General features: G+C 40.7%; 13 protein-coding genes across 20 annotated transcripts; 7 read left to right on the top strand and 6 right to left on the bottom strand.

The window, feature by feature from the left end:
• Positions 1-8,839: 8,839 nt before the first annotated feature.
• lrrc75bb (leucine rich repeat containing 75Bb) lies at positions 8,840-33,725 on the bottom strand. Its single transcript, XM_070850871.1, has 4 exons — positions 33,375-33,725; positions 27,815-27,943; positions 24,263-24,375; positions 8,840-9,685 (listed from the first exon to the last, which is right to left on the bottom strand). Exons 1-4 carry the CDS (start codon positions 33,663-33,665, stop codon positions 9,079-9,081), a joined length of 1,140 nt encoding a protein of 379 aa, XP_070706972.1. The 5' UTR covers positions 33,666-33,725; the 3' UTR covers positions 8,840-9,078.
• Positions 33,726-37,550: 3,825 nt separating this feature from the next.
• Positions 37,551-46,978, top strand: ggt1b (gamma-glutamyltransferase 1b). The gene is made up of 13 exons (XM_070850745.1): positions 37,551-37,632; positions 39,188-39,362; positions 39,619-39,749; positions 39,870-39,959; positions 40,185-40,377; positions 40,472-40,632; positions 41,087-41,236; positions 43,308-43,444; positions 44,252-44,439; positions 44,526-44,653; positions 45,084-45,196; positions 45,376-45,489; positions 46,312-46,978. The coding sequence occupies exons 2-13, from the start codon at positions 39,196-39,198 to the stop codon at positions 46,456-46,458; spliced, it is 1,719 nt and encodes a 572-aa protein (XP_070706846.1). The 5' UTR covers positions 37,551-37,632; positions 39,188-39,195; the 3' UTR covers positions 46,459-46,978.
• A 4,361-nt stretch (positions 46,979-51,339) lies between these two features.
• On the bottom strand, positions 51,340-58,566 carry ggt5b (gamma-glutamyltransferase 5b). Its single transcript, XM_070850316.1, has 12 exons — positions 58,385-58,566; positions 56,177-56,304; positions 55,991-56,086; positions 55,296-55,491; positions 54,386-54,552; positions 54,069-54,215; positions 53,802-53,932; positions 52,591-52,778; positions 52,388-52,479; positions 52,169-52,278; positions 51,976-52,086; positions 51,340-51,884 (listed from the first exon to the last, which is right to left on the bottom strand). Exons 1-12 carry the CDS (start codon positions 58,555-58,557, stop codon positions 51,738-51,740), a joined length of 1,686 nt encoding a protein of 561 aa, XP_070706417.1. The 5' UTR covers positions 58,558-58,566; the 3' UTR covers positions 51,340-51,737.
• Positions 58,567-71,682: 13,116 nt separating this feature from the next.
• On the top strand, positions 71,683-85,665 carry cabp1b (calcium binding protein 1b). Of its 5 annotated transcripts, XM_070850637.1 has the most exons (9): positions 78,853-78,899; positions 81,317-81,326; positions 81,762-81,920; positions 82,868-82,898; positions 82,994-83,137; positions 83,362-83,471; positions 83,824-83,898; positions 84,051-84,123; positions 85,632-85,665. In XM_070850637.1, exons 1-9 carry the CDS (start codon positions 78,853-78,855, stop codon positions 85,655-85,657), a joined length of 675 nt encoding a protein of 224 aa, XP_070706738.1. In that variant the 3' UTR covers positions 85,658-85,665. The 5 variants fall into 5 exon arrangements, with proteins under 5 accessions (XP_070706736.1, XP_070706738.1, XP_070706737.1 ...); XM_070850636.1 differs by lacking the exon at positions 81,317-81,326 and having other exon boundaries at positions 78,853-78,903; positions 81,753-81,920; XM_070850635.1 differs by lacking the exons at positions 78,853-78,899; positions 81,317-81,326; positions 81,762-81,920 and adding an exon at positions 71,683-72,354.
• A 7,825-nt stretch (positions 85,666-93,490) lies between these two features.
• LOC139218970 (glycerol-3-phosphate acyltransferase 4-like) lies at positions 93,491-96,516 on the top strand. The gene is made up of 10 exons (XM_070850726.1): positions 93,491-93,737; positions 93,877-93,951; positions 94,109-94,198; positions 94,309-94,402; positions 94,537-94,652; positions 95,202-95,257; positions 95,347-95,432; positions 95,518-95,646; positions 95,783-95,862; positions 96,319-96,516. The coding sequence occupies exons 1-10, from the start codon at positions 93,535-93,537 to the stop codon at positions 96,512-96,514; spliced, it is 1,125 nt and encodes a 374-aa protein (XP_070706827.1). The 5' UTR covers positions 93,491-93,534; the 3' UTR covers positions 96,515-96,516.
• A 1,439-nt stretch (positions 96,517-97,955) lies between these two features.
• LOC139218620 (trichohyalin-like) lies at positions 97,956-112,296 on the top strand. 2 transcript variants are annotated; one of them, XM_070850261.1, is made up of 7 exons: positions 97,956-98,380; positions 105,736-106,172; positions 106,276-107,513; positions 107,697-108,652; positions 109,980-110,834; positions 111,206-111,320; positions 111,517-112,296. In XM_070850261.1, exons 1-7 carry the CDS (start codon positions 98,031-98,033, stop codon positions 111,721-111,723), a joined length of 4,158 nt encoding a protein of 1,385 aa, XP_070706362.1. In that variant the 5' UTR covers positions 97,956-98,030; the 3' UTR covers positions 111,724-112,296. The 2 variants fall into 2 exon arrangements, with proteins under 2 accessions (XP_070706362.1, XP_070706360.1); XM_070850259.1 differs by having other exon boundaries at positions 106,276-108,652.
• A 3,943-nt stretch (positions 112,297-116,239) lies between these two features.
• On the top strand, positions 116,240-121,546 carry LOC139218555 (thyrotropin receptor-like). The gene is made up of 11 exons (XM_070850163.1): positions 116,240-116,403; positions 116,491-116,562; positions 117,580-117,654; positions 117,771-117,845; positions 117,980-118,054; positions 118,156-118,233; positions 118,650-118,718; positions 118,958-119,035; positions 119,212-119,400; positions 120,230-121,313; positions 121,397-121,546. Exons 1-11 carry the CDS (start codon positions 116,240-116,242, stop codon positions 121,544-121,546), a joined length of 2,109 nt encoding a protein of 702 aa, XP_070706264.1.
• A 1,829-nt stretch (positions 121,547-123,375) lies between these two features.
• pomk (protein O-mannose kinase) lies at positions 123,376-126,519 on the bottom strand. The gene is made up of 3 exons (XM_070850164.1): positions 126,399-126,519; positions 124,666-124,947; positions 123,376-124,242 (listed from the first exon to the last, which is right to left on the bottom strand). The coding sequence occupies exons 2-3, from the start codon at positions 124,945-124,947 to the stop codon at positions 123,472-123,474; spliced, it is 1,053 nt and encodes a 350-aa protein (XP_070706265.1). The 5' UTR covers positions 126,399-126,519; the 3' UTR covers positions 123,376-123,471.
• A 2,742-nt stretch (positions 126,520-129,261) lies between these two features.
• Positions 129,262-150,405, top strand: pam (peptidylglycine alpha-amidating monooxygenase). Its single transcript, XM_070850074.1, has 25 exons — positions 129,262-129,371; positions 129,465-129,600; positions 130,561-130,687; positions 131,343-131,400; positions 131,917-132,004; positions 132,566-132,657; positions 133,021-133,104; positions 133,524-133,572; positions 133,867-133,934; positions 134,507-134,587; positions 134,678-134,754; positions 135,787-135,890; positions 136,077-136,270; positions 136,494-136,553; positions 143,534-143,663; positions 143,941-144,057; positions 144,192-144,264; positions 144,535-144,745; positions 145,409-145,612; positions 145,803-145,918; positions 147,092-147,188; positions 147,352-147,402; positions 148,036-148,290; positions 149,179-149,238; positions 149,823-150,405. Exons 2-25 carry the CDS (start codon positions 129,506-129,508, stop codon positions 149,999-150,001), a joined length of 2,670 nt encoding a protein of 889 aa, XP_070706175.1. The 5' UTR covers positions 129,262-129,371; positions 129,465-129,505; the 3' UTR covers positions 150,002-150,405.
• Positions 150,406-168,957: 18,552 nt separating this feature from the next.
• On the bottom strand, positions 168,958-173,749 carry LOC139219293 (uncharacterized). Its single transcript, XM_070851104.1, has 10 exons — positions 173,728-173,749; positions 171,952-172,028; positions 171,667-171,772; positions 171,455-171,558; positions 171,095-171,367; positions 170,926-171,019; positions 170,772-170,839; positions 170,491-170,658; positions 170,222-170,335; positions 168,958-169,180 (listed from the first exon to the last, which is right to left on the bottom strand). The coding sequence occupies exons 3-10, from the start codon at positions 171,770-171,772 to the stop codon at positions 169,160-169,162; spliced, it is 948 nt and encodes a 315-aa protein (XP_070707205.1). The 5' UTR covers positions 171,952-172,028; positions 173,728-173,749; the 3' UTR covers positions 168,958-169,159.
• A 4,871-nt stretch (positions 173,750-178,620) lies between these two features.
• macir (macrophage immunometabolism regulator) lies at positions 178,621-187,617 on the bottom strand. Its single transcript, XM_070851000.1, has 2 exons — positions 187,551-187,617; positions 178,621-179,811 (listed from the first exon to the last, which is right to left on the bottom strand). Exon 2 carries the CDS (start codon positions 179,802-179,804, stop codon positions 179,151-179,153), a length of 654 nt encoding a protein of 217 aa, XP_070707101.1. The 5' UTR covers positions 179,805-179,811; positions 187,551-187,617; the 3' UTR covers positions 178,621-179,150.
• Positions 187,618-189,942: 2,325 nt separating this feature from the next.
• On the bottom strand, positions 189,943-200,689 carry fbxw2 (F-box and WD repeat domain containing 2). Of its 3 annotated transcripts, none has more exons than XM_070851133.1 (8): positions 200,631-200,689; positions 198,640-198,932; positions 196,829-197,051; positions 193,684-193,878; positions 193,203-193,336; positions 192,859-192,945; positions 192,571-192,740; positions 189,943-191,799 (listed from the first exon to the last, which is right to left on the bottom strand). In XM_070851133.1, exons 2-8 carry the CDS (start codon positions 198,904-198,906, stop codon positions 191,511-191,513), a joined length of 1,365 nt encoding a protein of 454 aa, XP_070707234.1. In that variant the 5' UTR covers positions 198,907-198,932; positions 200,631-200,689; the 3' UTR covers positions 189,943-191,510. The 3 variants fall into 3 exon arrangements, with proteins under 3 accessions (XP_070707234.1, XP_070707232.1, XP_070707233.1); XM_070851131.1 differs by lacking the exon at positions 200,631-200,689 and adding an exon at positions 200,109-200,369; XM_070851132.1 differs by lacking the exon at positions 200,631-200,689 and adding an exon at positions 200,178-200,369.
• A 4,948-nt stretch (positions 200,690-205,637) lies between these two features.
• On the top strand, positions 205,638-227,832 carry crb2a (crumbs cell polarity complex component 2a). The gene is made up of 13 exons (XM_070850902.1): positions 205,638-205,704; positions 215,646-216,338; positions 217,687-217,882; positions 218,780-218,919; positions 219,367-219,537; positions 219,621-219,734; positions 222,065-223,018; positions 223,815-224,389; positions 224,881-225,046; positions 225,309-226,179; positions 226,266-226,382; positions 227,253-227,379; positions 227,611-227,832. Exons 1-13 carry the CDS (start codon positions 205,638-205,640, stop codon positions 227,830-227,832), a joined length of 4,413 nt encoding a protein of 1,470 aa, XP_070707003.1.
• Positions 227,833-230,089: the final 2,257 nt, after the last annotated feature.

Raw genomic sequence — 230,089 nt, 5'->3', positions numbered from 1 at the left:
CCAGTAGTTTTGAAGAAGGAAGCAAATCTGAAATATGTGTTTATGAAATCCAGAATACTACATAAGTTTTTAAAAATAAAAAGCCAGCCTCACTTTGATGAGACCGGATAAACTTTTTGTTACATTTTGTTATACGTGTCACATACAGATTTAAAATCCCTGACAGGAGAAGCAGACTAACAGTAAAGCATTAGGATGTATATGTTCTTGGTTACTTTGCAGTTACTCTACCAATAAGAGAGGCTTTTCTTAGCAGAAGCATCTGATGAGCTACAGTATAGCAGCAATAACAAGAGGTTATTCTTTATATTGTGCACAGTGCTAATGATGATGATGATGATGATGATGATGATGGTTGTAGTAGCAGTCTTCACCTTTCGCCATAAACCAGCCGCCACCAGAGTACCAATGACATCATCCCCATCATCTTCATCATTATCAGTCCTAAGCTCGAGCTGCCAGACAGCATCATCACCTTTCCTCCCCAGTTCTGCAGCCCATCTCTGCTACAGAACACACACACATACACACACACACACACACACAGAGCGGAAGGAGACTCCTGACACAGCTTGGACCTGAGAGGTGATTCTCTCTCTGCACACCGAGACGTCCCCCAAACATCCCCGCACTCACTCACTGACTGACCGCAGCCTCTATCTCATTAGAGCGGATTAAAGCCTGAAGATGACCGGACGTCGCTCCAGCGGCTTTAGTCCACTGAACTATCACACTGGGGTCAGAGCAGCCTCATTAAAAGGCTACACGCTGTACCCACTGTTTATCTGGACGACTGGAGACGCAGGGAACGCATTTCCAGGCTTGCAAGCTCGTCAGAAAAATAAAAAAAAAAGAGACAGACAGAGGTGGAAGGACAGTGGCGAGTGGACATTTGGTGTCCATTTAAAATCAAACAGTGAATACTGCATTCAAACGCAAGCCTGTTGATCTAATCACGTCTAGGTGCACGCAAACATATTTAATTGACATTAGAATGGAGGCATCCCCTGCCTCTCGGTGCAGCATCGCGCGTAAATCACGAGAAATCTGCATCGTCAGTGAATCCAAACCATCCCCGAGCTGCACACTGATCACGTACCTTCATTGCACCTCCCGTTTGAGGAATTTGCCGAGTAATGTCAGGACGACGACCATCGCAAGTGCACAGGGAATCAAACCATTACGTCTTCCCTCTCTCCAGCTGCCTGTGTATGTGGAGTAAGCATAACGTAATGGCCAACAGAGTCGCAGCCAATCACAGAGCGCATACAGGCGCTGGTATCTTTAGCAGCCAACCCGCTTTACCACATGAGCGGAGTGGGCGTTCGGTGCCGTGCGTAAAGACGCATGTGCGAGCCAGACGCACTCATCATGCTATTTTCACAGCATCGGTTTATTCCGGTGAATTAGCTTTTTTTTTCTCCCCCCCCGCACCCCCCTCCACCAACAGTTGTGCTTATAATAAGATAAACAGCTGAATCAGACTTGAATGATTTTTGCTTTGTGTTTTTCTAAGCTTAATTTTTGTATTTAAAAATATTCTGCATTGATTTTTCTGCAAAGGCAAAAGAAGAGTTTTTTTTTTTGTTTTGTTTTGTTTGATCAACTTGAGGAATTATTCATTTTATTTCATGGTCTGAGTTCAATCAGAGAAGGCCAAACCAAGATTATCCTCTGCGTCAACACATGCTGTGTTATTTCTGTTTGTATGAAACCTAAACTAAATGCGTCTGCAATCTTATTTACCGCCATATTTAGTCTGTCTGTGTGTATGTGTGCATGCCTGTCACTGTGCGCGTGTGTGCACACAAGGCTGCTGTCTGCAGTAAGGAGATTAGGGGCCTTTTTCTTCTATTACCTCGGCAGTACAGCTGTGAGCCCGCAGGGGGGCAGCAGATAGCAGCGCCAGATCATTTTTAACATTGAGACATGAGTGAGCCTCACACACTCACATTACTATGTATCTTTTAACCTACCTTTACTGGTGCCAGTCAGACACTTAGGGTTTGTTTGACTGGTTTCAACATGTCCATCTCTTAGATTTCTCCTTCCACCCAAATACAATGACAGTGGATGAAATCTTGTTTGCAGTTTCACCAGCTTTCAAAGAATCCACAGCAACATCTTTTTCCCTCAGAACAGTGCCCCCCATTTCTGTGGATAATCCACAGAGCTATTAGCTCTCTCTCTATATATAGACTATTTCTATGGTAGAAAGTACATCCAATGAAAACTGTCAGTGGATACTCTACAGTAACTGTAAGTAACTACAGTTTCTCAAAAGATATTATGCTGCAGATGATTGATAAAGGTAATTTTTGATGGTGAAGTGTTATAGTCTCGATGATTGATAGAAAACTGTGATCATTATTTGATCCTTTTGGCAAAAGGATCAACATATCCTCTCTAGTTTTCCGTAATTTGATTGCATGAATGCCAGTAAAGTGTGAGCCAATTTCCTGAACTCTGAAGACAGAGGGTGTCTCTGCCCACACACACACACACACACACACACACACACACACACACACTCGCACACACTGAGACTGTTATTCGCTCTTTTGAGGACATCACATTGACCCACATTTAGTCTGTGGAAATTTACCCTGAGCCTAAACTCATAACCCAGATCTTGTGAACTTTGCTAGTGAAAGTGCTTTTTGTTTCATTTCTGTTTTTAGGTTTGTTGTAATCTGAGAATGAGAGTAAATCTCCTCAGAAGTCTGAATCTAAACATCTGAATGGCTAAAAGGTGATGTGAGTGAGTGGTGCAACAAACTTATCGGCGAGAGTAATTATCTGATAGACTGTTGATGCAGACACAGGACAGCAGACCTGAAATGAGCAACTCAGGAGATAAGGGCAGGGGGCCAAATCATGGATATAAATATAAAACAAGAGACTATCTGGGTAGCCACTGCTCCTGTTGATGTTTCCTCTCAGTCTCTCAGTTCTTCTGTTTCCTGTCAGGTCTTGACCTACGACTCAGTGGGAGTTCTGATTGAGTCAACACCTCTTTCATTTTCTCCCTGTCCTGCACATTTGTTTGCTTTTGTTCAGAATGAAGACTTTTAGTTTCAACATCGAATACCCAGGAATAAAATGCAAAAATCTTAACGACCAAGTTGAGTAATCTCAATTTCACCAATTTATTCTGACCATGTCCACAAGCATGCTAGCTTTCTGGTCTTAATGAGAGGATGATGAGAATTTCACTTTCCTCCCAGGCACCACAGAAATCTTTCTCTAAATCAATGTCTGTACAGCCACAGAGCTCTAAATCACTGGCTTGTTAACAAAATATATTTTTGATCAGCACAACTCATCTTTCGTTTTATATGATAAAAGTGGTTTTAGCTGAAGCATCTCCTTGTCAGCTGCTACAGGTGGACTCAATTGATCTTTATTAGCGATTAGTCCGTTTTTTTATGAGTTGGTTGACGATCCCCTCCAGACGTCTGATTTTCTACTAAAAACAATCCAATTACCTTGTGCTTTGTTCCTTCTTCCTCTTTAGTTAATGAAAGAATCTACGCATTTTAATTTTTTTTATATATCAAAAGTTTGACTACTTGACACGACATGACCCACACCAGAGGGAAACGTTTATTTTCAGTATATGTTTTCTTTAGGTCACACCGGTTGTGATGTCACAAAAACACATCTGTATATTAATGTGTTGAATTATGAGTTAATTAAGCAGATTCATTTGAAAATATACATCAAGTTTGAGAGATGGGGGGCCATTATTACTTCCCAGATCAACAGTCTAAACCGGCAAAATGTCCAATTTACAAAGATCTGAAAAGATCTTCACATTTAGGAAACTGGAATCAGTAAATCTTTGGCACTTTGGCAACACTTGACTATCAAAACTGTACTTGAATAATTCTTATACTTTCAGCTCCATATACATCTGAGATTGTTTAGCCATACTGAGTTAAAATGTATCCATGAATAAATATTTTCTTCTCAAGCTTTCTCACATTAGTGTCTGTGCTTTGTTCTCACAGCTGACTCCCATGTTCACCCTATTGCCCAACCCAGCGGAAGTGTGCTTCATCCATCATCGCTCTGCTTCTCCTTATTCAGTTCATGGCAAAGGTGACCACGTCAACAAAAATGCACATAATTACTAGGAAACACTTTTTCCCGGGAAGTGATTTATTCTGTAGAATATGGGAAAGCAAAACCAAACCCTGCATGTTTTTGGATCCCCCGTACCCGTGGGGGGTGTCAGTCGACTTTTACGACTTTACCAACAACTGACGTTGGATGAAAAGTTCCAACTTTATGTGAGGCTCATTACTCCAAAAACTCTGGGAGAGAGTCCAACACCCGATTGCGAAACATGAGCAATAAGATACACAAAGAAACAGATTGATCACCCCCACTCACTTCACAGCCACACCACTTCTCTCTCCCACACACGCACACGCACACGCACACACACACACACACACACACACACACACACACACACACAGTATACAAAGACACACATGCCAGATGTAGTCAAACAAAGCTAAATATGACCATGTGTTTTCCTTCTCGGTACTGCAACAGTCTTCTTGGGGGAGTGTGAGTGTGTGTTCACTTCATGCTGTATGTCATGTTAAAAAAAAACTCAGTGTTTCTCAGCATTCCAGCAAAGACGCTGATCAAATATCCTCCTGACAGCCAGAGACATTAAATCAGTGTTGGTGAATGAAGGCTTTAATAACAAGTTTAACAGAAACATTCACTTGCTTCTTGTACCAACAAGCCCCATGTGGAGCTGACAGCCGGAGCCGCTCTGTGCTGCCCACAAGTGCCACTAGATGGAGCATGTATGCTTCCAAAAAGAGAGCGAATCTGCCGCTTACTGTCTGGTTGACTGAGGAAGTTGAACAGTTTGTCATTACTGTCACATTGGCAAACTATTAAGCATTTATAGGCAATAATAATATTAGTGGTGGAAGAATTACTCAGATGTTTGACTTAGTAAAAGTAGCAATTGGGACAAGTCGTATCAACATCAAAATATACTGAAAGTACCAAAAGTGAAAGTACTTCTTATGCAGGACGGCCCATTTCAGAATGATGTGCTTTATATTATTGGATTCTAATTATTAATGCATTAATGTGGTCATGACGTTAATGTTGGGGCTTGTTTAAATCACATTATATACCGCTGGGTAGTTTGTGATTCTGCCCCCCTACTTAATTACTTTCAGAGTAATTGAGTTTAATTTAATTTATTTAATTTAAGCTGTTATGGTATTTGAGCTTTTCTGTGCTTTTCTCATCTCTCAGGTTCCTGTGGATCCTGGTCCTGCTGCTGTGGTTCTCTGGTTCCTGTGGATCCTGGTCCTGCTGCTGTGGTTCTCTGGCTTCATGAATCACTGCTGCGTATCGTCGTCCACTCATCATGTTTTTCAATATTACCATATTACTAATTTATTAGTCACACTCCTATTGTTAGTGCTATAGTCGCTGTTAGTATGTTGGTTGCTGTTGTTGGTTGTGGGGATGCTGTTATGAATTGGCGCTATATAAATAAAGATTGATTGATTGATTAAAATCTATCTATTTTTTTTTTTTTACTAAAGTACAGTTACTGTACAACTGTACTTTTCTGATTTTACATAAAAACATATAAGCAGCTTATAAAATACAATTCATTGCTAAATATGAAACCAGTGGTTCACAGCATTTTACAAAAAAAAAGCATTCTCTGGTCTGACCCCTTGTTACATTGCACATGAGACATCTACAGTGCCACCAAAGACAGATTTTCCCTTTCACTTGTAATGGAGTATTGTAAAATTGTGGTATTGGTACTTTTTCTTGAAGGATCTCAGCACATCTTCCACTGCTGATTCCAAAGACTGCTTTACAGCCCTTTGTAACTGAGCTCAAGTCATTAGGGGGGAAGATGCTGGGAGAGAGTTTGCATGGGGGTCAGACCACAGGAAGTAAGAAACAGATGGGGGAACAACTGAAAACATTTCTCTGCCTCCTCCATCACTGTAGCACAGTAACCTGTGACCTGTTACTGCGCACAGCCCACGTCTAAGAATAACCAGGTCAGTAAATAAGTACTTGGCTGGACTGTTGGCTCAGTAAACAGGAACACTAATCTTTTTAAAAACACTTTGATATAATGAAGCCTGTGTCTTCTACCATGTGATGTCACATAATCATGAGATGTGGTCATTGAGACTCCTCAGCAGTGACACAATAACAGATACTGCAGTACAAGAGTTGTGCCATCACAAGAAGCTTTATTTCAAAGCTTAGTGTTAAATTATTGATGGACTTGTCCACACACACACACACACACACACACACACACACACACACACACACACACACACACACACACACACAGATACTTTACGCAGTGAAGAATATTTAAAAAAAAAATCCCAAGGACATCACTTACATAAAATATTGCAGGGGATACCATTTATGTCTGAAAAACAGTTAAATGTCTCCAGGATGTTTCAGCATCAGACACAAACCAGAACAAGATCCTGTGTTATCTGATACTCGTCCGCTCCTCTTAGAGGGTCGAACAGGGATCGAAGATGGATGGCCTCAGGCTCTCCCCCTGTGAACATGAAAATGCCGCGCTAGCAGAGCAGCTACAAGTCAGCAGGATGTTGATATTATTCTATCCCTGACAGGTCCGTACAGGGCGCTGCTCTTATCCACACACAATATTAAATGCTGACATGGAAACCAGCTGCCCCAGAGCCATCAGACTATTTCTAATGTGTCTCTGAAGGAGGAGAACAATTACTGATTTTCAGGGCTTTATATATGTGCCGAACAAAAACCTTGTCGGTATAAAATGGAAGATCAAGTTTATCTAAATAATATAAAGTATAACAAGTATATTGTAACCTCCCCTTCCTCCTATTGTGCTAATATCAGTTAATGCAAGTTAAATTGTTAGCACTATCAAAAGCCCACTTGGTAGATTTCAGAGTAAAATCATTACTTAATAAGCCACATATCCTCTCTTATATCTTGTTAGTGAAAAGATTTATTATCTGCAGCACTAAAAGCACATGATGGGGAATTCTCTTTACTGAAAACACAACGATCTGCTCTGCTCTTATGTCTATGTCACTGATCGCATTATTCACTCATGGCGTTTTTAAAATTCTAAGCAAAATACTTCTGACTTGCCAACTACAAAAAGTCCACAAAAGTCAGATGTTATTCAAATCCTGTTTATTTTGGATGCAACGGCAGGCAAACATCACTTTTACTTTAAAAGCGGACCATGATTTAATGAGCCAAGACGAAAAGTAAATTTACAATTTTATCATGACGGTGATTTATATGAAGGTTGATTATGTATCTATCAAATTAGGAAGTCGAGATAAAACCTTCATTTTAGAATGTGGGCGACTCGGTGAGTTGTTTTTCTGTAAACAACAACCCATGAAAACAAAGCTTGTGCATTCAGGGACGTAGTCATCCTTAAAGTGCAAATGAGTAAACATTTCATTTCTATGATCAAAGGTAGTAATTTAGTCTGCATGTCCACAACACACTCATGCACACAGACACACACTCTAATTATGCTCTCATAGACACACACACACACACACACACACAAACCAAACATCCTGTTCATTAACATCCTTGTGGACACAAATAAACAGATTTCTCCTGAATAATAGCATGAAAAGAGAACAGACCACATTAACATCTGTAGGCAGGATACAGTGTGGGCTCTTGTACAGTTGCGTTCACATGCAGCAATTTTTATCAAATACCCCCATAAAGAATCTCTAATTAATTGCAATATTAATGCAGACGTAAACATGCTCTCTGTTTGTGGGATTTGATGTTGCGCTACAGTAAACAGTCATGCCTATTTATTTTTTTTAAAAACAATACAAAAGGATGAGAACTTCAACACATCCAAAAAAAGACAAAAGTCAAAAAAGAAGTGTTGCAGTTTATTCATGCAACAACAAAGATGTATGTGCACACTGTAGCACCACAGAAGAGAAGATAAAAGCTGGGCTGTTTGGAATTGTTTTTCTCAATCCCATGCATGCCTTTAAAAACAGAGTTGGCATCTTTCTTGTTGCTTCTGGTCTGATTCATAAATAGAATAATTCACAAACCACCAGTGGATGAAATTATCTGGGGCTAGTCCTATTTGCCGAGAAGAAAATAGATCCTCTGCTCACCATCTGTGCCTGAAGGGGGCCTAACGAGGCCTGATAGAGGCAGTAATCAGTTCATCAGCAGCTCACGTCCAGACACTGTGTGTGTCGTCTGCGCGCCTGCGTGTGTGTCTCAGGCTGAGGATTTTCTCCATACAGCTGCAGCATCAGTATCACGACACTTACTGATGCATCAGTGCTGGGAATATGAATCAGTACTTACCATCACTCACTATTAATTTCAAAATAATTCCTGAAAAAATGCTGTCCCAACAGAAAAAAACTGGAAGCATATTTCTAACTGAAAACATAAGTATCATAGCAAACATGTCAGTTAAAATTAAACTGTTCTGTTTCTACAGTAAGACATTTAGTTACTTTGAATCATTCAGACTTTTCACAGAAATGGGGCAGCAGAACCAGTTGGGTAAATGTGCTTGGGGAATGAGAATTAGTAACCCTCCATCCTTCCTCAAAGACGATTGCTGAGGTGCCCTTGTGCAAGGCACTTAAGCCCCAGCCACTCCAGGGGACAGTGGCAAATAATGGGAAACTTCAAGGTGGGGGAGCACAAAACTTTAGGAGCATGACCCACAGGAAAATAGCAAAAAACGCTCAGTTTAGCTTCTCCTGAATAAAGGAATTTTAAATTGATCCATAAATAAATTCTCAGTGTCTGTACAACCACAGAGCTGCCTGCTTCACATTGCTGAGCTTCAGTACTCAGAGCATCCAGAGGGACACATTACACAGATACTTATTTTACAGTTATTTTCAGAAACATGTGGGTCACTGTAAGCATCTGCCACAATGACAGCTGCTAACACAGGAGGCTAAACTTAGGGCGAGGTGATACTGAGGGATGTAAGGGGCAGCCAGTCTAAAGCAGCCAGTCTGTGGGCGATCACCTCCCACAGAAGTGCAGTGGCACATTTTTTGACATGTTTTCTTCTCCAAAGCTCCAGGCTCTAAGTTCCAGCCTGTCCTCCTCCTCCTCCTCTCTATCATCTTCCTCTCCATCTCCCTCCTCATACAGACTGGGCTCCTCCACAGAGGTCTCCATGTTTGGGTTGTAGCCGCCGAATGCCTGCGCCTCTCTGTACTCATAGATGGTGGGGAGGCTACTGCGTAAACCGAAGCGGCGCCGCAGGGCCACAAGCAGCGGCTGCGGCACGGTGAAGATATCCACATTGTTGCCCAAGTCGACCCAAGCCAGGCTGGGGAACTTCTTAGGATCCTTCACTGTGTCTGTCAGGTCTTTCAGGATGGCCAGAGTCAGACGGTTGCCATTGACTGCTAGTATGGTCAGTTTCGGCAGGCAGGCGAGGTAGGGCAGCAGCAGCCGTAAGCTCTCGTCCTCCAGCTCGGTGAAACTCAGGTCCACAGCCGACACCGGGTCACTGCTGCTCTGGAGGTAAAAGGCCACACGGTGGACGTCTCGGCCAGACAGAGGGATGCCTGACAGGTTGACCACGTCACCGGATAGTTTCTTCTTCAGGGTAGTCTTCAGACTGTTTGAAAGAGGAAGCAAAACAGACTTCTATCACTTTGTTTAGGATTTGGATCTAACAAAATGGCCATTTGTTGCAGACACTGTCAAAGGCTTACTAATTCTTCACCCATAACAGTTAGTTTTCTAAAAACATGTAAAGACAAACAGTCTTTACTTAATGATACTGAGGTTATTGATTCAAACTCTTCTAATGGGGTGCACACAAGTACAGGGGAAGTGCAATGTATGCAAAAAAAGAAACAGCATCCACTAGTAGAGTGTAGAGAGTGTAGCAATCAATAACGTAAAGAAGAGAATTTGCATTTAAATGCATCTTGGTCTGAGTCCCTCAAACAGCAAATTCTGTCTCCTGGGCTGAATGAAAGGCACCAGCTGTTTTGAGTTTGGGATGTCACTTCTTTCCTGTAAAGCCATCTCTGAGCCAGCTCCCTAAGTCTCTAAGTACACAACAACCTTCAAAGACCATAAATGAATAAATAAATAAATGGAAAACAGAAAATGCAAAAAAAAAAAAAAAAGTGCTGCCCCTCTTTCTGGGTCAATTAGTGACAAATGTGTCATTTTGATAACAGGGATTCACAGGAGGAGGGACGCATCTTTATCTGTGGACTTTTATAAATCAGGTCACATGTGTGTGACGTATTGGGAGTGACGCATGAAAAAGCCGCTTGAGCTGATCAGCATAAAACCAGTCAGTATCAATTGAAAGTTGTCAAAAAAGCAGCAATGAGATGCATCTTCGTGTTAGGTTTCATGAAGACAGCGTCAGTGAATGTAAAGACAGTGAAAAGTGGTAGTGACTCTGAGCCAATGAGTGTCATGCTCCTCTCATGCTCACCCCTCTCCATCACTCTCTGTCCCTGTCTGCAGCCCCTGGTCTTTTCTAACTTTACTTTACCTACCAGCACCCCAAAAGCTCAATAAAGGCTCCTAGGGACTTCCTGGAGTCTCTGTTGGTTGCCTGACAATTGGTATATATCACCTTTTACACTTTGGTTTTCATATGGTTTAAAAAAGACGAGCTTTAGAGGTGCTGGTAGCTGGATTTTGTTAACTTTTGCACACAGCCAGATTAACTCTTACTGCCTACTCCCAGTGCTTATACTAAGCTATATTAATTGACTGCTGATGGTATCTTTATATTGTGCACACAAGAGTTGTATCTACTCTCTCATTTAACTTAAGCAAATAAGTGTATTTCCTACAATGTGGAACCTTTCCTTTAAGTTTTAAGTCAGGATTCAACAAAAGACAAAGGGATAAAAATGAAGATAACGGATGGACGAACACACTATAAATGGCAGACGTGGGCATGAAGCAGGAGCGATAGTGGCAAGTGATGATCTATTTCAGTCCTAATGACTTCAGACAACAGGTGTGAGGTGAATCCATCTTAAGGAAAAATACCACTATAACTATCACACCTGTCAGGTTGGATCACAGCACTATGCTCTCTGAGGCAAAATGTTCTCTCTATACCAGAATGTGGTTAAATATGCATAGGAGAGCTATATGGAAGCGGCATGCATCATCATGGTAGCACTGGAGAGTAAGATGGTGCCTGCTGTAGTGCATTAGACTCCTTTTGTTTTTACTGGCATTTAGACTTGGAAGACGACTGCCAAAAAAAATGACAATGAGGTGGAAGCGTGGGAGACTTTAGTTGAAAAAATCCCACAAACAAGGGAAAATGCTGTGTTTAACTGGCCTAAGGTTTCTCCTTCCCTTGTTTTAGTCCTGTTTGCCTTTGCTCGTCCCTCTGCTTCATCAGGCACAGCGAGGATTATCCCAGCATCTCTCTCAGCTCTCAGCTCTGTCTAGAAGCCTTATAAATCGGCAGCCTGTACTCTTTACATCTGTCACCCTCCCGGCTCAGTTAAGGGAAAGAAAAAGATCTGTAGCACACCAGGGCTGTGATTCGCAAGATTATTGATTCCAGGAGTAGGCTATAATTCATCTCTCCCTCCTTCATTTCCTCACTCTTGCTCACTGCCTTGCTCACTTTCTTGCTCTTTCTATTTCTTGGCCTCTTTTCTTGTCTCATATACTCTCACTTTTTTACTTGTTCTGAATCTGATCTGCTGAATCATCCATATCCACTCTTTAATTCTTTTCTTGAAGGGCTTAATGTTTTTGCAGGTTTATTAAAATTCCCATCTAGCCACCTGAGTCTCTACTAATTCTTTATGGATTAAAATGTCATGATAATTTTTCATGTGAAAATGCTGCCTCAACTATTTATTAAACATTTTAAGGCTGTAAATAACAATTGTTTTCATCATTTATTCTTCTGTTTAGTCCAATGATTTAATTGTTTGTTCCACTGGTTCCAAACCTGAGGATCAGGTTCCCTCTAAGGAGTTGCATCTGGGGTTGTGAGATGTTTAACAGGATAGGAAAGAAGAAAAGACTTATTTCATATTACAAATAAGCTTTTTTCCCCTGACATTTTCTACTCTTTGCTGTTTGCCTGTGAATTAAGTGGGGGAAAAAAATCACTATTTGTTAAAGCACAAGTAGCACAAGTTTTCTAGGATAACCATTCAATAAGATCATAAGTCACATGTTAGCTTGCTAACATTAACAAATTAGCAATTAACAAAAAGTACAAAAGCGGCTAATGGGAGTGTCTTGGACAAATATTGGACAATTAAAATCCATCCCAATAGCTTTTGAGATAATTAAGTCTGGAGTGAAGTGTTGGCCGACCAGCAGACCGAAAAATGTCCATCACCATTTCCATCAGTCAAAGCTGACACCCTCAGGCTCACAAGTGCTTGTTTAGTATAAATGAAGACATTACATTTATTTTATGATTTTATAAGCAGCATATCCTCATATTTAGAAGCTGAAACCAGTAAATGTTTGACCTTCATTGTCTGACAACTTCCTTAAATGATTAATTAATAATTAAAGCTGATGAAGATTAATTTTCTGTCTGATTTAACGAATATATTCATGGTCTGAATTGTTGCAGCACTTAAACATCATTGACTTTGTCTGTAGCTTCTAAAGATGCCAGGAAAGTCTGACTGCACCACTCCTGTGGGTTTACTGTACCACTGTGCAGCTTCTGCACTTTACTGTAATGAAACTGATTATGACCATCGACTTTTGTCCTCTTCGACTTATTTATAGGAGGGTCTTCCTTCTTCTGCTGGAGCCCTCCCCTCTCACCTGTGGACCTGTGTTTGTGTCAGAAGAGCATCTATGAGACTGAGTCAGGTAGGGTAGATGCTGTAGCTGAGTGGGCTGTGCAGGGAAAAGGTGGGCTCTAATGTGCCTTTAATGAGACAGAGTAAAAATGACTTCATACTTCCTTCCAAATCCACTGCTTCCCGGATCCGTGGGCATAGTTCCACCCACAGACTGCTCGGCTGGCCGCAGGCCCAGGGGCACAGCTAGCATCTCTAAAGCCACAGTGTACAGTATAGTCCATCACCATAAAATGATAACAACCTAAACAACAGAACGTCTCATCTCGCTCCCTCTGATGTGGCTGCCATGCTCGTAGGCTGTGGTGCAGCTCACACACAAACAACTTCAAAGGACAGTCTTCCTGCATAAACATGATGCGAAACAAGAGCGTCCCTGCATCGGGACTCATTTAAAAGCAAACAACTGTGGGAAATCCATTTATTGACATCCTCAGCAGCAACTGATACAACAGTGCAGGAATCTAATAGGAGCTGACTCTCATGTGTCAAACTATTGGCTGCTTAAATGTGGGTTCAGGCAGACAGTCTAATTGCTTTTCATAGCATGTCTTTCCTCAGGGATGTTGTTAACTTTCGTGCACTGAACAAGGGTCCTTGCTGTTCCATAGTTATGTAAACCCCAGAGGTTAGAAATAAAACATCTGGGGTTTGTGATGTTGAAATGGAGTGCAGGCAAAGAAACTGAGCTTACAGGAAAGGTCAGAACAAAACAAGAGAAAGTGTCTTTTAGTTAGTTTTCAGAGATACACTACTGAAGAATTTGCTACAGTGGTTCAATTTGTATTCAAACTGCAGTGGATGTTGTTCGTACTGGATAACAAACCTATTGTGGCTTGATCTTTCTCACAGGCTGCCAGTGTTGATACAGAGATGTACTTAGATAGCCTGGCTGTTGCCCAGTGACAACTGTAACAACTGCTCACAAAACACATCTGCTTCAGTGGTCTCTTACCAGTAGTGAAATATGTTTTAAAATATACAATGTAGTCCTCTAATTTCTGACAATATGTAAGCGGTGTTATGTCCGTCCAATATTCACCATGCAAAATACACAGTACACAAACAGGGACTGCTCTACTTAGAGTGACCAATGAGCTCCTCTTTGCTGCCTATGCTGGTAGATCTGCTCTGACCTGCTTGACTTTACCATGGCATTTGGAATTACTCTTTGTAATTTCACCTGTTCTTCTAACTTTGTGGAGTACCTCAAGGTTCTCTTCTTGGTCCCCGTGTATCTTGTATCTACTTGCTTCCACTTCCCAGGAATAATATCTAATCATAACATATCTTTTCATAGCCAAGCTGATGACACGCATCTCAACTTGATGTTAAAGAAATGTCTGACTGACATCCACCAACTCAATGGAGAAACATCAGGAATAGTCCTGTGTGGGTCACTGACATCCATCCTTAAGTATCGTACCAGAAATTTAGAAGTTATCTTTGATTTGAGTCTTACTTTTGATGTTCATGTTTAGTAATACATAACACTGAAATGTTTCCAAATGTGATTGTGTTTTTATCATTCCCTGGCATGCTTTCATATTTTCAAGAATTGTTTATAGTAACTCAAATATATAGTGAGCCAAATCACACCTTCATCTTACTGAGAATACTGTAGCCAGACCTTTTGATAATTGAAATAAACAAAAGAGATCAGATCACATTAGATCAGATTACACGTATGTTTGCTTATCTGCATCAGCTTCCACTTGTGGTTCTGCTTGATTTTAAGGTTTCACTAATTAAACCTCAGGTGCTGTTACAAAACCCTGCTTTTTTAATCTTACATTTTTAGGACGTCGTCCTTACGTCATTAATTGTTTTTTTTCTGTGTACTTTTAACTTGTACTTAACTTGTCTCATTGCTCATTACTAACTTTTCTTTTTTGTTTTTAAAGTGCTACACAAAGAAAAGTCATACTATCTTTATTGTTATTGTATCATTCCATCTCTATCCATTTGACCTATACATTACCAGACAAGATGAAGACTTCAACATTAAAGATCATAGCAGGTCCATTGATTTCATTTCTCATTTTCTAACCCACATCTGGTCAGGTTAGTCTCCACTCTGTCTACTAGTCTCTTTTGATGTTACAAAAGTGCCAACCAAACACTCCCTCTACACTTAAACTGAAAGAGATGGAAGGCTGAAGAGGTAAACATTTGCTTGGAAGGGTTGAGCCAACATGTACATTCTTCTAGATTAAAATACAGTGACACTTTTACAAGGAGAATTGTACAACCCCTCAATATTCTGCCATCAGGGTGAGCGTTAAAAGCACATGGCAGGAGAAACTTGTAATCTGTCCACCCACACAGAGTACATGTTCCACTTCATTTACTCTCATGAATCTGTAATACATCAAGACAGGGGGAATGTGTATATATATATATATATATATATATATATATGTGTGTGTGTGTGTGTGTGTGTGTGTGTGTGTAGTGTACTGTGGAATTTAATATAACAATGAGCGGTGAGTGAATGTCATAAGACTGTAGTCTGATCAAAAATATTTTTGACCTTTTTTGCATGAGCATTCATGCTCGTTTTCAGCACTGCTGTATGATCACAGAGACTTCACTGGAGTGACTGGGGTTGGTAAGATTATTCAAACCTGTTTTTAATGAAAAAACAAATGAAAATACAAAGCAAGTTGATGGAATAGTTTGACATTTCAGGAAATGCTCTTATTCATGTTCTTGCAGGGAGTTAAATAAGAAGCTCAATAACACGCTCACTTTGTATGTTAAATAGGAAGCTAGTATCAGCAGGTGGTTAATTTAGCCTAGCATAAAGACTAAAAACTAGCCTGGCTAACCTAGTCTTGCGCTCAGAACTTGACTTTTTTATGCTTCAGGTTAGCTGAGATTAAACAGAAGCATACCGTAAAAACAACAAATATGGCCAACTTCAACGTGTGATGTATCACATCAGAGATATATAATAAATCGGATCTTAGCTCTGTAATACAAACCCAAATTTACTTCCCTCTGAGCTTGCAGAGAGACACTTGACTCATTTCAGAGGAATGAAATGAAAGCACTTGAAACACTGGATGTTGATGCTGTTCCACAGACCCGTGGGATGGTCAGATCAATGTCTGCTTCATCAATGCTGTGGTTTTGACCTGTTTATTCCTTAGATCGATCTAAACTGTTTCGCCTCCAGGCATCTGAGTGATACATGCACGGTAGTCTGCCTCAGCCATGGGAGAGCCTTTGAGGGTCTAATGTAAAAACTCATCCTTGAAAAGTGAGCAGCTGGCACAAGAATGCTCCTTTATTTCTGGTTTTTGTCTTTCATCTGAATGTGCCCTCAGGCCTGTGACTGCAGGCCACAGTGCTGAACATTTCCTCAACCAATTTATTTAACTCAACTTAGTTTTAGCATCAAATATGTGATTCTTGTGCCTTGGGATGGTTTAGCCCATTTTAATGAGAATCCTTTACAGTCACTGTGAGCAAAAAAATTTAGTTTAATTTGCCTCAACTATCCAGCTGTCACACTGATACTATGGTTCTGCAGAAAATGTCCTGGGAAACATGAAAGTGGTGATTGCATGCACCATTCAGTGTCCTCCAGTTTCATGAGGATAATGGCACATTTTCTGGGATGAAAAAAAATAGCCAGAAGCTCATTTGGATTTGGATTAAATTTCAGTGAAACATTTAGCGGATGGGCTGATTAAGGCTTCCTCTATTGCACGTCGGCAATGGAGCAGCTCCAGGCTGTGCAGTGTTTTGACATTTCAGATCAGTCAGATCAGTTTGTTCTTGGAAACTTTGAATTCAAAGTTTGGGGGAAAGTAGTAACGTTGATGCCAACACAGAGCAAAATGACAAAGGGCACATGTGCCCTTTAAAAAGAAAAGGGGAAAAAAAGAACATAATGGAAATCCGTCTCAAGAAATCATTAAAATCATTAAAACATGGACAGAAGTCCCACAAATGCTCCAATAATTTCACCAGTCTTTTGTACAGGTGTGAAGGTGAGGGATAGAAAAGGTAAGATAAGATAAATCTTACGCAGCTATCAGCTGAAAGAGGGAAATAAAGAAAATGTCCTTATTTCTTTTGTAAATCTCACTTACATCTGCTACTCTCAGTTTGCACCAAAAATAACAGCTCAACATGGATGTGACATGCATTAAGTCAAATGATATGTGACTTCCGACTAAAGATTAAAGCATATTTACACTGGAGTGGCAATGATTCTAGAACCTCTGGGTACAGAATGTACCATAATGCGACTGTGCAGCGTGTAAAATGCAAAATGTACTCCACGGGTGAGCTATAAATTCATCCCTGATTTGATTCGATATGACAAACTAGACACTTAGGAGAAAAGAATACTGCAACAGAACGTGTAGAAAACAGTTTGCATTACATAACTGTATATTATGGAGGAGTATGCCTGTGTCTGCCACACTATGTCAAGGCCCAGTTATGAAATCAGCATTAAAATGCAGGGCTCCAAACAGACTGAGGGGCTTGATCGTGGGGAGTGATCAGTATCCGCCTTGAAGGAACGAGAGCCACAGATTATCAGAAACAAAACAGTCCTTGTTTCTGTTATTCTCAAGTAGCAGCAGCAGCCTTATCTCAGATTTACAGTTAAAATCCAATCAATGCGAGGTTAACACAGGTCCAATCCCAGGGTAAAAACCAAGAAATGCTGTTATTTAAAAGCAGCTCAGCTCAGTTTTTTAAATCTCGTCCAACCTCGTGTTTACCGATCAACACATTTAATCATTCTAATTATTTCATTATGGCCCCGAGCCCTGAAGATTGGAACGATGGATACTGCGTGTCTCTTCCTCCTCCCCCTCATTCTCCAGGATCTCAGTCTGTACTGTGGGAAGCCCTCAATTATTCATGCGCGAGGATGGTGGCTAGATCTTTAAGTCTCTATTAAAAGTGGAGGTCAAATAGAAAGTAGCTCCAGCAGAGTGCAGCCTGCAGTCAAGAGGAATGCTCCATCTCTGAATGGAAATATCACCAAAGAAACCTAAACCTTTCAAGACCCAGACATCTGTGATCGTGTAGTCAAAAACACAATTTCATGTTTTTCACATATTCTCTCCCCTTGTTATCAGATTTTTGCCCTCGCCATGGGAGTTGCCCTTGTAGGTTAGTCAGAGGTCAGGCCTGCTGAGTCAGAGCCTGTTCAGCCTTCCAGTGCACACCTCAGGGGGGTGACTTGGCTCCCCAAATAGGTCATACACTTGTTAAAGGCAGATGACACATGGCTCACTTTACAGATGCCGCATGTACAGTAAATGCATTGAGGAAGAATTATCTAGTTCATTTTTCCAGACATGGCACAGCAGCTCCGTGACAGAGAGCAGGTATAATCACATTATAGGTGACGGTTTATTACTATTATTAAGGCTATGAACATACCGAACCGCAGGAAATACTGGCTAAAAAACATTCCAAGACAAGAGAAAACACATTAAAAAATAGCATTATCAGTGGGCCATAACAACCAATTGGTGGTGGGAAAAGTTAACCCAGTTTTGTGTTGGTGCATCAATTTTCAAACCCAGTGATTTTTATGAGTTCGAAGCAGATCAAACTTTCAAAAGGGATAATGTGCCCTCAGAGGCTTCCTGATGAAATAAACATCAAACAAGTGACTCTGTGTGCTCATAGGCACAGTGATTCTTTGAGCTAAATGCTAATGTCAGTATGCTAACATGCTCACCATTCCATCGCTTAAAAAGCTAATGGTTAATGGGTATGATGTTTACTGTGTTACCGTCTATGTTAAACCAACCACAACAATGAAACAAAAAATGTCAACCTCTAAGTCATTAAGTTATTAGTTATTGAGATATTTCAGTCTACACCAATCGATAGGAAGCCATCCACAGAACCACACTTCACTACAAATCTTTCCCACATGACAAACCATCTTATCCTTTTCCCTTGTTCATACAGTTCGCAGGCCACTTGAGACAACCACTTCACCATTTCTGTTATGCAGCTCTCTGCCATTTTGAAGTGTTGCTAGTTTGTTGTGCGAGTGCAGACTCTGAGGATTTTTTTGTTTTGTTTTACCTGTGGTTAATTGAAGTTTTTATTTTCATTATCATTAGAACTACAGCATATCTCCCAGAGGACTTGCAACACTTTCATCTTCTCCCATTAAGATTTATTCTTTATATTCTACATTTCATATTATCATATGCAGTATATTATAATTGTGGTCATCTTTTCCTCTACCCTAGAAAAAGCACCAAAACGTTATCACACAAAGATATATATATATATAGATCATGAGGGCTATTTTAATTTATGTGTCCTTAAATGATGTGCCCTTAGACAATATAATAAGCTTAAATTCATAGGTCACCAATGCAGACAATGGTGAGGACTGCCATACGGGGAAGTGCCTCAAAGTGACACTTAACAAGTGCCCTGGAAGGATCATGTAAGGGAGAAGGGCTCAAAATAACAGCAAGAAAGAGAGGTAGAGGGGATTTCTTTAAAGATTAGAGCAAATTAGCCTGTGCAGAGCAGAGCAGAGAAACTGCAGAGAGAATCCCAGCGAGCACTTCTCTGGTGATTAGCTGGGGAAAAGCTGTTGAGGAATCTGGACAAGAAATATAATATGCAGTAGAAAAAGTGTCCATAAGCATCCCGACTATTACACAGACGTCTAAAAACTTTCACTGCTCAACCCAATATAGTTATAGTCAAGATGCCTCCATGGCTTTTCACTGGCTAAAGCTTTCCAGGGTATGATTCAGAAGTGAGAGAATGACGGGAGGTGCCACTGGGGGAAATTAGTTTTTTAGCCCATGAGCAAATGCAGAAAACAGGTGATTATTTTGTTGAAGTGGGAAGACCATTCCATCCCTGGTGATAAAAGAGAAAAAGGATCATTTGCAGGCATCACGATACAGATCATAGGTGGGTTTGCAGGATGGGTAGTGTCCTGTAGGTGTCTTATACTTTAGCAGCCTCAGCATTGTCAGCATCATGGAAGATGCAGCCACAGGAAACCACTGGAGCAGCAGAGAATAATTTGATGTAGGAGAACTTTGGCAAGCTGAGGACCAGTCAGACTGCAAAGTTCTGGACGAGCCATAGGGGCTGGAGAGAGTATTTCGAGCTGAGCGAGGAGGGTGTTTCGATAACTGAGACAGGAGATGATGAGGAGGAGGAAAGACAGGAGAACGATGGTGTATTCAGAGAGAACCTGGAGCAAAATTTCAGGAATCTTCATGGGAAAGAAACAAATTTGCTGCTAATTGATGCGAAGATGAGTCTGTGTGAGTTCAATTTGAACAAAAAATTCACATATATCCCAGAGCTTTATAAATACACATAGAGACAAAAAGAGAGGAAGTAACAGAAACAAGCACAGTGGTGGTTTGTTGTATTTGTGAGTACACCCATATTTGATGTGGCACGGCTCTACAGTGCTACAAGACAACGGTGGTGCGCAGGGTGTTAAAAAAGTGTGGTCCCCACTAGTTGCTGTAGTTGGGCAAGCCAGACTGGGTGGTGTTACTCTGAAAGTTGAGATCTGATACATTATCGACTGCAACCCTAGAAGTTGGGCTGCAGGTGCACCGCAAACATTAGATTCTTGGGGCATCAGTATGCTTCAATTGAACTGGTTCATACAAAGTGTTGTTTAATGGCAAAAGTCTAATTGTCCTTTGTTTGTAGGGTCTGGCTGCAGCCATGTCTGTGTTTTCTTGCTGGCAGCCAGGCTATGGGTGTTTCAGAAGAGGCCAGCAAGCAAACAGCTGTAGGTCGGTTAGTAGGCGTTTGCACTTTTGGTTTTCACGAATCACACATCGCAGATACTTCTTTGACTCCACCTTTCTCGTAATCCTGGTTTGATAAGAGTTTGGCTCCCATTATTGTTTGCATAATGAAGATGATAAAGACATTATTTCAGTATTCCATCTTCTTTGAGAATATTCCTGTTGTGTAGTGTGTTTTCAAACATGTTCACGATGTTAAATGTTACCAGATGTTGTTAGTGACAGTGAGATCAACAGAGCAGTGAACCTTTTGGCTTCTGACTGTTATCTGAAGGAGGTGTTTGTTATTTCAGTTAAGCTCTTATGAGCACTCATACACAGATACATATGCGGACTATTTGTATTTTTTGGCAGGTGAACATGTGAAAGTCATGCCAAAGAAACAAGCTGGTAATGTACTGTTTGTTACTACTTCAATCCCTGTGCTCAATTACTATCAAGCTTTATATTAAGGTAAATAAAAGCATTGAAACGTCTTTCGGACAGCCTTTGCAGTGTGAGCTGTGGGAGGAAAGGCAATTCAGTCTGAGCAGCGTGAGGTCTGGGTCAAACATCAGGACTTGGACGGACTATGAACCTATAAATCACCTACAGCTGATTACACCTGCCCAACCAGCTGTTATGGCTGCAGCGCCTTTCACTCCAATCATCAGTCCTACTTGCACGTCTGAATATCAGCACTCAACTAAACCCTGTCTGATATTCTGCTGAATGCTCGGAGTGTCTTCACTCTACAAAGCTGAACACTGAATACAAAGATTCATTGTGTTCTTCAAGATGTCTGTAGTAGCTGCTGTAAGGGCCTCGCATCAGCTGCGACAAGCAATGAAACAGCATCTGCAATTAGAGTCCAATCTCTTTGGAATGTGCTGGAAGGGCAATTTTAGCGTAATAAAAAATATGAGCTTGATTGATCTCAATTTCAATACAAATTACAATAACATTAAAAACTCCTCCGGGTACTTGGCAGTGCTGTACTTTAAGAAACCTGGCACACGTGGCTGCTGAGAAAAATTGAAATTGCCTTGATAATATGTTAAATGTGACACACTTGCTGTTACAGTGTTATAAAAGCCAAGCAGGCCGGAGTAATAAAGCTTGAATCAGGATTTGTGTGTTATCCAAGTCTGCTTTGCATCCAACTGCATTTCATTTTCAAACAATTCAATTTGAACGACGGTGGGAGAGCAAGCTGCAGCACATTTCTAAATTGATCAAACAGACTTTTCAATTTCACTTGAAGAAAATTAGAATGTAAGAATGCAATATAGGTTATATGATAGCTAATGCTTTTTCATTCCTAAATATGAGGAGATCAAATTCACGATCGATGCAAAGCGAGGCAGGAAGAAAGAGGGAAATACTCGACTTCTAATCGGCAACCTTGCAGTGATTCTGCCTCCCCCTTTTTCTCTTCGTCTGACAGAGCGTTTCCCCAGAGCCTCAGCTCAAACTGCAGAACCGCTCTATGTGGCAACTGTTGAACAAAATGGACTCTCACAAGGAGGGGAAAAGAATTCCCAGAGGAAAAGAGGAGAGGAAGAAAATCAATGCATGGAAGGGATTTTAAAATCGAGGGGCTGGGGGAAAAAGGAAGAAGGGGATCAGAAAGGTGAGGGAGGAGGAGACAGACTGAAAAGAAGGACACGCTTTAGTGAAAAGATCAATAACAGGAAAGCATTTGAAACCATGTAAACTGCGTCCATATGCTTCATTTGATCCTGAGACATTAATTTCTGCTGGTTTTAGTGAGCATCACAGTCACAGAGAAAAGAACCAGTCTGGTTTGAGTCCCACAGTAAATGCTGTATGGATGGTTGCAGCAGAAGCTGTGTGAGAGACAGAGCTTGCTAATGAGCACACTGGGAGAGTCTGCTCTGTTGTTCTGTTGAGTGTTATTTCAAAATATTGCAACCAAGAGGCTGAGGCGGGAAGTTAACTCAAGCTGTCAAAAAATCTTTCGATCTGGGTTAATTGCTCAGGGAAAAGGAGCCTCATGATCATCATTAGAGATATTTCTTTTTTTTTTTTTTCATAACACAAATCCACAAATGTACCTAATGCAACTTAATTTGAGTTGGAGAACATTTTCATTTGTTTTACACAATGTTTCTGTTTTTCTATTGCTCTTTCTTTGTTTCACTCAAGCATGAATCCTCTTTATCTGACTCCTGATGGCCAGATCAGTCTTAGAGACAGTTCGGTAGTACACATTAATGCTGTGGGAACACTCTGGGTTGTTAAAATCCCCACAAACACATCAGATTTGTCACAAGAGGTGTTTAAGGCTGCGTGAGGCTGCTTTTGTCTTAATAGCATCAGGTAGGAAACTTGAGAGGCAAGTGAAAATGAACAGATCATCCTAACACAGGTTGATAATTTGATGCCCCCTTGACTTCAATTTAGAGTATGGAGGAAAAATCTTCCTGGATTAAGAAACAAATCAGAGAATATGTGAGTAAATTAGGTAGAGAAAAGCTAAATGTATACATTTATGTTTTTGAATTTTCTGGTTTTCTCTGGGGTCTGGTATTGATTATGATTGACACATGATGGTATGGCTGGATGTGGTTCAGTTCAATAATACATTTCTAGTCTTGTCACATGCTGGTATTTTTGGGGAATTCTTACAAAAATCTGCTTTTGTTTCCCAGGAAAATACATACCTAATGCTGGGAATTTTAGCCTGCGTGTACCGTGCATGGCAGATACTGAAGAAGCAAAGATTCTCTTAAAACCTAATAAATGCTCCCATGCAACTTGAAATGAAGTTATTACAGCAATACAACTGAATCAGTTACTTCCAATTACTTTTCCAGCTACAGAAAATGTGAGTTGACAGAAAGTGACAAAATATGTTTTAAATTAAATCAACAAGGTTGAGTGCACACAAACTGTAAATGAAACTGTGCTGACTGTTCAACAAGTGACTTCATTAGATATGCAGACCTCAACAAGTGCCTAAAATCATCCTAATGTTACTACTTACACTAAAGTAGCAGTTCCTCATGCCACTGAAATTACCACTGAAATGTATGCAATGGATATTCCTTTCCTGTCTGTGCAGCTGTAATACTCTCAGTTCACCACTATAAAGAGGGCCGGGTTCCATTACAATCACTCAGAAATAAAACCAATGGATGCAGAAAACAGGACAGAGGATCAAATATTATATATGGTGTACACTGAAGAAGAATTGTTGTTCTATTCAAGAGATATCATCACAACTAAGAATTATTAAAGAAGAACATCAGAAAAGTACATTTTATCATTAATTAGCCATATTAGCCTTTTTAATTCGTGCCAAGAAATTCCCCAAATCCTGCAAAAACAGCTGAATATTCCCACAGTAATTTTAGTCATCAGCTATACTCAACACAGTATGACTGATCTAACATTGAAATACTGGAGGAATATCTCCCCAGAAACCGGCAGAGGACTTCTCCCAAAACTTCCTCTAAGTCAGACTAGTATTTCAGAGAGGCTCTGGGAGTTTTGTGAGTTGCATTGATACTTATAGTGAGGATGTGTTTAATGTGACAGCAGCACAGAGGACACACTCACCAGGCCTGAGACTTCCTCCTGGGCACGCTCTGTCTCGTCCACTTGGAGTGAGGGGTCAGGTGATAAATCAGCTGGCGGCAGATCTTGTTGGTGGACTTGTGTGAGTCCGTCTCCTGCACCACACACAAAGGACGAATGACGGACAACAAAGGTCATTCGACAAATTAAAAACAGTGGATGCTCATGAATAAATGCATCTAATCACTGGGAATAAAACAAACTATATTTTCTAATATGACAAGTTGAAAAGGAGCTGTTTTCAAAAGGTTGGATATCTACAAGGTAGAAGTCATTTAGAAATGCTGGTTGTTTGATATACCTTTCTGTCTTTCTTTCTTTCTGCAAACTACAGATGTAGTGATTTTCACACAGTCACACAGTGTTTCTTTCTTGTCCGTTATATACAGCTGCTTCAAATATTTTCTTCATTGAAATATTAATTTATTTTCCCTTTTGCCTCCATCTCACTCCATGCCTTTCTTCCCCCTTCTCTTTGCCTTCTCTCTTCTCTCTCCCTCCTCTGTCAAAGACTTTAAATGGAATAGGTTGTGCTGAGCAGGGTAAATCTAATTAATGGTACAACACGACAACAAGAAAGAGGCAATGTGGTGAGAGAGAGAAAAAAAAAAGACGGGGGCAATTCACCTTAAGGCGATTAACCATTCCTGCTGCCACTTCTTTTCTTAGGCGACAAACAAACATGCCTCATACTTCAAAACATTCCAGTGCTGCTGTTTCAGCCACTTGGATGACTGAACACGACGTTATAGCTGCGCATACTGATTCACAATGTGAAAGTATTCTTAGAAAATGCGAATCTGTGGTCTGGAAGAATCAACAAAGTCACTAATCTGCAGCACTGTAACCCTATAAGCATTATTCATGGGTCTGCAAACCTGCATGCATCATAACACAACATACATTAAATTAGCTGTCTGAAACCGATGAGCTTTAAAACATTCACAAATGTTGTATCTTTTAGCCTTCAATATGTCCTTGAATGTATGATCTAAATACATTTCAGTGTGGTGGAAAATAGTGGCCATAGAAGCAGCTGCCAGGCCTTAAATCCAGCACACTGCCTCTCTACATCCTCGTCACGTCTGACACAGTATCCTGCCACGGGTCGCCAGCCAGTCAGGAGAACATTGCTGCCAGCTCCTCGCTTTCCCTCCCTTCCTCCTGGGCTTTCCTCACCAAAGCAAACAGCGATAAGATTAGAGTTTCTCACAGGTGATTATCATCCGGACTTGGTAAGTAAAAGCTAGACCACAGTGACTTTATCTTAAGGCAACCCATCTTTCCCTAAAAGAGATAACTGCACACTTTAGATAAGTGTAATGGCTGCTAGGTCCGTGTTTTACAGCCACTCTGAGCTGCTTCTGTAGTGTCTTCATGCTCATAACTGAGTTTGAAATGTAATTTGAATTTTAATATCTTTGATTTGTATGCCATGCTACAAATGGATGAGTTTACATCCAGTCACGATTTTTATCTTAAAGGACCCGTCTTTTATTTTTTTGACCGCGTAAATCTGAACCTAATTCATATGTATAATTTGAAAATAAATGTTGTGCATTTGGTTCTTCCACTGAAAATGTAGGCCTATTAAACTGCCAAAAGGCATTCAAAACATGTAATCATTTACAGCCAATTGTCTACCTTTAAACTGTACCTTTGGGTACAATTTTAAGGTTAAGAGGTTTAGTTATTGGGGTGGTGAGCAGGGCTGAACCTTGTGTTTCACTAAAAAAAAAAAAAAAGCAAGGCCCTCCTCAGGGTTCTAAATGTTTTCTCTGAAGCCTCCTCCTGACTTAAAAAAAAACAAACTGCAATGCAGTCTTCACATGTGAAAATGACAGCTCCTCCAAATTAAACAACAACTGAAGTAGTTGTAAGAAAGTAGTTTGTCCACGCCCTCTAGAATGACTGTTTCATGATGTGACAATGCTATGATTATGATTTGGTTCAGTTTAGGTACAAAAATGACTTATTACTTTAAGGAAATGATTTTGGTTTGAGTTAAAATGAGTACTTTATTAAAGCTGGTGTAACAAAAACTGTAGACTGCCAGTTGTAAAAACTGCTGTCCCATGTTAAAGTGTGGTGTTCTGATGTAACTATTAACTATATGGCAAAAGACTGAAATAACGACAAGAAAAAAATAATTGACCCTCCCCTTGCTCTCTAGTCAGTCTCTCTAGTCAGACTACCCCACCTTCAGCCATAAGAAAAATTACAATACCTTTCACCTTTTCTGCTGCTCTTGCCCCCTTAATAGTTTTTGCACAGTCCTTTATAAACAGTGAGAGGTCTCTGCTGCCGTGGACACAGCAGACGTCAGAGCAGACAGTGGACGCCAACAGCAAAAGCTTCTCCAGTTTGATCCCACTGGCCACCTGCCACCTGTCAGACCTCTCAAAGTGCTCTCATTGTTAGTGCCAAAGCCATGATGCCCCACAAGCCTCGGACTGTGGCCACGGGCCCTGTTGACCTCAGCATGAAATCCACTGGGCACCTACTCACACTTTCCAGTATGAAGAAAGCAAATCAGATAATCTCGAACACCTGCAGGTCCTGCAGCAGAGCTGCTGCCCATATGTCGCAGTGCTGAAAGAGCACAGGAGCAGCAGGGGAGACAGACCACATGGAGCCAGAGTCAAACCCTGATTTAGTGCCTCCTTTTGACCCTACCATTCATCTCTGACCTCTCTACCCACCCTAAAGTGTGTGGGTGTCCCCTTTATAGCTGGTGCTTATCAGTAGTTCTCATTGAAACCTCCAGATTATCCTTCAAGTGTTGTAGGAGAAACTTCCCGTCACTCATCTTGCACTTTGGTTTTTGTATGTATTGAACACGAGAAAGAGTTAATTAGCAAGCTTTAGACATGCTGCTGGGTGGATATGTTACCTTTGGACAGCGCCAGGGTAGTAGATTTCCTTCTTCCAGTCTTTCTGCTAAGCTGACTGCTGGCTGTAGGTTAATATGTATCATATAGACATGACAGTGTTGTCCAACTTCTCACCCAGCTCAACAAGAAAACATTTTTCCAAACATATAAAACTGAAACCTTTGACCCAGTGACTCTTGCAGCAGTAAAATTATCTTCTACAAAGACAGCCTTAATGGTAAAGTGTCACCTTTCCCCTCACACACAGAATCTGTAAATAATATGCAAGATACTTACATAATATTAGTCACCTAATATTAAACACACCCCGGCATGCATAGTGATTCACTATGCTACACACCCAAAATATCATTCTCCATGCTTCCTGGCTTCTGTTGTTTTGTCAGTGTGAAGCATAGTGACAGTTCATTGTTGTCACAATAGCGTGACAACAAATATGACACATGCACTTAGGCATGGCTAATTAATGCAGACATGTTGCAGCTTGCTTCTCTAATACTCTCTAGTCCCGTTAATTAATGTGAAGTCTGTTTTGCTTTGAATCAATAAAGCTACTTAATAATAATTCAATAATATAATAATAATAATAATTCAAGAACTTAAGCAATGAAAACAAACAAGATCCTTCTTGGCATCATACCCTTTTTGGACACTGCAGATCGCGGGCGAGACTGAGCAGCAACTCGTGAGAAATGGGGTCCACCAAGTTGAGAAAAGCTGCATTCTTGTACAAAATGTCATTGAGAGACGTTCCCTGGAGTCCCAGATCCTGAGAGAAAAGAAAAGAAAGGAAAGTGATTTGGTCAACTCTTCCTAAATCTAACAAGTAGTGTAGAAATTCGGAAATGAATTTGATTATGTGGGAGACACGCTTAATTTAATATTCAAGTGACATTTCATGGATAGTTTAATGGAAAAAGATTGTCAGTGTTTATAGGCGTTGTTCATCGCCCCCTTTCATCTTGCCCTCCTATCATGCTGAGAGCTGATACGGTTTTGGCTTTGGAGTTGTGTGATAACACCCAGCGCAGTTGATTAGGGGTGGGGATGTGTGCATATGCATGTGTGTGTGTGTGTGTGTGTGTGTGTGTGTGTGTGTGTGTGTGTGTGTGAGGGGCCTTGAGAGTAAAGTGATATGATAAATGGTGTCTTTTTCTTTCAAATATTATAGTAACATTCTCTAGTGAAGAGAATAAGACTCCCTCTGGTTCCTCTTATCGCATTTCTATCATTTTCACAAAACTCTAAACCATCTGAGGAAAATACTTTTTGATTCCAGTTAAATGAACTTCTGATTTCTATCTTCAAACTTCCGAATTCACATGTAGAACATTGTGTGATGTGCAGGATGGTTTAATAAAACCTGGCACAAGGACAGGTTTTGCCCAGGGCTTGATTATATTCGTTTCATTTTCAGGCTGCTTCTATTTGCAGTGACAATGTAAATACATTGAAGCTGCATCTTCAGGTAATGCTTTGAGTGCTGACGTGTCATTAACAGCCGCTGTGCGAGATGTAACATTTCCAGGCACATCAAATAGTCCCAGCAGCATGCGGCATCCACCGCCTTTTCAGGGAAGATACCAACACACTCTCGCACAAACACAAACACAAACACAAACACAAGAAAAAAACAACGACAGACAGCAGGGGAAGACTCAAAACTGAGCAGATGAAAAAGATGAAAGGTTTGGAGTGAAGTCAAAGGAAATCTCTTCTTTTTATGCATTTCTCTCCTAATCCAAACAACTGTTAGAGGATCATTTCCTCTGCGTGCACATACTGTTATATCAGTGACATAACTGCTGCTGCTGTATGAAAAGAACAGAACAAACATGTTTCACTGGACCATCATCCTCTTTCTTACAGCCATGCGTGTTTTATGTCATGTAAAACTGCACAACCAGAAGCTGTGGAGCTGAGGAGTAAATTCTGTCAGCTGTAGATGAACTGAAAAGCTTTTTAAATAGCAGGCTGGAGGTTGGGGCTGTGTAAAACATGCTCTATACGCTCTGACAGCCCTAACACTTCGGGCCACAGTGGAAGCAAAAGGGAAAACTCCCATCAGCATTTTCTCCTCCTCCAGCTTTTGGCTTGATTTATTACAGCGGAGCTCTGCGGGATTCCCTGACGCTGGACAATCCTCCAGGCCAGCTCCCCCTTCAACTAAACCTCATTTAGTGCAGACTAAGAGTACCACATGTGTCCATAAATGGAGGCACAGAGGAATTTGAAGATTATTTTATGATGATGTGTGTTTAGCAGCTGACACATGAGATATTACTGTTTCTGTGCAGCTTTTCGGGGGGATTTATAGCTGAAATAAACCAAATTTTTTAAATACACACAGAGATCTGATCCTGTGGATTAATTTGACTGATTCCTAATCATAAAAGCATGAAAATGTTTTCCTATTTGTCACTGACACGATGCTGTGTACATGCCTGCGTGCCTTCAGATCCCACTACAAATGTCATCGTGAAAGCTGCATATCTAATCTGACGTCTGCCTCATCACAAAAAGTCTGAATAAAGCGATGAGCTCTGAATCGCATAACATCGTCCCACACATGCAGTTCATTAGAATCCAATTAAACATATTGCACAGTGTGACAAATCCAGTCCCACAGTTTTCTGCTTCAGTTAAGAAACACGTCGCAGCTATTAGGTGATCGACCTTCCAACTCCAGTGTAGTTAACTTACTTTTATTTTCTTAAACTGAAGTATTAAATGTTCTGGATGTTTCCTTTTATGTAATCATATCTGAATCCAAGTCCAAACTGCATGTTTGTCATGTGTAAAAGAATCTGAAAAGCTGTTTTCCTGAGGATTCCATGAAACAATTGCTTGGCCAGCAGCAAAAATGCTTTGACAAGACTGTCCGACAAGTAGGACGAGGTCAATATGTGAGCTTAGTCATATGTGACAGGGTGTATGAGGAATAGTTTCTTCTTGTGCACTCTCAAAACTTGAAAGGGCGTTTTGCTCACATCCCTATTAGCATTGTTCCAGATGCATTTGCAGCCCGTCCTTCAAATAAAGGGGAACTTTCTATACACTTTGTACTTTTATCCAGTTTTCCAATCTAAATTAATCGCTATTTCAGTGCAACGTCAGCACCATCATTTTCATCATATGCTTCTAATATTTCTGCAGTAGCCAGGCAAGCTGGACAAAAGCAAAGTCCCAAAAACGTGATTTAAAAAAAAAAAAATTCAGTTTACCAGAAGTATACCAGAATCTGTTTCTGTTTCTGGTATGTCCATTAACTATAACTATGTCCAGTTATGTCCATGCTTCTGAAAGTTAGACGAAAAGATTGATACTTTTCCCATGTTTGCATGGTAGCTATGAAGCTGCAGTTCGGAGAAGGTTAGCTTAGCATAAAGGGAGAACACAGCAGCCTGGATCTGTCCCAGGCAGCCAACAGAGTTCAAGTCAAACCACAAATGATCGTTTTTACCCATTAGTTCTTGCATGATTTAAACAAACAATGGACAACATGTTAATAGTGAACTTTAGAGGTGCTGGGAGGTGTTTTTTTTTTTGTTAGAGCCAGACTACATCTTTCCCACTACATCTTTATAGTGTGTGTAGCTTCATAGTTCATCGTACAGTCATGAGAGTGCCATCAGTTATCTTATGTAACTCTTGACAGGAAAGTGAACAAGAATGGCTCCCAATATGTCAAACTGCTCCATTTATGTGGGTCTGTGTCAAACATTTACTTATTCATTTATCTGTTTCTCTTTATTTGATAGTGCAGAGAGAGAGAGAAAGAGAGAGAGAGAGAGAGAGAGAGAGAGAGAGAGAGAGAGTGAGGATATATTTCTACCCTATTTATGTATTTTTGGATGAATAATAATATGATCACAAAGACACCAAAATCTGACAAGCAGTTTTGTTATGAGGCATTTAAAATGAATAATAATAATAATAATAATAATGAAATAAATGAAATATGGGTGTTGTGACAGCTAACCTTAGACTTGAAAAAGGTCTTCACACACCACGGAGAACACCTTAATTAGTGTCTTCTCCATCGCCGCACACTGGTTACTCAGTGTTCATGTTGTGGAGTGTAATTGATATGAGTATCCGCTGATTCTTTATTTACTAATGAATCTCTAGAAGATACCAAACTAATTAACCTAACGCCCCAGAAGGCAGATCTGCGATGGAGACACAGCATGGGGGCTGGTGTTATCGGTTCCTCTTTGTCATAACTTCCTCTATGTGAAAGAAACATGTTCCGGCATCCATCATCTCAAGGTGATTATCTCCATATCCATCCGTCTCTGAGAAGAAAAGCTGCTTTGCTGCTAGAGAACAACAACAGGAGATCTACTGCCAGTTTTTTGTTTTTTTTTGCCGCTGTTGAAGTATTGTTAGTCAGACACTTGGCTTCAGCCCCAACTACATACAACAGTAGCAGAAGTCTGGCTTCACCTCACTGAGCCGTGGAGAGAGTATTCATGCTTCGTGAGCAGTTGAAATGCAGAGCCATGGAGAAAGCCGCCCCTGCCCACGACCAACACATGTACGCACATCTTTCAAGTCTTCTCTAAGATATGGCTGACTGCGGGACTGCTTTAATAAACATATACAGACACGTTGAAGTCGTAAAGGAAGGTATGCATGAGTCATATCCCTCCTGCTTCACACAAATATGAATATGAGGCTTTAAAATGAAGTTTAAATTCTTCCCACTCCTTTTATATCCTCAGTTAATGCTCTCCGTGCAGAGCGGAAGAGATACCTACAAATCTGTCTTCAATTCAGACACCCGAAGCTTCTCTTCAGCATTGTTACCTGCTTTAATCTGCACACATCTGTATAATTTATTCTACAGCACTGTACAGATGGGCAGGGAGTTCTCATGGCAGGGGGCCCTCTTGATCACAACTGCTTTTGTCTGAACTGTTCTCCTTTGATCAATGCACATCTACCAGAGGACAGTGGAAAGCTCAAGCAGAGCCTGAAAACTTTCTTCTCCTCTCTAGTTTGGATAAATCTTCAGACAGTGAGGATTAGACCAGAGAAGGCATTTAACTGGAAAGTGTGACAGATAAGACTGACAGTGAATGTAAGAAATAAACATACCTTATGTATAGTTGGGAGCTATGGAGCTGACAGCAAAGAAGACGTTTGCACAATGCTGTGCAACAGGGACAGATTAGAGCTATTTAACGTTACCATTATTAACTGAGTTTGTCTAATCTGCTTCTTCTCATGTGGATTTATTATATTCAACATTCTCTCTTGTGTGGATTTCAAACGTCCTTCATGCAGGAAACAGTGAACAATGTAGGAAAAAGAGAAGAGATATGGCTTCATTGTGTTAGCTATTTAGCCTGCTTTAGAATTTATTTTGAGTCCACACACACACACAAAAAAAAAATATTCACTCAACACAAAGTTTGTCACATTAAATAAATAAAAGCAATATTAATTCATCTGACCATGTCTTCCTTAATTGGTTTTTATATTTCAAAACATGAACATATAATGCACCCACTGTTCTGTGTTGTTTGGGGCTGATTGAATATTCAAAACATGAACTAGCTGGCTTCTACTTCCTCTTGGACAAAAACAGGTGGTTGGCTCTTACCAGTGTGTCACCCAATGAGGCCCTCATCATTAAGAGCCTCTTTTCCCCTCAGAGTACACTGCCATGCCTTTTATGTGTCAGCGAGACTTCCTTACTGTGAAACTTGAACGAGAAGTTGCGAAAAGTAAATGATTAAATGACTTTAACTTAAAAAAAAAAAAAAAAAAAAACAGGCTGGCACCTGCTGACACACGTGCTCCATGAGAAGTGGGATTTCCCCATCAGTGTAGATCCAGCTGGGTTTGAGCTGGATCACTCAGTGAATGCTCTGCTATAATGCTCACATGGCCAACACCTCTGTACACAATATCTTCATTCCAGGTCAGATTGATATAGTATAAATAAACTGCTGCAGAAATAAACATAGAAAACGTGTAGTTTTGTGCAGTAAATATAAAAAATCGACACACATATTTATATATATATAGTTAAATACATATATATATAGAGAGAAATAACATGTATTTAACTCGTCGTTGTAAGCAAACTTTTTGTCCACGTGTTCCAAAACAACCCTCACAACTAAACCCCGTTTCTCCTTCTTTACTAACGACGCATTCACGACCCACACTAAATGTCCCTCTCTTACCTTTCTCAGCACTTTGAGCACTTCTGCTGCCTGCTCCATCCTCTGCTCCCGGAGCAGCCTCTGGATATCCCGGATCCACGCCACCCGTCTCACATATGGGCTGTGGTTGGTTTTCCGCAGCATCCCCGGGAGCTTGTCGGACTTGAGCATCAGGGAGGTAAACAAGAAGTCTCCGCCGCCTCTGCCGCCACTTCTCTCGCTCTCTCCCGGGATGTCATTCCTCTGGCGTCTCCTCTTGGACAATTTACTCTCAAAATCGAGACTTCTTTGTCTGGTCAACTTAGAACCCATCACTCCCGAGAGGATGTGTCGGTGGCCGTGAGAGGGATTTCACAACATGCAGCAAGAACATCACACTTAACTTGCAGCGAGGTGTGTCCGAAATACTTGTGCCCTCTGCAGAATTGTGTTTCAAAGTTTCCAGGCTACTCTGGACTGCAAAGCATCCTCATTATAATGTGTGCCCGGCTTCTCCGTCGTCCCCTGCTTGCATCCGTCCATGCACTGCCTGAGCACTCTGGCATCCTTTGCTTTACTCGGAGCTGGTGTGGCTCCTCAGCCAATCAGATCGCGAATTCTCCGCACAGCCTGAGAGTGAGAGTGATGTAGAGGAAACTGTTCTCGGCTTAGATTTCTAACCTGACCCCACATCATACCGCACATGTTGTTTATTTCACCCTGAGTCTGCCAGAGAAAGTAGACTTGTTTAATCCCCTGTTATGATGGGGTTTATGTAACGATTTCATAATGTAGTGGATGAAAGGATGGATAGATAGATAGATAGATAGATAGATAGATAGATAGATAGATAGATAGATAGATAGATAGAGGCAGGTTGACAGATTTCATGGCAGACTGAAAATCATGATCTGTAAGGTTGAGCAACAGAGAGGCAGCAACCAGAGAGGCTCTTCAGCCAAGTGTTAAGTTGAGTTCAATGAACCGACTGATTGTGTGTGGCTTCTTAATTTATACTTAGCATTTTGTATTATTTAGAGGAGGAAAAAATGGTCTTTGGTAAAATATTGGATGTGACTGTAATGAAACCCACAAATATAAATAATCCATTTCCTCATTTTGGTTTCTCTTGTTTTCTCAATGATGAACACATGACATTGTGCGTCACAGGGCTGATAAGTACACCGTGGCAGACAGCGACAACAAAATAAAACACAAAACAAACCCGATTTAATTTCAGTTGCACTTTAACTGCAGTGGAAAATCTTGCTTTTCCAGATCTCCATTAGTTAATTTTTCACCTTGCTGCAGTGATGTAAGTGTACTCCACAGGAACTCACCACACTGTTATAAGAAGTTACTCTTTAACGCTGCATTTGTCTTCATTTGAACATCATGTACCAACAAAAATTGAGCAAAAAAAAAAAGCTGCGTGAGAATTTTCCTCTGGCACAGGCGCATTGACAACAGGGGAGTTTATGAATGGGACATTTTGCACAGTGAGATCACATGCTTGTATTGATACCTACCAAAGCTGCATTCACTCTCATTGACACAGATGCATCTTGTTGACCAGCTAAAAGCACATGAATCAGTGTCTCTCTGCTCTGTGAGTGGTCAGTCATAAGAGATGGCCTGAGGTTGCAAAACCTAATCCACTGTCAGCCCTGTATAATATGACTGTGGCTATAGTGCTGTAGGCTCACAACCATCTTTTAATGCCATACAACCCCCAGTGTGATTGAGTGTAAGGAGTTGTATCACCTCCCTGACTAAGTGCAAAGTCGTGTAAACAATGTTGAACTCTGTGCTGGAGAAAAGAATAATACAACAGTTTCCCAGTCTAATGGCTCACACTGGTTCTATCTGGACTTCAGGATTTCACGGCCCACCTCATTCTCAGGATCAATGATCCCCTGGACTGTGTAGGTTCTTGTTTGTTCTTGACACTAGATTTAAGTGGGGTCTAAAGACAAAACAGCATTCTCTACACAACAAGGTTTGTACCTCTTGACCATGTTTCTTTAAGTTCTTTAAATTCAAAACAATGAATCATGCTGTTTTCTTTATTTGAGGCAACCAGGCGTTGTGTGTCAGAGGGAGGTTTTTATGGCAGATAAAACTAAATTGCTCAAGACCCTGTCCTAAAAGTGCTGATGGATGGTTCATGGGAAAGCTGCTTTGGATTGGTGACTTACTGTCGCAGCACTGAACAGTCCTGACTGATCTTCCACAGAGGGGTCCTTCAAATGAAATCTAGTAGAAAGATTGGACATTTGAGAGGTTTAATGCAACTCAGTGTGAGCCACCACTATTTACTCTACGTGTGACCCCATCCAAAGACAGATGCACAGCATGTTTCATGATATTTACTTCATTTTCCCCCTGTTTGGCCTCTCACTGCATGGGTGTCACTCTGGTTTATGAGCTAACAACCATTTAAATTCAAGGTGAATCACTGGCCCAGTGTGAGAACAACTCTTAGGTGCCTCTACCATAGGAATGAATTTACAGACAGCCTAGCCTGCTGATTCTTGTAGCACCACCAGAGAAAATGAAAGGGACAAATATGATGTAGAAGAAAAGGAGACAGACAAACATGGCTGCACATATGATACATCTGCTTTGTCAGTGGTAGAAGATGATGATTGAATGAAAATTTTTTGCAATATGCACAGGGGAACAAAAATAATGAATGAAAATGAATGAAAAACAGTGGTCATGTTTTGTTCTTCTTCACTGACTAAGGAAGATATTAGGAGAATATAGTGAAGTGCAGCTGCTGATTTCGCACATGTTGTCCACTGCACAAAACTTGTGTGGCTTTACTTAATAACTATATTATAGTGTGAAACAGTGTGATGATTGTTAATCAGGTAGCTGCTCAGATGGGTGCAATATTTCCCTAGATGCCATGCTCCTGTCTGGTTGAAATGGAGCCATGTAACAAACTATGGATATTTAACTGAGCCATCAGTCCACTAGAGGATACATGCCAGTGTCACATTTTACCTTGTCTAAGCTAGTACAGCTGATGGGCTCCAGCTGTGAAAACACAAACATTAAGTGTTGCTGTTATCACAGCTGTAACTAAATGTCCAATGAAGGGACCAACATGAATGAAAAGATACAGGGAGTCCTTGGATGATGCTATCACTTTCAATTACAAGTGTTACCAATTGCTTTTTGTATAGTGAAAAAAATGCACTATAATACACATTTATTGCCTGGTTTAAGAAGTGGAGAGATTTAGGATGTTACAGCACTGTTGCTTCATTCTTTAAGAAAAAGCTCTGTTAACCTGAATAACCTTTAACCTAAACATTAGCATTTGATTGGGAATCAAATCCAAGGGCACCAGTCAGGGCTTTTTCTCTAACTGCACACGCGCCAGTCCTTCCTGAACACCTTCAGGCCATCTGGAGCTTAAACAAATTAGATTTGTAAGCACTTTGTTTTCTCATTTTCTCTGTGAAGCCCTTTATTGGTGGAGCTTCACAGGGGTGGTGCAGTCTGGGAGTTCAAGTGCTGCCTTATTTCTAATTGGAGAAGGTTTTCTATTACCTGGAATAGCTGTTCTCGGGTCACCCTGTCAAAGTTGAGAATCTGTCCTGTCCCTGTTGCCCTCCACCTATTGGCCTGGCTGCTTATTTAACTGACCCCTTTCATCCAGCTCTGCACCCCTTCACACTGTTCCCCTGCAGTTTGTTCTTTCCTCCCCTCATGGCATGGCAGATGTGATCTTCTCCCTCGCAGCCCTGAAAGCCTTCATTTTCCTGGTGAGGAGGCACTTTATTTAAAACTTAAATATCAACGGTTTTGTGAGCTGTCATGCAAAGAACAGTATTTATATTACAAGTCCCTGCTTAAACATTTTGTGAAAGTGTTGACTACTTAGAGTCACATGTCATATATTTGAAATGAACCACCAGCGAACTACTATTAGTTAATCTTAGTCTCAAATGAGTTTAAGTACCACTGCAGATAAAGAACTATTCATCCAGTGAATTCTTGTTGCCTCTCAATGTCAGGGTCATGCAATTGCTCCATTTAGGCGTTATATGAAGATTGAGTGCAGATGACTGATTATTTGAGCGCTAAATTGAATGCCGCCTCAAGTTGTTTCTTCTGTCACTGATACACACGATGGGTGTTTTATGATGGGTTGGGTTAAAGTTTAATGACTTTGTCGTAGTTACATATTGAGAACCACAGTAAGTCCATTACCTATCAACTGCTGTGGATTGTGGCAAACGCACACAGTGAGCAGCCTGTTGCTGAGGCCTCCAGTGAAATCAAGGTAAGAAAAGAAAATTGTTTTACAACGATTGATCTTAGTTGTCCAGGTGGTACAATGTTGAATCAAAATGTGAAATAAATCTGCCTTTTAGCTTTTAATTGTTGATGTAACCTTCTACTATAAGTGTGAAGACTGACAGCGATTTTGTATAACTGGTTTGTGTTCTGTAAAGTGTTCTGTAAAGTTTGCTCTACTAAATCATTTCACTTGCCTGTTATGTAATCTGGCTTCGTTCCTTTGACACATCAAAGAATCTGCATGACAGTAGGCTTTGGGGTTTGTAGCAAACGTGAGGTATTATTACGCTAAAATACTCTTGGAATTCTTCTTTTTTACTTGTCTTATTGGCTGCTTAAAGCCGGGGGGGGATACGCCTTCTCACAGTCAGATCATCTCACCTGTACAAAACTGTTCAAAGTGTGATTCAGACAACTTCAAATGACTGGACTGGAATTTAGCAGCTGGATGTTCGACTGAATGTAATCATGACTGGGCTTGAAATGTCTTCAAACTGAATGAGTGACTTTTATCTGTAATGAAGCAACAGTGTATTTACAGTATTTGAGCATTCTAGTTTACAACTGACTACAACAGCTATTTTATACAGTAAACTGTCCATTGTGAGTCTGACAATGCCAAATTGGTGGAATACATCTTTAAACCATTTCATATGTTTTATAATGTTGTTTCACTGTGATATTAAAAATCACATATTCACCATTCTCTAAAACACTAAAATTGAAACAAACTAGGTATGTAAAATTACGGCTCAATAGTTAACCTACAGCGCTACAATCATCTTAGTAGTCATTCTGTTGTTCAGTATTGACGACAAGCAGTGAGTGAGCCCGTGATTGTTTGACTAACTAACGAAAAATGTTTGCCAAGCAGTCCCTTGACCGTTGTAGTGATTTACTTAAATTCTTCAGAAGGAATCAGAAATGGTCAGAAAAAATCACACTGGGCAAACTTCCTAAATAGTTTATGCCAAACAGTAATGGCAATGAAAATAATAGAACATTTAATGAATAGCCTAATGTAAATAATGAGAAGTAATTGAGTAATATACAATATACAATATAACATTAAATATATTACTTTTCAGCAAACAGCTTTCGTTTGGGTGTTTTAAATGCTGTTTTTTTTTTTTTTAATCCAGCTTTTGTACGTACACATGAAGAATATCAAATTTACTTAGCTTAATCAGGAGCTCTGCAGTCTGGAGGATTTTCTGGACATTGACTGGCTGCATAGATTTGATATGTATAACCTTTTTGATGTAATTGATCAATTTGTAGGTGTGAACTTTCATATTTCATACTTTTTTGGGTATTTATAGATTTTGCTGATAATGCAAAATGAATGCAATATTCAAACATGAATTTTGTGACATCCACTGTACACATGTGTGATTTAAGAACTATCAATCTTTCTGATCTATGTGTATGTGTGTAATTTTTCAGACTTGGGTTTACAGTACATTTCTATGATTCTTCAAATTCACACAATGTTTTTATCTTGACAGGCACCAAATAAAGCATCTATTCTTCCTCAGATATAAAAATGGTGAAGAAGACAATCATTGTTGCCCTGGCGATGCTGCTGTTGGCATCTGTCGCCACTTTTGTGGGTGTCTTCTATGGTGTGGGAAAAAGGAAACAACCGAGTGAGGGGGTGTACTTGAAGGCAGCTGTGGCAGCAGATGCTGGTCCGTGCTCAGAGGTCGGCAGGTGAGAGCGTCAGGACAGACATGTTGCTGTGCTGGAAACAGACTCATACGTGCATGCAAACAACAAACACAAACATGAACATTGCTTGCACATACAGCCATCCACACATGACTGTAGCTTACATGCAAATCCCTGTGAGCCTGCTTTATTCCATTTATTTATGTCTTTGCCAACACAAGGTCTTAAGATCTTAAGTGTAAAAACTAATCCTCCAACGCTTTCCTCCCTGTGTGTGTTTTAATTAATTTTATCACAGAGATATACTATTGAAAGGGGGGTCTGCAGTAGATGCCTCTATAGCAGCTTTACTGTGTGTTGGACTCATGAACGCTCACAGTATGGGCATCGGAGGAGGAGTTTTCTTCACCATCTACAACGCAGCAACTGGTACACCTTCACTCCAACATAATTCATCACATCACGAAAGCCCTGTGTTTTTATATTTTCCCACTGACACAACAAACGCATTGAACTTCCTGATCACCTGATTTTGTGATTCATACACAGGGAAGGTTGAGACAATTGATGCCAGGGAGACTGCGCCACGCAATGCAACAGAGAACATGTTTGGGAACAGTACAGATTTATCCCAGAAAGGTAATGTTTAACCAGCTTCATCAGATATGGAAAGTTGTAGTTAACAATATTATGAAAGAGTGACTGTATCCTTTCTGAGAGCTGTGGCAAGTCAGTAATAACCAAAGTTTGGCTCTCAGAAATCCCACAGTAGTCTGTGTACCAGTGCTCTAAAATAATATCTGAAATACTGATGCAGCAGTGCAAAATATAAGTCTTTGTCTCCTTGGTTTCCATGGATGGTAGGAGGGTTGTCTATTGCTGTACCAGGGGAGATTAGAGGTTATGAGATGGCACACCGACGACATGGCAAACTGCCTTGGAAAGACTTGTTCCAGCCGAGCATCGACCTTGCAGAAAAAGGCTTTCCTTTGGGCAGGGCGCTTGCCTCTGCTCTGTCCCGGCACAAGAATACCATCATTCAGGACAAAGCCCTATGGTGAGAGAATAAAGTCTAGAATCAGTGTCGGGTTATTGTAAAGTCACTGAAAACATATTCACTGCCATTTTAAATGATTTTCCCTCTATTTCAGTGAAGTATTTTGTGGTGGAAGTGGCGATGTCCTCAAGGAAAATGACAACATGACATTTCCCAGGCTTGCAAAAACCTACAGGAAAATAGCTGCAGAGGGTCCTGATGCTTTCTACCTGAGACAACTGGCTGAAAACCTTGTGAGCGATATTCAAGCCGCAGGTAGTATTTCATATTGTTTTTATTATTTCATAGACTATAGAAAAGCTGCTTTTCTAAATTTGTCCCGATCCTCATCAGGTCAAAACATCAGGGAAGCTGCACTGACTATACAAGCCCACTATAAATAGTAGCAACAGCAAGTTTCAAAATGGACTCATCTTTTTAATCTTGACTTCAGTTGAGAACTTTAACAGCTCGAGTTTTGGTTGTAAAATAAAATGAAAATAATTTTAAGTTTCTCCCACGAAGTACATTAATATCAACATATTGTCATCATGTTATCACTGCCACTAGCATTTTCACCAAAAGTCATTTGCTAAAAATACTTTGGGCCGTATAATAAAATATACCAGCAAACGCCTCTCTCTGCACGTCTAATTTCCATGCTAAGGAGGATTTGTATTTCCAGTTCTTTCCAAATGTGCATTCACAGTGCATGTCAATCTGTGTTTAGGCGGTATCATCACAATGGAGGATCTGAGGGATTATGTGCCTGTCTTGGATGAGAACCCTTTAAGGGTGAATGTGGGGGAGTACACCATGGCTGTTCCCAATGCCCCCGCTAGCGGCCCTGTGCTCTCGCTGATATTAAACATCTTGAATGGTAAGCCTTGATGCTTTGTCCAAAAACACCCTGAGTGGGAGAGAATGTGCTTTAATGTGAGCTGCCTTCACTTTGCCAGTCACTTTCTCAGAGAGGACTCCACTGTGAACAGCATGCTGATCTACTGTACAGCAAATCCGCTCTTAAAATAAACAGCTCTGTTGACTTAAAGTTACCTAAGAGTGCCCTGAACTATTTTCTAAAACACAGATCCACATTTGCGATGTATTTCTGTGTTTTACAAAGTAGTAGCCTGCAACAGATGTCATTGAGGATAAAAACAGAGATTCTTTAAAATATAGTGGAAGTTATATTTACATTCTTTGTCATCAAAAACAACCTCAGCCTCTGTCACTGAAATAATCTGTGCCTGTTCTGACTTAGGGGTTTTTAGGCCGTATGGATAGCTGTTGGTCTAGTACATTAGAAAATGATCTTTTAATGGCCTGTATAAACAGCAAGAATGAAAACTTATTTTCAAAACCTGTGTCAATGTTCTTATGAGCTCCTGACTATTATTTAAACCCTGTCCTGACCAGCTAGTCAAACTTTGTGGTTTTCAGTGAAATGAATCAACAATTATTAGATTGATTGCTGTGAATTTCTGACATAAATGCAGGCCTGATGATGCATGGCAGCACTTGCAAAAAGATCATAATGCAGCAGGTGCGTTATAAATATATTATCAAATCTATCCGTCTAATTTAGATATTCAAAAATTATTAATCTATCCCTGAAGTCTGTCCAGTAATATTGTTGAAATTGAATGGAAATATGGAAATCATTCCCTGACTTTTCAACTAATGCTATCATCAGGTCAGAATTTGTAGTCCAATACTTTTGCTTTATGACCAACTACCTGCAAAACTAATGACATTGATACCTGTCAATCTAACGCTACTGCTAGCAGCCAGCTATCTTAGCTTAACACAAAGACTAGAAACCTGGGGAGGCAGCGAGCCTAGTTCTGTCTGAGGAAAATAAGACAAAAAGCTGACTTTACAACATATTGTATCTCATGGCCAAATCTCAAGCACACACAGTAATGAACAGTAACACTGACATTTGTCATTTATACACTATGGTTTGGTATTTACAAGAAAGCGAATGAACATACGTTTTTTTTTTTGGACTATTTGTTTTTCCTTAAATGCGACAGATTAGAAAACTCTCATATGAACGTAACGGTTATAAGGGTCCTTTTGGAAGACACTGACAAACAAATTGTTTTGTTGCGTAGGTATGAGGGCTTGGATTGTTGATAGTGCAACTCTAACAGATGATGCCTCATGAAGTCATAATGCAATAAACGACATACAATATCAATATCAATAATCAAGTTTACATTTGACTTCCTCCACTTTAGAAAATGAAGTTAAAACCTGAGAGAACAAAGTTAATTACGTGTATCTTCACACCCGAGAGGCTCAGTTTCATTAGCAAAGTCCATGAACATGTTGATAATAAAATCATGCTACTTATTTTCATCGTATAATCATTTGTCCTTTCTATGTTGGCTGATCATTGCAGAAAATCCAAACTGTCCAGGTTGAAGACCTCTGTCACTTTTTAGTACAGTGACAGTGTCCGCCTCTGAGGATTAGACGAGAAACTTCCTTCTAAAGTAATTAATCTCCCTGAACCTTTCCTTTCCTCAGACTGACCACCCACTCATCGTGCCCCCCTGCCTCTACACACTAGCACTAATCTCAGCAATTTGCCTCTAATTGGACACAGTCGAGCGGTGCAGTCTTGACACACGCATTTCAGTGACTGCCCAAACTTTCATCCTGCTGATTTACCGTGACTCCTGACTCTGTCCGACAGCTGAAACCCATCAAACCAAAACTCTCCGGTTCCCTCAGCCTTCCTCCCGTTTCCTTCTGTGGCTCCCAGCCCAGGCGAATACCTGTGGACTGCTCACAGTAGTGTTTAGACGAAATAAAATCACAGGGGCAGGCTCGGTCAGGCTCATTTCAGCTGTCTCCTTTCCTACCTTAAGAGCAATCTGAATAAAGAGAGATGAGGAGGATGTGGGTTAAACTGAGTTACTGATTACTGTTTTCTACAGGGTACAACTTCACCCCGGATAGTATGTCAAGCACTGAGAAAAAGATCCTGACCTACCACCGCATTGTGGAAGCTTTTCGTTTTGCTTATGCAAAGAGGACCTTACTTGGAGATCCAGTCTTTCTCAACATCACAGATGTAAGCTCATGGTTTCGGCTTAAAACAGTTTCTGGGTAATCATACTATTTTTGTGATACCTACCCAGAGGCAGCAGCTGCTCCTCCTGTAAGCATGGAAATGAACTTTGTAACAGTAAAATGAGTGACTTTGTACAGCAAATATCTAAACTATAAAATGTAGATTGTAAAGCCATTTATCTTCAGTGAAATCAGTGAATGAGAATCAGCATGAAAGTTGGACCAATGACAACATTTTCCAGAACACAACTCAATAGTAATAAATAGTTTTGCCTAATCAATCAATCAATCAATCAATCAATCTTTATTTATATAGCGCTGATTCATAACAGCGTTATCTCAAGACGCTTTCCATAAAGAGCAGGTCCAAACCAAAGTCTTTGATTAAGAGAGAGACCCAACGATTCAGGAATTCAAAATTAAGGATTCCAGAATCCCCACATGAGCAGCATCACATATTATATTAGGCAACAGTGGCAGGAAGAACTCCCCTTTAACGGGAAGAAACCTCGAACAGAACCAGACTCAGGGGGGGGGGGGCTTTCTGTCAGGGTCCGTGTTGGGTGGAGGTTGGACAGAGAGAGAGAGAGAGAGAAAACAAACAGCAACCAACATACTAACAACAGCTATAGCACTGACAATAGGAGTGTGACTAATAAATTAGCACTATGGTAACATTGAAAAACATGACGAGTGACTGACGATCCTCAGCAGTGATTCATGAAGCCAGAGAACCACAGCAGGAGAACCAGGACCAGGACCAGAACTATCTATATATGAATTATTTTCATGTCTTTCTCTTCCAAAGCTCATCCAGAATATGACTTCAAGTGGCTATGCTAATGTCCTCCGTGAAAAGATCACAGATGACAGCACGCATCACATGAACTACTACGAGCCTGAGTTTTACCTGCCTGAAAACTACGGGACCTCACACCTTTCTGTGGTAGCAGAAGATGGAAGCGCTGTGGCCGCCACCAGTACCATCAACCAACAGTGCGATATCTTTATTGACCAAGAGGAATATTTCTACCAATGTGAGTTGATCAGTCTCATAACTGCCCGTATGGTTTTTCCTGCAGTTTGGGCTCCAAAGTCATGTCAAGATCAACAGGGATAATTCTCAACAATGAGATGGATGACTTCAGCTCCCCGTTCATCACAAACGGTTTTGGAGTGCCTCCTTCACCGAACAACTTCATCAGGCCAGGTTAGATTAGAGACACAAACGCACACATACCGCCAAAACACAAAGCCAGTAAAATTATAATAGTACTGTAGGTTGGCTGTTCAAAAGCAGGCTAATTGAAGGTCATGCAGAAGTCTATGGAAATGTGGTCTTCACAGCTATCAATATTCAACCAACCAACCAATTTTTGTACCCAGTATTTTATTAAACACTAATTCTAAAGCAGATACGTTGCTCTTCCAAAGAAGTTTTGAACTACAGGCTCACTGTCTGTTGAACACTTGTTTAAAGTTTATTAAGGATAAGCAGTATAGACAACTGCTGGATGTTAAATCTTGATTCAAAGACTCATGAAAACTTCCAATGGGGGTGAATGCTGTACACTGCAACAGAAACACATTTGTTTCATTGGACCTTGTTAACTTAAACTAACTGTAAATTCTGTTAAAAGGAAAAAGGCCAATGTCTTCTATGTGTCCAGCCATCCTCTTTGACAAAAACAACAACGTTAAGATGGTGGTTGGAGGCTCAGGAGGAACAAAAATCACTACTTCTATTGCTCAGGTAAGCCACAGTCAGGGGTTTATACAGCTGCTGTGACCATTTAAAGGGTTGTACAAATACAATGCCATACAAATATTGAAATGTACTATTGGAAAGTATAGGTATTATAAAGAATGAGACTGGGTACTTACCTCTTGGCTGTTATGTTATCATTGGGTGAAATGTTTGCTGTTTTGTAGGTGATTCTAAGTGCACTCTTCTTCAACTACGATCTGAATAAGGCTGTGTCAGAGCCACGGCTCCACAACCAGCTGAGTCCCAACACCACTGTGGCAGAGCCTGGCTTTGACAAAGTGAGTGTCACACACAGCAAACAATACTGATATAAGTGACTAATGGCAGGGTAGTGTGGTGTGAAGGGACACGATCCTTCAAGCAAAAGCCCAGCTAACAATGAGCCCTTATACCTCAGTCATAACTGGCACCAGGGACACTGTTCATTATATTTACCTTCCAGGATGTGCATAATGTAACCAAGAGAAAAATATTTCTGCACTGGTATGGTAGCAGTCTAATTTGTGGTTTGGCTAAAAAGAAGCATATCACCTTATATGTGGTTGCCTCAGATCACAAAATAAAAGCAAATGCTGGCTAATTTTATGGAACATTAAAACAGTTTGTAAGGTACAACTTACACATGCAATACATCTTTAAATATAACATTGAGGGTAATAAATACAAAAAAGGAAGAAAGAAAGCACATCCACAGCAACATTTGAGGCTGTATGTAGAGATCCTCTAAATACTGGGTGCATATTATATACACGCTCTTTCCTATGCATGGAAACTGGAGAACCAACTGTTGATTTTATCTTTCAAGTGGGATGTAAAATCAACTGCTGCTCCAAAGTCAATAAACATGATCTCAACTTTGTGTCCACCCAAATAGGTTTGAAGACATATTAGTACCTGCTAGTATTGCAACAATATAAACATTTTTATGTAGCCACCCAACACAGCATTTTGGCAGCACATCATAATATTTTTTCTTAAAATGGGCATCATTCCTCTTTAAAATGGCTAACCCACCCACAGGCAGATGTAGTATGCCACACCTACTCAGTTGTCCTTGTTTTGCATGTCTGTGTGTCCTCGTGTCTGCTTCCTGTTTACAGAATGTCCTGGATGGTTTGGCACTAAAGAACCACGAGACAGAGCTCCTCAAATCAACAGGAGCTGTGGTGCAGGCGGTGGTTCGTTATGGTGATGGACTCCACGCTAAGTCAGATCCTCGCAAGTGGGCGTACGCCACAGGATACTGAGGTCATAAACACACCTGTGATTATGCAGAGACTATAACTGTGTGAACCTTGACACCAATGGTACAAGCCGAGATATTAGAGACTCAATAAAGAGCCAGGAACTGTCTTGGGCACAAAATTGTCCTCCTGTTAAGTTAGAATAACGCTCATGTACTTCATAACTTGCAATTAAGAAAACAACACTGACTTGCTTGTTGTGACCCAGTTTAAGATCAATTATGAACATCCACTCTCAGGTCCATTGCATTTATTTGTCACATCATCATGTCAAGTGTTTTTTTTTTTATTGTAAAAGGTATTTTTACCCTCATTCAGGTTTTGTGGAAGTTAAAATTCAATTAGGAAAATAGAGGTACATGTAAATGTTGAAATCATCACTTTCACTGAAGATACCCTTTTGTTCACACATACGTCATAAATGTGTACAATTTCTGCCTATTTATAATGCACTTTTGTAAATCATTAGCAGGGTTAACTGTTTACTGTTGTTGGCCATTAAAGGTATGATATGTGAAGTCTACTTAATTGCTAATGATTGAATTAAGGAAATATCACAAAGCAAATCAACCAAATATCAGTTTTCGTCACTCAATAATTTAACACATGTCACCAGAACTTTGAATAGGAGTGACAACAAACTGAGAAAAGAGAGCAGGCTGGAGGTGTTGTAAAAATGGCTATATCACCTCAGGGACAAACAGTCCTACTTAATAACTTGGCATTGGCCCCATAATGACCTCCGAACAGCACAGAAGCTGTTGCTGCACACTGCCTCCATTGTATTTTCTTGGCTAGAATGTTAATGTATTACATAGTTACTGAAAGTTATAAAAATGTAAAGTTAGAAAGCCTTTATCAACGTTTTGATATATATGACTGGTTCATATGTGAGAAACACAGTGTTGTGATGCAAAATCACATCTACTAGACATATATTTCTTTAAAAATAACCACTAAATTGTAATTTTTAAAAACACACTGACTGTATAAACCAGTTTTGGGTGTTGAGTCTCAGACTTTAATCTCAACAATGATGATTTTAATGAAGCTGCAAGGAGCCTGTTAATGTGTCATACTTAAGCTAATGATTAAAGCAGCAGCTGGTAACTTTTATCTAAACAGCTTTTTGTTGTAGTTCTGGAAAGTGTCACTATGTACTGGCAGTAGTACATGAGACAGGCAATCTGTGAAAAAAAAAAAATCAGGTAAACATGTGGAGTGTAGCTCGTTTTTCATTCTCACTTCTGGGACACACAGGAGGCTGATGTGCGTTTCTCCACGCTGCTTCTGCCGCTTTGCTTTTTTCTAATCACGTGTAGAGCTGATCTTTATCGAGAGCCTCATGAATCTATAACTCAACACACCCATCCCACCTCTCTCTGTGTCTCTGTCTGCTTGTGTGTGTGTGTGTATGGTCTCCCTCGGTCTCTGTTTGGACACAAATGTGTGGAATTAGTTCCTAATTTTAAACACTCTTCACAATCAGCGGCGATGCTAGATTATTTCTAATGAAGGTATTGGACGGACTTTTGAAATTTCATAATATGTGGGGAAAAAATTGTGTGAAACAAAACTCCAGAAACAGTGAGGGGATTACAGGTCAGCAGCAGGCATCTCTGTGTCTCTTTCTCCACTGCCTGATGCTTCTGAATCTCTCCAAAAATCCGAGCAGCTCTGTGGCTTCTGGCTTGTTGTCTGCAATGTTACCACTGTGTTTGTACCGTTGTGTACGTGATGTAAACCTGGCTTCTTCACTTGCTTTGATTTGCCTTTGTGAGCCTCTGTAAGCAGAAGTAAAGCATGCAGGACGGGAGAGACCTGGAAGTTGTACTCTTTCAAATTCAGAGTCCACTATTTCCACTTGTCGTCGTTAAAACTCTTGATTTAACAAGTCTAAGAGTCGACAGGCGTGCTATTGGATCAGTGTGACTGTGCATAGACACAGCTGTGCTTTCGAGCTAAATGCTAAGGCATTAAACACAAAGTACAGCTGAGACTGAAGGATGTCTCTTTAGATTTGGTCATGAAATAAAGTAAATTAAAATGTTTAACCTGATGGTTGCACTAGGTGAAAAGCTGGGTAATCACACTTTAATGGCAACCGATCCAATAGTTGTCAATGTGTATCAGTCAGATACACGTGACAGAGCGCTTTAAAATGAAAGAATGAATGGAGCATAGCATTTGTTCAGAGCACTGAAGTCTTGCATTAACTTGTGTCGTTCTCGAACAATTTGTTAAAAAGATATTCTGGGTGAACCTACTGAACTGAATCACTTCCTGAAACCATCCATGCATTTCTCAGTTCAGTTGAGCTCTCAGTCAGTTGGGAGTGAATGTGCAGGGATATACTCACTCACCGAGTGAGTGGAAATGCCAGTGTTTACAGTTAACAATGCTTGTGAACCCTGCAATATGAAAAAATGGATGGCAGACGACCGTCTCACGTTCTTTCACTGCAAAGGAACGGTGTGTGTTCAGTGATTTGGTCACTGAACGTAACACACAGTGAACGTGAGCCCTGAATAATAGGAGTAAGAGTAATGCCCAACTGTAGATCACATAAAAAGGCTTTAAAGTCATTAAAAACAGGGTTCATCTCAGAGACTGAGCAAAGAAACATTCAAATATCATGAAATATAAATGCATCTTAGTGTATTTAGCGACAGACAGTCTGGTTCCAGGGATCATGAGGCTGACTGAGCAATCAGAGCTCCTGTCAAGCACTGAATTTGAAGTTGAACAAAATTTTTTGAATAATTTGTGTTACGGTGCCCTGATCTACCAGGGTGCTCAAAAGCCGTGTTCAAATCTTCCTCTGTGTCACCTGAATGTGGTTACAACTATTTTCAAAGAGATGGTGAATCCAAAAATAAAAAACTCACACTGGAACTTTCCTTTAAGGCCCAATTAAGCACAGTCTGACTTCCACATACTTATAATGAACTTCAGAGTTATGCAACTCAGGACAGACAGGCTAATTTACTCACCCTTTAGGCATAAAAAAAAAATCTCAAGCCTCTACACGTATCAATGCTTACGTGGTTTTAATTCAACCCACCGCCTTGCATGGCATTATGACAGTTATGACGCACACAAACAGAGTGCACGTGTAAGAACATCAAATAACTACTGTTGAGATAATTCGCTTCATCAAGGAACTTTGTGACTGAACATGTGCTAACACTGGTAGTCAGAAAGTCATCACAGGATTATTTAGCTGCGTCTGCTTTGAGTGAAAGGCTATTAGTGGAGAGACAGTTTCTGCATAGTGTAAAACTAAGCTTACTTTAAATGGCTGTTAATATCATGACATTAAAGCTATGAAGTCACAACTTATCCAGATTAACTCATTTGTCATACAATAAAGACAGTGGTGCTTCACACAGACTAAAATTTGCATTTTCTCATAACTCATAGCTAGTGCCTCAAAGGAAAGCGCAGCAGAATCCACTTAAGAAATCATTACTAATTCATAAGTCTCTCTACTGAAATGTATCTCATTACTGCTTCCTTTGTCACAGTGTAAAAGTGCTGCTCTGAAACAAGGCAAACAGGAAAATATGAAGCCGATTACTGCTGATCATACTATACAAACAACAAAGGATAAATGTTCAAAGAACTGTAGTTTATGGCGAAAAGCATATTGAAGATGTTTGGGTGGAACAAAGTATGAACTCAAGCAGCATTCAGGGTTTGTTGTTTGAGAAGAATGTCTGATGAAGATCAGAGACCCAGCGACTACTCATGACTTCATGTTTTATTGTGACAACACATACATTCAGTTAGTGGTTGTAAAAATACAAAACGTTTTAACATATTAAAACACAGAGAAAATACAAATTAGCATGTTGGTGGTGTGCGCATTGTTTGAGATCATTTCGTTCACTGCAAATGTATTTGCGTGTGTGCGTTTTTATTAAATGCAATTTTGCAGCATTTCCTTAACCTTTTAAAAAATGTGCTCAGGGACCTGAATAAGGTTGTTTCACATACAGTAAAATCTTTAAGGTAACAGTAAAAGTTTGGACAGCCTTTGACAGCCCTCCACTCACATGTCAGTCAGGTTGTCCCTTGGCTCATCGACAGTAAACAGTTCTTCTGTAATTTACAGAAAATACAACGCAATGATACAGCGGTGTGGTTTTGTTGGCTCACTACTGCAAACACATTACACAGAAATAGAAGCCTCATAGTGGGCTTATTGTGGGCAAATCTACATCATTCATGAAGTATGACATCAAGGTGTGTGTGTGTATGTGTGCGTGTGTGTGTGTGTGTGGCTGGATTAAAAAGGTGTTTATACTCAGTCCAGTCAGCTCAAAGGATAAGCTCAAAATCACATTTACCAAGTTAACTACTGAGACCTGGGAACATGGCAGACAGGGCAAAGAACACATTAGGAATGTGAAATTCTGAATTTATGAAACAACCTTTAATACAAACCTAACCCCCAAGAGTTTAGAATGGGGAATTTTTCTAGCTCTAATTTACTAGCTCGTCCAGAGATTTAAGTTGTCATGCCAACTGAGCAATCTCCATTTGGCGATGAAGACTATGAGACGTAGTTGAAAGCTCAAAAATAAAAAAGAAGCTAGAGAGTGGACAGTGAATGAAGATTGTTTTGTGAAACTGTTGTTCAAAATGTCAAGAGAGAACTTTCATACTCATTACTCAAACTTTAAATCTTTGGGTTTGGGTTTAACATTCTCTAACAATTTAGAGATGGACTTTTTAGTTCATCTATGGCCTGACATACCTGCTGCAGTTATGCACGCACCCAGATTTCCTGCACAAAGGGGGATTATTACAGATATTTTGGGGCACTCATCCACCTATTTATGGACATTTTGAATTCACAGATTTTTTTAAAATAGTAAAGTAGAAGTATTGCAAGAAAGGCCATTAATTAGCATTTTCTTTTGCACATTTTCTGGAAATTCAGCTAAAAAGTTTTGTAAAAGACTTTCAGTTTACCTCATGATCATCTGACCGCGTGTGTTTCTTGCCCCATCTGACTTCTATAAAGCCATCTTTCTGGTTTCTAAGATCTAGATCAAGATATTACTATGGTAAGGAGAACATTATCCGATAGAAAACACCCATGGTAAACTGGAATGATCTTTTAAACTTAGTTTCCTCATTGACTGTGTTGCTTTTCAGCTCCATCAGGAAAGAGCCTGAGCTTATGTATATATATTTTGTTGTCAGGGTTTCGGCACATTCAGTGATTTTAAGGCTAAAGGTTCAGTCAGTGTGCTCCCTGATTGTCTGCATGGTCAGTATCCTGCTGGCATCCCCTTCTTCCTGCTGTCTGAAACGGCCACAATACATCCATTCTCCTTTTCCACGGCATTGACTACATTGAAGAAGTATCTCCAGTCCCCAACTTTGTGTCCAAGAGCTTTAAGGCCATTCATCACAGACTGAGGGAATACAAGAAACACACACACACAGTGAATTTGTGAATTTGAATGCCATTAATGGATAGTTAGGATGAAAATATGACTACCTCACCTTGTCAAAACCAGACTCAAAATTCACATTGTTCATGGAATCAACAAAGACTGTAGGTGCAGCAATGGCATCTTTCAGAGTCATCCCTAGCCACAGGCGATTTATTATAGACTGCAAGAATAAAGAGAATAATGTAAGCAAACAAATAAGGAAGCAGACAAAAAAGGAAGGAAACAGAGTTCAGCTGAGTTACCAAGGCCACTGCTGAGGTAATCATGCTTCCTCCAGATCCACCAATCACAAGGAGTCCTCCAGACTTTGACTCCAGTATTGCTGGAGTCATCGAGGAAGGAGGATGTTCACCTGCGACAACGATTACACTCCATATCAGACTAAAAGGAGACTAAATGACTACATTAAGCAATGTCTTTTATGCAAGGTTAAAAGGCTATGTATATGTCTGTGATTTTACCTGCCCTCATGGTGTTTGCTCTCCCACAGAAGTCAGACAGCTCATTGTTGAGGATGATACCTGTTCGTGGAGAGTAAACGGTTCCTCCGAATCTACAAAAAAAAACCACAGCAGACTGGGTGGATAAATATTACCATATAGTACATTTTAGTTAATACAAAGTAAAGACAGAAATCATCTGCTTGAAGAGGCTTCATGCTCACAATTGGTTGATGGTGCTGGTGGCAGAGACAGCCATTCCATCTTCATCCAGTGCCGACACATGCGTCGTCCCAAAGTGATCGGCCGAGGGCTTGACATTGTAGTAGTAGGAGTTGTCATGGGTGCGGTTTGAGAAAATCATATTCCTGATGCGATTAATGAAGGAGGGGTCAATCAAATGATCCGCACTCTGCAAAAAGAATATCACAATAAGACTGGAAGAGGATATAATAACACGTCTGGGATGAGATTTAACACGCTGCAAACAAACATTTATATGGAATGCATCTTCAAGGAAAAATTCAACAAAATGCGAAACATGCCTATACAACTTTCAGTTTCAGAGAGTTAGATGAGAGGGGTGATACCACTTACATGTCTGTACTCATGTGTAATAAACTGAACTATTTCTGCTGGGACCAGTTGCCAGGCAACCTGCTTAGACTCTAGGAAGTTAATAGCCCCCACTAAAAAATAGTCCCATACATAACCCCCATAAAATGGTGAATTGTTGTTGCTGCACTTTTTATACTCCTTCTATGTATTAAAAAATGAGATATACATACAGATGACATATTAATTTGATATCTATTTTGTTCCATTTGGACAGAGCCAAGCTACTTTTTTCCCTGCTATCTGTCTGTGTGGTAAAGTAAGTAGGCCAGTTTCTAGTGACAGCTTCATATTTAACACTTTTAGTGCTCTTTGCATTAAAAAGAATAACCGTGTTTCCCAAAATATTGAATCCATCCTATCCAAAAGGCAGTGAGACGTTGTTTTTTTGTGTTATCTAACCCTCAGTTTATTGTTTTTTTGGCCTCTTTGAATCAGCACAATAAATTGTCGAGTTATTTTCACTGTAAAATAATTTATATAACAGGCTTATGTAGGCTTTCTGTCTACCTGTAAATCCAATACTCACTCTCCTTTTAGCTCTGTTTTACTCTCCATCAACTCTTGAGGGAAATAGCTGGCTTTTTAGCAGCTACATTCTCCACTATGTTCACAAGCATCTCCTTAATTTGTTGTCTGACACAATTAGGAACTTGGTAGTAAAACAGTGAAGTTGCTGGACGGCGAGCCAAAACAATGAGCTGACAGATCCTACAATGCTACATAGAGCTGAGGGGAACTGTAGTATCCAGTGGTAAATCTTTATAATTCACTATGAATAGCTCATCTTTCGTCCTAATAATGATGAAAAGATCCCAACCTGTTTGTTATTAAAGACAGGATCGCATATGCTCCTCTTTTGTCCATTAGCAAATTTAACTGTCTCTATATAACGATGGTACATCTGAATCTTCTGGTCACCATCCAGGGAGTTTGGAGTCAAGTGGAACCCTGCAGAAAAAGGAGAACAACAACCAACTTTTGAACTAGAATCCTATGATAATTCAGTGATGCTAGAATTTTATTCAACTGCTACAGTGGGTCAGTTCAGGGGATCACGAGAGGGTTATCACAAAGTACATGAAACCTTTCATCACTCCGAGAATGAAGGCCATCAGGGCGCCCCCGGCAGGTGGCGGAGGGATGTGCATCTTAGTATTTCCCAGAGGAACTGTCCATGCATCTTCCACCCGCACCTGGAAGGACTTTAGATCCTCAAGTTTCATTGTCCCTCCTAGAGAAACATGTAGGATATATAAACAGCTTGTTTATCTTAAATTCTATTTACCTTTCTATATTTTCTCAACATTTTCTGTTTTACATTACACAGACACACATTTCTCTTTTACTTTCTATTTAAGTATACACCCCCAGCTGCCTGACTTATGTTGACAGTGCACCAACCTGCAGTTTTTATGTCTTCGATTAAGTCCTGTCCTATCTTGCCACTGTAGAAAGCATCTGCCCCTTGCTTTGCAATGATTTCCATGGTTTCTCCGAGTTTAGGAAACTTCAGGATGTCTCCCTCCTTCAGAATGGTTCCGTTCTTGTTGCAGAAAACTTGGAAATCACTGGAAAAAAGTATCCATGTGAAAGAACTTATTAGAATATATTATAAGCATAATACACTGAGAAATACTCATGTTACACATTATCATTTGGGTAATTTGTGACATCTCCGTGATATTATGTTATCAGAGTGTCATTCATGCCATGCAGCTTATTGTATATCACATATATCTTCTGTACTGAAACACAGTCATTACTGAATATTCTCAAAGGTTCTGCAGGAATTTCTTTCTGCATCTGTGGGACAAGAAGCAAACGTGCTCTCTGCTAACCCCCTTTTAAATCTTGCATTTGGGAAAAGCAATATTTCACACAAACATTTCTGAAAGCAGAGAAAAGAATACTGCTTTTATCTCTGGGTCGGTAAACCCTGCTCCAGAAATGTTATGCTGAGAACAACAGTGTGCAACCTATGTGCTATTAGAATATAACAATTATTTTCCCTAATCCAAAAAGTGTTCAAATGAGCGTGCAAACTGGGTGAAACTTCAGTTAAATACTCTGAGTCCATTGTTAACCCAGGGGTTACATAAAACTAGCATGAATCGAAATAAACCAGGGAGGTATAGAACAGCCCTCTGCTACAGGATTTCTGCAGTGACACAAGGACAAGAAAAGGCTCCAGTGAGGATCACATGTCCTCAAATGAACATTTTTTGCAATTATTACAACAATAATTAGAACAATTAGAATTTCTGGAGACCTTAAAGGCTCTCAGTCATAAGCAGTTGGCGAGATGCTGTACCAAAGAGGTGAACTTTTCACGTGATCCTTCACAATGGAGATGCTCAGGAGATTTCCCAGAAACTGTGGCATGGGGATGCCCTCCTTGGCCAGTCTAATTGTTGGTTCAAACAGCTTGGCCCATGGCAGCTTCCCATACTGTTTGTGCACTGCCTCATAGCCCCGCAGCTCTCCAGGAACGCCAATCCACTTGCTGCCTAGACAGTGTAAATCAGCATTAAACAAATGATGGACACCAGTGATCAAAACTTCAGGAGACTATATGTAGAAGAGAAAGAGGAGTAATTCATCAAAAATGTGTGTTTGACTCCATTTGGTGATATTATTTAATCAGGTCACTCAATGTAATTACATATCTAGAATATTTAATCCTGGAAAGCAACTTCTAACCTCAGGGATGAAACAACAGTTCCACTGAGATTTTTCTTTTAGCTGATAACTGGTGATTTAAAAGATTTTTTAAAATCTTGCAACTGCATTGTAGTGTGTTATAAATGTTTATAAGGAGGGTTAAAGTAAAATGTTCCTAAAATGTTTGTTTTTTTTACAAAACTGTGAGAGGGCATTGCACTAAATGATGTGGAAAATGAACCAAAAATAATCCTTTAGGAAAACATTTCTCTGAGTTAATGTTGTGACATTGTGAAGGAGGCATGGGTAAGAAATGTGTATTATAAGCTACTATAGCTGCTGTACCTGTGCTCAGTGCGAATGTGGTGGGACAGTCTTTCAGCAGGTCCGTTTTAAATGACTGTGGGACCGTCTCCCTGAAGTTGTAGACTTTAACATGACCTGGGAAGAGATCAGCAATCAGAATGATCGGCCCAATAAATCATTATCATTTGAGTCACACAAGTCACACAAATAAATGCTTTGACCCACCTGTTTTATTTCTTACAGTGAGTATAGACCCTCCTCCTATCCCCATGCTCTGAGGGTTGACCACAGATGTACACAGAAGAGCTGCAATGGCGCCATCTACTGCCGATCCCCCCTGCTGGAGCATGTTCCTGGAAAACACTTATGGAGTTATGGGAAGTGTTTGAACACACAGTCTGTTCAGCTCACAATTTTCCCACCCACTGACACAAGTGCACATTTTTTCACAACCATGTAGACTTCAGGGTTCTGTGTTTTAGGGAGTCAAAGTATCAGAGCTGCCTAATGGGTGAACTATTGAACGAGCCTACCGGACCGGACAGCACTGGATCAGCATTGTGCTGGCTGCAAGTCAAGTCAAGTCAAGGGAATGGGGTTCAGGGGCCTTAATGTGCCCATACCCATTGTCTCATAATCCAACTCTGCTGCCAAGAGGCAAGTCTAAACTGTGTGCAGATGCTTTAAGTAGACTTCAGTCAACATACCAGAAAGTCGCTGGCCATGGGCTAGGATTTTTTTTTGGTGACTCTTGAGGTAAACTGTCCTCCTGAGAAATGACAGCTCATTTGTTTGTTTTCATTAATTTACTTTCTTCATTCTACACAACAGAGCATGTAAGCGTAACTCCGACCAGTCTCCAAGAGCTCTGAATGGATCATTTTACTAACAGGTTGGCATGAGGTCAGATGTATTCACTGAGCAACAAGAGAAGGTAGTGTTGGGAATGTTTTGCTTCTGTTTGGGTCAGACCTAGACTCTAGATTAAAGGGTTGAACAGAAGAAAAAGTCTGAGGGGGCGGGATGACGGAGTATAATTTAATCGGAAGACTCCAATTGAGGGAGTCTCATGTGAGCAGTGCAGGACAATAAATGATACTGATTGCTACTTACTTAGGTCATTACAGTTGATTTAAATTAGTTTTCAAATGTAATATTGTCTACAGAGGGTCTTTTTTGAGGGTTTTCACCATGTCTGGGAAAAAATGAGATTGGGAAAATTGGATATTATCTGCAGTCTGGAAACTTGAGGAAAGTGATATGGTTCAGACAGAGTTCAAGGAAAAATGACTGCTGATGCCAACAGTAAATTGATGCTGAGATGCTGCAATTTGGTCCAACAACAGAAACAGTCATTTTAGTTCAATGAGGAATGTTCTAAGGATGTTGTCTCTATGTAAGAAAAGAATAAAAAACTGATAGTTTGATTTGTTCTAATGTTGATTATGCTTGATCTGTATTTTCAATTAGATTAACTGTAGTTGTTGTGCAATATGGATTATTCACACACACACACACACACACACACTATGTACAGTTACTGTCAGTTTATCAGGGTTGACAGTCTAGTATGGATATTCCCATAATCCTCTTCATAATCACCTTTCACCATGAACAGACACATTACCAAAGGTGTTCTTTGACTTTTTTCATGCAAATGTTTCTTCAGTCAATCTCTCATGGACCTCATATTTTATATACTCATATTGTGTCTGCTGTGAACCCGGAAATGAACCCCTGACATATCTCATCAAGTGACAATACTACTGAATACAAAAGCCGGAAGACGTACATTCCAGTTTAAAAAAAAAAATCATCTTTTTTTTTTTTCTTATCTGGAGGTGCTACGATGGCAGATTGATGGAGTTGTGGCTCACCAGTGAGCAAACTAAATCAAAGAGTAGGGCTACACCAGAGAAAGAGCCAAGTCTATTCACTCCATATTACAAAGATTAACACCAGTCAGCGGGTTTGGAACCCTGGTTCTCTCTTGGAGTCACATCCAGCAGGAGAGTTTGGAAATAAATCAACAAGATGTGAGAAGAATCAAGGCCTGTCTGCACACACTACTGCAGGTATTATCTCTATTCTTCAAACAGAGCCTATCAAATCTCTTAAACTGCTTATCCCATTGTCAGTTCAGCTTTTTATCTCAGCTACAGGAGCAGGGAGCTGCAGCCTGACAGCATATAGAGCTCTGTAATAACTGAAGCCATTACTGTGAATAAAGAAACACATGATGGTAAAACTTTATGTCCACTAACACACTAATTCACTTCCAAATTCTAAAAAAAACATCAACGATTTTCTTTCAAGGTTTTAGCTACAGTGCGTTCAACCAATCAGGTCAAATTCAGCCCAGATCCCCCGCAATTGCGAGAAACTTTTTTTTTTTTTCTTTTCCCGGACAGAAAGAGTCACAAAGTAATTTACCTGCCAATCTCGGAGCACCGTCGCGAGTCTGCAGAAACAGCCGCATGCTTGAAACTGCCGCTGGGACACCTCCTGTCCTCCAAAGAGACGATGCACAGGCTGATGAGTGCAACAGCGCAAATTAACCCAATGAGGATAAAGCAGCACAGCAGCCAGGGTTTATATTTAGCCATTAAACTTTGTGTGGAAGAAAGTTTGTGTTGGAGGAGCTGTGGCTGCTGCTGCTGCTGCTCAGTGCCACACACAGTCAGTGAATGAAGTCTAATCCCAAAACGTGGGTTTACCCCTCCCTTCTGCCAGCTGGCTACTGCGATGAAGTGAAAGAAAGGAGTAGAAGGCACTGGACAGTATAACTGAGGATGGGGATGGCATGGTAATTTGTTTCTAACTTCTTAGTCCCACCCCTCAATACCCCCCCTTATCCCACACCAACCCTCAAACTAGGGGAATAACAGTGATGTCACAGTTATTCAGGTCTCTAAAATGCTATGAATTAGAGTCAAACCTTTAATCAATTCAAGAAGGAAGTTGCATTTCATGAGAAATGAACACTTTTAGATCTTGCACAAACATTTCTCCCTATCCTGACTCACATTATCAGGAAAACCCAGCCTGTTTCCTGCTGTCCTGTGACACTGACCTCTGTGTCAGTGACATGAGTGGAGCCAGGAGTCTAAACTGAGGCTGAAATCCTCCAGAGACCACATCAAGATGTAATTTTCTAAATTCTATTTGAGGATTTTCAGTCAAGTTTTAGAGCGAACCATAGCACAGAGACAGCACTGGTGAAGGTTACAAACGACCTCCTCATGGCATCAGACAGAGGACTCCATCATATCTTAAAGAACTCATAGTACCGTACTACCCCACTAGAGCACTGTGCTCCCAGAATTCAGGTCTACTGGTGGTTCCTAAAGCCCTAAAGTGGCTCCTCTCCTGTGGAATCTCCTTCCAGTTTGGGTTCGGGGGGCAGACACCCTCTCTACATTTAAGAGTAGACTAAAAACCTTCCTTTTTGATAAAGCTTATAGTTTAGGACTGGCTCAGGCCTTGGACCAGCCCCTAGTTATGCTGCTATAGGCTTAGACCGCCAGGGGACTCCCATGATGCACTGGGCTCCTCTCTATTCTCTCTCCTCCTCTTCCATCATCATGTCTCATATCCCCTGAATGTCTGCTACTAACTCGCTATCTTCTTTCTGTGCTTCTCTTATCCCTCAGGTTCCTGTAGATCCTGGTCCTGGTTCTCCTGCTGTGGTTCTCAGGTTCCTGTAGATCCTGGTCCTGGTTCTCCTGCTGTGGTTCTCTGGCTTCATGAATCACTGCTGAGGATCGTCAGCCACTCGTCATGTTTTTCAATGCTACCATAGTGCTCATTAATTAGTCACACTCCTATTATCAGTGCTATAGCTGCTGTTAGTATGTTGGTTGCTGTTTGTTTTCTCTCTCTCTCTCTCTCTCTCTCTCTCTGTCCAACCTCCACCCAACAGGGACCCTGACAGAAAGCCCCCCCCCCCCGAGCCTGGTTCTGTTTGACGTTTCTTCCCGTTAAAGAGGAGTTCTTCCTGCCACTGTTGCTCAATATAATATGTGATGCTGCTCATGTGGGGAATAATGAATCCTTAATGTTGAATTCCTGAATCGTTGGGTCTCTCTCTAATTAAAGAGTTTGGCCTGCTCTTTATGGAAAGCGTCTTGAGATAACGCTGTTGTGAATTGGCACTATATAAATAAAGATTGATTGATTGATTGATTGATTGATCTAGCTGCTATATGTGTATGTAAGCTTGTCTATGAAGTACTGTATATGTATCTATATCATATTTTGTCATCAGAACTGTTTAGTGGCCTCTGGCTGTTAGAAAGACACTTTTATTTTGATAGAAATGCTTCCAACAACAGAAACCTCCAGACCTCCCTTCACCTTCATTTCTTTGGATTGACACTATGCAGCTTTTGGCCCCAAACTTTTCACTTAAATCCACTCTAAATGTGAAGACTTTTGGTTTGATATGTAAAATAAAATAAAAGCAGACATTAAAAGGTTTCCAGTTCAGGTTCAGAAATACAGTTATATGTATGGTTATATATGTATAGTCATGTATATATTGTCTCCTGACATTGAGGTTCATGCATTTAGGTTAAGAATGAACAAGTCTGAGCAAGGTCTTTTCTGAAATATTTGATTTTTAATCACAGAATAATTTACAATATGGTTCTCAAACATTTCCTCGATCATTTCCAGGAGCAGTAAGATCCATAATGAATGTAAAATGCAAAGTTTTGGAATGGAATAAAAATCTGTTCAGAATAATTTTGTATTATAAAATCATGTATCATGATGTCTTAATTTAAGACATCAGAGCCACAACGTTTTTTTTGGCAGGACAGCATTTCAAGTACAGGTCCAAGAATGATATGAGTTAGAGGAAGGCAGTTGTGGCTCAGTGGTACAGTGGTCATCCACTAACCAGATCGGATCAGCTCCTCCAGTCCACATGTCAAGGTATCCTCGGGCAAGTCACTGAACCCCAAATTGCTCCCAAAGCTTTGGTGTGTGAATGATTGGTATTCCTTATCATCAGCATATGATTAATGGATAATTGTGAATGTAGAGTGACAGTGCTTTGAATGACCCTTGAAAAGACTAGTAAGGTGCTATAGTAGTATAATCCATGTAGACAGAGGTGTTTTTATGGGGTGTGAGGTTTATGAAGTGAGCACCTGTGCCTTTTGTTTCTTGCACGGAGGCTTGAGCTTAATAATAATAATAGAAAAAGTTTAAATAATGATTTGAGACTTTCATATTTGATAATAACTGTAAACATGTTGCTGCTGGAAGGTCATAATTGTTTCGCTAAAGAATTACTAAATGATATCACAGGACTAATCCTCTAAGTCCATGCATATCTGCTGAAGAGCAGACTCAAACTTGATGGAATATGGAAGCAAAAGCATTTGAGAACTTGTAAATTCAAAATAGAATAGAATTATAACTTTTACCATCCGTTCTTGCCAGGCTCATGCGTGTCGTATCATAGAAAACGCGGTTCCCTGTCATTGTCACTGCTTCCTCCAAAAGCATGTTGAACACCTGGTGTGTCCTAGGCAGCTCAGTACATAAAGAGCAGAAAGTACTCAAAGTGATGGATGAGGGAGTAACGCATGAGATGTGATGAACTTGCGACCTCTCACACGCCCGTTCTGAACTGGTCGCCCAAACTACTGAAGCGCTACCAAACAAAATGAAATTTCTGTGTTCTTCGGGCTCTGATGTTGCAGCGCATATTGAATAGTCAAAATCCCTTGTTCCTCCAGATGGCCAGTTTACCCTTAAGCTGTAGAAACTGGCACAAGCCCAGACTGTGGGAACATGACTCTCAAGAGAACAATGCGGCTGCCAAAACCTCAGACAGTCTATCTCAGCTTGACACATTTTAACTCCAGCTGGTTCTTGATCTAAATAGAGGAGACCCAGTATAATTAATAATGATGCAGGTGACTGTAGGAGTGAGCAACAAAACTGAACATGTGGGCTGGTAGTTTACCGGCATATATACCAGTGTGCCAGGATAGAAGGAAGCTAATCTGTCAGATAATCCATCAAATGATTGCACATGATCACACATGGTTAGACTGTCGGCAACACCATGTGATTTATTTGAACAGCAGTATGAGTGCTGCTATGTCTTGACCAACAATGTGACAAGGTATTTCTCTGGTGCAAGGGTGAGAAATAGCAAATGGTGAGAAAGAGGGTAAGGAGTGGAAACGGCTGGTTCTAGCAAGATGCACCCATTGACTGTTTTTATTCGGGGAGCTGAGCCTCACATGGGGCAGAAGCCTGGGAAACCATGTGGAAAGCCCAGTTAGAGGGCTCTGCTTTGTCCATGCTATTTCTATTTGTAGTAACCTTTAACATTATCTTTAATGGTATCTTGTTTTAAAGTAAGTTGTTGTAATTGACTGATAATAATTCCAACACTAAAGTTGCCTGTAACTTCAGCTGGATTAGTTTTTTTTTTCTATTTTGAAAAGGTTTTAGTTGAGATTTTCCTCATCTCAATCCAGGGTGTAAGGACAGAGGTTATCGTATGAGATACAGATTGCAAAGCCCCTTGAGGGAAATTGTGATTTTGGGCTATTCAGATAAAATTGATTGGCTTTACTTGACTTTGTGCAGACACATCTACAAAGTGATATATATGACCATATACACATATATAAGCACACTCATATGATTTAAATGCATACTGTTTAGTGCTGCCAATGGCCAGTTAAAGCTTCAACACAAGGGGGAGATGGTGTATATATTTTCAGCTGTAAAGCTCCTGGCTCCTGCAATCACCACTGAAACATCCTCACCGATCTAAAGGTTTGGCGGCACTTCTGGTTCCTGTGACTTTAACCTAATTCACTCACGAGTATTTTCAATTGTAAAGGGCTTTCAAATAAGAGGTTTTATATAATGTAGGTCAGGATGTAATGCCAACAGTGATAATGAATTCATTTAAACATGTGGGTATGTGGAATGAGATTGAGTGATTGAGACTGCAGGTAGTGGATGGCGGCTCAGTTTTGTGGCCCTGTAAGGAAGCTCGTTTAAAGTTTAAATTTGCAAAATCAAGGCTGGATATGATGCTGTCAAGAGTCTAAAGATGTAGCATTACGGAGTACAGAGCCAACAATCACAGCAGGGAGGAAGTGGAACCGAAAGGAGGCAGTTTTACAGGCCCAGGCAGCACTTAGGCACAGGGATATAAGATATGATAGACCTTTATTGATCACCAGCAGGGAAATTCAGCTAAATCATAGTTGTACTTGGTTAGCATGCAATTCACTGGTGATATTGAAGGATTGAAGGCAAACATGAACATAACCTGGGTTTTGGTGAGTGTCTGGTTGCAGGTTAAGAGGGGGTTGTATTTAGGACACTGCTGAGCCCTCTAGGTCATGAACCAACTTAAGGAAACGCATTATTGAGAAGGTGCCCGCCTGGGTGCTCTGTAGACATGCCTGTACTCTTACACTCACATACAGGTTCATTTGTCACCACATTCCTTTTTTTGGAAAGACAGGTCATAAGGAACATAGCAAGAAAAAGTCTCATTACAGAGGGGCTATTGATAAGACAAGGGGAACCACTTATAGAAGTTGGTGGTTGGACAAGACATGGCATTTAGATGAAGTTACATGTCAACCCATTTGAACCAGTTTGACCTGGGTAGATAAAATGTGGCTATCAAGCCAGAGTATCTGCAGAGTATCTCTGCTTGGGTGAGAGTTTGAGGTAAAGATAGTGTAAAGGTACGTTAGCTCAGGGTGTTAGACAGGGGCTGTCTCCTGTTATTGGACCCGGTAGATAAGTAGATTAGCCTGATATTCATTGCAGGGCCTAATTAAAACATAATCTAACATGAATACTGGGCATCCATACGAATGCTTGACACACAACTTTTATTGTGTTGGACACACCCTCTCATTCAATGGTTTTTCTTTTCCCTTTTCTTTTCATTTATATTTTGATTATTTTCTACGTTGTAGATTAATATTGAAGACATCGAAACTATGAAGGAACACATATAGAATTATGTAGTTAACAAAAAACTGTTAAACAAACCAGAATATGTTTTATATTTTAGACTCTTCAACATGCGCCTTGTCCAGGAGTTAATTTGTGGAATCTCTTGTTACCAGCCTCGGAAACTACAAATGAACAACACCTCAGATTAGAGCCACATAAATGTGAACTGCTGCAAAGAAACCACTACTGAGGAAGAACAGGAAAAAAAGAGAATTGCTTAGGCCAACAAACATAAAGAATGGACATGAATGGAATTAAAATCTGTACGTACGCGATGAGTCCAAATTTGGTACGCAACAGCTGTGTAAGGGCTATTTGACCAAGATGGAGAGTGATGGAGCACTGTTGGCCTCCACAATCACCTGTCCTAAACCTAGTTGGAGCACAGAGTGAAGGAAAAGCAGCCAACAAGTGCTCAGCACCTCTGGGAGCTCCTTCAACACTGTTGGAAAACCATCCAGGTGATGACCTCATGAAGCTGAATGAGAGAATGCCAAGAGTGTTAAAAGCTGTCATCAGAGCAAGAGGTGGCTACACTAATCTAAAATATAAATCATCTTCTGGTTTGTTTAACACTTTGACTGTCAAAGTATTACATCAGTTGTAGCTGAATTGTTACAGAGCATAGATATCAAAGATCTTCCAGTGACCTTTACAAGATCTGTAAATGGTAAATCTCGCCAGAGAGCACATGCATATTAATGTTAATTATTGCTGCATTAGCTCAGTGTCACAGCCATAGACCTATTCTTTTCATCACAACAGAGTGTGAATGCCTACAGCACTGCATTGTGATAACAAGGAGTTGGATGATTTAGTACATTTTTAATTATGAAGCTTAAGTAATTTCAGTCGAAGTCAATGTGACATAATTCATATCTTCGTGTTGGAAAGCACACAGAGATGGCGCAGGAGCATATTTAGCAAGGATACCATACTGTAGGTCGTTGTGTTCCTATAAATAGTGCATCGTTGTTATTCTGCCCTCCCTGCGTCAAACCAACCCCCCACCCACCCATGCCAGCCCCTATTCACTCAAATTCACCATCCTACAGTATGTGTGCACTGCACCTTTACAGCGCTTAGTCCAGTCACAGGCATGTTTCCTTCTTTTTGCAGTCTGTAACCTTTTTACTCTCCGGGAGGATGATTCATGATCATTATCAGTCACTCGTCTTGTCTTGATCAATGCCTTATTTGGATCATATAATTGCTAGCAGGGATTACATTATACTCGGAGGCTGATAGACAGACCAGTGACCAAAATATTTTTTTTTTCTCTGAGGCATAAATAGTTCCAAAATAATTTTCTTCTGGGTGAGTCACCTCAGAAGAGCCAAAAGACAGACTGAAATGTAACATAGCAGCTAGGGAAGGACATTCAAGATAATTTGGATTGGACGCTGATTTCATATGCAACGAATTATCCTAAAAATATACACTCCTGCCAGGTCAGTGCAGCACATTTGCAAGTAATGCTCGAAAAACTGCTGAAGACACTAATGTGTGAACAACATTATGGACTACATTTCCATGCAAATTACAGATGTGATTTGTTACTCTTTAATAAAGAACTATGGAAGTATAATTGCAATTGAAAGGGATATACTTGAAATATTAAGATTTGTAAGAACAAAGATTTTTTCTTAGTGTAATGAAATCTTACTTTATAACTTCGCTACATTTATTTAAGATTTCTGGATGAAAATTCGATTAGAAATCTGAATAATTACAGAATATTCTCTTATGTTAGTATATTAGGTCAATATTATCTGTGTTCATCTTATCATAAATATAATTTTGTGTCCACACCTTCAAAGTGAAACAAACGTGCTGTGTTTGGTAACAGTAACACTGATTAAACTGCACCAGCTCTCCATTTACCGTGATGAAACCATTATTGGAGTGGGTGGAAATTAAGCTGTTTAAGCTCAAAGGAATTAAGACCTCCCTCGTACAGCTGTGGTTGATTGGAAATAAGCACATGAGCACTTCACCATGTCCTTATACACACCCATTCAAAGTCATTCCAAGAGAATGGGCACTTTGTTTTTGACAGTTTTAGTCCAGTGTGCCTAATGAGCAATCAATGCTTCATCAAGCGACTACTCCTTTGAGTTTCAGGTAACACTTTTGTGTAAGAAGCAGCTTACTATCCACTGTCTGGAATAAAGGGTCAGTTTGTGTAGAATTTAAAGCCCCTGTGCACCCACACAGGTATTTTCACTTAATTAGCTTGATCGGACATCCTCTTAGGACTCTGCGGGTGGGTACAGACTTTACACTATTCAAAGCTCGAACTTGTGTGTTGGTCAATGGGAGTCAGTGTGCTAAATCTGCATCTGGACAACAACAGTCTTTAAACAACATCAGGTGACACCTTATGTGTGACGAAATCATTTTAACAATCTTTTTCACAGTGCTGACTGTGAGGTGCAGAGATGAGAGTTTATTTTAATTCAAACTTCAAACCACTTTTACACTTTACATTCTGACGCCACAACCAAAGTTAATCTTCCTAAAGAAATATTAAGTTATATTTAACACTATGGCTTCCCAAGATAATGACTGATGCTGACTGGCAAACAAATGCAAATGAACCCAGTTGTATACATATTATATATATATATATATATATATATATATATATATATATATATATATATATATATATATTAAAATATTTACTTATTCTACAGTAACTTCCTGTGATGGACGGTATGGGAGTTGTGTGCCTGAATGAATGAATGAGTAACAAAAGTATTAAAGAAGTGATTCTTTTTAAACCAGAAACAACTTGACCTCTGCCAGGAGTCAGCAGAGTTTAGAGGTTTGATAGGTATGATTCTTGGCACCTGAGGAGCCTCCACAGTGCCTGTTCAGACAACCAGTTTCCATTTTCTCCCTTAGGCCGCAGAGTCATCTATGCATTTAATACAGTTTGATGTTTCTCATCGCTCTTGTTGTCTTGTGTGTTTGAATCCAGGACTGATGAGAGGATTATCCTGGTGAGACAGAGTAAACCACAGTAGTTTGGTTTGTGTACTTGGGATAAAAACAATTGCTGGCAGTCGAACTTTGTGTGACTTCCTTTCTTGTGACACACGCTGAGCCAGTTTGACGCCACACATTGCAGCTCTGGTCCCCGGTGGAAAACTGTGAACATCGTGTCAGAGAACTAGATATGACTGGTGGTGTTGTATCCAGCATGAATGCAGAAGCAATAAGTTGCTGATATGATTTCTATGCTTTTCCTGCTACATGACATGTCTGCTGTGAACATTTTACAACAATTACACCAATTTGGTGTGGTGAGCTAAATGTTTTTAGATGTGCTCTTTCTTAAGTCAGTCAATATTTAAAATATATCACTGATTTGATTGTTTTTTGCTGATTTCTATACAAGTAAAGTTGATAAAATCCTATGACATCCGGACTTCTTTGAAATTTATCAAATTCCAGTTAAATAAAAGCCTCCGTCACCTCCTCCAGGCCTCCTCTTCCCTTAGAAATAACAAAGGGAGGAAAAGGGAGACACTGTAGAGCATATTAACAGGAAAGCAGACAGAGGAGTACACATTCAGTTAGTGAAGCACTTCATGGTAGGAAGTAGAGTGCATTATTGCTCACCAACCTCTGAGCCACCACTGATAATAGAATAAACAACCTGTTTCTGTGGCACTGAGAGAACCGACTTTTGTTCCTGCACACAAGAACCCATCACACATCCTGATGATTACCGCCATTTTTTCCATTTTTATGTAAAGACTGGTTGGCCACTCATAAAATGCTCATTCCTGGAAAAGGCTCATGATCCCTTGAAGTTTATTGTCACGTTCATAGGCCACCTTCATTTCTTTATTTTTAAGAATTAGAATGGGAAGCAAATCTTTTACTCCAGCAGTTTTGTGAAAGTATCCTAACACAGAGTAAGCTGCTGCGTTGGACTATAAAGGGCAGTATCAAAAATGATTTGAGCAGACCTCTGAGAACATTGTGTAATCGATTGTGTAATTGATAAAGAATGTTGCATTTTAATGATTTTATTCATCTTATCGACTTTTAATTTATTCTATTGGTATTCTATTTGTCCTCTTTTTTTTAGTCCACTGTATAAACTTTGTGTTTTCCTAATGACTTGTGACTGGGCACAAGAATGTTCATTTTACAGATTCTGTATGAGGTGAACTGATCCATGCATCATCCATGGATAGATCATCCATCCATTATCTTTGCTACTTATGGAAATATTTAGAATCCCAGCTGACATTGGGCAAGATGCACCCTGGACTGGTTGCCAGTCATTCAACACAGAGAGGCAGACAAAAATTCCCACAATTTAGAGTCACTAATGAACCTAAGTGGAGCACTTCCGCACAGAAGCGGTCCAGGTTCAGGCCAGCAGCTTCAAACCTGGGCCTGTCTTGCTGTGAAGCACAGCCATGCCTCCCAGAGCTGAAACCATGATAATTCTAAATATTTCCGTTCGACCTGCAAGTCTTATCATAGAAACGTCTTCAGGTTTCACACATCAACTGGGCTGACTGCTCAGGTTAAGAGGGATTGACTGACTTCATTGTATGGCTTGACTATTAAATGAGTTGTGCTGTGGTTCATTAGAGCTTTCAGTTAATTGGCAAATCGATCTATTGATGACAGCAAGGCTTTCATCTGAACTCGAAACTTGAGTTTTGCCAAAGTATCAGTTTCTAGCAGGTTCCATGTGATCCTGGTTGTATTATTTTAGTGTTGACATTATGTCCTACACAAAGCGCTCCTTAGATGAGCTGGCAAAATGTTTTGATGATTCAGATGAGGGAGCTCTTTCTTCACCTTGCATGCCCAAGCTGCCATGTGGTTAATTATTTACCCTGCTGATTAATCTTTTAGTAATACCAAACTGTGTCAGGGGACGAGGTTAATAGGGATGCAAGATATGATCAGAGATACAGTAAGAGCCAGGGAGAAGGAACCATAGGATAAAAAAAAAGGACAGAATTCACAAGTCAAGTTCAATCATATTTCTGCTTTAAAGGTGCTTTATTGGCATTTGATTGTATCATTGCTCCTATTTCAGACTTTCATTTTGATATGGTCTTCAAAAGGTTTCCAGCATTAAAATATTTCCATAATTACTAGATTAAATTTTGACCATACAAAAGATTTCTCTCATGTCTTCTTATGGCTGCCTCCCTCAGCCTCTGCCAAACGCCATCTAATCTGCAATGACCCTTTTCTTCTGAATTAGATTTTAATATTTCATATCTACTAGCACAGCACATCAACCATATACCGAAATATTACACCACATATATTCCCAGTAAAAGTGCTGTTTGGGCAGCAGCTGTGTGCGCTGCAGCACTTGCCATAAAAGTTTGGCCAGATGACCCTGCTGAGAGTTGGAGTGGGTGCTGTCGGGATGGTAGGGATTGGGGGGATAAATGCAAAAATAGAATGTGACATCCACAAAGAGAGAGAGGGAGAGAAAAAACAAACATGCATAACTTGGTTGTGTTTTTAAGCAATGAATTTCCAGTGTTATCTTTCCACATTTTTACTATTTTCTCCACATTCTTTGTATTGTCTTTTTTATTTTATACATTTGTTTATTGTCTTTATTCCTGCACACCACACTTTCCTGTTGTTATTTACTCTCTCTGTTTCTGCGGACAATAAATGGGCCATATTGCACCCTGAGGCTTGCATGTCCCCTGCTACAGTCCAGTGTCTACAGAAGCGTGGAAAGAGAGGGAGGGTTGTATGAAGAGCAACATACAAAGAAAGTCATTTATTTGTTTGAAGAGATTCACACGTCTTATAGGAATGGCACGGCCTGAATACAGTTCCAAAGTTAAGATCAAAACAAGAGTGTGTCTGTCGATTATCATACAGAAGGATGTTGATGAGAGCGTTGCCGACAGGGTTCCGGCTGATGATGACAGTTCAGAGTAACAATGGCTCAGCATTGGTGACACTCGAATACTTGATGAGATGCACAGAGGATAAAAAAGGTAGCAGTGGAGTTAAAGCTGGCTGATGTTAAAGGGGGAGGATGGGAGCGATGGAGTGAAGATACTTTGCCTCTCCCTGGAGCAGAGGAGACAGAGACACAGATGTCAGAGAACAAAAATTCCCCTGAGAGAGGAGGGCAAAAGCTGCTCATTTCTCAGCTTTGCACTATGAAACACAGTTCGTGAGAGCTTGAGTGTCTAATTGGCTCCGTGTATTAACATCATTACATAGTTTTTTGCCCTGCATCCTTGGACATCTGCTGTGAGAATTACGACCCTGGGTGTGCAGATGGGATGAGACTTAGGGATCGTCACGCTTTTATCTTCACTGTTTTTTTTTTTTCTCCTTTTGAATTTTGCACACAATAAAACCACACTCAAATATTACGTTGTGCTGACACCTCGGCACCATTATTTTACCCAGATTATGCAACTGCAATGTTTGTATGAGTGTATAAATATATTTTTCACTCATACAGGCAAACATTACAGAGCTAACTGTGTGTGGCCTATATGAAATGTAATAGAAATTAAATGAATATAACAATGTGCAGGTAATATTCATTAACAACATTCATATTGTCAAAGATATATGTATTAAAAAACTAAATAAAACAAATGCCAAAGATCTTTGTGAAAAATTAGCTATGTAGGATTTGATAATGTGATTTTAACCAAATGAGACACGATGTTCCATAGATTAGGAAAATTAATCTTTCATAGAGAGATCTTTGGGAAGATGAAGATCTGGTGAGTTTCTGGTTAAGAAAGCGTGAAATGTGAAGAAAGCACGTGTGGATTTGTTTGAAAATAAGAAAGGAAATGATCAGGTAGATTTTTCAGATTACTTTGAAATCTTTTGCTAATAAAGCTGTCATCTAACGTGGCCACAGATCTCTATTATTTTCCTTTTGAAGATGTTCCTCTCTATATGATCCTGTTTTGGAAAAGTCTTTTCACTAGCTTGTTTATCCTGATGCTGACTAATGAATAAATGGTGCCTCAGTGTTAATTCTAAAAAGGTTATGTTACTATTCATAGCTCAAAAGGCCTACTAACTACTGAAGTGTGCACAAAGATTTCACTTAGCCATCCTTTTGTAGTCCTTTCACATTTTCACACTTTTATTTTAACCGTGCATCAGTGTGAGTGTATTTTGCATTGGTGTCTTTAAATATTTCTTTTTTAGAAAGCCTCCCTTAAAATCTGCAGCACACTTATGATGTGTCCATTGATGCTTGTGAAATATTTTTGTTTGTTTTTGAGAACATTCTGATTAAGCTCTTGACAGAATCCTTAAACAGTAGTCGAATAGAAAGGGAATAGGCTTGTTGATCAAAGATGATCTGTAGTGACGTGGGTCTTGATGAACTTTGCGCGTGGACTGCGTGTGACATGCGGCAGCGCAACACAGTGCTGTCATCCAAACTTGAGGGACCCCCCCCCGTGAAGCGTCAGACTGACCGCCTGGCTGCCAGATCAGCCCCCACCTCACACTCACACTATGTAATGATGCTCCATCAGGTGGCTGCTGCTGCAGCTTGATCACGGCGGACTGCGCAGTGATGGTGGGGTGTGTGGATGTGGATTAGAGAGTGTGCTGAACACCTGCAAGTGGCAGAGGACTGGCTTCTTCTCCCTTTGCTTGACCTCCCCCCCACCCCAGCAGCTTCACTTCTCCTGTCAAGCGAGAGAAAGCGGACGATGAGCTCCTCTCTTCCCAAAAGCGAGTCCACCACTTCCCTGCTGAGATCGTCCGGGCTCAACCGCAGGTCCGGGCACTCGAATAGTGGTCCGCACGATCACCGGAGCCACCGTGCCCACCATCACTCCACCGGAGCTGGAGGCAGCGGTGATGCGGGCTGGACGGAGGACGGTGAGAGTGCGCGTAGACCTCTCTGTCAACCAAGGCACGCCGACTCCCGAAATGTAGGTGATCACCGGATCCAGCGGAGCCACTCTCACCGGCAAGCCAGCCCCCTGGATGATGATGGTTACGCTCAGGAGGATGTGAGACACCGGACCAGCCGGCATCAGAAAGAGCGCTGCAAGTCCTCCAGGTCCAAACACACACACCATCACCACGACCCCTCTCGAGGTGAGCTTCCTCCTGCAGCGCATCACCAGGGCGGCTCCCGGCAGGACAGGAGGACCTCTCCAACTCCATCTTATCCAAAACAGCCGGACGATGCGGCTTTCTTCTTCGAGCCCAGGGAGAGGGTCATCACCGGATCATCCTCCAGCCTGAGCTCTGACCCCCCTGCGACCAGCGCACCCGCCCAGCCCGCAGCCAGCCGCACATCCAAAAGACTGAGCGCAACCTCGTCTGAACATGACTCTAGTCTGCATCCCATAGTGAAGTCAGTCTTTGGGCAGGTAAGGAGTTACGAGCACGAAATTCAATTCTGACCGTTCTAAAAGTAGATTCAAAGCACAGCCCAAGGTGCAGAGAACAGACTTCTGATCTTTATTTCAGTCGATCTTCTCTATCTTTGTAATGAAAGGCAGCACAAATGGTCGGTGTGCTCAGAGCTCAGTAACACACTGTTAGATGTATGGGTGTTTGGCCGTGTAGCACAACACAGTGGGCAGAATTTTGAAGCTGCAAAGTAAATTAATCAGCAGCTGCATGAATCAAGAACCCAGACAGAGCATTTGTTGGGAACTGGCACTAAATTATGAATGCCTCATTCTTCTGAAACTGTCTCATCGAAAAATAAAAAAATAAAATAAAAATAAATAAATATAACCCATGAAAATAAAACTAGTTCGAGAAAAAAACTGATGCCAGTGTAGAGACGTGAATCCAAATTAACATTCACATTCATTTCCTGACTCAGTGGGCTATTGAAAAAAAAAGATCCTTCATGCATGTGGAAAATTTGGGTGAAATCCTTAAGAAAGGAGGATGAAAAACGGCTAAAACCAAGAGAGCTGAGAGTATAAATCCAATATCATTATGAAAGGACAAAAATAAGTCAGTCCAATATCTAATCTCCAAGAGGGGCCAAGTGTATTAGTGTTGGTCGTTTACTCTCAGTCAACCTTATATCCATATTTTGAACAGAGACAGAACTATTACCTTTATTGCCTAATTCATCTCAGCTGCAGAGCTGATGAGTCGACTGCAGGTGGAGGCTCACAGGTGGGATGGAGGTGAAGCTGGAACATATTAACCTATTAACATGTGAGTGGACCACCGGTCACCCTGGTTGAGGCAGATTAAAAATGGATGCATGTATTCAGTCCAAATCTGGCTCCTGTATGTATCTGGTATCCAGCACTTTCATGATGGAGGGGCTGCAGCCTGTCATGCATCCCAATATGAATACAGCCACTTTCATTGTGACTGTCACCTGAGCAACAGCAGGGAGATCAACTTTCCCGCTGAGTGGAAAACTTTTCAGTGATGAGAGCTTGTCACTCACACAGACACACACACACACATGGACACACAGGTAAGTGAAGAATTTATGTACTGGCACACATTAAAGTGTTGAAGTCCAAATATCGTTCACCTCAATAACTTGACTCACACTGTGGTGGGCGAGGGTCAACGGCAAATCAAGGGTGTAGCTCTTCCTCCCTGCATCACTTGCTCAACTACTGAATACAGTTTTCTGCAAGGTACTGCACTTCTCCTGCGAGCAGTTGTGCGGTGCAGTAGGCTGTCTATTCCCTCCCATCTTTTGTCTGGTTTCATTGAAATCCTTCTCTCTGTGATAAAAAGCTCAAGAGGAGACAATTACCTCCCTGAACGCTAATGTATTCCCAAAATAACTCCTCTCAATCCAGGCCAGAGCTTCAATCAGTCTCAGGGGTTCCAGTGAGGCAAAATCCATGCAGCGGTGTGCTATATAAAGTCTCTAGAGCTGCTGACGTGTGTGGAAATGGCAGATATTTCTACCCAATCTGTAAATGGTCAAATGGAAAATTCTGATATTTTTCAGTATTGTGTTATTGCATATTTGGATAGTAGTATTTTTTGTGTTTTTATATTTGGTAAGTGAATCATCAAGTTTTCAAAGAAGACAAGTTTGTTTTTTTGGGGATGTTGTCACTGTGAAGCGGAGTCATATCAGATGCGGCTGTCCGCTAGTCGTTTCTGTACACTTGTGAGAGAGAGCAACACAGAGCAAATGATGAAAAGAAAGAAAACAGTGGAAGAGCGGATGAAGATGAGACAGTTTGTGCACGCATGTTTTTGCACCTGCTCAGCATTGTGCCCAAGCTGTTTCATTTTAGTAACCAACCAGAAAAACATGCCTTTGATGCTCCTTGAATAGATGCGGCAGCACAGCGCAGAATGCAGGATGAGATATTAGACACTACAAGTTCTTTCATTTCGTATTCTCTTATGTAACATCAGGAACCGCATACAATCCCAGCAGAACCAGTTCGCTGCCAGTAGAAGACGCTAAAAATAACCCATCAAGACCTAATTATGAGACTGGAGGGCAGATTGTTCCGTTTTTTTGTTTTTGGTTTCTTTGGTAAAAATATTTCAATCCTTTGGCAAACAAACTACCTGACAGAGCAAATATTAGTGTGTGGTGAACAAAAGAGCTGGGCTCCTGCGTGTGCGGACATGTTTCTCCAAACCACACTTTCATATTCATTTGATGAATCATTATTACCAAAAAGGATATAGTGTGGGGGTTAGAATAAGGACAAATGTGCAATGTGTTTTGCAGCTTGATTCATTAGATAAAGCATTTTTATTGCAGTTATTTCTGCACATTCAGGCGTTTCAACAACCCAGGTTACGCCAGTCACCTTGATCAAGGACAGAGCACGAGCAGTTTTTTTGTCCAAGCAGAAATTGTGTTTCTATTTTAAGAGATTCTGAACAATCACCACATCCCCTCAGATTTTGAGACCATCAGTGACCTTGTTCTACAATAAGAACTCTTACTGGAGAAGTGGTTCAGCCCTGTTATTAAAAAGATGGCTGTTATCTACTGCTGAGAAATTGTCATTGAGGAGATAACAAATTTCTCTTTAAATTAAATTTAGATGAAAGGATATGTGTGTTAACCAGCAGAGGGTGCAAGTACCATTTGCACTAATAGGTCTGAACTCAAAGAGTGTGTGTGTGTGTGTGTGTGTGTGTGTGTGTGTGTGTGTGTGATAGTGAGGAAGAGATTAAGTCCTCTGTGTGTCACATCAGTGAGACAGGGCAGGATAAGAAAGTGAAGGAAGCGAGGCAATTGGATAAATCAGGAGGAGGACAAAGAATCAAATAGGAAGAGAGTGACTCTGCTGGCAGACCTGATGATTGTTATATAAGACAAACACTCATCAGCTCTCACTTCCCTGCTCCCACCCGACAGATATAAAGACAATGTGAGGAAAGGTCTTAAAACACAGATTAGCGCCACACTTCCTCGCCTGGTTTTCCTGTTACTCAACTCTCACTCTCACCTCACTGATGTTTCCTGTCCGCTTTTCCCTTTTTCTTTGCTCTTACAAAATCTCTCTCCCTCTTTTCCCTCTGCCGGGGTCATGCTGACCTTGATGACGTCTGAGAGGGGATGCAAAGCGAGAAGAGGCATGCAGGGCAAACAAAAAAAGAGAAAGCTCTGGATGGGAATGAGAGGAAGGAGAGCAGCATCATCGCATTCACCACAGCATATGCCTCCAGTATGTCTAGAGTATAACAGGCTATTTTTAGACACGGATGGATATTTTTGTATCTGTGCTGGCAAAAAAAAGGAGGTGGAAAATTCACTCTTTGGTTAAATCCCTTTTTTGAGATGAGGATTAGGCAGTGAAATGCAAGAGTGTGTGCACACAACTGCATGCACTGCAAGTACATACACGTGTGTGATGATGCTAAATATTCATGAAGACCTTCGGATAAATGAGTCAGAGGAAACACAACAGAGGTTTAACTGACTGAAATGAGACATGTCAATACTGTCCCCCCACTGACGCACCAGACTAACAGCAATATCAGAATAATTAGCATGAAACTTTTAGCTATTAGATTTGGCTGAATGAATCAACTGTTGGATAAAACTGTGACGTCTCAGCCAAGGCACAAGCAGATGACGCAAGTGTGCGTTGTATGCTTTTCACTGCCTAGACATCCTCTGGTGACGACAAGGCCGCTGTATTTGTCCCTTTGTCTTCCGACACACTGCGAGGTAAAAAATTACCTCATTTGACTATGACATGATCACATTTCTTTCCACCTTGACAATACAAAGATGTAAAGATGCTGCCTTACAATAGCAAAAGAATAATTCTCATTTTGATTAAAAAAAAAAAAAAAAGGGTTCATGATGCACGAGAGCTTATTATAACATAAATCCCTTCCTTCCCCCTCCTACATCTCTCAGCTCATTTAACACACTTGATGGCAGTGAATGTAACAGGATTATATTTGACCTCAAAATCTTCATTAAAAAGCCAATGCAAATAATAATATTTCCTTTTGGAATGCGATTCCAGTATTGTGAATGCATATAGACATCTTTGCATTGTGTGCACAATTAATATTTAGCAAAAATCATTTCCTGTATTATTGTTACTAATCTGTGTATGGCTCATGAAAAACTGCACCCCAATAATCCTCCTATAGTTAGAAGATTTTTCTCCTGAGATGTTAGTGAAAGGTTGTCGCTTTGTAGTGTATAAGCAGTTATGTAAATGTGTAAAGTAAATTGTTAGTGTCTGTGTGAATGAGAGAGGGTGAGGGTGAAGGATACAGCCAAAGAGAGAGAGAGGGCAGAAATGGATCTCATGCCCGTGCACACTATGGTCTGACATTATGAGAGCTGACGGCTCCTGTGTCTGACGTCTGATGTGTTCTGAAGTTCACAATGAGCCTCCGGTGAGAGGCTGGATGAATCATCCACAGAACAACACAGAGGAGCTGCAGAGATATTGAATGAGAGCGAGATCTGAAATGACTTTGGCGTGAATGTGTTTATTAAAATAGCAAGACTATAGACAAGGTCAAACAGGAGAGGGAAAAGAGGATGTTGATTAGTGTTGCAGTGGCCGCCATTGAAGTTACCTCAGGAGTGAATGCTGCTGGTACTAAAATGAGGGTTTCCACTATGAATTGTGGTTTGTAGTTTTAGATCCTAAAACGTGTATGCACAAGCATAGTTTGGGAGCCCACCCACGGTTCAATATGCAACTTATACAAGTGTGATGTGGAAACTTGAAGCCTCCAGTGCACAAACACTCATAGCCAAGGTTATTGAACTTTTTGTCCAAACCATGAGCAAACCATATTACAATGTAAAAATACTTTTTCACAAGAAAAACATTCAGAAGTATTCAACAAGCAAAATGTATCTAGAAGAAAAGTACTTATTATGCAGAAGAGTGTCTTTTAGATTTTTACATGTCCTTTATGTATGATACTATCGTTATATTTTTGCTACTAATGCATAAACATGAAATGAATCATTTTAATGTTGTAGCTGGTTGAACTGGACATAATTATAACCATTTCTATATACCATCCGTTACATTAAGACACAAGTATTCCAACAAGTTCATATCTTATGGCTAACCATGTTTTTTTGTATGTAAAATCTACATTTACAAAGTAAATATAGCCATAAAATAAATGAGGTGGAATGACAAGAACAATATTTCTGTTTGAAATGGAGTAGAATATCAGTATAAACTAGCACAAAATGGAAATACTCAAGTCAAGTAAAAATCTAAATTACCCATAAGTACCTGACGGTGTTGGAGGTGCCACTTTCAGAGGTCACTTTTGAAGTCATAGTACTGTACAATAAATGTGTGTGTGTGTGTGTGTGTGTGTGTATGGGGAGGGGGTAGCATTTATGTGTCGGACTGTGTGTGTGCTTGCATTTTCATCCTTAGTGGTTCAGAATTCATGTGTCATTTCTTGCGTATTTTGCCTTTGATCTGAATCCATGCCCTGCCGAGCTTAACATGACATTGTGATGCATCTACGTCTGTGTATGTGTGTGTGTGTGTGACAGAGAGAGAGAGAGAGAGAGAGAGAGAGAGAGAGAGAGAGAGAGAGATGAATGCATGGAGAGGAGTGGGGAGATATATGGGAGAGTAAGGGGTGAAAAGAGAGAGCGTGTGTTATATTTTTAGCTCCACAGCCCCACATCCGTGTGTGTTTAATCAAGTGTATGCGTGTTTGTGTGTGTGTGTGTGTGTGTGTGTGTGTGTGTGTGTGTGTGTGTGCGAGCGCATGTTTGGATTAGTGTCTCCAGCGTCTCGCTCTGGGGAAGGTAATATGCTTGTCCGAACTAGCTTCTTCTGTCACATTCGCAGAGATGGTTTAAAACTGTGGAGTGAGCAAGAGTGGGGGAGAAAGTGAGGGAAAAAGAGCAAGCGACAGACGGACGGACAAGAGCGAGAGAGGGAGGGAGAGAGAGAGAGAGAGGGTAGAGGGAAGGGAGGGGGGAAAGACACTGTAGGAGAGAGGATGGGATGAATAAGCAATCTTGCTTTTTCTACGCCTGCATCTCGCTCTGATCACATGCATGCCTCCTCTCCCTCGCTTATCTTTGTGTTGTTCTGATCTGTCCTTTTGTTCTTGTTTACATATTTCCTCCTTTGTCTCAGTGTCCCTCCCCTTGCACCCCCAGTGTCCTTGCCTCTAGGTCCTCCCTGTACACTCCTCGATCCGCTCCCTCCTATCTCCTCTACCTCCAATGATATCTCTGCTCCTCTCCCTGCCTTTTCCCAAATGTCCTCTTATATTAGTCAATGACCCACTGAACCCTCTTTCCCTTTCTAATCACTCCTATTCCCATGCATGCCTGGAAACATATGCAAACACACATGCATACACCTACATACAGCTACACTAACACAGACACAGTTAGAGAGAAAACCTAAACAAGAAGGATTTTTCTCTTTGCAATGGGCAACTCTGTAAAGTCGCTTAAAATTTTCACCAAGAAGGTAAGGTCCGCTCTGAGGTTTTTCACCCTGCTGTGGTCTCCTTGAATCCCCTGACTGTTGGTGCATGCTTGTCTCATGGTGTGTCCCCAACCTGACCGAGGGCTATTTGACTGGACCCGTACTGACTGAACTCTGTGTGCTGTCTGACTGGGTGTTCACTAACAGTCTGTCTTGAACTGTTTCCCTTTGTTTTGTGTTGCTGGCGTCAAAGCACATGGGAAGATAATGGAAGATTATTTGAAGATAAGGCTTGTACACGGGAGCTTATAGCCTCGATTATGGAGAACTTGTTGACTCCTCTAAAATCATTCTGCATGCGCTGATGTGATACCTGCCTCTTATGGTATGTCTTTTTAGTCATAATCTCCCTCTGTGGTCATCAGTGCATTGTTGCATTCCCAAAAAGCCTTTTAGATGGAGGTCAGAGGAGTTGTTGGGTGCTGCCTGTGTGAGTGAGTGTCAGTCAAATGCACGAGTGATACCACCTTAGGAGCCAGTGGACGATGCTACCCTGTTGAATCTGTACCTGCGGGATGTGACCAGCGAGAGGAAATGTTGCAAGCGGGTGTGCTGTTTCAACTGCATCAGATTAGTTCAAATCTAGCAGTGATATCAAGCCTTTTAAATGACAACATTCGTGCGCAATTGAGGAGCAACAAAGGAAAAACATTCAGAAGCACTTTTCTCAAGAAGATAGCCTTAGCTTGTAGAATACATCTCTCACATCTGTTGTCCTCAGCGCATCAGTGTATGCTTGAAGAGACTCTCAGCTCTCAGACAGTCCCACAAATAGATTTCCCTTCATATCAGCAGCTGCACATCCTTGAGGAAGCACAATATGACAAGCAACTGTTGATGCCATCTGTGCAAAAAGGGTTGGAGAGCTGGAGAAGTTCTTGCTTGACTTCAGCTTTTCTCTGACACTGTTTTACTGATTTTTTTAAATGTTGGTTATATAACTATTAGCGCGTGGCTTCGTAGTACTTTTCTGGCACGACATACCCACAGACCGCCTTGCTCCATGCATCACTTGGTCAGATTACCCAGTGGGCATCCGTTCCTGTGGTGGGGACTGTAGGAATGCATGAACTGGCATTAGGACTGGCACGGTAACAGATGGATTATGAAGGTCATTTGTATAGCATATAGTACTGTGTAAATGTACATGTAGCGTACGTATGCATATTAATATTTCATTGTGTATGCATGTAGATGTCTTATGTTTACTGTAATAAGCGTCTGAACACAGCCCGTGTCCGAAAGCAGCAGAATAAATGGTCCCTTGGTAATTCACTGTGACACAGAGTTCACCCCACTCGCATCTAGCTGGATTTTCCTCCACTGAGGTGGCTGTTACACTGCTGTAATCGAAGTCTTGACCAACATTATCATGTTTTCTATAAACCTCCCTTCATCTTCGCTTGAATGCTGTGCGACTATCACACAGCATGAAAGCCGGCGGAATCTCTTTCTAATTCAGATATTAGTCAGTGTGATGGTTGGACCTTATTTGACTTTATTTAGAGGATGCTTTTTTTTTTTGTCCACTGGTAGGCACTGATTGCCTGTTTTAATTAACCTGTAGCTCTCTGTGTAATTGGGATCAGTGCTGTGAAAACAATTTTTGCCCCCTAGGTTGATGGCTAATTGGTGATTATAATTAAAAGGCTCGCTGATGTTTAGCCTCATCTTCAGGACAACACAAATATTTTGTAATGTGCTCAAAAAAGCTTACCACTCTTGGAGAAATTCCAGCAGCTATCCCAGCATGTGTCTTGTTGATTCTAAATATAGTGTGTCATTAACCCTTTAAGTTCCTGCATACCAGCAGACACTGTACTAGCATTACTACTACAGCCACTACTAACACATTTAGACGGTATCATTAGTTAGAGGGATAATACTGTCATAAATGTGCTCATTTGTATTCTGTTGCTTCTTACCCCTGACAAAATGGAACAGTACTGTATTATAGGATTATTTCACTTTATTCCAACTTGCATCTTCTTTTTGTAGTTCTTGCCATTGTTCCAATCAGTGATGATACTATTCTACTCACCTAAGTCAGTGTTGAGATTTGGGAACGTGCCAACATTGCTCCAACAAAGTCGAACAGAACAATAACCATGATCAATGTAATGATCAGTAAACAAGTCAACAATTTAGTCAGACAACCTAAACCACTTTATTTGGAGATGAAATGAAAATGCTGGAAGTTTCATTACAATATACAGTTTGGGTAATAATTTCACTCATTGTCTTCATGTTCTTTTCCAAATAGAACTTGTATGATGGTGTTTCTATGACTTTGTTGTAGTGATGTTGCTGTTTTCCTAGATCACAACAGTTACTTTGGAGGAGAAATGCTATCACACCTGTTAGAAAGGATGATCAAACTGCAAACAGACCACAGTTATCATAGGCAAGAAAAGGTACTGCTATAAAAATGATTTAAGAGCAGTCATGTCAGGTTGTCAGTGTTAAGAGACATGACAAGAGGCATTACATGTGCAATAAGGGGGAGATTGTCTGTAACACATGATATGGAGGCTTGGTAGTATTCCGTTGTGCAGGACTGTGACCCACAGGACAGATGGCATCAGATGCTCTTGTCATGATAAATTACAACCTCTTCCCTCTGACTGAGGTGTTTTCCTCCATCATGACTGACCTGACTCCACACCTCTCTATGACTGACAGGCATATGTCTGTCACCTCTGATCCTGCTTTTGAACCCCCCCCCCCATCCTGTTCCACCTCCTTGTTGACTCCATGCTGCCACAACCTGAGTCACAGTCTCTACCCCTGTCTTTGCCCCTGCTCCCATGTCTGGCCCCCCGCCTCGGATGCCGCTCCAGGACCAGAAGAAGAACTACAAAGCAGTGCAGTCCTGTGAGGAGGGGGGCTCTGGGGGGGCCTATCTTGAGCCGCTAGTGGCCCTGGCCCAGAACGGAGCCAACATGCACAACGTACTGGGGCCTGCATGCATCTTTCTACGCAAGGGCTTCGCTGAGAGCCGGCAGGCTGTACGTAAGTCCAGACAACATCATGTGCATGCATGCCAAGAGATTAGCACATCATACTGCACAGTCTGCACACAATAACAGAAACGTGTGAAGAATGCTTGTAGTAATCACCTCTCACTCCAATGGCACCACTTACAGCATGCAAATACACATGGTGGAACTGAGTGGAATATGAAATCTTTTTTTTTTAGTATGAAATCTTCTTGATAGCCAGAATGATGAATGCAAAGGTGTATGCGTACGTGTGTGTGTGTGTTTATGCATGAGGCTACTTTACTCATGAACATGGTGGATATTTGTAGCAGGATGGAGGATTATTAAAGAGGGTTATGTTGATGGGAAAAATGCTCCTAACGAGACGATTATTGCTCTTTGTCTGTTCCCAGCAGTGACGAGTCAAGGTGTTGCTATTAAGGAAAACAGTGTTGTTGAAGTCCTCAGTGTATACGACTGCTATTACTGACTGTTCTGACATGCTGTCTCATGGTTGTCCTAATAGATGCAAGGGTTGATACTGAGTCACTTTAATTCAATGGACTGGCAAATAAGGGAAAAGTTGCATACTTTCTACTGTCTGTGCATCACCACGCATCACAAAAGCAAGCAGCTAAACAGAAAACAGGTTCTTCTCTACAGAAACAAATGCAACAAGGAATATTTATCTTTATTTGCTATTTGACTTTTATCCTAATACCTAATGTGTTTTTTTTTCAACAGGGTGTCACAGAGTGCCAAGAGTCTGCATGATTTGTTCAGCAGGCGATCTCACTGATTGGCACTTCCTTTCTGGCTGGAGGAAAACCTGCAGACTCTTGGCACTCTTGGCGGCAGATACCTGCAGTTTAATTTTTACAGTTTCATATGGTGTAACGAATGCTGCGTGTTGGCATCATATTAAAAATGTCAGCAGTGTTTGGATCCTTACCATGCACTGTAATCCTTCACAGGACCGAGAGCTGAGGCCAGAAGAAATGGATGGTATGTTTTATTTTCAGAAAGAATAAAGAAAGTGACAGGAAATCTGTAATTTTCACAAAATTCTCAAGTAATTTTCACATCTCCTTCATTCTCAGAGTTGCGTGAGGCATTCAAGGAGTTCGACAAAGACAAAGACGGGTTTATCGGCTGTAAAGACCTGGGGAACTGCATGAGAACTATGGGCTACATGCCAACAGAGATGGAGCTTATAGAACTGAGCCAGCAGATCAACATGAATTGTAAGTTAGGCTGTGTCTGTGTGTATACGTGTTTTTTTCATCCATCTGACAAACATTTAGAATCAAATACTTTTTTGATATAGGCTTTTACAGCTATTTTAAAAACATAACTCAGGCTTCTGCATCACTGCTCATCAGACATGAGCACAAATAAAGCAATAAATCTTGTGTCTGTATATCCCCTGAAGGATAACCTAGCTCTGTCTTTTCAATCTGTCCAACAGTGGGAGGTCACGTTGACTTTGAGGATTTTGTTGAACTCATGGGGCCCAAACTTCTGGCTGAAACTGCAGACATGATCGGGGTGAAAGAGCTGAGGGATGCATTCAAGGAGGTGAGGAAAGACTTGGGGAGGAGCTCACAACATTTTTCGCAGAAGTTGAAATATCAGAGGTCAATTGATGAAATTAACGTGTAGACTTTAGAGTTTTACCTTATAGTAAGTATATCTTCAGAGGGAGTTATGGGTATGGCAAGCATGCCATTGCAAACACAAAAAGAGTTTATGTTTGATAGAAATGAGAATAATCTTGAGGATGTTCTTCCGCTGTTAGGTTAATTTAATATTACTTACAATGTTTGGTGCAAAGGGGAAAAGAGCATTTTAACAATGGCATGTTGATGATTCTATTTTGATTAATGTTGTCTCTGTTTTCTTCATTTGTCTCCTTTTCTGCCATTCTCAGTTTGACACTAATGGTGACGGCCAGATCAGCACAGCTGAACTTAGAGAAGCAATGAAAAAACTTTTGGGACAACAGGTACAGAGCTACAGGGAGAGTCTGTCCTCCTTTCTGTGGCTCTCCATCAATCATGATGTCTGCCTAAATCTTGTCTGTTTACTCTACTTGCATATCTTGCCTGTGTTTGTGCCACAGACATTGACACCTTTCCCACAACCTGACTTTTTCAGGTTGGACACAGAGATCTAGAGGACATCCTACGAGACATCGACCTCAATGGAGATGGGCATGTAGACTTTGAAGGTAAAGGTTCCTACGATGTATGTGACGTCATAGAGCACAACACATTTCACTACACGCAGATCCTGGCAGTCAATCATGTTTAAACTATACATTTCTCTGTTGGTGTCTTTCTATTTCCATCAACTCTCCTCAAGACACACACACTTACACACACATTTCAGAGTATAAGCAAAAATCCCAACATGTGTGTGGTTGATATTCCAATACCATGCTGTTAGTGAGGTGAGAGGATGAAGGCAATAGGTCTGTCTGTCAGATTATCTTCAAGGGATTATGTCACCTCATAGATTACCCATGGAGAAAAAGATGCATACAGGCTGTCAGGGATGAAAATATCAGAAAGTGCTACAGTTCTCAGTATTATAACATGAACATAATTTTACATTTTCCTTGCATTTTTTAAGCAACCCATTAGTAACGATGTTCAAGCAACATTTGATTGAGCAAAAAGGTGTATTTCTGCAGTGCTGGAATAAATGTTAATATAGTCTCATCATGAACATAGTCTAGATTAATGTGATTTTTGAGGTTGGATATGTGGCAGAAAAGAACCAAGTCAGCCATGTCCACCTGCAGTTAAAATGTCTACAAGCTCCTACATTAAATTAGATTGTTAAACAACATTTAAAAGGGAAAAAAAGATAGCTATTAAAATGTTATTGAAATGTTTAATATCCTTGTATTAAAACATGCTACTAAGTAGGTTTTAAGCACCTCTGCAAATTTTTAAATCGTATATGAGAAATAATATTAGAAAAATGTCAGAACGGACAAACTTGATACTACGTTTAATATGGTGGATACATTAGCAAAAGAGAGGTTATTTAACACATTCAGCAGGAAGTGACATCAGCATTAATTAGGAGTTGTGGCTGGCTCTCTTTTAGTTCTATTTTTGGTCTCTACCACATCTAAATGCTTCACTATGTTCACCAGCTAGTCACTAACTGTGTCAGTGTCAGGCTGTAAAAGAAGGACCCCTTTTACATCACATATAGTATTTTTTTCTGTTGTAAATATAAAAATAGTGCTGCTTTAACTAACAGCTATCAAGCTAACATCTTTAGACATGCATACAGAATATAGTAACATAAGTTGTATTTTATTTGAGTGAGGTGGTTTAGCTGAAGCCCAGTTTATGTTGTACTGAATTAATGAAGATCTCTTTAGTGAAATGAATGGAAATACACAAATTGGAACTTTCATTCATTCAGTTATTCAGTCATTGTCATTCAGTAACACAAAATCTCTGATCATTATGAAACATCCGTTTGGAAAGAATAGAAACTTGCTGGCAAATAGGTCATTTTCAGCAAGAACAGTGGGGTTAGCAGGTGCTCCACTCTACATCTCCACCCACGCACCATTACCTCAAAAGGAGAGGTAAAAACCCTCAAATAGCATAAGTTATATCCTGTATATTAAGGGCATCATATATCTTATTGAACACTCTTATACCAAAACGTGGCTTTAGGCTTTGTAAAACTGCCCTTTTCTTTAATTCACAGAATTTGTGCGGATGATGTCGCGATGAGAGCTGACTTGTGAAATCGTGACATGGACTCTCTGTTGGTGTGGGAGAAAGAGGACGAAGACGAGTACATATTACTGATGGATCTTGAACTTCTGAACTGTCAGTGAGCAAGAATACAAAAACATATCAACCCTGCCCTGAAACTGCCATGCTGAAGCACAAAGGCTGACGACCACAGCCAGGAGCAACACTGTTGATTATATGCTGCTGCTGTTTCTTAGAGCACACAGAAAACCAACAGCTGCATGTCTGACTTTTACAAAGTATATTTTAAAAAGCATATTTTCCTTAACTAATGATAATATTTATAACTCTGATGATGGCTTTTAATTCAACGGGCTACCAGGATGTTTGAGTTATTTTACTCAAACCCTGTGTTATTAACTGTAGCAATTAAGATGGCATATTTTCAACTGCAGCAGTATGCCAGCTAACACCCAAACTAATCCATGACATTCTTTTCTTATGCTGAGGAAATCTTGAGCACAAATACAATATGGCAATATGGAAATATTTTATGTGATCCTGTCAAAGCTGTGTGTTTGTGTTGTGCATACTGTTGTTTCTCTCCAGCCTATATTGTAGATTTATTACGTCCCTTAAGACTATTGTCAATCTCTGGTTAAGAAAGCCAGTATTTGTTTTGTTACTATGTGTAATGTAGCACCGATGCAATTCTTCTGACTTATAATAATGTTATGCCTATCTTCCTGTGATATATATGTAATTTTTAATGTTCATAAGACAAACAGACTCCTTCAACTGCAAACATTTTTGAGGGAAACCTTCTGTAATTACAGTGAGTTGCTGATTCGGACTACTGTGATAGGCCTTTTGAATTACATGTATGTTTTACTTGTTCTGAATAGGTTGATCATCTGTACCGTAACTCACATTGGTAGATGATCAACAGAGCGTTAAAACTATACATGAAAGAAATATTCTGTTGATGCTTTAATTTTTATCAGAGAGCTCTGATAAATGTACTTGTTTATTGGGGTTTTTGTGAGTCTACTGAGTCTACAGAACAGACCTGAAGTGAGTTTCACTTTAATATTTTACACTTTTAACTTTAATACCTCAAATGAATTGAACAATCAACCTCATCCATGAATTGCCCCTATAGAATAATCTCTAATACCAATTTCATTACCCTCTTACCTTCATTATCTATATTTGTAAAGAAGCAGCATTAGCTTCTTTATGGAAAAAGCCAAAGAAAGTTTACAAAAATATTACTTGAGTTTTATCCAGTGTAGTAAGTGTATGCAGTATGTTTTAGAAATCCATTGGTTTATATTTTCAAAATGGTTGCTTGAAATACCGGTGGTTTGCCAGGGCAGCTAAATTATTGGTTGACTGTTCATAAATGGACACGAGGGGTATATGCATGCTATAAAGTCAAGATGTTCTTCTAAAGGGAAATCTTACTTTGTGATTTTACTTGTCTTAACTGTGTGAAACTATGCATGCTAAAAACAACTGAAATTTGTAGCAGAGCATATAAAAATAAAGGTTTTTATTGGAACTTGAGAACAGAAACAGTGTCTGGTGTGTGTGTTTGTGTGTGTGGGTCATGTTGTATAAATGGTATTGTGAGGACATGTATCTAACAGCCACATTATGCCCTCATCTGGGGACAAAAAAATCTTTTTAAGGTTGTAGTTTTGCCCTAGTTTTGCCCCCCTCATGTCCCACCCCTTTGACCAAACTAGCGCGTCCCACTCTGCTGAGCCCACAAAACACCAATCTGACCCCAAAACGTCAAAGTAACAAAGTGTTATTTGGACTTGTAACTGTAATGTAATTGTTGAATTGCTATTGTAGTCCAGACTTTGATGGGTAGTCAGTGATGTGCTCCAGCCCCCTACACTGGTGAGCCGACGGCTATACAGTGCTGTGAAAAAGTATTTGCCCCCTTACAGATTTCTTCTGTTCTTGCTTTATTGTCACACTTACATGTTTCAGATCATCAAACCAATTTTAATATCAGACATAGATGACCTGAGTAAACACAAAAAGCAGTTTTTAAATGATGATTTCATTTATTAAGGGAAAAAAGCTATCCAAACCGACCTGGCCCTATGTGAAAAAGTAATTGCCCCCCCTTGTTAAATCATGAATTAACTGTGATTAACCACATGTTTGAAAGCTGAGTTCAATTTCACTAGCCACACCCAGGCCTGATTACTGCCAGAGCTGTAGATCAAGAAATCAAGAAATCACTTAAATGGACAATATGAAGTAGGCTGAAAGATCTCAAAATGCAACACATCATGCCCCTATCTAAAGCAATTCAAGAACAGACAAGAAACACAGCCATTGACATCTATCAGTCTGGAAAGGGTTAAAAAGCCATTTCTAAGGCTTTGGGACTCCAGCGAACAACAGTGAGAGCCATTATCCACGAATGGAGATAACATGGAACGGTGGTGAACCTTCCCAGGACTACCGGCCCACCAAAATGACTCCAAGAGCGCATCGACGACTCATCCAGGAGGTCACAAAAGAACCTGGAACAACATCTAAAGCACTGCAGGCCTCACTTGCCTCAGTTAAGTTCAGTGTCCATGATTCAACAATAAGAAAGACCCTATGCAAAAATGGCCTCCATGGGAGAGTTCCAAGGTGAAAACCACTGCTGACCAAAAAGAACACAAAGGATCATCTCACATTTGCCAAAAAACATCTTGATGATCCCCCACACTTTTGGGAAAATATTCTGTGGACTGACGGGACAAAAGTGGAACTTTTTGGAAGGTGGTGTCCCGTTGCGTCTGGCGTAAAACTAACACAGCATTTCGGAAAAAGAACATCATACCGACAGTCAAACATGGTGGTGGTAGTGTGATGGTCTGGGGCTGCTTTGCTGCTTCAGGACCTGGACAACTTGCCGTAATTGATGGAACCATGAATTCTGCTCTCTACCAGAAAATCCTGAAGGAGAATGTCCGGCCATCAGTTTGTGACCTTAAGCTCAAGCGCACTTGGGTTATGCAGCAGGACAATGATCCGAATAGCTAAAAAAAAACCAAAATGAAGGTTTTGAAGTGACCTAGTCAAAGTCCGGACTTAAATCCGACAGAGATGCTGTGGCATGACCTTAAACAGGCCGTTCATGCTCGAAAACCCTCCAATGTGGCTGAATTAAGACAATTCTGCAAAGAAGAGTGGGCCAAAATTCCCCCACAGCGATGTGAAAGACTCATTACCAGTTACTGCAAACGCTTGATTGCAGTTGTTGCCGCCAAGGGTGGCACAGTCAGTTATTAGGTTTAGGGGGCAATTACTTTTTCACATAGGGCCAAGTTGGTTTGGATAGCTTTTGTCCCTTAAAAAATAAAATCATCATTTAAAAACTGCTTTTTGTATTTACTCAGGTTATCTTTGTGTTACAATTTGTTTTATGATCTGAAACATATAAGTGTGACAAAAAAGCAAAAACAGAAGAAATCTGTAAGGGGGCAAATACTTTTTCACAGCACTGTTCCTGTGATGCCGCTCTTTGATTGCTCTTTTAAATGAACACATCTATATAAAATATCTTCTAAGTGTTCACTTGCACTGAGACCTGGTGACTGCATGGTAAAGCCATAGTATATGATTTACACAAACAAAGATATAATATACCTTGTTCCCACATACTCAGAACCCACAGGTGGAGATGGAACTTGTGAAATGATACTGTATGAGCATCAGCATAGAGTGGGCAGAGCAACGGCATCTTGAACCACTTTACTCCAACAGGTACACCGGAGATCCCAACCCCTTGCTAACTAACATCATGATGCTTTATTGCCAAAAAAAGAAAAGAAAATCCTGTGCAAGGCTACCAAGGGGGAGATGAAAATGAAAACTCACCTACACAGCAGGCATATGGGAGAGCTGAGCAAAAGTTTGAAACCTCTGATCAAAATATAAATAAGCCCATTCTCCTATTACAACTGTTGGATTGATGGTGAAAATTAAGCTACTCCGATCCAGCAAAGTATGTAGAAAAGATAGAATTACGCTGTGTGTCAAAAGCCAGAAAGAGCATCATCAAACATTTCGGTGTGGGGCATCAAAATGAATGATTTCTTCAAATGTGGAATGACGCTTATGACAACAAATAAAGATAGGACAATAACAGTTTTGACATTTACAAGAATCTATGTAAGTAGCACACAGGCAGGTCGTCTGTAGTATTATAAGTACACACACCTTCCTCTTTTTCAGTGTGAATAAACTGGATCATTAGTCATAGAGGATGAAGTGGATAGAATATCATGAAGTAACACAATGGCACCAAAACTTGATAAATCAATGTAATTAATTACAGACACATAAAAGTCTTTAAGTGATTAAGCGAGTGAATATATTATATTATATATGTATTGTTTATTTATTTATCATTCATATTATATTTCATCCTATATCCAGTCCAACTGAGCCATTTTGGGAATTTTTAGATTTGAATTAAATTTCTCCTCATACTCTTTTTATTAATTTGTTGTGAATTGTGATTTTTTTTTTTCTTTGCACTTAAGTTGTCTTTCTTTCTTTCTTTGTATTTAAATTTCAGGTTTTTCAGGTTTATAGTTGTTATAACAACAGCTCAGGACAGATATTTGTATGGAACACAAACTCAAAGATGTTGTTCAATAAATCAAATATTTTTTTGATACACCCTGTCCTAACTCACAAGTACGATTGTTGACTACAGCGTTTTGTGATGCACAAATAGAATGCAAAGTCAATCTGAATTCAGACAATTGATACCTGGACTTGATACCCAACAGGGACTCTTGCAACCTGGCATACATAGTTATTAAAAAAAACAACTAATTTACACAATCAAAATATCCTTAGAATTGGATGGGGGGGAGGATGTTATTTCCTTATGTCATTTTCCAGTGTGAGGGCATTAAACACACGATAAATTAAGTATATTCACTTTAGACGACAGATTGGCTTTACGTCATTCACTCACTGTTTGGACCACGCCCCACTTTAATCAGATTTACCGTCCATGTCCCGCCCACAGTGCAGTGACAGCAGCCCTCATTGGCCAACTGTTGCCATGACGACTCTGTACAACTATCTGCAAGCAGATGAAGCATGTTGCTAACAGACCGTAAAGCCAGTATAGCGTCAGAGATCCCTGTACTTCACCCTGCTGTCTACCATAGCGACTGTCCGTCCTCTCAGCCCTCCGCACTACTGGCGCTGGATCCGGAGGACGGTAGGAGATGTTACCTAGCAACACATAGTAGCACTTTGGACACACACACACACACACACACACACACATTAGCTGTTAGCCGAGGGTCAAAGAGAGCGTCAACCCAACTCTTATTAGCTAGTATGTCACCAAGCGTTATCTAAGCTTCCTGATATCAGTAAGTCTGAAGAAATAAGCTTTGGACGTCACACTTAACTCGTTAACGTTAACTGACAAACATTCAATAATTAATTGGTAATTTAAATGAGGTCGGTAACGTCACATGAGTATAATAATGTTTGAGGCGTTGTTCCTAGACGTCAGTGAAGCTAACACATAGCGGCCACCTGGACAGGGTTGGTATCTACCTAAGTACAAGTATTTAAGAAAATGAATACATGAATAAGGAATTGCTGATCCTAATTACTCCAAAACTAGCTAACGTTACTATAATTGATTTTTTTGTTCCTTAAATTGCATCACTCTTGTCTGAATTTTTATTGGTATTGCACCTTCATATCTCGCTTGACCCAAGTCAGGGACAACTTAGGTATTATATTTATTTTCAGGCATTTTATTCATAGATAATCACAATGTCTCTTATTTTTTAAAGACACAGCTATTCAAGATGGCAGCTACCAAGTGAACTAAAGTAACTTCCTCCATACGTTCACTGGCTTTGTTTCTGACAGCATTCATCAGACTTTTTTTCCCCCACAAAAACAGTTGTATTGTATGACATTGTTTAAAAGCTGGGATATGTCTTATGATGCTCTTAGAAATATGAGGGATGTATTACCCTTGGCTCTGTTTCTCAATAGTGTCCCCAACAAGAATAGATCACTCAGTTCTATTAACCCAGGACTGCACTGCAGCTTAGAATGCCAAAAGACACATGTCAGTATGATAACTTAGTAAAAATATGTGGGTGAAAACTTACTGTATATATCGGCCATCAGCACAATCTGATGTTGTTCAAAAGGTTATGTCAAGTCAATCCCAATCAACTCACTTACTAGGGGTACCTTTTATGGCTAATCTTGATATGTTATGCTGTCTTTGTCTCGTAGGCACAGACCATGAGTTACTCCTGATGTACATTTCAGCATCAGCTTCAGACAGCGAGGCTTTAAACGGACCAGAGGACTTGCCCTAAAGCTGCTGGTTTCGCCCTGCTGTGCTACTCTCTGTGTCTCTTCAGCCCACGAGCAGCATGACTTGGTTCACTTTTCGTGTTGACAACCTGCTGTGCAGGTGTCTTGGTATCTCCATCAGTGTGTGGTTGACTCTCCTGTTTGTCTTCATTATCGTGCCAGCAGTGCTTGGAGTCTCTCTTGGTATCCGCAGACTTTACATGAGGACACTTCTCAGGATCTTTGAGGTGAACTTGGTGCCTGTGTAATACACTATGGTATTAGAAAGGCACAAACACAAAGTTCTATGTAGACATATGTTGTTTGTTGTTGGTTTATTTATTGATTATACATTGTGCAACATTTTTTAACAAAATTCTTACTTCTAAAACAGTGATGGAATATAATGAGGTATTAGTACATTTTGCACAAACTAGTTTTTGCTATGTTAATCTTATGAAATTATAAAATAAATGCTTTTCCTGTGGGATGGGACCCCCAGGTTCAGAAGCAGACCCCCTTTCCTCAGGGACTTAGCTTTTGGGACAGACCCCTGGGAGGAAGAAGCTTTTAGCCATGGGACTGACATCTGAGGTGGCGTAGATACTGCTGGGAGCTTAGACTCCTGGGATGTAGTCCATCTACTGGCTTTTTGAGATGTGGGACAGAGAACAGAAGGCATTCCCCTCTCTGGCTTTTTCCATAGGGGTTTGGAGCCTGGCTTTAGTGGCCTCGCATCACCTACATATCAGTTGTAGCAACTTGCAAGGCTGGCAAGCCCTTGGTAGTGTCTGTCAGTCATCTCGGCTGTATACAGAAGGTCTGGGAGTACTTGCCGTCATATGAACGTGTGTATGTAGTGTACAATTGTGAATAATTTTCTACCCAGGAGCTTGAGCCCTGCTGTAATGCATGTTGGTGTTTTAGTTGGAGTATACACCAGGCAGTGGTTCTTTAAATGTCCTCTCCAGGTCTAGGTGGCACAGACGCCTGATCCATCAAATTGTGACCTATTAATGTTTGACTAAGTCAGACAAAGGGTAGAGAGTTTGAAGCTGAAAGTGGACCAGATTCCAAGGCCAATGTTTTATGATTTCATCACTCTGATCATATCACAGTCTACGCTGCTCATATTGACCAGCAGTGCTTGTTCCTGTTTGTCCATCTTCATAGCTGCTGGTCAGTAGTAGTATTGACCATGACCAGCTTCTTACACTTATGTTGCTGTCTATTCAACATGTCAGCAAAACTAATATACTGCTAAATAATGCTTTTTCTTTTAAATTAGTGGGCAACCTTACGAATGGAGATGGGAGCAAAGGAAAAGAACCAGCAACTCTATAAACCATGTAGCACCGGTAATGTTTCACTATTTCTCAGTCATGGATGCTTACTGTACCTGTATTATTTTTACCAGTAACTGAAATGTTCTTTTCATCGTCACTGTAGGAATCATAGCCAAAGAACCTTCGTCTTTGCAGCAGGAGATCCAGGAGCTCCGTGGCCCTGCCAGCTGTCTGCGCGCAGAGCCTGAGTTTGAGATGGCTGACATTTTCTACTTCTGCCGGAGAGGTGTGGAGAGCATCGTGGATGATGAGGTGACCAAGCGCTTTTCGGCCCAGGAACTTGAGAGCTGGAACTTACTGACTCGAAGCAACTACAACTTCCGTCACATAAGCCTGAGGCTTACTGTGCTGTGGGGCCTGGGAGTCCTCATCCGCTACGGCGTCCTGCTGCCTCTCAGGTCTGAGCAGCACACAGGCAGGTTCTGTGGTGGACGCAGCTTGAGATTCAGTATGAGATTTATCTCATGGTACAAAAGCTGTGAATGGGTGAACAACTGGCCCAGTATCGAGCCAACTGTATGTTGTTTTTTTCTGCAGGGTTACTCTGGCAGTCACTGGCATCAGTCTGCTTCTAGTCCTGACTACTCTGCTGGGCTTTTTACCAAATACAGAGTAAGTTTCCAAAGTAGACAGATGATCAAAAGCTACAAGATTGACTGCAGTAACGTCATATATTTTAGCCAGCTGGATGGTTGTTTGATAGATCTTGAAATGAGCATCCTAAAGGGAGCTGGAGTAATCGTTGTGGTGTTCTGCTGTGTGTCTTCAGGCTGAGGTCCATCCTGAGTGAGAAGGTTCACCTAATGTGTTACCGCATCTGTGTTAGAGCTCTCACAGCAATCATCACCTATCATAACAGGTACAAAGCATTCAATGTTCAGCAACAATATCAGCTTTAATATACAGTACAGTTATCAGCCTGGACAGTGTATTTGTCAGCAAGTTGTATGTTTGTGTCCTAAATTTCAGGGAGAACAAGCCAAAGAATGGAGGCATCTGTGTGGCCAATCACACAACACCCATTGATGTCATCATCTTGGCCAATGATGGCTGCTACTCTATGGTAGAAGAGTTTGTGTGTCCGATTCTGTGCGTGCTTCTGTTAGTGACTGAGTGTGTTCACTCTTCATACGACTGAAAGTTTATGAAAAATAACTGTTGCTTTTGAGCTGAACTTGAGTTGAACGCGCCTCTCAGGTGGGCCAGGTGCACGGAGGGTTGATGGGGATGATCCAGCGAGCCATGGTCAGATCCTCTCCTCACATCTGGTTTGAAAGATCAGAAGTCAAAGACAGACACCTGGTGGCCAAAAGGTGACCGTGCATCTTCTCAGTGCTGGCATTGCTCTTTGCTCCAGTTACAGTCGGTACGGCTGCTGTGCAACTAATTATTTAGGATGTTCAGCTCACTGTGTATTTAATATTCAACGTTTTCTTCAGCCCTTTTTCTGTTTGTATATGCCTTGTAGTGAATAGGTGTCACTAAACTGGGTACACATGGTTTAAAGTTAAGTAAACTATAGGAAAATATAAAAGAGAAATATGAAGTTGTGGTTGAAGCATTTGATAGTGGCCAAGACACATTTGCCACATAATGACTTAATAAGGAATAATAGTTTTGCACACACATAATAAGCATTGTTTTTAGCTAGGCGAGTGTTTGCACACTGGTATCAAAGCCTTATTATGAAAGCATTTAAGAAGGCAGTGTTTACCACATTTTATGCATTTTTTGCAGTTCATAAGCACTTAAGTAATTTTTCAACCATGGAGATGAGACTTTCAGACTGAACATCATTAGGTTTAGTCTAGAAGTGAGGATAGTTTTTTTTTTTAAATATTTGAATCACTTTGTCATTTCAGGCTTGGGGATCATGTTGCTGACAAAACCAAACAGCCCATCCTGGTCTTTCCTGAGGGTGTGTATGATGTGATTATTTTGTCATGTAGAGCCTATGAAGTTTGTTTAGTGTTGTTGAGCTCACTGTGCACACTGTGTCTTCTACAGGTACTTGCATCAACAACACATCAGTGATGATGTTCAAAAAGGGCAGCTTTGAAATTGGCTGCACCGTCTACCCAGTTGCTATTAAGGTAGAAACTTTTTTGCATCTTTTTCCTCCTTTCTCCTCATTTTCCTCTTGCCAGTGCTTGATATGACCTTATATCCATCTTGCAGTATGATCCTCGGTTTGGGGATGCTTTCTGGAACAGCAGCAAGTTTGGGATGGTGAATTATCTGCTGAGGATGATGAGCAGCTGGGCCATCGTCTGCAGCGTTTGGTACCTGCCGCCTATGAATAGACAGGTGCAACTCTTTGTCACAACATTACAAAGAAATATTTGTCTTACCAAAATCAGTGATAAAGCTTTCAGATCATCTATTGTTTATCCTGCTTTTTTCACCTTTTCTCAGCCTGTTCTTTCTTATTGTCCATGTGTAGGAGGGGGAGGATGCGGTGCAGTTTTCCAACAGAGTAAAAGCAGCCATAGCTGCACAAGGAGGATTAGTGGATCTCATTTGGTGAGTCATTATTTAGCTTTCCATCCAAATGTCACAGAATTTTCAGAAAATCAGCTAAATAAAATATGAATTTACGTGCATTTCCATTTGGAAAGGAGTCGGTTTATTCTCTTGTAAGGTAACATTATACATTATATATAGAAGGAAAGGATGCAACTTCCAATTGTGGAAAAAAAGTAGAAAACAAGATGGAAATATGGCATTTCTGTTTGTGTATGAGAAAGGTTACAGTCTCCTCATGCCTGCACACAGATCTGATGTCTTCATCTGTACATCATGATTGACAAACTTGCTGTTTGGTTCTATCACGTTTTGCTTTTATTAATACATCAAATTCTCTACATTAGCCAAGTGTCAAAATCTTATATAGGTTATTATGAGGTGTTTTTCCTTTTTAATTTTCTGCATTTAACTCTGTGTTGACACTGTTTTCCCTTCTTACCTGTATGATCTCAGGGATGGAGGGCTGAAACGAGCAAAAGTGAAAGAGGCTTTTAAAGAAGAGCAGCAGAAACTTTACAGTGAAGTTCTTGTGGGTGCGCAGGACCAGGGAGGCCAAAGTGATAACAAACATTTAGAGGAAGAAAATCCAACAGAGGATAAGGGAACAAAGATCCAACAGAGGGACAATGAAGACAAAGCAAACATTTGACATATGTAGATTGCTACATCTTATACAGTGACATTTTATATAATACTGAATCTGACTATTCATTATCACTGTAAATGTCATTTTTGCTTGACTCAGGATAAAAGAAAAGTATTTATGTTTTGATATTTATGTTTTTAACAGTGTAAAATCTTTATGTATTTGCATTGTATATATGATTGTGACAGTGAGACAGAAATGGTAATACAGTAGGTCGCTTTGCCTCTTTTTAACTAATTGTTCCTATTATGCCCTTTTTTGCCCTCCTTTTAATAACATGTCAGCTTTTTGTATATCTGATTAAAACATTCTCCTCTAAAACCGTTTTTGTAAAGAACTCAAAGCTAAAACATTACAGAGACTCTGCACAACCATTAAGAAAGACTACTGTAAGTGCCCAACACAGCATCACAGGTTACAACACAGTCAGACAGAAACTTTGGCGGTGTGTCATTTTACTAATTGGCTCAAGGCTCTATATGTGTCTTTCTTCACCTGTAATCCTTGCTGGGCGCCAGAGAGCAGAGGAAGGCAGAGCAAACGCAGTCTCACCTGGTGCACAGAATAAAGTGTGATAGTGTAGATATTCAGTCATCTCACGTTGTTAGGAAAGTCTTTTTTGAAGGCTTTGAGATGCAAAGGAGCCTTACTGGAAACTGTGCTCACTTTGTTCCCTGTGTTAAACAGCAGGAGTCAGTGTTCACACATGAACCACCTTGCATATTTTGGCGTGAAAGCGTTTTACACAACGCAGACGGGTTTCAATCTTGTCTAAAAGATCCATTCATGGGCTCAAACAGACAACAAAACAAACACATTCAAGGTGCTTTAGAGCGTTGAAACCACCTGGTGCGCAGGTGGGATGAAATCCATGCTGATTCTGGCTCTGCAGCCTGATTAAGGTTCATACTGGAGCTCTGTGTGAAACTGAATCCAACCTCAGGAAGCCTATCAGCTGTCACCAGCCTGTCAGGTGTCCTGTCCACTCTACAAGTGGCTGTTATTAAAGCAGAGCTCTCGCGTTTTCAGACCTATATCAGAAAAATAGGCAAGGCAAGAGTAGATTAAACTGTGACTATACATTCTAACAGTGAGTATTAACGTGTTTAATGAGAAAAGTATGAACAAAACTGTCCATTTAACTGAGTAGCTAAATCAATCCATCAGTGTTGTCCTTGTTCGGATGCAGCTGATGGGATGCTGATGCGCTCTGGCAGGTGTCAACAAGGATCAGGTGCAGCCTATTGGCTCCAGTAAATGATTGTTGTGGTGTGAATGAGCCTGACGAGCAGCGTGTCAGGTTTGTTCAGGGAGTCATGTAATCTGGGGGAGTGTCTTGTCTTAACCAGGGCCCCCTGTGGGTGGAACCACGCCCAATCAGCTGTTTCCTCAAGTTCAACCAAGCTCGTGGGAAAACTTTCCCTCGCTCCGGTGCAGTCCCCCGAAGGTAGACGCCACATCGTTTCGTCTTTGGATGTAAATTCTGTGCCGCGTTAATCCAGAAACAAGAGGTGTCAGCATGTCCCTGTCGGATCAGCAGTGGAGTCCCACAAGCGTCCAGGTAACGGTGCTCCAAGCCAGAGGCCTCAGGATAAAGGGCAAGAGCGGCACCAACGATGCGTACGCGGTCATGCAAGTGGGCAAAGAGAAGTATCAGACCTCGGTGGTGGAGAAGTGTGTGGCCCCGGTGTGGAAGGAGGAGGCCGCTTTCGACCTGCCGCCGCTGCTGCTTCAGGGAGGAGGCACCGAGCGATCCACGCTGCGTGTCCACGTCCTGCACCGGGCCCTGGTGGGTCCAGACAAACTGCTGGGACAGGCTGTCATCAGCCTCCTGCAGCTCAGTGAGGACAGAACCCGCAACAAGACCGAGTGAGTGCACACAGCTGGGAGACGGAGGGCTCATTATCTGAATAAAGATAAATCTACTGATTATTTTCTCGATTAATCGATTGCTTGTGTGATGTATGTCGGCAAGTAGCCAAATCCCCATCACAGGAAAGCTCTGAGCAGCAGTCCAAAACCATAAAGATATTTAGTGAAGCATTTTTGCATTAAAATGACTTTAAGAATTAATAGATTTGTCAACAGTCAAGTTTTCTGTAAATCAACCAATCAATGAATCGACTAATACTCTTTAAGCCTTTACCAAACAAATAACATTATTTCTGATTGAGCGTCTGTGCTGAAGTTTCTGATGGTGCTGTCTGTCATGCTGCAGCTTTATGGTCTTGCAGGGTGAAACTCCATAATCCCTATTAAATCCCTAATAATTACAAACCAAACAAAAGTTTTTTTGTGTAATAATTAAACCATGCAGCCTCTGTGGATCAGGGTTTCCATATTATTATGTTTTCCTTAATTTGTGCATTGGTAAAGACTCTGGTATTTACACAGAGGTGAGGCATTGGAGTGTGCGCACACAGCCATGCATCACCACTCAGACCCGCTTTGGTGGGTTTGACTTATGAATGTTACCCACTCGCTCCAGTGCAGCTTAAGGCCCCCCCTCTGCAGCAGCCTTCTAGAATGCCAAGCAGCATTACTTATTCATTCTTTCATTGACTGAGCATGTCAACGACGGAGAGATTTCCCCCAAAGAAGACCCAGACCTCACCTCAGTGCCCAGCGAGTCATGTTGTCTAAAGGATGCTAAGAAAAAAACATCAAGCATTCCTTTAAATACTGAATGCACACAGAGAAAAGTAGGTGAAGTAATAAACTGTAGTGGTTTCTTAGGCCTTGCTGGTACTACTGTGTAGTCTCAGTAATAGTGATTATACCTTTTTTCTTTTTAAGAAGAACATATGCTCATTGCTTGGTCGAAGGTGAGGTTTAACATTTTAACTCAAAATACCCCCGTAAATTAAATTTGAAAGGCAAAACCAATCAGCCACATCTGCAGTTCAGTAAGAATGGAAAATGTTCTCTTGTGCTAAGCTGTTTCTGAGTACTTTAGTCCCCCACCGTGTGACCAGCATTAATACAAAAGTAGACTGAATACCAGCTTGTTTGTCTAAATGAACACACACACACACACACACACTCTCTCTTCCTTCTCAAGGATTGTTTATTGGTGTTGTTCGAGTCTGTCTGCTCGCTGTGATCTAATGTCGTCCACAGATTTGATGTGTTTTACTGCTCATGTTTTCTTCATCATACAACAATATAGATTTACTGCCTGTTCATATTATGGCAAACTTTACAAAAAAACGGAGCAAGCAGTCAACCTGGTCACCGGGTCAGTGAAAAATCCATAGTGAAATAAGATTTGAGAGCATGAAATGAGTTTGCGATTGAAATGCATAACTTCTGGTACCTTTCTGGCTGCTCCTCGGCTTGGACTAGTGTCCAGCTCTTTTAGTAGGCCAAGCTGAACTTTACCTGGCTATATGATGCATGTTTAATCGGGCATGGTTTGGGGTTTTGTTGTGTTCCTGTCTACTGTTTTTGGCAACATGTCATTTAAAAATCAGATACTGGTTTACCTTGAACACTGCTGCATGTTGACACAGAGTTTTATGAAACGAAATGTGTAGTAAAATCGGCAGACATGGTTTAGCTGGTGTTGAGTTAATGCTCAGCTTGTGTTCTGTTCTTTCTGTAGACCTCTGTGTGCTTGGTGAGTGCACCTTGCCTCTGAGGGTTAAATCCAGCTTTAGCCTCACATTCCTGACTGTTTTATCTATGAAAAACAAACAGTGATGGTAACAGCCACAGTCTACCAAGGTCAGTTTCTCTGAGGAAGATCACTGTTCACTGTTCAAAAGAGAAACATGTTCCACAAGCTGCTCTACTATGTAAAGTGCGTGGTGTTTGCTGAATTCAGTTTTGCTCTTTTTGAACATGTTTTGCTTGCAAAAGAAGGCATGACTGTCAGTACAGTTTTACTCAACGGTGGTCAGGTGGTAATTAACAGAATGTATAGCAATGACTTTAGTTAATGGATCCTCGTAGTTATATTTATAAAGTTCCCTTTTAAAGTTTGTTTGATGTGCTTATTAAGTATTTGGTCACTTGATGATCGTATGGCTGTGTTTATTTGGTCATTTTTATTTTTATGAAATTTATTTGCTTTTAATCTTAAAGGAAAAAGACCGTGGAGAAAGTTTTAATTTGCATATTTACTATGAAAAGCCCATGGCTACTGGTAGGTGCTTGCGTGGGTTCTCTCCAGGTACTCTGGCTTCCTCTCACAGTCCAAAGACATGCAGGTTAGGTGACTCTAAATTGCCCGTAGGTGTGAGTGTGAGTGTGAATGGCTGTCTGTTTCGATGTGTCGGCCCTGCGATTGGCAACCAGTGTACCCCGCTTTCCCCCAATGTCATCTTGGATTGGCTCCAGCCCTTCTGTGACCCTTAAGGATAAGCGATATTGACCACTGATGGATGGAATTCAAATGAATCGATTTAAAAGACTGTCATTGTAAAATTACAAGTTACATCTGCTTTTTAAAAAAAGAGAATTTAAGAAACAAACATACAGCTGCACTAAAGATTATTCAACCCCCGTTGAAGGTTAGGTGTATTAGCAAAATGTACAAATTGAAATCACTGTAGCAGGATGTTCTTTTCAGCGTCTGCTTCATTCTTCCTCCTCCAGACATACTGCTGATCCACAGACCTGAAAAGTTCCAGTTTTGTTGCTCTGCTCCACAGAACAGAATCCCAAAACTTCTGTGGCTTATTTATATGGATTCTAGCATATTGGAGCCCACTTGTCTTGTGCTTTTGGGTCAGTAGTGGTGAATGTGTTGGAGTTCAGGCCTTCAGTGTTTAGTGTGCTCCTTACTGTAGAAACCACCAAGTCTTGCTGCAGGTCACTCGAGGGTTTTTGGCTTCCTCTTTCTGCCACGTCCAGTCAGTGCAGCCAGTGTTCCTTTAGCTTTGAACTTGTGAACTATGCTTCCAACAGCATCTCTAGGAACATTCAGAGCCTTTGCTGTCTTTTTGTATCTTTTTCCTTGTTTGTGGAAGACTATGATCTTCTGCCTTAACTTTTTGAACAATTCTCTTGACATACCCATATTTCTAACATGTAACCACAACTACTAGAGCAGTATAACAACCACATCAATGAGGCTACTGACGAGCGTATAGTGCACATTGTAGTGGAAAGAACAATGAGAAACCTGCAGAAAGACAAGCCTCACAGCTTTTTGACATTTGAAATGGCTTCATTCATTGTAAGGGAATTGTCAGTTTCGCTCTGCTTCCTTTGCACAGGCCTTCATTCTTGGCTCTGCTGACTTGTGGACGTGGACTGGTAAAATAAGCCGTGGACACTTTTGGTCCTCATTGTTGAGCTGTTTCACTCACTCAGCTCTTCTCCCACTCACACAGCTGTGTTCTGTGATAACAAAATGCTTGAGCCACTCAGAGCATTGTCTTATCAGGAGTTCAGGCTTCACAAGGAAGGATGTGTGTGTGCAGAAAGTAGAATACGTTTGCAAAATGTTGAGTCATGCATTTTCTTGTGGTTCTGTCTGCACTGCAGAACCGCCAACTCTCCATTCTCCACAGAGGTGTGAGGTTACTGAGTTTTAGGGCATCATCCTCATCATCATTCAGGCATTGTTGGTGGAAGCTACTTTTAATTCTTCCCCCTGCACGCTGCTTACTACCCCAACCAGCTAACGCCCAAACACTTTTGCAACTTCCCTATTGTTTAAACTGAACTAGCTTACTTCTTCTCTTTTTCTACTTGTTCATATAGGATATGCTGAGTTAGTGTGTACTGCACATTTCAGTGTGTTATAGTGTAAGCATATGATGCTAATACTGTACCATACAATACTACTCCAAATACTATTCGATCTCACATTTCCCAAAATATTTACTGCTTTTAATTACAGATTTACAAATCAGTGATGTAAAAAAACCAAATGTGTGGAAGAATATATTTTAAAGCGGCTATAATCACTGTCATTTATATTAACAATGGACTACATGACTTCTTGTATGTGAAAGGGGTTTTTCAGGGTCATAATCCTAGAGTGATAACATCAGGCTCTGTGGTTCCTCTCAGCTCTTCCTCAGCTTAGCTTAATTCTTGATTAACAATGGATCCCTTGTGATGTGTCACTGTGAACCCACTGAGAATAAACAACTTTGCAGCTCCCTTCAACTCTACCGAGCTTTATTCCATCCGTCAGTTTTGGTTTTAAGACCTGCAATTTCAATGTTGTGGTTTTCTGTTTGCAGCTGTAGCAGGTAGCTATTTTCTATACTATACTACTGTCTTGCACCACACAGCAAATAGACTAAGTTAGTGACTAGCTGGTGAACGTAGAGGAGCATTTGGCGGACTTTTAGCCAGACTTTTCCCTCAGATGTTGGTGGAGACCAAAAACGGATCTAAAGGAGAGTGTATATTGGTGGCCACAAACATGACAAGTGAATGCTAAAGTTTCTCTGTGTAAAGAGGCATATCTCTGCTAGCGAGGTCACCATATCAAATTGGATTGTGATAATATTCCAGTGTTCAGAACTTGTCTCCATTGCCCCACATTAGCTAATGCAGGTTAAAGGTCATATCGTCATTTATTTATCTTTATTTTGCTGAAGGTCTATAATGATAACACTGACTTAATGTATACCCTTTACTATACTATACTATACACCATTAGCTATAATTTCTATTATGAGGCCATAGTGAGGAATGTGTAGTTTCACAATGAAACTAAAGCTTACGAGGATTCTCAGAGGGATCAGATGAATTATTCTTCATAACTTTGGACCACATATAAATATGTCACTGTGAAATGGAGTAAGAGTTGAACAGCTACAGAACACTGTCCACATATACATGCGAGATAAATGCATTACTATCTGTTTAGCAGTTTAGTTTGAATCATCAGGAAACTCTGTGGCATATTTATAATGTCAAGGCCTGAAAAATTGCAAATCACATCTCTTGCATCATCAGTGGGAGGCAGATGAGCTGTGGCAACAGTCTCACCAGTTTCACAAACTCCAGGAAAAGGCCTTTCCCTCCTTTTTTAATTTGTTTGTGCCACACATGCAAAGCATTCCTGAGGGAGGAAGAGGAGGGTGAATCTCAGCAACATCTTATTCAGAGAGGAAGGCACTGTATTCAGTGTCAGTGGCCTCATAGCCACAGCACCCGCACACACACTCACACACGGCCTCTTCCTCATTTCCTCATTTCCCCTGGAATCCAGATTTCAGTTGGAGTTGTTTGTTCAGTGGTGAGCTGACCTCAGATTTCTGCCTGATGGGCAGTTTTTATGCTGACTGCTCCTTTTTGTTGTTCTGTGAAATTATTCTGCTTATTCTGAGAGCCTTCTGTCAGTATTGGACCGTGACACAGGTGCAGTGCTGTCTCTTTAGGCTTGTCTACATGTTATTACAGGACTTGCATTTGAAGTTGCTAGACTGAGTTTGTGACCAGTGTTTATGCTATTGTTGTCTTGGTATTTTATTGTCTGTATCTAAATGCGGTGGTTAAACCAAGAACAGGGACACGTGACCATGCTGTAAAGTTTGTTGGCATTTATTCTTTCTCTCCAGCACCTACCTGCAGTATGTTTAAAGGGTGATGAGGAGGTTAATAGCAGATTGGTTCCCTGTCTGACCAGTTTAGGTGTTGAGAGGAACAGAGACTAATCTTGTTATAAGAAAACTCCCTCCCTCAGGGGGGGTCTGACTGTCTGCAGGGTTAGATGTCTGGGAATGTGTAGTATACACAAGTCAAGTGTCTCCAAGGCGTAGTGGGTCACAAGCTATCAGAGAGCCTGCTATGCATAAAACTATATTACAAGCCTGATCCCGATGTGATACTTTCTATTAGGATTTGACCATATGAGACACCAGAGGAAAGTATTAGTATTTTTTTTACAAAACAAAACTTTCCTTCATGTCCAGTTAGCTGCTTGTCCTTAGATCCTGACAGACTTTCCAAAAACATTCAATTCTCTGCTGAGTCACTCTCCATTTGCTACGGGATGGATCATAGTTTCCACCATCTATGATTCCTTTAAACCATTCAGTAGGTGGCATTAAGGTGAATCATAGCTTGTAGTGGAACAGTGCTCCATTACCAGTCTTTTCTGCATTTACACAGAAGACGACAGCGTTTTCATTTTTGGGAATGAACGCTGGACCTTGGAAGGACCAGGCTCCGCTTCTGTGCTTTCAGTCAAGTTGTGCAGTATAACAATGATATGATCATACTGTGTTTCATTTGCTTAAAATTAGTCTTATTAAGATTATGATATTAATTATTGAACTATATTGCTCAGCCCTGAGCCTAGATGCTGAATAAATAAGGGTTGATTGTCTACCCCTTTTAGGCCTTTCGCTTTTTATTTTCTAATTCTTCAATGATCCCTAAAGGAGATACAGAGACAAAGTTACACACACACACACAAAAAGGGAAAAAATAGAATCAAAGTAAGTTGGCAGCAAGACTTTCTGTCCAGCAATGGGCAAATACAGACAATAAAGATAAATATGAATAGTGAATCAATGTATAAATGGGAAAACTGTAGCCATTAGTATATTAACACATTTAGGACATATCTTAGGACATGTCTTAGGACATAAATATCTATATTTTTTTTAAATTGGCAGATTATGAATAGAATGTCTCAATTTAGAAACATTTGCTCTGTACTCTGGGTTAAGCAAAAAAGACAGTCTTAAACAATAATCATGTCAGTCCTGCAGAATAAGTCCTGCAGAAAAAGATCATAACATAGATATCATAATTCACATCCACTAAAGCGGCTATAATGAGCATTTTTCTAATAACAATATATCAAATGATAACGTAAAAACAATTGACAGAGTGAAAGCGATGAACCTACAGAGAGTTACTACCTCTGTTGGGCTTTACAGCAGATATCGGCTCATTGTTGAGCTGTCTGACCCAGACATTTACGTTTTTTGTTCAACCTCACCATTTTCATAGTATTGTTTCCCGCCACAGCAACTACAGGCAATAGGCATCAAGAAAGCTTTAAAACTACAAAACACTTCCTGCTCAGCATCAAATGGCAGACGGACACAGTTAGTGAGGAGCCAGGCATGTCCCCATAACTGCTGTATGCATTAGAGGTTTGCCTTATTACTGACCGCAGACAAAAAAAATCAATGATTTCCAGAATGTGTTCTTTTCTAAAATATTTTATTAGATATTTTCATATTATGTACCTGTTAAACTGCCTTCAATAAATGTTCTAATAAGATCCTTCTCTTTAACAGGTGGTTTAAGTTGTTGGACAAAACTGGCAAAGCAGACAAAGACAGAGGAGAGGTACTTGTGGACATCCAGTTCATGAGAAACAATATGACCGCCAGCATGTTTGACCTCTCTGCTGCTGGCAAATCCAGATCTCGCCTGGGCAAGTTCAAGGACAAAGTTCGTGGAAAGAAAAAGGAATCGGATGCTTCATCCACCATGTTGCCGTCCTTCACTCAGGTTCTAACAGACAGCGAGGAGGAGGAGAAGGAGGGAAACGAGGGCGGTGAGGTAGCTGCGAGCAAGGATGAGAAAAAGAAAAAGCACAAGATGAAGTCTTTGTTTTCTTCCAAGTCAAACCTGCAGAGAAACATGTCTCAGTCCATGTCTGTTCTGCCTGCGAAGAACTCCTCACTGAGTAGCAGCCAGTCATCCGGTCTAAATGTGGATTCGTCTGAAGGTCGGGAGCGACACTTTTTAATTCACTCTATCACCGTTATGTTATTTATTATCTCTTGTCCTCTGTGTCAGAAACCCTTGTTGACTCTCCCCTGTCTTTCCAGGTAAAAAGAAATTCAAGTTCATGATACACAAACGCTCAGACAGTAAAGATTCCTCCTCTGGTCAGCAAAAACATGGCCCTGCAGAACAGAGTAACTTGTGCATCAATGGTAGTCATGTATACTGTGAAGAGCCGCAGCCCCGGGCCTCTCGCATCAGCTCTAACTTCAGTCTGACCAGCTCTGGCCACGGATCCATGGAAGACGTCCCTGAAAGCTCTCCTCCATCTGTTGACTCCCTGAGAGCAGTGACACAATATTCGCCCTGGAAGGAGGAGGAGGAAGAGATGGAGGAAGAGACGGCTGAAGCAGAAAATATAACAGAGGATGAACAAACACTGGAGGAAGAGGGAAGGATCAGGATGGTGGAGGAAAGGAAAAGAAAAGCAGAGGAAGAAGACAGGGTTAGGAGACAAGAAGAGGAGCGTGAGAGAATGGCTGAGGAGAAGAGGAAACGAGAGGAAGAAGAAAGAAGACGGACTGAAGAAGAGAGAGCGAAAAGGGAGGAAGAGGAAAAAATTAGGACAGAGGAGAGGGAGAAGAAAAGACAAGAGGAGGAGCGTGAAAGAATAGCAGAAGAAAAGAGGAGAATTGAGGAAGAAGAAAAAAGGCAAAGAGAGGAAGAAGAGAGGATCAGGATGGAGGAGGAGAGAGCTCAGGAAGAGAGAAGGAGGCGAGAGGCAGAGGAGAGGGCAAGGAAACAAGAAGAAGAGCGTAAATTGGAGGAAAAGAAGAGACTGGAGGAGGAGGAGGAGAAGAGGGCTGAGGAAGAGAGGAGGAGACGAGAGGAAGAGGAGATGGTGAGAAGAGAAGAAGAGCAAGAGGAAAAGAGGAGGCAAGAGGAAAAAGAAAGGAGAATTGAGGAAGAAGAGAGGATCCGGATGGAGGAGGAGAGAGCTCGGGAAGAGAGAAGGAGACGAGAGGTAGAGGAGAGGGCCAGGAAACAAGAAGAAGAGCGTAAATTGGAGGAAAAGAAGAGACTGGAGGAGGAAGAGGAAAGGATTAGGAGGGAGGAGAAGACGGCTGAGGAAGAGAGGAGGAGACGAGAGGAAGAGGAGATGGTGAGAAGACAAGAAGAAGAGCAAGAGGAAAAGAGGAGGCAAGAGGAAAAAGAAAGAAGGAGAATTGAGGAAGAAGAGAGGATCAGGATGGAGGAGGAGAGGGCTCAGGAAGAGAGGAGACGAGAGGTAGAGGAGAGGGCCAGGAAACAAGAAGAAGAGCGTAATTTGGAGAAAAAAAGAGTGGAGGAAGAAGAAAAAAGACAGATTGAAGAGGAGAGGGTTAGAAAGGAGGAAGAGGAGAGGATTAAGAGGGAGGAGGAGAGGGCTGAGGAAGATGAGATGGTGAGAAAACAAGAAGAAGAGCATAAATTAAAGGAAAAGAGGAGACTGCAGGAAGAAGAAAGAAGGATAGAGGAGGAAAAGGTTAGAAAGGAGGAAGAGGAAAGGGTTAGGAGGGAGGAGGAGAGGGCTGAGGAAGAGAGGAGGAGACGAGAGGAAGAGGAGATGGTGAGAAGACAAGAAGAAGAGCGGGAGGAAAAGAGGAGGCTAGAGGAACAAGAAAGGAAGCGCATGGAACAGGAGGAAAGGATTAAGAAAGAAGAGGAGGAGAAGGCTAGAAAGGAAAAGGAAGAATATGAGAGATTGGTAGAGAAAAACAGGAAACTAGAAGAGGAAGAAAGAAAAAGGATTGAGGAAGAGGAAAGATTAAGGGTGGAGGAAGAGAGAAGACAGAGGGAGGAGGAGGAGGAGGAGAGAGTTAGGAGACAGGAACAGGCTGAGAAGTTAGCAGAGGAAAAGGGGATACTAGAAGAGCAAGAAAGGAGGAGAATTGAGGAAGAAGAGAAAAGGCAAAGGGAGGAGGAGGAAAAGATGAGGGAAGAGGAAGAGAGGAGGAAGAAAGAAGCAGAGCGTGAGAAGTTAGCAGAGGAGAAGAGGATACTGGGAGAGCAAGAAAGGAGGAGAATTGAGGAAGAGGAGGAGAGGCAAAGGGAGGAGGAGGAAAGGACTGAGGAAGAGGAGAGGGCTAGGAAGGAGAAGGAAGAAATGGAGAGATTAGCAGAAGAGAGGACAAGACTAGAGGAACAAGAAATAAGGAGCGTTGAGGAAGAGGAGAGGATCGGAAGAGAGGAGAAAGCTGACAAGGAGAGGAAAGAGGAGGAGGCCAGGAAGCTGGAAAAAGAGACGTTAAGAGATGCAGAGGAAAAGAAGAAGAAGAAGGAAAATGAAACAAAACACAAAGCCGCAGGTACGAAACCTGAAGCGGCTCCAGAGAGTCCTGCAGAAGTCACTTCTACTAATCCGTTTGATGAAGACGTTTCAAATAATCCCTCTGAGGAGAATCACGACTCTTCTACCGGACTGTCAACTATCCAGCAACGGTGAGTTCAGGTCATCTTACAACACATGAATCGAAAACGCTGGGATAAAGACAAAATATGTTTAATTCCACAATAACATAAGAAACGATACCAGTGACGTACCTTCATTGTATTGTAGTGTAAAAATACACTTTTCACACCTTTTACCTTCATCACTGTTCTACCAAAGTTGTTTCCAGGTTCAGTCAGTCTTGTGATCATAAATAAAAGATGTACAACCCGCTTTTCAAAATGTATTTGACAAAATAGAAAATAAACATATTTTAAAATGAAATATAAGCTCTTTAAAATGTTTTTTTTACAAAATGTAATCTTAATCTTAAAACAGGTGTGTGCAAAAAAAAAATAGAAAAAGACGGCCGTGCTTTTAGCTGAATGCTAATGTCAGCATGCTTAAGGCTAAAATGCAGAAGTTTAGCAAGTATTATAGTGTATTGGCATGTTCACCATCAGGAAACTAAATAAATTGCTAATTAGCACCGGTGGTAGTTTTTCTGATATGAGGTCAACAATCAAAGAATTGGACATTTTTACGTGCTTGGCCTGATGATGGCAATAAGTCGGACATCACCAAGAAACTTCCCAGTGTCACAGTTTACAGGTTGAAGTGTTCAGCTCACCCGCCTTAGTTATCAATAACAAAACAGGACCAGGAACAGAAGTGCAAAGGAGCAAGTGAAACCAAATTCGGTCAATTAAAGTCAGCCATTTACATGCACACAAAATGTTATCTGAATGTTGTTTATCATCTGTATTCTCAGTCTCTCAGAAATGACGCGGCAACAGTTCCTTTCAGCACTTTTAAAACGCAACCTAAAGCTGACACCGTCATGAAAATTGCATAGCTCCGTGCTTGCTTGCTAGTGTTCAGAGTTGAGTGATCAGATCACATGCACGAGTGTGAGCAAGGGACATGTTTCTGTTGTCAACTGAGATTGGGAGCTCATTGCAGAGTCTTACCTCATTATATCAGGTGTCATACGACCAAGGGAGTAATGAGTAAGAGTGAGAGAGCAGGAGGAGGGTCATTTCAGAGAAAACTCACAGCAAGATTTACTTTTACTGTGTTAAAAACAGTTATATCAACACATCTTGCCATCACATTACACTGCCTTCGTTAAATACTGTTTTTTCAAAAGAAGACAGTTTCTAGTTTTACACAAAATTTAAACATTTCTTTTCTACATTATTCAAGGCCAGTGGGACACTTTTTATATCCAGCTTTATTTTCATACATCATTAAAGCATTTCATCTTCCCTATACGACGAATCAAACGTTTAAGTCTGCGCAAATGTCATGTAGTCTAATGTCGTGTCTCATTTCCAGGTGTCAACCTGCTGCGTCTACGGTGGGGAGCGAGACAGTTTCCACTAAAGAAAATGAACTTATCAGCACTCAACGTGACAGGCGAGCAGCTCCGCAGCCTCCAGGAAGGAATCAAGCTCAGAGACAGAGTCAGAGGGAGCAGGATGTATCTACACGACATCAGGCACAAATGAACAAGCACAGCAAAGACAAAGAAGTCAAAACCGTCAGTGTTCTCCCTCAGCGCTCGGTGAAAATGATCTCTCCTCTGAATAAGTCGCCCGCAGATGCAAAGAACACACAGAGCTTGATGCAAAGTGGTACCACCAAAGGAACGTCAAATGTCGCCAAACACAGTAAGCGCCCTGCTCCGGCCAGGCCCCGCTCTGTGGAAGAAGAGCCTTCTTCTGATCCAAAAACAGCATCCCAGGCAAAACAAGTCCCAGTTGTTTATGGCTTGAATCCATTCGAGGACGACGAAGATGAAAATGAACCGACAGCCCGAGATGATCCAGCGTCTGGTAATACCCGGTCAGTACAATGGCCTCCAGCCAGGTCACAAGCTGCTGATAAAGGCATCGCCCTTCAAACAAAAAGCAAATCTTCAAAGACGGCTCGTGCTCCCCTACTGCCCGCTAAGAAAGCTGCCACATCAAGCACTTTAATCAGCCAAAACACGGGAGACCGTGTTACAGATAATAAAGGTGTGACTGCACCCGTTGATGGCGTAACCCGCACACGTGACCCCGAGCCAGAAGCCAGACGTCCTGTGCACATCGGGGAGACTCGGCCACAAGAGTCCCAGCCTGCAACCGTGCAGAGTCCAGGAGAGGAGGCAGGTGGGAAGAAGGAGGGGCCCCCTCGAACGTCACGCAGGTGAGACAGTTCAGTTCAACACAATATTTATGTCACTCATCCATCCCATCATATATAATACCATTATACCATATAATACCCATTGCAAATTAGGTGTATTGGCAAAATCTATGATTATGATGCTTGACAAAGAGGGGATTGGATATTTGTGAGACTGCATTAGTCATTAAAAGTGGCATTTTGTGTTGAATTTGGAGAAACCACCTGTAATTTTAGCTATGTTGTGCTATTTCTTTTAAGTTTAATTTTAAGTTTGTAAATTTTGCTAAATTGCAATGGGGTGGGGGTTTTAAATAATTTTGAGTGCAACTCTCACAGCTTAATGGCCTCAGTGCCTGAATCTATGTGTCTTTCTTTCTTTGTCATTGCAGGCTTCAACCAGTCAAACCCCTTAGTCCTTTGGAACAGCAGTCAGTCTCACTTGTTAAAGGGGGAAAAGATGATAAAACCACAGGCATCTTCTGTGAAGTTCAGGAGAAAACAAAGGTATCTCTTACCAAAAATTGTATGGTGGTTAAAGGATTTTCTCTTTCAGTTATCAGAGTAAATTGACAAAGGAAGGTTTCTGTGTTTTTCATATGTAGATGCTTGTTTGTCTGGTTCATCGAGTAGCATCAACACTTAAATCTTACACTTGTGTCTCATTTGTGTTTAATTCTGCTCGGTTTATGTGCTCTCACAGGTGAATGACACCAGGCGCAGAGGGCCGTACTCCCAGCTGACTCAGGAGGAGCTCATCTCTCTGGTGCTTAAGCAGGAAAACCAGCTCTCACAGAGAGACAAAAAGATATCCGAGATGGAGCTGTACATTGACAACTTGCTTGTGCGCGTCATGGAGGAGAAACCAAGTATTCTCATGTCCATGAACTCTCTGAAGAAAGCAGTGTAGGTCATGCTTTATTCACAGTGTGAAAGGTTTGAGTCTCCAAGGTCTGAACAGTTTGGAGGTGAAGTTTAAGTTGTCGGTAAATGAGTAACGATGAGGACTGTGAAATAGTCTATAATAGTCTAAGCCTTTCTATTATGTCAACTTGCAATCAGAGATGTTGAGAACAAAGATTGAAAAAAATTCTAAATATTAATTAATTAATTTAGTAATGTTTTTGAGACTTTTCTACAGTATGTACATGTATGATGTTGAAATAACCAGGCTTGTGTATTTCTTATGACTGTATTTTTGTGTTGAGCAGAACATTCTTTCCAGAGAGCACTTTGATAAATGTTGAATGTTTTGACAAAAAAAGACTATAGACTGTTAGTATCCTGTCCCCTGCTGATACAGTATCTCCAGTATGAAGAACATCCTTATTTTATTGTCCAAAATGAGTGCGTGAGAACAAGCGAGAGAGAATGAGAGACCAGAACACGGGTAAGGTGTCACATTGGTTATCTGAAACAATGTTTGTATTTTTCAACCATAAAAGTAAAAAGCTAAATAAACTGCACTATTTATTTAATAAAACTTTGAGTGGTAAATATTTTCAATTATATTATTTTTGCACTGAACAGAGGAGATAAAAGGTTTATTTTGATACCTTAACCAAAGTCCTGTACTAAAGCTAGCAATAGCACACATGTCCCTCTCGCCCTGCATGCATGGAACAACATTATCCAGCTGCAGGCCTGCAGAAGCTGAGTTTGCTATGTGTGTAAGTCAGTGGTTGCTATGCATCAGGTAGTATTAGCAGTTGTCATTTTTATTATATTATATTATATTATATTATATTCTGCTATTTAATTTTTCTAATTCTTAACTGTGTGCTTTTATTCTTTTTGTCTGTCCCTTTGAGCTGCTGTAACAGCAAAGTTTCCCCACTGAGGGATCAATAAATAAATATCTTATCTTATGTGGTGACAAAGTCCATACAAATGAGGCAAATTAGCTTTTAATGAAAAAAAGAAAATGTGTTTGTAAGAATATGAAAACAAAAGGAAAAAAACTGAAAATGGAAAGACAAAGCAAAGCCTGTTAAATTGGTACAAAATTAGAAACCCAAGACCGAGAATGGCAGCACACTACCCGACACAACACTTAGAGCAGCGAGGCAGGTAAAGCTGGAAAATAAATCTACAAGGAGCACTGCCAAAGACTTCACTATCTAATGCTCTCACACACTACTGTCAAAAGATGACCTCAGCAGAATTCGAGGCCAACGAGCCTATGAGGTTCTCCCAGCTGAGGTCGGCAGACATCGCCTTATTCAGCCTCCCTGAGAGGTCAAGAAACTGGCTCATTGGTTTTCTGTGGCATGCCAACTAAAAATTCCAGGGTAGGATATGAGGAAGAGTCACATTTTGTGGACTTTTTGAATCATTTCGGCGAGCGCACAGATGCTCAAAGAAGAAGCTATGCTTGCTCCTGTTGAGTCTTGTTTACTTCCATGAGTCTCCCCTTTCCCTCGATGGTCTCTACTATGCCAAAGAATATGACATAGTTAGGCTCTCCTTTCAACACCACTGTTCCCATTGTCCCACTGTCCACCCGATGGCACCACACTGCTGTCACCTGGGTAACTTCACAGTGCCGTTCTGAATCTCATTCAGAAGGACTTCTACTCTCTTAGGTTTCAGTTAGCGATCGCTGTCGGGTGGTAGACGGCCTGCTTGACACACTGGTAGTCAGATTTTTAGCCATGCAGTCATCATACGCAGCCTTGTGACGCTTTTTCAAATGCTGAAACAGATGTGCAGTGTTTCCTCCTGTTGTAGCTACGGTAGCAATGCATGTTCTGCACACTGTGTGGAGCATCCTCTTGTCTAAACCCAAGTCCAGACACCCAACATACTGCTCTTCTTTGACACTAAAGTCACCTCTGGTTCTTTGGTGTACGGTCCTGCCGAGGACTTTTTTGAATTGTAGTACTGCCAGCACCAAAGAATGCATGTGACATTTTAGAAGTTGCTTCTTCTCTCTCCTCTGTGGCTATGTTATATTTCACTTTACTAGATAGGTTATAAGTTGAAAGTTGCTCATTAATTTCATTTATGGGTAATTATAAATATTGCTACCAGATGACCAACTTTGTTGTACCCTGATATGTGATAATAAATTTTACAATATTGTGATATGAACACAGCCTTAGTTATCATTACAGAAGCAATGTGTAGTGCCAGACCACCTGATCCAAACAAACGGGGGACAGCACCTCACCTCCTCCTATATTCCATTTCATTTTGAATTGTCATCTGGTGCCTTTGTATTTTCCCTGTATGGATAAAAACACTAAAAGAATTCCCTAGAATGTAAGAAATTAAGTGTTTGACTCTCAGAGTTTCCATAGGGAGGACGCCCAGACCACCTACTTAATGTGATGCACCTAAAGGTGGTGCACAAACTGTGTATGCCACGCACGTTCACAAACCTTTATTGCCAATTAAATCCATGGGGGAAAAAATTGCACATATAAGCTGCAGTCAGGGTATTTAGGTCCTTAAGTAGAAGTGGCCACAGACTGACGCCAGTATTATAAAGTCCTATATTCACAATTTTACTTTAGTAAAGAGATGTTGCAGTTGGTTATTTGACAAGTGCTTATACACTGGTGGACAGTTTAATGTGTGACATGGCATTTTATACACTGGTCATTGGCTTTTGTTTTACATTTAAAATCTTTATATAAATTGTAACCACTAAATATAGCTGTCAAGTATATGTAGCAGAGTGGATGTCTTTGAGTTGGTGTATAAAACAAGACAATTGATGACATCAACATTGGCTCTGGGAAATTACGTTGGGCATTTTTCATTATTTTGTGATGTTTTATTGGGTTGTGATTTACTTTATGTATGTAACCAATCATAGTGACAGCACTGTTGCTTCCCATTAGAATAACAGCATCCTTGAATGCTGACGCAGTTGAAAAGCGCAGACTGTGTCATTGCATATAGATGTGGAAATGCAGGACTGCCAAGAGAAGAATGAAGAAAAGCAGACTGGGCAGTTCAACAATGTACAACTTGTACATACTCATATGCAACCCAGAAGCAGAGACAGCATACATTTGAAAAACCTTAAAAATGTAAGAACTCTAAGAAAACCTAACTTCCAAAATGTTGCAGGTTGGGTTTTCTTGTAGGTTAAGCAATGCTGCCACCTGATGACTATTCAGTGCCATTAGCCATTGACGGGACAGAAATATCCAGTACAATAAATGTTTAGTTCCCAGCTGATTAGGTCTGCAGTTTAACACAACAGCCCTGCAGTAAATTCTGTCTTCAGTAAGGTTTTTTTTTGTGATTTGTTCATGTGTTTTTACTCCATAACTTGAAAATGGCTGTTGGGCTATAATTCATAGATGATGGAGCTGGAGAATTTACCTCAAATCCTTGAGTAAGTGTAGCTACTTAGTTACATATCATTACTGGTAGTAGCTAGGGTATTTACACATATGTGTAAAAACTGATAATGAATCAGCAAATATTCTAAGAAATGCACAACACTGTTTGATAATTGAAAAAGAATAAACAGAGGAAGAGAATGTGACTGTCAGCAAGTAAATAAATAAATAAAGCATCATTCAACACGGGTTACAAAGTGCTTTGCATCATGTAGATCAAGAAAAGATGTGTGTTTCTGTGTGGAGCATAGCACCTGTGGAGCATCAAACCTGTTACAGAATCAGGTTTTCACACATTTCACGTTCCGTATATTAGGGAACACAGTAGTGTGTGTGTGTGTGTGTGTGCCCAAGGACCTAAAGCTAACTGAACAAGAGCTCAGAGATGCAGCTTTTCAAGTTCCATTAAAGGCACCCTGTGGTGGTTGTGATCACCTGTGGAGTTATGGAGCGTGGTTTTGATGACTTGCCTACCTGTTTTGTTTCTTCCTTGAGTTCTGCCGGCATGTGCATGAGGACGCACATGTATGCTGATGTATTCCTGGATAATTGGTTGTTGACAGTGGCTAGTTTTCTTTGCCAAATTCATTCCCTTTGAAATTATACACAGAGCAATACTTTTCCCACAATAATATCCTTTTAGAAACTGAGGCAGTGTCTGCAATTATATTTAAATGTATAAAAAGAAATTCTTCAAACGCATGTCACTTATTTGAATATCCAACTGACAAACTGACAAGGAACAAAGGGTCAGAGCAAGTATACGACTCAAAGGCTAAGGAGGAAAGTGAAGAAGACAGGTGGATCAAACAAGGAACAGGTTCAGACAATCACAAAGGCGAGAAAACACACATTATCATGCCATTTTATCATAGTTTGTATTATTTATATTAAAGTGACATTAAACACGTTTTTCAATTAGGCTTTTATTTTGAAGGTCTTCACCAGAACTGCCAGTTTGTATTATTGCTTGACTTCCAAAACCCAGAACAGCCCAGTCTCTTTCTGAACTTCTCTCCCTGTGCAGCTTAGCCTGGGAGTCTCCGCCACTGGATCACTGCTCTTACAATGACGCCTGATTTCAGTCTTGTTTTTTTCATTTTCAGTTCTGTCCAGGTCGCTCTCCCCCTGGAGTGTTGCCCAACTGATTGCCAGTGTGACTGGGACATCCACAGCGTGTCATGTTTTGGATCTGAGGTCATGCCTGTTTTCCATTCAAGCACACAGGAGGTGTAAGTAACCACATTCTTTCAACTCTGATTTCAACTCTCCATTGTGTTAAGACTGAATAGTCCCAAGACTGTTGATGTCTTTTTCAGGTGGCTTGTGGGAACAAAACTTTCTTCTATTCCTCAGAATGCCTTCTCCAACTTGGTCAACATCTCTCACATGTAAGGTTCTCTTTCATTTCCGCAACGCTAACCCTTTTCTTTCAAAGCAGCATCATTTGCAAGAATTCTGAAACATAATAGTTATCATATAACTGCTACAAACCACAACTGAAAATGTAATCAGATGTGACAAAGCCATGGTTAAGGATAGGTTTATGCACAAATTACAGTGGTTTGGGGTAAAATCACCACTTTGTTGAGGTTAGGGGACCTTTGTTGTCATGGTTACAATAATAAATCCTGGGTTAACGTTAGAAAATGATCATGCCCGTCCTTTAAAATCTGTCGGATGTTAACAAGAAACAAAGAGCCGAAAAGTCTTCCATGTTAATGTCTGACTGCATGGACTTTGCATGGTCATGCTCGTATTAGAGTGGGTACCCAGTAGTTAAAAATTCAACATACATACTGTTCAGTTACACTGCAAATAAGAAAGAATGCATCAGTACTATTGTTAATAATAATTCAGAATTAATTGCTGAGATCTCGGTGTAAAGAGAGTGTTAAAAAAAAAAAGTAATTGCTTGCATGCATGTCAGAACTACTGCCACTGTATAGTTAGGCTCTGTTTGCAGAAAAATGTAGGAGCGTCAATGTCTTTTATGATGGGCTGCAACTTTGGTAGAACTAAACCTGTTATATTTGTGTATAAACTGGCTTTCTTGGTGATTATTCACAAATGATATCAAACTATTCATTATTCCAGTGTAACAATGTGCCGGGTTGGTTTTCTTTATTCACTCTTTACTAAAAAATACAACAGCCTCATGCAAGACCAAGACAGAGTCAGCTGCAAATACCTTTCAGTAAAACTGCAAGCCCTTAGGAGGGCATGATCATTCTTAAGTCAAACTTTGTTCATGCAGAAGAGAATAAGGGGTCCACTAAAGAGCATATCTGTTTGCATAAATTGTTCTTGCATGAAGTCCAATGAGTGCAGACCACTGCAAATCTAAATATAATATCAGTATCTACATTGTATTTTTGTTGTAATCTGTTTTTTGTGTGTTTTTTCAGATACATCTCTGATGACGATACTTTAAGATATCTTGAAAGGCATTCTTTCCACAAACTGTCCAGGGCCACTCACATGTACGTAACCTTTGAGCAGTGCAACTTGATTGTGATTAAATTGAATGATTTTCTGACAGTGCGTTAAAACAGTGAGTCAATAGTGTGTGTGTGTGTGTGTGTGTTTTGTCCAATAGACAACTAACTGGTATCAAAACACTGTCATATATTGACCAGGAAGCATTTAAGGATCTGCCTAATTTAAAGTACCTGTAAGTAAAATGTCATTAGCTTATTTTTATTCATAGTATATCATAGTACTGTAAACAGTAGCTGGTATCTCTGATACGATGCTGTTCCTTATCAAGCATTAACTGGTTGCTGACTGAGATTTGTTTTAACACAGTGGGATCACCAACACAGGTCTCACCTCTTTTCCTGGACTACAATATATTCAGTCCAGTCAAGAGGAATTCATTTTGTATGTAATGTACTTAATTGCAATGACTTTTGGTTGCTATGATGTATTCTTTTTTAATTGATATGTATACTAAATATTTCATGTTTATATCTTCTTGACAGGGAGATAGTAGAGAATGTCTTCATACAAGTTATACCTGCTAATTCTTTTACCGGAATATCTGAGAATGCTCTGACCATGTAAGTAGGATGCAGTGGCTCAAACATCATCTTCAGACTTCACATTTTTTATCATAAAATTATGACAATCTTAAGGCATAACTATAAACTCTGGCTCTGATTTACATTTTTCTTTTATTAGCATGTTTGCTTTGGCCATTACAGACAGGAGGGTAGCAGTGCAGACATTAGAAATGAGCAAAAACAACAATAAAAGGAAAGAAAATTTTGAAACAATGGCCCCCGATCTCAAGTCTGTGATGTTACACGTATACTATAACTAACAAGTTCATAATTTGACCAAGGAATCTGAACACAGGAGCCATCTTGCAAAATGCCTTAGTGGATATACAGTAGTTTGTTTAGTTTGAGAAGTTTGTCTCGTCACATCACAGTTGTCATGTCAGGTGACATGAAATTTTTTCTCCCTTTTTTAGCATGCTGAATAGCAATGGCGTGAAAGAGATCCAGCGCTATGCCTTCAATGGGAGCAGCCTGGAGGAAGTGTATGCCATTCTGAATTATTGTAATGAAACAAAAAGCAGAAGCTCAAAGTGCCAACACACAGAATGGAACTCACTAATGTTTTAATTATGTTTTCTGTGTTATTCCATTTCTTCTGTGTTTTTATTTGTTCTCTTCAATCTGGCGGAGCGACATCTTGAATTAGTATTGTGTTATTCCAAATGCGTTGATAAGGTTAATTGTCAGTATTATCAGAAACTTATCTATTTTCATTCTTCAGGTACCTTCACAGAAATGTGCACCTGGAACAAATAGATGAATTTGCATTTTATGGTGTTATCCGCGGCCCAACTCACCTGTGAGTACATTATGCACTATAACAGGAATTTGTGTTCCTCTTGAGAAAATAGAACTTATGTAGCTTTACTACGTCTTCAATCAAATAATAGCTTTTTTTTGCAACGACCGCATATGCTGAGGTTGGATCCTGTTGAATTGTACCAACTGACTTGAACTCTTTGTTTGTCCTTCCAGAGATCTCTCAGAGACCAAAGTTAGCTCTCTGCCCTCAATAGGTATGGAGACCATTGAAAAGCTCCAAGTGAAAAACACTTGGGCCCTCAAAGAACTGCCCCCCGTTAGAGCCTTCCTCCATTTACAGAGTGCTGAATTAACCTTCCCAAGCCATTGCTGTGGCCTCACAATGTTGAAAAGATGGAGAGGGTGAGTACAATTAAAAGTGTTGGGAAAAAATGTCCCACTGTGGTTTCTTTGCCATTTGTATTTGTCCTTTACATACCAAGCTACCCTCAGGACCACAATGTAGTGTATGTTTTGGGGTACTCACAAAAGTGGGGCCAGCCTAGAGTGATTGAAATGAGTTGTACTGTGAAAAAAAAACAACCTGTGCAGTGTTGATCACTTGTAGTCACCTTTCACTCCTCAAACCCTCATCAGGAACACAGAGTTTTGATATTTCGTGATTACTGATATGTGACTACTGTGATCATCATTAGATTAGTTTAATCTGTTCTTCGACATATACTAAAAAAGTACTGTTTTCATTATATCACATTTTTCAACGAGCATTATATTACTGAAATTTGTTTTTATTGTGTATGCTCCCTTGTATGCTGATTTTTTTCTGTTGCATTATGTTATACAGGCTATTTATTAATTCATATATTTTTGACATTTATAAATGCACTATGCTTGCTTACTATTAGAGGAGCTTGATTGATGGTGGGCTCTGATAGGGGTTTTTGTTTTTTCATGGACTATATTTATATACAGTACACAGAATATACTACTATAATATAAAGCACTGCCTTTGATTATTATGTGATGAAGGTCTGAGGACTGACATGTTGTTAACAAAGTGGCTACAAGTTATCAACAATGTGTGTTCTTTTCCCTGTCAGGACCTGTGTTGATCCTGTGCACCTTAAGACTTTCTGGTGTGGCAAATCTTATAATATTTTAACATTTGCATGCTTTTAAAAGGTTTTGTAGCTAATCCTCTGATTAATAATCCTTATTATCTGTGTTCAAGACCCTCTGAGTCACTTATTTGCAACCTGACCTGGAGTGCTTTGGGGAAGCTGCAGAAATCCTCTGCAGCTCTCTCTCCGAAGTATCTGGGACAAAAAATCTACCAACGTCTGAAAGACAATTTTGATCTTCCAGTGACCGGCAGCACAAATCACAGTCATTACTACGACAAAACCATTTGCCCAACCGAACAGTCTCTGAATGAGGGCTTGTTTTACGTGGAGTTACCTATGGAGGATCTCAGTGAAGAGTTTGACTTAGCACTGTGTAATGAGCTTCACACAGATGGACTCTTATGCACCCCCCTGCCTGATGCCCTGAACCCCTGTGAGGATGTGATGAGTCAAGGCTTCCTTAGGGTGTCGGTCTGGGTGGTCAGTCTGTTAGCCATTTCAGCCAACCTCCTGGTGATGTTCATCCTGCTGACCAGCCGGCAGAAGTTGTCCGTTACCCGTTTCCTCATGGGTCACCTGGCGTTTGCAGACTTTTGTATGGGAGTGTACTTACTGCTCATTGCATCTGTGGACCTCTACACACACTCCCATTATTACCACTATGCTGTAGCCTGGCAAACAGGAAGTGGCTGCAGTCTGGCAGGGACATTATCGGTGTTTGCCAGTGAGTTATCTGTGTATACGTTAACTTTAATCAGTCTTCAGCGCTGGCATGCCATCTTCTACGCTATGAGGCCAGACAGAAAAATTAGGTTACGCCACGCAGCTGTGCTGATGCTCGTCGGCTGGTTCCTGTGTCTGATCCTTGCGCTGCTTCCAGTTCTCGGGGTGAGCAGTTACCAGAAGGTCAGCATCTGCTTACCCATGGACACAGAGACAACTGCAGCTTGGGCCTATGTGGTTTCTGTCCTGATGGCTAATGTCATTGCTTTTATGGTGGTATGTTTGTGTTACCTTCACATCTACTGTATGGTGCACAATCCCCAGCACCAGTCGAGCAGATGTGATACCAGCATGGCCAAACGCATGGCTGTTCTCATTTTTACCAACTTTCTGTGTCTGGCTCCCATTTGCTTCTATGGCTTGTCTGCAGCTCTCCACCAACCATTGATGACTGTCACAGATTCCAAGGTGTGACTTCCTCTTGAGCTTTAATCCAGATTTTTTTCTATCTTAAATGAAGGCTGATGTTTTTGCTATGCTTTTCTCCACAGGTGCTGTTGGTGCTTTTCTATCCCCTCAACTCTTGCACTCACCCATTTTTTTATGCCATCAAGACAAAGGCATTTCACCGAGACATGCTGATGTTGCTGAGCCGGATGGGGCTTTGTCAGCAGCAAGCACACCTCTTTCGAAGCCAGTAGCACTCCCCCACAGAGACAATGCCTGCCCTGCAGTCCAGTCCCCACATCCCAAAAGGTTCAAGTATAGGAATCGCCAGGTTACAAGATGCACCAAAATTTGCTTTAGAGAATTGCTTGTTAACCTCAGCATGAACAAAACACTAAAATTTCAACCAATAGGCGCAGTTTAGAGTGTGATTCACCTACAGAATGTCTCAGAAACGCTGTGATTCCACTGTCTTAACAAAGCACAAAGGGGTGATTCTAACAGCTGTCATTCCAGGAGCAAACATCTGGATTCATGGCCAATAGCTTGTAAATGTAGGGTGTAGATCATTATAACCTTCCCTTTGTTAAACCTACTGACTCACATTTTACTGCAGGACTCAAGCTGAGGACGCTCCTGTCTGTGCCTCGTCCTCTCTCAGGTTCAGATGTTAGGGCCATTGTGAGTAGTGTTTTTTTTAATAATGTAAGGCATAAGGGGGATTTTTAAGATTGGTGGTCTGAAGATTTCTTCCTCCTCCTTGATGCCCCTCTGTCTGGTGGCGTCCTTTCCAAGCCTTTAGATAAATTATACACAGTATGTATATTAAAATGTTTTTTACAGTTAGACTATTATGAAGTAGACTGTACAATATATACAGTACTGTATACAGTATATATGCATATATGGTACATTTTGATACATGGTATGGTACATATACACATGGTATATTTTGATGGTATTTCTGATGGCTTGAGTTAAGGGTAGAGAAACAAGAAAGAAAGAAAAAAAGCCTCTGTGTTCAACTAATTTTCCAGTGAAATTTAATTCAATTTTAGAAATACAGTAATTATTTGCCTTTCAGTCACTGTAATTTTAATGATGCCCTGTGCCCTCTTTTTAGTACCAGTTTCCCACTTTGTGTCATTATTTCCCTGCTGCGGCTCCCTCTTTCCCTCATTCTGGAAGCACAAAGAGGAGATTTCATTCCAAACAGACTTGTTTTGTCTAATGCAGACTGGAGCCTTGTTAGCAGCTTTAGTTAAACTTGAATGCAGTTTTACTGCTTTACTCAGTGAGCAGCTCTTCAGCCTTTCATTCCCATTTCTTTTTTTTCGTGAGTGTGACTTAATTCTCTGTTCAGGTCCCTGTTACTCCACTGTACCTTTTCATAGCAAATAGCTGTTGAATGCTATGTAAATGTTTTGAACTTTTCAGTTACATTGCAATGCAACTCTGAGTGTCTGTGGAGCTCAAAACAAGCCCTGTACCTCTTGGGTCTTGCCTGTGTCACGAACTGGCCTTAAGTCAGTGTCAAAAATGGGAATCACAAATGAAACTAAATTTAAGCAAACTGAACCCTTATTGTAGTGCTGTTAAAATGAACAAACAAAACAAAAACAATGAATGCAGTTGTGCTGATTAACTACCTCATGAAGCTGAATGAGCGGTCATCAGAGCAAAAGGTGGCTACTTTGAAGAATCTAAAATAGAAAACATATTATTGTTTGTTTAACAGTTTTGTTAGTCTTCAATATTAATCGACAATGTAGAAAATAATAAAAATGAAGAAAATCCTTTAGGAGGCGTGTCTAAACTTTTGAGTGGTACACTTTACATTTTGTTGTGTTTTGTGGAAAGTTTTTTTTGTTGTTTTTTTACACTTTGGACCAAGATGTTATAAAATATGTTGTGAAAAAAGTCCAGATTCTATGTAAATAAAATAAAAGATTTATGTAGTTTTCAAGGTGTCCTACTGCTACAAGTCAAAATATCTTACATGAAAATGGGATGGTCTGACTTAGCAACATTAACGTGTGTTAGACAAGATATATGTAAATGTAACCAAATACGAAATCTGCAGTTGGTTCAGAACTGAGGAGCCTTTATTATACTGCACAACAGTGTGAAACTGTAGATAGAATTTTAGTGGCACATTCATGGTCTTTCTGTAAAAACTCTACAGCATGTCTCTAAAGCCAGCGCTGTCTCGCACCATGCTGCTGTAGACGGATTTGTACACCTTCAAAACATCCAGAGCTGAAGGCCGGAGTTTGGGGTCTTCCTTCTTACACTCCTCGTGGATCTGAAAAAGATGGAAGTGGACCAAATCCCCTCCAGGTACCCTCCCCATCAGGAACCATGTCACATCTGGGATCTTCCAGATGTCTGTCCTTTCATCATACTCGGGCATGAGGTCGTCTGAAAACGGCTTGCCTTTGTTTTTGAATGGCCACAGCTGCTCTGGGGCTACAAAGTCCCCAGTGAGCTCCCGGTGGCCACATTTCACCAGCAAGCCTCTGGGTGGGTCCACCTCAGGTAGTGCGTCCAGATCATTCACTACCAGGTGAAAGTCACTCGTCAGTAGAAACTGGGAGAGAGTTTTCTCTAGGCTGTTGGAGTCACACATGACCCTCCGCCCGGCTGGGCTATTATGGAGGTAATGGAGGATGGAGACATAATCCATAGCCAGCCTCAGCCGCATCTGCCACGTGTTGTGTTGCTGGTGCGGCTCCTGTGTAAGAACAACATCCAAGTTCAGCAGTGAGCCAAGTGGGTGGTGCTCTGTGACCAGGGTGTGGTCTTCAAGGCAAAACCCCACCAACTGCACCACATGGGGGCTCTGCAGGGCCTGTAACATGGATAATCCATGGAGGAAATCCTCCAGGAAATCCAGAGAGGATAATTTGGACAGTGCCACCTTCTGACCCCTCCACTCTGCCAGATAGACCTGAGGAAAGAGAAGTGGAAGCTAAGTTCAGTAGCTTTACAATGAAAGCTGCACACAGGCAATGCTGACAACTACGTGTGACAATATATTTGTGATCTTTCCAAACCTGCACAAACGTGTTGCTCATATTAGCATAATCGAAGCTCCTCAAATGGTATTCAGGGTAGGTTTGGGCAATCTCTGCTGAACTGACATATGACAACGTCTACAGTGAAACATCGTGATGGACAATAAAGTAAAATCGTTTTTTTCTATTGATTCTGTGAATCGATTCAGAATCGTAGAAGAATTTTATTTGCTGGGGTGATAAATCCTACGTCGGAATAGGATGGGGGAATTGGCATGACTTGAGAATTTATGTTCCTTTTATTTCATCCACTCTCTGTAATTCAGTTCTCACATTAAACTAAGCCAACCATTTACCTTCTTAACGGCTCCCTGGCCGATCAGCTTCACCTTGTGCACTTCGGTGTTTATCTGTGAACACTGGAGCCAGGGTGTGCAGTTTTTCATGGTCACCATTTTAAAGTGTCGACGCGCACAGCCCTCATGAGAGGACCCCAGCTGCCCATCAGTGTGATACACAGAGTCCAGATACAGGTAGATCAATGCATTGCTGAGAAGCAAAGCAGCAAGACACACCACCACCACTGGAACACCGTGGGAGATAGCACTGCTACTGCTCCGACCCATGGTGCTCTGCATCTGAAATCAGAAACAAAGTTGGGAGAGGATAATATCAGTATACTAGATACAGCTCAAAACATTCAAGAGTAGCTGGAAACGGTTCTGCTGCCTGCTCTGGTGAAAGGTTCCCAGCCTGTTTCACCTCTGAGGCTGACTGGTGGCTGCCCTGATGTACTTGTAACCCCTCCAAACGATGATGTCAAAGGGGCCAGGAGTACACCTGTACATCACTGCAGCAATGTGTGAAGTTAAATCACTGGAGGTCAGAAAATTCAAGATTTTTAGGGATTGTTAAATTTGTCTTTTGGAGAAAACGGTTTGTTAAAAAGACTTGAAATGAAATATAGTCTAGTGTATTCACCAACAAGTTTCAGTTGTGTCTGACCATCCCTGTAACTTTCTCAAATCAACCTTCACACCATGATAGGTTTGCTGTGTGGTGGTGAGAAAAGCATAACCCTTCTGCTGTCTATACTAGATAAACTGGATTACTACTTCATCTTTCATTAAATGCTGTCCTTTAATAGGTTCAGTTTTTTTTTAAGTCTGTCTTAATACAAAACTGACATGCCCATATGTACATGGGAATAGGTCTTAGTTGCTGTAACTATTTCTACTCTCCATTCTGGCCCTGAAGTTATTCCCCTGGAACGCTGCAGCACTGTTTGGGCACTAGGGCTGTGTGATATAACAATATAGAATATATTATGTGATGATAGAAGAATGTCTATCTTTGCATAATATGCTCTGTTGTGTTGTGCGTTGATAGTTGTTTACTTTGTTTCTTCCCCATGGGAGACTTTGTCAAATTTGATGAGACATAGTGAGGTAACTAAAGTTAATTTCTGACAACGTTCCTACTGGAATTTTCAGTATTTTACACTTCAGATGACGTTTTTGAAGACATAATTTCAACTAGACATATTACAAATGCTATAATATTGATTAGGTTTGTGAAATGTGAGATATTGATTGCAGTTTGCCTTATAAAAACAAGTTTTCAGGCAATTTCGTCCTTTTTGGACCCTGCCAGCACCAGTACCGTAATTACACGAATAGACGGCACGCAACAAAATCCCATCGGCGGTTGGATCGGCCAGGTTTATGCAAACTTAGTTTAATCGTAGTTGACGAAATTCCTGCTCCAACCGGAGGGTTGCTACGAGAAAAGTAAATTAACAGGGGGGTAGTGGGTAGTGGAGAGGAGTACAGACCCCCACGGACACAAGTTGCACCATAATACTTCCATGTGAGTAGATTAAATGTAGATGTGAGTAGACGTCTGGACGTAGCTCAGTTCAGATGGTTGTGGAGAAGATGCGTCTGACGTTTAACGAGCGGCTAACAGCGACGGTAACGTTTAACGTCAACGTTCTGTTACAGACAGGCAGGCACCGCTAGCGTACAGACGGTATCTGACAGCAACACAGAACAAATTCAGCCTCATTTGGTGTCATTTACTAACATACCTGCCGCAACACGGGTTCACATGGCGTTCGTATTCCGCAGACACGCTTACACCAGCTACTGCTGGTAAAGGAGCGGCGTATAGCACAATATGTGAGCTGGCCGCCAAACACCAACAACAAGCACTAACTGTACAGCAGCAACCACTAGCCGGATCGAGAAACTAACTTCCTGTCAGATTTACAGAATAAAAGCGTCGCAATTATAAAACATTTATGAAGCACCAGTGTTATTTTTCATTTCCCATTATAGCACACACACACACACGTGCGTGTATGTGTACATATATGTGTGTGCCTGTGTGTTTTCTTTTAGCTGTAGGTCCGTAGAGATGAGGCTTTTATTGTGAAGAAGTGGAAGTGTGATTGTTACCGACGACACACCGACACAGGTTCTCACGTCCACAGTACAAGCGAGTGAAAGACGTCTAGCGGGAGCAAACAGGTACCATTTTTATCTCTTTGAAACGTCCCGTCGAGCTAAGTCGCAAGCTAACATAAGCTAGATTTTAGACATCTTCAATTGAACAGCCCATAGCTCAGCTTCGGTATTGAACCTGTCACTCCCCAGCGCACAGATAGCTAACGTTAGCTACTGCGACGTTACAGCGCCGCTAACGTCATCCTTATTAGCTACTCAAGGATTTCACTAAGTTACAGCAAGAGTCAGGCTGATTTTGATCTTCTCCGATGAAGGGGTGTGGTATGTTTATGTGTACCTCTGACAGCTCAGCGCTTGTTAAAGATGGCTATTTTTTTTTTCCTCGCTTCCTGTTAGATTCAGACGTGACTGTTCATGGTGTCTGTGCGATGAAAAACAAGAATCATCACTCATTTTTAATATCTTTATGTTGATGCATTAAAACGCATTTTGTGTTAAAGATCTACTTTTATTTCCTACCTAACCAATGCAGATGTTTCTTCTCTAACTTATCCCAGCATTGGCTCCATATTTGCTGTTGTTGGCTCTAGCCAGCAGCTACTTGGACAATGACACCAACAGCCTGTCTATGATACTGCTGAAATATTGTGGTGGTTAGAAAAGAGGTTTTAGGTGGATAGGCAGGCACTTAAGTATGGTCATGTAAAATCTGCCACCCTATTGTGTTGTCTGGTGGAAGACGTGCTGTGGTCCATGAGTGGGATGAGCCTGTTTCCATAGTTCCCTCAGTGTGTGTGATGTCAGCAGCACACTCCTCCCCCTGTTATTTCCACCTTACTGTGTGAACAGCGATGAGTCACCGAGCAAGCTCAACATCTCAATGATTTTTCCTTTATAAGCATCCTCTGGGGCTCTGTGGTGCCGAGATATGTGATAAATACCTTGGGACAATATGGCTTTGTCAACCATCTGAGATGTTGCTGTGCTATTTATACTTTGGTTGCTGTCAGTTTGATATCTCTGGGTGTATTAAGACATTTTTGCAGATCAATGGGACAGATTTATGACAATGTTTTCATCATTTCTGCATTCATGTGATGAAAAGTGTCTTGATTTATAATTAAGTTAATTTACTTTTCTCAAAGTCACTCTGTATACTAGTATCAATACAAGACTATATAGAGGATTTTATTATGTGTACAGATCATAGTAGGCATGGAGTCATTTAGATTTCTGTCTGAGGTTAATTTTGATCTGACCACATTTAAGAAATGGGAAACACAGAACACAGAAACATCGAGTTTAGCATTAGTATAATAACACATGGTTACATGACCGTTTTAACAACTCTGGTATTAGTTGTGTTGTCCAGGCAGTAAAGCATGTTTTATGTTGATGATTGATAATGATTTGTGACGGTAACACTTGAATTATATGGGAGCTGAAGGAAATATGCTATTGGTCAAGTTATAAAAAAAAACCCAGAATGCTTGCTGCAAGCAACAGAATGAGTGATAAACCTCAGAACACCATGGTAACAGGGTCTGAAGTACAGAGACACTGAGAAGAGGTGTGTTTGTATATGACATCCCCATAATCCTGGCCAGAAAGACATATTTATTTTAGATTCAGTTCATCTTGTTTTTATAATCACTCTATGATTTTGATCATCTCACCTCTTGCTTTCAGAGTTATTGATTTTGTAAGATGCTAAAATTAGCAAGGATATTTAGAGATATTTATAAGTTGTATCAGAATCTCCAGGTAATCCAAGTAATGTTACAGTATATAATGGTAAATGGACCATCTCCATTAAGAACATATAGGTAGGTATTGTATTGACAGAGCCTGCTGTGTTACTGTAAGATGCACCCGCATTCTTTAATGGACAGCCCGAGAATATTCACAGATCAGCCGGAGGGTTCAGTCGGGTCTCAGAAGCACCTTTAATTGAGGTTCACAGGTGAAATACAATGCAATACAACGCTGGGGTTCAGGCAGCGCTGGGCTCATGGCAGACCTTGGGGCGAGGTTCTGGCCAGAGGAGCCAAGAACTGGGTTTTCCAACAGATTTTAAAGGGTCCTGACAGAGATTATCACACGCAACCATGTTCGATTGGTCCGGTGGGTTCATGCGTCAGTCTCCACCAGCCGTCAGTGTTGTCTGCATAGGCATGTATCTAGCAGGAATATGTTTACAAAACAAGAACTTTCTGTTTCTTACAATCAAGATATTACATCTGCGTCTTAAAACAATAGAGGAGACACCAGTCTGTCAGGTCAGACTGACCTGTACAAAGTTTGAAACATATGAAACACTTTATGATTTAAAGTTCTAATTAACATTGAAAACATTTTGTTGTAATATTCAATTCTAATGTAACAGTTACTGTTCCATGTTTGTGCTGAGTTTGTCATCATGTCACCTCAGCAGTCAGTTAACACACGTGCTTTTTTTCCAGACAGACTTTTGACCCATTTTGCCTACTTGGAGGACCAAGGCATAAACTGCAATCCAACATGTTAAAGGAGTAAGGTCCAGCAGTGACCTTCACTTCTTCTCACATTCCTACTCCTTATCCGAGCTGAACAAGGTGAACAGCTGTGGCAGACACTCTGTTGTGCACTTAACTCACCCAGTCTTTGGCCAAAGGATAGCAGTAACAGCTTGTGTTTCATATTTGCAGCCTAGGCAGCAGTAGCAAAACACGCTGTGACAACCACAGGCATGATGACAGTCCCAGGGTTCTGTGTGCTGTTGCTAGCGTTCATCTGTCACAGCCACAGCCTGAACATACAGAACCCTCTGTACAGGTTCCAAAGGTAAGAAGAAAGCTCTTTTTTGTTTAGGATACAATGTGCTGGAGATCTGAAAGGTTCTATGGAAAGTTTTAGCTGTTAATCTGTCTATAAATATATATTTTTACATCTGGCTTGGTCATTCCTGCTTCTCAAGGCAACATTTTACCACCATCTTAAAGGTGACTAGAGTTTTCTTGTAAACTAACATGTTTACATTCAGTGTTTATGGCCAACACACAAGCTTGCAGTCTTCTTCATTGCTGCCTTTGCTGGTGTACTGCTGTGTGCTACTAGCTGCGATACTCCCACTAGGCCACAGATGGATCTACACACACCCTCAGTAAACTATTGCATTATGACTGCAGTCAAAACTGCTGCCTAGTGTACCACGTCTTCGTCTTGTCAGAGAAAAGGAAGCACAAAGAAGAAGTGCTAATTCACTGACTGTGTCATACTGGCGAGGTTCCACAACAGGGCCAGAGGGCCACCATTATGTGAAATATTTAGAGTGTGTGTTTTATCAAAAATTCATCATCAGCAGTGATATATCAATCTTCAAAAATCAGAGAGATAATCAATGATGTTCATAACAAAAGTGAATTGATTTTAATATTATAATAAATCATATTCTAATTATATTATTGCAATATTATTATTAGATATTTTTGTATATATGTTCTATGTGTGTGTAGAATGGAGGGAAACTTCCATTCCATTGTGCAATTGTAAAATGACAAATAACATGACTACTGGAATTTGCTAATGACCTAAAGGGACAATTTGTTTAATATTAGCAGGCATGAATTAAAAAGATGGTGTTACATGAACACATCAATGTTTTGCTTGTGTGTATTTCTGGGTACATGAGCTGTTGTGCCGAAGTGTAGCTGGGCAGTATGGCTGCTGCTTCTACTATTGATAACTGGTTGCCGCGGTGTAGAGCAGGAAGTAAACCACATTGTTCCTTTGTTCCTCCCTAAGGTCTCAGGAAAATGTCTTGTCAGATCCCGGCAGCAACTGTGTGTCCACAACCAATCAGCAGCCGGTCGTGACAAACGCTCACAACTTCTCTGTGGATATTCGAATGCCTGGTGTTGTCCCAGCTGGGGTGAGTTTGTTTCCCTCAAACTACTGAGTGACACTTCAAGAGTGTACTCATCATTTAAGATGAAACCATTAATCAATGAATGAATGAATCAATTAGTGAGCCTACAGAGAGTTAATCTGCAATTATTTTGATCATCTATGCATCTTTTAAGTCATTTTTCCGTCATTCATTGGTTGGTCATAGACCAAACAGTTAACTGAGAAAATATGCTACAATAAGTTCTCACTCATCATTATCTCTTGTGGAATTAAATTAACCTGAATATACCCTCATCTAGATGGCATTCATTCCTCTGGGGGGAGTTGGAGTGAATATTTCTTTCTCACCTACCTTACCTACTGTACAATTTCTCGTACCGGAGTTTGGTGTGAACAGACACGTTGCATTTTACAGTGTTGTGCATCTCTGAGGAGCTAGTGCTCTTACTGAATGTAATGAGCTCAGCGCACAGTTTGAGATTAGTTATAGGTTATAGGTTTTTGCTGACCTGATAGATGCTAAATCGATAACACCAAGATTCAGTCGGATGTCAGAACCCACACAATTAGGAAAAAAATGCATATATTGTGCTCAAACTGAAATAACTTTTTATTGTAAACAAAATTTCTCTGTTGTTCACTAATGAATATCATCGTTGTGCTCTTTAATGTTTCAGTCGGACACCTACCTGTGCATGGCACTTCCTGTGCCAAGTAGTCGAGATGCATATATTGGTGAGTAGATCTTCTTTAAAACATTTTTAGAGATGACAGTCACAGTGTGGAGCTCTTTTCTAAAAGCAAAAATCAGTGATAACCACACAGGCTAGATGGTACTTTTCTGGGAGATGATGTGGGTCAGCTGTACACTGCTGGATAAGATGCTTATTAAGAGCAACAGTAAAAGTAATAGTTGAATCAGACATGTGGTAGAAGTGGAGCAGCAGAAATCACAGCAGCAGTAGTAGATGCAGTAACGAAAGTACATTGCTTGTCGTTGTGTAATATTGTTGTGTATCATACTTACAAACTTTGTTTGAACTCATTGACAGCTTTGGTCAGGACACAAAATCTTTAAAATGTGTTTAGTCCTGGAGAACTTTGCTCTCCTTGATACAAGGGGCACGTGATGCAGCCTAAAGGTTGTGTTTGGGTTAGAGAGAATTGAACCTCAACACCTGAAGCATGTTTAGTCACTCAAGCATTTCATTAAATATTAAATATTTTAACCACTGCACTTTTCCTTCTCAGTGGACTTCATTCCGCATGCCAGTATGGACACAGTCCATCACATGCTGCTGTTTGGCTGCCAGACTCCTGTCTCTACCAGCGGCTACTGGTAATATCCAACTTCAGGTCACAGCTCAGTGTTTATAGTGTCTGTAATGAACATTTTCATGAGTAGAAAGCTTAAAAACAAAAATTCATTTTTTTAATGAAAAATATTGATTAAAATCATGGAAGTAAGTCTCGGTAACTGTTTTCAGTCCTTTAAGATTCAGTAAAGACACAAGCCAGTTGCAGTTTGTAGGGCTGAATACCATTTTACCAGTTTCCAAATGAATATTTAAATAGTTGTAGTTGTGATATGAAAATATTAGCATTCTATTTCACGTAATAATGCAAGGCATGCTTTTTCCTTCTATATGTGATATATACTCTATATCCAGCAGTTGTTGTAATCATTGGCTGTCTTGGCCAGGGCACGCATGCACAGCTGTTGTTTAGGACTTTGCCATTACTTAAATACCGGCTTTTAATGAAGAATGTGCAGTAGATCAAAATCCTAGGGTTAGGTTGGGTGTGAAGAGGCAATAGTAGGGAGGTATTTGTGTGTCTCTGTGATTCACTGTGCTTTCCCATCACAAAGTGGTACTGATTTTGTCCGTCCTACCTGAAGGGACTGTGGCAGTGTACAAGGCACTTGTGAGGATGAAGCTTCCATTATGTACGCCTGGGCTCGGAATGCACCGCCTACTAAATTACCCAAAGGTATGTGTCTCAAACTGTTAGTTCACAATTACCAAAAGTGATATTTATTCACTGACCTCAGGTTATATCTAACCACGTGGAGAGGTTATCCAGGTTTTGACAGATAAGATTTTTGCCCCTTCCCCAATACAATGGGATGGACATTATTAAAAATGATCATTAATCATTATTCATTATTCAAAAGTAGCAGACCGGTATCTTTCCAGAAACGGACATGAGGAGAATAACGACCATGAATGGTCAAGAATGAGTGTAGTTTATGGGTACATACATCTTTCCATCTTTTGCCCCTCAGTAGTTTATATCTCCATGTGGTCTCAGGTTTTTCTCTAACCTATGTTGTTCTTTTTGTTGTCTCATCAGATGTTGGTTTTAAAGTTGGAAAAAGTTCAAGAATGTCCTACTTTGTGCTGCAGATCCACTATGGAGATGTCAGTGCTTTCAGAGGTGGGTCCGAATGGTAGTTAAAGTCCTGACATTTACGTTACATAGAGATCATTTATGGAATCAGCCACATCAAATCCAGCAAAGGTCTGGAAAGATTCAAGAGTGACAGCAGTTCTAAATAATACAGGGGGAGACCATGCAAGATTAAATTTACTGTGTTAATTGTGTTCATGCGATCAGAAAAAAACAGCAGCGCAATGAAATAACAATTGTGAACATCATACTGTTCAGTTTGACACATTACAAGGAAGTCTCTTTGAGGATCTACTTGGTCTGCGTGGATTTGAATTGGACTGCACCATGTTTAAAAAAAACATAGAATTTGTGTAATTTACCTAAATGTCAACATTAGTGATTATAGTGCTCATCCAGATGAGATAATAAATGTATGTTTTTATTTTCATTTTTTTGCTTTGCAGATCATCATAGAGATTGCTCAGGACTTACCTTAAGAATGACATCCAAACCGTAAGTATTCATATGTGTCATCAAAATTTCTGTTGAATGCTGAATTAATAAAATCTCAGTAAAGGGAACTGTGAAACTTGGTGTCTGTGCGGTATGAAGAAAGAGTGGTAGGTTGTTTAGCTTGTTGTCTCTGAGACTTCTGTGTGTTTCCTCTGGAGCATTAGGAAGAATGTACATGTGGTGTAGCTTTGCAAGAAGGAATAAGAAGAGAATGTCCGGGGAAAAGGGATAAAAAAAAAATATGACCAAAGCTTTGCAGCCCTCTTACTGTGGCTCTTTCTGCCCTCCTCAAAGGCAGCCATTCATTGCTGGCATATACCTGCTCATGTCAGTGGACACAGTCATCCTTCCAGGAAAAAGAGGTATGTTTGATGTATTTTTTTTTCTAGGTGTATATTAGTCAAGTTTAAGATATTCATTTCCTGTTACAGATTTTTCCAGAAAGACAGAGTTTTTATATCACTTAGGAATATTTACTTGTTTTTCTTTCTTTTCATCAGACGTGAAAAAAATAACTGTCAACGCAGGTTTGATTTAGAGCTGCTGTGCAGTTTCTGGTTTCAGTTCAGTACTTGTCTTCCAGCCCAAATGGCAGAATGGGCATCCCACACTTCATTTGCATCAACATAAAGTTGATTAATCCCACTCTCTGTGCAAAGTTTAACACACATCCTGCTGTATGTGTCAAATCAGTGTTAAATCCTGCTGCTTGTGCCTTATTTTGCCTTGTGAAAGAATATGTTCTAATTAAGGCCGTTAAATAGCATTGTAGTGGTAGGTTACCCACCCCTATGTGCAAAAAAAGTACCAAAATACTAAATCCATAATTGGCATATAGTCCACATAATGATGATATGATAGGAGGGGCCCAAAGCGGCTGATCAGTTATTACAGATTGGACTTGCTTTGACATCTCTTCATTTTTCTTTGTCAGTTACAAATGCAGACATCGCCTGTGATTACACTTCACATCCCATCTACCCATTTGCCTTCAGGACCCACACACACCGACTTGGTGAGTCATATCAGAGAATTTAACAGGTTTAGCAGTTTCAGAGTAACCTTTATCAGTGTCAGTGGTAATCTGTGTGTGTTTCTGATACAGGTAAAGTGGTCAGTGGCTACAGGATCCGAGACGGCAAGTGGACTCTGATTGGGAGACAGTCCCCTCAGCTACCACAGGTGCGTTATCACACCAGAAGCAGTTTCTACGCAGAAGGTGTACCAAGAGTACTGAAACTGCTGCTGCTCTGCTACATGCTATCAGTTTCAGTGCTCCATCAGTGGCTACACAGGGGCATTCAAGTACAGTATAGTGTAGGTCACCTACCTTTTGTGAGCATAACTCACAATCACTGTGCAGGTGCAAAAAAGAAAAATACATAAGTGCGCATAGTGTGAGTTAAACACGATTTGCTATGCAACCTGAAAGACTGAAGAACACAGATGAAACATTGAAACATCTCCTGTGTGGACACGCTGTGAGACAGGAAAAATTAGGATGCCAGTTGTATATATAGAACAGTATTCTGTTCAAAATACACTGATACACCCTACTCCTTACTTCTTACATACTAGCTTCACTCTAAGGTAAAATGTAGTCACTATGATGATATTTCTCTGCTAAATGTAGCAGTTGATCAAAATTTAAAAACAAAAGAGTAGCACGACAATAATTTGGTATTAACAATTAAAATATTTGAACCCCCATCTTGGCAAGTATCCAGGAGTTAGATGACAAGGTTTCATATTTAGTAAATGAGCATGAGAATATGCAATTAATCCTGACTTTAATCTAATTTTGCAAGAAAGCCTTGCTTCTACACATAAACCATACTGAATTCTCCAACACCTTTGTCCATAGATTGAAATTTCAATCAATATTCCCTCAATTAACTCTTCAAGGAGTTGTGATGTACAGATATTTAGGATTATGATGGTTATACAGTCCCTTTATTAGTGGAATTTATCTTTGAGTGACTACTGAAGCATTTCATTTACCAAATAGGGGCCTGAATCAGAGTATCTGTAATTAATCTGTAATTATCTGTAATATAAGCTTGTCCAAGTTGTTCCAAGTAGTTTAAGGGTTTAATAATTATTAGATTAGATGTTTGTTGTGACTATTACATCTGAATTCAACCAAGAATATGATGCTCACAGCAGCTTTTCAAGCAGAGCACTGTTTGCTCATTGGCTGTGTTTGCTCTCCAGGCTTTCTATCCTGCTAACAAGGAGGTGAATGTGAAGTACGGTGATGCCATTGCTGCCAGATGTGTGTTTAATGGCGAGGGAAAAACCTCCAAAACTTATATTGGGTGAGTTCTGTGGTAAACCCAGTGTCCAAACCTGTCAGTGAATATTGTTAATTTACCGGCTGAGCCCTAAAGGCAGCCGGATGATGATAATGTTTTGGGCATTTTGTAGAAGAGGTCTTGATGATGCAGATATAGCAGCGCTCCACAGTGATGTATTTATCCCCAGGTGTTTTGTTTTCTCTGCAGTGGCACCTCTGATGATGAAATGTGCAACTTCTATATAATGTACTACATGGACAGCAAACATGCCATCCCCTACATGAACTGTATGGCGACTGGATCCAAAGAGCTTTTCCAGCATATTCCAGCTGAGGCCAATGTTCCCATCACTGTCAGTCCAGGTCATATGAACTCTATGATGCATATGGGACACTCAGCAGGTACAAAGACATCACATATTGTTTATGTTGCATACTTCTAACCCAAAGTTATTCAATTTAGCATTTCATTGCATTTCAGAAAGTGAATATGTGCTAACGCAACATTTACACTCACTTTTCCTACTTTTCTTCATGTGTGTCTCCTCTCATTTAATTCATCTTACGTTCTTTTACATTTCTTAAAAAGAACCTGACTAAACTAAATTCTGTTCTTCCCACAAAGATCATCAAGATAACAGATTGCTGTTGGATACAAGCAAAGGAGAGCAGGTTCTGGATCAGGGTAAGTTCAAGGACAATAAGCTGCACCACTGTATTAATTCAGCTACACTAGATTGCAAAAGTATTAATCCTCCCAGACTTCGAACACAGGTTTTCACCACAGAAACTCCTGCACCTCAGATTGTTGAGTTAGCCACCAAACAAACATTCACTGGGGAAAAGTGCTCTGCTGACATTAGTTTGCAGGCTAGATAGCTCATTAAATTCTGCACATTAAAAAGCATATTTACATATCTGCAAATGTCACTTCAGATGAAGTGGCTAGATGCCGCTGTGCTCCTTACTCTTCAACACCTCTTCCAACACCACTGCCTGCCCATGACATGTAGGCTCCAGTGCAGCTTTGTTTCCTTTGTTTCTCGCCCCTGAGGTGAAACATCGGCGCTTTTGCATCGTGCTTGCTGCTGTCAATCAATTACAGACCATGAACGTCCAGCTGACCGAGATGAAAAGAAGTGTTTTTCCACAGAGACCTTACCTCTTCCTTTTAATAGTATAAACTATTAATAATACATTAAAACACATTTACATTATTGTAATTACTACAAAGGATGAAGTCAATCAGATTTCATTTGGACTTATATACTTTATCGATTAAAAAATGTATCGTGTCCTTGTCATGGACACTTTGGTGAAAGGCGGAGCAGTTCACTGGTGATGATGGTGCGTCAGGTAGTGGGTCAGATAGCTGGTCAACTGAAACCTATTGTAAAGGTGAATGGAGAGCATCTGGCTGAGACCCTCGCCTGCAGAGTCTTCTCAACTCCCACCCCTGGAGGAAATTTTCCTGCATCTCAGGGGAGGTTGGGTACATGAAATCAGGCAGCCTTGTTCAGAGCGTTCATTCCTGAGGGAAATCTTGAATAAGAAGTCAGATAATGAGAGACTAGAAGGACTGCAATCTCTGCCATTACATATGCATGAAAACAGTTTGCTGATGTCATAAAGATGGAGACATTCAGTCTGAGAACAGTCTGTTAAAACAAAGAGCAAGGGGCTGCACTGGTGGAAGTGTATCGCTTCAGGTACCAGTGACACAATGAAATACAATCCTAGAAGTCCAGTTTGAGTGACAGATCTGTGAATTCAAAGGCTTATCAGACTTTGAAACACTAAACAGCGGTCTATGATACCACCAGAGTCACCTGGATTACAGTCCCTGTAGTGCCACTAGACTGGCCCATATGACAGTGCTGCATTTTTCCACAGGTTAAAGCACCTCCACACGAGAGGCCATTGTACATTAGGTCATAGATTAACCCTTTCTGTTCCGAAACGAGTTGCCACAAGTGAACATGCTCATGTGTGCTGAGCTACCAATCTCGATGCGTTGATGCGGATCCCTTAGATATGTTTTTTTTTTTTTAATTGCACCCAAGATACAAAATGAGTGTAACATTTTACAGTTGAAAGCTAAACTTGCCAGTGTTCTCTGGTGGACAAACTATGTCATATTTTTTAAATGACCTCAAACCTACTTTGACTTTGGCAATGTCTCATTACTTAGTGGCCAACATAAACACCATATACTGACATATATTTTCAATATGCTAATAACAGCCAGTAGCAATATCTCTTTCAGATAGCAGATGTGCGTATGAAGCCAGTGTACTGAATGTGCATTCAGTCTATTCGTATGAGACTAATTGTCACTGTTAGCGGAGATTCCTGTCTGCAGTGTAGTTAATAAACCTGACAGTTACACTGAATTACATCCAATAATACCATATTAAAGATCATCTTCATCTTTCAGCTCACACTCTCTTCATATGCATGCTTCCTCTCTCTCGATTGCCCAAACATCCACACTTTTTATTTCTCTGTAAATGTGTATGTGACGGAGCATGTCAGTGACTGACTGGCTTGGTGAAGTATCTACAGTGATGGGATTATATCAGATTATTATGGTGAAGAGTGAGCACAATCTGAAGGCACTTTTCTTCATTTAGCCCAGCAAGTGTACATTTCGGACCCCTCGCCTATGGACACTCCCTCTCGGTACTTAATGAAAGAACCAGTGTGGATACAATTGGCTGAAAACGACGTCCTTCTCAATATCTCCCCTTACCCATCGGAACAGGGCAGGGGAGTTCAAGTGTATTACTCCCTGTCCCAGAAACAACAGCAGAGTTCTCTCTCTTGCTTGTAATTTTTGTGATCCAGGAACTGATATTGCTGTTGAGCTTTACAATTTTTGTTGGGGGGGTTCACAAGTCCTTACAGATATTACAAGTTCATCCGGGCTTTTTGCCCCTGCACTGTCCCAGTTTATGCAATCCACCATAATGGTTGACTTTAAACATGTCACGTGATGCTTATTTAGTATCACAACAACAAAAAAAATACAGAAAAGACATACTGACATACAGATAATATCAATAAGACTCAAATATATTCATGTAACCGTAGCAGCATTCTTAAATACTATCTATTATTTAGATTATTAAACACGCATGCCCTGTAGATTTAAAAGGTTACTATAAAAACTGCAGTTTCATCTTTCACGAGGCACGTTAGTATTAGTCATCATGTATTTGTGTTGGTTACACAAGACTCCAGCTTTGATCAGGTCTCACAGTGGAAAGTAATGTGACCTAGAAGGCCCCACACCACTCTTGCAGCCTCATCCATTTCTCTGCTCTGGATCCGCACAGTCATCTTTTAAGTCTACAGGGGGTTATTCCTTGGGCTCTGATAAATAAAAGTTTGATTTGGGGTCATACAGGTTATGGGCAAAAAGGAAATCGTGGGCAGCTTTTTATTTTTATTTTGTTAGTCTTGCTGAACTATTTTGCACATGTAGGCCTTATAGATGTAAATATATATAAATGTTTTCATGATGTCTTTTTGCATCAATACAAGAAAAGCAATAAATAAAGTGTTAATTGTCCCAGAGTATGAGAAAATTTTTTTATTATTGGCCACAATGCCCAGCATTAGGCCATGTATCATTTTAATCTTCTAAAACATCCTGAGTTCCTGCCTAAGAGCATAAAGTATACAACGTTGAGCCAGGGTTGTTGTACCTCTAGTTTCTAATATTGCAACACAATATGTGCAAGTAGGTCTGTAGGTCAATAGTACAATATCAATAAAAAATACTGTGTGTCCCCTCAACTGACTTTATAAGGTACCTTTTCTAGAAAGGGTTACAGAATATGTACGATGATTAATCTTGTCAGTAGCTCATTCAGTGGCTTTAGCATCATTCCTGTCCATTCTTGTCTCTGTTGATTTCCTGCTGGCTAACAGACTTTCTGTCTTCAGAGCCACTCTTAACTGTCTGAACAGAAACTACTCACCTCTCAACCCAATTTTCTCTTAGGCCGAGCCTACCAAAACAGTACAGGCTATGTAATGGAAATAAGTATTAGAATAGATAAATATCTATTAGATTTTATGTTTTCATTGTCACTGTACCAACGACATATTTCACTTCGCTTCGCTTTTCTAACAAACAAAACTGTTACATTTGCCCTATGTAGCAAGACTTTGCTTTTAGTCCACGGTCTCCTTTTCCTTTATTTCCACTCTTTCCTGTCCTTCTTTATCTGTCTGTGCAGGTGCCCTCTATTCTTTTATGTCCAAGCTGCTAGGCCAGAGCAAGGACATAGTTCACAGTCAGTACAACCCCAGCGACTTGCAGAGAGCCCAGGCTGAGTTGGTGGCTCAGATTGATATTTTAATGCAAAAGAAAGACCTGGGCTCTCCCAGTTCCAGACTAGCCTTCCAAACCAGTGAGGATCCTGTTTTGGTGAGGGACAGAGTCCACAGATTCCATCAGCTTGAGGCCCTGGCAAAGCCGCAAAGAAGCAAGGCGCTAGCTGAAGGAAGAGGTGGGTCCTGGATGCTGTTTTATTGTTGTCACTGATGTTAAAAACGTCCCCTTTTTTTCTTTCCGTGGTCCAGTAGCACAGACACACTAGAGGAATTAATTGTGCTATGAAATGACGTATGAAATGAAGTATTTCTAGTTTTGGTTTGAGATCTGTGCAATGTTATCTATTGCATTTAAGTTACATTTGTGTTCTTTTTATGAAATTCTTTAAACCAATGAAAAATAGATGTATGGAGTAGTATGTACACCTGATTGTTAAATCAGAACATTACTGTGAGAAAACTTTCCTCTCCAGTTTTTTCTTTTTTCCCCCTGAGTGTTGCATCCTTTATTCCTCCCCACTTCTGTCTCCTTTCTCCTCATCCCTTTGTTTGCTGTCCCTCATGGATATGTTACCCAAACTGGCCCCATCAAAGCAGCCCCTCGCCTTTTTTAGTGTAGTAATCTTCAGTGTTATTTTCAGTCTGAATGCCTGAAAACTCATTTGTCTGCCCCATGGAAACAGCTGACACTCGTGTTCTGGCTTTAATGCAGAGTGTATGTTTCTCTTAAAGTCTCATTTTCTTATAAATGAATGCATTTCTGTCCTTTATAAAACATTTGCAACATACTGCATTTTTTTCCATCCATGTTTTCCATCTAGTCCTCTTCTTCCCTATTCTTTGTTGGTGCATTGCTGCATATCTTAGCACGTTACTACCACATGTAGCTCAGTGGAATAGTGTGACAACATTGGCTTGCAGATCAATCCATTCTATCTGTTGCTTCAGTGTGTGCTCACTTGATGGTTTGTTCAGCCGCCTCTGAAAAAACATTTTTTACAACAAATGCCTTTTGGATGAAGAGGGGAAGCTGCTCTCCCAAACTGAAGCTTCCAAAACAATCACAGAAATTTCCAAAGAGTATCTGTTTAAACTCAACATGGGAAACAACCTTTGGCTCTATTGTGTCAGTGTTGGGAAGTGTGTGCAGTGTGTGTCCATTTTCCTCTTGAAAGCCTGGACAGCTGCTAAATTAAATGAAATCACACAATGTGTTGTTCCTTCCCTGCAGCTGTAAATTAAGCTCATTAAGATGTGATGTAATGTAAGCCAAGAGGGGCATCACATCTGTCCTTCTTTCATCTTGCAAAAGGACTGATAGCTTGGTGCTCTTGGTGCTTCCTGAATCCTATGTTATATTAGAAACTTTGGATTTTGTTTCCAATGGCTCTCTAAAGCACTCCTGCCTTTACTCAATGATCTTATGTTGCTGTGTATCTGTAGGTCGCATTTGCATCGACTTGTTCCCAGAATTGTCTTAGCAGGCAATGTTGATGCACTGAGGATACCCCAAAAAACATTGACAAGTCATTGTATTCATGACTTCAGTATATTATTCTGCCAGAGAAGGGCACAGAATAGACTGATGGATAATACAGTGGTGTGAAGAGGTCTGGACTGTCCTCTTGGGTCACAGCTCCTCTCTTTTGTCATCATGGAAGGTGTCCCATTGGTGGTGGTTTCAGACTGATCCCTCTGGGTGTTCAAGGATAACTCTAATATTTTTACACCTTGGCCCTAGTTTTACTTATTTTGGTTTCAGAATGACTGGTAAGTTTTGGACTTGGTCCATTAGATCACCTCTGCAGGCAGCTGAGAACATGTGGCAAATGAGCTACATTGGCTGTAATGTAATCCTTGGGGGCAATTGTGCCATATCAAAGTAGATGCACTAAAATGCTTGTTTTTGCCACTGACAGGCTCAGTTTGTTATTCAAAGCGTCTGACAACATTACAGAAAGAATCCCTACAGTGATAGACCTGTAAGATCCCATTGTGATTTGAAAGCCACCGCTGCCACACCGGGGAGAACACTGCCCTCCCTCGCTGCGCTGACAGCAGGCTCACCGAGCAACACTCCAGCGGGGACATTCATCGTTAACTCTGTCCTAGCTCATGGTAGCGTGGCAGGGCTATTTCCAAGTTCAGTGTTCACTCTCCGCTACCACACTGGAAAAGAAACAACTCAAGAGCGAGTGTCTGTTCCTCCCCTTGCCCAATGCTAACTGCTGCCAGCCAAGCCGAGCACTCAGGAGCACTGAGCACTGTCACTAAAACTGGGACTGGGCGTCATTTTCAAACCAAACAGGCAGGGCTAATAGCTACGTATGGAGCAGCTTGACCTTCTGGTTCTTCTGTGTTCAGTTTACTTGTCAGATGGAAACTTTCCCCAAACACACACTCAAACATACAGCTGAACAGGATTTCCTATTCAGTTTTATTGCTGTACTTTTAATTTAAACTGTGATAATTGTCTTGCATTTTAGTTTTGTTTCTTCTTTAGTTTTAGTCTCTATTCTAGTTTCCTTCACATCTTTAACCCTTCAGTTTTGTTGGTATTGGCATTAATTCCTCATTGTTGGAGGTCCCACAGATGCCACTGATGCAAGTGTAAAATGTAAAATGACAATTGCAAAATCACTTACTTTTACGCTTTTAATTATCTGTTATCTTCTTCTGACACTAATAAAATGTAGTATGTAGAAAAGTACTAAACCAGAAACTGGGCTTTCATATGTGATCAACTTCATAAAGGAACCTATGTTTAATGGTTTTTAGACTGCAGAGGATTAAGTCCCTGATAAGCCACCAGTCTATATACCTTTTTAACATCAGAACAAAGGAGGTGTCAGAAAGTACTCATGGTTTGACGTTTTCTCACGACCTTTCTTTTTTCATACACATCTTTTTTTTGGCACTTTTGAATGATTTTAAATGATTGTCATGCCTTGCTCAAATGTGTTATAAACACTTTGTCATACGAATTAGTTATTTGCCAGCATTTCGAACTCCAAACGCAAAACTCTAAATGTCAATCTGCCAGTAGCAAAACGTAACAGCGTCACATATTCAGAGGCACCAGGTGTGGTCATAGATATGTGTACATGTTAACTCATTTTAACATAGTGTTTCTGTGTGTTCATCCATTGTCACCTTGGAGTTCAACTTGAGCCATAGAGGCAGTGATGAGCACTAAAAAGATGTGTATGAGTCCTCTTTCTGCAGCAGTTACAGAATGCCAGTGATGACCTTTGACACCACGCTGATGACAGCTAAACTCATGGGTTTGCCTGTGTCTGTTTTTGTGTCTGTGTGGTGTAGACAACCATTTGGAGCAAGTCACAACTTGGCCACAGAGTTCCCTCCAGCTGGGACAGGTGTCAGGACTTGCCCTCGACTCAGATTCTAACTTGGTGATTTTCCACAGAGGTGACCACCACTGGGGGGCCGAGTAAGTAGCAGCATTACCTGTTGATGCACACTTTTTGCATTCAAAACTGAAACATCTTAAAGGATATTTTTAAAATGGAGTGCCCACTCCCACCACTAATTATCACCAGCAGCCACACTGTCGAAGCAACTAGACAGGTGAAAAGGAGCTAGTCTGTGCAGATTGAAAGTGTCATAACTCATCCACTACTTTTACCAACCATGTAACCAAAATAAAAATTAAAGTTAACATGCTTAATAGTGACCCTGTGGAACTACACACTTTTTTGTTTTTTCAGCTCTTTTAACAGCCAGGCTAGGTACCAGCAGAGGTCCCTTGGTCCCATTCAGCAGTCCACTATTTTGGTTGTGGACCCAGCTAAAGGCAACATCCTGAAGGCTTCTGGCAGAAACATGTAAGTCATTGTTTGCTTTATTATGAATGAGAGTGCTGAGCATGAACCGAGGGCAACCAGTTGTTTCTTGTACTGTTGGCCATCCTTCATTACAGCCAGAGTGAAAACCAGCTTGCATTTCTCTGATTGTGCAGGTTTTACTTGCCTCATGGAATAACTACAGACAAGGAGAATAATTACTGGGTCACTGATGTGGCTCTTCATCAGGTAAGCTGCACTAGCGGAGCATGTTTTAATATCAACTGGCTCTAAAAAAACAACTTTAGAAGGATACCTGTTTATGATGAACTAACATTTATTTATATTTGAAAATTATTGATGAATAACTCTTATACACCATTTAGTTATTGAAAGTCATCTGTAAGCAGTAGGTCTGATGCTTGAATACTCTGAACATATTGAGATTCAATACACAGCTCAATTCCACTATCACATGATGCAACAGAACCAAAGAAAAGTCCCTTTCTGTACAATCAGGTGTTAAAAGTGAGCAGTGACGGCAGAGACAAAACCTTGCTGGCGCTGGGAGAGGCTTTCAAACCAGGAAGTGACAACAGCCACTTTTGCCAACCCACTGATGTGGCTGTAGACACTGAGACTGGGAACATCTTTGTGTCTGATGGGTACTGCAATTCCAGGATACTGAAGTTCTCTGCTGATGGGAAATATCTCACTGAGTGGGGTGCAGGTAGGAACCTGACTCTACACACACACACATACACACACATACACGCACGTTTTTTAAGTCTTGGTCAAGATGAACTTAATTATAAGTTCAAACTTAACGTTTGTCCATTGCCTGGATGAGATTTCCATTTTTATATCAAAGTTCAGGTAGGAGCCTACTGGCCTACTGTTCTTTTTAAGTGTAGGGGATTTAATGACTGCCACTATTGGACCGTACATGTGAGAAAAGCCTTGGTCGTCACTCAACAAGAAAAGGATGCAGGTCTTAGTGGACCGCTGCTGATCTTGACTAACCTCCTGCCATTTGTCCACTTATTTCTCACAGTCTTGTCCAGTGGATTGCACGGGTAGCTCAGCCTCGCTGCCCCTTATAGTGTGACCGTTTCAATTCATCTAAGTCAACAAATAGACGCAGACAGAAACTACAAAAAAAAAAGAGATGTGTTTGTACCAGCACTCCACTCACCTCTGCTCTCATTCCTCTGGCGTCCTCACTCATGCCAGCTCATACTGATAGCATAATGCGCTAAAATATTGACAGATGCTTGCGACTGTGACAATAGTTACTGGTTACTTTGCAGATTAACAGTTTATGTAAAAAACAATGCATTAATGTGGATTTAGTAGTTACATTCAGCCATCTTGTCTTTTTTTCTGACCGAAGGCTCATCAGACAGGAGGAGGCGCACGCCGTTCCACATCCCCCACAGCCTGGTGTTCCTTCCTGACAGACAGGAAGTTTGTGTGGCTGACAGGGAGAATGGCCGTATCCAGTGCTTCATTGCCAAAACTGGAGAGCTTGTCAAAGAAATAAAGAAAGAGGAGTTTGGAGGGGAGGTGTTTGCCATCACCTACAGCCCTGCTGGAGGTAAGTGCACTGATTGCACTGGTCTCTCCCTTTAAAGTCAGGTTGTCTTAGCAAGAAATTCAAGAATACAGCTTTAATAAGTGTTTTGAATACAAAGATTCCATTTACACTGTGTAATAGTAAGTGTCTAACAGCTGTGTGTGTGTGTGTGTGTGTGTGTGTGTGTGTGTGTGCGCGCATGTGCATGAAGGTGGTTTAATCTTTGCAGTAAATGGGGACTCTCCTTATCGCTCAGTTCCACTCAGAGGTTTTGTAATAAATTATTCAACCAAGGATATTCTGGATACCTTCAACCCAGAGAAAGAGGTACACAAACATACACACACACACATACACATGCTCCAGGCTGTTTTTGATTAAAGACAACAACTTAAAATGCCACTACTCGTTCCTTTCACTCATTTTTGTGAATTGATGACCTGCAATAAAGGTCTTCAGCTGGAATTCACCAGGTGCCCACCAGAATACCCCAGCCATCTTCCCAATGCACTATCCATTATTCATTATCTATATCTCAGCCCCTGTAGGGTCACAGTTGCTGAAGCCCATCTCAACAGATCTCCCAAAATAAAAACAACAGAAGTCTATATTATGCCAAGACATTACAGCACCCTCTGTTGGTGGATTTACATCACCACTTTGCATGCATCCACACTTTACTGTGGATGTGTCTCTTATGTTGGGGAGATAGATTAGACAGACTGTCCAAAAATGGCACTGTGCAACCAAAGGATGAAGTCATGTAGCTAGCAAACAAAGAACAAAATCAAGAAGAAATACATATTGAGAATGACATGCATTCTAGTCTATGCTGTATTGTGTCAACACATCTTCTTGCTTATGGGAATTTTGCACATTTTGTCTGTCTAGAAGGTGTAGTTCGACATGGATGTAAAGCATTTACCATAAAAGTACCTCTGTATGGTTGATATGAGTTATTTGGTAAATGGTCTGTATTTGTATAATTTCAACCACTCAAAGCGCTTTTACGTTACATCCTCATTCAGCCATTCACACATAATTCGTTCAGGAGGAATCTAAGTAGGAGGAGACTATTCTTTCACACACATTCACACACTGAAGCCGCTTCACGAGCAAGTTGGGGTTCAGTGCCAAGGACACTTTGACATGCTTGACTCATAGCTGGGATCGACCCACGACCTTCCGATTGAGGGAAATTCAACTTTTCCACTACTGACAGTTTAGGCATCATAACTACTTCGGCTGGCAGAGCTGCACAGAGCACGCACAGAAAATTACTATAAAAAATCACAGCTTCCTAATGCAAACAGAAGTGCAATTTGACCCAGCTATAGTAAGACGAGCTCAGCTAAAGTTTGCAAGTTAACCTCCACTCTACCTCCATCCTACTTTCTGAACAATAGGGACATGCGCCCTACCCAGACCATTGATCAACTGGAAACAATCATTTTTTCTGCCTAAACTTTGTCATTTAGCTGTGTTTACGTTTATTTGCAGGAGTTCAAAATGCCTCATGACATAGTTGGAACCAGGGATGGCAGCATCTTTGTTGGGGATGTAGGCAGTGAATCAGTCTTCAAGTTTACCACTGAGAGTAAGCTATGATGAATCAAAATGATTCAGTGCTCTGCTCAGATTCCATCTTAACTTGTGTGTATGAAATTGCGATTCCCTGTCATTTAACTTGTCAGCATTATTAACATGTACCCGCCACTGCATTTGAAAATACCTTGATTTTTTTCATCTTTATTTTTCAGAGTTACACCGCTCTGTTAAGAAAGCTGGAATAGAGGTTCAGGAACTTGAAGGTGAGTATTGTCAAATTTTACAGTTTCAGATTGCGTATTCAGTGTGATGATAAAAGTCCCCGCTCGTTCTGGAGGATCCAGCTGCTATTGCCACTATTATTTGCTGACACTACAAGGCAGCACACACAGCATGTTACACACATGAAAAAACACCTGCAGTCTTAGTGTTTTGTACACGTCCTTAGAGCAGAGGTGTATCCCAATGAGTTGATGCACATCATCCCGAGATGATACGCCTGTCCTGTTTCTCACGATATGTGTCAAGATCAGTGCATCATGTCCAGAAAACAGAATTCAGACACCAATTAGCACATCCTGGCTACTGAACCCCGACTATTCCTTGTGTCTGCATACTGTGTCCGGTGTGTGCTATGGGCAACACATGAAGCACTTCAAAGATGTGAATTCTCACCACAGGGTGCACATTTGGGAGGAGAAGTGAAAATAGGTGGGAGGTTCATGTTGTTGGTAGTTGTTGAACAGGCATTTCAGACCCAAGAAAATGATGTAGTGATGAAAACTCCCAGTGAGTTATTCTCTCAGTTGTGTGGTTTATTCTGTATGAAAATCAGAAACCAAAACACAAACCATGGAGTGGAAATCCTGTTAATCATAACATTTCTTTCTGTGTAGAAATGGAGGCATTTGTCCAAACTAAAGTGAGGCCAGAACACAACAACATGTCGAAGACAGCAGCCATTCAAGTGAAGCAAACTGTGCCTCATCAGCCTCAACCACAGCAAAAGGCAGAGGAGGAAAAGAAAGCGAAGAGCGCAGCGAAGCCAAACGGGGCGCAGGGTGTACTTCCAGCCATCATCACCACCCTGCTGCTCATCCCTCTGCTGCTAGTCATCTCCATAGGAGTCTTTATCTGCTGGAGGAAAAACAGTATGTATGCCGATAGAGCTATGGGGGAGTGTACAGAAGTGTGCTGAAAAGTTTTGAGATTGAAGAACACTCAAAATACATTGAAATTAGGCCACACCTCAATTTGACAAGGTTTAAAAGATCAGTTCACAGAAAGTTCAAATTTTTTCGAGTTTGCCTTAATATTATTATACATTGATTGCTGTAATCGGAAGACAAAATGCATTCATAAGTTCAAAGATAACATGAGGCTTCTGCAGCCTGAGTCAGACAAATTAAGATGGTATCTTCCTGAATTAGCCTTCCTGAATTTGTTGCGTGAAATTCCCACTCTGGGCGTCCACAGACAGTGTTTGCCTGCTGAGGTAAAGGAAGCTGTAACACAAGGTGGGAATTCCTTGGTTCAATGATGGTTATTTGTCTAGCCAGCTGTCTTATTCAGACTTATGAAGATATTAGCTTTGCTTGGACAACGAATGATAACCCTCATCCCTGAAGTACAGCTATAATGATAATGATAGGAATATGACTAATAATGGATGATGACTGATAATCGTAATAGAAGCAGTGGTGGTTACAGCGGCAGGCGGTCCACTAGAGTGATCCTTGGAATCCCACCAGCCACAGCCAGGCGTCCTGCGATCACAAGGACATCCTGCCTGGTATTCGTGCACACTCTGTGGAAGAGGAACAAATAAGTGTCCTTTTCTTTGGTTCTATTTGTGGAATACATCAGAGTTTTCTCTTCAGCATTTAGTGTGCTTGGCGACCAGCGACAGGCTGTCAGCTCCCTGCACATTACACACACAGTCGTTGTCCAGAGCCTGTGTGTGCTTTATTGTTGATATTTGGTCAGCATTCAGCTTAATATCATTGAATTTTTTTTTTTTTTTTTTTTTTTTTTTACAGACCAATGTGAGGTGAAAACTGAACCCAGCTCTGTGGGAGGGATCTTGGGAAAAATAAGAGGTACGTCTTGTATGACATTAAGAATAAAATAAGTATTCATATTCAGCTTTTTACCCACTGTCCATCCTGACTATGACCTGAGCAGGGTTCTGATCAACCCCTCACTGGTTTGTGACCTGATTCTGACACTAATTCTTTTATTGACGTGAAGTAAAATATAATTTTTAAGATTAAAAATCCAGTGTTTGTAATATATGAATATATATAATTTAATTCAACTTCTTTTCTATACAAAATGATGGTCCACTTATTTTGTATGCATCTAATATAGCTGTTGTACTGTAGACAGACAGAAGTAGCTCAGTTACCTATGTTATATTAGCTATGTATTATACTGTATTACCTTTGTAATACAGTATCAATCTCATCATGACGAAAGCTGCATCTGAGCGTTGATAACCAGTAGTGAAAATTAACCAGCTACATTTACTGAAATGTGACACTAGGGATATCCCAGTTTTCTGACCAAGAGCCCAATGTGAGTCCTTTAAGGTTTGCTATCTGCAGTGTCCGATCAGATACTTCTATTTCCCTAAATTGCATGTAGATACTCAACCTGTTGTTTCCTCCTCTCTGGTGGTCAGGTAAAGCCGTGGGCAGTCTGAACCTGGGGAACTTCTTTGCATCCCATAAGGGTTACAGTCGCCAGGGCTTTGACCAGCTGAGTACTGAAGGCAGCGACCAGGAGAGGAACGACGAGGACAGCAGCGACTCCGAGAACGAGGAGTACTCTGCCCTGCCACCTCCTCAGTCCTCCTCTTAGACGCTCTGGGACCCGCCACCAACCTTCTGCTTACATTGCCAAGATGTACGTTATTCATCATGTGTAACTGTTGTGTTAGCTGCAAATCGTATAGTTTATATATTTGAAAATGTAGTGTATATAAAAATAGTTTGGCATAATTTAGACAGTTTATTTAATCTTTATTTAATTTACCTGTGGTCCTGACACAGCCTTCATTCACACGTATCCCTATAACAGATTTATTTTCCCCAAATCAAACTTCAGTTCACTATTTAGTGAAGTTATTAGCCTTAAAACAAGAACAAAATTGCCAATGGCCTGAGATAATTCCACTTTTATTTGTGCAGTAGTATCAAGAACTTGAAATAAGCTGTTTTGTATTGGAAACAGGCAAGTCCAAGCCAATAACTGGATCTTTATTTTAACTTCACTGAATGGCTTTTTTTTTTTTTAGACAGGGAATGACTGAATGTGGTCAAATATTTCACCGTCGTCAGTCGATGTTTTACATTTGTACTCAGAGTGGCCTGTTTGAAAACCTTATGGGCTCTGTTTTCATGGTGGCGCCACGACCAGCGCTTCCACCACTTGTGTGTTTGCCCCATTGCACAGGTGGGAGAAACCACCTTGTGCTGGTTTCTGTGTCTGCTCCATTAAAAAAGAGCCCCAAGAAAACGAACAGAAAACTGCTGTTGTCACCCGTTTAGTGGTTGGCCATTTATTTTCTTCGTCAGCGTTTTGACTCTGTTGAGTCAGAACCGGACTTTTTCATGACATTTCAACGTCCGAGCAGAATTTCAGTTCAGTTACTGAACTTTTGTTATTTTAAAAATGAATAATCTAACATTACTGATCTGTAATGCATTACATTCACCTTACTTTTACTGGGAAAGTGCATCGTAGCCTGCATAAATATCTTCCAAGTAGTGAAGCTGCACACAGCATTATTTCAACAAGGTTTGATTTCAGTAACATTTCACCTGTAATTTTGTGCCTTTGTACATCTGTGTTTTGCCTTTCTTTAGCACCTGCCATTACAAAATGTACCTATGGGTGAAAACAGCTGCTGCTAGTAGAGCTTGTACTATATTGATTTTTCTTCCAAGTGTACGGAAAATGGATGTTATTACATATATTTGTCTGTATGAATGTGTGTGTGTGTGTGTGTGTGTGTGTGTGTGTGTACAGTGCCAATCAAACATTGTTCAACAGCCAAGTCTCAAGCTCTGTAACTGTACATCAAACTCACTAGTTGAGTTAACCTACAGTTTATCTCACATGTTAATGGTTAAGTAACCACATCAGTCTGATTTTAGCTCCTTATCTAATATAATATAAACTTAGCTCTCCATTTTTAGATGCATGCTGTACTCTCAAAGCTTTCTGGAGCAGTCAACTTTATTGTTTTTCGGTAATGCACTTTAAGTGTGGATGAATTCTGTCTGCACTACATCAATATTGAAGGGCTGCAACTAGCAGTTCTTTCCAGTATTGATTAATCCGGCCTTTAGTCTCTCAGTTACTTAATCAATCGTCTCATCTATGAAATATCGAAATATATTTATATATCCATCTTTCTTCCTCAGAGCCCAAACTGAAATATTCAAATGTCTTGTTTTGTCCAAGCAACATTTCAGAACCAAAGAACGATGACTACTATAGATGACAGAGAAAACTAACAATTATTCACATTTAAGAAGCTGAACCAGTGAACTTTTGGCATTTTATCCTAAATGGTCATATAAATAATGAATTGATTCCTGACTCCTTTTGACTGAGACTAATTTTTCTAATCTGTAATACTCGGAGTGCAGATGTAATGTTCACTATTATGTATTACAAGTAGAATAACGGGCCGTAGGCTTACTACACAATCTAAAAGCACAAGGTTCAGGATTTGGACAATAAAAACACTAACTGGACATCTGAATCAGCAGGATCAAGGCAACACTAAATCTCAATCATTTCCTATAACATTTGTCATTCCTCAATTCATGCACACCCTCTCTGTGCTTACAACTGAGTACATGGCTTGAGATTTTTCTTAGAACTGAAAATATGAACTGATCACACTTGATTTGATCAATTACTAATTTATAAGCAGAATAAATGGAAAACTGAGAATATGGTAGGAAACATGCTCACTCAGACATACAGTACAGGCCGCATGTTCTCAATCAATGTACATTAGTCAGCGAGATCTGGTGGTGAGACCAAAGGACTCGAGTAGTCTGAATAACAATGCAACACTTAATGTCCATTAGTAGAAGGTGATCCACAGCACACACCTCTTAGAAATACACAGACACAGAGAACACACACAGATGGGATGAAGAATGTGTTTGTCCAATCAGAATATTCAGTTTTATTCTGTATTCTCAGGTTCATTGCATTTGCTTACTCTTTCATTCCCTTTTCTCAGACCTTCACATGTTTCAGTTTCTGTCCAAATCCTCAGTTTAGAGTTTGGAATGAATGATTTCCTTAAAGGCATGCCATAGAAATTGTATTTCTGATGTTGCAGTCACATGTGGGCTATCTGATATTTATTGTGACACACTGGTTTTGCTGCAAGAGTACTATTTTCAGTAACTATGTTATTTGTGTAATAAAGTGTCTGCAAAGCATCACGGTGTCGTGGAGGTTGTGGGAAACACTCAGTAGCACTCCACCATCTAGCACACGGGCAGAAACAGGCAGAGAAACCCATTACGGGAGCAGGTCGCTGTGAGTGTTAACGTTGTCACCCTACATGTTGTAAGCGTGTTGTTAGCTGTGCAGCAAACCGTCTGATCACGTAACATCAAGTTAACTTCTGAGGGCAAGCAAAGAGACGGCGGCAGTCTCACACAGCGGTGGTCAGTGGTGATATGTTGTTATAGAAACTAAAGCTGCATGCAGCCTTTTTTTTTTCTCTCATCACAGAAGTGCAATGTACATTCACCGCAAGGTTCAGTGACAGAGGAGCCCTCATCGGCCATCTGTAACATCTGTAATCTGTTTTGTGCTGCCAAACATGCAGATGCCGTATCGGATTATTGTGCTGTAGATATCTGCACAAAATAGATACGAACTGTGAAGGAAATGTGATTGTTTTGCACGTTTTCTAACAAACTTCACCCTTGAATAATATGAAAGTAGTTCAGTAGGTCACTAACGCATTCTCATCTCTCATTTGGTCCAAATGAAATGATCAGACAAATTTATTACAGCCCTGTGACAGCCACAGACACCAGATTGTTTTTCTTTTTTTCTGTCAAACTAATTCATTTCATAGACTTTGAACAAATGTGTAAAAAAAAAAAAAAAAAAAAGTGTTTCTAAAATGAGTTGCAGACTCTGCCTTTAAGTCAAATTGTTGTAATGAACAACCACTCATTTTGGCCGCTAAGTGGAGCTCTAGTGGAGCTGAACTAGTGGAGCTTGACTGACAACACCTCCAGCACTACACACACACTCTGAAGTTTGTCCCTATTAACGTCCCTACTGGAAAAGGCATGGAACAGCCTGCAGTGTGCACAGCATGAATTCCTGCAGTTTCTGTAGGATATCAGAAAAAGTTGGATAGGATGCGCAGATATAGTGGGCTGGACAATTTCTTTGCATTAAGTGGCTTGACAAACCCTAAAATCCCAGTCAGAGAAAACAGGGATCACAGTGGTGGTTGTCAACTACGCTGTTAACCAGGCTTTTTTCTTTAGGCTCTCTGATTGTTCCTGTAAAAGCGGACGTTTGACCTGTAATTTGAGTCTGCTTCTGCACAAAATGTAACGATGGCATGCAGCCTACTTCAGCCGAGAGAATATAAAAACTGTTGTTGCGAATAAGATGACAGAAGAATGCTGGCAGAATAAGTGGATATGTTAATTGCATCGCTCAGGCACATTCAGAGCTCTAAAACTTTGAACATCGTGTTCAAGAATTGTATTTCAGTCTGACTTTGTCCCATAACAAAGGAAACAGGGAACTCACCTTCGTTTTTTGGCCAAATCAAAGTGTTCTAATCTGTTATATTAGCTATGATACCAGCAGTATACTTGGCTGCCAATCAGGACCAAGAGGCAGATGCTGTCAACACTAGTCAACACTAATTTAGTATTTGAAACATAATCCACAGTGGTGTGTAGCTACTGAGCCTTCATCGTTCTTTTAGCGTATGGATGATCTGCTGTGTAGCACATGTTAGTGTGTGTGTCAATTGAACATATTTTTTGCATCACCAACTGCATGCATGTAGGTTCCCATGGTAATGGGATGCATACAGTTTGTGCTGCTGTAACTGCACAGCTTCTTTTGGCGACATGACTCGCATGCATCTCAACAGGTTTGTATATCTAATTCCCTCAGCTGAAAGTCTACATGCTCAAATAGAATTATCATCAGGAGGAGAATTAGTGAAAGAACGGCATTTCTTACAGCTGATTTAACGTGAAATTGTGCACATAACCACCACTGGAGCAGCTTAGGTGTGCGGCATCAGTAAACATGGCGATCAGGCGGCGTTTGAAATAAGATGTTATCACAATTTGGCATGGTAATGAATGGTATACTTAAAACACATGCTCAACTTATCAACTTTAGAGTTAAGGCAGTGATTTGCCTGACAGCAGCTCTGTGTAAAAAAGCACCAAGGTGACCAGTCACATACACACAAACTCACATTCCCGGTTCCTGGCTCCTAATGTGATAGCTCAACAGAGTTGTGAGTTTTAAACCACTGTGTTTCACTACCTGATTAGTCTTATAAGATACCATATTGAGCAAAATGCAACTTTTAATGTCTTTTCAGCATTAACATTTGTCCCCGGTTTGTTTAGAGACCATCAAACACACCATTTAGCTTCCCCATTGGCTCCCCTTATGATGTCATAAGGGATCGTGTGACCTCTTCTAACCCTTCAGCAAACCGACTGTCCCCACCCATTGAAAACCTCCTGAAAACATGCCTGGTATAAGAAAAAGAATGTTTTTGAACATCAAACCATGTAAACCTGCTGGTGGGTTGTTTTTTTCCCAAGACTCTCAGAATAGAGGATAGAGGATGTAAGATGCGGAAATCGTGAAGACCCCAGAGCCACATTTGTGATATTGGGCTATACAAATAAGACTGATTTGACTTGATTGGCTGGATTGTTTAGCCTGTTGTCTTAATAACTGAATTGTCAAGCAAATATTGCATAGGAGGTAGAGCAGGTCATCTACTGATCATGGGATTGACAGTTCAATCCCCGGCTCCTCTTGTTCGCATTGTGAAGTATCCTTGGCCAAGACACCGACCTCCATCTTGCTTTGGATAAAAGCTGTGCGTTAATGCAGCCATTTCTTTAAATGTTTTAACCTACCGCTACAGTATCTCTTGGTCTGTTTCTCAATTGTCCTCATTTGCCAGTGGAAAAGCGTGGCCATTGAGTAAAGCTTCACACTGACATCACCAGTGGCTCATGAGATTAAAGGTAATAAGCTGCTTTACGTTGAGAATAGAAACAATAAGAAGTGGAGCAGTCTGAGACGCACAGACAATGTGGACGGTGTGGACAAACAGTCTGTCTGCCTGTATCCTTCATACCTGACTTGGAAAGGCTTGATTGCACTCATCAGGACTTGACTCCCAAAGGTAAGTCAGCTGTTTATTCAGGTTTCTCAAGGCAAGTGCAAAATACCCCAGAGATCCAAGCTTTTCAACACGCGTTCCAAAGGTGTGGTAACTTACCTGCTGAACTCTGGGGTCCCACATTTTTATTAAGAGTTTCTCATACAACATTGTCAAAACACATTCCATACGTTGTTATAATTACTCGACATCAAGATAGTTTGTCAGTTTTATCTACTGATAGCTTCTGTCCATTCAGGCAGAATGAATCATTTGAACTGAATGAATCTGTTGGCAGGAGCCGGGCAGTACAGGTGTTTGATGAGCATGCCAACGCACTCGTGTTAGTGTGGATGACAGCAATTCAGCTTTCAGCACAAAGTACTTAGTTATATGTTTGCAATTTTTACCTTTAAATAATTTGAATGTCCCTTTTCAATCAGTACTATGGAAAAAAAATCAGATGTCGGTTAAACCTGTAATGTACTAATGTTTGATATACTGATTTTGTTGAAATGCATTTTCTGTGTTTACCCATGGACCATTTTTATGTCTAGCCAAGTATGACTACGACTTGTAGACTGACCTCCATGTTAAATCGCAGACATTGTCTTATACTATATTAACTAGGAAATCTACATTGTCGAATCCTTAATTTTGAATTTCTGAATCGTTGGGTCTCTTATTTAAAGAGTTTGGTCTTGACTTGCTCTATATGAAAAGTGTCTTTGGATAATGTTTATTATGAAATTGAAGCCATATAGAATAAATAAAGATTGAAAGATCCCAAGCTGCATCGATAAAAGATGGCCGCCCAACAAACTGACACTCATTTATCTGCAACACAGACTCTTAAAGTATAAACTCTTTGCTTTCGGGATTAAGTAGATCCCAAAATTCACTGCTAAGTGAGGTCAACAAATGGGCAAACTGGTGTATGTGTGTTGAAATTCACCTTTAAAATATCAAGTTAAAGTTCATGAAGGGTTCATTTTCTTTGACTTGTCCTGCAGTTCATGTGAGGCTGTGGTGGATTTAAGAATGAGCAAGAGGGGGAGGAGGAGAAACAGCAGGAGGAAGAGCTCCAGCAGCAGTAAACGTGAGTCTGAGCTTTGGGTGGAGGAGGGAGGGGGGTGGCAGTGGTGTTAATCTTGTGCTTAGCTGGGTCACATTTTTCCCACACCTGCACGCAGTTTGGCAATACATGGACTTCTTCAGACCAGAGGAAGACTGGGTGCTGAATACTGCTTTAATAAATCAGCTTCTAAAAGCATCCTGGGCTCATCACAGCAAACACACAGCAACCTGACAAAATGCCACCAAAAATTCCAAACCAGACAGAAATTTGCCAGGCTTGCCCTCACTTTTTGCAACAGTGGCAGAATGGTGCTTTTTAGGATTTGGAATGTTTAGAACAAGTATTTGGTGCAGTCAGCCAGTGGCAGAGGGTGTTGCTTGCAGAGGTTTTTTTTTCTTATATTGTTTTCATTTTCTCTCCTGCACATAAGTGCCTGTTGCTGGTAAACAGACCATTAGACTGTAGATGTGGCTGTCTTGCTTCAGATAATAATGACATGATGAAATATGACCAGCAGGGCCAGTCCGAATGCAAAAAATACAGTAGGCTCATTGGATACCATAACACTTGCATAGCCATTTATGATGCTCTGAGACAGCAAGTATGGTGATGCTCTGGTGTTTATTATAAACCTCCATGCAGGGTATTGGTATTTAATAAGTACTCATCATTCTATTCATCATATCATTATCATTCTATTCTATTCTATTCTATTATGAATGTCATCGTGTCTCCACAACCTGAAGCAACACACCACTGAACGGCTGTTACAGGAGCAATTATGCTGAAGGCAAATTACATGAACTCATGGTGATATAACTGATACTATCATTTTATTTAACATGGAGTTTGTTGTGTTTCACTTTCAGAGAGTGTCTCACCATACATCTTTCAAAAGCAGAACAAAAGTAACAGCGTCAGCTACAAAGATGATATTGTTGAAAAGGGTGAAACTGACTCTCTTCGCAAGGAAAATGTTCCATCAGAATCTGAAGATGAGGAGAAAAACAACAATGCTCCGCCCAAGGAGAAAAGATTGAAACAAGATTATCATGTGAACCAAAGGAGTATTTATTCCAAAACGACAGAGGACAAAGAGAAAGGAGTGAGGACAGTAACGTCGGTGTCTGTCAGTGACTTGGACGATTCATCCCCAAAGATCATGTTTCAGCAGTCACATGAACCCTTATCTAAAAATCCATCCCAGTCATTAGCACCAGTTACTAACATCATGAACATCAACTGTTCTGCGTCACATGTGAAGCTTGAAATTCAAGAAAGCCTACAACTGAATACTTCTGGCATAAAGACCACGTTTGTTTTCATGAATGGAAAGGGGGGCTGTGCTGAGATGTTTTCTAACAACAAATGTGAGATGACCTGGCTCCCAAACAATGAGTCATTTGAGGAGCCGTCACAAAATGTGACCAGTCACGATGGAAGTCAAAACACAAATTACAGATTTACCTTTGGCAGCATGAGGGAACAAGCAGAGGAGCATGGTGATTTAAAATCTGTCAGTCCAACAAACCTATGGGACAATCCAAACTACCCTCAATTCTGTGGTGATCACAAACAAATATCAACAGACTTTACAGTCGCAAGGGACCTCAAACCTCAAGGGAAGAGGAAACATTTTCACAAAAGCTTCAGTACTGATCAGTTCTGGAGCATTCCTCCACCCCGAGAGTTTGCAGACATCACATTTAACACTTTAGAGGACCTAACTCATGACCTGGCTTCCTGTAGGATTGGTGCTAGTAGTCCTGCTGTTAAACAGCAAACGGAATGTCGACCGACACCTAACATAACCTCTACTGAAGAATCCAGGGGCCAATTTGCTGTAGAGGCGGAGGAGAGAGCAGATATGTCACCTTTCTTTGACCAGTTATCAGAATTTGACAACTATGAGTCCAGGCTCATGAGACCCTCCTTGTCCACCAATAGGTCCAGCTTCACCAAAGATTTCATCAACTGTCAAAAAAGAAAGTCCTGGATTAGAAACAACAGCATTGCCACTGTAGAACACCGAGCATGTCCGTTACCAAAGAAACGAAGGCAAACATTTCCTGGGATGTCCGAGGGTCTTGGATTGATGCAAGAGGACCTTCTGCTGCCCTGTAGTGAATCTTTTTCCTCTTTGATCATGTGCTCACTTCCTCTCCAAAGCGAGGGGTGTGGAAAGATTCACCAGGGAGATGACAGGTCTCCTGCATTTGGAATAGGAAATTGTAATTCAACACAAACCAAGAGGAGTTTTAAACCTGTCTCAGAAATCCCATGCAGCCACGGTGGAAAGCAATCATTGCTCAGTACTTTCTACACGACCAGCTCTGATGATAATACTGACGACACATTCATTGCCAATGAACAATGCCGAAAACCGAGCATCGTGTATAATCATAAAGATCTCAGGCAACAAGACATAGACTTAAAACAGAGGATTTGTAAGGACATGGAAAGTGCGGACACAGATGATTGCAGATATAAAGTGGATCAAAGTGAAGTAGCAGATAGTGGAATTGAACAAGAGGTGGGGGAAGTAGAATATCACAGCCCAGAATCCCTCACAGAGGAGCTCAGTCGAAGAGCCCTCTCTATACAAGTCATCCCTCCATCCTGCAGCGGCTCAGAGGAACAAATGAGCCATTCAGTAACATCGCTCCAGAGCAAGGTTGAAAATGCAAGCCAAGAGGATTCAGTCTCAGTTCCACCCAAACATAATAAGTCCTCAGTCATGACAATAACTGTTGGTGCGCTCGGGCAAAGATTCCTGCAGATGGACCCAAGATCATCACCGAGTAGTTATATGAAAAAACATGATAGAACAGCTTTGGAAGATGCCTGCATGCGTCCTTTGAAGGATATGGTTTTAGTGAACACAGATGAGGCCAGAGAAGAGATTGAAGCTAAAACATTTGGAGAAAAAACAGGACACGTCAGCCCTTCTCTCTCAGTGATGATTGAGAAGACGAAAGGTTTGCAATTGGACACAGGAAGAAGGGGTACAGAGGATTCATACAAACCCGAAGGCACTGCAACAAGTCCCGCCAAAGGCTCCACAGATGCAGTAATCCACACAAAAGAGCAGCTCGTTAAAACTGACAAGGCAGAAAAACAGATTATATGCAGATGTAAGTTACAGTAACATTTGTGAGATGCTCTCAAATACATATTGAACAGCTCATTTCAGGTGAATATTTCTTTAAAAACTACCTATTGTGACTGTTTATCACCATTTTGCAGCCTCCTTAGACACCAAAGAGCACCTGAAGCCTGTGGCTCACATAGATGCAGAAAGCAGCTGCTCTGACCACTGGGCCAAGAGGCGAAAACTTTTCAAGGACAGCAAACAGTGGAGCTCCACTGGAGGAAGCTCAATTACCAGTGACATTACAGAGGAATCAGGTACCTTTAGCGCTTTGGGTCACATCTCCATCACCATTTGTTTAAAGTGCCAAAATTAGAAGTGTGTGTCCACGGTGAAATGTAACTTAGTACTGTACACTCATTTATAGGGGATGCTACAAAGAGTTCCAAAGTAATGTTAACGTGCTGAATTACTTTCACTACTTTTCCCGCAGTAATGCATTATGTTAATTCAGTTGAATTTAAACCATTATATCGAGGGAAAATGATTTCGCTTTGGCCCAGTGCTTCCTCTGCTCTCTGCCTTCATGGGTGCGCAGGAAGAATGTAGGCTAATAAAAAAGAAATTAGCAGAGGAAACTGACCACATTTTGGATATAGAGATTGGTATCAGCTGTCCGTGGCAGCAAACTTTACAATGCAGTCTGTTGAAGCACTTGCACGATAAGGTGAAACTACAGAAAAGCGTTCGACCCATAAAGGATAATGGTGACAATGTCTCTATTAAATAGGCTAAGATCAGTTTTGGACCGGATGTGCAGACATAATATAAGCAGAGATGAAGAGGAGGAAATGTTGCTGTTGTCTGCAGTAGAATGACCTCACACGTAGGATAGGAGCAAATCAGTGAGTAACGGGGTGACTTTCCTCACTGACTGTTGAGAAATTTCATTACAATTTAGATTACAAGGAGAGTAATGTAAAGTGATGTCCTTAACACTGATCCACTGGTACCGAGCTGGAACCTTGTCAAGGTAAAACAGTAGCATTACCAATAAAGCTTTGTACTTTGCAAGTGTCTTGTGCTGGTTGCACACAAAATGTAATGAAGGTTAAAATGTTGGATCTGGAATGTATAATTGAATCTCACTAAGCACACCTCACTGCACACATCAGTTGCCAGATGAGTTAGGCCATTAACTGAAAAGGAGGGCCTTAAAGTATGTAAGCACTACAAGTCTGAGTCTGAATCTGTGTTCCTGTGGCAGCCGGCACCATCAGCAAATCTACAACTGACCAGAATCACTATGTGCCCATTTATGTACTGCACTCATGTAGCGGTGTGTTGTACTCTTCTGTATTTTCTTTTTAGTATCAGAGGACACTCGCTCTATGGACATGACAGTTCGAGACAATGAAGACAGGGGCTTTTATACAGAGACATTCCACTCTTCGGCCTGGATTTACCAAGGAGATGATGCAGGCTCTGGGGACATTCCTCCCAGCCTCAACAGCCGAGCTCGAGTTGTCTCAAGTAAGATGGAGAATGGGATTTTACAACAAATTAACACTTGCATGAAGAAGTGGTTCAAACACTGAACTAAGTAAATGAATCCATACAGATCTTCCTACTCTAGATTCAACTTTTGTCTCCTTTTCAGTTCGTGAGAGGACTGTCAGGATCAGCAAAGGGACAGGAGAGTATCCCTGGGGCTTCCGAATACAGTTTTCTAAACCTATTGTGGTTACAGAGGTTGACACAAGTAAGTGAATTCCTGCCTCCTGTAGATGTTGTCTGTACTGAAAGGTTCGGTTTACTGAGGCTGGCACTTACCCACATACCTTTGTTAAACCCTCTAGTCCCACACCAGTTCAGACCATTTTACAGTTTATCTCCATTGTTATCTGTGGCAGCAAATGTGGCAATGCCATTTATAACTTCACTATATTTGTTTTTGGTTCTGTTATTACAGTTTTCTACTCAACTCTCCCACTAAAAACACAGTTTGCATTACAAGTAGCACAGATACAGCAGGGTGGTGGGCATGTGCCAATGTAAGGTGGGAAGAAACTGATCACAATTACAGACTTGTTATCAATGTAGAAACCACATTGGCTGTTCCAGCATGCACTGGGAAAGAGATAGGATACAGCTAGGTGATTTACACTTTTTTACACTACCATTCACCTTCCCTACCTGCATGTCTTTGGATGGTGGGAGGACCCAATGGATGTCCATCGCTGACATTTCCTAGTGTCGGCTTAACTTGGTGCCATTTGTTTTGATGAGTAAAGGCGTTTGTGTTTGCTCAGTGAGGTTCATTTTTCATTTCTCTTGTTTCAGATGGGGCTGCTGAGGAAGCAGGGTTGATGGTAGGAGACTATGTCCTGGCTGTCAATGGAACTGATGTCACCAGCATTCCTCACTCTGAGGCTGCTGATTTGGCCCGGCAAGGTATGCTGCTTCCTGGCCAGATAGTGGGTGATAATCAGGCCACACACTCATGGCAGTGATCCACTAAGTGCTTGATCCACAAAATACTTTTATGTAGATTAAAAACCAATGTTTGAGTGCTCTGAGACTACCAGAATGCTTGGTTAAGGACTGCCACTGTATGACTTTTGATTATGTTTTAAATGAACTTTGGGATGCTTGACATTTTTATCAAAGTTGAACATTGCGTGAGCAAAATATCTGCATGAATGTTTATAAAAATGTAATTTTGTTGTTATTGTAGGCCCGGATGTTCTAACATTGACCATTGGGTCAGACATTGCTCGTGGTCCTAACACCCCCAGACCAGCATGTCGTGGTTATCTTCACAAGCGTACCCAGTCTGGTCTGATTAAAGGCTGGAGAAAGAGGTGGTTTGTGCTCACACACGACTGCTGCCTTTACTACTACAGACACAAACGGGTGAGCAGGGAGCATTCGTCATTGTTGTGTATTCTAGTTTCTGAAAACAAAAGTCCACACAAAAATGAAGTGTGTCAAAAGTGTCCTTTCAAAATGACTTCCTGTTCGTTACAGGATGAAGGCAAGGGGCGGGCTTTGTCGGCAGTGAAGCTGGAAGGGGCTGACGCGGGACCAGATATCTCGCTTGGAAAACCCTTTGTGTTCAAGTGCCGCCCTCAGTCTGGTAATCGAGTGTACTTCTTCTGCGCCACTTCCAACCAGGAGATGAAAAGGTAAAGAAAAGATGAGAACTTCCTAACCAGTTTCCTTGTGTCTGTTTTTATGTGTATTTGAATGGGAATGCTGATTTTTTGAAAAAATCTGTTAATAGAGCAAGAAAGTTGTGATGCTTGGCTGGAGGAATAGCTAGTATGTTTTCAATCAAGAGATGTGACAAAGCCTGAAGGTGCATTCATATACAGAAATCTTCAGCTTCCAGTCGTGTGCATACATCAACAGTGATTTAGTATGTAAAATGTTTTTGGGTGTACATCGTGTTAAATCTGTATCTTTGTGATTTTAGGTGGCTGGAAGCTATGGAGAGAGCTATTCATCCCATCACACAGGTAACTTCTAAATCTGTCATAATTCTAATGGGCCTCGGTATAGTAAAATAACAACAAAAAAAACCAATCCATATTGTCTTGACTGCATTATTTATCACAGAGGTGGATTAGAATGATTGTGTCAGGCTGTGGCTCACACTGGCTTATCACCTGTCATATTTAGCTCTCACGCCAACACTAATCCCCTCCATCAACTCACATGTTTCAGAACCACGTGTGGGTGGATGTCACCAGACACAACTCTAATCTGCCCCCGCTGGCTGTCAAAAACCCAGAGTGTCTTGGATTGCTTCATAAAATGGACAAAAGCAAGGACGTGTGGGTACAGCACTACTGCATTCTGAAGGATGGGTGCCTCTCCCTGTACAGCAGTATCCGCGCAACTCACGCACATGGTATGAGTATATTCATGGTTCAAATGCTCACATGCATTTTTTTGTTCTTTTTTTATGGGTGTGCAAAATCTAAAAAATTAGGACTACAGAATTAAATATCATTTGATAGTCATTCTAAATTGAAAACCAGTTTCCCTAAAAGATTCTAACAAACAAACATTTTTCTGCTCCTTAATATCATCCATATGCTCCCTCTGTCGAGCATACTCCTGAATGACCGTGGTCTATTGCAGTGCAGCCGATTTATAGTTCAACATATATTCAGCGATTTAGTTTAATCAAGTTGATAATATAAGTGTTTTTTTTTTTAAATATGTTGTGAAGCAGTCTTTAAAAGTTACATTAATGGTCACTTGGAGGCAGCAGAACAAACACATTCCAGTCTGTTTCTCAGGTCAGTCCTAATTCAAGCTGCTTTATCGTTCGCTCCTTTATATATTTGTCCAAAATATATTGCTTTTTTTGGCCAAAAATCTTGACAGAAATATGTAAACCCTTTTTTCGCCTGTCCACTTGGTGGGACATCTTTGGTCTGGTGGACATTTTTGGAGCTTTTCAAGTTGTGAGACAATTCATTTTCATGTCATGTTAAAATGAATGCAACAATACACATTTAAGAGTAAACAAAAATGGTACTCAAGTAAAAATATAATTACTTTAAAATGTATTTGACCCCAGTAAAAGCACAACTACTTCATGAAAAGCAAAGGAAATGCTAAGACTCTGAACATAGAGTTATATATTGATCAGTACACTTTATAATCTATGTCTTCAGGTGGGATTTACCTTCAGGGGTACATGGTGCGAGAGCAGCCCTATGGATCCAAGAAGTCCACCATTGAGCTGAAACCTCCGTCTGATGAGTTCAAGACGTTCTACTTCTGTGCTGAAAATCCTAATGAGAATAAACGGTGAGGAGCTGGCTCTGATTTTCAAGAATTATCCTACAGTAGAAGTAGTTTTTAAGAATTTAGTTTGAGGTTTTTCTTTACATTTCCAATATATTTTACAAAGTGAAAGAAAAAAGCAACTTTGCTGTGGTTCTTGACTTTTTATTTAATTTGTTTAGTCTATTAATCTCTGTGATAACCTCCGGTACACTTACACGTTTTTTTGCCACAGGTCCAGTATACTCTGAAATAGCCCGCTTTATCTGCCCTGTGGTGTACTGAGCTCTTGTCACATGTGTTTTGACTGGGCCCTCACAGCACGTGACAACTTGGCTGAGCTGAGCCACCTGGAGCCGACCTGACTGACTCATAAACTGATTGGCTCAACATACCTGTCCGTGCTGGTGACAAGAGAAACAAAGCCTGAATCTCTGTGGTTCTGTAGTTCATGTTAAAACCTTAATTAAAAAAATATTAGCCTCTCTCAGTTTACTTAGTTACTTCTAGTATAAATCAAGTCTACAACAGCAGCTTTAAATCAAAAGTGTTCCAGATGAACCAGTGGGTGGCTTTTATTTTGAATGGTTGTGGTTGTAGCCTGCTCAGCTCGGCTGGTCCCAGCTCCCTCTTGGTCATTGTTGGTACAGAGACAATACTAACATGGTGGTTGGGATTCCTTTTCTTTGACCCGTCATTATCAACAATAATGCCTTCAACTCCTCAAACCCCCAGGTGTTCTCTGAAAACTAAAGCATGATTAACGTTCTATGCTTCTGTTTAGGCACTTGGTTAAGGTTAGAGAAAGATGACAGTTGTAGAAAAATATTTTAAAAAGTAAAAAATGTCTGTGCTTTTTACATCAACCGTCCCAGCGCTGACCTGACCCACACTTGAACTACACACCTTCTCATTCAATGGTTTTTCTTTATTTTTATCATTCTCTACATTGTAGATTAATGTTGGAGACATCAAAAGTATGAAGGAGCACATATGGAATATGTAGTAAACAAAACAGAAGATGATTTATATTTTAGATTGTCCAAAGTAGCCACCTCTTGCTCTGATGACAGCTTTACACACTCTTGGCATTCTGTCATTGAGCTTCATGAGGTCATCACCTGGATGGTTTTCAGAAACGGTCTTGAAGGAGCTCCCAGAGGTGCTGAGCACTTGTTGGCTGCTTTTCTTTCACTCTGCCGTCCAACTCATCTCAAACTATCTCAGCAGGGTTTAGGTCAGGTAATTGTGGAGGTCAGGTCATGTGACCAGCACTTCCTGGCCAAGCAGCCCCTATATAGCCTGGAGGTGTGTCCCACTAAGCTCAGACCAGATGGGATGGCATGTGGCTGCAGAATGTTGTGGTGGCCATGTTGGTTCAGTGTGCCTTTAATTTTGAATAAATCACCAACAGTGTCACCAGCAAAGCCCCCCCACACACAATCACACCTCCTCCTCCAAGCCTCATGCAGAAACCATCCGCTCACCTTTTCTGTATCTCACAAAGACACGGTGGGTGGAATCAAAAATCTTACATTTGGACTCATCAGACCAAAGTACAGACTTCCACTGGCCTGATGTCCATTCTTGGTGTTTCTTGGCCCAAGCAGTTCTCTTCTTCTTCTTGTTCTTCCTCAGTAGTTTCTTCTTTGCAGCAGTTTGACCATGAAGGTCTGATTCACACAATCTTCTCTGAACAGCTGATGCTACTTGAACTTGAATTTGTGGTTTCTGAGTCTGGTAACTCCAATGATCTCATCCTGTGCAGCAGAGGTCACTCTTGGTCTTTTGTTTTTTGTTTACTGCATAATTCCATATGTGGTCCTTCATAGTTTTGACGTCTTCAATATTAATCAAAATCACTGAATGAGAAGGTGTGTCCAAACTAGTGACTGTATTCACTTGAACGATGATGAAACAATGCTTTTGCAGAAAAAAAAAGTTTCAAAATGTTTCAAGGTAGGATGTACAAAATCTAGATTTGGTAATGACACCCTGCCGTAGTTATGTTATGTGTTCATTAACATTCTGTAATGATAAGAGATGTGACCCAGTAATAAGAGGCGTGACCCAGCGGGTGAGAAAAACATCAGTTGTCATGTTGATGTTTCTATGTTGTTTGCAGATGGATAATAGCGATCAAAGCTTCAATAAAGAAGTGGCTGCCTTTACATCAGGCCCTTCAGGACTACATGAGTCGACCGCCAGAAGAGACCAGAATGTGAGACACGCACGTGTGTCTCACCCTGTGGACCGTGGGCTCAGCCTCCTGTTTGCAGATTGCTGCACTCTGCTCCTTTGTGATGTGACTTTACCATGGAGGATCATTTCTATGAGGAAAACCCTGCTTTTAGTGAGAATTAGGCCACAGTAGTTAGCAGTGCCCTCAGTTCATGCCTCCTCATTTACATACAGCTCAAGAGTAAAGTGCAAATGTGAAGGATGCGAACGAAAACTTGAAAAAAATATTACTTTTTATTTTGTATTGCATTTCCCTTTGCAGTTCTCCTACCTTGTTTTTATTTTTCATTTCAGTTCTTCCATTTAAACTTTTTCCTGGTACATTTCCATTTGTACTTATATCTGAACTAATGATCCTTGGATCAAAAACTATTTACCATTGTGTCTTCTTTTCCCTTTTTTTTTTTATTTAAGAGATCATCCTTCATATTTCCTGCATCCCTATCCTACTAGCACTTTACCTAAGCAGCCAGAAGGTTATGGACTGTTTGGGACATTTGAATTGTGCCATAAGGCTTGAAAATAAGATTCAGAAATTCATGAAACTACTTGTGATGTTGTTTTCTCAGAGGGCGTGTAAGAAACATTATTGTGTCTACTGTGCTGCATGCATTTGAATTCATATCGAAACTTTTAGACAATCCCTTCATAAGACTGAGACCAGCAACAGGCGTCTCTTTCAGTCGTCTTTGGGAGAAATTTCTATGGCATTTCTATGCTTTTATATTGAATCTGTATTACTGTGTTTTTCTGCTACACTGTAAACTTGCTCCTAGAATATAAATGTGCTCTCATGCTTTTGATACTGCATAACAGATAATAATGCATCACTGTGTTAGTCAAATAAATTCTCCAATCAAATCCTGAGTCTGAAGTGAAATTACTGAGCAGTGTCTGGAACAGAGCATACAAAATATACATGGAAAGTATATATATATGTCAGTTTCATAATGTGAGCAAAGTAACAGTTAAAGAAAAAGTTTCAGTTTTGTTTTATAACAATTCTCACATATCCACATATATCCTGAGTTAATTGGTTGCCGTAATCCTTTCGTCATGAAGTTCCAAAGTGTTCCAAGTTATGGTGGACAAAATCAGCAGGCCTGTCAATACAAAAATACTTTTCATGAAAAGCTAATGTGACATCAGCAGAGATCAGCAGAAGTAATGGTCTTTTTAATGTTTGTCTTTGTGTTACTGCACCAAAGACAGCAGCACAACAAGGAAACATTGTTTGGGGGGAACAAAAAAGGAATTTCATTTAAAAAGAATATTGTTTACACACTTACACTGTGTATGCAGGGGAGAGGATGGGGGGGGGGATCACAACCAAGTACTTTAAATTGAAAAAGACAGGGGCTATTTTCTGTGACGTGTCTGCAGAGGGATTAAAGTACACCGCTCATTCCTCTCACTTTGATTCTTGTAATACTTTCTGCTATGCACAAATATAGCAGTACTAATTTCTATGTGTATATATGTAATCATTTGAGAGAGAGGGTGTGGATGCTTTGCCAAATCATGAGCTAAAATTTGAGGGTCAGTTCACAGACTTCCTCGTCCTCTTTTTATTAGGGCCCGAGCACCAAGCGGTGGCTAGAAGCAACAGGAAATTTGTGGCAATGATCATTTGACATTCACAACTATCAGTCCTTGGTCAAAGGCATATCCATTGCACTGGGCAAATGTGGTCCTTGTCTGAAGATTTCAAATTGTGTAACTTGACTATACAAGATTTGACCTGTACCAAATTCAACACGTCATTCATCTATACAAGTTATCCATAATTGCCTGAGATGTAATCTAAATGTTTTTAACACAGAGGATACAAAAATATGAACTTTATAAGAATGTTAAACATTGTCATTATGGCAGTATGCTCTTGTAAGTAACATAATAGTTAAGTTTTACAGTTGTATTTAATTATGAAAGTGATATTATACTAATGTTCTTCTGTAGTACAAAAAAAATTATAAATTGATTATGGAACATAGTTTAATTTTTTCCAAACACAATACATTTATTGGTCTAAGTTCTGTAATTTAAGAAAGACTTCACACTGACTGATTTATATGCAGAAATAAATACTAAGTGAACAATAACATCTGTAATGCATTTTATTTACAAGTGTATTACAAAACCATTTAAAGACATTATACAAGAAGTTTATATTCTCTATACATAACATGAAATGTTACAAATCGTTTTATAGCTCAGGTAAATCATTTAACAAGTTTAGGTAAATCACAACTTTTAAACAAGTCATTTAATACCAAATTTGCATCTGTAACTGCAAAGGTGATCACTCACTGCTGTATGAGTAAGACATGGAAAAACTCCACATAAATCATAATGCAAACATTCCGAAGTATGTCACTGGAGAACACTGAACACCTGTTGAAAAAGCACAGTTAGTAACAGAAGCGCATGGAAAAGAACCTTAAACAGATACATTGAAGTAACCTACAAATGAATACATTTGTGTATTTTTTATTTTTTTTTCTCTTCAATGTCACATAAATAGTAAACACATGGAAGAATTTTCTGAAAATAAGTAATTACAGTAATTTCATCTGATGTTATATCTAACCTTTATAATTATTTGTTTTACTTATTTTAATTATCACAGATAAACACTAAAATGATTTCATTTCAACAAAGAACGAGCAATGTCATTGCATTTCACACACAAACTACATTTCATCGTTTCTCTGCCTCATATGCTAAACTAAACCACAGTCAAACATATCCTGAATAGTTATAAGGGAGATCTATATATTTAACACAAATTATCCCCTTGTGATCACTAAAGTACGTTGGCACCACTGTTGCATCTACATGATACTGTGTTGTTTTTATATACACATGATCTATCAGTGTGTTTCTCTCTGTTGTGGGCTGCAAGACAAGTTGAACATGTGTCCTGTCTGTCATAAATTTGCAGATTGTTGATGATTTTAAAATATTATCAGAAAATCATGCATAGCGAACAACTGCAGGTTGTGTTCGTGTTCTTTTGGTTACAAAACCACAATCCCCGTTTAATTTAATTGGATTTTTAATTTTTACTTAACACGATATTCTGAGGCAAATGTGGCCAAACACGTGTCATCAAAAGTACTATTGTTTGGCCTGTTCTTATATCTATCTACAATACTAGTCATCCACATGTCTTCTGCAGTAAGATCAGTGGATGCTGCCTTCTGCCTCAACACATTCAGAGGTAAACTCATTGTCCCCTGTTGGCACAAACACTACTTTTCTAGAACACTCCATCAAATGCATATTTGTTAATCTATAAAACAGCCTCCTGAGCACTAACATCTGTTATGCAAATACACACTGCCAAACTGTCAAAGCATCTTTAGCACTAATATAATTTTAATAAAGTAACACAATAAATGCTTTAAATAACACACAATTGGGATGCAATACCTTTGTGTCAAAGACAGACTCCAGTGGCTCCTCAGAACAGCACTCTGAAGAAACAACTTCACCCATTGAAGTAATGTCGGGATGACATGTTGGGACAAAACACTTCATCAGCACCTAAAACATGACAGTACAGACCAACATTGCTGAGAATACTATTTATAAAAGCAATTAATACACATGACAATTTTTATTCATACATACATACATATATATATATATATATATATATATATATATATATATATATGTGTATGTACACACACACATACCGCAGATGGGTCAACTGGTGGGCATGTTGCAGACTCCTCTTCCATCACAACCAGCTTGGGAGAGTATGTGGGCACCCATGGGTTTGATGAGGTCTCATCAAGTGCGACATAGGATGAAGAGCACATCAGCTGTGCCAGGATTGGCATCCCGACATCACTCAGGTGTACCTATCAAAACAAAATATCACGTTACATCTTTACATAATTTTCCTGCCACAGACCATAACTGCAATTTTGCATTAACAACCATTCTTTATGTTGCAACATTATATTTAACTTACACCATCTCTGCTCCACATCTTAAGATCGGTCAACGGAAAGTACTGAGATGTAGAGAAGTACGTCACACCTTTAAAAAAAAAAAAAGAAAATATTCAATATTAAAACACAATGTACAAAAAAATAAAAACATTCTACGTCTTTATAGACACATACCCATTTGTGCTGCCACACGACAGAACTCATTACGCATGAGATCCTGCTGAACCATCTCTATGGTTAGGCGCGGAGGAAAGTCCAGCACAAACACCTGAAAATATAACATTTTCATTATCAAAAGCACAAAAGTGCAATACACACACTTTCATAAAAACTAACTGTTTACCTTTGGCCAACGCCTGCAAGCACTAGTAATGAGGTCTGCAAAGTCTGCCCCAGCCTCAGTTACAGTCTTGCTGGCCGTCAGGTTGTTGCTGGGTGCAAGAAGACACACTGCATCAGGACACCGAGGGAGAACAGCGTGAATCAGCTCTGTCCTCAGGTCATGTGCATCAGCCCCATGTGTAGACATGATACCAAAGGACACGTTCTTCCCTGGTATCCGCACGATTCCATCTGCAATTGCTCGCAGATGGGAGTCACCTACAATAAGAACAAACTACAACAAGGGAAAACATATTTTAGAAAACGTACAGCGAAAAACACCATACATCTGAGTTTTAGTACCAAAAAATTTACATTATACCTTATTGCCTGGCACCACAGACGGAATGACCAACTTATGGCGGCGCCCAGTCAATAGTGAAGTTGGCCATTTGTTCGAACGATGACGCTCTCCTGTACCCCTGTCTGTTTACAAACAAAATCAACACATTACATTTAATAACTTCAAACAACTATACCATTGTCTTAAACAACATGTAAACATGCATGAGAAAGACGAAGACAACTACATACGTGCAGAAGTAGCATCAGACTGCTCAAATGTCACATCCGCCTTTGCTTTCGCAGCCATTCTCCGCTTGGCTGCCAGGGAGCGACGATAAGACTTGAGACGAGGCATCTAAAAAAATAAATACACAAAATTGACATCACTGCTTAAGGATTACATTAAGACAGACAATTTCATAATGAATGCTACACAATAATGTATGCTTTTGGATTAATATTACAATAAATGTTATGTGGTTAACATATTACTCAGACAAACCATATGATTTATGCAATTTTTGATATACTCACTTTGCTTTTGTTAAAGGACAGTGTTGTACAAATCCTTTCAATGTGTCCCCGTTTAACTTTCCTGTTGGTAAGCTCAACTGAAAAAGAAAAATATAATGTACAACCATTAATATCCAAAAGCAACATAAAGCCTCTTAAACCATAATTCAATGTCTACCTGATAATACTAAATAAAACTACATATATCACTTTACTATATAAAACTACATTTACGTGTTCACTGTTGCATCATGGGAGCGCGCCACACTCACTAGTGATGGGAATTTCGGCTCCTCGGATTTTTTTGTTGCTTCAATAAATTATTACCATTATGTGTAAAATGAATTACTAATGTAGCGTACTAATTATATAGAATATTTATTGTTTATGTTGCCTTATTAATTTGAAATTATTTAATCTAACTGGGGTCATAGAGCTCTGTGCTGTAGGTCCTGGTGGCTGTGGTGTTGTCCTGGATAATGCTGTAGACATTGTAGGAGCAGTAGACACACTGGCACCTTCATTACAGGTTCCCTTGCTTGTCTTTTCTCCTCTAACTGACTTGATGGGTGAACAGTATACACATGCCGATCACAACACGCAGTCAAAAAGCAAAGTACCATAAGTAATTAAATTCCTACCTAACACATTTACGAACACATGCACACACACACAAAACCAATACACGCTGCAGTGAACATGAACGTTACCGTGCTGGCCGCTAACAAAGGCCGACAAAATTACTCTAGACTCCAAGACTCTAGACTGATTACATAAACCCACAGTCGCACTACTATGACTATACAAGTGTGGCGAGGGAATCGTTGAGTTGGACCTAACCCGAATAAGGTTAAGGATAATAAATGTACCGACAACGCCACCTGGGGGAATTTCGCCCCCAGGAAATTATTATTATTAAGAGTTTACTCCCTGTACTCAGCAAGGACACAGACTAGAGACGTGGTTTAACACAATAAGAATGGATATTTTATTTATTGCAAACGTTTTAAAAGACAATAGATTTAAAATATATCCACAGAAAATCCTCCCCAGCAGAGCCAAAACATGCAAAACTAATCAGCAAATCATGCGAAATAAATGAAACAACTCAAGAAGCAAACTCCTGCCAAACACATGCAAAATAGAGAGCAACCTCAATGCAAAGCATAACAAAACAAAACTTAATCCAAACCAAACTAAACTAAATAAGGCAGCACTGAACCAAACTAAAGCACGCATAAGAAGAAAAACAAACTAAGCGAAGCAAAGCAGGCAAAGTTGCGCAATGCTACACAAAATTAAATTACATTCAATAACATGACCACAAGGGCTGCTGTTAGACCATGCGAGGCAAAGCAGGGCGAAGTGGAGCAGCAAGAGCCGGTCAGAGCAGAATGAAGCCAAGCAAAGCAGCAGAGGTTCCACCATAGAGCCACACTTCAGTACAGCCTGAACACAGACTTCGACGAAAACAAACCAATGCATTGTGTGAAAGCAAGACGCTTTCTCCCTCACTCTCACGGACACTTTCTCTCAACAGTGAACTTTACTATCTTCTAAATCCAGTTAACTGACCATATAAACTCACAATCACACTAACATAAGTTATTCACTTCCAAGCGAACGAGAACCACATTTGGTAAACACCTATAAACAAAGAACAAAGACAGCGTGCTAAACGCTAGTTAGCATGTATGTTCGGGTGCTAGTGGTAATCTGCACGCTGTTAAACACGGCAAGACAGAAAACAACTTCGTGGTAAAAAGTTCAAAAGGAAATAAAGGTGGCTTTACTTACCCAATGACACGATGAAACAATCGTAGAAGTTGCTCTTGTGATGAAGCGCGACTGCGCTGCTTCTTATATCGACTTCTACCTGTTCACGTTAATGACGTATGCAGCAATTAATCTCGCGTGAGTTCAACACAAACTACCGGAAACCTGAAAACGGAAGTTATCAAAATTAAAGTGTACATAATAACAAACTTAAAAACAAATTAGATAAGTTTACTTACGCTTGGAAACAATAAAATATACATTTGTTGTATAGTTAGAATATAATTGTGGTTTTGTGGCATTCATTAGGATAGGAGAATGAACAACATAGTCTTAACCCTCAGGCATCACTTTAATTTACTACCCTCTTAAGTCATTAAGGACAAAAATTCCCACTTCCAAAAAACTGCTATAAAATCACAACAGATTAATATTTTTTCATGCTTTTATCTCCATAAATCTCTTAAACAACTGCAGCTCTGCCCACAACTACCAAGCATTCAACAATTTTCAGGATTTTAACCCTTTAAATGCCAGTTTGATTACTTGAATTCACTGTTGTTTTTCATTTAAAAAAACACAAAAATTAATTATTTTTCATTAAAAAAAACGTTGTCATTTTTACTTTTCACCACTAAATTCAGCCATTTCTCCATTATAGACCTGTGTATAAAATACTTGTCATTTCTGTAGTTTTTGTGCTTGTTATTCAGCTTAGCACACTATTTTAAGACAGTGTGCGTGTGTGTGTGTGTGTGTGTGTGTGTGTGTATGTCTTAAAGTTAGAAGACTGACTTACTCTTTATGCTTGTAAATAACATGCTGTCTTTAAAGACAGCCTTATTTATAAATGAACAACATTATACTGCTCTTTTAAACAACACTTAATCAAAGCTTCCATGTCTGCTCTATTAAAATGTTAACGCTGTCATTAGGGTGCACAATACTCCACTCACCTAAGCACACAAAGGTATAAAAATACCACAACTAGGCAATCTAAGGTTTCAGGTCTGTTCTATTAAAATGTTAATGCTGTCATTAAGGTGCACACCGCTACACTCGCCTATCATGATCACATGCTTTGTTCTGAACAGGATCTGTCTCCCCCACTGTCCTTTGTCATGTAGTCTTGGTATCAATTTGAACAGTTGTTGAGACAAACATGTTGACTCACATTCCACAATTGACTGTTTTAAAAGGCACAGTAAAGACAACATTGCTGTTGACCAAAATTACTCTCTTGTATTTAAATTACTTTCTCCTTCAGAAATGTCTCCTTTGTAACTATATCACACTGTACTACTGTCCACATGTAGTACCTACTAACACATATATTGCTTGTATGAGCTCACAAAATATATGCACCGTCACTTGCTTGCTAAGTCTTGCTTGGTGTCCTGCCTCCACCTCAGACTGCACTTGTCTCTCCCTCTATCTGTCTCTCTCAGTCTCTCTCTCTGTCTCTCTCTCTCTCTCTGTCTTCTAACTGTTCATCAAAGCAGGTTAGCCACAGACACTTAAAATTCAGCCAAAACTTTCCCAAGATATGGATACTGTTAACTTATGAAGCTATTGACGTTTTGGCCAAATGCTGTCACCATGGTGACACCATGTTCGCCATGAAACAGGAAATTGCAGTAACTTCAGTGAACATTATCCAATCTGTTTCAAACTTGTCATGCTTAATTAAAATCCCAACCTCAAGACATCTACATGTCAGTTAGCAACCACAGTCATTGCACCACCTGGTAGCAACAGGAAGTAAGGCTTCTGTGGCCATGATCATTTGTTTTGCACATCTTCACACTGTAGTCAACACTTCATATACAAGAATATAGGACATGATTAGTGTCGGTTCTGTGGACAAAGGAAGTGACATGTAAGTCCTTCATGCACTGTCCAATATACATGACCATTCTGAGCCGTGTAGAAGGGTCACAGTCCAGCAACACGACAAAGCCGCCGCACGCCCCGACGTGCACGGAGGTGCGAGGGCCCTCCAACGCTGCTTGCAGCTTTAATTCATGTTATTTTTCATGCAGATCTTTATTTCCATGAGCCAGTGAAAGATGTTGTCCAGTCAATCTAAAATGATCTAAAATGTAGTCTTTTTTTTTTTCCACCTGAACTATTGAAACAGACTTTACTCAGGTATTAGAACCCTTAACGAATGTCATATATTGCCAGTGTGTTCAGATTTGCATTGATTTTAGTCCAGATCAAATGTTTGACACACAAACACACACAAATATTACACTCTGTAATACTGACAAAGACCACTAGGGGTCTCCTGGTCCCTAGTTGTGTGACAGTGGTACATTTACATTTATTGATTTGTCCTAAGCCACATACAAATGAGGGAGAGTGAAAACACTTTTGATATTGTTGGTTTTGACTAGATGAATAAATTAAAGGACTCTTTGTGTAAATTTGTATAAGCCTCTGTAACACACTTTAGACTTAAAAATGCACGTATGAAGCTGCATTTGTCACACATCCTGTCCTGTCAGTGTTGACACTATCTGCTGTAAAGATGAGGACGGGTAAAGCCAGATTAATCAGAGAAACCCCCAAAAAACAGGTCATAGTTCAATGTTAAAGTTCTTAAGATTTCTCTGTAAGATACAAAATATTCAAACAATGTTAAAACACAAGGGATGCAGTCTCCCCTCAAGCAGGAACAGAATACTGTAAGCTTCCATCTGATCTTCTCAGAGATCTGTTTGAAATAAGCTTTAATCATCGAACAGTCATTGGTTAACATCAAGTGTACATTATGTGTTTGGCTTAAGGAATCGATAGAAGTGCATAAGAGTGACTTTACATACAGTATATAGTGAAACAGTTTGTACACCCCTTGAGTTTTGAATCAAAGTTTCAGAGCGTCTGAAAATAAAATTGTTTTAATGTTTTTGTTTTTTCCCAAGTAAGTCGCTTTTTAACATTTTCATGTGATACATAATATGCAAAATGTTAAATATTTCACCTGCCACAATAACGCGTTTACACAAAGTTTTAACAAATGTTTCAGACAGCAGCATTCATTGTCACAACTCAAGTCTGCTCCTTCATCTTTACTCCTCTTGACATGATCGTCATTATCAGCACATCCATGTTGATTCATATCATCATAAACGTAGCCTTTACAGCAATTTACTACACAATGGCACAAAAAACAGCTGTGCAGTTAAGCAAAAAAAAAACTGTACTTACTTTTATGATTTTATTTATTAGCTAAAAAAAAAAAAAAGAATAATAAATAAGGTGAGCACAATAGAGTAAAAGAAAAGCACATTTCCACCCAGCAAATATCCACCTTCCACTTAAACTATTTACTGACCTTGTCATGACAAATATTAAACCAAGATTTCACATCCTGTACATGTAAATATTCTAGATCAATAATGAAGACCTCTTATTACAAGCGCTTTGAGCGGTCGAAAAGACTAGAAAGCAGATATACAAGTACCAATAGTTACCATTTGTCCGAGCTGATGATGAATAAAAAATGTATAATATATTCAAAGGCCCTTATGTGTAAGATTTGAACACATAGTGGTGATTACCAGGTAGCATCAAAGAAAGAAGCACAAGGGCACGCCAACACTCCCCCAGTCGATCTGGGCTTAAAGTAACACACCAACTGCACTGATTCTAGAAGTTCTGAGACGCAAAATGAAATCTGATTTCCTTTAAAAGCAGCAGAGCAAAGTGTTGAGAAAAACTCAAGGGGTGTACAGATTTTTTCCACAGAACTGTAAGTGTTCACATGGCTTTGCTTATGTACAATATTGCAGTGTTTACTGTGAATGCCTAATTGGTGTCATGGTGGCGACAATATCAACACGCACTAACGCTGCAACAGTGCAATCAGGTGCAGAGGACATTATTTCTGCAGCAGAGGCATTGGAAACACATCCACCACCAGCTGTAAAGGGAACATACGCAGTCATCAAAAGGACACGCCCCTGCATACTGTTCTACACCCATAGCCAATGTACAAAATTAGAGTTTCTCCTGTATAGTTTTCTAAATCCAACATATTCCCAAACGTATTCACTAGCAATAACTAATAAACACATGCAAAAAAAAGTCTGAAGTGATACTCCACTCATACGTCATAAGTATATCTTTATGTCTGGGTTATGCGCGACAACTCTCTCGCTCTCCACTTGCAGTGGATGACACTGCAGCAGTGGCTTTCACATATGTACATTGGTAACTACTGTTATCAACATGACCTGAAGCTGACTAGAGCTGTAGTTCTCTGGGAAGGATCAAGCTAAAAACAGCTACCTTTCAAACATCCCTGTTTGATAGGAAGTCTATCTTAATACAATGGGCATGTCCCGTGTACACGGACAGAGCTATGTGGCAGGCTGTGAAGTGATTCTGCTTGTGTGAGTAAGAGAGGGGCAAGATCGCCGGTCTGCTCCCTGTGTTAAAATACGTTCTGAAGTTCAGCTAAAGCTAAAACGAGGTCCCAGTAGTCGGAGTCAGACAAACTGGAAAACTGATAGTCTCCCACAGCGTGGAGGAGTGGATGGTTTTGGGGTGTCCTGTGTCTAGTAGGTAGTCTACAGAGGTGGCAATGCAATTGAAAAGTCCTTGGTTGGAGTGTAGCAGGCTGTTGTATTGTTGTATCCCTCCTCTCTCTGGCACCTTTCTAAGAGAAAAAGGCAAAAATACTAAGACAAAATATTTGAAATCTAATTTTTGACAGCAGCAATAACTACATGTATATGTGGCATGTACTTATTGTATTAAGATGGACTTTAATAAAGAGATGTTCACCTATCCTTTGGTAGAGATTTGAATAGTATTACTAAGTTTTTTCTTTTTTTTTTTTTTTTACACATGGCCATCTGAAGGTAAACAAGAGGTTGAAAAACACACTTATATTAACTGACAGCAATAAATCAATAAATTACCAACATAACAAAAGAATTATCTTTCTAGTTTGACAGTTGTATGCAATGCCATAATCTGAATAAAATCTGACAAAACTTCCACAAACACAACTCCTCACAGATAAGCTATGAAACTATTATTGGACTGATAGCAATGGTGCATTTTAAAGCCGATACAGTATGTGATATGTGCTTTTGTTAGCTGTAAACTGATATATCAGTGCGCCTCTCACCAGTACAAACACACAACACTGTCGATACATAGCTTCACCAGTTATTGCTAAGTTTATATAATTCACATTTTTTTAACCTCAACAACCTCATTACAATGTGAGGAGGAATTTAAGGATTTTCTTCACAACATTATGTGCACAGTACAAGGTAAAACCCCCAGTTAATAATATAACAAGATTATCAGACTGTCTTCTTATTTAGAACTGCCAGTGATCTGAGTAGAAAGAAACCAAGCTGGAAATAGCACCTAAATCCCCATGAGGGTGAAAGACGCCTAAAAAAAGGCCTTCGGCTGTGCTTTCAAGTCTTGTTTCTTGCAAACATGCGCTCCCCTCGCAGGGTGAGGTGCTGCAGTTGGTACTGTAACACTTCTGTGTCTGATGACTCTTTGATACTTATTTTGTCCAGATTAAGGTAGTCCAGAGACTTGGACTGGGCCCTCTTCCCTTTAAGCAGACACAGGGGTAGTGGAGCATGCAGACCCCTCCCAGGCTCCCCGTGGGCCAGGGACCTGAGGAGGGTGTCACTTGAGCTGGGCATACGCCTCCTTCTCCGCCCGTTGGCAGCAGGAATGTCGTAGGGTTGGTAGTAGCGACTTTTGCCTTTGAAGATCCGTGAAGACCGGTGGATGCCCAAGTCCACAGACTTGGGGACAGTGCTCTGGATGGAGCTAGGCACGGCCTCTGATACAGAGCCCGTCTCTGGAGAGGCTTCTGACCACTTGTGGGCCAACTTGAGCAGCTCCTCACCAGTGGTGAAGCCTACCAGATAGTTTGAGTCCATGTGGAGGATCTGGTATCCTGCAACAGTACCTCTGATGGGTGAACATGGGGTGCTGGCACAGCGAGGTCTCTCTGCCTCTGGTTTCAATGTAGCTTTGATCTCAGCTGCAGGAAGAATGGAGACATGTGTCCTGGACACTCCACTGATATCCATTTCCATCCTTCCAGACATATCGTGGCTGACATGAGAGAAAAAAACACTCTTGCAGTTACACACAAAACAAACACTCACCACTAGTACCACATATTACTACTACTATTAATAATAATAATAATGATAATAATTAAACATGACCCAACATTAACCAATCTGTTATCCGACATTACCCTAAATATCCAGACCAGACCCACTAATATAAGACCTCACCCGACTAATAATGATATAATGGATCAGGTTTAGGGTGCAGGACACTGCAGGAGTCTTCTCAAATACACAGAGGAGGAGAAGAACCAAAGTTCAGTACATTTGAACTCGTTGAAATTGTTAAAGTGATACATTCATTAATGTTCATGATATTAATCACTACAATTGTCATGCAGCCAGAGTGGGAATGAGATGACATCATCATAGAATGCCAGTGTCTCTGCTGAGAGTCATTTAGAGCCCTGTGTTACCATTGTGGTTCTCTGTTTTATAGTTCATACATGTCTTTTAAAGGTCCCATACTATTTAATGTATTCTATACATACATATATGTCCCCTGGACCCCCAAACCCTCAAACTCTGAGAAAAGTCCATCCTTTCTGTTTCTTCCGCTCCATCCTTCAGTAAATGCATTTGAAAATGCTCTGTTTAGATTTTGCTCCCTTTATGTTGTCATAAGAGGATCTGTTGATCATGTGACCTCCTCCCTTCAGCAGGCTGACGGTCCACGGCCACTGCTGTCCGCCATTGTTTTATCCTTGCTAACATCAGCTCCTGATAACACGAAGATGTCAAAGGCAAGAACAAAGCAAGAACAAAGCACGTAGACAAAACAGTGCATGCAGAAAGAGGCTGCAGCAGCCATGTCTGGTACAAGAAAAATATTGTGTTTTTTGAACATTTAACCATGTAACCTACTCTGGTTGGACCTCCAAATACCAGTATGAACTTCAAAATGGGCAGAATATTGGACCTTTAAATAAACAGCTAAATGCTGCCGCTGTCTCATTTAGCCAACAGAAAAATCCTGCCAGCTTCCTCCTGTAGATTGGACTGATGACCGCTCCACTTTTTACAGCTTGTGTTTTGCTAAGGTGTTGGTGGAGCTGGACAATTATTTACTGGCAATGTTTCCTTCAAACTATTTAGCCAATATTGTTCCTTGTGTTTGTATTCTGAGTAAGGAATGTGTGAGGGAACCGTGTGAGGCGGATAACCAGTTCAAGTCTACAGGTGCAACAACATGAAGCAGACCTGCTCTGAAATACTGGAGATTATTACTCCCAAAATCAAAAGTTCCCAGACTAACAGACCTGAGCTTGGTTACTGCTGGAGGATGTGTGGCAATACATCTGCGGGACATTTCCATATTTTTTGGGAGTGTCCTGCGCTTTCACTGTTTTGGGGAAATGTGATAAAAGAAATCAGACCAATTCTAGGCTCAGATATAAACTGCTCTTTCAGTCTTATGTATCTAGGGAATTTACCAACAAACATGAAGAAACAAGATAGGTACTTAATACAAATTCTACTAGCTAGTTGCAAAAAAGCAATAACTAGAAAATGGCTCAGTAAGGAGCCTCCAACTATTTCAGAATGCAAAGAGATCATTGGGGAGATTTATATTATGGAGCGTCTGACCTTCTCTCTGAGATATGCCAGTGCTAAGTTTGAGAGGTACTGGGAACCTTGGAAATCTCACATGAATCTAAGATAGTGAAAATACTTGTTCTGTCCTGTACAGATGTTTTATTCTATAACTTTGTAAAACTGATATATTTTTTCTGCGACTGCCAAGGATCTTGATGAATACGATGGACAAATTAATGTGTCCCTGAGGCTCAGCTTTTGATTACACTTTAGAAATGACCAAATTCATGAAGTAATATATGTTGAACCTGTACCTGGACCCTGTCTGTTATCCCCACTGTTATATTCCTGTTTGTTGTTTGTTCCATGTAAAAATAAGTAACAATAGAAAGAAAGTTGAAAAAAAAAAAAAGAAATACTGGAGATTACCGGCTGAACGGATGCACTGAAGAGAAAGGGTTCAAGTCATGGAGATGATAAACCCGCAGACACTGAAGTATCTGAAGGTCTGCTAACCAGCTAGCTCCTCCGTGCCATCCAGAGGTGCTATGGCTAAAGCTTGCAAATATGACTAGCAAAAGCCTAAAAAGCAGACACTCTAGACTAGAGCGCATCCACTCTGCAAGGGGTCTACATATGAGGTTTTACTTGTGTTTGTGTTATTGCTCTAAATAAGGAAAATAGGCGCTGACAATGTGCACCTTAAAACTGCTGTTGTGAAATGGATCTTTCTGGACTAACAGACACAAAACATGTGAGACAAACAAAGAATAAACAATATCACCATATCTTCCATCAGCACCTATTAAACCCTGACTTTGCATCTCTGGACTTTCTGTCAGTATCATTAAAAATGATTGGAGAACGCCGATCTGATTCAATAAATTGTGTGATAAGGATCAATTAAGAGTTTTGAAGCCAATCTTAAACCAATCAAATAATCCAAAAGAATGTTGATTCCTGCATGAACAAAGTTAAAGAACTAGAGACTGCTGCCAAGTCCATGGTCTCTGGGGGACGAAGGAGAAAAAAAGACTGTGACTGTAGGATCACTGCCAGAAATTCAACTTGTATAATTCAATATTGAATTTAGATTCAGTTTTAAGTGCCTACACAAATGATCTTGTGGACTGGGGAAGGAGACTAACAGGGGACATGAACCTACAGGGATCTGGAGCTTGAAGGACAGGTTTCCAAACCTGACTTCAAAGCAACAGCTGGCTGCTCATATGTACATTTGTATAGTTACAGTCTTTTTCGTACCAAATCCCCTCTATGTGTTACTATCCCTCCACTGCAGTATGGATAAACTGCCAGGGGAAACAAAGAAAAAGTGAAGTAAAAAGTAAATTCACGTAATTTGTCTAAGTCAAGACGGCTGAAGCCTCAAATTAACTTCAGAAAAAACTTCTACATAACTAGAATTTTGCCCAGAACAGCGACTGTAGATTTTAGTTCCCCTTCACTCATACTGCACTGAAATCACTTTAAAGGGGAATCCTTCAATGGCCGATGTGAACAGAAGGAATGATCACAGCATGCAAAAACTAACAGTTATGGACCGTCCATTTAAAGACCCAACACACCGAACCAGCACACCACAAATGAACACAGACTCAAAAATCATTACCAAGCTTTTGTATTCCTTGTTTTCCTTAAAAAAAACCTAATGAAAATACGGTTAAAAAAAAAAAAAAAAAATCATTACAAAGGCCTTAACCTCCAGATTATCAATCAATCAATCAATCAATCTTTATTTATATAGCGCCAATTCACAACAGCGTTATCTCAAGACGCTTTACATAAAGAGCAGGTCTAGACCAAACTCTTTAATTAGAGAGAGATTAGAGGCAGTCAGTCATCCCCCACAGGTTTTATCAGGAACATACGTCCGATAATATTAACACATTATTTAACCAACTCAACTTTGTTCAACAGACAAAGGTTAAGGAACATCAGAGAATGGTTCATAATCCAGCCGGTGTGCTGCAGTTGGCTTGGCCTGGGAGCCAAGGAATTGAGGGTGAAGTTATAGGAGGGTAAAACTACAAACAATGGAATTTTTAGCTCATTGCCAGGGGATGGCAAGCTAAAAGGCTACACTCTTGGAATGGCTGCACCTCTTCCACTCAGGTGCAGGTGAACAGTTTTAGGTTCCTGGGAATCGGCATCACAGAGAACCTGTCATGGTCATCTCACATCCCACCCAGGTTATGAAAACCTAAGAAGACAAAATTCCCAGGCCACGTTCTTGTTAGGAGGACCAATAGAAAGCATCCTGACTGGAAACATCACAAACTGGCATGGTGCACAGCCCAGGACAGGAGGCTCTGGTCCCCATCTACTGAGCATTAATGATATCTGAGAGGGAAGATGCCTGTGCAGATATCAAAAGACCATGCCCAACCAAGATCCTTTAGTGCTACTTTGAGTTTCATTTTTGGCTATTTTATTGTACATTTTCTAATTCAAACATTTGAGTAGCTACATTTTAGATGACTGTTTAGACACATTAAAAAAAAAAAACCCAAAAAAACCCTTCATTTGGAGAAATTGAATTAACGCATCAACTGACAGACAGTCACAAATATACTGTAAATCATGTACAGGTATAGAGACGCCAATTCGGTATGGTAAATATGTAGTGTGAATGTGGTGGGTGACAATAGATGCTTCACAGGTGGTTCATCTAACACTTTCTCTATGGCATTGTCGGGGTTCTGGAAAAAAGTGCCACAATAAGAAATCTGATCAAAGAATTTACAAAACAGGTGTGACCTAATTGTTCTGAAATAAATGATTGTTCATATTCTGCTTCTTTCGCACAATTGTAGCAGCCTATGGCCCGAAGAAACCGGATTTGTGAAACTGGACAAGGAGTATGAAATAATTATAAACTTAGTGAGATTATCTTTTCTGTTTAAGCATGAATCACGTGTCTTTTTAGAATGCTAACGTCACACTCACATGTTCCAACAAACATTAACCCAGGGTTAGTAAAAGTGCAGTGTGAATCGTACAGTCCTGGGCTTAGGTTGACCCTGGGTTAACAATGTGTGTCTGTCAAGGGGCTAAATTAGCCCTGGGCTTCTCTTAGCTCGGGGCTAAGGATGTGCACTATGAAAGCCCTTATGAGATCCCATAATGACAGGGAAGCAGCACCACAATCATTTCAGCGTTTAACCATTCAGCTTAACATTTCTTCTTTAAAGTTTAACATCAAAATTTAAAAAAATGATGTTGAGCTTATTAAGAAACTGGGCATCAGGTCCGTGGGAGGGAGTCAGCGGGGCCATGAAAGTGAAAGCAGCCGGTGTCTGGTCCCCTCAGCTGTTCTTTGTTTTTAGCTTCAGAGGCTAACTCATCAGGACTAATGTTAGCGTCTGCTGTGTGTGCAAAGTATCCGTTGGTTCCGTTTTGCCTGCTTGTTTGTTAGTTTTCTGTTTTGCCTGCTGAAATCTTACGTCGTTACAGTAACCTGAAAAGACAGATGTTAGCCCTGTTGCGTTAGCCTCCGTTAGCCCAAACAAACATTAATATTCCATTAATCATGTTGTCATATTGCTTAATACTGATGCAATACAAGTTAGATTTAACACCATCAGTTCGGTTTCTGATGTAGGCTCCTTTTTAATTTACCAGAATGTCTCATAATGACAAATGTCAGATCGGTTTGGCTAAAATCAAACTGGGTTTGGCTCTTACAGTCTGGCTAAACCAGAAACCAACTAGTCCCCAGTCACCCATGGTGGAAAAGATGGGAGGTGGTAGTGGCATCCTGTGCTTTGTTCACAGCGGTGTTGTTGCAGAAGCAGACATGCATTATAATGTTTTGCTGAAAATCACACTGGAGTCTGCTAGTAAACAGGAGATATTATCAGGTGACACAAGCAGTCAACTCAAGCTGCTGGCGCCGGAAAAAGGAAAAGTAAAGTTCACGCATTTTCACGGGATGCATTGAACAATTCTACACAAATAAATGATTGTGATGACAGTGCAGACGGCACCGCTGCAGATGTTAATGAGATATCAGCCAACCACAGCAGCCACAGCGCAGAGGGACACGCAAGCATGCCAGCTAAATAATCCTTCTGTCATTCGAAGAAGCTACTTTGCTACAACTTCTACTTATTAATACTACAAACATAACCTTAGCAGCAGTAGCACAATGTTCCGTTACAGCAACTGTCAGTAACCATGCTAAGTTTTAATGAGGACATTTAGCAGTGAGGACAGGGACACATGTTAAAATGATCAAGGAGATGACAGGCATCCTAGAAACTGACAGCTTTCAGCCAGCTCCCAATATAGCCTTGCTTACTAGTGACTTAGCCTCAGCCTTGGGGACAAACTGGGCTGTACTGGTAACAAGCCTGTAACATAACAGACTTGATCCAATGATAGCGGGTCACAGTCACCTTCCATGGTGGGAGTGACAATCTTAAATATGCACAGTGAAATAGAAATGAAGCAGAGGTCGTTTACCTGTCCATCAGACATGTACTTTCAGCTCTGTCCAACTTGGAAAAGCAACTCCAACGTTCGCTTGATCTAATCCTTTCTGTTTAGCTGGCTTATTATCATTACTGTCTCTCTTTTAGGTGTGTAAGCTGCAGTTTGGAAAGGCAGTTGTTTCTCTCTGCGCTGCACACTCAAGCGATCCTCCTGAGTTGTGCTGATGGCCTTTTTCCTCTAGCTTGGCAGGAGGAGGGGGGGGGGGGGGGGGGGGGGGGGGGCTGCACTGACTGTGCATGAGGAGAAGCTGGCATTGAGACACTCCTGCAGGCTCGTGGATTTTAGCAGATTGGTCCACTATGATCCTGTGTTGCAATTATGCTGTCAGTCATGTATGTATATTTTTGGGTGCCTTCCAATTTTTGACTCCTTATTGCACCTTCTGTAACTGAAATTCAAAGTAAAATGATATTTGTCTATGCAACCGCAGTAGTGAGCAGGCCTGTACTGAAACTATATTTAGTGGAAACTGCCATTAGAGTCGTCCCTTGCTGAGAACACAAGGGGCGACAAGAACGCCACGTGTATAACTTGGGGCTAACCCTAACTCAAAATAGGTGACTGGTGTATGTTTGGTAGCCTTTTACTTGACATCCTGACACACACACATGAGTAATGAATATTATTACACGGCACTGTTGAATACTCACTTCTTATTGGTTCATTTCAGCAGTCTAGAGTCTTATTTCTGTACAGCAGACCGTTGCTATAGACACCGTTCTGAAAATTGTTTTTAAGTCAGTATTTTGTGCCAAATTATTGATTTCTTTAGTGCAAGGCCCTGTAATAATGAATTCACCCTGCATTTAAGTCAATAATAATGACTTATTCAACACCATCGTATATTCAATTAATTATTAGTAGCAGGTAACTCAGTATATGAAAGATATGCTGCTGTGGATTGGAATTGTCATTTTCTCTGCTGTGAGCACCACAAAGTAAATGGAATAATAACAAACTAACATTTTGCTTTTGTAGATGCAAACTAAATCGGGCTGATCTCTAGTTTTGCATCATATTCTGAAACCATTTCACAAAGTGTTTGCAGTTGTCAGTGATTTTCCTGCTTCAGGAGCTGGAACATGGACGGATGGGAGCGACCAGAAGACGTAGCAGGATGTGTTCTGTATCCGCACCATGGCGCGGCTAAAGCCTGCTATATGCTACTGATTCAGTGCCCCCCTCCCACCCTCACCCCCACCCCTCCCCACCCTACAGCAGATGTATGATGAGAACAGGCTCCACAAACCCTGCGATGACAGGAGTGATGCAGCTGTGGGCTGCTGATCAGAGCTGTGTGACACTTCACATTTCATAGTAAAGATGGCTGTTGCACCAGACGCCAGGCCAGGCCGTGGAGGGGGGGGGTGGCGGTAGAGGGGGGGGTGTTCCATCCTGTCCACCCACCGCTGAATGCTCTGTCACACTGACCTAGCCCACGCCAGGATAAATATTCTTATCATTCTAATTATCTTCTTCTTATTCCCCTCCCGTGTCCCACCCAGCCTCCCCCCCCAGGCCTCACACAGCCACTCTCAGACTGGACAGATGAAGTCGTTTGTCGCCGTTTGGTTCAGTTTATCGTCGCCGTTAACGAGCACCAGACCGCCGTCGGTGTCCCGGCCTGTGTGCGGAGGTGAGGGGATAAAAACAGAATCAAACACAAACCTGTTTGGCTGCGGACGATCCGATGTTCACCCTCCCGGCCGGCCGCTGCGTGTGGCTCAGCCTCCCCACTCCGTCTCCTGCCTGTCTCTCCCTCCTCACGCGCCCGTGTTCCGTCAACAGCAGCAAACGGAACACTTCCGGTCTACTTTTCAGGAAAAAATAAAAAAATAAGTATTTTTTCAGCAATAATAATCACCAAGGCTACTATTTCAATGAGTCTTTTGCGAATAAAAATTAAAATTAGAAATAAAAAAATATAATAAAAATAAAAAACAACCTGTTCTGCTCTCCGTGTAATAATGATAAAATAAGAATGATGCACTTTATTCACACAGCGTATTTCATAGACAAAATGCAGCCCATCCTTTACAAGAAAAAATAAAATACCAAATAAAGGAAGACTTGTGCCAATGAATAAGAACAATGACGGCAGAAGATACACAGACTACTGTGCAGTTACATAATCCTGCTCATGGAAGCCTATCTCCACCAGAAAAAGAAAATGCTCATGGTGTGCTGAGTGAAAATGTTGATAGTTAGTCAAAAGGTTTTCTGGCCTCCCTGTCCTCAATCCTGTACACTATTCTCACTGTAATGTTAATGGTGTTGCATCTAAACTAAGAACAATGATTGATAGCTGTTAGTCACCAACAGATACACTAACAGTCCCCTAGCGGTATACCTACAGTAGGTGGGGTGTCCTTTCCGGTCAATGGGATGGATTAGAATTGAGCACTTGACTGCAATGAGGAGCTCATTCAGTCTCCAGAGAATTACTTGAGTGCATGTTACCAAAGCTACAGTCCTCTTCTGCTCTGTTCTACTCTCCAATCAGACTTATTGCCTTTACTGTTAGTCTAAAAGGCCTTGTGGTTCATATTGAACGTTAAATATATTCCTTACATTCACACCCGTGGGTTTAAAAGCTATTATCCTTCCTGAACAGTTCTATAACCAAGGTACCACCATGGACTGCTGACATCTGACTGTGTATCCTGTGGGTGTATCAAGAGAATAGCCTCCGTCCTGTGGGTGCATCTCTTTCCAGACGGCAAATAAATTATCAGTCCACTCTTTAAAATACATTAGTCAGAAAATTCTATAGCTGAAGCTTTGCTTTAGATTCCATAAATGGAGTGATTTTACCGATAAAAGTAGCAGATGAAATTACTTAGCCTAGCTTTTCAGTGTATTATGCTCTTCATGAGTTACATGCATTTAATGTAGAAAAAGCAATGGAGGTAAATGTCCATTCCTCTCCTTAGGTAGCTGTGTGGGCCCTTAACATACAAGGTGTGTGTGTGGGGCGGGGGGTTATCATGGTACCGTAGTCTATTCCCATATGCCAGCACAGAAGACAGCCCGAACCAAATATTTCTCTAAACATGAAGTGCACACAAACACAATGCACAATGTCTCCCTTCTTATTGTCCCTTCCGCTGACCTGCTATGCTGCTTCCTCTGCCTGTTGCTCACAGCTATCTTAGCCTATTCATGAGCTCCATGTGTGCAACCAGACACTGTATAACCTGCATGCTAAAGGCCTTTATTACTATTTTTGTCAATTACTGATGTAGTGCACATGGTCTGCTTTTCCCTCCTCTCTAAAACAGATCTCTAACCTCCTCAACTCAGCCACTCTGCTCATACACTGAGCGTAACCCACAACATGCTGGCGTGTGTGATAGAACAACATCCAATAGCGCACGCACACACACACACACACACACACACACACACACACACACACACACACACACACACACACACACACACACACACACACACACACACACACACACACACACACACACACACACACACACACACACACACACACACACACACCTCTTCTTTGATGATCCAAACAGCTGTTTTGGTGTGTGTAGCCAGACAAGGATTTTGTTGAGGTCCATTGCCCGGGTGCTGGATGTGATGTTTGCTCCCACACTTTACCTTCTCTCCGTTTTCATGTTGCCCATGTTCCTCAGACAGCCTGAGCCCACCACAGCCTACATCTGCTGCTTGCATGGCTAAAAACAATGACGTTGACTCACATTTTGAAATGGTGGCATGACCAAATACACAGACACACCTAGATGCATTTGCTACCTTTATTTATTTGAAAGACTGCAATATTGAAGCTGATTGTAGATTGATGCAAGTGACCAAAGAGCTATGACAGTGCAATAGAAGAGTTTGTGAAATAATAACACTGTGCAGTGCTTGAATTCACTCTGAAGAGATACATCAAGAAAAACCCCTTTCACATTTCTCATGGCCAATATCCATGTATTACTTTATGTACAAATCATAGGACTATATTTTCAGTTTTAACTGGGTGCTGCTGGGAGGATATAATGTGGTGCAATGGTCAGACAACAGTAAAGAATACAGTATATTGGTGGTATTTTAATTAGATTTGAAAAACCTAAACTAAGAACAGTCTGTACATCTGTTGTGTACAATTATCCATGTGAGAAACAGGCTACGGTCTGTATTCAAGAAAAAAAAAAAAAACGGATCTTTCATAAATGAGGTTTGGTGCACATGAATACATTTCAATCCTGCTGATCTGTGACCTGCCAAATGCAAAGGAAGACATCATGAAAATTGTGAGAAAAAAACCACTCAATTCATAGTTAAAGTTTCGGTTTTGGAGACATGATGTTAAAACTGATGCACAGCACGAGGCATTATTTCACATAGTTTCTCTGGTTATGCCAGGAAAACCACCAATTCAATTTTCTTTAAAGTCTATAACAGTAATTACACGCAGAACCGACTGCTTGCTAAGTCACTTCCTCAGCTGTTGCAATGCATTGAGGCCTTTAGAAAAATAAACCTGATGTTTTACAGTCAATGATTCATAAAAGCAATTCACTGAGCAAGTCATGTCATAGATAGCTGTAGATACCTATAAAATTACAGACATCTTAGACTGTTGGAGCACAGTGAATATGAAAAATTCAACATAAAAGTAAGATTTACAATGCAGTCATTGCCTTCCTGCAATGTGCCAGAGTTATCAAGGAATTCTAGTTTGTAACATCAAATGAACTGAAAAGGCACATCACATTTCTCAAGCTGACATTTAAACCAGACATCCCTTAGAAAAGCATATTCAGTGAATTACATGAAACCTCACAATGTTTTACATGGTACACAACAATGTACCAAACCACTTTTCAACATACGATTCAGTATACAGCTTCCTTGGGGATGGTCTGTAAAAACCTCGAGGAATATCTTGCTTGATGTCATAATCTGACGTCAAAGGAGACGCTCACCATTATTTACAGCAACTGTGTTTAAGGCAACCCTGCTGTACTTCAAGGGAAAATGTTTCGGCAACTCTGCTCAGTGACCAGCTTGGCATTGGCCATGTTCTAGCTACGGCATATGTGACACAGTCTCATCCTGGTAAGAGTCAGTGGCCAAAGTTGGTACCCAATTAAAAGACTGGGGATTAAAGGGTGGCTACACATATTCTCACTGCACAATGCTAAACTGATCAAAGAGCAAATCTGACAAAAACATTTACACTTCCACTTCGTTAAAGTCGACTACAGGAGAATTTCTATGGTTGTGTTTAGTTCTGATTTTTTTTTTTGTCGTGAACGACACATTTTGGCTTTCAAGAAGTCTTTCTGTCCATCTTCGTCCAAGATTAGAGGAGGTTACAGGTTTCTGCAGGAATCAGGATCAAGTGCTGATCTAGCACTGAGTGTAGCACATGAGTAATAGTTTTGTCATATTTCCTAGTTTGCCTTCCGCTTTCATCTGTCAATGTTCATGTTTGTGTCTGAGGAGGCCTGTATGCTGAGGAAGAAACAGATAAAAACAAAATGCTTTGGTCCATGCATGATCTATCTTGGCTGTAAAGGTTCATATATTCCAGAGCACTCATGATGGTGGCTCGTATCCTAGCAGTCTGGGGACTGGAGTCCTGGGCTGCTTCTATCCGTTCTCCTTCCACAGTACTAAGTGGATGCTATGGTCAGGCATGCTGGTGGCAAACACCAGTCCAGAGTCATTGCCCCCGTCCAGGCCGTTGAGCCAGGAGGTCACACCGGCCAGGAAGCTGGATCCTCGTTTGGATTTTCTGTAGGCTGGTAGAGGCCAGCGGCCCGAGATGGCCTCTGTCCTCAGGTCCATCACATACAGGAAGTGGTTGTCGAAAAGGAGCGCAAACACCTCACCAAAGCTGAGCAGGGACAGGTTAGCTGGGTCCTGCGTTTTTATCACCCTGGGAACAGAAAAACACGCTGGATTAAGATATTGTTTAATAATACAAGTTCTCTTGTCCAAACTCATGATTCCGAGCATCATTCTAGCATAGCATGTTGCTCCAGCGTCCGTCTACCTTGGTCATCCTACACTGTTTAAGCGGCGTCTCTCAGTCATCTGTCAGCTGTCTTCACCAACAGTGTCACAGCTTGCTTTTCACTCACGATGACCTGTGGCCCAATTACTACTGGTGGCAGACTCTTAATCCCTTTTCACATTACAACTCCAATTAAGATCTTGGGTTCTATGGCTTCTAGATGAGTACTAGAAACAATACAGTATGTAAAACCTGGATTCCAAAGTCACTGCCAGTCAGGAAGAATGAAGTAGAACTCTTCTTCTGGAATTAAATAATCTAACTCAAAAACTGAATTTCGTGTTGTTTAACTCTCAGGTGAAGGTCCACCTTGAAAAAAAGAAACATTTCTTGGCTGGTGAACGAATGTAGCTTTCATAAATCTGTAGCTAAAACAGTGAACCTCTGCAATCTGTGGACATTCCAGCTAAAAAAATGTTTAGAGCAAATTCTTTGTATTTTTTATAATTTATATAGTTTTATTGTTATGCTGTTTTGATATTTTGTGCTTTCATTTATCACTGTACATTCTTAGTGTTACATGAACAACCTTATATACAACGATTTGTATTGATTTGTTTGAATTTCACAAGTCCCTGCATTCATTCCTTGATAATCACACAGAGCCATATTTTGTAATTTATACTACTTTACCTGATAATCTCAAAACTGGCAAAGTCCCACTGATAAACGCCGAGGTCAGAGCTGCAGACGATGTAGTGTCCGTCAAACTGCAGGCGAGGCTGAAGGCTGATGCTGCGGTCGTCTGACACTGCCAGCGTCTTCAAACACTTACAGTTGATTTCTCTCCCTAAGGGCCAGACCTGAGGAGGGAACACAGTGCTCCACCTTATGGACTCTTCAGGTATAGCAGCTCACACACATGAGAACACCATCTCGTTACTCACTAAGTCGAAACGCATGAAACTGTTGCAGCATTACCTTAATTTCATATTTATCAGCACTTAGGAGGATATAATCACCAGGACTATGCACCATTGACTCTACTTCACTTTTCTGTAGAATCACCTGATGGGAGATAGACACCAGATTTGCATTTCAAACATATTAGGCACATCATGTCAGCTCATTTACACTTCAATTTTCAATCTTTACCAAAGGCAGTAAACACATTTATAACAAAGGCAAATGTCAACATCAAATTACTGACATTTCAATGGTGAATACAAATCAATAGAATCTACTTATTTATGGTTATGGAAAAAATACATAAACATCAAACTCTTTTCCTAGAATGAAACCTTTACTAGGTAAAGTGAGCCGACCTTGGTGACCCACTCGGTGTGTCCAGTCAGAGTGTTGAGACAGGCACCAGCAGACAAAGCCCAGACCTTCACAGAGAAGTCTGCAGAGCCACTGACCAGCAAGTCCAGCTCGTCATTGTAGTCCACGCTGAAGACTAAGCAGACACAACATGTCCATTTAAAAAGCAGCTGTTAATGAAAAGGTCGTAATTTCAGTGGCTTCATGTATTTCAAACGTTAGAAATGGCTGCTTACTAATGCAAACACCATCACACATTTAGAAGTTGTATTATTCACCCACACATTTTGCATTGCAAGGCTACAAATGAAGCAGTTGAACTGATTACATTCCATTTCATTGATCTGGATTATAGTTTGTACACTTTCACTATTTTTATTTACATGTATACACTAGACCTACCCTCGAATGAAGTTTTTATTGCCTATGAACACTACTCCACATAACAAAGAACAAATACTTGTGGAACATTTAAAAACCAACCTGCTCCTGTGTGGCCACGGAACTGCTGGATTTTAGCCCCAGTGCTCCACTCCCAGCATGCAATAGTGTTGTCGAATGAGCCAGTCACCAACTTCTGCTCATCAAACTTCACTGTGGCACAGGTATGTGTCTGAATTCCATAAATACACTGCCCAGTGCGCACGTCCCATAGTTTGGCAGACAGGTCATCTGATCCTGAAAAACAAGGGGACATCCATGTTAATGCTGTAAACTGTGACACTCTACAATACCCCATCCAGACAGACAGTGATGTGGGTCAAAGCTACGTCAGCACTCTGTCTGGATTAGCTGAGCCTGCTTCACATTTTCAGTATTTAAAACTGTGTGGTTAAAGAAGTACAATATGTAAAATCTTGCAAGGAAGTTTAGTTCAATGTAAAGAATTAGCAGTATCAACGTTGCATCAAAGATCTTCATGTACTGAATTGCACAGGTATCTACTGAAGTGAGCATGCTAACCAGCTAGCTGTCCTGTCTCGTAATACCATTTCTTAGAGATGGGGCAGTAGAGAGACACACCCAGGCAGACCAAACACTGCAGAAGGCAGTGCCACCGCCCCAAAGCACAGGGAAGAGGGTCAGGGAAAGAGCTAAACTAGCCCTGCTCCTGGCTGATGTCTGCTCGCAGGAGACTGTTTGTGCCCGCATCTTAAGTGAAGAGGCAATTGCACTCAACAGGCAAACCATGTTCCTGCCCAAGTGTGTGTATACATAGGCTCATTTATTGTATGGTTTATTAGTGCCACCATTTATTTGGAGCAGGCGCCCAAATGTAACCAACTGCACCTTTAAGAAGACTACCCATGCCTCAGTCCAGGCCTTACGCATACTTTGAATGTGCTGCTGATGGCTATCAAACAGCATATGACTTCTTTTGTGGTGCCCACTTTTGGACAGTGTTCAATACACAGGAGTGAGGACCACTGACCAACACTGTATACTGTATACAGTTTTAATGTGGTACGGTTACAGATATTAACTAGGAAAGCACCATTTTTTAAAACACCCACAGAGGACTCTGCTCAGGTTGGGGCTGTGGGTGTAGCAACAATAGGAACTGAGAGGTAACCAAGATCGAGTGGGCCCTGTTTTCATGGAAGCATAACAATCAGCTCCAGCAGTTTTCCTGATTTTGAAATTTATAGGTCTGCATTTTGGTGACCAGTGCAGAGCGCTTGGTGCACAAGCAAGGGAGAGGAACAAACAGGAGGCAGATTCACTGAAATGACGAAGCTCAAAAGGAGTTTTTGGTCATTTAGATGGCATTACATCTTAGACTTTGTGCAGCAAACAGACGTCTCATTATCACATCTGTTTCTGGAGTCACTTCACCAAGAACAAACTATGCAGATGCAAATGTGCAGCAATGGTTAAAATACACTCTCCGACCACAGGTCGGTTTAAATCACCATCAAAAAATGTTTCATGTATGTAAATCAGTCTGCAGTAATCTTTAAATGAATCTGAGTGATTCTTCCAGCATCTGACGTCCACAGCAGCTTTAGACTGTATGAAAATCTTCTCCTTCGCAGCCATCTGAAGGCAGCAGGACACACATGTTGACAAATCTGCAGCCTCCAATTGGAGTGCTGCAGCAGCTCGCAGTGACACTACGCACACCGTTGACTGTGTTTACCTTCATTACATCCTATGTTTACTGCATCACTGTACTAATTAACTGTTACTAATCAGCAACAGGCCCCACAACTCACTTGCCTCAGCAGCAAGTAGTCTTGGTGGGTGATAGTGGGGAATTGATCACAAATATTCTTAGCCTCCATAGCTTACTGCGCAAGGGTGGACAAAGCAGCTCGGAGTGATCTCACATGGTGTGAACAGAGAGGGTGGTCGTCCTACAATTAATACAATGCACTGTGTACTTTGTAATTTGTTTTACATTAACAATTGATCAAATTACTGCATGTACTGTAAAAAGAGTTGTTGGTGACAAACGTCGTCTTCGTTCTTGCAGCTCTATTGAGCTATTAAGCTTCTTTGAACTTGTTGATTATATTTAAAAACTCCACTCTGATCAGCCTGTGGGGTGTACTACGAAGCGAGATTAGTGGGTTAGCGAGGTATGTAGAGCCTAAAGCCGGGTTTCCTGTGTCATGAAGGTGTATATTTTTAAGCTGGTCTGATTACCATGGTAAATTATTCTGCAAACTTAACCTGGTCCAGAAGAGGCTATGTTCCAAGTTTACGTTTCAAATCGTCCGTAAAAGACACCAAATTTGTTGCATTTGCAACAAAATGAAGCTGTGCAATTACAGCAGTGCAAACTGCATGTTTCACACTCAGTTACTGATGGAGAAAATGTGTAATATTATCGGAAACACTAACAAGATTTCCACAGCAGATTGTCCACAGACTAGAAGAATGATGACTGCTCAGCAACAACAGACCTCTGTGGATTATGTTTTTATGCTTGGCAATTAGCAATTACAAAATTGATTAGTCTATTAGTAATCATCACAGATAGAATTCAATCAATGAAATAAATTTTGTTTTGGCCAAAAGCTTAAATGAATTGCACATATCCAGAGTCAGACCTGCCGCAGACCCACCTTACATGTATGTTTAAATATGCTGTTTTAACTAAGAGTCTGTCAAGCCATCTTACGCAAGGAAAGCCTGGTTATGCTGAACTTGCTTCGTAATACACCACAGCCCTCTATGCACTACCTGCTCATCAGCAGACACACACAGTTAGAGACCAGCTGGTGAACATAGTGGAGCATTTAGCAGCTAGAGAGCCAGATATTTTTCTCAGGAGTTGCTGGAGACCAAACCAGAGCTAAAAGGAGAGCAACACATATGGACACAAACACAAATCTGAAAGAATGCTGCATCAGCGTGCTCTATGTGTGCTGGCTGAGCAACGGATAGGAAAAACTTCAAAAAGGTGAAGTAATTAATGCAGCAGCTGGATGCAATAACTCAAAAATAGTTTAATGTAATGCACACAGGTGACCAATCAATAATGTGCAGGTTTTAGCTGAAGCTATGACAAAGAGGTCATAGTTTCCAAGACAGATGAGAGGATAGACCAGCATCTACATAAGACAAAGATTATCCTAACACAGCCTTTTCATGTGGAAAATAAACCAGAGCCACAGCCTACCTGTGCAGAGGAGGCCGTCCTTATAATAGAGGGCGTATACCCTCGCACTGTGGCCAATGAGGGACGATGTCTCAAATGCCTCCTGATCCTTCAACTGCATCATGCGCAGTTTAGCCTTCAGGTAGACCCCCTTCCAGTGTGATGCATCCTGAATGGACTCATCAATCCTCCAGCCCAGCTCCCGACACACACCCTGCCACACCTCTGTACATGAGCTTATCACCTACAAAGAAAAAGATATATGTTGGGTTGTTTGAACACTTGAAACACTTACATGGGTGAATGACAAGTACTTTCACTATAAGAAAAAGTGAGCTGTATCATTACTGGCTTTTCCTTTAACATTATGAGGTGACCTTTTTTCCCCCATTTTATTCACGTTTACCTATCCTTTATTATTATAAATACTGTATATGCTCGTTCATTGATTGGCCAATGTGCAACTATTGGCATAAAAAAAAATCCTGTTGCTTCTGAGCTCTAATATTTTTTTTACATAAACCAGAAACAAACTGATCAAACAGTAAGTATACAAGATTGCACATTTAACCAGACATTTGATACTCAGTGCTCTGCGTACGTCAGGATACCTATACCTTTACAAGTACATACAGAAATGTTGCAACAATGCAGCCTGTATGAGTAACACACAGACATATATGCAGTAGGATGAAAATTAAAATCACGTAAAGTAACCCCTGCCATCCCTCTGAATGGCAGGTGCTTCTAATTTGCCTTATTCCATGTCTCCTCACTCCTTAGGTGTCCCGGAAATCAGTCTGAAATCAGTCTGCCATTATTTAAGATCTCAAAGGTCTCATTACTAATCTCTCTCTTCTGCTTAAAAGAGCAGAGATCGAGGTGTGTCTTAAAATCTTTCATCAGCGCGACACATTATAAGTCTATTGGTGATCTGCTGGGATACCGTAGCTGATCAGGCTGCTCTGCAACCGCATTACCACAACACGCAGGTTTATACCGCCGAGGACAAATAACAGAGCCAATAGAGCACACACATTGTTAGTCGCAATTTTCTTCTGCATCTGTGTTAAGTGCAGGCCAGATGAATAAATTATATTATATCTCATCACTGATAAATATTTTTCTTTTCAAAAGCCATTAGACTATATATACACACGCAGCACTCCAGTTTGTCATTTCTGCCTGCTGTCATTCAGTAATAAATATATTTTACTATCCATCTGGCTCATTTCCGTTAAGTCATATGTGATGCTCTAAATCAGTTACTGTATGTCTGGTTGAAACTATTCTGATTTTCAGGTGTAGATTATCATTTCCATTTCCCCTACAATGTTTAGGCCACTAAGCTATTTCTGATTATTACGGGACATCAATCAATCATTACCTGGATTCTTAAATGAGAATTTACAGGCAAAATATAATTAAGTACAGATACCAAAAATTAATATTAAAAAACATAGCTGTTGGTAGAGGTGGCTCACACACATTCAGTGTCTGTGAAGGGAAGTCCACTTACAAATTGGTTTGTCTGAATACAAGGTTTTTTTGGTCCCTGCAAGAGTATAACACAGAACACTTAAAGAGCACTGACAGGTGATGAAGCTGTGACACCTTCATCAGAAACCTCACTTCAGATGATGACCCAGAGGATCATTGTAAACAGGCGAAGGGGGATATGAAGACAAAGCATTTCTCTGTCCTCACACCCCCCCTTACCTCATAGGAGGGACTAAGACACGAGAAGAAGACAGAAGTGAGGTAAACGAGAAGACATTTAAGAAAATTGAGAAGCACCACTTGACTACACTAGCAGGAGGCAAGATATTTACCTTATTCCACTGTTTGCAGACCAGGCAGCAGGTGAGCAGAGTCTGAGGATCCAGCCATCGCAGCAGGTAGAAGGCCAGCTCCAGGGGAAGGAGGCGCAGGAAGTCACGCTTGAGCAGCGTCTCCAGTCCATTAGACAGATGACGAAGCTGCACAGCACCACTTAAAGATATGAGGTGGTCCAGAGACTGGTTGCGCTGCTGGTCATTTAGAGTAAGGAAAGTGGCGGAGACTGACTCCAACCACCCCTCAAAGGCCGCCTTCTCCATGGGCACATGAGAGCAACCTGCAACACCTACAAGACAAACGCAGCGTCTGATTCAGCATCTCATTTATACACAAAATGACACGAGTATCTTGAGCAGCCAGAGAGCAGGAATGTGATAAACAATGTATTTGGGATAAGCTAAGGGATTTCAATTTGATGTTTTCCTGACCAAGTCAAAATCTCAATATTTAATTTGTAAAGATACAAAAAACACAAGTTTTACTGTAATGCAATTGGAACTGATTAATTTGCTATTGTTTCACTAAATGACAAAAAATGACATTTTTTCCATCGACTAAAAAAACAACATCATAATGCAAAAGTGTAAATTACACAAGACATACTTAGCAGATTTATCAATCACAGGAATTTGATAAATGACAACGTGGAAAAGTATTAATAATTTCAGTTGTCTATTAAATATAATTGCCAAACATTTGCTGGTAACTGATTGAATGATGCTGTTTTTCTAACTTTCAAGTCTTTGGGCTTTCTCACTTCTTGTCAATCAAAACAAACATTCCTGAGATTTTGGTGACGAAACGTTCTGACTTTTCAAACAGATCATACAGACTAAATTGTAAAAGTTTCATAGGACAGAAACGTAACCAGAGAGGGGACTTCTAATAATAGCAGATACAGTGGCTAATGGGCTTGTCATCAAAAACTGGCACGAATAGCTGCAGAAACCTGCTGTCAGTCGTGTGTTGTTGCTAAACGAAATTCACAATCCACGAGGGTCAGCCCTCAGTGAGTTACCTTCAAGTGCTGGAGGACATTTTATATTCATGAACCAGCAACGTTACCTGTATGTCAGATTAACTGTACATTTGTAACTTAGCTAGTTAAACTCTGCACTAAGTTCACACTGTTTAAATGAACACAAAAGCAAGTGCTGCAGACACTTTGCTTAGCTGTGGTTTAGCTACAGAAGCAATACTGTCCTGTAACCTATCTATGTATCTGCCACGCTTCGTTTGTCACTAATTTGAAGGCAACACTTAACGAAAGATTTTATCCGCTGATGCATCCATTCTAAGTTAGCCACCTGGCTAGTTTTGTAGCAAACGTTAGCTAAGTAGTAACACTACGGCAATTTAATAGCAAGTTAGCTACGACTGGTAACGTCCACACAATCAATGAACATGATCTGCTAGTAAATAACAATACATTTAAAATGTAAAACCCAAAATGTCTACCAACCAGAGAGTTGCAGGGAGACTTTCCTGGCTTAGTTAGTTCACATAGCGAAGTTAGCTGTCGTAAGCTAACCTGTCAGCAGGCAAGTTGAAAGGATTGTCCAAGTAACCCAGCTTCGTAGCTAACGTTAGCTAGCCACCATGATGAGAATATCTGACTCTGTTTATTGTGAGTTGCATAATGTGTCTAATGGAGTGGTCTTCTAGTCATTTTCCAAGCAGGGAGTATTTAGATAGTAGGATAGAAGGAAGGAAAGCAGCTTCTGACAGCATGAAAACCAAAAGATAATGGAAACGCTATTCCTGCCCCGTGCCTTTAACCCCCTCAGCTCTGTCTTACAGGAGGCGCCGGAGAAGTACTCCTAATTCTTCCACGAAAAACAAAGACGTGAAGAGGACACGCTCAGAAAAGTAAGTTAAATATCAATAGTACATTGCTTTTTATGTGCCCGCTACATTGACATACTAATATCATTTTTGCTAGGTAGTTTCCTTGGCATATTTTACTTCACAGGACCTACTTTACCTGTAAGACCACACTGCGGGCTCCCTGGACCTATCAGGTAAACGGGCTTCCGGTGTCGCGTACAATGTGGAACGGTCAGAAATATGTGAGGGGGCCCGTGTGCTCATGTGTCTCTCTCCCGGTGGTTCCGACCATGTTTGAACCACAGGTTGTGCTCGGTAGCAGGTCTGTGCCGTAGCCATACTCTACGGTGGAGCCCAAATGTGACACCGCTGCCAGCAAACCAAGAGCCACTTTTCTGTCGGACAGAAGGCGCGCATATTAAATCACGCGAGAACGTGTCATGTACAGTAGCTTGGTGAAATGTGGTGAAGAATTATTACCAGCAGGGGGCAAACACATCACTATTATTGTTACTAAGGCAGGGAGCCATGCCATAAGAATAATTTTAGACTTTTGTAGTGAATATTTTAAAATGACCAATGAACATTAGTGATAAAAAAAAAAGTAATATTCACCATTTTATGTTAGTTAAATAGCTTAATTGTAAAAAAGTTTCCATTTTATTGTGTCTGATTCTCATATTCAGTTTCAAATGTAAACACACTAACTTGCAGTTTCCATTTTGTGATGTCATTTGAATAATGAAATGAATCCATCCCGCAGAGCAGTGTCAGCCCTGGTTGCCTAGCTGTTGGCCATTTATTAATAGGTTTATAATTATTCCACTCCTGGCACCGTAATCTATGGACAAGCTAAGTTTACATTATTCTATACTGATACATTATTCTATACTTGTTTTGTTCTGGGAAACTATGACACCAGTCTGTCACTAAGTGAAGATCTGGTTGCTGTCATACTTTTAAGTATCAATCTACGTCATTGCCACACAGTTCAGTAGCATTTTTAAATGACACAATGTTTATACATAATGAAAGATAATTTAAAAAATGAATGAATGATAATGGCAAAAAGATAAAAAGATAAAAGTTTTGTCATTCAGGATTAATTCTCCTTAACCCAGCAACGCCTGGAGCAACGCCTTTCTCACTGTTTTTGAGATCATTTTATTTGAGGCTGTATTCCACTATGACTTACTGGTTCAAAAGTGGTCTTAAAATAAAGAGAGAGCGAGTCCTGCATTCCACTGATTTAGTATTACATCCATAAAGGAGAGAGATATCCTGTCTTTTAGTCTATAGTATATATCAAGGTACAATGAATCTTAAACTTACCATGATGCAACTCGTTTGTCTCTTTTCATTGGACAACCCCCTGACAGGTGAACGCTCACATTTTTCAACTTCTACACCACTAGTTTGTAACGCAGCCTCTCTCTGGATGTATAGTTAGTCTCCAAACCCAAGCTGAGACAACTCTGAAACCCAGAAATGTAAGCAGTTTCATATTTATCCCCTGAAGCTTGTACGATGGCGAGGCTTAGGTCAGGTTAGATATTCTTTGAACCAAATTTTTTGTTTCCCCAAGAATTCACATTTCTGGGCTTGAGTCCAAATCACTAATTGGCGTCCTTCTAACACCTCTTGTGCCTGCCAAGTCATGGATCTACACCCTGGTGGAGCAATCGCAGCAATTTTCATTTTCTCACCAGGCCTCTGTAGGCATTTTCTTAGGACAAAAGTCATTTCAAGGAGCTGTATTTAATAACAGATGACTGAAAGTTTGTTTCAAACATCAACAGGAAATTTTTTGATATCAAAGTTCAGATTAAGGGACTCAGGGACAGGCTTCCATGTTTATAGGGCTGGCCACGCTTTACTGCAAGTCCAGCACAAGTGTCAGATGATCTCATTAATATATCCCTGCTTACGCGCTCATAAGTCATGTTCATGCCACATAGTGTCAAGTCCTGCCAATCAGCTCGTCATAGTAAACAGGAAACTGGTTTGTAACACTGACACCAAAAAGTAGACTGATCTAGGAGAAATAGCAAACACAATGGGTGACTAATAGATTGTGTTAAAAACATTTGTCACTCCATCCTTATCTATAACTGATTAGGAAGGAATCTCTCAAGGACAAAGCAACAGATCTGCTACTGCAGTCTGTTCCTTCAGTGGGGTTTAGCATGTGTCATACTGTATTTTAGCACAGCTTGCATTCATGTTACTTTATATACTAAAAGAACATCCCAGCTGTGGCTCTGTTTGAGTTAGTGTGCTTATTTGCTGAGTTACAGCATATTTTATCAATTAACTGGAGGTCGTCAGTGATATGAAAGTGTCGGGCTGTGTGCTGTCTGTTGTTGCGTCATGTACCAGTGAACAGCCTCAGATACCAACTCATCTTCTTGATATACGGGTCATGTGGGACTGAGGCTTATCATTGGCTTGTCTCACTGGCCTGCAGTAGAACGGGCCAAGGTGAGGAACAAGCCTACCTGCCTTGACATCATGAGTTTCATCTTCACACACATGAATCACACACATGAATCACTATGATTGTATCTTATTAAGTACTTCTGCCCTGCAAACACCAGGGCCTGGAATGTTGTTGGTGTGTCAGTTTGTCCAGAGTAAGACATAAGGACAGGTGCCATTTTACCTATCGAGGATGATTACATAAAGGAGGGTTATAAGTACAGTAAGTACATTCAGTCATGTGGATGCAGCACAAATGTTGCAAGCCCAAACATTGCAAAAATCACATGCTTTATGTTCCTACACTTAAATGCACTTAATTAAATAAAATCCATCAAATAAGTTGAAGTGCTTCAATTGCTACATATTGATGTACAATGATTCATGTACAACAATGAAGAGCCTGAAAAACGGTTATTTTCCTTTATGGTCCAAGGTACAGTCTGAACAGATGAGTTTTCATTTATTTCATGGAAGATGTGTAGAGTGTCTGCTGTCCTGATGTCAGTGCTCATTCAACCATTGTGAAGCCAGGATAGAAAACAGTGGTGATTTGACTGAGCGGCAGCTGGGCGAAGTGAGTACCAAGCTGACTGCCAGTAGCAGAGCGTAGGGGAAAGGACAGAATTAGTTAAATGTTGTCTGCATAGCTGTAGTAGGAAAAGCTGTGTGAGTGATTAACAGAGCCCGTGACTTGAACCTGTGGTCTACAGAGAAAAGCAAAAAGGACCCAGAACAGAACCAGGAGGGACCCCAGCAGTCAGGCTACAGGGTTCAGACACAAATTCTGTTCAAGCTACCCTGTACACATCCAACCCTATACTCAGGCCAGTTGCTAGTTAGCAGATTTTTTCAAGGAAAAAGCAGAAAGCATCAGTGTTCAAGATTATAACTCCCCAACTTTGTCCGTGTTGGGTCTTCTTTAGAGGATTAATTTCTAAAACTCTTATTTTTTTCTCCAAACTTTCCAACAGGCCAAAAATTTTTCCCGTATTCACAGGATATATGAATGTCTAAAAGGCAGGTTTCTTCAGCACATTGTTGCTTTAGATTTTGACACCATTATATTTCCTCTAGTGCCAACCTCAGGACAAAAGTTTTTAAAATTTCAAAAACAAAAACATCAGTATATATTTTTTTTTCATATAACGGGTTTAAATGAACACTGCAGCCTTTAGGCGCCACTAATTGGCCTTTAGACATGTTCAGGCCAACTCTAGAATTGCATCACTAAAATGTAATCTGTGTGAAACCACAAAGCAATTTCATTAAGCAACACACTAAGTTGGTCAATCACATATGCAAGCACACATTTCTAGCAGATTGCTCCGTAATTCTATTACTGTTATTCTACTGTTTACCTCATGATCAAATGCCATACATTTATAAACATTTATAAAGATCATGTGTAGACTATGGATCTGCAGTATTACACAAACTTACCTTTTTTGATTGAATTTCATCTTCTCACAGGTACCTGAAGCAGCACACCAACAGATCCATATGTTTCTTTTTTCTTTTTCTTTTTTTTTTAAATCTTAGCGTTATTCACACAAGTGTACTGTAAACATATGCACAATGCACAAAATCCAGTGTGCCAGTTACTGTAGGTGACACAAAGTTCATGGGTGCCAATCTGTCTAGTAAGGGTGTCAGGCACAGCTGGTGTTTGTGGGGTGGAGGGAGTAAAGGGGGGGTAACAAGTCTCTAACAGGCTATGTGATGGATGTCTGACTGCTAAGCTCCACACTACAAAGGAGCCACTAAAGCTGCTGAAGACAGTAATGAGACACTGACTAAAACCTGGCCTGGAATTACTGGCCTGCAAGTCAACACAACTTTAAGATTGGTTCACACGAGGACATCCAGTGGATTTAGGATTCCTGAGACGAGGCAACTTCCTGTGAGCCTGCTAACACTGGTGTGTGTAGATAACACGTGTGGTCACATGTTCAAGTATTTCATATCATCTATTTTATTCTGATTTTACATTTCTGGAGAATTTTGATTGCTGATTGTGCCTGTTATATTTTTTAAAAATGATCACAGTAAATTAATGTGTATGTCATTTCAGTTATTCAGACAACCATTCATTAGAAAGTGTCCAGAATCCAATAAACACAAGTTTAAGTGGTCTTTGAAAGGATTTTCAAAGAGTTTCAGTTACATTTAAACTGAAATTAGTCCAATAAAAGTATTAACAACTTCAAGGGGTTAAAACTGGAAAGCTCTAATTTTATTGTCATTCGTTTTTTATCTTGGTTCTCATGCAACAGTTCATCAGCAAACACATTTGTCTTTCAATAGTCTGTCATTTGACTGTGTTCCTGTGTATCCTGTGTATCGCTGCTCAACAGGAGTCCAGAGAGTGAGCATCGGTGTGTGTGTGTGTGCTAATCCAGCTCATGTTTTCCTGTTGTCTCTCTGCGCTCATGCCTGATTACACTCTGTGAGTCCTGAGCAGGGAGGGCTGTCTGTTTGAGTCCAGTGTGCGCTCATTAGTAGCCAAGCATGGGCAGGGTGCAGCATGCCACCCTCTGAACACAGGGCAACAGCAGGGCCAACAGCAACACAGCAGGGAGCTTCTCCAGCACACACCAGCATGCCACCACTTTAGGACTTTTCATTTCCTTTCTCCTACTTATTACCTTGTGGTCTTGTACAGAGCCAGGTCGGTGGTTTCACCATGGAGTTGGGGAGAGTTCATCTGAATCTAAAGACTGTTCTGCTGACGATGATGATGTTCAAATGGGGTGAGTAGAAAGAACACTTGGTTTATATTGTTTCCTGTGGTTGAGGTGGTATTTTAGATGATCGTGTCTGTGTGGATTTGTAGTTGAATGCTAGAGAACTGAAGGGAATGTCAGGATTTGAATCCCAGAGAGATTCATTGTGGCTACATGCTCCTTGTTGTGGTTTCAAGTGTTTAATCCTTTTTCTGTGAAAGCACCCTTTTGCTTGGAAAGAAGGACGTAAATACCCACAAGAGCGATTTCACCTCACGTAAACTTACTGTATGCTTATTGACTAGAAAGAAACAAGCCAGTGTTTGATCATTTATAGCAAGGATTGTCCCTTTCCTGGTTGGAACAGTCATCAAGAACAGGTCCAAGGAATGTCCCCAGTGCTCTCAGAGATGCTCCTCAATGGTGCACAAGTGGTTTTTGGGAGGTGTTTACTGGGCTAGTTTTGCTCCCTCTATAGTAGGAGATTCAAATGCATGCAGACAAGTTGAGGATGGTTTGTCCTTTGTCACTTAACACTGATGAGATGACTGGTGCGTTCCCAGTCAATTTCCACAATACTGAGAAACCCAAGCATGTGGAGGATAATTATTTTAATTACTGAAGCTGCTGCTTTGTAGGCAAATATCTTACTGGATTTCTTAATATTAGTTGTTAGTATATGATTGGATCCTTAATTGTAGAGGATGTCTAATTTTTACTAGCCCCTTTTACTGGATTTGACGCATGACTGGTTCAGAATCAGTGCTCCTCAGTCATGCATACTCAAACAAAGCAAACAGGGATGAGAAGGGCAGAAAGAGGGTCATTCATTTCTGCTTGCACATGAATGGAGGTGCAGTACGAGGTCACACAATGTCCATAAAGCAATTTGTTTATTAACGTAATGTCCCATAAAGTTTGACTATTGAATACTAAAGTACCAAAGTAATATCAGGCAGCAAACTTGCTCATATAACTGTTTTTAGACACAACAGAACAAAACATACTGATCTCACAACTCAAAGGCAGATCTCACAGGACATTTATATACATTTGTACAAAAATGTAATGTTTTGTGTGTGTGTGTGTGTGTGTGTGTGAAACCATGTTATGGACTGAAGCAGTGCAGTTGTCACACTTTACTTCATGTCCCTTTATATGCAGTATGCAAACATTAAATACATGGTTTATACCAGAGTATAATGTAGCTGTGATTAGATATAAGGACATATTAGTTTATTACTGTACAGAATTTGTCAGCAATTATTATAACTTCTCCTATGACATATATTTGTTTACCTATTATTTGCAACCTATATTATGACAGCTGTCGATTCATATATTGGCATTCATATTAAACTATACATCCAGTAGTAGAATACATATTTAAGTGTTCTCTAACTGTGGGGCAGGTCCTGTTTTGGGGATATAGAGGGATACCAGGCATGTGAGTAAAATGTTTAATCAAACAGATTTATGTAGAAACAATGTTTGTGGTCTCTTACTAACAAGCCTGTTAAGTTATCAGGTTAGCAACATTCAGACAACGAACATGGCATATGAAGTAAAATATTTTTGTACTGATTTCTGAAAAGAGAGCAGCCCTTGGGTGACTTACCCACTCATTAGAGTGAGTTGAGTAAAGGTGAAAGGAAACATGCAGGTCATGTTCTTGGTCACAAGATGGACCCTGATGTTAAACATGTAAATGGGGTTCAAACGTGATGCAAAAACATCTGCAGCATACTAAACATTTTAGCGATCAGACCAATATGCTGTAGGAATTTGCAGTTACACATAAAAAGAATCTTTTATTTGAATTGGTTTGGTTGGACAAAATTCTTTCATCACGTCCATGTACACATGAGAACGGGAGTGGAGCAAGATTGACCCTTGAGGCACACCGTACACTATACACTGGACGCACAATCTGATAATGAAATATGATAATCTGAACTTTCTATGAGACGGATAAGAATTAAACCTTACATGTGCAGGCATATTTGACAAATGACCATGCTTGTATTTTATTACAGCAAACAATTCAGTCTGTTTAGAGACTTCATTTCATTTTCAGTAAATAAAAAAATAGATTAGCTGCTAATCTGCCTAAGAGAGAGGTCAGAGACAAAAGAGATTAGTACCGATTAAGGGATGATATCACTGAGATGGTAATATGTCTGTCTTAACACTCAGACAGCAGGGCACTCTGAGTGTGACTGTATTAACTGGAGCTGTGTCAGAAAGGTGAATGAGACGTCTGTCTGTCTGTCTGTCCCCCCCAGCTGTCACTGACCTGTTTCATCCCTGTCATGTCTCATACTGTAGGTACAGGTGTCCGAACAGTCAGGATCAACCTTGTGTCTGCATTCTTGGATTACCATGAGCAATGGACAGGTCATAGTGTTTATATGCGGCTCTCTGCTCTGTATTAGTCTGTGGGCCACTTTATATCTGCATTGAAGAGCCGTAAAAATTAAAAGAAAAATAGGAGCAATTAACAAGGTCATGTATATGTGGAATCGTGAGGAGCTGCATGACATCCAAAGCAGTTCTGTTTTTCTTTTTATCTTGACTCATGTAGAAGGTCCACTTTTCCAGGTTTCTGTCAGAGATGCTTCCCTTAACAAAATCAAGCCATTGCTCTTTGTTTTGCTAATCAGCAGTACATCCATCCCCACTGTCTTTTAAGAAAACTGGTGTACTTTTTACTCCCCGGCAGTTCTTTGGTAACTTGATAACTAGATACCAGTTGCTAGATATAATCAACAAATAAATTGTGATTTTTATTATAGGATATTATAAGACTGTTGAAATTCATAAACTACCCAGCAGTATGGGATTAAAGTAAGGGTTTAAGATGAGGATCACCTGTAACATTAAAGTGATGAATACATTGCATCAGTAGTGATTATCCAATAATATAATAGTATATATTATTGTGAAATGGGTCATTCCACATAGTGAGTACCTTTACGTTTGGTGCTTTAAGTATATTTTGATGCTTATACTTTTGTCGTTTAACTTAAGTAGTCTGTTGAATGCAGGACATTTACTTGTAATGGAGTATTTCTACTCTGATATTGCTACTTTTACTTAATTAAAAGATTTGAATATTTCTTCCACTACTACTTTTAGCACTGCCTTTACTGTATACCATCCCAAAATATGTTATTCCACTTTACAGATCCTGAGAATCCTGACAAGTATGCCACCTTGTATGAGGGTTTGAGCTTGGGAAGCTGGTGAAATATGAGGTCAGAAGATGAGGTCAATATGAAGTGACAGAAGAGGAAGAGCATGTGAGAGTGAATATGGTGACAGAGTAGGTGACAGAGTGGACACATGCTAGAGGTTGAAGCTTGAAACTGTAATCTGTGCAGGTATCCTGCCACCAGGAGATTAGAGAAGCAAGGGGATTGGCCCAAAGAGGCCGGAGGGATTACAACATGGAAAGGCTCTGGAGGTCAGAGAGGCCATCAAACCTGCTGTGGTGAAAGAGGGGGAGGGAAAGTAGAATGAAGAGTAGAAGTTGGGGGATGGATAAGGATAGGGTACTGAAAACGGGGATCCAAAAAGAGGGAAAGGCAGTGCACAAAGAAAACTAATGCAGCGACAGTGAGAGAGACAAATGAGAAAACGAAAAGTGACACATCTAAACATACACAAAAAGAGTAAATATTGAATTTATGATTGATTAAAAAAAAAAATCATTTTAGGATATATGAAAATATATAAGACTCTACTTTGTATTTGCACTGACCATGGTTTATTTGTCACAACCACAATCTCATCCCTAAACTTAACATACCATAGATTCCACTCATAGATATTGTAAAGAGAATCAAACAAACGTTGTCATCGTTGTCATAACAAGGGTTCAAAGGTGAGCATGGGAAAAAAGAGTGGACCTAGAATTGACCTTTGAGGCGCACCACACAAGGAAACACGAGCTCTCTGTGAAACATCACAATCTAATGAACAGATACTAATGAAATCACGCATATGAGCTCTCAGATACACGCTCACACTGTACTGTGCTACTGTATAAAGTGCTGAATGCAGAGGCCTCAGAAATGCAGAATTCATGCAGACACGTTGCAGATGAATGTAATTTATCAAAGATGAGGATAAATGAATGAAACCCACTATATGGTTGGACTGAAAGCCTAAATATTACGTTTCTTTATTCATGTTTGACCCAACCGTGCTTAAGTTAAGTTTCTTATTAAGCCAGCAAAGGCTCACCTCATCAACATGTTTATCCTGTCTCCGTCTTACATCAAGGAGACTTGAGCTTAATCCGGAAAACCTCGACAGCCACCTGGGACTCTTCTAGTCTACAGGTGGCTAACACTCTCCTGCAGCCCACTCTAATCTGTAAAGTTCAAACACAGTTAGTGTCTCCACTTCAGACTGAGGGGAGGATACACCTCAACCAGAATTGAAAATGACAACAACCCTCTGCCTCAACAAGGCAACACCAGGCCACAATTTCAAAGCTGCCTTTATCTGGCAGACCAGAGACCAACTGCCAAAGAGCACAAGAAATATATAGACAGTACTGGCAGACGTCTTTGGCAGGTGTGAGGAAATGCTATAAAGTAAAAATGCTTTCAAAAATATAAAATGTAATTGGTTATTTTTATTGATTTACAAAATGCAAAGTGAGCGAACAGAAGAAAAAAATCTAAATCAAATGAATATTTGGTGCATCGATTCTTCCAGGTACACTTGCACAAAGTCAGGGATTTTATAGGATCATAGTCTGGTGTATGATTAACCAATTATAACAGGTGCTAATGATCATCAATTTTATATGTGGGTTGAAACAGCCATTAACTGAAACAGAAAGAGCTGTAGGAGGATTAAAACTGGGTGAGGAACAGCCAAACTCTGCTACCAAGGTGAGGCTGTGGAAGACGGTTTCATGTCACAGGTCAAACACCATGACTGAGCACAGCGACAAGACATCAGCACTGCATCAGCAAGGTCTCTGCCAGTCAAAGATTTCATAGCAGACTGGGGTTTCAGGATGTGCTGTTCAAGCTCTTTGGAAGACGCACAAAGAAACAGGCAGCGATGAGGACTGTAGACACAGTGGTCGGCCAAGGAAACTTAGTGCAGCAGATGAAATACACATTATGTTTACTTATCTTTGAGATCAGAAGATGTCCAGCAGTGCCATCAGCTCAGAACCAGCAGAAACCAGTGGGACCAGGTACACATCTACTGTACGTAGAAGTCTGGCCACAAGTGGCCGATGTGAAAACACGGCCAAGAGACTCAACTATGCACAAAAACACAGGAACTGGTGTGCAGAAAAATGTCAGAACAATAGTGAGTGTCTGCAGACAACAGTGAAGCTGCTGGAGGTTCCTTGGAAGTTTGGGGCTGCATTTGTGCAAATGGAGTTGGGGATTAGGTCAGAGTTAATGGTGTCCTCAATGCTGAGAAATACTGGCAGATACTTGTCCATCATGCAATACCATCAGGGAGGCGTCTGATTGGCCCCAAAGTTATTCTGCAGCAGGACAACGACCCCAAACATGCAGCCAATGACACTTTAAACTGAACTAATGTTGTATTTGTATTTTATACTTACAGTTGCAAGTGGTTACTTGTTGAACTCTTTTAACAGATTCTTACGTTTTTGTTTTTCTTGTCATTAGATCAAGGAAGCATAATGAGAACTATATATGACCATGTCACAAATCTAAATGTTTTTCACACAACAATGAAAATATATTAAACATGAAATAATTATTATCTAGAACCAGTTTTTACTTGAAAATTGACTGTTTTTCTTCTTATGACACCATACTAAATTATTAATTTTACAGTTATTTCACTTTCATTATTGCATATATATTGCCATAACAAGAAGTGAAAAAGTGAGTCAATGGTTAAAGACACATTCTACACACATGTACAACACAGGAGATCATCTGTCATTTACTCATGCACAATCACATGCATAATCTTTCCATGAATAGCTCACACAGTTGTGTGGCTTTATTTTAACAAGGGTGTGCCTGCCTTTACAATTTATTTCCTCAAAAGAATCAAGGCACTTTGATAGCATCACATGATGTCTACTGGAGAGATTATGTTACAATACAGAACTGCTGGGAACAACCATGTTTTTGTTCTTTTCTGAAGAAGCAGTTCCCATTGCGTAAAGAGACTTGCTTTGATTTTATACTTTCAGGCTTGATTACACTTGATGACAGTATGTAGTTATTATGACTTCTAGTATAATTATGATGTTGTTGCTTGTTTGGAGAATGAGTCTATGTTGTCCATGGGTCCATAGGTCGGTGGTAGCCATTGTAATCCTTTGTGACTGGTTGAAGGTCTTGTGGGCTTCAGATACTGAGGGCAGACTGTCTTTGGTGAAAGCAGTACGTGAGCATAGAAACAGCTACTCACGCACTTTGACTGCATACATAGTATAATTAGTATTTCAGTCTGGTTTTGTTATAGGATAAGGCTGGGATTATTCTTTATTTTACTTGTCGTCATAAGAAAAAGTCCCAACCAATGATGTATAGATCTCTCCCTCAATACTTTCTGACTTTATTTCCCTGTCCATGGCTCCCAGGTCTGAGCCCACTGCTTCCCTCTGAAGATGGAAACGTTAAAGAATTTCAGTAATTTCCTGAAAAAGCTGAAACAGTCGAAAAGCATGGAGTCGCAATTGTGTGTTTGTATTGGTGTATTGACGCCCATTCTGTAATGGTAGGAGGACCACAGTGGTGTCAAACACATTTATGGCTCCCTGAAAGGGTCAAAAACAAACTGTGTATCATCTGAACTGACCCTGTTCCTGTTGCAACAAATGATGAGAGTGAATATCTTTGTCACTACTAGTTTATCTCATTGAATATTCTGTCTCTCTCTCTCTGCCCCCCTTCTTCCCTCCAATAACTCCCTTCACTGTTAATATCTTCCACTTCAGTGAGAATTTGGAAGCAGGACACAGATCAAAGTGTCGGGGGCTGGGAGGCTGGGACTGGTGGATGGGGGTATTTTGGACAGGGTGTTGAGATTGGTCTAATAAAAGGAATGTGGACTGATTCCACAGAGACCTCATGGCATTGGCTGCTGAGGGGAGACAGCGTATTTATTGTAAATCCCCACTAAACTACCCCACCCCCACCCCCTGTTTAAGTGTTCACATCCACTTTGCGAAATTACACACAGAACGGCCCCACAGGCTGAGAGAGTGACTATTCATGGAAGATAATGCACAGTACAGTCATTATTTGAACTCGCTTCAAGCTAATTGAAACAAGAGACACAATTATGTATCTAAAGCAGCCTGTTGGGCTGGCCCCATGTTCATTAACGGGAAAATCCCACCAGTGGCCCCTAGATGCTGCATGAAAAATGAAGAGGCTACCTGACTCCTGTCCAAAGCTTCCTGCCACAGCAGATCCACACTGACCAAAATATTATGGAATAATATAAAAGGAAATCTGTTGTTATATTCCTGAAAGACATTTTAATTTGTTTTCTTATTTTAATGCAGGCTTACTGTAATCAAAGACAAGAAGGCTGAAGGTTGAAACTGAAATCATCTAAAAAAAGAAATATCTCACAGGGAGATTGAAATCTGTGATAAATAGATAGACATATAGATTCAGTCCTGGGCTGACAGACTGATTTGGTGGCTACCATGTCACTGTTTGCTGTCTCTCATAACTCCTGAACTATGAGGTGTCCGTGCTAAAATCATTTGATTTTTCTTGGATTCTACGGTAAAACAATATTCCTTCCTACAGGTCACATCTCAGTTTCCTTCAGTCCTCACCAAAGGTGATATCTAACATGTGCAGATGTAGATGACATGCACATACACACACACACACACATATATACACCTATATACACCTAATATTTCCAGGATTGAGGTGTTCTCTAAAGACTGACATAAGTGTTTATCATTATCAGTATTTGGAGGCAGATCTGTTTTCAGATGTACATTTTTGTACAATTTTCTTAATTTCTAATGTGAAAATAAGTGAATTCTTTATGGGAATCAATATATATTTAGCTATATTAATTCACACACTATTACCAGCTTCTACGCGGACATCACTGTGACATAAAACAAGTCACCTGAAGCTCATTCCATGTGCAGTTTGCATTTAGTTCCTATTTTGTCAATGTTTATGGGGGATATTTGAGAAGCAAAGGCCTGAAAGCCCCAACCAGCCTGTCTGTGTTGATGTGTTTTCAGCATTACCTCATGAATCCTAAATCAAACAGAAATGCGTTGCAGGTGCAGTATTTCAGTGCTGAGAATGTCTGGCGCTTTTCACCTTATAAAGGTGTTTTAGTTGTTTATAAAGAGAGTGACTTGGTGTTCTCTTGCTTTTTTTTTTTGTCATCATTTATCTTTATCTAAAGAGCACCTCAAACTAACTCACTTTGAATCCAGGAAGTGCTCCTATGCAAAACTGTTTTGGTTTTACATATTTCAACTCATTTGTAGTTACAGCAAATGAATCTATACTTTAAACAGTGTGTCATGTGTGTGAGGGGCGGTAAGGATTTAACACTTCCGCCACACAGTCTGTCTTTTTAAATGAAGAGCGATCAGATTAGAGGGTTTGTCAGAATGAATAAGTGTAACAGGTTTAAATGCAGGTGATCTGTTTCAGTCCCACTTGGTCATTTCAGTTCATCCACTTGTTTGTTGCTGCTAAATGGATTGTCGTTAAATATATTTTCCCAGCAGCATGCTGCTGCCAGGTGTCATGTGACTGTCCTGACATGAACTGACGTGTGCAGCCTATGATCCAGGCTACCTGGAGGTTGTAATTCAGTGAATCAGTACAGATTACTTATTGCCAAATTGCTCTTAGATGTTAGGTCTACTATGCAATACTGAAAGACAGATATATAGTTATAGAGGTTAGGTTATCTCCACTATAAAACTTTCAAGTGAATTGAAGTGAAGTGAACTGAACCATGCGGTGATCAGATCGCATGCTGCACGCTGTTTACCTTGATGACAGGTTGCTGGTGCACTGGTTCTCACTCAAACTGGAGGAGAGGGAGGCTCTTGCCGACAGCAGTAATACCCATTGTAGATCCCCTTTAATGCACAATAGCACTGCTAACAAAGTATCGCTGACCTCTGGGACAAATCAGTTGCATTTCTTATTGCTGCTTCACAACAGAAAGCCACACTGTGTTTCATTGGGTAAAAACTTGAACGTGAACACAGGAAATAGCTGTGATACAGCTGTAGGAGAGGGATTAGTAAATCGGGAGGCTTTTGTGAATGAAATGGAGTTAGTGCAGTGCATGCATGCATTGTTTCCTGTGAACCTCTTGCACATGTGTAGGCAATTTGAGTCCTGTGCAGGAATGGTTACCAGTAGATATGAAAGCATCATTATAAAGAAGCAATTTGCTCAATATAATATCTGATGCTTGCTCATGTGGGAATTCTTGAATTCTTAATTTTGAATTCCTGAATCGTTGGCTCTCTCTCTAATTAAAGAGTTTGGTCTTGACCTGCTCTTTATGTAAAGCGTCTTGAGATAACGCTGTTGTGAATTGGCGCTATATGAATAAAGATTGATTGATTGATTGAATTACAGAACTCAAACAGATGGAGTGACTATTGCAGGAAAACATCATAAATAGGTTGAAAATTGTTGATATTGTAATTTTGATATAATACTTGCAATGTTAACACGTTAAGAGATGCATGTGTTGCAAGTTTTAAAAATCGATTGAATAAGTGACTGTTCATGTTTGTACTTGGTATAATGACATTGTCCATACTTTTGATATTCTTTAGACTTGTGGCTCCTTAAAATAAAGTAATGCCTACTTGTGACCCTTCATACCTCTACTCCTACTAATAATGATAATAAAAGTAATCTTAGTCATAATAATAATCATAATCATAACATTTAACATTAACATAACATTTCATTGGTTTTCAGGAATCTTCTGCACAGCCACATCAGACAAATGTCTGTCTGCACCATGTCAGAATGGAGCTTCTTGTATTGAGACCATGGATGATTATGCTTGTATCTGTGCCAGAGATGGGGTCCGATACATGGGCAAAAGCTGTGATGAGCTCTATGACGCCTGCTTCTTTGCTCCATGTGAAAACTGCACCAGTACCCCTGGTGCCACAGAGTACCGCTGCATCTGCCCGGACGGCCTGACAGGTGATAACTGCACAGAGGAGGTGGATGAGTGTCAGAGCAACCCGTGCTCCGAACCCCGCTCTCTGTGTGTGGACCAGCTCAACGGATACTTCTGCAGATGTCCTGCTGGATACGGAGGCCAAAACTGCAGGACACATGTGACTGACTGCATCGATAAACCCTGCAGGAACAATGGGTCTTGTGTGTTACGACCAGAGGGCTTTGAATGCCGCTGTGCACCGGGGTTCGAGGGGAAAACCTGTGAGGAAGATGTGAATGAGTGTTCATCAGAGCCCTGTCAGAATGGAGCTATCTGCATAGACGGAGTGGCAGAGTACCACTGCTTCTGCGTGCCTGGTTTTCAGGGCTACAACTGTGAAATTGACATCAATGAATGTGCTTCACGGCCCTGTGAGAACAACGCCACCTGCATCAATGAGAAGGACCACTACCAGTGTGAGTGCCTGGTCGGCTTTGCAGGTACTGTTCTCGGTCTCACTTCCATTTTGGGGATTAACATGAACGTTGTAGAACTACAGTTGTCACAGTCTGGGGGGGGATTGTGGGATGTAAACAGAAATATGATGGTGCCACGGAGGTAGTTAGTCAGCTGTGGGTTACGACCCACTGTGACGAGTGTTTTGACCTCTTGAACTTTCTCTCAAACTCTAAAAACATAAAGAGGAAATTTTCTGCTTAAGTGTTTATATTCAAACCTTCAAAATGCATCAATATTTCCCCTGATATGATACATTTTGCTGCAGATGAGGTCACTGCTAAACTGGATTACCAGCTGGGCGACACTCCCTAGGGTGCGTAAAGGCCCCACGTTTATCATTTGATAGTAATGTAATGATAAGAAAATGCCCATGCCTACACCTAAACTTAAACCTAAGTGTGTCACTAATGCTGCTCTTAGTCTAATGTTGGCATCGACAAACTTCAACTGAAGATATCAAAAAGGTTTTCGTTTTTGTCACTGACTCTTACATGTAAACTTTCCAATCACAAAGTTATACAGTATCATGAGACCGGAAAAATGTTGAGATGAATGATGAAAGTGTGCCATCAGTAATCATCTCAGCACACAGTGAGACGAGGACTTTCTGCTCCCTCACGTCATTTGTTTGTCCCTCCTGAGGTTTTTCTACTTGTTTTTCCTCTCCGTCATTTGTTAATACCAAAGTGTTTTGTTCCTCGTGCTTTCCTGATAAGCACGAGGAACGGGGAGTATTTTAAGTGCGCAGTAAGACGTTTTTAGTCAGGCGTCCTATCTGCGGCTCAGATAAAGTCTCCGTGCAGAGTGAGAGAAAACACTCCCGTCTTGCTTTTCTTCAACTCCTTTCTCTCTCCACGAGTCTGCTCTGTGTCAGAGGAGCTTCATGTTATCTGGGAGCAGTCAGTCAGGTCAGATCAGCACTGCTGCATTCCCCTGTCACTCTGTCAAAGTGCTTAGAGAACGTAAAGAAAGACTTTTATCACTGCAATCATCTGATTATTTACAATAGCTGGATTTACCAGATGTGACCATTTGCATTTCATCATCATTGTAATGGTAAATGGTCTGTATTTGTATAGCACCTTTCTAGTTATTTCAACTACTCAAAGCGCTTTTACATGACATCCTCATTCACTCATTCACACATCATTCATAGGAAATGTAATTTGGAGGAGACTATTCTTATATTCATACTCATTCACACAGTTGGGGTTCAGTGTCTTGTCCAAAGACACTTCTACATGTTGACCCATAGGAGCTGGGGATCGAACCCCCGACCTTCTGATTGAGGAACGACCCTCATAGTAATATTCCTCTCCTCCTCACCAGGAGTCAACTGTGAAGCTGAAATCGATGAGTGTGAGTCCAGTCCCTGCCGCCATGGAGCAACCTGCCACGACATGATCGGCATGTACTCCTGCGAGTGTCTGCCCGGGTTCGACGGCATCGACTGTGAGGTTGATATTGATGAGTGTGCCAGTGATCCCTGCCAGAATGGAGCCATCTGTCATGACATGGTGAACAGGTAACGAACAGGCCAACCCTCAAACTGAATTGTCTGTCTGTAAGAGTAACAACAGGGGAGACTGTGACTGAAATGATGAAGGCAGATATACCGGCGTATCACTGCGTATCCTCAAACACTACAGATGTAACAAATCAGCATCTTTTTGGATTGTCATAGTGCTTGGCCAAACTGGAAAAACAGAAGGACACCTTGAAAAGTGGTGTTTTTGCCCTCAGCTTTTCTGTTTTTTCCACACCGACACCATGGGGCTGCTAGTTAGGAAGTGGAGCATTTTAGGAGTCTGTGCCAAGAGGCCCTTTGCCTCATAATCCATCTATCCCTCCAAAACATCCCAGAAATGTCTTTGTTTGGGCCCAACACATACCTGCTCAGCGTGTGACCCCACTTTGTGAGCCTTCACTTCTAGATGCTGGTAACACCTGATTTCTATGAAAGGGTCATTTCTTTGGACTTGTTAATCAAGCTCACAACTCAATCATAGTAAATGGGCTGTATCTCCATAGAGCCTGTCTAGGCTTTACGACACACCATTCATACACTGATGGAAGCGGCTGCCATGAAAGGTGCTCTGCAGCAGGGGGAAACTAACCATTCACACACACATTCTCAACGTGAAACACAGCTTGCAGGGTTCAGTATCTTGCCCAAAGATACTTCAAAGTGCAGACTGGAGGAATTGAACCACAGAACGGACGACCTGCTCTACAAGTGAGCCACAGTCGCCCATATAATGATGTAATCTCAAGACTCACTCACTTCTCGTGATCATGACTAAATCATAGTGCCTCAGTGGAGTTTGGGGTTATCGCCTGTTGCCATATTTGTTATTAGAACCAGGGGAGCGACATTTTTCGAAAAGGCTGCTGTATAAAAATGCATTTGTGTCTCTTGCAGCTACGAGTGTGACTGCAGCGATACAGGATTCGAGGGCGACCACTGTGAAATGGACATCCCCGAGTGTGCGTCTGATCCCTGTCAGCATGGTGCCACATGTTTAGAGGGAGTCAAAGGATACACCTGCCTCTGCTGGCCAGGTACCGAGCTACATGCTGCACAGCAAACATCTCTGTAGCATCACACAAGGACCCACAAAGGTCGTGAACCTAGCCGATTGGGCAGCTGTCGCTTCTAGCCGAGGGGTTTTCACAAAGCCACAATTAGGCAACAGTGTAGGATTCACAAACCGCCCAGAGAAAAGAAACCATCTGACCTGCAGCTAATACACACACCTCATTCATTTTCTTTTCTAAAACATTCATTTGAATTTTAAATGATGCTCTCCGTTCTGAGAGGTACTCAAAGAAGACACACAGAACTGCATTCATTCCCTGCAACAGTAGCTACTACAATTTTTGCTTTCCGCACTAGAACATTCAAATCCATCTAATCTATCTAAAGTGCAAAACAGATAGATAAACAGTAGAAGACAGGTGTTAGCGTGTACAGTTTGGATAAAACATGTTGTGTTTTGTGTTCTTTAGGTTATGGGGGACCAAACTGTGAGATTGATATCGATGAGTGTGCCGAGCAGCCCTGTGAGAACGGTGGAGAGTGTTTTGAGCGCTCTGATCCGTCTCACTGGGAGCTGGACTGGGAGCTGAGCTTTGCTGACGCAGCTGGATACATCTGCCAGTGTCAGCCAGGGTTCGCAGGTCAGTAAAACTATAGAGACCAATCTCAGATGTCACACCTTTTCAAACCTTCTGACAATCATGTCATTTCTTTCACATTACAGGAGAGAACTGCTCCGTCAACATTGATGAGTGTGAGTCTGAACCCTGCCAGAACGGAGGCACTTGTGAGGATAAGATCAACGGCTACACCTGCACATGCTCTGTTGGATTTCTAGGTGAGACTTAATCTGCTGCATGTTAAATTTAAGAATGTACTGTTAGTGGCAGCACTCGTTGTCTCAACATTAATCAACATCTACCATTTTGGGTTGTTTTGAAATGAACACTAAAATGAAACACAAAAATTGGGTCCAGAAAATAAAGATGAAAACACAAATCACAGTATTTAATAATTAATAGTTAAACATCAGTAATGAGCCTAGCATTAAATCCAACTGATCTGCTGGTGGGCAACTCATGACGTTCAACATTGTTCAGTCCCAGAAAAAAAAAAAAAAAAAACGGGGCCAAACTACAATTACTGGAAGGCTACAGCCATCAAATCTCTGTTAGGATTCCCTGGTGGTCCAGGGCTTTCAAAGATGCTGACCATATAGTAATTCATATTCTATGTCAATGTTAGATTACTAAAAATAGTTAATATTCCTAATTGATACTTAAATGTCAAAATGTTAGTTTTTAAAAGTCAAGGCCAGAATGAGCTGTGGCTAAAGTTAGACTATGAATGCTATAATGCGTACCTTATTATGTACATGCTATGTACCCTACATACATGTTATGTCAAAAGAAAAGCATCAATACTTGTTTGTATTTATTGACAAATCGTTTATTTAGGAGTGTGTCCAACCAGCAGAAAGAGCAGCCAGGAGGGAGTGAGAGATCAGTAGAAAGAGACCGAGCAGCCTGGAAACAAGAAAGGGCAAGTGAAAAAGAAAGAAATGCAGACAGAACAAGCTGAGGGTGAGACTGAGCAACGAATAATCTTTGTTCCAGAACCATTACAGACGGAGGATGTATCCAACAATATGAAATAACTCAGTAACAATGATAGGCAAAGAGGAAGGAATAGAAAAAGAGAAACTCAGAACAAGAAAAAAACAAAGCAGAAAGACGTAGACGTTGAGGCTGAAGTTTTGTTAAACAAGAACTCTGCTATTTTTAAATCCGGGCACAATTCTGACATATTTTGGGTTTGAAATGACTTATAGGTACAAAAAGTGTTGGCAATTGAGTAGATCACCTCAGCCAGCAGCCGCCAAACCTTCTGCAATGGCTGCAACATGATCCTTTGAGACAACTGCACCTGATCACAGTAGGTCCACTAAAAGTGCTGACTTTATCTGACTGGTGTTTTAAAGCATTAGTTAAGATCCAAATTATTATTTTTTTTAAAACACCAAAGTTATACAAAAACACAACTAACCAACTGAAGCAGCAGGTAGACCAGCAACGCCCACAATTCCCTGAAGTCCTCCAGGAATCAGTGCACAGACAAAGCAGGACTTGCCACTGACACTGTGCACAAACAGAAGCCTCCTGCAGTGTCATGATAGCTCTTTGAATGTGGGTGAAGGTGTCAAATGAGTAAGAACACATGAGTCTATTAGTTGGAAATTAGAAATGAGTTTATATGATTATAAAGATTTTTAACAAAAAAACTTCAGTATCAGTTGATTTGATAGCAAAGAATTGTAAAAGCCTTGGTGAAAGCTGGTGGGCATTATTTCAAGGTGAAGATATTCATTCTTATCTCTTCTCAGCATTGTTACTGATACATTTTAGCGCCCGTATATTGCATTCGTCTATTGAGGAAATGATTGTGCCAACATGTTGTGTAGCAATATTGTTTTGAGAGTGATTCACAGTCTGATAATGCAAACAGGTGTTCAGGACGTGGCGACAGCAGCTGGTTCTAGTTCCATCAAAATGTGTCCTGTATAAGCTAATATAAGAAGCCCTTCGGCGCCAAGCCCTCCATATTTACCAATGTAACAATCACACACACCTGACATGTTGAAGTTAGAGGCTTCATTCACATACACACTGAACCCACACTTATGAAAAGTAAAAGCACCTCATTATTTCAGATGATGAGATGTCACTGTTAAATTCTGCTTACTTTAATGTTCTATGAGGTGACTGAATACACACAAGAGAACCAGTTATGGTACACAAAAAAAAAGAAATTAAAATAAACTCTCTAGAACATCAAGTGTATGTATAAAACTGCTGCTGCTGCATTTCTTCACATCTGCCTTTTAAAAATACAACCGTACATTTGTGAGGCTTTTTAAAGGTTCCCCCTTAAGATTTACATCTCATCTCATTAGGAACCAATGGGCTTGGGGCTGAAAGCCACTGACAGGGTAGGGAAGTCAGACAGCACTGAGAGACAAACTCACACATTGTGGCTTTTGGTCTCTTCATGAGATTTATTGACAGAAAAAATGCAAAAAAGTGAAGATTCATCCTTCCCTTCTGCAGCGCTGGACCCTCTAGTAGCCAGCCTGCACCGTATCTAACCCAAAGTGTCGTCTCCCTCCAGGTGAGCTGTGCGAAGTGAACATTGATGAATGTGAGAGCCAGCCCTGTCAGAATGGTGGCTGGTGTGAAGATGGCAGGGCGTCCTACACCTGCCACTGTCCCGAGGCAGAGCCAGGCCAGCTTCCTTGGGGAGGTGATCACTGCCATGTGAAACTCTACGGCTGCGTGAACCATAAATGCCAGAATGGAGCCACGTGCCATCCGTGGCTGGAGGGTGGTAAACACGGCCACACGTGCTTGTGCCCTCATGGCTTCTATGATGAGCAGTGCTCCACGAGAACAACTTTCTCCTTTTCCACTCCTGGATTCATTCACATCCAGGTTCTGCTAGAAGAAAGGACCCGGAGGGAGGTAGAGCACCAAGTTCATCGTGGTTTGGGGGTACAGCTACGCTTCCGGACAACTATACCCAATATGTTGCTCTTCTACAGGGGAGATGTGGACAACCACCTCCTCCTGGAGATAGTGAACGGAGGTCTTCATGCAAAAGTCTTTTCTGAGGAGACTGAGCTGGATGTAACATTTCCTGGTTTGGTTAGTGATGGAGACTGGCGGGATGCTCATGTGTTTGTAGATAACGAAGGTCTGGTTTTGATTCTGAAAGGCCCTGGTTGTAACAGGGAAGGATGCAGAGTTATAGATGGTGGTGCTGATGAACCACCTTTCCAGCCATCTGAAGCCTTCACTCATATTTACGTGGGTGGGGCACCAGAGGAGCTTTTAGAGTACTCTGTGAGTAGTGTAGGCTTCATTGGATGTATGGAAGACCTGATGATCGACTCCAAGCCTATCCTACCGCAAACACTTCCAGAGGACCAGGGCCATGAGCTGGGATGCAGTAAGACTGAATGGTGTGCTCCTGACCCTTGCTATGGACATGGGCGCTGTGTGGACCTGTGGACCAGCTATCAGTGTGACTGCTACCGGCCCTTCTATAGCGAGAGCTGCTCTGAGGGTAAGCACCAGCAGGTTTTTTACCTTTTGACAAATCTTGTCAAACCAGTCCTCTAATCTAATTAACTAAAAGTAGCTGTACCACAGCATGAAAATACCCGAATACCTCTTCTCAGAACATTTATTGATATCTGTGACATCCAGTAGATTTACATCTCCCTATCCTCCTGACTGGTTTTGTTGCTCCTGTCAGGGTGGAGCAACTTCTCCATTATCATTCTTATAAGATATGAATGGTCTTATTAGTGCATTGAGTTTGGTGACATCACATAAAACTCAATACAGTTCCACCCAGCTTAGGCCTGACTTTAGGCTGAATATAGCCTGACACGGGCTGTGAGTGCGCAGAGCATTTCATTTAAGAAATAACTAGTAACTACAGCTGTGTGAATGTAGTGGAGTGATAGGTACAACGTTTCCCTTTGTAGTGAAATGTAGAAATATAAAATAGGATAATAATGAAATGCTTAAATGCTCAAAATTGTACTTTAGAACAGTTGAGTAAATGCACTTATTAACATTCCGCCACTGCACAAATGTCATTGGTTAATGTGTTCTTTCTCTTATTTTACGTAAAACCCCTATGGCTGCAACAAATCTATATTTTCTTGATTGGTTTTGGTGTTTTAATTGTTGTGCCTTGACAATTGGTTTGTATTTTCAAGACTTAACAATATATGTATAGAAAAAAAATATAGCACTTGATGTCAGCAACCAAAAACAAAAGCAAGATTACTAACTGTTCTACTCTTATTTTCCTATTCTTCATGTGATTAATCCAAACTTCCAATTGACAGAAATCCCTTCATGGACGTACAGCCACGAGGACGCAGTGAGCTTCAGTGCCTATGATATAGGTCAGAGCCATGGGAGCAGCTTCAATGTGTCCTTCTTCCTGAGGTCACTGAAGCCAGATGGGTTGCTGTTCCAGCTGAGGAGGCCCGCAATGGAAGAAGAGGGGGGGGTGTACTTCTCAGTCTACCTGGGGAGGGGGAGGGTTTTCGTCAGCTCCCTGCCCAACAGTGCCCCACTTACAGCTCCGATATTTGTGACCACAGGCGAGAAGCAGCTTTTACAAGTGGAAGTCCATCACAGACAAGTGATCTTTGAGCATGCAGGGCTACGCTATGGAATAGGAGAGATCCCTGAGGTGAACGTGAACAGTGGGGATCAGGCGTATGTAGGAGGACTTCCAGGAGACTTGGACGCTGATGTGTGGGGGGGGCATTACAAAGGTTGCCTGCAGGACCTTCGTTTAAACTCAGTGCATCTAGATGTGGATGCCTGGAACAGCTCGGATGATGAGGAAGTGTATTTATCAGCTGATGCTGAAAATGTAAACCAGGGCTGCCTCAGTGATGATACTTGTAAGGTAGGACACTGTTCCTTAATCTGCTTTGTTCCTCACAGTAGCTGTGTTAGTTAGTTAGTCCTAGTCATCAGGAACAACATGGAATAGGCTGCTTTCATTGACCATTTGATAGCAAATGGCCATAAAGTCAGCTGGAGGGAACTCCCAAACAAACTGAGCAGCAACGAGAAATCTAATCTGCCGATACAAACACATACATGGACAATAGAGTTAGTTAAATACCAAATAGTACAGGGAAAGTTTAATGCATTAGAGTGTATCTACAGAATGACAGTGAGGAGTGTCAGGATATGGAGGAGCGAGGATGCTAAACCTCCCAAATGAAACAGTTTACAGAGGATTCACCACAGTGTTCTTCAGCCTCACAGTCCCCAGAGCTACACAGACAGATAAGACACAGATGCATAGGTTGTCCCTTCTACAAACTGTTTGAAGGTTATATGAGTTCCTTGTGTCTGGATTCTACAAAATGTCAATGCTTTCTTGTGCAGGTGAGGCCTTGTCATAATGGAGGAGAATGCACCATCACCTTCAATGATTTTACGTGTTCTTGTCCAGCGGAATACACTGGAAAGACCTGTGAAACGCGCGTGTGGTGTGTTAGTGGCCCTTGTGTCAACGGCGGCCATTGTGTGGACCTTCCTGATGGATATGAGTGTAAGAACATTCACATCATTCTATCACAGTGGCTACCACTAACCCATAAATTGTTCATACCATTTAAGAAATGCAAGTGCCCTTATGTGTACATTAATCCCATGCAGTTGATGATCTAATCACTTTGAGGAACCTTTTACTAGACGAGTAGGATGATTTATAATGTTTGGATGTTTGGAATGTTGGATGCTTTCCCATGAAGATGCCTTGTTCAGTGCTGCAACAAACAAATCCAAATCAGTGTCTCCGTGTTGACCCTCAGGTGTGTACAATGCCACGTTTGAGAACAACCCTGTGCACTACAGTGCTGGAGGCTCCCTGGCTGACCCTGTCTCTGACATATACATGGAGCTGCGGACTCGCTCAGAGAACGCTGTGCTCCTGAGAGCCTCCTGGGGCTCCGACCTGCTGCTGGTGGGTCTGCTGGACTCTTCAGTCCGGGTGGAGATCCACATTGGCAACAATGTTGAGACGCTGACCTTCACGGGAGCTCGTCGAGTGGCTGACGGGAGCTGGCATCGCGTCAACATCTCAATGGCTGAGAAGGAACGCAAAGCCTCCACCTGGATCATCACTGTGGATGGAATCACAGACGCCAGCAGCGTGCCGCAGCGCACAGGAAGCCTTCACTTCCTCAATGAGAAGGGGGCCACGCTGGCTATCGCAGAGAGCTTCACTGGCTGCTTGAGTGCAGTGAGGGTCGGAGGAGTCTACCTTCCCTTTGTAGATGACTACAAAGCACCGCAGCCGTCTCAGTTCCATTTAGATGGAAAACCAAAGATTCATTTAGGTTGTACCAGTGCTCCTGTTTGTGATTCTGGTCCTTGTCTAAATGGAGCCACATGTGAGGACCTCTTTAATAAATTTGGCTGTGTCTGTGACATGGGTTGGGAGGGAGAACAGTGCGAAACAGACGCTGATGACTGTGCGTCGCAGCCTTGTGTTCATGGAAGCTGTAGGGACTACTTAGCTGGTTTTGAGTGCCAGTGCCACCCTGGATATGCTGGCACACACTGCGAAGAAGATCTTGACGAGTGTGAGCATCACGCATGTCAACATGGAGGCACCTGTCAGGATGGACCCAACATGTACAGCTGTATATGCCCCAAGGACTACAGAGGCCCTGTCTGCCAGTGAGTACTCTGATTTAGCACCACAGAACTCTGACATGTCATTCATCATTCATTAAAGCAAAGTTTAATACCTTTACCTCCACCAGATGGGATTATCCTCCGATACAGTGTGGTGAAGATGTCCAGTGCGCAAATGATGGAATCTGCAATGATGGGTTGTGGGGAGCTAACTGCACGTGCATGCCAGGTTTTACAGGCAGCAGGTGAGCTCATATTGATTAGATTTGACTCTTAGAGTACAGTACCAAAGTCTTCAATGGCCAGATCACCAAAATTACAAATACATATTCTTACAACATATTTTGCTGTCGCTGTATTAGGTTTTCATTGAGATTATTTCTTCAGTAAACAGTAGTTTGAAAATAGTTGGATAATTGTGGATTATCCAGAGTAACAGGGATTCTGCTTCTGGAAAGATATAATGTTCTTCTATTTTGAAATGATAGTTTTCATTGTTTGGACAAAGCATGACAAACTTGATAAAGTGTCTCAAAACTTGGACAAATGAAGCAAAACTGTCTGCAGATAGCACTACAGGGAAGCACATGTTAATGAGGATTGGCACCACATGTAAAGCATTGGGCCTCATCTAAGGGCCTGCTGTGATGAGCCAAACTATCTGCAGTGAAACAGATCATTTAGCATTATTGTTATTAGATACAGTATTTTACATTAAGAGAAGGATGAGACAGTGTTGCCATACAGCTAAAGACCTCAGTGTACCAGTGTTTTATTACTTCTAGTCAGTACTGCATTGTGATTTAGCTTCTTATAATCCAGGCCTATAATAGCAACATCACTCAAACTAACATCTAACTAATGAAAATTGTATCTAAAAGCATTAGATGTGGACAAAACAGAGAAAAATAGAACAAAGAAATATTCAAACTTTGAAACTAGTAAGTATTTATTACAGAGCCTCAGAAAACTGTCTGATAAGTCCCTGTGAGAGGCAGCCCTTTCCATCTGATGGCTATTTAACGTCTCAACGTCTCTAAAATGTCTTTAAAAACGTTCAGTGTGTCTCTTTATGTTCTTTTCAGGTGTGACTTTGTGTATTTTGTGTGTTGCAGGTGTGAAGTGGAGATCAATGAGTGTCAGTCCAACCCCTGCCGAAATGGTGGCTCCTGTTTGGATCGATTCAACATGTTTGTGTGTGAATGCCCACCTGGCTACAGCGGTCCAATCTGTGACACCAACGTATGTTTCTTACATTTTTCTTCCTTAGTGGTACACATGCAGGCCACTTGTTGCCTAGCAACACTTTAAAAACATTCAACCATCCAACAAACGTCCAATAAACTAAAACCTTTATTTTGTTCTATGAAATGTTCATTTATTTCTTTAGGATGTGCTTTCAGATAAGTGACTAAAACAAAATGATTCTTTTATGACATTCTAGTCCAACCTCTGCCCTCTGTGCCTTTGCAGAAACAAGCACAAAAACAGGCAATCCCCTGGCTGGTGGTTGCCATCCCCCTGCTCTCATTCTGTGTGCTGATACTGATCATCGGCTTGACCTTCATGGTGCTCACGGCGAGGAAGAAGCGCCAGTCGGAGGGCGCGTACAGCCCCAGCTCTCAGGAGCTGGCTGGAGCTCGGCTGGAGATGGACAGCATGCTCAAAGTGCCACCAGAGGAAAGACTCATCTGACACTCAGGCTGAGAAATGGATCTGAGCACTGCGGGCAGGTGCACAGGACTCACTGACACACTTTTGAATACCTGCGTTGTAGGGTGCAGCCCCCTCCTGGTGAGGACCAGGTACTGACCCAGTGCTGGTGTTCTGTGTGTCACTCAACTGGGTGCACACACAAGTAACACAAGTTACTCATGTAGCTGCTGTGTTTTTGATAAAGCATGTCTAAGGAAACAGCCCAAAGTCTTTGCACCAAGGAAGTACAATCCACTGTATAACTCTACACTCTGTAGCTGCACACAGGACAGTTTAAGGGCTTTATTTTGAGGAATCATTGCACAGTCCAGTGCTACAAGCACATAGACTGTGGAAAATGGTGTTTCCACAGGCGGAGGATCACGGTGCGCCTGTGGGGCTGCCAGAGACTGGGCTGCATTGCAGGAAAGCATTAGATGTCCGGGGCTTGAGCAGCATCCAGCTCAGTCAAGCCAATAGACAGGGCTATAAAGCTGCAGGTCCTCTAAGGGCCTCCAGATGCTGGCACGAAGACAGAAAACTTTAGTTTTCTAGTTTTACTTGTAATGTGGATCTCCTCTTATAAGACATGACAGCTTAAATAGAGGTATCATTAAGAATGAGTATGATTGAACATGTTTCCATGTTCATGTTCACTTTGTATGTATGTACAATCAAAAATGTGAGTGGAAACACTGGAAGTAGGCTAAGTGAATAAATGATGATGATGATGAAGCACCAAGAGCTCAAAACATCAGTGTGGAGCAATGAGGAGAATGCAGCCTTCCTCACAGTAACACATGAAGTGATGAGGAGGCTCTGACCTTCCTCACAATAACACTATAACATAAAGTATAACTGGAATGCCATTGGAAAAACCAGCTGCACTCTCCTTTGAAAATAATGGTTCCAGTTCTGGTTCCACTAACAAAATGACAGCTAGTGGTAAACTGACTGGGTGACATCATAGAAACTAGCATCAGTTATAAAATCACCTCTTTCCTCCCCACCAAAGGGACTGTGACAGCGTGATGACAGAACAGTTTTGCAGCAGCTCAGTCAGAAAGACTCACCAGGAAATGCACGGCACCTTAAAAAGTGTACGAGAAGAAACCAGCGGCGGCTCATCGTGAGCTTCTCTGATCCAAAGAGAGCTGCAGGGTGCCGTGGGAAACCGCTCAGTGAGATGAGCTGTCCACGTGCCTGGTGCACGCCCACGGATTGTATTGGTTCTAATGCTGCAACATTTTACTCACAGGGTAGGAGACCCTCAGGACTTAAGTGGACCCCCCACCTACTACCCATTGAATACATGCCCTACAAGACAGGGCCCCAAGACAGGCTGGTAACCTATCTTAGCTGATATTGAGCTTTAGCAGAGCAGATTCCCTAAATTATTTGCATAATTCTTACCTAATTATTACCAGTTAATAACCTGCTTTGCCAGGTTGATCCCCAAATCCCAGAATACATAAAATGACCAACAGTCATACTGGACTGGAATGTAAGAATATGTCCCAGGTTGACAAATTCTAGAAATCCCTGTCTTGTTAAGCTCTCGAATTAGCATATATAGAACATGACTGATTTGCTCCAAAAGCATAGATCCCCATAATCCCCAAAGTTGCACCAGGACCCTTGAGCTCTGCTTACATACACACTACTGCACCTCTCAGCCACTTAGGAAAAAAAAACTAATCTGTGTGTTTGAAAAGAATTTCAGCTTAACGGTAACACACTGGGGAGCAAAAGGGGAAACATCCACACAAGAAAAACACATCAGCGACATCAAATGCATAATTTAAAAAGGCATTATTTTCAGTTTAAGAGCCACTGAAGCTTGTTTTATTGATGACATCAGTCTCTCTCCTCTTTGTGTCAAGCCTGTGTACAGTTTGTATATTTCTGTTAAGTGTGTTTTAACATTTGTCGGATTTTGAGTTTTTCTGTCGGCGCCCGCTCGTGTCTCCACCTCTTCAGTAGCAGCTTCACTTTTGTTTACAGTAAATGATGAATATATTAAAACCAGGGAGACTCCTGGGAGATGAGAAGAACAGGGTCTGTAGATATCAAGTTCTCGGTGTACAGTATGTGGAGATTTTTAGGATGTCAAGGTGAAATATTGCAACAAAATAAATAAGAAAGGTGTAAAAAGACTTATCCTAAAGTGTAAAGTTTGGAGGAAAAGACATATTTTGTAACACAACGTAACGATGTGAAAAATGTGATGTACAGTGTTAGTTTTTTTTTTTAACAA

Source organism: Pempheris klunzingeri, chromosome 19 (assembly GCF_042242105.1).
Source record: "Pempheris klunzingeri isolate RE-2024b chromosome 19, fPemKlu1.hap1, whole genome shotgun sequence".
NCBI lineage: Eukaryota > Metazoa > Chordata > Actinopteri > Acropomatiformes > Pempheridae > Pempheris > Pempheris klunzingeri.
The sequence above is the reverse complement of the archived record's forward strand: the minus strand, read 5'-3'. Positions and strand labels throughout refer to the sequence as shown.

Excerpts from the sequence above, each read along its gene's own strand:
- ggt1b (XM_070850745.1), top strand. The coding sequence starts at position 39,196 with ATGGTGAAGAAGACAATCATTGTTGCCCTGGCGATGCTGCTGTTGGCA. Across the intron at positions 39,960-40,184 it reads TACAGATTTATCCCAGAAAG|GAGGGTTGTCTATTGCTGTA; the intron begins GTAATGTTTAAC and ends CATGGATGGTAG. Across the intron at positions 45,490-46,311 it reads CAGAGCCTGGCTTTGACAAA|AATGTCCTGGATGGTTTGGC; the intron begins GTGAGTGTCACA and ends TCCTGTTTACAG.
- LOC139218620 (XM_070850259.1), top strand. The coding sequence starts at position 98,031 with ATGTCCCTGTCGGATCAGCAGTGGAGTCCCACAAGCGTCCAGGTAACG. Across the intron at positions 110,835-111,205 it reads CCCCCTCGAACGTCACGCAG|GCTTCAACCAGTCAAACCCC; the intron begins GTGAGACAGTTC and ends TTGTCATTGCAG. Across the intron at positions 111,321-111,516 it reads AAGTTCAGGAGAAAACAAAG|GTGAATGACACCAGGCGCAG; the intron begins GTATCTCTTACC and ends GTGCTCTCACAG.
- lrrc75bb (XM_070850871.1), bottom strand. The coding sequence starts at position 33,665 with ATGGGTTCTAAGTTGACCAGACAAAGAAGTCTCGATTTTGAGAGTAAA. Across the intron at positions 27,944-33,374 it reads TGCTCAAAGTGCTGAGAAAG|GATCTGGGACTCCAGGGAAC; the intron begins GTAAGAGAGGGA and ends CTTTTCTCTCAG. Across the intron at positions 24,376-27,814 it reads ATCTGCAGTGTCCAAAAAGG|GAGACGGACTCACACAAGTC; the intron begins GTATGATGCCAA and ends TGTGTGGTGCAG.
- ggt5b (XM_070850316.1), bottom strand. The coding sequence starts at position 58,557 with ATGGCTAAATATAAACCCTGGCTGCTGTGCTGCTTTATCCTCATTGGG. Across the intron at positions 52,480-52,590 it reads ACCAGCACCATCAACCAATT|ATTCGGAGGAACCGTTTACT; the intron begins GTGAGCATGAAG and ends TTTTTTTTGTAG. Across the intron at positions 52,087-52,168 it reads TTACCTCAGCAGTGGCCTTG|TCTATAATAAATCGCCTGTG; the intron begins GTAACTCAGCTG and ends TTATTCTTGCAG.
- fbxw2 (XM_070851133.1), bottom strand. The coding sequence starts at position 198,906 with ATGGAGAAGGCGGCCTTTGAGGGGTGGTTGGAGTCAGTCTCCGCCACT. Across the intron at positions 193,879-196,828 it reads GGACGGCCTCCTCTGCACAG|GATCAGATGACCTGTCTGCC; the intron begins GTAGGCTGTGGC and ends CTTGTTTTTCAG. Across the intron at positions 191,800-192,570 it reads GCCAGTTTTGAGATTATCAG|GGTGATAAAAACGCAGGACC; the intron begins GTAAAGTAGTAT and ends TTCTGTTCCCAG.
- pomk (XM_070850164.1), bottom strand. The coding sequence starts at position 124,947 with ATGCAGAGCACCATGGGTCGGAGCAGTAGCAGTGCTATCTCCCACGGT. Across the intron at positions 124,243-124,665 it reads GCCAGGGAGCCGTTAAGAAG|GTCTATCTGGCAGAGTGGAG; the intron begins GTAAATGGTTGG and ends CTCTTTCCTCAG.
- macir (XM_070851000.1), bottom strand. The coding sequence starts at position 179,804 with ATGTCTGGAAGGATGGAAATGGATATCAGTGGAGTGTCCAGGACACAT.
- LOC139219293 (XM_070851104.1), bottom strand. The coding sequence starts at position 171,772 with ATGCCTCGTCTCAAGTCTTATCGTCGCTCCCTGGCAGCCAAGCGGAGA. Across the intron at positions 171,368-171,454 it reads CTGTGGTGCCAGGCAATAAG|TTTGTTCTTATTGTAGGTGA; the intron begins GTATAATGTAAA and ends CCCTTGTTGTAG. Across the intron at positions 169,181-170,221 it reads AGTCTGTCTTTGACACAAAG|GTGTTCAGTGTTCTCCAGTG; the intron begins GTATTGCATCCC and ends CTTTTTCAACAG.
- pam (XM_070850074.1), top strand. The coding sequence starts at position 129,506 with ATGATGACAGTCCCAGGGTTCTGTGTGCTGTTGCTAGCGTTCATCTGT. Across the intron at positions 134,755-135,786 it reads AGTCCCCTCAGCTACCACAG|GCTTTCTATCCTGCTAACAA; the intron begins GTGCGTTATCAC and ends TTTGCTCTCCAG. Across the intron at positions 143,664-143,940 it reads GACCACCACTGGGGGGCCGA|CTCTTTTAACAGCCAGGCTA; the intron begins GTAAGTAGCAGC and ends TTGTTTTTTCAG.
- cabp1b (XM_070850635.1), top strand. The coding sequence starts at position 71,683 with ATGAGCTCCTCTCTTCCCAAAAGCGAGTCCACCACTTCCCTGCTGAGA. Across the intron at positions 83,899-84,050 it reads AAAAACTTTTGGGACAACAG|GTTGGACACAGAGATCTAGA; the intron begins GTACAGAGCTAC and ends TGACTTTTTCAG. Across the intron at positions 84,124-85,631 it reads TGGGCATGTAGACTTTGAAG|AATTTGTGCGGATGATGTCG; the intron begins GTAAAGGTTCCT and ends TTTAATTCACAG.
- LOC139218555 (XM_070850163.1), top strand. The coding sequence starts at position 116,240 with ATGACGCCTGATTTCAGTCTTGTTTTTTTCATTTTCAGTTCTGTCCAG. Across the intron at positions 116,563-117,579 it reads TTGGTCAACATCTCTCACAT|ATACATCTCTGATGACGATA; the intron begins GTAAGGTTCTCT and ends GTGTTTTTTCAG. Across the intron at positions 117,846-117,979 it reads CTGCCTAATTTAAAGTACCT|TGGGATCACCAACACAGGTC; the intron begins GTAAGTAAAATG and ends GTTTTAACACAG.
- crb2a (XM_070850902.1), top strand. The coding sequence starts at position 205,638 with ATGGAGTTGGGGAGAGTTCATCTGAATCTAAAGACTGTTCTGCTGACG. Across the intron at positions 224,390-224,880 it reads TCAGTGATGATACTTGTAAG|GTGAGGCCTTGTCATAATGG; the intron begins GTAGGACACTGT and ends TTTCTTGTGCAG. Across the intron at positions 226,180-226,265 it reads TACAGAGGCCCTGTCTGCCA|ATGGGATTATCCTCCGATAC; the intron begins GTGAGTACTCTG and ends TACCTCCACCAG.
- LOC139218970 (XM_070850726.1), top strand. The coding sequence starts at position 93,535 with ATGGCTGACATTTTCTACTTCTGCCGGAGAGGTGTGGAGAGCATCGTG. Across the intron at positions 93,952-94,108 it reads GGCTTTTTACCAAATACAGA|GCTGAGGTCCATCCTGAGTG; the intron begins GTAAGTTTCCAA and ends GTGTGTCTTCAG. Across the intron at positions 94,403-94,536 it reads ATGATGGCTGCTACTCTATG|GTGGGCCAGGTGCACGGAGG; the intron begins GTAGAAGAGTTT and ends CGCGCCTCTCAG.